Source organism: Diadema antillarum, unplaced genomic scaffold (assembly GCF_040938485.1).
Source record: "Diadema antillarum isolate AM-2024a unplaced genomic scaffold, OU_Dant_1.0 scf00000049, whole genome shotgun sequence".
Taxonomy (NCBI): Eukaryota; Metazoa; Echinodermata; class Echinoidea; order Diadematoida; family Diadematidae; genus Diadema; species Diadema antillarum.
This window is the reverse complement of record NW_027270938.1, coordinates 189,317-437,500: the sequence shown is the minus strand read 5'-3', so window position 1 is coordinate 437,500 and position 248,184 is coordinate 189,317. Positions and strand designations below refer to the sequence as shown.

The window sequence follows — 248,184 nt, the reverse complement described above, 5'->3', positions numbered from 1 at the left end:
GTATTTACCCTGATTTTGGCATTGTCAGGTAGATCATAGATCTATGACCATTATAACAAGAAAAAAACAAGAATATTAATCGGCAGCCAACATGGCCAAAGTAATTTACCTGCAAAATTAGCCAACTTGATCAGTGTGATCGGAGTTGCGTGCATTTACAATATTCTATTGTTATACCAAAAAGAAAGAAACAAGGTCAAGAGTAAGAGTTGAGCCCCTTCCTTTCCACACACAATCTGAGACATCTGTATAATGGCAACTTATAAAAGGATCAAAGCACGAATTTTAAACCAAAAAACATTAGATCTGCGAACATAAAACGCCCTCAGAAGACGCTACATTGAGGTGAAAGAAATGAGGCCATGGCACTGAAGGAACAAGAGGGAAAAAGAGAGGGAAGGGAACGAGACAACTACGCAAGACAACAGCTTCTCGAAGACACTATAGCCTAGAAGAAGAGCATATTTTCATCGAAATCCATAATAAATCACATTTTTAATGGCTGAAGTGTTTACGGCAGATGTAGATTTTCTCGCTTTGAGTATATATCCGAATCATCCTCTCAATATATGTGGACTCTGCGCCACACATATTTGACATTTAAAACATACACACACATAGAACTCAACTTTATATTATTTTGTCCTTCATGGTCTGTACGATTCTACCAGTCTACGTTTTGGCTTAAAAAAACAGAATAAGAAAACATTCAGAACACTGATTTCGGGGAAAATTTTAAACTTTAAAACGTGTATTTATTGAACAATGTACCATTCATTTCTGAAGGTGTGCGTGAGGTATGAGACGTTCTGTGTGCTAATACTCACTGCTTGATACTCATAAGCCTGATTGTAATTTAGGTGCCTGCGTCGTCTAGCTCTCAAATGCCAGCGATTTACACAGCATGAGACTATGATACCGTGAGTGGATCGCCCTTAAAGCAGACCGATAGCATGAACTCTTCCTAAGGTTAGGTGGATCACTAACAAATCAGGTAAGATGAACCTCACTGCTATGTTTAGAGGAAGTCTCGACAGAATAATAGAGGTTTGCTGACAAAACTACGAAGGCAGGGGTGCCATAGCAGTGTCGTGACATTATACTAAGTTTCCTCAAGTGTACCAGCAATAACAGAATCATGATAACAATATTTTGCTGCTTCAGCATGTTTACGGAGTTCCATGTGTCGTCAGTGTCACGAAAGAATATACTTAATCACATTTGTAAATATATTCATTTCAGGTCTACATGTACCCTTCTTCATTATCACTGTTGTTGCACATTTAATTCTTTATGTTGATATTATTTCTTTCAGTTCACTTTCAGATACAATTTAGTACACCATGATAGTAGCGTTTTTTATCGAGTCATTTACCCACTGAAAACTTTGAAAGGACAGCTAAGATCCCTTCCCCCTTCTGACCACCATGTTCCATCAGAATGCAGGACACTTCACAGATCGCGTAAATCAAAGAAATTTGTACCACTGCAAAGACCTTCTCCCTCCCCCATCCCCCCCCCCCCTCTCTCTCTCTTTATCTATCTATCTGTCTCATTTGCTATCCGCCACACACACATAAATACTTAAATAGCAAAAATCACACTGTCACGAGTCGCGGGTAGATTCCCAAACCTCATTCATAGTTTGAATAGATGTAAAGGCTCATATTAACATCAATGATAGACACCCACACCCACACACTCACTTTTTTATCTCTTACACACGCGCACGTACACACGAACACTCGCACACACATACACACACAACCCCTTCCCTAACGAAAACATGTATTTGATATATTCATATTTAATGCTTATCTATATAGATAAGAAATAGTTGGAGAAACATTGTAACCAGTTCATGGGGGGAAAAATGAAGAAGGCCTTGTTCCCAAAAGCAGTAGCGTGATCATCATCAACAGTTCCTGGAAGAACGAGTTATTCCTGGAACCTCCAGGTTTGTAAATCATAGGATTCACTGGATGTCGCATACATGTCTCCCAGCTAGTGTGCTCAAAATGGAAATTCGCGCATGAAAGATGCAAAGTAAGTGTATAGTAAGTATCTAGCATGATTTGCATCAGCTTCGTGATTCTTTCACATCAGATGCTTGTATCAAGTGGAGCGAAAACAAAATATCAACCCTAGAAGCAATCGTGAATGTAGAATGTTGATTACTATTGAAATTCTTGGGGGAGGAATGACTGAAAATGATCGACAGATTCTTTCAATGATTAGTAAGATAACTCGACGGTTTCCCTGAGTGGCCTGTAAAATAAATCAAGATAACTTTATCGGTTTTCTAAATCGTACTACCCATATCTATCACATGATTTCAAGCTATGTATGGAAGATGACAATAAAAAAAAAAAGTCGCCTCTCGGTCTAATAACCGCATACTCATTGTATCTTATCACAATTCATCGTTTCCAGGATCAGTGTATTTATCAATTTTTGGATATTTTCTGTAACAGTATGTTTATTCTTCATTGATAAAGTATGCGATGCTAGGTCTAGTAGGGGAGCTTCTGGACTATCCCTGCTGGCTGGAAAGAACACAGTGTCCCACAGTGTGTTCACAATGTTTTCACATTGTCGACTATATGAAAACGCTCGAATCTAACAGTTTGAAGATGATTTCACACTGTGGTGTGGTTTTTCACAGAGAGTTCACATAATATACCGTTTCGGGTACTGTTCGTTATTCCGAAGGTTCGCTATTCCGAAGGTTCGTTATTCCGAAGGGTCGTTAATCCGAAACACGCAAATTCCCTATACCTACAGGTTCGTTAATCCGAAAATGAAAAAGGGTTCGTTAATCCGAAAATTTGTGGCGTTATTCCGAAGGTTCGTTATTCCGAGGATTGGTTAATCCGAAAATGAAATTCGGAACAATGAACCTTCGAAATAACGAATCTTAGGAATAAAGAGCCTTCGGAATAACGAACCTTCGGAATAACGAGCTGTAACCCCTGTTTCACACCTTGCATTGATGGTTCACACTGTAATGATTCACAATGTGTTTACATAAAATTGTTAAAACGCTCAAATTTAACAGTGTGAAGAGATTTCGCACTGAGTTGACAATGTGTCCACACTGTGTTTCATATTGTGTTTTACATTGTGGGACACTAATGTCGTAGAGACATCCAACATGGCGCATCCAAATCTAGCTCCCAAGGTTAGCTACCAAACATAAAACAAAAGATTACTACCATGCAAAGGATGACTAAAGTCATCTAACTGGGTTGATTAGCTTTAGGAAGGTCCAAGGACACATGATATGCAGCATAAATTGTCACTGAATAATAAAACAATTAATAGATGATAATGATTTATGAATAATACATGTATACTGTCACAAAAATGTTGTATCTTTCTCAATAGTTGATACCATGCACTGATCTGCTGCTTTTACGACTATTTCTTTGAAAATGCTTTTGTGGAGGAGCAAACAATAATGGTTATAGTGTACCGTCTGAGAAATCACGAGAGGTACAAATTATTGAACCAATGCCCTTTACCAAAATAAATGATAAGAATTAATAATCAGATTGCTAACTTGAGTCACATTATATACGTATCAACTCGCACACGGCCTTTCCTGTCCATTGCTCGATGCATCTGCGCTCTGTAAGGCTTCTACAGGGGCAGGTGATCACGGCCTTCCCCGGGGGTTTCATGTGCATTCAGCGATTTTCATTGATTTTCGAACCCCGAAAAACATAAAGAATGATGAAAATGGTTTATGATAAACGGCTTTAACCATTCAGCATTCCTTTTTTGTCACAACTCAATGCGTAGGCGATAAGTGGGGTCAAAGTCAGTACTTAGCCATCACGTGATGGGCACGCAGTGGCTTCTTCTTGTCATTTCTCCAAATCTTTTTATCAATTAAGCAGTGGTGATAGCAAAATGTGGGTCAAAATACGTTGGCGAGCAATACGTGTGATACAAAAAGGAGGAACAGGTATTACTTGAATTTATTTTCGCTCCGCAACGAACTTTAAAGTTCATTCAAGTCGTCTTCAAATTAAACGCCCTATATACTTAACAAGATACATAGCTCCATTGTTATCTTTTTTCAATGCAATTTCACACCTGTCAAACGACTTCACATTTGGAAAGCTGCAAAATACATTTATTTCTAAGACATCAAAGTGATCTGCATGGTTACGTTGGTTGATCCTATTTCTGAAGTGCTGTGAAAATGCTTGCCAAACATTGCCAAGTTTGTGAGCGAGAAAGTTTTGTCACGGAACTATATAGCTATAGATATGCTCCCGGAAGTAGAAGTTTATTAAAAGAAAAACAATCAAAATCCACCATCTACCAAATATAATTCTCCGAACAAGAAATTAGTAAAGATTTTGGTTACGATACTGTACACGTTCTTTGTCTTAACTATCCTATCAAACGTTGTTCATATTGTTATGTACATTGGTAGTTATATGTTTCTGGAAATTTTCGCAATGACACCAGAAATCCCATCAAACGACGTCAGGAAACAGAACGGTTTCTTCACAGCACACTAACTATTGATGTCCGCTGAAAGTGATTTTATCAAAAATCATATTCATAAATAATGCTGCATAACAAAAAATGCATACGTTGACATCTGAGCAGAAAGAACAAAGTCATAAAGGACGATATTATGACTCAAAGAATTTGACGACCGCCTCAGAAATTACGAAAAGGTTACCTTTGACGTTTCAAATTGACGATTATGATGATGGTCCCCTGCATTTCATTTTTATCTTTTCCTATTGCTTCCTTTCATGTGTGATATTCGTTCTTGAAAAAAAAAAAGAAAATGTATGTAAGATCCAAACGTTACGAATATTAGCTGTGTAAATGACTATGTAAGTATTTTGTTGATTTGTTGATTTGTATTGATTTTGAAATGCAGAAATAAAAACTGAACTGAACTGAACTGAACCGAAACATTGCGACGATCACAAGATGCACTGAGGTAGGTTGGTTGTATATAGTTGTGTAGGGAGGGGCCGGGTGTGAAATAGTGACGTGTATAATATGGCGGATATTCAGACCACGTGATGAAGACCGTCGAAGGACATCACTCGTGCTGGGGACCATGTGACCAGTGTGCCTCGCACGTGATTTGAAGTTCATAAAGCTGATGATGGATAGCTTATTCGGCTTTTTTTCTGGTTTTCTTGTTGTCAAGAATTGCTAACTTCTTGTCAATGAGTGTGGAGTTCAGAAAACATTGCTGACTAAAACTTTAAAACAAAAGCGAATGAACTAAGGATTTTGACTCAGAAATAGCCCAATGAAGACACAGACACAGATGAATACACACAGCAATTGGGAAATGTATTAGGCCCTTGTGCACACTAACATTAATGTAATTCGTTGTCCTCGGATATGTTACGAATGACTCACGTGACATTAATTTGCCTCCATGGACAAATTTTCACGCCTCATGAGGGCGTATGCCCCCCCCCCCTTCCCATTCGCTTGCAACGTACCACTAGAAAAATTGTACAGACGCGGTGACAAAAAGCGAGGGTCAGTATAATGTTATGTAAAAACGATTTGGTCAGTTTTTAGTGTACTGAAAATTGCATCTCGAGAGTGTGAAAAGTAAAGGATCTAGTTCGTCAAAAGAGACAATCATCGCCATTTACAAGTCCTCAGATCTAATTATTTTTCTTCAAACTCTTGATGAAAACAAAGCAGTCATGCCGCAGAGCGTGATACCCAGGCAGCAATACATTGATTATCAGATTGCATGGGATGTCGCTGTACAACAATGGCAAATAATCACCCAGCTCTGTGCACTCCGGGCTATACCCAATCACCATACGATAACATCGTCTGCTTTCCGAAAACACCCTGTGAGGTCAAATCTGGGGTAAATGCGCCATCTTTTCCCGCGCCTGTATACATACAATGAAACTAGTAGGATCTGAACCTATATTGTGCCCTTTGGGTAGATATGAATCGAGAGCAATGCGTGATTTTTTTTTTATTCAATGGAAAGACAATATTGACTTCTCTTGCAGTTTTACATTCTATTAAGAATATAATTGCAGTACTTTGTTCTAACACAAAAGTATTTCATTAGACAATCACTAAGTAATTCATACAGGTCACTGAAAAATGGAAGTGACAATTCTAATGAAAGGTTTTCAGAAAAGAATCAACAAGAACAATTTTGCTATGTTTCAAGCATTCTAAAAAAGGTCCCGACAAGCCCGACATTATGAATGATGCGAATATCAAATTAATTTGTGTAAGAGGATGTGGTCTTCTGTAAATATCTCGCCTTTGTGGTTTTGAGAGTTTTGTTAAAGTATTTCGTGCATTTTGCTGTTCCTTGAAGACTCACCAGACTGATTATAACATTCAAGAAACAGGAGACGAAATCATATACTAGTAGTAACGACTTGTCAAAACTTAACTTCATTTTTCATACAAATTCACCACAATCACAGCCATCATTATTCAGGTTGTATTGCAGGGTGTATGCTCCAGACATACATTTTGTAATTCCTTCTAGATTCTTTTAATTTTTGGAGTGTTAAAGGTCAGTGAGTGAACGCAGAGATCAGGATAATTGTATGTAATATTTGAATTCAAAGTGGCGTTATTGTGAATCAGCGAAGGGTTACGGTTATGAGTGTAGGTCACGCATGTATCTATGGGGTGTGCGTCGTTCAGGGCTTGCCATACAAGATGGGCTAGTGGCTGGGCTATTATATGAAGAATTTATTTTTAATGTGTATACTGCATGCTCATGTCAGAAGTGGCGGCCCATAGAGTAAATTTCAGTTATCATACATTGTCTTAGAGTGTTGTCATAAACGTATCTGATACTGTGAGACAAAATAAACAAAGAAATGGCGGGAGGCAGTTGTTTGGGTGAGCGTATATTAGTATCCCAAAACGTACTATGGTTATAGATGTTTGAGGCTTTGTCCCTCTACTTCTCTCTATATTATTTAGAACGTTTCCAACAAAAGAGTAGAATAACCTTTTATTTTGCTTCCTATTACTTGTCAAAAGCTAAAATCTCAACCCTGACATACTGAATTAAAAGATGGGACATTAATGGCAGCAGGGTTGCAACCTTTTCCCCGATCAATGGCGAGTTCGTCAAACCGCACTATCAAAGCTGCGTCTCGACATTATATTTGGTGGGGAAATTTGTTTTATTACTGCTGGATTAGATTATGCGTGTCGCGGGAATAGATGGTAATTGATGATGTTATTACAGGATCGGACGCGCACGGCTAGATAGCACTGCGGGACTAAAGCTAATTCTTCCGGTGTGATAGGTTGGGCTTAGGACATGATGAGCAGTTAGTCTCCAATACTAATACCTGATTCATCTCGTGCGTCATTCGGAATACATTGGATATAATACTCATAATGCTGACCCAGAAATGGAGCAAGTCACATCTCACAATTTATAAATCGGTATCAATCAAATACAAGTGAATGTCAAAAGGAAAGAAAAAGAGACTTTCTTGCGGCGTTGAATGAAAATGTTACTTATTCTTTCAAAACATTTAAAGTTGTTATAGAGATGACGTAAGGTTATTTTAAATAGTGGATCCATTTATACATTATTTTTTCTAATGGCCCACATTTATTATTCAGTGAGTCTACCAGGCTAAGGATGGTCAGGGTTGTTGGACACCACTATCTGGTCAGGGTGTAGACTGATAAACATTATGAGAAAGCTATACTTCTGTTTGAGAATTGATGACATAGTATACCACGTGGGAAACGTGGGAGACCACTTTGGAGACTAAACATGGAAGACCGTTGGAGACCACTTTAAGAAAAAAGCAAGGTTTCTTACTTGCTTAAGGTGAAAAGAAAAAAAAAGCACGCCAATTCACAACACGTTCCCCATCTTAGTTGACTGTTGTTTAACGCTACGCACAAAAATCTGACTCGCTTCGAGTCACTATAGACTCCTTTTTCACTCGTCAGACTTAAGCTGCATTTTCATACTTGAATTCTATTTGCAATCATTCGACATTATTCTGTCCAGAAAACCTCGGGAAATCTTTCTGGTCGTCAGGAGTATCATTGGTTATTGGATACGGAGATATGTATTAAGTATGAGTGTAATTAGAAAACCGGTCTGTTGGCAAATTCAAGGGCGAATCAAAATTTGTAGACATAATTTTTCTTGAGGACCTATCGTAACTAACTAATGTATTACAGCGTTATTCTCAACTTGACATCACAGATTTCATTGCCACAAAGAGAGCCAAGTCCGAAGTTGTCCCAAAGCGCAGGTGAAGGTACCGCAAAATACTCAGATCACATGCAAGAAGCATCCGTAAATAAGGAAACATTAGACGAAACCCCCTCACTCATTCTATTGCTCGTGAACATACTTCTTGTACTTGGAATAGAGTTTGCACCATGCTACATTCTAAGAAAGATGGGTTCAACTTTGCATCTTTATGCCAGTGCCACACTGAGAACGCCTTTACAGGTGCAACTTCCCACCTCTAGGACCATAAAGGTGCAACGTTGCACCTTGATAGGTCTTCCCATTGTGACACTGCTCTTAAAGGTGAAAAGTTACACCCGTAAAGGTGCTCCCAGTGTGGCACTGGTAAAGGCGTATATTAGGGTGTATACTGGGAAAAAAACAAACAACACCTTTTCTTTTTTATGTAAAAAAAATCATTCGTCAAGGTGATACCCATATAACAAACCAGTCTACTCTTATGTTTAAATATCATGCTTGCCTCTTTAACATGGGCATTTCATTGCAGCCAACAAGCTTGTCCGAAGCTTACCTAGGCTTGCCTGACATAGCAGCAGCTAATGCATGCAATTGTATTTCAAATATGAAGAGCTTGTTGCTAAATCTTTAAAAAATCCAGAGGTTTGGATACTCAAGTGAATTTACCTAATTGAAAGAATTGTTATCAAACTGGTCTACCGGCAGAGATTCCCGAAATTTCATTATACAAAGACTGGTTTACCAACTTACTCATGATTTAAATACGCAACTGTCATATAGACAGTTTGCTATGCAAGAAATGCCCGACGGAGTGAGAGCTAATTTTGCAAACTGGGTTTCAAGTGTTGAAATGCATGAAGTATAAACAGGTGGATTGCAGAAGCTTGTTACAGGCCAGAAGAGGAATATCCATAATTTGAAATTATCGCTCATGTTTGTATGTGTATGTATGTTTGTGTCTGTGTGTTTGTTTGTTCTTACACTCATTCTAATAGCTTTGAGGAGTGACGTACAAACTGCATTCTTCTGGTAGAAGAGCGATTGTAAAGCTAAATATAGCATTGCGTGTAAATATACCGTGGGGACAAAATTATTCATGATGTGATACTATATTACAGGTTGTTGGAAGTTGTTGGGCGGTAAAGGGTCTGAAGCCCAGAGACTAAATTTTGAGATTATATTGGGATGATGCTGTTTTATAGGTCAATATTTTTATTGCATACACTGGCTGCCCGACTGGCGGAGAAGTGATGGCCAAGTAATTGGTAAAGGTGATGGTGAGGCCATGGGATCGTGCGGCGGAGGTTCGCTGGATCGCCGCCCCGACAGAGAGCAAGTGAGGAAGGAGGAACGGGGCTGTGCCTGTTACATTGTACGGTAATATGATTGATTTGGGAATCATTACAAGTCACGTAAACAACAATATGTACATCAATGTTCATTTTTAAGAGAGTATCTTACAGAGGAATAAACTAGAGCAAACATGTCGTTTTATTCGTTTTTTTCGTCGCTGTTGCCACCGGCAACAAAGCAAGAAATGCAATTTCCTGACTGTGACCTATACCCATAAAGATTATTTGTAGAGACGGGAAATAATTTGCATTTGACTGTGTTCCCTGGCTAAAGTCCTCATGTAGAATCAAATAAACAAACTTTAAAAAAACGAATGAATTACATGATGACTAAATTGTCAGTTTCCATGTGTGTCCTCGGTGAAGTCTATAATTGTGTGTGGACTGATTGTCCACAAACGTCCGGCACAGTTATAGACGCATGCATTCTGCACGACATCAATGCGTTGTCTTCCATAAATAGCAGGACTCTTCTGATGATGTAGTCAGAGAAATGGTGCTTTTGCCGGAAGCTGCCTCTCCCCTCACAGAGTCAAGTTACCGCAATATTTCCAGCTGCAATTACCGCCTGGAAAGTTCTGTCGCGGATTCCGGTCATCTATAAAGCGGATATGAAAAATGACAACTAAACAATTAATGGAAAAACAAAAACAAATAGGATATGACATAAAGATAGTCACGGGTGATGGGGAAAAAGACGGCTTTAGGATGTGGAATGAAACTGAAGAGAATTTCACATACAGTCCTGGATTTCTGGTATAGGAGTGACTCTTCCAGTGCTGTAGTAGAGAAAAAAGGGGAAACAAAAGTTTGCCGTTGCATGCTATAACAAGCTACCCAATAAAGAATAATGATACAGGCTTTCTCGTCTTCTTCTGATTGTTGGCAGGAAGGAGACAGATAGAGCAACGATAATATCGATATCCGTATGAATGCTGATCGAGTTAGCCCCTTTCAAGATCAACGTATCAAACTATCGTCGCATATAACGCACAAACAGGATTGTTTTTTCTTCCAACTCTTCGGAGAAAAAAAGGAACAATTCTGTCTCGTGTTGCTTTACATTTAGGTTAATCACAATGTGTTGTCACTAACGTTAAAAACAGTGTTTTTTTTTCTTCCTCCCCCTCCCTCTCCCTTTCCCTATCTCTCCCTCTCACTATATTTCTATCTTATCTCTCCCTCTTACTATTTTTACCTTCTCTCTCCCTCTCTCTCCTCTCTCCATCCCTCCTTTTCTCACCCCCCCCCCCCCCCTCGTTTTCATCCCGCGGTAAATTTGATATTGCCACCCCTTTCCAATTTTCTGCGAACCTCTGTGGAACCCTGTGGCATGCAGTTTGCGTAGGACAATGGGCAAGATTCACGCCAGTATGCTTTCGCCCGAAGGTAATAACTATTTTTACCGGTGTCGGTGGAGTGAGCGAGAGAACAAGAAAGCAGAGAGACACAGTAATCCAGCAAATTGAAATTATTTCAGCAGATTTTAGCGGATGGGGAAAGATCTTACCTGAGATTGTGCACAGAAATCGCTTTCCTTCTTGGAGCCCAATCTCTCCATGAAAAAAAAAAATATAACAAAGCAACGAAATATTCTAAAATAGCATTCATGGATTTACAATCGATATTTCACCATCCAGGCTTTACGTTTAGAAAAGTTTTATCTGATTCGCCGTGAGGAATATTGTAATATCTATGCTTCGTTTGTTTGGCCGCTCTCCACTTATAATTCTTGTAACATCGTCGTTGTTTCTTGTCATTTTTCATTTTCTTTTTTCTTTTTTTGCTGGAAAGCGAACAGGTACCTTCGCATCATGATGATGAAGTTTGTTTGTTGCCATGTCGACTGTTCCTTATATTTCCCTCCCCAGCCCCCCCCCCCCCACCCCTTATTCAAACAACGAACCTTTCATCTGCAATTATTAGCATTTCGTTATAATGTTATTTGGCACATTGCGATGATCTATAATCCATATACATCGTTCCCGTAAGGCATACTGTGCTTGTTGAAAGATAATAATGTATACAGGCACAAGCACAATTCTCCAACCCACGGAACACAATTAAGACTCACACATCGGCACTATTAACCCCCACACACAACCACATCACACGCACACATGCACCCATTGTCGCGCACACGTACAGGGCTCACACCCGTAAATAAAATGGAATGTCCCAGACCCCTTCACAAATTCGTACCAAAGATACCAAAATAAATGAAGAAAAAAATTAATTAAAAAATCAATGATGTAGTTTGGCAAAAAACTGGAAAGCTGTAGATATTGAGTATGAATTCCCCTACAAACTGCATTTGGGTTGGAAGATGAAAGCGTTTCTGATGGAATTTGAGGGGACTATATTTCATTGGGTACGTGTACGGAAAATAGGTGATTTTTTGAGTGACAAGAACTCGTAGTCTGGCTTTGCGGACCCCTGAACAGAATTTGGGCTGAAGAATCCACCCTGAAAATTTGATGGATGAAAGGGTATATCTCACTTATCCAGGTTAGTGAAGCTGAAACATCTCATTTCTCCCAGCTATTTTACAGAATTTTTTGAAATTTGATTTTTAACACACATCCCTATGGGGAAATATTTATGGGTGTGAGCCCTACAAGATTCCCATAACAATGTAGACATAATGATTAAAGCTCATAGAGGGCGCTAGTCAAAAGTCGGTCTTTACGGTGCTTTGTTTCGTTTTTCTTTTTTCCCCTTTCTATTCTTTCTTTCTTTCTTTTTTGTTTAAACAAAGGATGTACTACGAAATTATGCACCGTTCATTTCTGCGAAAGTGCTTGCATGTCCACAAATCTTTCTCCTGCAAAGCAATGAAGAATAAATAACGTTTCGATGACATTCAAACCATAATTTTGATAATTTGAAAATTATGCTTATTAAAGTAAAACAACCAGTCAGATGATGGCGTCACAACAGAAAAAGGCTGTAAGGATTTATTACAAATCCTCATATATTATGACTCATACAAACCCTTTATTTTATCGATTGAAAGTCCTCAAACCACAAGATATCAATGTTCTACAAAATTTGTTTTCAAGTACAAGAAAAATGTACTTATATTATTGTGTAATCGAAACTTCTACTCTTACCATTATAATACCTGTAATAATATCAATTTGAGGAAGACTAAATTCTACATTGCTCTTCCTTTATAGACATCATGGGACGCTCTCCCTGATTTTCTAAAACACCAGTGGTCACTCCTAAACTCCGCTGACAGAAAAATGAAAGAGAAAATCTGAAATTGATACTGTACTAATGAGTTATCTGAAAGTTTTTGATAAAACGCGTGAGTAATCAGTTAGTCTTGCAATGTGTTTAAGTAAACCTATAGATATTAACCGAAGTAATATTGACCATGCTAAGATAAACCAAGGATGGACTCTACTGCTCAACACTCCTCTCTATCTCTACGCAAATCGGAAAAAGTCTAGTTTGTTTGTTTTTTATCTGATTTTACTGATCTGCTTGCTGATTTAATCTACACAGGTTTTCTTTGTTGTTTTTTAGGTGATACGCTATCAGCGTATCACCTATTGTGATTGTCAAAATCTCTCTTTATTTTTAGGTGATACGCTTTTAGCGTATCACCTATTGTGTTTGTCAAAATCTTCCTTTCTTTCTTTTTATTCTTCTTTCTTTCTGGCACATTTTGTGTCGTGAATATCTCAACATTGACATGACGGAATAACATGACATTTTCAGTCAACATGTCTCATGTCAATATCTAGCCACAATAAGGTTTTCATGACAGTAACGTATCTATGACGTCATCTAGGCGCCATTTTGTGATTTTCGGACATGTTACATGATCGATCATAACTTCATAACTAAAGGACATTTCTGTATCATATTCGGTGGACATAAAGTTCAGGTCACGCTCTATCTTACTTTTTAATGCTAATTACCTAGGACATCATTACGCGCGCGTAAGCGCGCGTCAAAGTTTTTAAATGCTTAAAACGACTTCCCAATGGGAAATCTCGAAGTTTCAGACAATTTTAAGCGTTCCGCGCGTTCGCGTCCGTCCGCGCATTTCCGCGCGCAGTGCGCGTAAGCAACATGAAAATGCACATTTCTTGACAGATTTGGATTCCTGATACATTAAGTAACAATATCCATTGATTTCCGATCAATTTCGACTTATAACAAAGGAATGCGCTGGCGTCAAAGTTGAAATTTCTTGTGCGCGTCTATGTGGAAATATAGCGAAAAACATGTCTTTGTTTATTTCGCCATAGCTCTTTAAAACGTCAGGTGACCCTATGTTTTTATTGCATATTACAAAAGCATATGAATTGAAAATAACGTTTCAAGTATCAATATTTCCCTAAATACATTATGACGTCATCATATCATCATCTGAAATCAAAAAAGTGGAATTAATTTTTTTGAGGTACTGTTTCTGACATTCATTTGCTCGTATCTCTGTTGTTTAAGCTCAATATTATCCCAAATTCAGATATGTTGTACTTTGAACAATTGCCTTTCAAGTCCAAGTCATGGTTTTGAAATTTGATGACGTCATCATACCTTAAATTGTGATTAAAGGTAAAGATGCAAAATCGGACAAGTTTACGTGTAATGTCTATGGGAGGTGATTTTTTTTAAAACCATTCATTGACTTGACAACGTTTAAGCACATTTATCTCAGCTGATTTTGCTTCATTTCCTCTGAAACTTAAGTATGTTGTAGCTGAGACAATAAGCTTCAGTAATCATGCATTTTATTTTTTGAAATCTCATCATCAGGTTGACAATTTTGCAGTTTAAAACTGAAAATGAGAATGGAATGTGGACAAAACGATTCCCGATTCAGCTTTCACATACATAAGTTTACGTCCCTCATATTTTCTCGCCGAGACGTATGGCCGAGTGGTTAAAGGCGACGTCTCAGAGACGTGAAGTTGCGGGTTCGAACCCCACAAGATCACGAAACAAAATACTTAGCTATTTTACTTTTTTTTCAATTTTGTATCACATATTCGTCCATGTAGAAATCACGTTCGTATATAAACGCACCTATACACACACACAGACACACAGACACACACCATATCCCTCTTTTTTGTGTTGGAGACCACATTGCTTCGACTGCTGCAAAATTTTGCAGGCTGACTTTGTCAAACCGATCATAGTATGTAATGACGACGACGGAGGTGTTGTACTTTGAACAATTGTCTTTCAAGACCATGTCATTGTTTTGTACTTTGATGACGTCATCACATTGAAAATTGTGATTAAAGGCAAGGTATCAAAACCAGCCGATTATAGGCTTTATGTCTACGGCGCGTATTTTTCCCAAGTTGCCAGAAATGGCATAGCGACATCAGTCGTTACAAGGCCGCATTTCTGTCTAGCAATGCAATACATGTTCACGCGGCCACGATTGTTGAGTGGGCATTGACTTTTCCCCCTGTAATATCTATACATTTCTTTTTTCCCTTACCATTTCCGGGGATGTCCCGTGGCCGAGTGGTTAGAGAAACGGTTTTGCATGCACGCTCAATATAACTTCAAGGTGCCTATATCACATTCTTTTCTTTGTCGATCACAGATGACCGACACCTGATGACCCCAAGCGTATCACCTAACTCGTCAGCGTGACGAGTTTCATATCTCGTTTTTTATTCTTCTTTCTTTCTGGACAATTTTGTGTCGTCAATATCTCAACAATGACATTACGGAATGACATGAAATTTTCAGTCAACATGTCTCATAACAATATCTAGCCACAATAAGGTTTTCATGACAGTAACATATCTATGACGTCATCTAGGCGCCATTTTATGATTTTCGGACCTTGTCACATGATCGATCATAACTTCATAACTAGATGTCATTTCTGCATCATTTTCGGTGGACATCAAGTTCAGGTCACGCTCTATCTTACTTTTTAACGCTAGTTACCCAGGTCTTCATTACGCGCGCCTACGCGCGCGTCAAAATTTTAAAAGGCTCAAAACGACTTCCCAATGGGAAATCTCGAAGTTTCAGACAATTATAAGCGTTTCAAGCATTTTCTCGCGTGCGCGTCCGTCCGCGCAATTTCGCGCGCAGAGGGCGTAACCAACATGAAAATGCAATTTTTTTGACTGATTTGGATTCCTGATACTTTGAGTAACAATATCCACTGATTTCCGATCGATGTTGACCTATAACAAAGGAATGCACTGGCGTCAAAGTTGAAATTCCGCGCGCGCGTCTTTCTGCAAATATAGTGAAAAAACATGTCTTTGTTTATTTCGCCATAGCTCTTTAAATCGTCCGTTGACCCGATATTTCTATTGCATATTACAAAAGCATATGAATTGTAAATAACATTCCTAGTATCAATATTGCCAGGAAAACGCGATGAAGTGATCATATCGTCATTTTGAATAAAAAAAGTGGAATTGATTTTTTTGAGGTACTGTTTCTGACATTCATTTGCTCGTATCTGTGTTGTTTAAGCTCAATATTATCCCAGATTCACATATGTTGTCCTTTAAACATTTGCCTTTCAAGTCCATGTCATGGTTTTGAAATTTGATGACGTCATCATACTTTAAATTGTGATTAAAAGTAAAGATGCAAAATCGGACAAGTTTACGTGTTATGTCTATGGGAGGTGATTTTTTTTAAAAGCATGCATTGACTTAACAACGTTTAAGCACCTTTATCTCAGCTGATTTTGCTTCATTTCCTCTGAAACTTTAGTATGTTGTAGCTGAGACAATAAGCTGCAGTAATCATGCATTTTATTCTTTGAAATCTCCTCATCAGATTGACAATTTTGCAGTTTAAAACTGAAAATGAAAATGGAATGTGGACAAAACGATTCCTTATGTATCTTTCACATACATAAGTTTACGTTCCCCATATTTTCTCGTCGAGACGTATGGCCGAGTGGTTAAAGGCGCCGTCTCAGAGACGTGAGGTTGCGGGTTCGAACCCCACAAGATCACGAAACAATTTTTTTTATTTTACTTTTTTTTTCTTCAATTTGTATTATATATTCGTCCATGTAGAAATCACGTTCGTATATAAACGCACCTATACACACACAGACACACACACACGCCATATTCCTCTTTTTTGTGTGTTGGAGACCACATTGCTTCGACTGCAGCAACATTTTGCAGGTTGACTTTGTCAAACCGATCATAGTATGTAATGACGACGACTGAGGTGTTGTACTTTGAACAATTGTCTTTCAAGACGATGTCATTGTTTTGTAATTTGATGACGTCATTACACTGAAAATTGTGATTAAAGGCAAGGTATCAAAACCAGCCGATTATAGGTTTTATGTCTGCGGGACGTATTTTTCCCAAGTTGCCAGAAATGGCATAGCGACCTCAGTCGTTACAAGGCCGCTTTTCCGTCTAGCAATGCAATAGATGTTCACACGGCCACGTTAGTTGAGTGGGCATTGACTTCCCCCTGTTATATCTATACATTGTTTTTTTTTTTTTTTTGTCTTACCATTTCCGTGGATGACCCGTGGCCGAGTGGTTACAGAAACGGTTTCGCATGCACGCTCAATATAACTTCAAGGTGCCTATATCACATTCTTTTCTTTGTCGATCACAGATGACTGTCATCTGATGACCACAAGCGTATCACCTAACTCGTCCTCAATGTGACGAGTTTTCATGTCTCGTTTTTTCTTGTAATCAGCAGATTACGCTTTCATAAAATGCATTTTCATTTGGTATATTGGGCGGTTATCTCGTCAAATAACTTCGCTTTTTGTGACAGCTCTGTCACAAGTTTTGGTTATTACTTCATAACATTGCGTTTGTTCATGGTCTGAACTATGTCATCAAGGGATCATACAGATGCAAGTCATGCAAGTGGAGTAGAAAAATTAGATTGTTTGGTATAACAGTCATCAGGTACGAGAACGAGATGTTACATTTTCAGAAGTGGACTTAGGAGATGATTTTTACAGTGAAATAGACGATTGGAGATGGAAAGACATTGAAATGCATAAGTGACGTATTCTGAGGCAACTGTCTGCTTCATCTGTATTGTCCACCATATTACTGTCTTCAAAAAGATGAAAAAGCATTCTCTTACTTCTGCCTAGAAAAGTTACGTAATAGCACACAGACTCCAGCACCGTCACAAATAGAAGAATCTTGTAAAGATTGAATTACCAACACGTGATAACGTGATAAGATGAGTGTTGAGAAAACGACAGCTAATCATAACTACAGATTTTTCTAAGAACAACACACAAGAACCCACTTGTTTATACAGTGCGCATCAAAAAAAAGTAATCCAACTTTAGAAGGCTACTATTGCATTTAAATGTCTACAAAAGAGAGCGCAATGCCGACTGAGAGGAAAGAAGAAGTCTTCTTCTTTCCATTGTACCTAATTGTGTGAACTAATGTCATGTATGACTGAGCACATTCACTTTATACCCCCATCTCACTAGATGGCGATTCCGCTGCGATCCTAAAAAAAAAATCGACATATCGGCATATCGTGGCTAAATCGCTTCAAATCTCCATCGTATCTTGAGCGTTTCAGAAGCGCGAAGGGTCGCAACCATCGCCGTGGTCGCCGCCAAGTTTTGAACATGTCCAAATTTCCGTAGAGAGAGCGCGGTAGTTTTAGAGCGTATCACAGTCGGTTCATGAGCGTATAAAAGCGTCATATTCGTAGCTTTAACGTGGTAGCAACGCGTAAAGTTGCATTTTTTCCAGCTTTGAGCGTTATCATGAAGGAGCATTCAATGTGTCACCGAGATGGATGAGATATGTCAATGAAAGTGGTCAGATAATCAGGCCAGCCTGCACAAATGTAGGCTTGTGTTGAGGGTTTCCTCTGACCTTTTATGGTCCACAGCTTTCAACATGGCCACCTGCCATTTTAACACAGAGGTTGAAGCGACGGACCATGTCTTGAAGGCAGCTACTTCGTTGTGAATGCGTCATTACAGCTCCTGGAGATTACAAGGAGTCACATACATTTTGTTCTTTAGTAGCCCCATAGAAAATGATCAAAAGTTGTGAGGTCTGGTGATCTCGGTGGCCATTCAGTGTCATGGCTGAGGGCAACAACTTTTTCTCCGAAGAGTTCTCTTAAGCCCTTTTTACACTTGCGTTTCTTAACCCCGGACTTTCTCTGACCCAGGACTATCGTTAGTCCCGTACCAATTTTTTCAGCTTTTTACACTCGCCAATTAGTCCCGTACTATCCTTGTCCGGGGTTAAGGAGAAAACTGACCTTTTTACACTCGCATTTCTCAGCCCCGGACTTTCCAAACCACATGAATATTAATGATTACGCTGTGTACTGTACATGTACACGCACGCACCGGCAGCACTTGATTACCTCGTTTCTGATTGGTCAGTGAGGGTCGGACTTCGTCCGCGTCTCCGTCACTTAGCCCAGGATTATTTTTCCGTTCTGTTTACACTCACTTGCTTGTGCTAGCAAAACCCTGCTATTTTGCAGGGCCAGATAGTACGGGATTATCGGTGGGGCTAGCCCACTTTGGCAAAAACGAGTGTAAACAGAAAGTGGGCTAAGGATAGTCCCGTACCAACGGTGGGGCTAAGCCCCCCCCCCCCCCCCCTTAGCCCCACCGTTGATACGGGACTAAGCAAAAATTTACAAGTGTAAAAAGCCCTCTAGACAATCTGCCGACTGCGACGACACAAATGAGCTGGTGCACCATCCTGTTCTGTTCCGTGAGCCTGTCGCTCAAAGTGTTCCTCTATCTTCGTCTCCACGTCTTCATTATTAAGGTAGGGTCTACATGTTACCATTCACGTTCCTTTGGAAGAAAAAGGGTCTGATAACCTGGCCACTCCGAAAATGTCCAACCTACACAGTCCATTTTGCTCTGTTCGTATTTGCACATCGAAGTTGGCCCCTGGGGTTGTCCTACAGGGGCATATTCAATGACATTATGTGAGGTCATCTTGTCATCCATTCCAAAGATTCCGCCAGAAATTTACATCTCCGTTCTTGCGGGCTATCAACTATCTGGAGAATTCAAGTCTTCTGGAGAAATCACATTTAGTCAGTTGATGTCTGATTTGTACTCTGTAAGGGTGCATATGTAAGTCCAATCCATTTCTCCATAAAATGTTCCCCTTGGATGCTACTGGAGCTGCTGCCTTGTTGCTTCAATGTTCTGTTCAGATTTTCCTTCAAGAATTGTCCTTGTTGCGATTCAGCCTGGTACCATGCCCTTGATACTTTCTAATATTTGCCCATATTGTCTTTAAAGATGGTGGTTCTCGATCGGGAAAGCGTTCCTTGAAAGCCTCTTACAGTCTCACGAAACGTAGTAACAACAAATACTCTCAGCTCAATAGACCGCTTCTGTAATTCATTACAATTTATGAATGTGTCTTTCCTACAGCCTAGTAATGAAGTATTTCGTTCACATGCTCCCTCCCGTTAAGTTCCATAGGCAGGAATTCGCTCAGTTGTTGCTAGGTAGGGCAAGCCTCCGGCAAGCTTTGTGGTTGTTAAGGGCATGCAACTTTTGTAAACAAAGCATGCATAAAATCTGAATACATTACGGAATCGGTCTATTGTAAGCTGATCCTTGTGATTTTTGCGTAAGATATGTCAATATACTTACTTAAATACACCCATTCACAATCTGATAAAAGCTGCATCTGTCATGCTCAGTCACTTCAGTAACAATCAATTTGGTATGTAAGGCATCAAATGAATAACTCATTTGACTGAAAAAAAATGAATAATGCAACAGATGCCTCACATATTCCATTACATGCATAAGATTTATTGAAAAGGTCTCGTCTGGGTGACAGCAAGAACTTGGGTTGAGTGTCTTTGTGCAAGATATGGAAGTTAGAAAAAGTGCATTACTGCATTGTCTTATTCAAAAACATTTTTTTTTTTCATCAGTGAGTGTGATCTGACAAGTGAATTTGGTATCAGTGAAAAGAATAAAAGTTGCAATTTCATTACATGCCAGCTATGATTTTTTAAATTCTGGCATTTTTTAGGAATAATGCCTGGAATGTGGATAACTTTTTTTTCTTTTTTTTTTTGGGGGGGGGGATACGCACTGTAATTCGAGAAATACTACTTACATTGACCCAACGACTTCAACTGAAACAAAGTATTGCAATACAACTTTTTACGAAATTAACGGTAACAAATTAAACAACAGAATTTAATTTCAAGCTTCTTTATCGAATTTGCCCAGTAGTGATACTTTGTTTAACTGGGGGGTTCTGATGGATAATTATGTAATATTTGTAACTGTAAAGAAACTGTAAGTCTTTTTTTTTTATAATGTAAAGGAAGTCATACATTTTATTCGGATTATTTTAGATCCTGAATTTGACATTAAGTATAAGGTTCATTTCTGGTCATTATATAGGCAACAAAAAACTATAGAGTACACATTGCTTGTCTATATTAGACAAAAACAGGCCCAACAGTCGCGATTAGTGTAATACAGCTGGATGGTGTTGTTTTCTCGTTGTTTTTTTTTTTCAGTTTTTAGGTGTTTTTTGTTTTTGTTCAAGCTTTCGTTTTGCAGTAGATGAAAATTTTGGGAACCTTATTGGTAATCACTTTCCACTCTGTAAGTTATCATGGCTAACCGTTCACCCGTCAGAGTTGACTCTTGTGTTTTCAAATGTCTCAATTAAAGGGATGGTATAGTTTTGGTTGAGATGGGGCTTCAGATTTTAACTTTTTTGTGTGTGTGAAATAATGAACAAATATCAATATGAATGAGCATACCATTCTAAGAGGAATTCAGAGTTTATTTGATGAAGATCAGTTATGGAAATGGCTGAAATATGAAAAAAATAACAAAACAAAACATAACACAGTGTAAAAGTTGGGCCCTAACCTCTATTAGGACCACTTTGTTTTGAGGTATCTCAGACATTTCAAAAACGATTTTCATCATATAAATTTGAATTTTTCTTAGAATTGTATGATCTTTATTCACAAGTGGTTTTTCATTATGTCACAAAGAAGTTACAAATCTGAAGCCCCATTTCAACCAGAACTATGCTATCTCTTCAAAGTACTACTCAAAACCTATGGAGTAATGGGTGGTATATAAATATTTTTCACTTGTATATCACTTCTCTTCCCTTTATATGTGGCCATCTTTGTTTATACCGGTATATTAGGCCTACAGCTGTACAAGTCCCTCTTCTTATAGGCCCTATCATGTTGCTTTTGCCTTTCAGCTAGCACTGTTTCATGACAATGGTGGCATTTTTTTTAAACATTATGATTATTCCCAGACAATTATCTAATCTCCCCTCATTGTTTAAAATGCTATACATTTGAGAAAACTTATACGGAAAATAATCGCTTGAAATTGATATTGAAATTGCCAACATGTACAGTATATGCAAACATAATGGTACAATTCCTGCCGAATGTAGGAGTACTGACTTTCTTGTTCTGGATATTCATATACATGTATTATCTCGAGTTTTTTTTTTTCCATTCCCAGTTTGTGGACTGTTGAATAATTTGCTGAAATGGCAATTATATTCCATAAGTTTTGTCAATCCTTCACATATGTTGCAACAGAAAGATGCTACATTGCAAGGATACAGTGGTAAATGTCGTCCTCAAAGAACGTTTTTATTACAAAACAGAGATGCATATTGCACTCGCACAGTGATAGAAATACACCTTAATATATTCCTCACTGTACATTTCCCTTCTTTATCCACACCCAATAAATAGAGGTAAAATTTGCAAATATGTACATCACATGTATAGTAAACCCGATAGAATATTCACTGTATAATCTAATATGCTGTATATATAAAACAAAGACGTGATTTGGTATATCGTGTATTGAAAGCAATAAGAAAGATACATTCAAACAAAAATTACTAAACGGAATATCTGCTTACAATACGAGGCACTTGCATTTTAAGACACACATATTACACTTCAGACAAAGCAAAGAAAGCTAAAGAAAATACTAAGACATGATACTACACCTGAAGCCTGAAAGCATGTCATGAAGGAGGGTACAGACATTGAGTTACAACAAGAATTCACAACTACAATGCAACAAATGGGTTCATACTTTCTAGGATGGCTCATAAAATGTATTATTAGCAAGTTCTACATCATCAGTAGCCTCTGCTATTGTTCATGTCGGCATGAAATGGGGATGAGAAAAGGACAGACACTTTGGGTGAGATGCTACTGTTCTATCATTTCTGTTCCTAATGCTCCACACTTATCACACAATACAAACATTTTGTATGGACACACAAGAAGTTTGTGTGTCCATTTTTTTCAACAACATCAACAACAAAATTTCTGCTAGTGCATCGCCAATACATGACACTCTGTACAAACATTATTGCTGACTCATGACATAGGATTATGATGTGTTTACTTTGTTAGATCACTCTGCTGGTAATGAGAATACAGGCAGAGAACTTGAAATAACACCTGATTATTCATTAATATACAAATTGTTTTTAAATCAGAGAGGGCATTAGTAAGAATTACCCACACATAGTACCTTTGGTAAAGTCTAACACGTCTGAGGCAACAGCTAGGAGTGTTTGGACTGTGTCAAAAGTACTAAGTCTGGGTAAGTATACTGATGCCTGAACAAACTGATGTGCATTATTTGTTTTATGAAATGATGAAGCAGGTCCTTGTTGTTTAAAATTCTGCAGCAGCCATTTTCACAATTAAACAAAATGATAAAATCTCACCTGGTCATGTAGGCCTACCATGCATTGCAATTTGAAAGTGCTAATTACAGGTCATTATAATTTACTAATGACTGGTCATAAGCAATATCATGCATTGGGCCAAATAAAAGTCTGGTCATGTGAACACTCTCAACCAATCATTTGATGAGGAATTGCTTCATTATCTTATAAGACACTTAATGCTACAAAGAGTTGTGCGGTACAATGTACAATGGGGGAGAGCAGAAGTAGAATGTAATTTTGATAATGATGCTGATGATGCTAATACTCCTATTGCTTACAATAATGATGCAATGTTATTTACCCCAAGTAACCCCACTAGTGTCCACTGCACTCTTTTCACTTCAAGCAACATAGTCTCTGCCACACTCTGTAGAGGGAGCCAATTTTACTTTCTTATAACTGGTAACTCATTGTAAAAGTACCAAAAAAGAGACTACTAAATACAGTAATGGAAAATCAGGATTGCCAAATTCATCTCGTCAAAAGCAGTACCTCATTGTCAGTGAGCGGGTTATAATGGGGTTTCCATACATATCATTATTACACTACTGTGCTGCATGGCAGCTAGGCATGTAAACTCTAGGATTGACTGGAGCTTCCCAGTGAGACTGAATTGCACATCTAAAAAAAGTGGTTAGGAAAAGAAATGAAATTGATAACTAAGAGAAATGAAAGAGTTATTTACCAAATCCTGGCTCCACAGTATCCAAAGGTTAATAATTCCCAGTTTGCAATAAATAAGCAATGAAAATAAAAAGAATCATCAATCTCTTGCATCTTAGTTCCTATTACATTTCTACAAATGATACAGTAAAATAATTATATCCTGTAATCCATAATTCTGTATTACTGATGATAATGATATCAAAAGTTATGAAACAACTTTCATCTTTTAATTCTATAGCAGGAGAAAGTTTCTTCCAATAAAAGAAAAAGTTTTGAAAGACTTTAGCAGAGATATACATTTGTTCTCTATGAGTTTTAGCTTTAAAAAATTCAGTCTGTTTCACAGGGGATGTACAATTCAGGGCCCATGATAGCTTATACTAAGAAGATTTACTATTTCACAGATTTCTTTTTTTTTTTTTTAAACATAATTCAATTCTTAAAGACCACTAAACACAGTGTATGATCACTATCAGATGATTTTTAGACTTCGTCATTCAATGTGGTTAGCCATTTACACACAGAACAGCAAAACCGGCTGATGGTTATGAGTTTTTAGGCCACTACTGTAATCACATTGACATCTAACAAGTCTCTTTGTTTGGCTGATTATAATATTCTTTGTTTCATATGAAATATAATATTCTTTGTTTCATATGAAAATTTCTGTATATGCATATTAAAAATGTCTGTTGAAACTATATCTTTTGAAACCCTACCTTATGACAGATCTTATGTATTTTTGCCAGTTCTAGTGAGATAGGAAGATAACTTTAACCCGTTGAAGATGGGCCGATTTTGCTACAACACACATTTTCCATAAACACTTGGGAGGGACTCATCCTAAAAAAGTTAATGAAAACTAAAAGGAACTCTACGGCAGGTGGGCACTATGACAGACGGCTGACTGTAGACTCCAGTGGCAGACCTGAAGACAAACTAGCCATGAAAGACCTACAATTACACATTTTACTTTTTGAGGCAGTCTGTGAGGATAACCAAGCTACACTTATTCTGTCAAGAAGTTACTCTATCAAGAGAGAATGCATCACTAGTTTCAGGAAATCTAATCAAAGGATCACTAATGGCATTGTTCTGCCAATCAAGGCCATCATGCAAGATTGTCATCTAACCTGCAGTTGACACTCCACTTGACAGAGACACACAGCACCTCAGCGTTAATGATTAAAGAGGTTACATATCAGAGATGTCACATCATAGTGCAAGTAGACTGCAGCATAGCAGATTATTACATAAGCATCCTTGTGAAAACTCGTTCCAATGACATCAAGAGAACTAATGAGAGCTGACTTTCTGAGCTCTGGCTTCTGGTATTGCTCGCTAGTCTTTGAAGCACACTTGGTTTCTTCAACACTTGGAATCACATAGCAATTATGGACTGATGGTAATTGTAATGATACTTTATAGATTATATAAGCACTTTTTGATAGTGGAGTAAAAATGAGTTGGAGCTTTCAATCCTAGCAGGATTCTAGCTGGTATAAAAAAATGCTCAGGCCTCTTTTGACTCCACTCTCCTCAACTGGCTGGCTACTATTGGATAAGCAGTTTTTCAGCAGCTCTTTTGCCTCTTTTTGCCTGCTTTGTTTCTCAATATTCAAACAATCAGGTGCATATTGAATGTCTCCCAAAATGTTTCAAACCAATGTTGCTTCACTCACATTTTGACTATAACTGCTCTTCTTATCTTGCAAAATTTTACACTCTTGATGTAACAGCCCTACATGTCTTGTGAGTTCTTCACAAAATTTTACAAAGGTATTACAAAGCACAATGCAAAGAATTTAAAGACATTTTGGAAATTAAATATAGCAACAGCCTATCCCCAAATGTCATCAAAACCCTTCTCTCCTTAAAAAAACAAACAAACAAACAAACAAAGAAGGGATAATTTTCATCAGCAAAAGGTATTCAGCTGGCTGTGGTAGATATCCTACAGATTTTGCGATGCACAACACTGTATTTTTATTCTCAGTCATCTTACATGACATATGAGTAATCAGTACACACTAAAATGGAATGAAATAGAATAACATGCATGAGGAATGCATCATTTATCCTGACCTACTTGAGCAAGAAAAGCATTCACATCAAGTGCTTAGCACATGTATATCCATCCTTCTTTATATTTGTCCAGATACACACAACAAAAGTTTCAACCTATTCGGGACAATTTGATTTCTCTGGCTGACTATCTAATACTTTCCTGAAGCTATGAAGCTATCACTTGTTCATATCATAAAGGACAATAAGAACGTCACACACTTTGTAGTTCTCATACAGCATTCCTTTTATTGTGGAATGAAGGAAGGGATTTGAAGTAGAAATAACTCTAAGACATCACTGGTTTTAAACATGTGTTAAATATTCAATATTATACAAGTCCAAAGCAGTTTAATATGTTAACAATAAGAAAAGATATACCACTCTATCCCATGTGGTAAATAGATATAGCATGTCACTCTCTAAAGGGAATCTTTAATTCCAGTACCAGCAGCACAGTCAATTCTGTAATACAGTACATTTTATCAAGATAGAAATTTGTAATCAGCTGACAATTGTTATTGTAAACACAATGTACTATTGCAAGATATGTCTTTCTCATAGTAAAATCAACTCAGAGCTGACAAGGAGGTGATCTGATGGATTAAGTTCCTCGGGGAGAACATCTTCTATGAGATGCAGGGCTTCCAGAAACCAAGTTCTTGATAACATGGACAGCACTAGTAGACCCAACAAACTGACTGTAAAGTTAACGAGAGCCAGGTTGCGGCAGGATGAAGTTACAGTGCTGGAGGCAGGAGGCGAAGTGCAGATGACGTAGGTGCCTCCATGACGGGGCCAGAGGGAGAAGGGGACAAGTTCGGGTCATGCTGGAGCCCTGATGGCCGAGGGTGCGTGCCTCGAATCATGGCCAGCAGTACTATCTGCACCAGTGCCAGCAGAAGCTGCAGGCAGAAGAAGGCAAAGATCGCTCGCGCAAGGAGGTAACGACGATATGATCCTACACTGCACTCCCTGCAGTTTGGCAAGAGAGCAAAAGTTTTTGTTGCCCCCAGCAACGCACACACCACAGCGGCACGATCCATGAGGGCCGCAATCATACCCACAGTCTCCGCCCACTTCTCCGTAGTAAGTCCTCCGCGCCGCCTCGATTACGGCGGCTCGACGAGCAAGAATAACTTGTCTTTTTGTAGTTCACTGCATACTCCTCCCCCCAACCTCTCAGTTTGGTCCAGACGACACGGAAGTAGCGATTGCTGGACCAAAATCCTGTCTGGTCTGCTCACAAAACCTGGTGAGGCTGCCATTTGAGAAAGTCAAGGTAGACAAAGAAAAATAATGTTAATCTACAAGCTAATAGCTTACTGCCTTTTTCATGTGTTTCTTTCTTTCTTTCCTTGTTTCTTTGTTTCATCAATATCAAATTTACTATACAACACAACCACTGAAACTCTGTTTGAATGGACGATGAAAACTTGATAACCTGTATTCAATGCTAACAATTGGGGTTTTTTCCAGTCGTTTTTAAAGTGAATGCTCGTTACGTGTTTTTTTCCTTCTGGTGATAAGTTACACATGAATGACAATCAATTCACATGCTTTTGTGACTACATGTGATGTAAATGGCATCTGTGCTTGTTCATGATAATGGTATTTTCAGATCAGCTACTGACTTAAATGGCCAGCTGGCTTTCTGTTTAGAAATGACTTGTTACAGTAAAAACTGTTTCATGAGGGAAACTGAAGAAAATTTGATAACAAAATCCTTTACTATTACCCTCATCAAAGGTAAAGTTTTGACATACTTATGAGTTTCCCTCTACATCATCAGTCAATGTACACGACTATGACTAGACAAACTTGGCACAATGAGAATTGTCTTGTCTGATTTTTATTTTTTTTTAAGGTAGCATCAGGCAAGAGAAACGCCTGTTTTTGAAGTTGACAAGCTATCATTTAGTTGAAATACTGACTAAACAATTGATCACATCCCAGTTTATTCGGTAGCACAGCAGCAAGCATTATGATGCGATGAACAGAGAAAGAAAACATGGCTATACAAACACTGGCAGCACAAACAAGTAAATCAATGTTGCCATTTCCAGTGATGACTCCCAAGTGGGCGATTTGAGGTGATTCACTGGTACCTCATCCCCATACATCAAACAGGAACAACTTGTCACTGTCATTCATGATCAAGATGAGAGTCCATCATATGGCAGAAATTTAAACACACAGACACAGACAGACAGACGCACAAAACACAAGCACACACACATACACATACACAAAAATTTCCTTCCCCCTGGGTGTGCAGACTACATCACTCTGGGGGCACACACTTCAAATTCTTCAAAACATACGATTCATTTTTGCCACTCATGACTGAAATTCTCTCTCTCTCTCAAAAGAGAAAAAGCTGACTGCAGCGATGAGCCTGTCATATCTAGGAGGCCAGTCAGATGACAGGAGGGGCAGATCTCCCCATCCTAATCACAAAATGGTAAATGTGGATGAAACGTGACATCCCTGGATGTGGACAGGAGGAATACATCAGGTTACTACTGCAGGGTTATTTCAGATACACAAAGGGCTTTCAGCGGCTGTTCTGTGATTGCATAGCAACCAATAACTTTTCATCATCAACGCATCATACATCAGCACTACCCACTGTTGCATACTCAGGAAATACTGTCTCACATACACAGCCAAACTTACAGGTACAGATTATTTTAGACAGCAAAGCACTCTAATTCAAGTGAATAAATGGATCAATGGACTTTGTCCGTGGGTATGATTGTTAGTATAAAATGGGAATTAATCCAATGAAGACATTTTGATAGATTAATGGAGGCATGACAGAAACAAGAACAAGGAAATTGAAAAGAGGCCAGTAATCCCATTAAAGGGGAAAATAAGCTCACACAGACAAATTAAAAAGAGCCAGAAAGTTTCAGTGGTCGAGAGTAAAAGACATGCCTGGGTCCATCCCTCCCCATTTTACATCATCTTTCACCAGACAGCTTGGAAACTGTTTCATAACTGAGGGGAGACAAAACATCCTCATTCAGGCTGGCCCTTTTCCCAGGGACCCCCTCACACGAGGGAGATATATTGACTGGAGAAGGGAGCGGATGAAAAAACAGAGTGAAATGAAAAAAAAGTTGGGGCTTTGACATTCAAAAGTGACAGATAAGAGTGAGGGGCATTACGAATGAGCCTAATTAGGAGTCTAGACAATAGAATCTGGAGAATCTTTCTGGGGTATGATGGCTAAAGTTAGATAGTGGAGTAATCTTCCGAAATGGGATTTAAATGCCAGACAACTAGGGATTTGGAGGAAATGGAAAGCAGGGTGGATAACTTTGGACTCCATCTTGCCAACGAGATGATGATGGTGATAATAGCACAGAGATGATCGAGAAAAGAGCCACTCTTAATTGGTGGAGGAGTTTCCTCCTCGTGTTTTGCCACGTGAAGAGAGACTCCTTGTGTTTTCCAAGTAAGAAGAGAAAAATGGGAGGGACAGGCACAACAGGGGTGAACGCCACCTGACCCGGGACCAAGAAATGGATGGAGAAAAGGAAGGAGTAGAAACAAATGGGAGCAAGTGGTCAAAATCAGAGTGCGGAAAGGAAGAGAAGGTAAGTAAAGATCTCATCAATAGCTAAAATGAAATGTCTGTGTCATTCAATGTAATGAAAGAAAAAGAAAAAAATCAAGAAGAGGGGAAAGGGGGGGGGGGCTTGATGATCAGCTAAACTTCAAAACCAATCCAACTTTGATGCAACTTTCCTGCAGTGATGTATGATGGTACGAAACTAACTAAACTGCAATTACATTTCAGGGGTCGCACAAACAATCAAAATGTACTATTGTCTACCTGTATGGTGTCTACACAACCCATTTGAGGGGATGGTATTATGATGATTAAAATTTACAGTGTCATTTCCCTCTGTAGCTCTGCCAAATGTCCCTACAGGAACCAGATTCACCTTTTGTCTGCATTCCCTACCCATAAGAATGATATGATCAGAATGGATTGTGATATAGAGGAGAACACATTTCATTGAGGAGGGCATAATGACTGTACAGTATGTCCCCCAAAAAATTACAATCAAATTTTCGCACTGATAATACCCAAAATGATTAAACTGTCTAAATGCTACTTCAGGATCTTAGAATATAACATCTTCGCTCTATCTTACAGAAAACCCCATTCAATTTGGTTAAGTGGTCACAGAGAAATGTGGAATGTTCGAAAGCACGTCATGAGTCTGATTCTTCCAAGTTTAGCACTTCGATGCTTTTGTGTGTGAACACAAAAGACAAAACTTGGAAGGAAGATATTCTTGACATCCTCTACAAAATTTATCATTTCTCTTTGACCACTGAAGCAAAATCGAATGGGGTTTTCTGTAAGATGTGGGCAATGAGTTATAGTTTCATACCCTGAATTTGTATTTGGATTGATTCACTATTTTTTAAGATATCATTGCGAAGGGTCCCGCTGTAATTTTTTTTTTGGACATACAGTATAAGAGGTTGGTGCCCTCACCATATTGCTGAATGTGAATCCATCCAGGCCATAGTTGGCCACCTTCCAAGCATCGTCGTAGGCAGTCAGCTCCGACTCCACAGTAGGGTTCTTGGACTTGGCGTACTTCGGACACTTGTTCTGGGTGGAGAAGTAGCCCAGGTGGAAACCCTCCAGTGGACCCTCATAGTATACATAAGTGTTGAAGTCACCCAGGATTAAGGAATACTTGGGCTTCTTGTCTGCACATCACAAAAAGACAGATACCACAAAGAAAAGAGGGGAATATATGTCAGTTAAACATTGCTCTACAAACCCTATGATAACTAATCCATGCTAATTGAATGCATGAACTACCAGTGGTTCTGCTGCAACATACTGTATTTGTGATGGTATAATCAACATTTCAAGACAGCTTGCCATTGTCTCTGCTACCCTAATAAACTTTTGACCCCTTTTTGAGGCAAGCTTTCACCTACCATATGCGACAACATGCAAACCTATTCCACCCCGTAGACTCTGGGAACACTACACTCATTTTGGCTATAAAAAAAAAGAAAGAAAAAGAATGTTTAGAGAAAAAAACAAAATCCAAAAATTGACAACCAGTCATGTTTGCACCTGAGTGCTGTCTAGCACCATCAGCTTAAATTCCCTGAAAAAATATGGATGACTAGGTAAGTGCTGTAAGTCAATCAAATTCCAGGAAACAAGGTAAATAGCAGCTCTTCCTGCAAGAACCTGTAAAGAGAGCAAAGGCGGTGTGAAGATGAGACAGAGGGAGATTGGGGAACACATGTATCTTCTCATAACATGCCTTTCTCTCATCCAACCTTGAGGGGGTAAACCAATTACTTCACTGATTGCAAAGAAGCATGTCAAGACAGATGCTATTGTCGACTTTAGTCGAAATTCTATGGCAATGACATTTGTGTGTTCTCTCATATTCACAGATAGGATGTGCCATTTTTGTCCCGTCTTTGCCATTAAAAAAAAGAAGTGGTGGAGGGTATGGTGGGGGTTCCTGGAGACAATGAACCCCTACTGAACTCCCCGTCTTTCCCTGGGGAAGTGGGTCTGCAGACAGACCCATCCATCCCAAATTAGACTCAATGCATCACCGTGCCATACTATATCTTCCCCTGTAATCTCCAGCAAACTGTCGCCCAATAATGCCGGGGAAAAACAAAAGCTTTCCAAACACAGAAACTTGGGCTCTAAAACATGGAAACAAATATTACAGAATGCAGCTCAAGTATGGAGTGAGAATAATTATGGAGAGAGGTTCTCAAAGAAAATGAAGAGGACATTGACACTGCAGGACGCCACACATTGAAATAACCACAAATGGAAAAATGCAGAGCTGGAATGAACTACAAAAGAGCAACTTAAGTGACAGACAGGTTTGTCGAAGGTATCAAAGTTTGCTCTCCAATTAATACCTAAGAATTATTAAAGGAGGTAAAAGAAGAACTTTGGTTTGGTATATGGCCAGTGACATTTTTTTGTGCTTTTACTTTACAATCACAGACACCATAAAAAGTCACACAAATTTTCCAATAGGTAATTTCAGTCAACTTAGCTGATTTCGGGCTTTTGGTAGTGTGGTGTGTGTGTGTGTTTTTGGAGGGGGGGGGGTCAGAGTTACCCTTGATTTGATAGATGTTTGAAGTGTAGCAATAAATATGAGTAGTTAAGAGTGATGTACCTCTATTTGATGATTTTTGTAATCAAAAAAATAAATCTCTCCCTGTATTTTGATGTCTTTTCTTCTCTTGAACTCATTTTTTCTTCCCACTGTGTAATTACAATCTGAATAATGGTGATATGTGCGATAACAATGAGTTTAAAAGCTTTCATGGAGTTGTCTTTCTCCTATGATATTTTCATATTAATTTTTTTCTTCTCTCTCTTCTCATTATATATCTGAGTACATAAAGATACGGACTGAATGGAGAATTCTACATCTGTACATATTGGATGTAGACAGAGTAGCACATGAACATAGAATCATGATATGTTTATAAACATTTCGCTTGCACAACAATAATATCTGTGGTTCTGATAGTCTTTCATATCCTGTATATGCGACATGTTAGTGAGTCTAATTTTTCATGAATCGGGACTTCCCGACAATTTCGTGAGTGTTTAACTTCGTGATTGTGGAGTACAGTACTGAAGAGAGAAGCGTGTGTGTGCACATCAAATTCATGTCGGATCAGAGTTAATATTTTTGCATGATTTTAAATTTGCGAATGGCACCCGACTCATGAAATTCGCAAAACTAAAAAACCTCACAAAAATATTGGAAAATATACAGAATTCACCAAGAAACTAGACAAAGTCATGCCAATTAACAATGTCAAATAATGGAAAAGTTTGTTATAAACTGAGGGCGCTATCCAAAGTCCACACCATGTCATGCATCCCTGTCATCTAACAGACAATTACCGTACGAGCTGAAATTTCGTGGCGGTTTTATTTTCGCGAATCGCCTTGGAACCGCAAAATAACAACACATGAAAATAACAACACGTGAATAATAAGTTCAGTTAGACCCTCGCAAACCACAAAATTAACAAGAGGCGAAAATATCCTCCAAGTAGCAATTCGCAAAAATATCTGTACGTGAACATTTCAGCTCGTACAATAGTTCCACATCTTCAGTAGATAGCCTTCGATTCTCAGCCTTCCTGCCATATATTACTAATTACCGGCAGTAAAATCCAACGGACTGCAAAAAGGTGGCTTGTGGAAAACTAGAAGGGTTATTCCAAGTCTACTAGTGAGTTTACAGCCTTTTTATTCATAACAACATTGCACAAACATACAGGATTTGGCAATTGGAAAATTGCAGCGATTCTCAATAGGTAGTAAGATATCAAATGGTTCTTCAATCACACAATATACACGCACAACACAAACATACAAACATATGAACACGTAACTTATTGAATTATGTGTGTGTGTTACACACTAAATACATGTAAACATGTATGTATGTATGTATGCATGCATGTATGTATGTGTGTATGTGATTGTGTGTATGTGTCTACATGTTCAAATGGCATGTTATGGCCATAAATTGAATACTAAAATGTGTCCTCAGTGGGTGTCATAATTCATCCTCCTATGCAAACTCTGCTGGCTGGAAGCTCAGTTAATTGGGGTCCATGCCTTGAATTTGAAGCCCAGGACGTCCGCCTCCCCCCCCCCCCCCCCCCCCCATTTGGAGAATGTATCACTAGCTGTCTATTATCCCCATTCGAGGACCCTTCTTTGTAATTTACACAGAACATCACGGCCGGCGTAGATAAACCACGCGACCAGACTTTCCCTTTCCATCTCGTCCCTCTTTGGGCATAAATCAAAACCTCCCACCATTTCCCCCTGCCTGATGCAAGAATAACAAACATTAATTCCCGTTTCTCTGCCTCCACCGAAATCTGGGCAAACTGTGGTACTGTTCACCGCCCTTTTCTCTCTCTCTCCTCCCATCTCTTGGATCTCCTCTCAAGGGACTGATGCCATCACTCGCCAAATAGATGCTGAAGAAAAATTTTGGCTCACAGTAACTTGCAGCAGTGATTCTTCAAAATTACTTTCTGAGGTTGTTATGATCACATGAGACATTTTCATGACCCATGTGGGTGCTTTTCTCCAGAAAGCTGCAAGAGTTGTAGCCCACTGCAGAGTTAGCCCACTCCGTAATCCCATTAACGAAATTTTGAGAACTTTGGAGTAATATGAGTTCTACGAAAAGGGAGCCAATTTGCATAGGACCTCTTTTTAGTGAGAATCAGCCCTCTCTAGTGTGTTACTTTCGGTCCCTAGATGACAGTCCAACGAATTTATTTGAGAAATGAAAGGCAGTATGTCTCAAATGATTAGAGCACCTATACAAAAATAAACAAGCCTAATCTGCATTCAAGGAAGTACTTTATAACCATATGTCCCCTATAAAAATTACAGTGGTAGCCTCTGCAATGATAACTTCATAAATAATGAATCAATCCAAATACAATTTCAGGGTATAAAACTATAACTCATTGCCCACATCTTACAGAAAACCCCATCTGATTTGCTGCAGTGGTCAAAGAGAAATGAGAAGGTTTTGTAGACCATGTCAAGAATCCCTTTCCTCGAAATTCTGTCCATTGTGTTCACACATTTACACTGCAGTTTTGAGAGCATCAAGTGCATAACTTCGAAGAATCAGACCCATGACATGCTTTACAACAATCCACATTTCTCAATGAGCACTTAACCAAATTGAATGGGGTTTTCTGCAAAATAAAGCTATGATGTTACATTTTAAGACCCTGAAGTAGCATTGAGACAGTTTAATCATATTGGGAGTTATCAATGTGAAAATCCAATTGTAATTATTATTTTTTTTTTTATTTTTTTTTTTTTTTGGGGGGACATACTGTACTGGCTAAAAACTTATTTTCGTGAGGGTTTGATTTTCGGAATTATGCAAATCACTGTTGGGCCGCGAATTTAAGAGCACATGAAAATATCGCCACCTGATCTTGATTGCAGTAGGTACCTTTGTGCATTCAGTTGCATACTATTAAAGTACAAGTGCATTAATCCGTTGAAGACGAGTCCCGATAACACTTGGGCAAGTGTCTATGAAAATGTGTGTTGTAGCAAAATTAAACCATCCTCAACGGGTTAAAGGTCCTGTTTACCTTTGGTAACAGTGATTTCAAAAATGTTCAAGATATCATATTTGATGCATATGTGTAGGTCTGTTGTATCACAAAACATCCTATCATATGAATTTTTGCAATAAAGCCTAAAATATAAGGAGATATCAGTATTTTTCTCACTAAACCATAACTGTAGACGGTTCAGTCTGGCAACATCTTTACTATAACTATTGTTCACATTTTGTGTATTTAACAACACTTAACATTGATTATAAGGATTCACATTTTTACAGTGGTTGTTTCTATCCTAAACCTACATTTTAGAACTATTTTAAAGCACTAATGCTGGGTTTTTGTTTCATCTGCAAATGGTAAATTATGCCTTTAAAGTGGGGAGTGAACAGACAGACATTAGTGCACTTACAACAACCTCTGTGTCAAATCATGAAAACATCTCGTGAAAACGTCTGTGACCTCCTCATTCTTAAACATATCTTTACACAAAAACAACAGCTTTTACAGTAGTCTCTCATATCACACAACTGTGGAGTAATGTTGGCAGCGCATCTGGAAACTAAAACAGAGGTTTAAGACTCCCTGCACAGATGCCATTCTGAAATACGAAGTTCGGGACAGCACGTGAATGGAAGAGTGAGGCCAAACATCATCCAATCTTCTGCCTTGCCTGTCACAAATGTACCCTCCCCCGACACTCCGAATCTACCCCCTTCTTCATCTGCTCCCAGCCTTCACATCAGCCCATTAAATGCCCAATGGGTCGGGACAGCCTGCAGCAATTGCTACAATGTGAAGGGTCGAGGTTTGGACACTTGCACGCAATGAAGTATGACCTGATCTGCTCCTCTCTATTCTGGCCTCTTGCTGAGAAGAATGCAAACAACACATTAAACAGTCCTAATGGGTATTTCCCACCTTTGTCTGTCAAACATTTGGGTTTTTTTTTGGTCAATACCAGGGTTCCTGCACCTCTTACAAAATTACATTCCCCTTTTCCATGACTTCTCCATGTAAAATTTTAAAAATCCAAGACGTTTTTTTGGACAGTAACTTCATGAAAACCTATGTGGTTGGTGTTGAATAAATGGAAATCACTATTAGATAAATAGTCTCCATGTTAAGTGTCAGTGTGCATACAATGAAATATTTTCCTTAAAAAAATAATATTGCAAAAAAGAAAATCACTAAATGCAAAAGAAATATATAAAAATTGATTAATTTCCATTAATTTTCCATAATATACTTATAATACTGCATTTTCTATGACTTTTCCAAGCCTGGAAGAGCATTTTCAAAATTCCATGACTCTTCCAGGTTTTCCATGATTAGGGGAACCCTGCAATACTTTGTCAAACTTTGGAGTAGAGGATGATGATTTGTAGAATTTAATTCAATACAGATTCCTTATTGATCTAAAAAAAAAAAAAATCATAAGATAAACAGGCTACGGTACTTGTCAACACTTGATAATATTATAGATAAGAAACAAGTGCTGAGATGGATCTATTATTTTAGTATAGAGCCCTAAAGCTTACTAATCAAGCATACATTCCAAATATGATAACCCTATAAGAGCAAGAATATGTTTGAAGTTTAAACTGTGAAATGACATGAAATTTATTCATATTCCACATAGTGGACATTATATCATATATATACAGAGTACGATATAAACAAAATATTGTGACTTTTTTTTTGGGGGGGGGGGATACAATCACAAATGTGGAGGGGACTACTAAGAAGCGCTGCTTGTAAAATGTAGACCCCCTATGAAATGCAGACAAATATGATATCAAAGAAAAGGCAAAGTTTAAACTTTGCTATATCATTCTGTTTTTGCTAGTGTACGAGCAAACAAAATTTTAACCTTAACTACGTCATCCAATGGCCTTCACATAATCATGCACGTGCACACACACACACACCCACACACACACACACACATACACACACACACACACACACATCTGCAGTTGTGTCCAGTAAGTCTTGAGCATCAGATGGCGTGATGATGTCTTACAAAAGCACTGATGAGATACTTTTCCCCATTAAAATCAAGAACATGTCCTGCTGATTTCTGGCCTACCCAATCAAACACATTTTAGGTTTGGACAAACAACTGACTCACAGTCACTGCACAACATCAATATCACCAACTCTTTAAAGGGGCATAGTCCCGGTAGTGTAGAGGGCGCTGTTGATGATACTGCCGATCACCGTTAGCATTGATACAAAGATTACCGAAGTTGAGCTGTCGTCAAGAGTAAAGTGCGTAGGTGTTGCTAAGTAACGTTGCCTTCGTTGTCTTCTCTGTGCATCGCGCAGTCTGTAGTAATGCCAGGGTGCGTGCATGTGTGCTTGTTATTATGACATCACAAAAGAAGTTTGCTAGAGCTGTCATCCCCCTCAGCCGAATCATGAGCCGAACTGTGATCGGACCACTGACTACAGTGGATCGGACTTCTTCGGACTCGGGGAAGTGGGCCAAAGCGTAAGCGCTAAAGAGGAGTCGATAGTGTAGGTCTCTATAGGAAACTTGCGCCGTGCGCCCGCGTACGCATTTGACTAAAACACCGGACTATGCACCTTTAACAAGCACACCTACACATTCATACACTTACCCTGTCTTTCCGTTGTCCTCCTACTCCCTGTTCTCCCCTCCCCCTACCCCCCCCCTTTCTCCTCCCCCTCCCCCACACTCATTGTCAGTATTTCCAAACAGGCCAAAAAAACAACAACAAACAAGGAATTTGACTGCTGTGTAGTCAACTGTCATTTTTTCCTGCATCTCACACAGTCACTACAGAAGTCATACACGTATATGACCCTTCATTTTGATATACTTTGGTGAGTTCATTGGTCTTGACCACTGACCAAGGATTGACCTTGAAGACCATCTGCACAATGAAAATATTTTCCATTTCATTTTTATCCATTGCACCAATTACTGTAATCACTGGACTTATCTAATAGAATATACATGTATGAGGAGAAAATGGCATTTTAACTACTGACCTTTGACTTTAGATCACTGCCCTTTTAAAGTAATACCATTCCAGGCTAAAGCTAAGGCTAGAAAGTCAAAAGATAACAAACTTCAATGACCTTTAACCTAGCAGTTTGACCTTCTACCATTATCATGTTTATGCAACTTAGACAAAAATTTGTTACTGCAAGAGTACAGTCACCAATTTGAGAACAAAGTCATCTGCAACAAATTAGCCAAAATAAATTGGAGTTTTTACCAGATTGAAATTTTTACCTAAAAACATATTGATTACATTGTATAATATCTTAACTCTCCCGCATTTGAATTACTGTTCGGTAATATGGGCCAATTCTAGTATGTCAAATGTGAATAGAATATTATTGCTTCAAAAGAAACTTATTCGTTTGATAAATCACAGTGATTATTATGCCCATGCTACTCCAATATTTTACCAATTGAAACTTTTGAGGTTTCAAGATATTTATATTTATCAGTGTGCAATATTTATGTATTTGTGTTTTAACAATATGATTCCTAAAAGTTTATTCGATTATTTTAAGTTATATACTAATTGTAAATATAATATGAGAAATGTTAACGTATATAGTGTTCCTTTTGCCAGAACCTTGCCGTCTCAAAAATCGATATTTGTCAATGGACCTAAAATATGGAACGGAATTCCTCCTGATATTCGAGGCAGCACATCATTACGATTATTCCAAAAAAGATACAAGTTATACCTTCTAAATCAATACATTGAATTTTCTGATTGTTAGGCCGTTTGTGTGTAGGCGTGCGTATGTGTGTGTGTGTGTGTGTATCTGATAGGTGTGTGCAGCCATGTTTCAACTTGCTGAATTTGAGATGTTTTATATTAATCAAAAATATTTCCATGATATGATTTGTTATAATAATTTATATGTGTATATTTTTACTGGAGACAGGCTTAAATATAAGGCTGTGCCTTTCTGCTTGTCTCCTAACACTATCCAATCATTTTGTTTTGTTATACTTCTTATGAATGTTGTTGTAATGATAATGCTTTTGTGTAGTCTAATTGATTGTAATGCTGAATGTTTTTTGTTATATGTTGATTTTTTATGGAAGTGTTAAAAAAAGTGTAAATAAAAGGAAAGGAATGTAACACATGCAGGTCAGTCGGTAAAGTGAACAAATACTAGAGAGGACATGTATGGCAGAGGAATACATAAGAATATGATGTCTGCTTGGTCAGGCAATCATTACTCATGGTAAGGTAACATGTGACAGTGTATACAGAAAGAAATGTTCATTAGGCTGGCTGCAGTAACAAAACAATATTGTAAAAGTGGATAGTCTCGCGTAAGTAATTTTTGGGGCTCAGCCGCGTAAAGTGAATTTTGTGTGTTTTTATTACATTCCATGGAATCAAGACATTATTGCTGGAACATATGGCAAGCAAAATCATTCACATGCTTTTGTTTTCACACTATTTTCTGGTTGCGTGAAATGTGTGAAAATTTCCACACTACGAAAATTTCAACATTATATCCCACCATATATATTGCATTGTGCCCAAGCAAAAGAGTTTAAACATTATCTGCAATCCTATTATGCCAACTCAATATTTGAGATTGTTTTGTCTTGATTTGGCTTGCATTCTAGTTTCAGAAATAAAGGTGAACAGAACTAAAAATATTTCAAAAGTTGATTACTACCCTGCCCTACAGTATTGCTTTGTGAGAGTCCTTAGGGTGATGAAACCTTAGAAATCATGCATCTGTCTCGGCAACGTTTTTCCCTTATTTTTGGCCTATGTTGGTTACCACAGCAACACACCATAAGCCACCAAATGTTTCATGCACATCACATCCATACCTCCAGGACAAAATGTGTCCTAAATTTCATTTCAACTTGAGTTTTGCAATAAACACTGAAAGTTGCTCAAGCAGCGTCATTTCCTGATTTTTTTTTCTGTTGTCATACTGCGCTGTAACCATGTCAACGCACTTGCTAAACACTACTCTTGCAGTGTCTTGCACATCTTCATATCAAAGCCAACCAATGTGCCAATATCAGTTTGATTCAGCCAATAACTGAGAAAGAAGTTTACTTGGCAAGGTACTGCAATTTACCAACCCAATGTACGGGTACCAATGCTATGTATATCCTTATCTTACTTGTACCCTCTAACCTTTGTCTGGAAGGTATGTAATGGTTTTAATCAGTTCTGATGCTACAAAATGAATAGGTTGAATTCAAAAAGACAAAAAAACAAACTAGGCTATCAGGAAGAGCCCAGAATTTCTAGATAAAAATCACAAAGTGCGATACATACAAAAAATAGATAATCATGATTATTTTTCCTGACTCTTGTTACAGGATGTGCATGTCAACACAGCCTTAGCATAGAAAACCATTCATCATCTCGATCTTAGGTCACAGCCTGCTCCTGGGGTCCATTTCATGAAGTCATCATGTAGAAGTATCTACATGAGCGGCCAAAGTCACTCGTGTGTAGCTATGACAGACTTTCAAAGAAAAGTAAAATCCATTTCATGAAGTCTCTCATAAGTGTGTCTTATGGGCAAAAAGTCTCTCCTAAGACTTTCAGGAAATGGACCCCTAGTTTTGGCATATCATGAAAAGGTGGCCAAAGGAAATGCTGATGGCTTTGTCTGTGATCTGAAAGTGACTTTGAGGAGCAAATGATGCTGCTGTGTTCATTCCCCCTCTCCTCTCTCCTTCTGTCATTTATCCTCTCTCACTCTCACTCAAATTAATCCAGACACACACACACACACACACACATACACACCATACACTTTAATCACCTGTCTTCAAGATCCCAGAGTTCTTCACACTGAAAAAAAAAAAAATAAATCACCCTCTTCGAGCAGGAGTCAACAATGTCTACAGTACAGTGTAGCAGTATAAACACTAGTAGGCTATAGCAGTATAAACGCTAGTATGCTTAAGCAGTATAAACACTAATATTGTTGATGCATTAAACCTTTCACTCTCATTCATATCACATTTATGTTTGTCTAATGAATATCTAGTAGAATCTCTTGTTTGCAAGTTCGGGTAAAAAGAGCAGAGTTTATCACCACACTAGGAGCCACAAGCAGAGTATAAGATAAATTATGACATTTGCAGAAAATTACACACTCAGTTTAATTTTCACATGACCGGACAAAGTCACAAGTATTCCTGGTAAAGTGAAAGAATTGTCATGAATGATTATCTTCACTTGTCACAGACTTGCAAGAAGAAATGCAAGGAGACAGCTCTTGACATTACCGACAGTATAGAGGAACATTTGTGAAGTATAAGACAAATGCATAATGCCACATGAAATGATATAAATTGAATGTGTTTTTGTGGCTCAGTGGATAAGACCACAGGCTGTCAATTATGAGGTCCATGGTTTAATTCCCCTGGCTGCAGTGCTTGAATATCTAATGTGCCCCAAGGCAAGGCACTTTATGATCATTGCCTTGTCTGGAGGGGAAGTTAAGGTGTCAGTCTCTTGGTTGCTTGCTCACATGCATTCATTGCTTCTTTAGTGGCCATGTTTAGAATAAATCAATTGAACTCAACTCAATTCAATTCAAATATGCAAATATGAATGAATAAGGAGTGATTAAATGATGCAATACATGACCCTGCATTAGAAAACCCACAAAAAAGGCACAGGACAATTCAATTTTTGTTTCATAGTTCTGATCAAGTTCTGAAAATGTTGATTCTCAGCAACATGTGCAGCTCATTAAACTCACATGATCCTCACCCACTGAAGGTTTTAGACTGGAAAATGAATGTGTAGCAAGCTACATTTCAAAGAGGGCTTTGAAGTTAAGAGTGACATTAAATGTCATGGTGATCTTTGCAAAGGGTTATCTTATCAACCTAACATTTAATACGTTCATGCACAACATTTCATTGATTATCATATCAAAGTATTCATGTTGCTGCTGACTGCATTCAAAGTTTCTGTACGTCTTCACATACCTCATCTGTAGGGGAAAAACAGAGAAACCAACTTAAAAGAAAAAAAGGTTCTAAAATAAGTGTGAAATCTTGATTTCATGCTTTCAAATTTTGAATTTTGATAGAAAAAGGGCATGTCTGTCAGAAAAATACGGAAAGCCCCAAATCACCCATCTAGTTCACCCAAATCAGTATTTTCAGGCCTACTGAAAATAAATCAAACCGTGCGACGTTCTGTGGGTTTTATGATGACTGATCACATCTGGTTTGAGACACTGCCTCAATAGTAATTGCTGCGTGTTTATCCATTCTCTCATTATCCACCAAATGTTATGGGTGGGCAATAATTAGAAAGAGTGACATCTATTTTCAGTCATAGTGACTTCTGATGTGGCAGGGAGACTTAGTATACACAGAATTGCCTTCAAACACAGGCATAAAAAGAAACCTCTACAGTTAGAATTACATCATGATCACAGTGGAAAGGTCATGATGTTTACCAGACACAGAGACTCCAACTCTCCCGTTTTCGATGGGAGATCTCCCGCCGAATGCCCATTTTTACAAAATCTCCCGTTCTCCCGCTTGAGAATTAATTTCTCCCGACCTGGCTCTGTGTCTCCCGTTTGAAATGATTTCTTACTTTTTGTCTTGGTTTGTTGAAAAATAAGCCTTAGATAACACGAGAGAGCATCAAGAACCCTACTTATTAGAGCTTCCAGGGTCCAAACGGGCCCTCGACCCCGGCCGCAAGGAACTTCGCGCTCGTGATTATGCGCTTCGCGCACATCAAGTTGGAGTCTCCCGTTTGCTAGGGGTCGCAGGCGGGAGAATCTCCAGATCAGAAGGTGCTTGGGGTTGGAGTCTCTGCAGACATGTAATCACTTCTAACATGAATATTTTGATTGCTTGAGTTGATCCCTCCGTAGACTTTGCACATGAAGGAATTTTATCTTTTTAAAGAATCAAATGAGGGGGGAAATTGAAGAGAACATTCTTATCAGCAAAGTCCCTTAACCAGCAATGGTCATTGTCACTGTATCCCCTGGATCAACCTGAATGATCCCATGTGTGCCATTGTATGAGAAATAAATAAAGATTTGAGTCATTACTCATCATCTGGGTCTAAACATCTAAGCAATGCACAAACCGTCACCAAAAAATAAAAGACAAGCACCAAGATTTTGCCATGCTGTACATGAAAAGCAGAGTTAAATGAAATCCTAATAAGACCTGTTAAGAACGCACAAGGTATGTGACCCCACAGCCAATAAATGTTGGAACATGAAGGGCAGTATCACCAAAAACTAGAACAACTGACCACACACCTCAACACCAAGTTTGAATGAAATTTAGAGAGTAACAACTAAGTTATGGCATTTGTAAACATTTTTGCAAGTGTTCATCTGGTCAGGGTAACCTTTGACCCTGCAAAAGGAAAATCAATGAGGGTAGCACAGCCAAAACCAATGGCTGCCTTAGCTTACCAACACTACATCTGTTTGTGAACTTTGAAGAATATCTATTTCAGTTACTCAGCGCACAGAGCACACGTAACTAGACCTTCCAAAATCAACCTTTACTTCAGCACACAACATCACACCAATAAGGGTCTCCATTGTCTCAAAGTATACTGTAATAGCAAATCTTTAAGGCAGCGATAAATATGACAAGAATGCACACAAGAAATGTGACTGGAAGCACATAATTGTAAATATCAGAATAAATTACAGCAGGCAGAAACACCATAAGACTGCATGAACCTTCAGTGGACAACCCCATACATCAAAACCAAAATGGAAAAAGATCCATCAAGCAACAACCAAGCTACTACAGTAAAAAAAAAAAGAAAAAAAATCCAGTCAGGTTGAGATTTGACCCTGTAAAAGCTGTACCATAGGTACAAGGTATCAATGAAGGCAGCACAGTCTAAAGCAATAGGTGTCTTTTCCTAATTATAATCCACCGCTACTGGAGTGCATGCATTCAGACCATTTTCAAGCTGGAACTGTTAACAACAACAACAGCAGCAGCAACAACAACAACAACCAACCAACCAACCAACAATAGGCACAACAGCTGTCCTATGATACACCTCCACGGCACAGTTGCTTGAAAACAGTCAAGAAAATGTGGTCAGTAAAGAGCTCATACAATCTGTGACATTTGTGAATATAAAAGTTTTAACACTGAGGGCACTGTTATCAAAGACTAGACAGACTTGGGTTGTCCCATTCATTAAATACCTAACTGCCAGAGATGTAGCCAGTAAAGTGACACAATAATGATACTTCTGCCTCTAAAAGTCTGATCACTAAGATCTGTTTTCACCAAAATGAGATGATACACATCTATAGGAAATTTGAGCAAAATTGGTTCAAAATAAATTGTGATTTTCATTGTGTTCACGATTCTCATGACACACTGTAAATGTACTTTGGAAGATACAGAATTTGACATGCACAGTCCTTGAGCAAAATATCAAGGGCAATCTTGTTTGTGGTACAAAAAAAAAAGAAACATAAAAAACTTTGATGATTGTCTTTGTGAGGAACCAATTCGTCAGGTGAGAATGAGAAGGGTGTAAAGTTGACACTAAACCCATTAATGTTTGAGACAACTTAACGCCCTTCTCATTCTCAAACCATTGAATTACAGCTCCCAATAAGCTGCAGTACAAAACATAAAGAAGGCAAAGCTTTCCCTAACAATCCTTCACAGTCTCTGTGCATTTCAAGGAAATTATTTATCAAAAGGAAAGCATTTGCTAACCTTATTCTTGTTACCTATTGTTAAGGAGATACTAAGCACCATTTAAAGGGACTGTACAGTACTGGTTGAAGTGAAGAACCAGCTTGTAACGTCTTGCAAGATATTTAGAAACCACTCTATGCAATGTTAAAGAGCATACAATTCTAGGGGTATCAAAAGTTTATTTGATGAAAAACGGTTGAAATGACTGAGATATCTAAAATCTAGGAAAAACAAAGAGACCCTAATAAAAGTCGTGGCTTGTCAATTTTATTAGGATCGCTTTTTTGGATATCTCGGCCATTTCAAGGCCAATTTTCATCAAATATTAGTAAACATTGAATCCTTCTTGAAATTACATGCTCTTTCATATTTCATAAGAGGTTTCTCATTATCTCACCACAAATTGTTATAAACCTGAATCCTCACCTCAACCAGTACTGTACAGTCCTTTTAAGATGCATGAAATATTGTGAACATTGCTTCAATGGGACTGTTTTCATTATGGAATGAATACCTGATGATCAAAAATTATTATGACAGTCAGTGATTCCTCTGCAGGCATCAAATCCTACGCTATAAATACACATGCCAAAATAATAAACACCCAGTCTTTTAAGAGATCGAGATAAAGAGATTGAGCTTTGAAAGGAAAGAGGGAAGCTGGCTGGGTCTGACTAGGAGTGACAGCATGTAAGCATGCCCAAGAATCATAATATTTCACTAAGGCCCTCACGGCATTCCAACATAAAGAGTAGCATTCCTTGCTATCAAAACACATTTCCATTAAAGTTGTCAAAAACTGAGTGTATGTGTGTGTATGGGGGGGGGGGGGGGTGGGGGGGTGAGAGCTGACATCCAAGAATGGCACAGATGGGACTGAACCATCCACAAGTCATTCCAGGATGAAAATTTTAAGTGTCAGCATACCTATTTTTATGCAGTTTGACAGCCTCTTCGTCTTAAGTGCCACCACAGGGAGAAACAAAGGCAGACTTGAGCGTTAACCAAACAGTGAGTCATAACTAATACAATCTCACTATAAATCACAATAAACACTTTCTCATCATTCCCACTTCATTCTCCCCGATCTTCAGACAGACCTGGCTGCTGCGATGTGAAAGGAAATGAACAGGACGCGGGGTCTGACTGATAAATGCAACAAATCAAGTTCTCAATTTAGCTCGGTACCAGCTAAAAGAAGTGCCGTTAGCCCATCATTTGCAGAAGACTAAGAAAAAGGGGATGCTGAGCCAGGAGGACATCTGTCTGTGTAGAAATTAATCCACAGTGGATTTCCCTCTCTTTGGATGCATTCATACGACATCCAGAAAGGTTCTATGGCAGTTTCTGTCATCCCTTTTGGGAAGTATGAAGGCGGAATTGGTTATGTGTGGGGATTATCCACAGGAATGGTAATGACTTCAAACTATGGAGAGATATTTGGCTTAATCCACCATTGTTGTACTTTAGAAGAATTGATGGAAGCTATTCTCAACTAGAGGTTCATGAACCCTACATATGTACGTCAGAATATTATAGAAAAAAAGTAAATGACGCAAAAAGGTGGTTATAGAGAACTGTAGTATAGAATATACGGAAGTTAGAAAAAAAAAAAAGCTAACTATGGACATGCAATAGATCTGCTCTGATGTCACATTAGCCAATTTTATTATCAAAGTACACCAGTGCAAAAATATACATGTAACTTTTACTTGATAACAAATAATCTGGAATCACCACAGTTTAACTTGACCCTAAGTGTTGTCTGTCAAAGAACATCTATAAATAATATATAAGTACAATATCTAATTATATCTTATCAATTTTTGAATTATTGCTTATTTAAACTATTGCTATGAGCTATGAACCAGCAATGGCACAACTTTGTCCACACATGACCCCTGGTACAATGTAATGTCAATGGAAGCCAAATTTCTATGTCTGACATAGACCAATAAAGAATGAATGAATGAATGAATGAATGAATGGTATATCAGTACCTTAATACACCAAACATCATTGTAAACTGCCTTGAAGTTAATGCAGTGAAGAAAAAAAAAAGAAGAAGAGGTAATTATGAACTGATACACAGATAGATCAAGGAGGTTCAAGAGAATGGAGTCACAACTGTCGTATTTCCTTTGAAGTCACGTTCGATGCCGCCACTCGAAAGTATTTGAAGCATGTGGCAAACTGGATCTGCCGCACAGTTAGGAAGACAATTGACTCATGTCTCATTGCATAATCATCAGCCACTTTTTTTTAACGAAGATATGTCTTTGTGAGGGTAATTACTTTTCGCCATCCCTACTTATAAAAGATAGGCGAGATATAATGGTAAAGACACGAGGATGCAAGAATAGAAATTGGAACAAAATGAAGGAATGAAAATGAAAATTAGTCAACTGGCTGTGCCCAGACACTAATCTGATAAAGAATTATACATGAAGATTACTCCATATCAGTTTTATTTGGCGAAATTAAGTGGACAAGTGATAAAACCTGCTTTCCAGGAGGGTACAGTTTTAAACACTTTTACATGATACAGCTCTGATTTACACTTTTGCACATATTTCTGGAAGGGAATGACCTTTGTTTAGTGTGCTTTATCATTAAGTGAGATTTCGTTTCATTTAATAGATAAACAAGTAAAATATAGCCAACATTAAGTTAACATTCAAAATGAATATTCAGATTGCTCAGCAAGACGGCTGTCACATTTGTGGCCCGAAATGTGAAAATAACAGCACCATCAACACATGATTTACCAGTTCAACATCGGCACGTATTTATTGCCAGTATCCATATTGTTCCAACCCTTGAGCGCCTGTTTACATCGCGCACATGCGATCTGACCTGGGGTCAGGTTAATACGTCACACTCATCTGCATATACATGTATCTCATGCATATTCATTACCATGACAACGGCTGCATCAAACCCCGTCACCAAGGCACAGATGCACCTGTGGAATTCTTTTGTACATCAATAGAAAAGTGACAAATGTTTGGATAATTACAGCCAGTTGGAACTCCCATCTTTTAAACCTTCTTGAATAGATATATACAAGCTAAAAATATAATGCCCTTGTCCCCACTATCTATGCAGAGATATCAACGAGTATTTGCAACTGGAACTAACTCATAATTTGGCATGTATATTTGATGATCAGTCTCACACACATATATTGAAACTCTATGTTGATATCACAGTTATCATGTCTTTTATTTGTCTCTCTCTCTGTGCGGGGAGACACAAAGAGAGGGACATAGCAGATTCCAACAGTGAAAATGTCACCATTAAAGTTGGCACTCCTCTACTTGCCAGCTGGCTATAGAGGGAGACATTTCAAAAGCCAAAGAGTACACTTTGCATTTCATTGCAGACGATGGTATGATATATCTTCTCTCATTGAGAGGAGAGGATCCATCGTAGTGATAAAGGAACATTTGGCGGAACATAGTCACTAGTATAGAGAGGGATTGAAATGCCCCCCAATAGGTGATAACATGGTAACTGTAAAACCTCACATGAGGTAAAACCTCGCATGCTGGTTTGTATTCAAAATGTGTCACAAATCATAGGAGTCAATAGAAATTCATGCTAAAAATAGTCCACAATACTAATGAGTCTTTGGAAAACAATAACTGTGATTAAGAGTTTTTTGTTATGCAATACTTTGTTCTAGTTATTTTGTCTACCTTGTTTATCTTGAAAAGATATATCTCTACCTGCAACAATGTGTTATTACCTTTTCACAGTTTAATGCACTGATGACATTTCAAAGCTCCAAAAACACATTTTATATCTCATTTGATGATGCAGTAAAATTCAGTATTGATTTTGCTCTCTTTGGGTTTTGTCAATTTGTGATTTATGTACATCAGACAACAACGTGTGTGTGCTGTTTAACTCAAAAAGAAGTAAAGACTATGCTCAGAGCATACTGTGCGAAATGAAATTTTCCCGAATTGCTACTTGTTGCACATTTTTCGCATATTAGTAAGTTCACAGCTGTGAGGGTCTAAATCATTACTTCACCTTTCATGAAATAGATAAGAATCACTCACAAGCGACAATACTAGAAATGAATGTTTTTACATGGTAATTCCCTATCGAACAAGTATTGCGTTCTGTATTTGAAAATTTTTTTTCTTTTTTTTTTTACTAGTGTGTTGCAATGCCCAAGCAATTGCTATGCCACAGCAGTACACAGTCTGCTTGACCCACAGTAGTTACTAGTTGCATGAGATCCAGTGCTGGCATGGCTTGTTTACCTCCATCAAGGAGGTTGTTTCTATTGGCATTGGTTTGTTTGTCTGTTTGCAAAATACCTCAAAAGGTTGTAAATAGATTTGGATGAAACTTACAGGAAAAGTTTATAATGACACAAGGAACAGACAATTCAATTTTAGAAGTAAAGTGGGAATTTTTAAATGAATTTTTGTGTGTGTGATCTTTTGGCAAATAGGGTCAATGAACTTGGGAGTTCAAGCTGCGCGTATTTGAGGTTTGCATACACGCACTAAAGTGTGTGCTCTGCTTGAGGCACTGCGCAGCAGGAAGCTGATGAGGTAGTTGTAAATACAAGGCTTCTTTAATATTGGGATTCACACGTACACGAATTACTGAGTAGCAGGATACAAATCTCCAGATTTGCATCGCAATTTTCGTCCCACATTATTTTGTATGTATGAATGCGGCAATCATTGGGAAATTGGGAGACTTCAGTATGCGTGTATGGGTGGAAATGAGCTAATTGACAGAGGTCTACACTCTGAGAGTACTTTTCTAGTTTTTAAAGAATTTATATTTTTTGTGCACTTTTATATCTGTGCGTTGCTATTTTGCAGTTCAATTTAGCAGTGATAAAACCACCTTGAAAATTTCAGCTCCTACTCAAGTCCTTACCCCGGATGTAGGCCATGATCTCAGCCACGTTGTTGCACTGTTGCCACTTGTCGTAGGACAGGTGCACCACAGACACAAAGACCTCCACACCCTGGACCATCAGCGTGGCGTGGAGGACCTTCCGCTTGACCCTGTCCGTCCGAGAGTGGTGGGTGAGCTCCTGCATCTCTGACCGGAGGATGGGGTACTTGCTGAGGAGGGCGAGTCCTGTGCTGATGAAACAGCGAGAGATTGAGTAGGAGAGACTAGACCATCAGTTAGGATACAAAATTAGCAAGGAAAGAACTGATGCATACTTTTAGAAGTCAACAAGGACAATGCCTCTCTCTTTCTATTTTCTGTACAGTAGAACGAATACTTTGACACTTCTTTATTTTTCTGCCCATTTGGTCCACATAGATTTACATACATTGTTTGAAGTGAAGTCTTTATTGTTGACCTCTTAAAGAAAAAATGAGATTGATTTAATCAACTTATCAAGTCAACAAAGACATGTACAGGTGAAAAGCATGTGATCATTAGTTGCATTCTCACAGACAAAATAGCAAGATAATGATCACAATCAAAATCTCGACATCTTTTTGCACCAATTCAGATAGACAGAAATATCCAGCTAACCGCCATCGCGATAATTTGTCAGCCAAACTGCTCATGCCTAAAATTTACCAAAGTGGTGACCCTTGTGTTCATGTGCTGTTCAATTGTGGATATTTTGAATGGTGGGTACAAAAATCTCAAGATTTTTTTGCCCCAGCATTCACACACACAACATGGTGCCAATTATTGCACTGTTTCTAAAATTATCGAGATAGTTCCGAAATGAGATTTCCTGGAATTTTGATCATGATGTTGATCATGCTATTTAGTGGGATTCTTATGTCCACACAGGTAAAAATTTTAAGATTTTTGGATAACAATGCACATTTTCAGATTTGTATCCAGCCAATTTGTGTCAGTTTGAATTCAGAGACAAAATAGAATGCTTTCCTGAATAATCATACAACAGTGCTCAAGTGTGGAGAAGGGTACTGTATTTCCCATGAAAAGCAATCACATTACATAATAAATTGGTAAACTTCTCCATCAGGCTGCACCCATACAATTTTTTCCTTGAAGACAAGTGGATATTTAGAGCTGTAAAGTAAAACTAACCAAAAGTTAGGGGGAAAAAAAGAATCAATTAAAATCTTTGGGATTTCAACACCCCCACTATCAATTCTGGGATATGGGGGGGGGGGGGGGGGGGGGGGGGGGGGGATCCCAAACCTAGCTGGCTGGTCTTTCCATCATATCTGCCAATGCCATTTTAACAGGACAGCATCGGTAAATACTGCCCTCTTGTGGTTGTGGCTATGAAAGTTGAGTACTTTATGAAGGGTTTGAAGTAGACCCTGAAAAATAAAAGAGATCTACACAGTAAGCTTCAGTGGCTGAAAAAGACAAGATGCAGCAGCAGTATTTCAATTAACCCTCTGCATGCAATATAGATTTCCTGTCCATAGGTATGTGTGTGAAATCTGTGCATATTTGATTCCTAGGCACAGAAAGGGTTAAAGACTGCTAGTAATAGTTTGTGGTGCTAACATTAGTGGCTAAGACATTTATATATTTCAGGGGTAAAAGCCGTCAAAGAGAAAATGTTTAGAATATAACATTTAACAGAATTTCACAAATATTTGTTTCCATGAAAAGCACACATTTCCTCTACTTGCTACTGAAATAAGGGAAGGCAAATATTACTCTCTATGCCTTCAAATTGAGATAGATTGTGGTCTTGTACTGTCCTACTTTTTTTTTCTAAATTCTGTGCTATTGTGATATCATAAATTGATTGTCAAGTACCAAAGTGGAGATGGTAGCACATAAAATTAAAGATAGAGTTTCAAATTTAAAGCTTCTGAACAGATTGTACAACTCTCCTAAAATTTCCACCGAGTCTTTCCTCATTTACTGACTTCACAGACAGCTTGGGATACCTCTCCATTGAAATAAGTTGGTGACTGTCTCTTCACTACCTAATGCTACAAATTATGGCTTGAGCTAGAGAGGGTCTGTGTAATTTTGGCAACAAGCTCGTATCAGACTAACAGAAGCTCAAGGAAAACAGCCAATTCTCTGATGCCAACTGTCACAATACTGTAATTTGCTGACAATTGGGAGGTGTCAATTAAGCAAAAGATGTATTGTTGTCAAGTTCACAACGTACCAAAAAGGAAAATAAAACGAGATCTAAATGTATACAACTTTTTATCATAACAATTGGACAGCCATGCCGTGCAAACTTACCAAAGTAATTAAACTTACCAAAGTAGGCACTATATTGATGAATGCATGCATTGAACTATTTGACAATAAACATCTGGCCAATATCAGCCCTCTGTAAAGTAGCATAAAACTTTACTTGTGACTGGAGTTTTTCCCACACAGAATGTATTACAGGGATGCCAAGTTCAAAAAATTTTTATGAGTGAGATTTTCATGACTCGGCATCTCAGCGAGCGAATGTGCACGCGAGCGATGGTGTGGGAGGGGTTTTTTCCCCCCTATGGCCTCTCACGGTAGGGAGCTTTTTCAATTTTTAGCTCTTAATGGAATAATGGTGCGATCAGGTGCATACTTAAGTGACTATTTTTTTACTTATTTTGAAAGACAGAAGGAAAATATACCTTCAATTGCAACTATCACCTCAATCTTTTGAGCCATGCTTATTATTATAGGCCCAAGTTGCAGACTTCGCCCGATGCGTGAGAAAAATGAGTGCCATGCGTGAGATCTGTGAGACAGACCCTAGAGCGTGAGACTTGGTAGCTCTGGTATTATTCTACTGCCTCTCCCCCCCCCCCCCCCCCACCAATACACATACATAAAGGAAGTAAAAAGACAAAAAGTACAGACACAGCTGGTTCATCATACAACTCATATCTAGACTTATCCTCCTTCTCCTAGCACAGATGGCATAGATCACATGATGATCAGTCAGGAAAGGACATTCTCACCTCCGAGAAAATTGCCAATTTGGAGACCAAGGTTGAGGCTGATTTATTACTTATACCACTGAGATGCCATCTTGGAAAAGTCTGTCCTTAATTCAGCTTCTTCTTCCACCCTCCATTCACACAAGTACACATACATATTTTTTTCCATTTTTTTTTTCAATATACGCTCAAGCATGTACACACATGCGTGCGCTCACACACACATACACACACACTTTAACAAATTAATATTTCCATGCCTATTTCACACCAACATCTGCCAACTATTAATATTTGACAACTAGCCAAGGCTATACAAAATGCATTGCATGCGAAGAATATTTCCCTTTACCTGCCAGACAAGACAATGTGCTGTTGCCAGCCACACCTTGAAATAAAATAGGCCTTTGTGAGCCTTAGCACTATAAGTGTACCACAGAAACCAAAATAATTACAAATATTTAAAAAAAAATCACAGGAAAATATTAAAAAGGCAAATTTGTATAACATCTAGCTAGCTACAGCTGATGTAGAACTTCATTTCGTTGGAGGTTGAATATTTTTTCCATAGTTAAAAATACTGTCTTTGTTTGAGAAGACTCCTTATAGGCATGTACCGTTTGGTAGTCTTAAAGGATTATGTTAATTGAGTTGACGGGCACCTGAGCACAGTTTTAGCATTTAAAAGAATAATCAATATGAATTTAAACTTTCAGAATTAAAAAAATGAGTCCATTCACTTTTCTACCAGCATAAAACATATTCCATCTTTTGTATTTGGTGACTTTAATTGGCTACGTGGTAGCATCCTTGTATTGTGTCCACAGATAATTTGATGTATCTGGACTGGACATCAGCCATGGAGCAGGAATGACTGTACCTTCTATCTGCCACTCGTTGACCATCTTCTTGTCCTTAGGGTTAGCCACAGTGTGTCCACCCTGGAATGATGACCACTTATAGTCTGGGAGTAGCAGCTCTTGCAGCTCATCGACCTGGGTTCGACGTTGCCGACCGTGGTCAGTGGACACTTCATCAGCGCGTACCTCTTGGAGGCCAATAAAGTCAATGTTGGATGCCTTGATCTGTAGACAAGAGACAAATTATGTGAAATGAAGACTAAATAAATGAGCTTTTACAAGAAACAAGCAAAAAATCGGTTTAATACTGGAAAACCAGAAGCATTCATGGTATAAAACTTTCGCAAACTGGAGCCAAGGGCCTTTTTTGTGGCATGAAACTTTCGCGAATTGCCACTGGTTTTCAGGGCACTGTGTAGACAAAAATTTCACATGCACTTTCGTTTTGCGAATCTTGGCTCCTCGTGAAATTCATGGAAGTTTCATGCACGCAAATGTTTCAGGTTTTACAGCATTCAAAAGTGATTGTACATGGTAATGACTGTCTCGGATCTCTACAGTTTGAAACTGACTTCAGTCGCATGATTTCTACGGCTTTGATGCAGTACATGCACAGTACCTAAGCCACCCAAAATCCTTCTCAGTGGTTTGATGCTCTCTGCACGTACAGGTACCATGCACAGAATTCATTATTTCAGTGTTTGATCCTCAAAGTGCATGCACTTTGAGGAATACGTAATGTGAAAGTCCAACAAACATACATCCAGCCTTTTCTAATTAGATAGTGACCTGTGAGAGGAATTAGAGCAAGCTACAGGAAACCAAAGAATAGGGGGCTGTGTATCCATGGCGACGAGGGAATATGAGATGATAGAGAGATGCAGAGATGAGATGAGTAGCTGATACTCCTAGGAATGCACACCATGACCGAGAGGTAGGATAACAGATGGACTTTGATTCCACACAGGGTCAAGGTACAAGTATTCCTAATCATGGTGATAACTGAAGCATGCAGCCCTGAGATTAAACACTACAGTGTTTGCTTCATATCATAGTACAAGACCCGTTTACAGTGCGGGGCTGGGCCGAGCCCAGCCTCAATTGCGAGGCCGGGCCCCGCAATTTTGTCCGTTTACACTGCCGGGCTCGGCTGTGCTTTTGATTCAAACCTTTCAATATTTTGTCGTAGTGGCACTCTGCTTGTAAACAAATGCAATTTGGTATTGTCTGGTTTTCAGACCCTTTGCCGAATGAATTCCGTTAGGGCAAAGGCCTTTGCCGAAGGAAAGAATCCTTTGCAGGACAGAACCACCTTAAACTATACTAGTTTTCGACGTTGAGGGGGTTAATATCCTGAATAGCGAAAGATACAGGCAGAGGGTTTGGAAGCCAGACTAAAATTGGCCGCGCAATTGGCCGCGCATTTGGCCCAGTTTGCATTTACACCAAAAAAAGGCCGGGCTCGGCCACGGCTCGGCCGCGGCCGAGACCACCTCCAGAACGCGGCCAAATGCGAGGCCAATTTTGGCCTCGCATTTGGCCTTTTGCGCATTTACACTGAAGCGGGGCTGGGCCGCGGCCGAGCCTCGCACTGTAAACGGGGTCCTAGTAATACTTGGCATTTCTTGCACCTTCCATCTGTCACTTGGTTTCCTTCTCTATTTCTTACCAACATGATTTCTCAATATAAACAGAATTCCACTGGCCAAGCAATGATATCTTGACATATATATCTGTGAACTTTGAGCTGAACAGGTCTCAAAGCTTTTGGAAGAAATAGATAAAATTCCTTCATAGATCTGACTCACAGCTTTCTTTTGCAATTTGGTACAGACAATGTGCTTTTCAAAGAAACAATCACAAGTTGTTGTACATAAATGGCTGAACTTTGCCTTCCAAAGTGAGGCATTTGTTAGGTTTACATGTGTAAAAGCTAAATAAACATGTTAAAAAAGCTACCACAATGGAAAGTATACATGTGGCTATGTGGGATAATACAGAAATGACATAGCTGCCCACACAAATCAATTTGACAAAATGTAATTACGCAAAAATACAATTGCATATACATATTTATATACATATATCATTTTTCACTAAACAAAAAAAAACCTCTATATGTGCATTGCATATTGTGAAATGCAAGTGATACCATAGTAATATTTTCATGAATGGTTTTCCCCAATCTTGATGAAAGCTTCAAGCTAATGACAAAAAAAAAGAAAAATTCTCAATGTCATAAAAGTAGCACTGCCTCTCCTTTTAAATAAAGTCATCATCTCACCCTTCTTTTATACACAAATACAAACCAGTTTCTCGCCAATGTTTGCTTAAGTGCAGAAAGATGTTATCATATAACATTCACTTCATACAATGTTCATGATCCTGTAGTTTTTAGCTAGACAATGACATACTGTGACATACAGCATTTCTACTGATAAGAAGGGGTATTAAAGGCTGACCTTTTCAACCAAAATAGCTTCATGTTGATCATCTCATTCTAGTTTGGCAATTTTGGTTCTCATAACAATGGTCTTCTTTTATTATCTGTTTTCTAGTGACCCCCCTTTTCATTAATAAGATTCAACTGTTAGAGCAAATAACAATCACGCAACATTCTTTGCTGATGAGAGAAGTATATGAACAATGGAAAACATATATAAGCCACCTGCCTACAGTATAAAAGGCCAAGACATGACCTTTGTGTATGGAATGGCTCCTGTCCTCCTGTCATTAAAGTTGACTATTGCTCCCTGGGCACTGAAACAAGACAGGAGCTGAATGACCACATGGATTGAAAATCAAATGTCAACTTTTATTGCATCTGATGATCTGTAACAATAGAATAGATATGTGTCTGTCTATGTGCGTGTGTGTGTGTGTGTGTGTGTGTGTGTGTGTGTGTGTGTGTGTGCATGTGTGTGTCTGGCTGTATATATGTATGTGCGTATGAAGTAACATGGTCTCTACATCATCTACATCTTTATGCAGGGCTCCACACTAACTTTTATTTTTGGTGGCCCAAAGGCAAACATCCGACCTTTTTTGGTGGCCCGATCAGGCCACCAAATTCTTCATTTCTGAAATTTGGGTGGCCCGACGTGCGTTTTTGGTGGCCCCGGGCCACTGGGCCACCGTTATGTCTCTACATGTGTGTCTCATACCACATTCACATTGCATACTTGTCCTGTGCAGTATCGCTGTGTACTGAGACAGGTGGCAATGTGAATGCACGCCTCCGAAAGTCTTATTACTGTGTACTGAGACAGGTGCAATGTGAATGCACACCTCCGAAAGTTCTATCGCTATGTACTGAGATGGGTGGCAATGTGAATGAATGCCTCCAAAACAAACTAAACTTGGTGAAGTTTGTCGTGGTATACTAGGCCTTGTCAAATAAAAAATTGATATCAGGCTGTGTCCCATTACATCACCGGTACCCGACCTGAGTTGTACTGAATCTGGTGGCAATGTGAATGCATCTCGGTACATTTCCATTGCAAATAGTTTGAAAGGTCAAACATGTTGCAGTTTACGATATTGAGGGGGCCAGTTGGTTTTTAGAAAAGACGATCTTAGAATATTAGAACATAGTGAACATTGCAACTGATTGACAAATTGCCCTGCATCGACGTAAATAAGCACTGAATTGATCAGTGTTTTAGTAGCAGCCATGATAAAAAATCATGGGCGTACATACTCGAGCGGGCTCGAGTATGTACGCCCATGATTTTTTTATCATGGCTACTACTAAAACACTGATCAATTCAGTGCTTATTTACGTCGATGCAGGGCAATTTGTCAATCAGTTGCAATGAAAGCATCTCGACGGAAGAATTTCATGAATTTGAATAGTGAACATTGTTGTTAACTCTGAAATCGATTAGAATAAGATGTGTAAAGCTGTGTGTAAAGACATAATCTACAATCAGGAAAAGGACTTATTTAAAGCCTTTTTACACTCATGTTTCTTAACCCCGTACTTTCTCTGACTCAGGACTATCGTTAGTCCCGTACCAATTTTTTCAGCTTTTTACACTCACCAATAAGTCCTGTACTAAGCTCTTATCCGGGGCTAAGGAGAAGATTTACCTTTTTACACTCGTATTTCTTAGTCCCGTACTTTCCAAACCACATGAATATTCATGATTACGCTGTGCACTGTACACGTACACGAACGCACCGGCAGCACTTGATTACCTCGTTTCTGATTGGTCAGTGGGGGTCGGACTTCATCTCCGTCGCTTAGCCCCGGATTATTTTTTCATTCTGTTTACACTCGCTTACTTGGCACCGCAATTGCGGTGCTAACCCTGCTATTTTGTTATTTTGCAGGGCCAGATAGTACGGGACTATCGGTGGGGCTAGCCCACTTTGGCAAAAACAAGTATAAACAGAAAGTGGGCTAAGGAAAGTCCGGTACCAACGGTGGGGCTAAGGCCCCCCCCCCCCCCTTAGCCCCACCGTTGGTATGGGACTTAGCAAAAATTTGCAAGTGTAAAAAGCCCTTAAGGCGTGACAGATTTAATATAGCGAGCGTTCGGCCGCGTGGGGAATGCTCGCGTTCCTCCTTTTGTTAGGGGACGCCCCTATTCCTCCTGCGTGCAGAATGGGGGGTTTAATCCCTCTATTCATCAGCCTAATGAGGGCGTTCCTTGGACGCAACAGAACGGGCTTGCTCACAAGTCGCATTCATGGCGTTCCTCTCCGCTTTAGGAACGCAAGGATTATCCCAACCACGTGCTTTCCGCGCACGGCTTCACCTTTGAAAAGAACAATTTGCGCCGGCAAGTGCACAATTCACGGTGGACGCCAGAATTCCACATCGTTCTTGCAAGTTAAAATAAATCGCGTGGCAAAAACGAGTGAGAGAAATCGCGCACTTCAGACAGTTAAACGATTGCGACTCCACATGCTCGCATACGCTACGGAGTAACATTGCACGAGTTCGCAAAATTCTCACGACTCGCAGTTTCCAAGCGTCATGAACAGGATTGGTATTCCAAAAGTTTTGCCAAAGTTTTGCGATTATTCACAAGCAATAATTCACAAGCGATAAGTTGCATTCTGGTTTACTTTTCGATGACATTAGTCAAGGCTCGACACTTACGGGGCCACCAAAAACGCGCGTCGGGCCACCGAAATTTCAGAAATGAAGATTTTGGTACGATCGGGCCACCAAAAAAGTCGGATGTTTGCCTTTACTTTCGAAAATGAACAGCGGTAACAATCGGCTCCATAAGATGCTAAAATAGATGTCAGATGTTTACTCTTAATTTTGGAAATGAATAACGGTAATATTCGACTCCGTATGATACTAAAATAAATGTCGGATGTTTGCTTATACTTTGGGAAATTAATAACGGTAAGAGTCAGCTCCGTACGGTGCTTAAATTAATGTCAGATAATTGATTTTGCCTTCGGAAATGAATAAGGATAACATTCGGCTCCGGAAGATGGTGAAATAATTGTCGAATGTTTGCTTTGACGTTCAGAAATGAATAATAATGATATTCAACTCTGTATGATGATAAAATAAATTTCTGATGTTTGCTTTTATGTTCGAAAGTAAATAGCAATAACATTCAGCTCCGGAAGATGCTAAAATAAATGTCGAATTTTTCCTTTGACGTTCGGAAATGAATCAGAGTAATATTCAATTCCGTATGGTGATTAGATAAATGTCGGATATTTGCTTTACTTTCGAAAGTAAATAGCAATCACATTCGGCTCCAGAAGATGCCAGAATAAATGTCAGATAATTGCTTTTACTTTTGGAAGTGAATAGCAGTAACATTCTGCTCAATACCATGCTAAAACAAATGTCGGATTTGTTATTCCACATGCACTGCTCGATTAATTTAAAAAAAAAACTGTTACGATTCGCTAAAGTTTGTTATTATGCCGAAGGTTCGCTTTTCTTTTTTATATAAGTTTCGAAATTTCGGACGTTATATAGCTGATACGAAAACGAAGTTTCTTACCACGAATATGATAATTTCTTTACAGATAAACGACCCACCTTTTTTTCCATTTTCGGATGAATGAACCATCTGAATATTTTTTTTTTTCCCGGAATGATGAATATCGTGCAAAGAAGTAAACGATGTCACGTTCAGAAATAAACCCATATATTCCCGTCACAGGAAAAGATTCGGCGTTTTTAATTTTCTTTTAGCCAAAAATGACATAAGTTTCGTACCATGCACGTAATTCATTCTCACATTTACGAACCTTCGGAATAATGCCACAAATGGTATTAACGAGCCCTAATACAATTTTGGATTAACACATTACATAAGGCATATCAAATTTGCGTGTTTTGCGGGTTCAGCAAAAAGAACCATCGGATTTACGAACCTTATTCTTCTTTCGGAATAATGAACATAAGGCAAAGGAAATAACGATGCCATAGGAATTCAAATTATTTTCTTGCCTCAAAGATTTTCCATACTTATTTTCCGAACTACTAACCCCCAATGCCAGACTAAAAATCCGAAAATTAAATAAGCTCTGCTTTCTGATGTTTTGTTAATCCCAGAAATTAAAAGGAACAAGTTGTGTTATTCGTTTTCAGAGTAACGTAATTAATTTAATATCCCGATAAATGCACCCTTAGAATCACAAAATTCGTGCGGTTTCGGATTAATGAATCGTATTTATTTTTCACATTAACGAATATCAATACGGCAGAGGGAATTTTCGAGAATATTATAGCGAATCTTATTTAACTTTCGCATTACAAGAACCTTACAGGTGCAACGAACATCAAAATATAAGAACGATGTCAAACTAAAAATTGAAACTGTATAGTTGCTTCAAGAATTTTACCTCCCGTCTATATTGCTTTTCCGATCTAAATCTAAAAATGAAATAAAACAAAACAAAACAAAACACGATGAAACGCGCTATTATTGCCGAACATAGAATACATCCCCATAGGTGAAACAAAATAACAACAGAAAAAGATGCAGAGAGAGAATGATGGGCGGGAGAATGGTCTAGGAGGTCGAAGATCTTTTGTGTGTGTGTGTATGTGTGTGGAATTGAATATTACATGTACATGTTGTGCACAGTCAAAGTCTGTCAAAGTGTGTCAGAGTCACGAGAAATCAAGTTTTAGTTATGCCTATAGATATAAATGTGGATTCTACAGACTCTAAAGCTACGTTTACACCATGTTCCCGGCGGCCACGTTGTATTTGCCTGAGATGCAGTGCGCTGTGGGTATACTAGTATATGCAGTTGAGACATTCTCCTGTTTCCCCCCCCCCCCCCCACCTTCGCATTCTAAGTCTTGTTCGGATCGTTCCAGTCCTCGCCCCGGCGAACTTCTATAGCTATCACACGCTGTTCTCACGGCGTCTGATCAGGCTATAGACTATCAATATTTTCCGTCCCGTCCCGCTGCGGACCGCCTCCAAGTTTTGTTAGGGTCTATTACGTGCCGTCGTGTTTCATTGCATTCATCCCATTTCATCAAGGCATACAAAATTCCTCATTAGCACCGGGACTGCCGTGGCAATTTTTTTTAACAGTTTAAGAATGTGACACGGCATCCACGGCAATCACGGCCTGTCACATTTGCCTATCTCGTCTCACAGCGTTGTTTCACGTCCGTCCCATTTTGTCCGTGATGGCCTGAAATGTGACTGCCGTGGTTGCCGTGAACATGTGTAAACGCGGCTTTTAGCTTTACATAATCCAATTCCACATCCCTTTAAACCTTAAATACGAATATTTGTACGCTATTGTCAGTAGTTCACTTTCTAAAAAGCAAAAACAAACGAACAACCAAACAAACGAACGAACAAGTAAACAAACAAAACCATGACAATCTCTTAAAATTCAGGTTCTGTTTCCGTTCAAGCTCACAACCTGATTCTTTCCCTAAACGAAACAATACAGCAGTCGTTCTTTATAGCGACGCACGACGGCGTTTACGCTCCTCCTCTGTCTTCATAAGGCGAAAGCATTCTATATGAGGAGTCAAAGAAAATCATCCAATTATAAGACGGTATCTATCATCGACCAATACGGCAGCCTGATGTGAACTTCGGTGTGTTTTTGTCCGTGCCGCAAAATGAATACGTCGGTGCGCTTTTGTGTGTCGGGTGCATCTTTAGCAAGGAGCTACAAGTTTTGTTGCTTGTAGCTCCATGGCTGTTATTGCTGCCCCAAAACAAGGGAAGCAGAAGAAAAAGGGCATACCTGCTATTAAGAAAAGCCTCTTTTAAACGAGGATGTTTCTTGCTGCTATTCCCTTCCGATTGTAAAAACTAAAGAGGGTGCTTTATAAGCAATTATGAATACCTGAATTGAAAGGACCAGAGGATACCCATTCTGTAGGCGACGTAAAAAGCATAAGGAAAGCCAATTGAGACAATTGGTGCTGGTCAGTCGTCTGCCGAGATCATGGTAATTGCATGTACAACAGTACTATAAACCATCAAAATTAATGTATACACACGAATGTAACATTAATACATATCTTTCTCATAATCTGTCACTTTGAAACACTGCATAAAATATGAAGTACCACTGACTTGGTTACTTAACTCAGCATGACATTAAAGCTTTCTAGTATCACATTATTGTGTTACGGGGGGGGGGGGCGTTTAATAAATCTGTTTGTACAGTTACGAACAACTTACGAGCGACTGGTGATCAGTTCTGATGTGCTATACTTATCAGAATTTCCATAATTCAGCACAAGAACTTATCATCAGTCACTCGTAAGTCGTTCGTATCTTTACGAACAGCTTTATGACCCCCACCCTTCACTGCGTTTCAAGCAGTGGAATATAATTATATCCTAACAAAATATAATAAGATTAAGGCATTTCGTTTTCCAGTTCACGAACTTTCGGAATAACTTTTTTATTTTGTGTGTGTGTGTGTTCTTGAATATTCATCAAAACGAACTTAATTGCATTCTATGTGATTAACGAAATTTTGGAATAATTAATTGCAGACAGAGATGAAAATGACCGTTACTGTTTCTTGCATATTTCTCAGTTTTTATGTTCACAACGATGTCCCTCGCTTTGTGATTACGTTTGGTCCATCCATCGCGTTTCCCGCAAGCTTGAAAAAGGAGCTAAAATTCACGCAAGGAGACGGGTTTTCTTCCACGAGAGACAAATCATTTGTAGAAGATGCACTGTCCTTCCCGCCTGTTATAAAGATAACCTATCATACACTATATACGGCTAGCACTGTATGTAGTACTGAAGAAATTTTTCCTGGTGAGAGTCGGTAGACTTATCCGTTCCAAGCGCGGGTAAATTAGTAAGTCTTCTCTCAGGACATTAGGTTTTACCCAGAACTTTACGGAATCCGCATATCGTCTTGCTGACCTATAAGAAAATAAGCCCAAACATTACATTTTGCCAGTTAACAAATAGCCAGGTTAATTATTGTTGCACAAGTTGTCATTATAATACGCTTTGCAAAAAGTAGGCTTACTTTCAATCTTCACTGATGAGCTCTAAACAGCCCATTACATAACCAGGGAAGAGGTATAATTACGTTCATAGTTTGAATGAGTTTTCTTAACCCGTTCCTCCCATAATTCTCCAAGAGCCTGAAATGCTCAAAAGCGAGATTCTCTTTGCAGGTCGACTTGAGAATGGACAGGTTGGTATTCCTCCTGTGCGGAAACAGTCAAGCTGTATGCCTATTATGACAGTATCCCCTTTCCATGGTCAACTACAATACCATGTGCCATCAAACAATGAAAGTATCGATCGGGCACCAGGTATAGGTATGAATAGACATTGCGCTAATGGGCTCACAAACTCTTTTGTTGTACACAAGAATATTGTCACTGGAGGCAAGTATCTACTGAGCTGAGCCTCTATCGCTGTGTACATCTTAATTCGAGTTTTATTGCGAAAGAAGCACATATACGCGAAGTTAGTAACGGCAATGCACAAAACACAAAAATCTTGAGAGCTTTTGAAAGAGCGGGATCCGAAACATGGACCCGTTTCTAGACACTGTACGTTTTAAATTTGATATGAAAAAAACAAACGCATATTCCCCAAAGTGCATGCAAATTTGCGATTTAAATTGAAGTGCGTTGCTGTGAAGATATGCGTGTGAATTCGTATGATTCTGTCGAGATAATTTTTCAGTGCCGACTGAGTTGAAAGAGGATGTGTGATTTTCCTTCCCTAAGTCGCCATATTTTTATTTGTTTTGCTTACATTAACGTTTCTATTGCCATACTCTGAAAATGAATTGTTCTCGCGCTCCGATTCGCAACATTACCGCTCTGTGATGTACGGCGCGGGCCAGTCTGAAATAAAAACAAGAAAAATTGTTAATCCGGAAACGACATCTTTCGGATTACTAACCTTCGTAAAGATAAACATCTTTCCATCGTCGAACTCATTAACTTTGGACTGAGATTTAAACCTTCGGAATAGCGAACTACAGTAACAATAATTTGCTACTATTTTTTTCATCGACATTTCGTGAAGCACGATGCGTTTCGGTAGTTTGAAACGTGTTAATGTTGCGATGTCTTTCCCCTGCTAGTGCAGACTAAGTTCAATCATGGCGAAAGTTCCGTTACGAAATAAAAAATGATTCAAGTCTTTTCAACAATAACACGCTTCGGTTTATAGTTTTAATGCGTTTAAACGCAGTTTTTAGTTTCGTACAAAAACCGCAAGTCTTTTCTGCAACGCTCTTGCGTTTTAGATACAGCGTTGCTTGTGATTTGATGGACTTGCATTTGACTATTAGAATCAGTGTTTAAACGCAATTGAGTTTAAGTTTCTTACAATTTTCTAGTGTCGGATGATTATGAAATGCAAGTCTTTTCAGCGTTCCGTGTTTGATGGACTTGCATTTGATTTTGGGGGTTGCGTTTAATTCTTAATTTTGCGTAAGAAGTAAAAAATAATGCAGGTCTTTTCAACAATAACTCACTTCCGTAGATGTTTAGAGATGCGTTTAAACGCAGTTTCTTATAATTTCGTACAAAAAGTATGTCTTTTCTGCAATGCTCTTGCGTTTAAATACAGCGTCGCGTGTGATTTGATGGACTTGCATTGGATTTTTAGAATCGCGTTGAAACGCAACTGAGTTTTAAAGAAGTTCCCTACAATTTTCAAGTTTCGTATATCAAACGCAAGTCTATTCAGCGTTCCGCGTGATGACATGGACTTACAATTGCATTTGATTTTCAGAGCTGCGTTTAATTTTTAATTTTGCATACGAAAAAACACAAAATAATGCAAGACTTTTCAACAATAACGCACCTCCGTAGATGTTAAGAGATGCTTTTAAACGCAGTTTCTCTATAGTTTCTTACGAAAACCTCAAGTCTTCCATGCAACGCTCTTGCGTTTGAATACAGCGTTGCGCGTGATTGATGGACTTCATTTGATTTTTAGAGTTGCGTTTCAACGCAATTGAGTTTCAGGTTCATACAACTATTTTCTAGTTTCATACTATATCAAACGCAAGCCTTTTGGCAGCAACGCACTTGCGTTTATGTGCAAAGTTGCTCGTGATTTGATACACCTGCATTTAATTTTCAGCTGCATTTAATTACATGTAGTTGCATTTGATTAATTTTCTAAAAACGGGCCCAGGTTTCTATTAACGCTTCGGAATAATTAACGTTAGAATATTCAGATAAACAGAAACACCTACACGTGTATTTCATGTTCTGATAATGATTTTCTGCTAGGACCTTTATGTGTACAAAGTTTTTGCGTTTTGAGAATAACGAGCAGAAAAGGGGGAAAGTGAACTGCTTTGGTGGGTAGCCAACTACATGTAATTCTCCAATGTAAATGAATGTATGCCCTTTCATTTCTGGCGTACAAGACAATAATTATGGACGCATGGCGCGAACGCTACCACGCCATACACTAGGAAATTACCGATTAGAAATGCAGCGAATCAGAGCGGGAAAACAATTTATTCTTTTTTAAGAGAATGGCGATAAGATTTTGAGCGAAAAATTATGTCGACTTAGACGAGGGAATAAACACGTATTTCAGCTCAGTTGGCACTAAAAAATCAGGTCGACTTACGCGAGTTGTCGACTTATAAATGTCGACTAAGACGAAGAAATTTTCAAGGAATAACAAGACAAAAATCGGGACTTTTTTATCGTGTCGACTTAAGCAATGTCGAGGTTTACTCTACTAAAGCTCCATAGTTTCAGCAGAGCCAGATGTGTATGTACCTCCCTGGTTTCAGGAAGGAGGTACTAGGCGAGCTCGCCTGGTACCTCCTTGGTTTCAGGTGCAGGGAGCTCTCATCAGCTAGCTCTCGCCAACTACAGCACGTGTCTCCAACAGCATGCACGTATCACACAGCACAGGGTTACTAATACATGTACTATACATAGCCCCTCTTCCCTCCCAGGCCCCATGCAATTGACACGATGTTTACGACCCATTCAGCGCGTACGCAAATTCCTTTACCCTGCGGTTTTTGCCTGGCGGCAAACCTGCTTTGAAGTTCCTGGAAATTTCCACCAGCTTGTTGCCTGGCTGGCACGGCCATGGGTGTCAAGTTTCCGTCAATCTACCTAGCTATTGTGAATGTTTTTCTTATACACTTGTCACTTCATTACACACATTTTGCTTCACCTGAGAAGCTGCTTACAAGAGTGGTCTCACGCTCATGTAAGGGGAACAAATACTATATTTCGGATACTATTTCAGATACTTCTTGATTACGCCTCTCATCGACGCAAATTAAGGTAATCACAGCGTTACTAACGCGTAATAGTGCAATGCCTTTCGTGGTTTCATTTGTTTGCTAGTTTGTCCGTTTTTTAAGCTTCCATGAAATCAACTGTGTAAGTGTTAAGCACAAGACAAAGGGAAGACTTAATCCGGGCGTTCCCGAACGCTGGCTACATGGAGCGATGGCTTCGTGGTCGATTGGGTGCAGTGAAGTTGACGCTATTGTGTTCGAAACAAAGGCACTAAACAAAAGACTTTTAAGCTGGCGTTCCCGGAACGCGGACGGCATGGGCGCATGCCAAGCTCGTGCCAAGGTGGCTACTTAACAGATAAGAAGGCATGCCGGACGCGGGCGAACGCTCGTGAGATAAAATCTGTCACGCCTAAGTTGACTGACACTTTATGAACATGTCACTTCTTAAATCCCTGTGTAATCATGCACTTGTATGGAACAGAACATAACACTATCAAATATTAGAGGAAACAGAGAGATATCAATGAGAAAAGGGAAGGGGATTTCACATTTTATTTTCAATGTACACATAGTTGCCTACACACTTGCCAAGCTTGGAAGCAGCTGGCTTTTGAAATTTGACGCACGACTTCTCAGGGCCCAACTGTCATCTTTATCCATCCATGATAAGCTGCTAATTTGTCAGTCATCACATTTCATGAGAATTAAGAATTATTTGTCATTGACAGGTCTGCTGCTGGTCTGCTGGTCTGTAAAATGTCAATCCAAAATCAAATCTGCATTGTTTTCTTGCAGGCAAAATAAATGCAATTGAATTGAAGTGGGTCACACATACTAAGGACACGATATAGGCTGTAACAACATTGTTCTCTGGAGTGGAGAAGCTTCCTGTTAAAGGTTACCTGTTTGGGATTCACCAACTGTTCCTACTGAATCCATCACCTTCTTCCAATTACCTATGAGGATCATCATTCACCTCTGTGAGGGGGGGGGGGGGGATTCTAATCCCTTCCTTGAATCTCTGCTATCGCCTGTATTTATAGTGCACACTGAGTGCATTGACTTCTTGGAATCCACAAGGCCATTGCCAAGGCTCTTTGGTTCAGCTGGGGGGGAACCAGTGGCAGATTACATTTGACAGCCCGATAAATCATCCAATGATCTGACCAACCTGCCATATTGCCAATATGGTAAGTCTGACCAGTAGTTACAGATGTGCCAAACTTTGTTTAGTCTTGGGTGCCAGGCTGCTTCACAAGGAGAGGACCCTCACCGATGATAAAAGGCCGACAAGCACTTGAGGTACCTCAGCGGTCCTCTAGAAAATCACTGAGAGTGAATCACCACTCTCTATGTTCATGCTGACTTTGATAGATTGGTAAAATCATGGACCCTACACAAAAATCAAACAAACAGAACAGCAGGAGCTTCTTCAAAAGCAGGCCACCCCCCCCCCCCCCCCATGAAACTATAGACTTTTAAAGCTATCATGTTTTAGTGAAATGGTGGAAACAATCATGCCTGCACAAATTCCACAAAGCAATGATGACATTACCTATATCTTCTATTATATTTCTTCTGATGTCTCATGAATTTATATAGATATTTTCAAATTATACTTTGTTTTAACAATTCATCAACACTAACTCCACCTTTTCATAGTCTTCATTGCCAAATAATTTCAATTCCAAAAGAGTTGATATGCCTCGGGATATCATGCTTGAATTCATGTCAAAGAGAAAATATAGTCAGGATTTGAGTGTAAGCAAATTGGATGGTAGTGATATCACTGTTCTGGAAAAAAAATCTAAAACAACCTTTAAAATTTCACAATTTTCTTATTTTGTCTTATACTTTTAACTAAACTGTCCATGTTGTCATAGGTGAAAACAGATTTCACATGAACTTTCACATTCAACTTTTCACATCAACTTTTATATGATATAATGAAGGCCTGAATGAACATCATATTTAGGCCTAATAGCTAAATTTTACAATCATTTTTCTACAAAGGATAACGAATTACAACTCTTTTTTTATCCATGTGAAAAAAGAAGAACATATGTGCATGGAATATTTCTGTGCAAGTTTTTGGGAGACTTGTGAGGTCATGATATACCGTAAAACATGATATTTTTGCGACATGAAATTTTTGCGAATTGGGGCTGACGGTCTTTTGTGCGGCATGAAATTTTCGCGAGTTGCCTCTAACATTCAATACATATAGTGTAGACAAGAACTTTCGTGTGCATTTTAATTTCGTGAAATTCGCGAAATTAAAATGCACGCGAACATTCCTCATTTTACAGTAACTACCTCAGCTAATTTTCACACAACAGTGGTTCAGACAGCAGTTTATGGCAGTTCTCAAATCGCCGAGGATCACATCCAAGCAATGGCAGAAGGCTATGAATATGGTATTGATATATGCTCACAAGATGTAAATTCATACAGCTTCAATGCAGAGTAACATTGCAGTAATACAGAATTTTGTGAAAATCCATGGAGCAGGTTGACATGCATTAATTTTGTTGCTGATGACTTGCATTTAATAGACATCTCCATGAATTCAGAACAGAAGAAAATTGGAATAATCTCACACCCGAGGACATTTGGCGTTAACAGCTGCTGCTGGGTTAAATGCAAGACAGTGTCATCGTGATTTGTAGGTGTAAGCCAGTTCGCAATTCTACTTTGCGGATGAGCAGAAAAAGGTCATTGGTACCAAAACGCATGATTGTTTTTAAATTCACGGAGATAAGCATCTGTCATATAATGATTATTCATGCAATCCTTGTACATGATATTTGCCATTACATCCACCTGACTGCAAACCTGGTATTTGGCATTACGAATATAAACATGTTTTAATGCAGTCAGTACAAAACAAAGAAATGGATGCTTCCCCGAGGGTTGTTTGACGGACCATTCTGGTCACCTGGTCTCGCTGTGCAAGATCATTATTGTTTAACATGAATTCCATAAATTGTTACTCCGGGCAAACTTACCGGTACGCATTATGTTGCTTTGAATATGAGTGAAGTGCCTAACCAACTAAGAAAATAGAAAGGTCATTTGTACCAACGTGCACATGAGCTAATTACGAACTGGCTTATTGTAGCTCAACTTGCCAAAGAAGAAGAAAAAGAAGAAGAAAAAGAAGAAGAGGGATGACAAAGAAGAGACAAGGAAAGACTGGAAGAAGCATTTGGGTGAGACCATACATGTACATGGCTGCAATAAAGATCACTGTATGGCTAATATGAGTGTCTGATGGCAGAACTTTATCATGAAGATTTGGGCAAGGAGGTTCAAGAGTTGGAATTCTAACTGGCTATAAGTATTCATTCAAACAGCTGTCAGTTTTCTAGGGATGCACAAAAGAATTCCACAGTTCCACTTTGCACATGAGCAGAAAAAGGTCATTTGTACAATCAGGGCCCTGTTTTATCAAAAGATAAATTTAACGTTAAGTCAAAATAATCTATGATTAACCTCTCAAATCAACTCTAAGTCCACTTAATCTATGATTAACTTCCAAATCCACTTGAAGTCCGTCTTATCAAGACACCCAGAGTTGACATCAACTCCAACTTCCTAAAAAATCAACACATAAGTTTTCTCAACTGCTCCAAATCTATGATTAACTTAACAGGTGATAAATATCAACTTTAAGTAGAAACAGTCTAGGTAGACTCAATTGTAAGGCAATTTACAGAAGAAAGATGACTGTCACACTTTCCTAGTCTAGCTGGGGTCTTGTCACAAATGTTTGTCTGTTAAATGCTAACCTTTCTCTAACATTTAGTTGCGTTTCTTTCATGTAATTATGGTCTTTTCCTTGCATGAAATTCACGATCGGCACGCATTGCTTACGCGACTGCTGCATGCAAACACCCTCGACAGCAGTCGCAATCCCAGCCTGCGCGCCCGGCGCCTCGGCACGCCATCCGCCCGCCAATCAAGCTATCGCCAGCAAACAAGTAACCGAGTACAGTACTGGAACTGGAACCGCGTCTGTGTGTAATGCATATCTTGCCAAAGTAAAGAACCCATATGCGAGGAAACCAGTGATTTCTGACGTGCGTAGGCCTACATAGAGCTAGTTCGGCAATAGATACTAATTATTAAGAGTTTAGTAGGCATATACAGAAAATAAAGAGTTTAATTCTATTCTATATAGCACCGAGTACGACAGTAACTTGAGCTCCAGCTTAACGTTAGGCCCAACTGGTTATAGATAACGTTCAGCGAGTCGTTTGTACTTAACGTAACACGTAGTGGCGTACTGCTGATTAGAGCGTCTAAGTCATTCTAGAATTTCGACATGTTGATGATGTAGACTTGCGATCTATTCTTTACAAAGCCGATCTGCGCCGTAGAGGTAAAAACAAGCTACTGTAAGCACCACACTCTCACAAGTTTCCGTAATCCTACACGTAAACACACAGGACTTCAGCCTATTGAATTAAGACTTGAAGTAATCCTACGTATGTGCGGAATCTTTACAGTACACGCGTACGCAGATTTTCGATGAGCTCGGGATGTGCTAGATCTATCGACCTACTTTTTTCAATACAACGCAAAACAGCGTATTTTGCGGTTTTGTTGCAAACTTAATACTTCTAATTCAGCGGCTGTATAGCGCTAATAATACTGCGTCGCACTAGCATACTACGAATCCGTGGCCATGGCAAACAATCATGTTTTTGTTGTTTGTTTTGCTTAATGTATTGTTTTGTTTTTAAGCAGACAGTACCGGAAACCAGCCTCGTCCTGTGTTTTTAGTTTTGACTAAATCAATAATTAAGTCATGGTGATGAGCTATAACTATAATCGACTATTAAGTCTCTTCGTAAAACGGAAACTTGCAGTTGATTTAAAGTTATAGCAGACTTCAAGTTGGATAAAGTTAGCGTTGATTTCACAATCAACGCTAACTTTATCTTGATAAAACAGGGCCCAGGCATGTTGGTTTTAAACTTCAGTGAGATAAGCATCCATTATTTAATGATAGTTCATATAATCCTTATAAATCAATATGAATGATGCTTGGTATCACACCTGCCTCACAGCAAGCCTGGTATTTGGCAACAATAGAAGACATTGCTAATGCATTCAATACAAAGCAATGAAATAGATGCCTGCTGAAATACCAATTAATGGCCCATTCTGGTCACCAAATCTACACACAAGTTAATTCTTTGAACACGAATTCCGTAAATTGTTATGTAGGGCAAGCTGATGCAGTATGCCACTTGGAAAACGAGTAAAGGGCCTAACCGACTGAGAAAAGAGAAAGGTCATTTGTACCACTGTATGTGCACATTTCTGAGCTTACTGTGAACGGGCTTATTGTCTTCCAATCTTTGGGGCAGATCCAGTTTGGCACGTAGGCCTACTTCTAATAGTTTTGCGTGGTGGCATAGACTTGATTCAAAGGGAATATGACTGTTGTGCCTCCATCTCCATCTCAGGTGTACAAGTGCACCTGAAAATGAAGTGGTACAGTTATTATGCATTTGCATAATAGATAAGTCATTGCAAGTTTGAGCGACATAGGCCTATCTGTCATACCGGAAAATAAGAGAAACTGACTCTCCTCTGAAATTATGGCAAGGGTGACATCTTGAAACTAATAATTGATAGACAGGCCTATTAAAACTTGTCAAACTTTTATTGCATCACAGCTGCAGTATCTTGTGCAATATGGGTGTTCTTGATTCCTCCACTGCAGCTTTGCAATAAACAGTTCAATTTGAGCATTGCCATGTCATCTCTAACAAGGAAAAGTAGAAATTACGCAGTGCGTAATATATGTCCCCGCCGGAAGTAGCGTTTTGTAGCAAAATGTGCAATATAGGTCAAAAATCAAGGTCAAAGGTCAAAGAAGTCAAAGGTCAAAATTCTGTGTAAAAGTTTTGAAGCCCTCACCTAGTGCCATCACATAAAGCAAACGGAATCGAAATCGGGTTAGAAATGGCGAAGGAGTAGCATTTTATAGCCAATGTACAATACAGGTCAAAAATCAAGGTCAAAGGTCAAAGGTCAAAATTCTGTGTAGAAGTTTTGAAGCCCTCACCTAGTGCCATCACATAAAGCAAACGGAATCGAAATCGGGTTAGAAATGGCGAAGGAGTAGCATTTTGTAGCCAATGTACAATACAGGTCAAAAATCAAGGTCAAAGGTCAAAGAAGGCAAAGGTCAAAATTCTGTGTACAAGTTTTGAAGCCCTCACCTAGTGCCATCACATAAAGCAAACGGAATCGAAATCGGGTTAGAAATGGCGAAGGAGTAGCATTTTGTAGCAAAATGTACAATATAGGTAAAAAATCAAGGTCAAAGGTCAAAGAAGGCAAAGGTCAAAATTCTGTGTACAAGTTTTGAAGCCCTCACCTAGTGCCATCACATAAAGCAAACGGAATCGAAATCGGGTTAGAAATGGCGAAGGAGTAGCATTTTGTAGCAAAATGTACAATATAGGTCAAAAATCAAGGTCAAAGGTCAAAGAAGTCAAAGGTCAAAATTCTGTGTACAAGTTTTGAAGCCCTCACCTAGTGCCATCATATAAAGCAAACGGAATCGAAATCGGGTTAGAAATGGCGAAGGAGTAGCATTTTGTAGCAAAATGTACAATATAGGTCAAAAATCAAGGTCAAAGGTCAAAGAAGTCAAAGGTCAAAATTCTGTGTAGAAGTTTTGAAGCCCTCACCTAGTGCCATCATATAAAGCAAACGGAATCGAAATCAGGTTAGAAATGGCGAAGGAGTAGCATTTTGTAGCAAAATGTACAATATAGGTCAAAGGTCAAGGTCAAAGGTCACGACTGAAATTCTGTGTAGAAGTTTCAAAGCTCCCATGTAGTGCTATCATATAAAGCAAACAGAATCAAAATTGGCTCATAAATGACAGAGAAGTAGCAAATTGAAGATTTTGATCACACACGGACGCACACACGGACACACGGACGGACACACGGACGGACGACCTTACGGTGATATACTTGTGTGTCTACCCCTTTGTTCTCCCTTTTGTTAAAATAGACACACAAGCAAAAATTTTAGCCACACAAGCCTGACGGAATAAAGGCCATCTATTGTGCACTATTGTTCTCCTAGCCACACAAGCATACTCTCGTTAGCACGGACACACGGACGGACGGACGGACACACGGACGGACGAACGGACACACGGACACACACACGTACGGAGCCCGTTTCATAGTCCCCTGCTCGAACTCGTTCGGCGGGGACAATAAATCATTTTATCAACCTCCCGGCAGAAGTCCAGTCTCTTCGTTTAATTCGCAACGCCAACCATTTGACAGTATTGCGCCTTGCAATTTCCCCAGCTCAGTCATCGACGCAATCGCTTCAGAGTCGTAACTGAGGTTTCCACATTGGCAAGATCCTTGAAGATATGCTGAAGATCGACTGCAGTCAGTTGGTCGTCGTTTTCATATAATTGGTCTATGAGCTGAGGAATGGCTCCAGCTTTGGAGGCTTGCGTGTTGGTTGCTTGGCTAGAGTTTGTCTGGTCTTCTGGAACCTCGATACAGACTCACGAGTCACTGTCACATCTTCGGCGTGTAGTACTCTCACTATCTCCATTGGCTTCAGTCCCTGTGTAGCTATATATACTGCACGTTGTCGAACAGACTCAGACATTCGACCCATTCTTCTATGCCGAATGATATCAACAAAATAGGAGTGAACGCTATTAGACCAACTGAGATGTGCACAGCAGAATATTAAAGCAATAATACACTGTGTCTACTGTGCGTGTCACCTTATGTACTCTTGCTCTCTTCAGCCACAGAAAGGGCCGAGTTCTGATTGGACGTCTTTAACACGATGCGATGGCTGTGTTCTATCATGGCAAAAAATCGACATCGTTAATTACTGAGAAAGTATTTTAAGCTTTAAGTCGTTTCAAGGGGACTCCTGCACCACCCCTTGCTTTTCCCCTTTCATTGATGTAGACAAACATGTCGCCGACTAGTTTGGGTCACTATGCATGCTATTGAGCCAGTTGGACATTCAATGGGAAGAGCGATCAGCAAGCCTGGTATTTGGCAATATCAATAGAAGACATTATACAAAGCAATGAAATAGATGCCTGCTGAAGTGTCAATTGATGGCCCCTTCTGGTCACCTGATCTACACACAAGTTCATTCTTTGTCTGAACATGAATTCCATGAATTTTGTTTTGGAGGGTAAGCTTATGCAGTATGCCACTTTGAAAATGAGTAAAATGCCTAACCGACTGAGAAAAGAGAAAGGTCATTTGTAGTCCATGGGCCAGGCCAGATATTGGTACCATCTGAGGTGGCAAAACCTTTTTGGTGTCATTTTGTTTGTCGGGCATAGATATGCTTATCAAGCTATGATAGCATTTCCAAATGAGTAGCTTAGTCATAGTAAATGAATTTTTAACCAATTTGGTCTCGTATTTATATCCCTATACTTCTGAATCGAAACTAACCGCCATACAAAGAAGAGCACTGTCTTCTGTACGTTCCATAGAGCTGTAAAATGCAGCTCTATGGTATGTTCACAGGTGTTCTGTTGTAAACACGTTGCGCTTAGTCTTTATTCAAGGCAGCGAAGGGAATATCCAAAGATTATGATGTCCACAGCGCTTAGTCTTTATTCTAGACGGCGAAGGGAATATCCAAAGCGTATGATACAGTGTATATCCTTTTATCTAAAAGCAACAACAACAACAAAAGCAATTCCTAGTGAATTTTAACGTATTTTTCAATAATTTATCATTTTCCAGTGAAAACGCTACGGTGAAAACGCTGATACCATGCCAATGTCGCTTTATTTTCCTCCAACAATATGAGATAATGCAAAAACAATGTACCGGTACACTACGATACATTATAATGAATGATATTGTAAATGAACAGAGTGATTTTTGTTTAAAACTGATGTATTTGTTGATAGGGTAGTATAAAAAACAGTATAGATAATCCCTTTTATGAGGAACTTTAGATATGATAATGGTACATTGGTCTAGATAAAGAACTAAGCGCACCGCGTGACAGCTGTGGACATCATAACCCTTTGGATATTCCCTTCGCTGCCTTGAATAAAGACTAAGCGCACCGCGTTTACAACAGAACACCTGTGGACATACAGAAGGCAGTGCTCTTCTTTGTATAGCGGTTTAGTTTCGATTCAGAAGTATAGGGATATAAATACGAGACCAAATTGGTTAAAAATTCATTTATTATGACTAAGCTACTCATTTGGAAATGCCATCATAGCTTGATAAGCATATCTATGCCCGACAAACAAAATGACACCAAAAAGGTTGTGCCACTTCAGATGGTACCAACAACCCATTTTTCGGGTCTTGGCCCATGGACTATTGTACCACTGTGCACATTTAGGAGCTAACTGTGAATGGGCTTATTGTCTTCCAATCTTTGGGGCAGATCCAGTTTGGCACGTAGGCCTACTTCAAATAGTTTTGCGTGGTGGCATAGACTTGATTCAAAGGGAATATGACTGTTGTGCCTCCATCTCCATCTCAGGTGTACAAGTGCACCTGAAAATGAAGTGGCACAGTTATTTAATAATGCATTTGTATAGATAAGTCATTGCAAGTTTGAGCGAAATATCTGTCATACCTGAAAAAAAGAGAAACTGACTCTCCTCTGAAATAATGGCAAGGGTGACATCTTGAACCGAATAATTGATAGATAGGCCTATTAAAACTTGTCAAACTTTTATTGCATCACAGCTGCAGTATCTTGTGCAATATGGGTGTTCTTGATTCCTCCACAGCAGCTTTGCAATAAACAGTTCAATTTGAGCATTGCCACGTCATCTCTAATAAATCATTTTGTCAACCTTTCTGAAGGAGTCGCCATAAATCAAAGCATGGATATTGAAAGAAACTCAAAACCAAAAGCTAACAAGAACCACAGACAATGGCTTGAATAAGGCATCCAGCTGCATGCTACAATCCTGTATATACATGCATGTGGCCTGAAACAGGGACACAAAGCAGTGACAGAAAAAAAAAAAATGAAAAAATGGGAAAAAAGGAACATTGGCATCACTCTGTCTGCAGATATGGTATCATATGTGACAAAGTTGGGGAGGAAAAAAAGATACACCGCCCTGAGGTCAGGGTTGCAATGGTCTATCACCCAATGCATTCAACATCTGCCGCTACCTGTGACTGTCCAATATGAAATTGACAGTCTAGTGTGTCTAAGATTTTTTTTTAAAAATATATATACAATTCTTTTCTGGAATGTAGTATTAGGACACATGATGTCAGGAGGCATCATTCCTCCTGAATTTACCTTGTCTCATTGTTTTATCATTTGTTTTAAAAAAAAATAAGAGGAAATGGATCAGCGTCTACAGAGGCTGAGAATTAAGACTAGAAAACAAAGTTGGGCTAATCATCATAAAAGTTCTGGCAATGACATTGGGTGATATGGAGTTTACTTTACTGTGTTGGCAGGTGTCCATGGCTACACTCAACTGTCTACCTTACACTTATCCCAAGCAATCCTCCCCAGGCACACACATTGGATATGAAAGAGCTTTCAGAGAGAAAAACAACAACCTTGGACATTCCTTCAAAAAGGTTGCTTTCAATTGCTGCTCTATTAAATTACCCTAATGAAACAGAACATTCTAGCATAATGAAAGAGCACTTGACTTACCTCTTTCAAAAAGCAGGGGGAATAATATCACCCTTGACATAAGTCAGTGACAGGTCTAGGGATATTTTTTTAGGTGAAAATAGTTGTGATTAATGTCTGTGAGTGGTGCACCCATCAGATGTGATCGTGCATCACAAAATGAACAAAGAGTCATATGACCTGATTTTACTTGAAGACTCATTTCAGGTGGAACGAATCAACATAGTCAACTTAGGGCTTTTTAAATATTTTCTGAAATATCTATTCTTCTATGTAATTTTATAATTTGGGATCACGATATGGAAAATTGTCCATTTTCCATTTTTTCTACAATGCTTTATTTTTATCATTTTTTTTAAGGGGGGGGGGTGGTTCTGTGTGAGTTGTTATGTTTTACAGGTTCCTTTTCATTTCTTACAAATCCTCTACATACTTTTCACTTTCTACTGTAATAACCTCTGAAAGGATGACATCATTGCACTGAAAGTTGGTGTATGTTATTAATTAAGAAATGTATCTTATTGAGTGTGCAAAATTTCAACTTAAACTGATACACCCTTCACAGTGGTTTCTAGAGTTTTATGTCCTGTTTTTTGTCCCATTCATTGCACAGAGCATTATTGGGTGCTATCAAGCTCTTGAATAGACCCTAACTTTTTTTTTCTTCATATGTGTTTTCACTACAAAATAGTTTATCAATTCAATGGCGGCATTAACACACTGATTCTATTACAATATCTATCCTTCACAAAGCAATTGCAAGTGCTAACAGTTATCAATGAACTGAGAATCTTTTTTTTTTTCATTTAACCTAGCTGGGACAAACCAATCACAAGGAACTCCCCATAGAACACATAATCTCATAATTGCATGAGCCATGAGAATACCAATAGACACCATCACTCTCTCAACCTCCATGGAAGTTTCCATGCATGGCAGACAAATTCTCCCACAATATCAGCCTCATTTTCTCATTATGAGTCAGTACAGCTGAATGGCATCATTGTGTGTAGACACACAGGAGATCTCCTTTTTCATTTGAAATGCTGTGCTCTGGTAGAATGGAGCTTCATTTTTTTAATGGAAATAGATGAATAACAGTGTGATACAATCTGCACTCTGCAATTCATCCAGTGTGAAATGTACACAAAGTGTGGCACAGCCTTTTGCAAACTCTCGCTGTACGAATTTCAAAAGAGACAAGCAGAGGGTGGGTCATGTGACAAGTATACGCTTCGATGCACAATTCATTGACCGGTGTAATTTGTGGTTTTCCAATGTTCCCCAGTGGGCAGCGAATGAGTTGGGCCACCCATGAATCCACATGCTACAGCGTCATATCTAATACCCCTTTCCTGCTGAGCAAATCTAACCTGGGTGCACCGGCATGAATTTGGGAAATCCTGTAGTGTGAAAGGTCTTGCCGGTGAAATCCTGGGTTAAATGCTGGGTGACTTTTCAGAAATGTTACCCTCAAAATGTCCTTGGTTAAAATTCTAGATTGTTCCTGACAATTCCCAAGTGATGATGTGGTGTGAAAGGCATAGCAGGTAAGCTCCCAAGTAAACAGTGATGGTCAGCATACCAACAATGTTTTGTGAGCCGCTTCACACATGCCTGAATATTCAGACTCCGCTGCAGAAGAGAGGATGACAGAAATTCAGCTGAGAGATCAATTGCTATCAAATTTGAAATAAATTTTCTGTGGGTGTTCCACATTTGATTCTCCATTGAATCTCCTGGGTAATCCCCCAAAGTGTCTTCATGTGTAAAAGGAGTATTACACTATTGACCTATTGATTATTGCTTCCAACATTTGGAAACAAAAATCACAACAAATCACAGGAGCTATTTTCTGTGGAAGCCACTGTGCCACTAAGAAGAAGAGATAATTCCTTGCTTGCTCATACAACCTTGTCGGGTCCAAGAAGGTGAGAAGACAAGATCTCACATCTTGCCTTCATCAGCTCACCGTCTAAGACCCCAAAGAGGTCAGCTGAGGACATCTCATATCCTGCCTACTTGCCTTCTCGGACCTGAGAAGTCAAAAAGGCGATAAATTATCTTGTCTTCTAGATGGCACTCAAGAGCCCCAGTACTTTTCTATTAGCAGTTTCACTGTAGATAATATTTCACACTGACAGCCAACGAGCAAATCTCGCTTTGCCATTGGATGAAGTGACTAACAGAATGATTCAGTAGAATTAGTATGCCAATTAACCTGTTCCTCCCACAAGTCTTCGAGAACCTTCAATACCTCCAAGCGAGATTCTTTTTGCCTGTCCACAAAGAACAGATAGGTTGGTAATTTGCCTGTGCGAAAGCCGTCAAGCAGCACATCTCCTTTCCATGGTCAACTGCATGCCTCGAACACTGTAAAATATTGATTGGACACAAGATATGAATAGAGCGCGGGCTGATGGGCATGCAAACTCATGTCATACACTATAAAGGAACTTAAATGGAGTCAGCGAAAGTCAAAATTTAGTGTGCTCAGCCTTGATGGCTACATACTGTATGTCTTCATACGAGTCTTATAGCAAAAAAGCGCACTACTATGATGGAAAAGTTAAATTAGACAAAAATACATGCAGCTTTGATACAGAAAACAAACAGATATTGATAGAAGAAACTCTAATTGTTCTATCAAAGTAATCTTTCTGGTCAGCATAGCACAAATGAATATGAATTTGGGCAACAAATGCAGACACTCTGTCATACATTTTGAAAACCTGGTAAACCAAGCTAGTGTATTGCTATGGGAACCTGGTAACCAGGTTCCCGAAGGAACAGGTTAAGCTCTCTTCCAGCTTTGAATAGTATAAAGCACATTTGCAGATGTCAAAGATCAAATTTGGGTAGGCTTTGCTCAAGGTTGTTGGTGCTTTCAATGATGTGAAAAGCCTCTGAAGAGGGCAACACTCTGCAAAAGTTGTGTGGGGAAGGGGGTGATGCCAGTAGCACACTCCAGTTTTGCTATCAGCTAGAGCATCTACTGCATAGGTCATGTACTTTTAGTGTGGAAAGTTTGACATAATTTGTGTTACTTTTGCCCGGCACGAATTCTAAAGCTCGCAAAAATATCTTTACAATTTTCTGTGCACACTTTGAATATGGGTTGATGATTGCTCAGCACGAAAACAAGAACCCGCAAAAAACCTGCATGAAAAATCAATCACGCAAGAATATAAACGTTCACAGTACTACATAATGGGAAATACATAAAGATCATTTGATTATTCCTTGATTTATCTTGTTACAAAGAACATAGCCTTGCTATGGCTATTTCATTAGCATGTTGTCTGTTGAGAATGAGAAGGGCACTAAAGTTGTCTTGAACACTATGGGTTTAGTGGCAACTTAACGCCCTTATCATTCTCAACAGAAGATGTGTACTTTAAAAGTAAATACAGATAAACAAAAGGCTCCTGCAGGGTCACTGTCATCTATAATTCCCATTTTATTGCTCTAGTTTTCGAATACTATCACTCACAAAATTATCTTACACATCTAAATTTACCAAAGACACGGTATATATGGTATCTCTGGTTACTATGTAATGATCTAGACTCTAAACAATATTCTGTGTTGTCAGGGGGAAACAAACATTCTGTATGTGATACTATGTGGTGGCTCCTTTAATGAAGTTAAATGTGGCAAAATCAAAGTGAGGCACTGTGGCTAATTCTGTCTGATGAACTAATCCACACATGGTAAAGCTCAATGCCCTTTCTAATTCTGGCACTCAGGTACACAGCCACTCCCTTGAACAGATATGTGTGGCAGGTCCATGTCTGAACACCTCCCGCTGATAATTCCCAAACCATCACCCACACCCTGATACAAACCACTGGTGTAAATGCATGTGTATACCTTCAGGATAGCTGTATTGGATGATGAGTCCTTTCAGATTGGAAATTGAGAAACCATGATGTAGAAACAAATTTCTTGTAAATCAACTCATATTTTGCACATCTGCGAGTAACCTTGAATCACTTATTATCAAGTAATATTTGATATAACTGAAAGCAAAATTTTTCTAAAGCACAATTCTACCAATCACATTTCACCACATGTGATCAGAAAGTGTTTCATTTCACCACATGTGATCAGAAAGTGTTTTTACAAAGTAAATCAAGTTTTTGCTCAAATCTGGATCTGGATTTGACATTAAACTGCTTGACATCTAAATCATATAGAGGGATGGGCGTATCTTTGCTTGACCTTGATCCATCTGTTAACTTCAGCCATACATCTGTACATCCTGTAGCACAGTATGCATATAAGTTGTGTGTTTGACCGGGGAGGTGAAACCCCCCTGGTTGACAGACCATGGAATTTCCAACACTGCTGTTATTGGCAGTAGGAAATCATGGAAGGGACTCTTACCACCCCGTTATACTGTAAAACACAATATTTTCACTGTATGAAATTTTCGCAAATTGGAGTCGTCGGCCTTTTTCGCGGTATGAAATTTTCGCGAGTTGCCTCTAACATTCAATGCGTACAGTGTAGACAAAAACTTTCATGTGCATTTTAATTTCACGAATCTCGGCTCTTGAGAAATTCGCAAAATTAAAATGCACGCAATCATTCCTTGTTTTACAGTACTTTAGCGGGTTTCAGAGCCTCCTCCACGAGGTTCGAAAGATGGCTTGAAAAAGTGGTGTCTTGTCTGTTTATACTGCTGAGGCTGGTTTCGTTCCCATGGTAACTGAGTTCGACTCCGATAAACAGCACAGGCTTTTTAATTTCTTACATAACCGCAAACATGATTGAGCGACAGAGTGTGTTATAAAATGGGTTCAAGAATGTAGCCAATTGGAAGTGCTGAAATGAGTCACGTGTGCGTGCATTATTTTCTTACTAACATGCTCGGCGTGTTATCCTATGGGACATTGCAGAGAAAGCGTAACTGACGTCACAATGTTTACACTAGCAGTGCGCACTCAATCAGTTGTTACAATTTCGTGCGTCGCGCGCTACTATACGCGCTGTCAATCCTGTAAACAACTTCTAGTTCGGGCTGCCAGCCGGCATTTCTTGTGCATAACATGTGGCGTACGTATACTCTACGTATTGTAGTATACAAGACTGTATGTGCGGGATTTCCGAGTGCGACGTGCGGAAATGTTTGGGACGAACATCTTCGGACATCTTGACTTTTGAGCGAGTGCTACATGTAGCGGACTGGTATTGACCCACCAAGGTACATGAAAAATGTTGTTAGTTTTCGACCCATTTTATAAGTCAAATAATACACAGGTTTAAGCTCGTGACGTCAGTGGAGATGCAGCTCACTCTCGGGTATTTACAATGTAGTGCAACATGCACTCGGCTTGCAAATGCGCTCTAAAGCACATGCCCTGCTCGGGCGAAGCACTGCAGAGCTGGAAGTTGATGACGTAACAAAAGGCTTATAAGGCAATTTTCAGAATGTGTGTATGGGTGGAAATGAACTGCCCATTGTCAGGTTGCCATCTGACTCTTTTAAAGCAGAAGTCCTCTATGTCATACCCTGGCCTTCCAAAGATCATCCATGCCAGTGAATACTATGAACAATGCCACAGACATCATTGTCAAGAGTTCCTTCTTTTTTTCCATCATTTGTGTGAAAGATTATGTTATACTTCTTCATACATGAAAGGATCTTTTGACAGGAAAATTGCATGACAATTTGGCTCCAGTGGTACTGTCACTTCGAGATGTCAGGGAATCTATAGAAATAGTTAAAAGTATAATCATTTATCATTACCTAGACAGAACTTCATGGTTTGGTTTCGTTTTTGTTTGTTGTTGTTGTTCTACACCTATAATATGAGGTTTAAGTTAAAGGCCTACTGGCAGGCTGCAATGAGGCTGCTATTTTAAAGGTAACCCCTATCCAACCAACCCCCCCCCCCCCCCACACACACACACACCAATGTCAGCAACATAGGGCTTAGTCCTGTAATGTGGCTGAAGTTTCTATTTGCAAGCTTCCCGAAATAAATATTTACCCTTATACACACATACAGTGTACATAAAACACACAAACAGTCTTTATCTCAATTTAACAGAATGCTGTAACATAACTTTGACTATTGGTGTAATAGAGGAAGGTCTGAGAATGCAGACTATGCTCCACTGCTCAACAGGTGGTTGTCCTGTCCAGGGAAGCATGTAAGTGTCACACCTAGTTTGCTTGTAATGTTGCATGTGACTGTCATTGTTGACACTGAGTGAAAATCATTTGGGTGCATGGACCTGAAGAGAAACCCTCCTTGGGACAAACAAGATTGCCTCCTCTCAGAGGCTTTTTCAGGTTAAATGTCAACCTGTCAATAGAACAACCCATTAGAAGCAAGGTCATCTGTTTAAACGGCTTGATGGACATGGTAAATTGAGCTGTATCATACAATATGCCACTGCTTCAGGTTATGCTAAATTGTTATGACAAGCTATTAGTGGAAGGTCAGCCCTGTAAAAAGTTTGATGTTCCCCATTTTTCTGGGCAATCTTTTCGAAAAGCTTTAGTAGTGGTTCTATTTTGTTCATGTTGTGAGACAAATTATAAAAATGAGAGTCGAGAGTTCAGCACAGGGCCTCTAGCCATTTAGGTATGAGTTCATCTATCAACCCATCCATATGGCAGCTTAAAGGCGTCACTTAGGCTGCATTTATCTAACTTGAGAGAGAATCATTTTTCAAAATCCGTTTCAAAATATATTTCGAATAGTACCCTGTTTACAAACGTGGTTTGAAACACAATTCTCGGGTACTGCGTGTATCTAACCATCATAATCATGATTAAAGTGTTGTCTCTTCGCAGCTGCTTTGCACCGTTCGACTCAGGAAATAGAAGTCAACTGCGTAGTGCGTACTACCCATGGTACCACCAAACATTCATCATGCACGCACAAATGATGGGAAGTAAACACAAATGGCACATGCTTTTCTCTGCAACCGGAAACAGCTAGAAGTTGACCTTGGTAGCTCGGAGATAATAATTAACGCTTTCAAAACAGCACTGCGTTTATCTATACTCACAGATAGGCGATCGTGGTCTCAAACGTATTTCAAATCGCCCCTTGAATGGCCTTTCAAATATAGTGACCATAATTCTACTCCTCACATCAAACTAAACCTAAAACTCTACCACAACCCTAACTCTAACCCTAACAGAAAACAAAACCAGAGCAATTGTCGCCATATTTTTCGCAAAGCGGGACTTCCTGACAATTATTTGCAATTGTAGAATACAGTACTGAACAGAGAAATGTATGCGTGCACATCACATTCATGTTGGGATGAGAGTTAATATTTTTGTGTGTTTTTAAATTCGCCAATGGCACCTAATTCCCCAAATTTGCACAAATACCGGTAAAAGCCTTATGAAATACTCCATGTACACGGCTAGTATATGTACACTTTTCATCGATAAGCTATGGTGTTCAGGGTACCAGCTGTTGTATGGAATGGACAGTTTGTGGTCTTTAGTATTCAGAGCCTGGATGGCCAACCCTAAACCCATTTTTAGAAACCAATTTTACAAATATGATCTCAATATATAACATATTTTTGCCAACTTAAAAGACAAACAAAACAAAGCAAAAAACAAAAACAAAAAGAGTAGAGAATACAAATTGTAACTAAAAGCCACAAAGATGTAGAAAAAAACCCCACAAATTTAATTACAACACTGGCATCAGTTCATCAGAATACAAACCTTCCACAGGGGTATTAAAATTGTGTATCAGTAAACATAACACGCACATGCTTTCATTTTACATTCAGAAAGCAAAACTGTGATGTGACTATAGAAAGTTTACATTCAGTCTGAGCATACTTTAATAATCCAGTCCAGTATAATGCGGGTGTATATGAATTTGATTAGTACAGAATCCCTGAAAATCTAAAAGAAATTTACAAAGTTCAGGTGGAAAGGCATGTCAAAATTACAATTTACATATCATTTTCACTGGACAACAACCGACTGGAGTGCATTCCTGTGTCCTGTGCTAATACTAGAGTGACTGCCAAAATTAAGAGCAGACTTGAGGAACGTTTTGAGTCCCCTCATAAACAAGAAGCAAGGCAATATACCATCTCATATTCTGTACAATCACATCAAATGCCAATTTGTGGTATGACGGTGAAATCTTGAACAGACTTGAAAACATATAAAAATAGAGGCCTCATCCTTTGGGTCTTCAAAAAGCTGATCAGGGAAAGTGCACCTACCTCCAGCTGGCTCATTTCTTCCCCTTCTTGACTTTCCCCCGCCATTCTCCTGATTGCTAAACCTAAGGGATGAACACACGCTGCAGCTGAATGTCAATGGGGAGAGTGCTTGAATTCCCCTTCCCACTATCATTTCCAGTGTGTTGTGGCTCCTTTGACTTTGAATATCGAAATCTCTCCTTCGTGGAATTTCTGTGTAGAATTATATCACCCTTTCCTGGAGTGACACACTTCAAACTGATCACCATGGAAACCCCCTTTTGGTCCACTTGCTTCTGCTCACCTCAAAACTTTCATTTCATTTTCTCCCTTACAAGTATCTGCTACTGCCATTTGTTTCCCTCTAGGGCCAATGTACTCGATAAAATTACTGAACAAGTTTTTGTGAACGTATGAAAGAAAATTCAAAATGCCTTTTCCTATTTTGCAGAGCCACGCCAAATGTAATTCATGCTAACATTCCCATTCAGTCTTACTTTTATATTTAAACATGATATAAGGAAATACTTCTAAGCTAACCACTTTTCATTTTGTTGCTAGCCCTCAAACACACATACAAACAATTTTGTTTCCATTTCAGAACATAGGAATGGAATGTGTGTCACAGCCTATCTATCATCCACAATGGACAAAACAATCACAATGAAATCTTACCATGAGAGAATTAAATTTAGATCCTGGCATGTCACACGTGCAGTAAGTTATATGATACAAATGAGCTTTTGTCTACCACCTGAATATCACTAACATCCACGACAATGAAATCAGAGTTTTCATGGGCCACTCCAACTCCAACTTAATCAGTATTCCTGATTTACAATGCTAAACTAATGCTTGAAATCCAAATGCTTCAATGCAATTGATTGCAAAGTATATTGCTTCACCTTCATCATTTGTGATTCTTTTAGGCCATTTCACACAAGCTGAGAAACATAATTGCAATGCTGAATGTTATGCTTACAATTAGAATCATCATCCATACACATGACCAATGAAGGCTTTGTGGATTCTGCGATTTTGTATTTCAGAGCCAAGAGAGGAGGTGTGGTTTCTTCCTGAATTCCCATCAATCGCTCTTGAGTGGTAAGTAGCAGGCGCTTTGACTGCAGTACGAGCATTTGAGGAGCGTGGTTTTCTGCAGTAGTGGTTGAAAGGTCACCATAGGCTCCGCCCCCAAAACACGATATCGTCTCATCCGTAAACACAGCTGTTTATTTTGTAATTCTGGAAAATCACTATTGGAAAACATCTCCAATTGGAATTACGATTCAAGTTACCCTCCACGATTCCAGTTTGCATACACACAGCGAAAATGCATCATGTCATCTGATTCATAATTTTAGTGATGCCTTATTAGAATCATGATTAAAATTATGCACTCTTGCTACGTGTGAAAACAGGCTTAGCTTTCCTCCTGTCATCTGCAATCAGTGGCAGGCAGTACCAGTTTTCATTGTTTTGTTTGTTAAGAAGCAATTTTTCCACTTCTCCCCGACTCTCCCAGGTATGCCTGCCTCTATGCAAACAAAGATTGGTATTGATTAGCATTTATCACCAATCACATCATTGGCATATCAGGAGAGTCCCCACCCCCTCCATCCCCTGCACTCCTCTTTCTCCCTCTCTCCATCTTTCTCCTCCCCCCCCCCCCCCACCCCACCCCTCATCTCTTTATAGCCTGGTGAGAGAAATGTGATATTCATGACAATGCACAAGATTTGGAGGTCCCCCTAGGGTTTAATCTCCTGGAGTGGGGCGAGTTATTTCGGGGGTTGAAGACAGTTCCTCCCGTCTCCTCGATGCAGATCGTGGAGAAATCAATGCTGGATGGATGACCTGCAGCTACAAGAGTGCGCTGCAGTTTGCGTGCTCTCTATCACATTTCTGGACAGAATTAGTCACTCACTTTCTGTGTTTGTCTATCTCTCTGATCTCTCTTTTCTCCTCTCTTCTGTTATCTCAATGCTTGATCTCTTCTCCTTTTGTTACTGTCTTCCTCCTTCTCTTCATCATCTAATTCTGTTTTGTCTGCATGTCTTACAACTTATCCTCCACTACACCATCACTTCCAAGTTGCTCCCACTGCTCCAACTTTTTAACTTCTTTCTCCATCCATTTATACCCCCCCCTCTCCATTTTTCTCATTTCGCTCTTTAATCAAGGCACTGCACGGCAGTGATATGTGATCATCAGAACACAGAGCAAATTGCCACTCAATATATCCCCGGGGAAAAAAACAGATGGATCAAGAATATTACCCCATTCAGGACAAGTCCCAAGTATACTCAGGCAAGCGTCGATGGGAAATGCGTGTTGTGTCAAAATCAAACCGTCCTCAACGGGTTAAGAGAAAGAAAGGTGGATACGATTAATTTTTTTTTTCTGCTCCGGTATTCCACATTCAATTTAATCAACAGACATTGTTCCATCTCTCATATTCATCCCCTTACTTCCAATCACATTATGTTAATATCGTATGTGTGAGAGTGATTTTGTGTTGTGAACTTGACTGTGATCTATGGGGGATATTTCTCTAGATGCCATGTACATAGCACACATCCTCTGTCCTCCTGAAGCAAAAATTCACTGCTCTGTTATAATTTCCTCTCCCTCTATCACCCCCTCGCTATCCCAAAGTCCACGCGCAGCCGATAGAACAGATCAGATCCCCGAAAATGTATTCCAGGTGCCTGGCACGATACTGTCCACTCTGATAAATCTACTCACAGTCTCTCTGTTCCTTCTCTTCTACCTTGACATTTCCTGTCATTCTAGGTCCAATCCTCCGGCATTATCAAACAAAATTACAGATTGAAGTGCAAGAAACTTTATCTACTCTGTCAAAAAAATTCCATTCTAAACATTGTAATAAATTTCATCCATAAGTATTCCTTGCATGATACTTTTGAAACAGATTCCTTCTTTTTCTCATTATTTGTTTTCCATGTGTAAAAAACAAAAGGGCAAAAACAAGGATGAATGCCTGGGGATTGTCTATTTTTTTTTTTTTTTTTTTTTTTTGGAGGGGGGGGGGTTCTATAATCCATGAGTACTAATATTTTTGTGACATCAGAAAGGAATGATGAGAATGACTCATTCAGTGTAGAAATTCCAGAGCAGTGACACAGCAAAGAGAAGCTAGCTGTACAAACTTAGAGGAGCCATAGCAACAAGCAGACTTGACAGCAAGATGGAAATGACAAAATCTCTGGAACATTTTCACACCTTCTTCACAAACCCACAGTGGTGGATGGGAGAGGGGGGGGGGGGGGCAACCCCCAGGCACTGCCCCCCTTATTTCTTGATAAAAACAAAAGAAAAAGTGTCAGCCGAAGAAACCCAGAAGTGGCACCAGAAATATCTTTTTTGTACCCTCGCCCCTCCCCCCCCCCCTTTATGGAATTCCTGGATCTGCCCCTGTATCCACACCCACCCACCCACCCACACACACATACAAGTTACTTGAAGTTTCTGTGCATGTGTATGCAGAAGGAACCTCCCTGGAGACGGGCCTGCCTGGGTTCAGTGACACTCTGGATGTGGTGTCATTGTCAGCGAAGTGTCATGCCTCGCTAGACCGGAGCCATGCCAGGTCCTTTCCCTTTACCATTTAAAGGGACAGGTATTCAGGTTTTGACTTTTTGAGAGATGATTAGAAACCACAAACATGAAATACACCACTTTTGTATTAAAGAGCATACATATTCTGAGCGGAATCAAAAGTTTAACTGATGAAAATTGGTGTGGAAATGGCTGAGATATCCAAATACAAAGTAAAACAAAGTGGTCTAATAAAAGGTGGGAATCACTTTTTATTAGGACCACTTTGTTTTGCTTTGTATCAAAATATCTCAACCATTTCAAAACCATTTTTATTGTCTATGCCAGTAAATGGACCTTTGTCATTTGAAATCAACACATTTTAACATAAAACTAGACTTAGAAATTTGTCAAGACTGACAAACTAATTTATCCGTTCCATACATAATCGGGGGCGATTGGCCGTGCAATATTTAGATATTCATTTAGAGAACAGGGATTCAAACATCTTGTGTGCAAAAAGCTACAGGCTTTACCAATACAAAATGTGTATTGCACAAAATCTCAGTAAATCCAGGGCCAAGTTTCAAATTAATCCACATTTTTACAAATGATTGCAATGTGCTATCAACAATCCATGGCTACAAGACAATAGCCCAAAGCATCGGCTATAACATATCAAAATCTGGCAGAAATCCAGCGACAGATAAGTGGGCTACTGCTCAATAAATAAAGTAATGCTGATCAGCATTTTGCAAAAAAAAAAAAAGTAGACTGCCATAGAGATAACATGTAAAATGGTCAAATTTCACAAGGGTAATTTCAATCAATTTTTTTTTCAGTGTCATGACGTCATCAAATTGAAAAATTGCCAGTATCAATTCCACAGAAAATAAGCTGCAACATACTGAAATCTGTGAACAAGTTGGTCAGGGATTTGTAACACACTCTCAAAATAAGGACAGAGGTATTAATAATTGTAATTGTAATATTTGTTTTTTGTTTTGTTAATGGTAAAGGTTAACTCTATTGTGCAATAATTAATATCTTTAAATGAAGTATATATTTGAATGTGTTCATGCTGATCCTTGTAAGATGTCCGCAATTCAGCCTGTGGGCTGCAAGGGATGTTATTCAATAAATACCTTTCAATTCCATTCAATTCAATTCAAATTAATTTGAAATCTGGTGATGTTATAATGAAATTTCATATTTTTCATTTCATGCAGGAATTTCATAACTTTAAATCATTTTGTCAGCCTTGAAGTCCCATTAACTGACATCTACAACTCATCATCTTTCAGAACATGTGACAAAATGTGGGAGTTATTGTCCATCCTAATATTGAGCTAAAATGTAATTTGATATAAAGGTTTTTTTCCGCACATTTGCACTGTATATCACCATTGACACACACACACAGTATTCTAACTTTGACGGGTCCTCCAGACATCATATCAAGTTTGACAGACCTGAAATTCAGTGAAAATATTGTCAATGAAATTTAAAAAATGATTCCATGTAAAGATTGGGAAATACATGCAAATGACACGCACACAAAATTTCAAAATACTCAACCTGGTCAGATTCAAATTGATTTCTAGCTCAGTTAAAGCATTTTGAAATTTTGATGCATGCTTACATGCACGTACATGTGCATCATGGCAATTTATCATAAATTGTAAATAGAGATCATTACATGAAATATGCTTTTGCTATTAAAGTTTCATTGCGAAACAATGTTTGGATATCGAGATTGAGACAATGTTTTTCCAAAATGACATCATAATGACATCCGTATGACATCATATCACGTTGGATAGACTTAAAATTCGGTGAAAATATTCCCTATGAAATTCGAAGTCTATTCCATGCTTAAATCTGTATTTTTCCCATACAGACGTGTAAATACGTGCGAATGATATGTGTGCAACATTTCAAATTGTTCAAAATTGTCTGAAATGTATGCAAAGTTATTTTTAGCTCGACTGAACATTTTACATTTTGATGCACGCACAACCCTACAAGCATCTATGATGTTTTCTATTGCTAACATAGATCCTTAGATGAAATATGTATCTGAGTTTCATTGCAAAATGACTTGTAGAAATTGAGATAGAGACAATAATGTCATTTCAAAAAATGAAATTATTTAAAACAATGAAGTTATAGGAAAATATTACACCATCCTTGTATCACAAGACTTGTGTGGCAAAAGTTTCAAGAGCTACGAGCTTAAACTTTTTGAGATCACCAAAAGACAAGATTTGTATAGAAAGAGAAAAAGCACTCGTACAAAAACAATAGGTGGTCTGTGAGCTATAATAGATCACCTAATTACATACCATATTCCAATATCTATTTGCATGATGATCTTAATACTTTACCATTTCAGCAATGTGGTGCTTCCTCACATCCCAGTTGAACATCACGTTCCAGAGGTTGTAGGTTCCCACGGTGACGGAGACAGATCTTGCCCCGCCCATCTCCATCCCCATCACCACCCAGAGTAGGAGCAACATTCTTGATGTCTCTGCCCACATGTGTACAAATTTCTTCTAGCAGGGCTCCCTCGTGTGTGCCCTAGCCATGAGCTGAGGAGTCTTTGAAGTCCTTGGATTAGCAGCACTCAACAGCTGAGGTCATCTGATACTTGTGTCTCCTGCTAAGCCCTTTGCTTCTTTCAGCCATTGGTTGCAGCGCTCTTCCCTCTCCTGCAAGATATCAGAGTATAAGATGAATACCCATACTACCTTATATACAGTGGCGGATCCAGAGGGGGGCGCACCGGGCATGCACCCCCTCTTTATTATTTTTTTTTAAACAAAAGAAATAAAAAGAAAAAGAATGAGGTGAAACCAAGAAGTAGCACAGAAATATTTTACTTTTACGGAATTCCTGGATCCGCCCCTGATATATCCACTACTTTCTCCTGTCAATTTTGCTTGTCAATATTTCTCAATTGGCCGATTTCAGTGGACTTCACTTGTTTCTAACATTGTGGCAAATATTTCTGTACATATATTCTGATATCTTCAAATATTGTGTGTCATTTTTACACTTGCTTGGAAAAGAGTGAAATTCACAAAATTTGCCACCATGAAAATTGCATGTTTACAGTGTGGAGACGAAAAGTTGAACTCTGCTCAAGTGAGAAGTGATTGCAAAAATGTACCATGAAGTTCTCACACATAGTCAAAAGAATGTGTGAATATAACGGTTCTATGCCGTTCAAGAGGGTTGGAAAGAAAACAAAAACATCAGATTGGGTGGCAGAAAGAAAATGGCTTTGATACTGAAATGATTCATTAGAAAATTAAAGTCAGGCTCTGAGTCAATTTTCTTGGTGGCGTCTGCTACGGCATAAAAGGAACTCTATTCATGGTAAAAGTTGTTTGAAACAGAACCGGCAAATGTTAACATGAACATATATTTGGATACAACAAATGTAAAGATAAGTGATACACTCAAAGAGAGTTTGAAGTAAATCAGACAATCCTTCACCTGTTAAGGACAATTTAATTTTGCTACAACACGCATTTCCCATAGATAAATGCCAGAGTATACTTGGGACTCGTCCTCAACAGGTTAACCTGCTTACTTCTGTGTTCTAACTCCCAGCTGTTTATAAATGAATGGACAGGTCTAGCTCATTCAAGTGCCTGTTTACCGTGTTCTATGTGTATTCAATCCTGATTTCCTGATACAATGGAAATAAGTGTTACAACTGTTTTTAGTTTTGTTTTTTTTTTTGTGGGGAAAATTTGTAGCTTACAACAATTTTTCATGATGTATTCATCAAAAGCTTATAAATGACCACATAGGCATCTGAACAAGGGTCATCTGGCCTCCTGTTACTGCAATCCAAAATGAAAGGTTTCTCACAATCATCTCCACATTCTTTGAGTGCTGATATTGACCTGATTGTACATCTTCTGTCATAATGATTACTGCATGGAATCTAGTGTTTGGGCCGGTTTTCATCAAGGATATTTTTTTACCATTCAACTGGGTATACAGGTGGCCCCATTCTGTCAGGGTACTTTCAGGGCAAAGTACTTTGCACTGAAGATTTGTCTAGCTCTTCAAAGCAGACCACTGACAGAAAACATTTATATTCAAGAGACATAGCAGAATGCAGTGTATACCACTCTTACCCACTGATGGGGTAGTGAGCAGAGCCAACTTTTAAGAATTCATCAGGGAGGGCAGTCATGCTCCACAACCCGATTGCATCAATACATCTCTTCCGCTAGAAAAGACTATTTCCTTACACCAAAAGTCTACTTCACACCATCCCTGATCCCACCCATCTATCACTTTTGACTGCAGAGGGGGAAAGCGCATCAATCAAAATGAGATGGGAGTGAAAGGTGGCAAATAATTGCAGAGCGTGTATGTGGGCAAATCACCAGCAGCGACTCTGTGCCGGCGAGTCACCTCATACCTTCACGTCACCAGACTGATATCGTATCTACTGCACAAAGAACGGTTCAATCCAGCACATTAGTGCGGGATCAATGTTATGAATCAATTTTGCAATTACGGGGTGTCAGCTTGCATGCAATCAATACAACGGGCTGTTTGAAAGGTGTTAAAATCACTTCTTTCACCCAGTCTCATGAATAATTTAAAGCTAGGGTTTTTTTTCAATGAAGGCATACAGCTTGAAAAATTCAATAACATCACACATATTGCAAACTGAGAGGTTTCTACTACTGCAATTAGTATCTTTTGCCAGTTTTTGTTGCTACTTTGGTACTAAAACTTTGCTTGCTACTGACACATTCTCTGTATTGCTCTCAATGAAAAGCGATGTTTGAGAAGCTTTAAAAATATCTAATGAAGCAAATATACAGCTTCCCTTTTATCCAGCTATTCCAAGTTCTCTTCAATACTAGACTATAGAGTACATGATGCTCACTTCTCTTAGTCTTAGATAAACTTGAGAGGCTAAACTACAATCAATTCAGATTTCCCTCAGATTGATCTTGCTCTGACCCAGTGAGAAGGTGACAGTGCAGTTCAACGGTCTCCACAGTAATCCCAAGCTCGAGCCCGTCTCATCTCGCAGCCAGACGAAACTAATTTGAAGCTACAGCTCTCATCTGTGGGGTGGAATGCAGAGATCATCAATGAACCAGTCCCTCATCAAAGCCATAATCAGAGTCAGCTGGAGCGTAGTGATCTGGTAGGACAGGAACATTTCATTGCTGGAGAGGGTATTATTGTTGGCCTTTTTCAATAATCCAAGCCTTGAACATTAGACAATGTTACTGAGGGAGTTGTAGGCCATTTCTACATATTGTCCAATGCAGATGGGACATGACACTATCTCAGTAAAGATTAAACTGTGGGTCATTAGGCTTTATCCTTTACCTTTAGGGGCAAAAAAAAAAAACGGCATTACCTTTAATTTTATATAAGTGTGCTTTTCACATCTGAGTTCTAGTATTCATATCATATGTGAAAAGAACACTCACCATATAATTTCATATACATTACACTTTACATTTTAATCAGTTTAATGATATATATCATGTTTTACATGAGTCAATCAATTCAAGGTATAATTTTGGAGCACTATTACGTTTTGAAAGAACCTACGGTTTTCAAAGTAGTTGCCTTCACAAATGACAAAATGGATTCTCCAAATTCTGGTAAATTACCTTCCTTGTTAATAGCAGTCCTATAGACTGAGAAACAACAATTTAAACGTTAACAAGTGGGATTGAAAAGTTATTGCTTGATTTTGGAATATTTGTCCTATAGCTGTAATCTAATCTAATGTATGTTATATGATGCAGTCTTCCACATAACTTTGAAAAAGTAGATTCCAAAAGTTCCTTCAAGTTTTCAAGAACTGCCGAGAAATTTCCTCAACAAAGGGAACATAATATTGCCTATGAGACCCATCCTATGGTGCTGTGATCCAGAGGGCAAACCACCACACTGACTGAACTCCATTTTCTACAATGCAATTGTGTAAACCCCTTTTTTGTAACACTACTCAGCCTTTTCAAAACAGGCTCAACTGCTTTACAGAACAAACTACTTATGAAATTAGCAACTTTCAAGATAGTTGTGTGACTTTGTAGGTGCACTTAGGATGACTCTCATCCAAATAACATAAGATTCTTCTTTCAACAAAATGCATAGAGTAGACTGGTGCAATTCACACAAACTGTGCATTCTTTGTCCATGTAAAATCATCTCTTCCCTGCGGCTTCCAGTTTGTAGGTCAGAGGTTTTGCTGTACATGTGTTGCCTAACAAATACCTGGTAAATATAGCACACGCATTGGTTACCCTTCAGGGAAAACGTGACCTGTATCTTGGAGATTCACTCTCTTGCTGTCTTAACAGCATGAACTTTGCAATCTAATGGAGAACAGAGTGGTCAATTCTACCTACTGGCATACACATAAAACATTTCGTAGCTAGCAGTCAGGTCTGTACGCTGGCCGTATGCTACATTCAAATGAATAAGGGAATCTTACACACCTGCGCGCAACCAGCAGAGGTTAAGTGGGTCACACTTTTGGTGGTTCACTCGCACACTTCCAGTAATATGTGGAGTTACTGTGCAGCGGGTATGGGCAGAGCGTATATATGCGATGGTAAATCGCATATAATTTTTCGCCTTTTATCTTGACTGAAAAATTGCCACTTCATAATAGAAATGCATTTTTAAGATCTTCTAACGTGATATCTCTTTTCCCAACATGTAACAACTGTTTAGTTTCTAAACAGTTGTTAACAAAACTATGGTAACTTGGAGATAGAGATAGTGCTCCAAGTTTTTCGTGTACGATCGAATACAGCTCGTGCAGTGCAACGGCACAGCGTTGTCGACTCTCTGTTACAGAAATTAAATAGCACCGCTGCCATTTGAGTTTTTACAGTTATATGCTATAGGGAGGATTCATATTATAAACACAAACCAAGAGAAACAGGTTCTAATTGTCAGAATCAATGCCCCCTTTCAGACAGACATTCCTCAATGACTAACCTCTACACAATTTCCAACCATTCATCAAGGAGAATTCCACTTGAAATCTGCAAATAATTTTTCTACATACGTTTCTGACTACAATGCTATGGGGTGAAATGAAAATACTATGGACAAAATACTTAGGTCAGAGTCTGCTCTTTTAATAAAAGCCCCAAAATCACTGCAACACTGGTACTGTGTATTTTGCAAGGTGTTTATTTTCACGAATTTCGAGAGTCAGGTGCTTTTCGCGAATTGATACAAAGACAAGAAGACTGTAAATTAATACAATTAATTTGCAGCTTTCTTCACAGGTTATTTCTCCTGCCTTCTCCCCTCAGGTCTACACTTTAACCTTATTTTAATATCTCATTTTTGCATTTCTCCCACAGGAACCTTTTCAGGATTTAACTGTCATCAATTTTCCTCTCTCCTCTGCAGCATTTATTTCTAGGATCCACTCAAGCTCCCTCTCCTTTACTTCTTGAATTTCAGTTTGTTCTTTTTCTTCTTCTTTTCTTTGTTTTCTCCCCCTCCCCTTTCTCTCTCTCTCTCTCTCTCTCTTTCTATCCCTTCTCTCAACATAGTCTCATCTCTCCTCTACTCACCTTCCTTCACGGGATTATTCGTCCTTTCTCCATTGATTCCGCATTCCATACTAAACACTGTTCGCCGACTTTGTTCTTCTCTTGGTTTCATGAATCTTCACTTCTCTCTCCTATCTCCATGATTCTCCAACATTCAACTCCTCCCTCTTCCTCTTCCCTTCTATTTCATCTTTCTCCTCCTAACGATGTCCGAACATCTTACTTGATTCTCACTCTATTCTTCCTTACCACTCTCTCTGTTCCTTTCTCTACCATCTCCACTAGTGCAACTTCAACTTCTAGCCCATTACTGTCCCCCATCCTTCACTTTTTGCCCTCCTTACAACCCCCATACGTCGCTTCCCTCTTCAATTCTCCTCTTTCTAGGCTCTTCTGCCAAACAACGATCCGGTTAAGGACTACATGCACATGGTGTCACCGCAAATCTTTCTCCCTCATTTACTTCACCATGCAAACCTTCCAACGACACATAGAACATACATGTAGGCAGGAGGGTAAATTTCAAAACATCTTCAATTAGACCTCTCCCAACACACAGGTCTACACATCTTACACTATGGTCACTCTTTAAAAATTGATTAAATGTGGAGACATGGTCAACTTGCTTATAATCATTTCATACAGCAATTTCTAGACCCCCCCCCCCCACACACACACACACTACAAATTCTAATTCAGAGTTTGTTTGTTTTTTACCTCATCAAGAGGATCTTTCTGACACACAAAGTCACTGCCATCAATGCCTCAGGTATGTAGGTTGTTAGGTCAGAACTGCTCCGTTTAAAAAAGCCTAGATGAGGTAAAGTGATCAGGAAATAGAATAGCCAAATGCCAGAGAACAGGGACTAAAGGGATGGGGGTGAAGTTACGCCAGTTATCTGTCCTACAAAGTGTGTCCTCTGTGCCGTAAGGGCCAGTGGGGGGTCCCAGTAAGCTAGAATCACGTCACTCTCCATGATCGATTAAATCAAAGCCATCACTAGGACTTGGCTACTACAGAAATATTGGCACCATGCAGGGACACTGGAAAGGATCCAACACAAGCAGGAAGCACAAAATGTTTATAAGACTGTGCATTCACATTGGAATAAACGATGGTTCGCATTGGCAAAATATCACAGTAATAGATACAATGGTACTATAATATCAGGGGGCTGTTTTACTAAGCTCTAAACTTAAGTTCGCATTTAACTGATCTTAGGGACCATTTTGGGATCAATCAGTCCTTAGAAGTTAGGAAATTTTTCACTAAGCCATTTGGAAACAATATCTTGCGCCCACCTTACAACCTCCCACAATACATCTTGAGTGTCTATGAATCCTTCCTAGACAGATCCGATCTGAATCTGTCTCTACTTTAGGTTCATTGTTTGGCTCAAAATAGTTCCAATGTTTAGTGAATCAGGGCTCCAGTATTCTGTAAGCATTGTGGGTGCACATATCTCCAATGGGAAAAGGCACGTAGCTTGTCAAGTCATGTGAGAAATACATCTAATAGCCCTCCAGATCCCCTGCTTCAAAATGAGTTTTACAAAAGGAATGTTTTCTTCTTTTTTTTTAGCCAGACAAAGGATAACTCTAAACCATTCTATTTCAATGTATGAACCAGTGATCAACAGGACCAGCAAATTGTTAGCTGTACTCCATTTCCAGACGAAAGCCCTGCTATACTAACCAAGAACACTAACAGAGGAAGACTAGGTGCATATATTGAAGAAGAGGTAACAAAACTTAGTGAAAACAGCCTTTCTAACCCACAACCCCCCCCCAAAAAAAAAAAAAGTTTAAAAAGCCTTTCTTCAAACTTGTATGGGTTACACGCCCCACTGGAGAATGATAAATGCTGTGTGCTAGATGAGGGTAGCTCGATGGGGATAATCCATTTGAAGCTCATTCAGGATGATTTGAATATCAGAATCAAGTCCTAAATGTTGCCATTTTCACTTACCTTGGATTATTTCACCGTATAAGTGACTTTTCCTTCAATACAGTAAAGATAAAAAGCACACTTCCAGAATGGAATGAAGCTCTATGTGGTCTGTTGTGATATTGGATCACAGTACAGTCACTGAAAAAAAGGAAAATGAAAACTCAATATCAAGATGGGTTAAAGTGCTGGGTAAGTTGAAAATGGGAGTCCTATCACAATGGAGGCAGATGGAGTCTGTCAGTACACTGAAAGAATTAATTCGTAGGTCATCCTCAAAAGTTTGTCAAGTAATTTGTCATGAGTGGTATGACAACTTTTCATCACTCACTACAAATGTTTTTACTCGCAGTACGATTCTTTGAAATGTAATTACGAATTAATATCATGTAATGACGAATGAAAATTCCCGAGTGACAAACGACAATGTCATGACGAATCTTACATTTGTTTAACAATGATTCAGTACAAATTCGCATTGTCACCCGAAGTGGTACTGTACAAATCTTCTTAAACACTACGAACTTCAGGTCATACATTACGAATCAGGTAACACTGATCGCCCAGTTTCATGACGAATTAAAATCAAACGGGTTTCTAAATCTTAAAATGATTTGTCATGCATCATACGCGCCAAAATTACATAAACCTGTGTAAAATCATAACATAGCCATGGTACCGATCGAGTGCGCGCAGCTGCTAGAATGGATTTTGTGCACGTACGTGCGTGCTGCATGCATGCATGCAGCTAGCTCACACGTACACACATACGTACTGCTATGTATAACAGCTTTAGCTACGACGCGCGCCGGCCGACGCATTCGAGTACTGCTGATTCGTCGATCATTCGCCAATTCGCTTCAGCTTCGTCTTCGATATCTAACTTAGATCGCTTTTCTAAACGTCTGACGTCCAGATGAGGACCTCCAAATATTAGTGACTTGTAAGTAGACGAGATCTATTTGGTGTTTTTGATAATTGAATGAATTTAGTGTTACTTTGTAGCTTGATGTACTGTTACTTAATGTCATTATGATCGCTGTAGTTACTGTACAGTCTGTAGAGTCTAACAGTAGTGTCGCTTGCAAGTAACAAGCGCAGAATCACGCATGCTAACAATGGTGGGGGCTATTAGGTTAGTATTAATGTTACCGTGCATTTTTTTTTCACGCACATCAGTTATCTAATTCGATAGTTGAATGTTCCAAATTGACAAAATATTTTCTCTATAAAATTCAAGCAATTTTTTTTTTCAAAAGTAAACATGTTAACTTGAAATCGCGGTGTCAGTAATCTAGTCAAGTCCTTCCCTAACTCTATACACAGCCCAGTTGCTGCTACGGAGCAAACGTACAGCATAGGTTGTGTACATGTACTGTGTACGTAGATTCGCACAGCGTAGTTGTAACACCTTTAACAGCGTCTGGTCGGACTAGATCTAGGCCTAGTCCTTCCCTAAACTGCGACAGCCCTCGCACGTAGTGCGAGGGCTGTGGATATTAAGACAATGTCACAGTCTGTATTCTTTGAGGTTTTGAAAATGTTAATTTGAATATGTACTAAACAGAGACTCCAACCCAAAGCACCTTCTGATCTGTGGAGATTCTCCCGCCTGAAACAAACCCCTAGCAAACGGGAGACTCCAAGTTGATGTGTGCGAAGCACGAAGTTCCTAGGGTTCTAGATGCTCTCTGGTGCCATCTTAGGCTTATTTTTTCAACGTACAATAGCAATAAGTAAAAAAAAATCCTTTCCAACGGGAGACACAGAGCCAGGGCGGGAGAAATTAAATCTCAAGCGGGAGAACGGGAGATTTTGCAAAAATGGGTTTTCGGCGGGAGATCTCCCGTCGAAAACGGGAGAGTTGGAGTCTCTGACTAAAGTAGCTTCAATTACTGAATAAACGTGACGGGCTTCGCAATGTTATTGATGTTTTCTATTTGGGTCACAATTTTCAGCTTTTTTTTTTTAAATTGGGCACTTTTAATATCGGCGCCTGTACCGTACTTATCATAGTAGTGGACTAGTATTGGTAGGAAGGTGTATGATTGAAGGTACCACCTATCCGATCGTCACCGTAAGGATTTGTATCCTGTTTATTCCAAAAGTATAAAACAAATTCACCTAATTCTTACCTCAAACATGCCATCTCCCCTGCAGTTTTGAATGTCGTGACCGTTTCGTTGATTCTGAATCTCCGTTTTAAAATAACACAATTTTAGTGCATGCATTCCATTTTCTTCGCGCAGCTCAAAAGGGGACCTAATGATCGGCACCCCCTCCCTCCATAGGTAATACTAATACACATGAATTTAACAGCAATGCGTCATTACTGAGCGGATGTCTAATATTGAAACGGATTTGTTACTAGAGTAGTTTGTTTGTGAGTTAGATTTTCATTTCTTCGTTTTTTATTGTTTTCATAGCTTATGGCACTTATTCCCCGACGTACCTTTATACGCAAACAGCCATGATACGCAGGGTGCCGATGTCAAGGTACCCTGCCGATAGGTGGTACCCTTACCATACTGCTACTTAACATACAATGCAAATGCTTCAGGGCCCTCCCACTGTCTTGGGAGGGCTCCGGGGTTAGTCCTTCCCTAAATAGGCCCTAATAATTATTTTCTTTTTAATGTGTGTGCGAAATTGGGCCCTATTACTGTGCAGCATTCCCTGTTACTATGGGGTTGTATTAATTTGTGCAGCTGAGTTGAGAGACCAGAGAAAAAGAGAGAGAGAGAGAGAGAGAGAGAGAGAAATAAATACTTTTCAATGGCAAAGCTACATTCCATGTGAAAAATGTTAAAAATCATAAGATTTATATCCTAATGAATGTATTTTGATTTATCTTTTTGCTCCTTGCTGAATTTCGTCCGATACATGGTAGAGAGGAGGATATCATCAGTCTGTTAGATGCAGGACTTAAGACGCAAGCCGCAGCAATCCTGCAAAGCTGCATTGCTACAACAGTCGGAGGGGTAAACCTACTTCGCTAGCAAATTGGACTGATGAAGTCATTGAAGATATCATCAAACTGGATGATGGAGATTGAAGGAAAGGCAAGTTCTCGGGTGATTTTTTTTTATTTCTTTATTTATTCTTTAGAATTTATAATAAGTTTTTTTTTTCATAGAATGCAGTATATATTCACAGGCATAGGCAGTATACATTTTATTTATTTTTCTAAATTTATGATTTCAGTTTCCTGATGTAACCCATAAAATCTCAATTCCTAGGCTGCACATGTCTCTAGCAATGCAACCTTTAACCTTTGTAAGACAGAGGTGTGGGAGGGGATCCAGCCCCCAACTGATGTTCCCAATAATTTCTTAATGCCCAAAGATAATTTTCTGATTTTTTTAAAAGATTTTTTGGAATGGTGTTCTCCTTCAGTTCTTATAACCCTCATTTATTATATTGCTTTGATCACTAATGATATTGATTTGTGTTTGCAATGGTCAGACAAGTGTCTGAAATTGATCACAGTCAATTCACTTATCAAGTGTAGTCCTATTTTCTTCTTTTCCCCCTTGATTATAATAGATGCAGAGTCAAAGGCTGCTATTACTGTCATTCCGCTGTTGCTGAAGGAGAGTGGCAACTTCGTCAGACAAAAGGTAAAAGAAAAGGATTCTTCAATTAATAGTAGACTTTCTATTATTACACAAGTTAATTTGTGGGCAGGGTGGAAAATTTCCTGCCATCTTATGAAAAAGAACTGAACATATTTTTGAGGTTCTCTTGATATTTATAAATGACTCTGCTCAATACATGCAATGGTTCAGTCCTATTCTATGTAACATTCAAGTAAGTAAGATATATGAGTCTGTGAATTGTGTACTGTGATCTGAAACTTGCCACTATTATTCATGTCCAAGAAGGCACAATAAACTAACTTATGTCTTGCAAACACCAGACAGCTGCATGATCTGATGGCCCCCATAAAAATAGGGATGGTCAATTTATGCTAAGTTTGTATGTCAGAAAACCTTTGTTTTTATGTACGTATTCATTTAATTGGTTTTTTACTAATGATGAGTAGATTGATACCATGATTGTTGATTTTGGCTAAGTAGTTTTGCTACTATACTACCTTCACTTATTTCTGGAAACTATAGGTCATCTTGAAAATCATTGCAGTGGGAACCATGAAGCCACAGTTTTTGGTTCATGCATTCACTGAGCCATGAAATTGGCTTCATTTAAATGCATATGAATGCAGGCTTATACTGTTACATGACTCGGTGAGCGTGGTCATCTGAGCTCTATAATCTGCATACTCATGAAATGCCTGAAATTCTACAATATGGGGGGATATACCCCAAAGATAAAATGATATTTAGAATATCATTGTCTGTTGTAAATGAAATAATTTCGTAATTTACTAATTATAAAGTGCTTTATTTGTAAAATAATAATAATGATAATAAAACTGGATACTAAATTGGCTTCATCATTGTCTCTTTTACTTAAAGGATGACAACACGGTAGATCCTGTCTCGATATTGACGGATGAAGAATCCCCACTGGACTCCACCGAGTTTACGGTCAAAGTTGAAAACTGTACTGTCTGTACAGTTGGTGACATCCTCACAGCAACCGCGTCGTCCTTGGCTTGTTTCTATGTATTTCATTTACATTACACTAGGAATGTTCAGGGGCCTGTTGCATAAAAGTTACAATTATGGTAACTTGGTAACTAGCATGACAACTATACCCAACAGCCAATCAAAATAAAAAAATTCCATGGAAGAAGATACTCGAGTTTTTGTACCCCCACCCACACATAGTGTGTATTGATGAGGGGGGGGGGGGGTATATAGGAATCACTCTGAGGTTGGGTGGCCAGTCGGTCAGTCGGTCCATTGCAAAATCTTGTGGATCAAACTCCTCTCTCATTTTTGGAGCAATTGACCCCAAATTTAGCATGTGTGACTGCTATCAAAGGGAGATGTGCAAGACACCTTTTTGTTAGTATTGCATAATGAGTTGCCATGGCAACAGCATATTTTCAAAAAATCTTACAACATGTTGTGGATCGAATTCTTCTCTCATTTTTTGAGCAATTGACCACAAATTTGGCATGTGTGACCGCTATCAAAGGTAAATGTACAAGACACCTTTTTCGTTAGTATCGCATAATGCATTGCCAAGGCAATGGCATATTTTCATAAAAACTTGTGACTCGAACTACTTTCTCATTTTTTGAGCAATTAACTTCAAATTTGGCATGTGTGACCAGTATCACAGGCAGATGTGCAAGACACCTTTTTCATGAGTATTTCATAATGCATTGCCATGGCAACGGAATATTTTCGTTAAAATCTTACCAAATGTTGTGGATTGCACTACTCTCTTAGTTTTGTAGCAATTTAGTTTGAATTTTGGATATGCGATCAACGTAATGAATGTTTGTGCAAAACACCTTTGATGTGTGTGTTGATAAATCTGTTGCCACGGCAACAGCAGTTTTTAGCTCACCTGAGCCAAAGGCTCAAGTGAGCTATTGCCATCGCCCTTCGTCCGGCGTCCGTCGTGCGTCGTGCGTCGTCCGTCGTCCGTCGTCCGTCGTGCGTCGTGCGTAAACTTTTTACATTTTCATCTTCTTCTTGAAAACCCCAGGACCGATTTTCATCAAACTTGGCAGGTAGCATCCCTAGGGGGTTAGGAACTCAATTTGTTAAAATGGGCACCATGCCCCACCCAGGGGGCCCCCAGGGGGGCCCAAACCCCCCAAAATTAAGGAATCTGTAAAAATCTTCTTCTCTAGAACCAGAAGTGATAGAGCTAAGTTAATACTATGAGTTAGTACATTGATGACTGTAGTTTCAAGTTTGTTCATGGCAGAATCAGGGGTGCCCCCCTTTGGGACCCAGGGGAGGGGGGTGGGGAAGGGTTCTAATGGGGCCTAAATTGTACATTTTCATCTTCTTCTTGAGAACCCCATGACCCATTTTCACCAAACTTGGCAGGTAGCATCCCTAGGGGGTTAAGAACTCAATTTGTTAAAATGGGCACCATGCCCCACCCAGGGGGCCCCAGGGGGGCCCAAACCCCCCAAAATGAAGGAATCCGCAAAAATCTTCTTCTCTAGAACCAGAAGTGATAGAGCTAAGTTAATACTATGAGTTAGTACATTGATGACTGTAGTTTCAAGTTTGTTCATGGCAGAATCAGGGGTGCCCCCTTGGGACCCAGGGGAGGGGGTGAGGAGGGGTCCTAATGGGGCCTAAATTGTACATTTTTATCTTCTTCTTGAGAACCCCATGACCCATTTTCACCAAACTTGGCAGGTAGCATCCCTAGGGGGTTAGGATCTCAATTTGTTAAAATGGGCACCATGCCACACCCAGGGGGCCCCCAGGGGTCCCAAACCCCCCAAATGAAGGAATCTTTATAAATCTTCTCTAGAATCAAAAGTTATAGAGCTGAGATAATACTACAAGTTTGTTCATAGGAGATCCAGGGGTGCCCCTCTTGGGTAGGGGGGGGAGGGGGGGGGTGGTTGGAAGGGTCCAAATGGGGGCCTGAATTGTACATTTTCATCTTCTTCCTGAAAACCTCATGATGGATTTTTGTCAAACTTGGCAGGTAGCATCCCTAGGGGTCAATATCTCAATTTATCAAAATGGGCACCATGCCCCACCCAGAGGGCCCCAGGGGGCCCCAATCCCCCCAAATTAAGGAATCTTAAAAAAATGGGCCCTTGATATTGTACATTTTCATCTTCTACTTGAGAATGCCTGGTCAAATTTTGGTAGAGCTGTGAATGATTTAGATTAGTGACTGCGTGAAAGGTGAACTTGCGATACTCAGGTGAGCGCTAGACCCGCGGGTCTCTTGTTTTTTTAAACAATCGAATACAAAAATGTGTGGATTAGCCTAACTCCTTCAGTTTTCAAGCATTTTGCTTTGAAATTGGCACATGTGACCACTATGGTATGTAGATGTGCATATTTACTCTTTTGTCATTGTTGATCAATGTGTTGCCATGGTAGCAGCGTAGTTTGAATGAAAATCATACGAAAATATTCAGTTAATTCCCTCAGTCTTAGAGCATTTGACTTGAAATTTGGCACACATGGCCACTATAGTATATAGATGTACAAACGTAATCTTTTGTCAGTGGTGAGCAATGGGTTGCCATGGTAACAGGGTTTTGTTTACCTAAAAACATACAAAAATATTCTGGATTCAGCTAACTTCCTTTAGTCTTCAAGCATTTAGCTAGAAATTTGGCACACATGACCACTGTGGTACGTAGATGTGTAAACGTAATCTTTCATTTGTGATCAATGTGTTGCCATGGTAATGACATATTTTGAAAGAAAATCATGCAAAAATATTATGGATTTTAAACTCCCTCACTCTTTGAGCATTTGGCTTGAAATTTGGCACATGCAACCACTATACGTGTAGCATAAAGATGTGCAAACCTAATCTTTCGTCAGTGGTGAACAATGCGTTGCCATGGTAGCAGCATCTTTTCACTAAAATGCATACAAAGATATTGTGGATTCAGGTAACTACCTCGGTCTTTGAGCATTTACCTTGAAATTTGGCACATGCGACCACTATAGTACGTAGATGAGCACACATAGTCTTTCGTCATTGTTGATCAGTGTGTTGCCATGGTCATAGTGGATATATTTTGAATGAAATCATGCAAAAATATTGTGGATTCAGTTAACTCCCTCAGTTTTTGAGCATTTGGCTTGAAATTTGGCACATGTGACCACTATAATAGAATATAGATGTTCAAACTTAATCTGTCATTATTGTTGAACAGTGCATTGCCATGGTAACAACATTTTTTCACCAAAATTAAAGCATGTGGACTCGGCCAACTCCCTCAGTCTTTGAGCATTTAGCTTTAAATTCGGCACACCTGACCACTGTGGTACGTATATGTGCAAACTTAACCTTTCGTCATTGTTGATCATTGTGTTGCCATGGTAAAGCAAAGTTTGAATGAAAATTATACAAAAATATTGTGGATTCGGGTAACTCCCTCAGTCTTTGAGCATTTGATTTAAATTCGGCACATGCAACCATTATAGTACAGAGATATGCAAGCTTTATATTTCATCATTGTTTAACAATGCGTTGCCATGGTAACTGCATTTTAAATGAAAATCATACAAACATTTCGATTTCATCCTAACTCTCTGTTTATAGCATTTTTTCTTCAAGTTCGGCACATGTTACCTCTACATTACCTAGATTTGCACAAAAAATCTTTTGTCAGTGTGGAAAAGGCGTTGCCATGGTAACAGTGTATTTTGAATGAAATTGATACACTTATATGGTGAATTCAACAAAGCCCCTCATCCTTTTAGCATTTGGCTTGAAATTTGGCACATGTGATGGCTATGTATTGTTGTGCTAACTTCATTTTTTTCTTAATGTCCAACATTGTGTTGTATGGTTACACAATTTTTAATAAAAAAACATAGAAATCGATAGACATTCCAAAAAATAATGTATACTATATGTTTTTCCACAATTTGTATTCCACAATGTTGTTAAAATTCAAGCAATTGAATGTGTATGAAATAATATAAACTGTTCAAATTACTAGTTGGACATTAGGATGTTGTTATTCCTTACACTGTATTTCCCCGTGACACAATCTGTTCCTTCTTCAGCAGTTAACCAAAATGTTAAAATGTTGAAATTAGGCATAATTTGGAACATAACCTTTACAGTTGCAATGAAAGATTGTTAAGAGTATGTATACCTAGACATTCCTAAAAATAATCTCTACGAGATTTTTTTTTCCGCAATTTGTATTCATCAATGTCATTAAAATTCAAGTAATTGAATCTTTACAGTTTTGCTCTGTTTTGATGGAAATCTGCTCTTCTGATAATAAAGTGGTTGCTGATATTATCTCTGATTTCCTGTATGAATTGATTTTTGTGCCAAACAGTATTCTCACAATGTATAGATAAAGTAAAATTACTGTAGCTATTTGTTTATGCATGACAAACGCATAATCATACTCGACAAACTACTGCACGACAAATAAATTGTATTACACATTCATTCTTTGCATGACAAATGAATTTTTATGCATGACAAATTAATTTTTGCGCTCTACAAATTAATTTTGGTGCACTACAAATTAAATTTCTTGCATGACAAATGACAAATTAAAATTTGTCAAATAAGACCACTTTTCATGACAAATAAATATTTGTCATGACAAGATGAAAATTTGTCAAATAAGACCCATTACACTACGAATTAAAAGTTGTCACACAAATTTGTCAAGTAAGGCCACATGCATGACAAATTACTTAACAAGTTATTAGTTTGTCAAATAAGACCACCTGTATGACTAACTTTAATTTGTCAATTGACTAAAAGATATTTTCAGTGTATATCCTCACTGTTATGACGATGGCAGTGCTATAAATTGATACCAAATTACCAAAATGACTGTCTGCATACTCTTTCTATACAGAACAAGGTATCTTTTTTTCTTTCACAAACTATGCATTTAGTTACATGATTCTTTGTTTGGGGTTTCCCCCCTTTCTAGTTAGCCTCACTAATAACAAACTACTGTATATGACATATATTTTGCGAGTCTAACTTTTCGTGATTAGGGAATTCCCGACAATTTTGCAAGTGGTTAAATTCGCGATCGTGGAGTGTTATACTGAACGGAGAAGTGTACACGCATGCGTCACATTCACATCGGGATCAGAGTCAATATTTTCACGTGTCCTTAATTTCGTGAATAGCACCTGACTCGCGAAAATAAAAACCTCGCGAAATATTCGGCGTATACAGTACCAGTTCCATCATAACATTTTACTATTTACAATTTACTATGTTTTTCTCTTTTTTTTTCCCCACTTTCAACCTGACACTCAATGGCAGAACTGCACCCTACACCTACACATCATGATACCCAGTAGATGTTTCATTTATGATTACATGTACTTCTATACAAATACGTATGCAGACATAACATATTAGCTATATACTCATCAGCAATTCGATCATACATTTTACACTCAACACAGTGGCAGTAAACATTATGCACATAATTGGTCATATCTTGAGGGATGAGCTACAGTATAATGGGACATATTTTGGAATGTGAGCCCTATACAGACACTACCGAATTACTGAATAAGGTTCTGAACTGACAGGGTATAGATCATTTAAAACGTTGGTTACTAGACACTTGGAAACCTCCGTCCACTCCTTCTCCCCCCCCCCCCCCCCCCTAACAAAAATAGACGAGAAATAGCACGTACAGACAAGAATGTTCCTTCGTAAGTGTACTTCACAGAGCAGGGGGTGATTCAGAGTTAGTGTCATAACCAATACGGATCAAAACTTGAAACTGTTCATTCATGTCAATCATCCGTTGAGTATTTATGTTGAAGTTTATAAATTTGTCATCAAGGGCATTTTGAGCATTCACTTTTAAAGCCTAATTTAGGCTGACAGAATCAGGAAAATATTTCCAAAATGTTGTAAAAACTCTCTGTACTGCAACATCAGCTCACACAAAATAACAAACATGACACTTAACTCACTTATGAAAGTAATATTTGGATAAGGATGGGTTTGAAGGGCTTATGTTCATAAATCATCTACATGAAAGTTTTCTTCAAGTGGAGACAGCACAAATCACATGCATATTTTTTGAATTGTATTCATGAAGCCACTTTTCTCAATTTTGCAGGAATGGTACTGTGAATACTAGAAGCAGGGATGGTAAATCACTTATCACTGCATGACAAGTTTGATCTCTGCATGGCTAACCTCAGGAGCTCCAATGAAAGACACAGATGACACCATAACTGTATAAAGACATGCCTCAAATGCAGAGAGAAACAATAGATGGGGGGGGGGGGGGTAAAGAATTTTATCCCTGTACAGACTAGAGTTTTTGTTTAGATACAGTATGTACAACAGATGAAAACATCTCATTTTACACTGCTGCTTGGTGTCTTGTTCAATGTTTTTTTATTGGTACGTCGTATGAATATTGCTATCAAAGCCAATGGTTTGGGCAAAATTTTATTTTGGTTCAAATTACATTCTTTGCTGTTTTGATTTTCTATATGTGTTTTAATAGTCTCATATTGATATATCCTATACATGACGTTTATTTGAAGTGAATCTTGAAATGAACCAACCAACAGGTATACAGACATCAATACAGTGTGCAAGGCTATCCCAAGCCCATGATGCTGCACATAGTCAGATTCATACAAAAGAAGCTTCTACTACTATGCGATTACATAAATATATGAATGTTCTGATGCACTGGTCTTGATCAAGGGCATCATGTGTGGGTACTATTGACAGCATATCTGCCATATGAATAAACCAGTGCTCACTGAATAAAATGATACATTCTAATTCAATACCACTTTTTACCCAATGACTTACTGAATTATTTGTGGCTAGATTTTGAAGTTCTACTCCAAAGAACCATTTCCCAGAGCAGTCAAAGGAAACAAAATAAGAATGTAACACCAACCATGAAAAGAACTGTTCAAATAGGGAATGTGTCCAACAAAACATATACCTATATCCCATTATAACAGACCACAGAATACCGGGTATAGCCTCCAGAGAACGCTCAAAGAAGATTGTTACCTCCTGTCTGACAACCCGTTGAGGATGGTTTGATTTTGCTACAATATGCATTTCCAATAAACGTTTGCCCGAGTATACTCGGGACTCGTCCTCAACGGGTTAAGATACGACAAGCCTTTTGTAGCCTCCATAGAACCTCCAGGTAAATCTTACCCTAGACTGTCCTGGGTAGACTCAAGACAGCCTCCGGAAGACACTCAGGTGAAAGCTGTCTGTTGAGACGTACTCTCCCACAAATCCTATCTGGGGAGGACATATTACATCACCTCAGCTGGAAGTCACAAGACCAGCACTGCTGACGCTGCCTCTTAAATCCCGTGTATGCTACGCCACTGAACAAGTTAAAGGTCCTGTCTACCTTTGAGAGCAGTGATTTTAAAAAAAAATGTTCAAGATATCATATTTGATGTATATGCGTAGTTCTGTTGTACCACAAAACGTCCTACCATATAAAATTTTCGCAATGACGCCTAAAATATAAAATATCAGTAGTTTTCTCAATAAACCGTAACTGTAGACAGTTTAATCTGGAAACATTTTTATTACAACTATTGTTCACATTTTGTATATTTAACAATACTTAACATCGATTTTACTAATTCAAATTTTTACAGTGGTTGTTTTTATTTCTAACTCACATTTTAGAACTATTTTAAAGTACTAATGCTAGGATTTTGTTTCATCTGCAAATGGTAAATTATGCCTTTACAGTAAGTGGGTTGAATGATATCGTAATACAGTCACATTCTGGTTGTAAAAAATGTCGCTGATTTTATGATTTATATTTTTTTTCTTTTCTAATGATATCCTAATAAAACAAGAAATAAAATGTGTTTACACGGCAAACACAATTTTAAAGAAGAAAACAATAATTCAAATGTATTTGTACACTGCAGATAATACATGTCTCTTCTAGTACACACCTGCACAGTATACACATGCTACTGCGCTGCCAAAGATATGATATTATGCATCAATGTCCAGCACATTGGTACCAAACTGGTCAAGTATGACTGGGTTTACTGTAGTAACGTACCTAGTAAAAGGTCTTTGAGCAATGCCTGTTAACCCGTTGAGGACAGTTTGATTTTGCTACAACACGCATTTTCCATAGACGCTTGCCCGAGTATACTCGGGACTCAACAGGTAAGATGGTGCACTCAATGCTCACCCTGAGTTTTAAAATTTATCTGTGGAATGTTTCTTTGCATTTCATCTCTGGAGAACGTCCAAGCAAAATCTATTACGATAGGGCATTAGATTTTTCCCAGTATCATCATTCTTCCTGGCACTATGCTATTCACAGAAGAGTCTTATTATTTTCTTAAAATATCATGCCCAGTGCTGGGTATGAAGGTGAGAAAACTTGGCTACCTGCCCGGTCGTCTTGGCTCTGGTTACTTCTTTGATGCACCCACCTTGGGAAATTCTTCTCTAGCAAAGAATAGGGGGAAGAAACTCAGGATATTACTTGTTTCATGCAGGAATCAGGCCTGATTGAATTATACTGACCAATGCTGCTTCACTCATTTCAGGTTGGAGTTCTTTGCATGTATGTGTGTGGTGGTAAAGGGGAAGGGGGTTGGGTTCTATCAGATGACCTTTTCTCCTATTACTTGCTTATTAGGAAGTCGTTGGTAAAAACAATTGGGCCACAGACCTGTCTTTCAACAGCTGACATCTGAGAGTCTCTTTTATGCACAAGTGTACAAAAGCAAAAAATTCCTATCGATACACACCTGCTAACTCTGTGTTTCTAAAATAAAGTAATATATCAGAGTACAGGGTAATATACAATATGAAGTTTTATTTTGTGAGGACTGCCGTACATCTTCTTTGCCAGTGAATACTGCTTTACATAACATCTGAACATATATGACATAAAATGCTTTTGAATCAAACAGTTGTTTGTTTGTTTGTTTTTTTAACACATAAATCAATAATTCTAAGTTACATATAACAGTTCATTCATAAAAACACAGTGCTGGTAGCACGATGAAGACTACTATCCTTCAGTAGCTTAAGCATCAATCAAAATTTGTCATGTGTCACAGAAATATCACAAACCTTTTCATCTTTCATTATGGAATGATGACAGTTATTCAGTGGAGGTAATTCCTCTTTGCCCTGTCTAACCAATAGGCCTACACCTTTTCACAGAGGTGTGAAGGTCATTGTAGTCCCCCCCCCCCCCCCCCCCCCCCATTCAAAAACAGTTCCCCTATCCCAAAGGGGGAAAAAAGCCAAGAAACAAACATGTATACAAAAACATGTAAATGGAGAAACCTGTAATCTTTGATAATAAATTAGTCCAATCAGGAGCTCGGTTTATAACACTATTTTGGGTCATCAGTCATGTCATGAGAAAACCTTGCAACGGTAAATTGCAATGTATGTGAAAGAAAGGTCTAACTAGCCATTTTCACATGTACCAAGAGTGCATAATTTTAATCATGATTTTAATGACACATCACCAGAATCATGATTCAAATGACTCATTTTGGTGGAGGGTAATCTGAATTGTAATTACAATTGTGATTCAAATGACAGTCTGGAGGTGTTTTCCAATCACGACTCTCCAGAATTACGAAACAAAACAGTTGTGTGTACGGGTTGACCTCTAAAACATATTTAGGGGGCGAAGAATATGGTAACCTTTCAATCACTTCCATAGAAAAATGCATTCCTCAAATGCTTGCACTGGAGTTATAGCATGCTATTTACCGCTCAAGAGAGATTGATGGGAACTTGAAAAGAAATAAATTTTTAAAAAAATTATGCGGGAAATTCTTCTTCAATGAATAACTATCACTTTCAATTACCCGACTTCTAAAGACAGAGCATGGTGCATTATATAATGAGAGCTACAAATACAGCATCTCACTTCAGCAACAACATCATCAATCTCAAGAGAAAGTCATTAGCTCTCCGGAATATCCAGCAGTTGCCATGGAAGAATATGTTAATAAAATATCGCTAGCAATGTAAGTGATTGATAAATTCATGTGAATATTGCATGAAAACTGGGCCATTTGGGGGTCCATTTCATCTGATGGCCAATCTATCCAAACCCTACATGCTGCTGATATAATAGCCTGCTGCATGTTATATTTATGAGAGGCGTGACAAAGGGACAGTAAAATGGAGGAAATAAGAGTGAGAGAGATGACATCACAAGTGGCATAAACATTGCTTCTTATATATTTGGAATAATTCTCCCATCGTTCTTTAAGTTCTTCGTCCATGAAAGGTGAATGTTGGAGCAGATGTAGAGAATCACTACACCTTATGATTTTTTGCATTACTGCAAGATGAACAAACACAAGTAATTAGACACCACTTTGACACATTCTGCCACTTTAAAGGGACAACACTGACAAATTCTCCTTTTTCTTACATTGATTCTAATCTGCTCGTCACAAGTAGTGTCAGTGGGACCACTATAAAACAAAAAACAACAAAAAAATGGCAATAATAAGCTTCACATGATAACATTCAAAACAGGTATGTCACAAACTGATTCTGATGGCTAATGGATTCATATCATCCAGTGACAGATTCCACACAGAGTATAAGTATGATACAAGTGTAGATAGGCTCAAACTAAATCTTTTATCTTAAGACTAACTTCAAGTTTGGTTAACTTGTAGTTTACAACCACATTGATGCACTCAAAGGTTGGCAATTTCAGCTGCATTTATCAACTTTCCAATGTTTGAAACATATGTTTCAATACCCACTATCAAAATGCATTTGCAAATTACTGTAAAACGAGGAATGTTCACATGCATTTTCAGTGCCAAGATTCGCAAAATTAAAATGCACATTAATGAAAGTTCTTGTCTACACTTAGCCTGACCAGACCGCTGTGCTTTGCACAGTGGTCTGACATATGCTAGTGTTTTACGTTGTATACGACCGTCGCTTTTGACGGCAAAATCACATTAAAATGTCTTTTATTTTGTTTGATTTTACCAATAAGATGATTTTTACCACTCACCAACATCGTATTTTGCTGATGGTTGAGTTGAATTTGGTGTTTTGTTGGTATCCTGACCTTATTGTTGAATTTTTCGGAGTAGATTGTACGATGACATCTTTTTCTTTGAGAGCTTCACAAAATCAACGAACTACCACGCATGCCAGCAACCTGCAGTGGTAGCGTTTTACGTAGGCCCGTGCGTTTTGCGTGTTACGTAAAGCTTGTCGTCTGCTACGAACATGTATGTTAAAGACTGACACGTTTCCGCGCATGCTGCTCCGGCAATTCTCTCATGATTTGACCTTTGCATGGGTCACTTCCGTCCCGACAAGGTCATGAACTTTTCAGACTCGCTACGTTGTTTAATATACGAGAGTGATCGCCATTCAAATAACACGCAGAAGATGAGGAGTGAAGCAATACGGATGCTTACAGACCTGATTTTAATCACGGATTCGGTGAGTTTTTGACGTAATTGAAAAAAAAATCGCATACCGATTATTGAATTAATATCATAGACTATGGGGATTCCTTATATTTTAGTTTTCTACAATTAATAGAGATATTCATGAAGGAAACGTACACCCCCCGCTAAAAATGACAACGTATACGACAAAGGTAGACGTGCAGCCGCTGTCTCTTCACGACAGTGGCTGCGTGTAGTTAGTCTACATTATGCATTGAACGCCAGTGGCAATTCACAAAAATTTCGTGCCGCGAAAAAGGCTGTCGGCTCCAATTCGCGAAAATTTCAAGCCGTGAATATATCATGTTTTACAGTAACTCAGTTGTGAGTCAATTGGGAGGCCTTGTCACTGTGCAGCTCTATTGCGCAGTTTGACCAGAGGAGCTGGGATGTGAGTTGGCAGTGATTAGTGGTGGGCAGGTCTGAGCTATAAATGCCTTACGAAGCAAATTTTTTATCAGCTCTATAGAAACATGCTTCTGGCCCAAAAACGTTTGCCATCACACTTTTTTCGGCATTTCAGAAGCATGTTTCTAACCCCATAAGCTTTGTTTATCAAATGCCCAACACTCTTTGAAAGTTGTTTGGAAACCTAAATTCTGGCCAGAAGTGAGTTGATAAACGCATCCTTAGAGATTAGTAGATGATTAGAACTACAAGACATCTTAAGGGTTTACATTCTATCCAGGAGCCGCAGGATAGCCTCACTTGTAGTTAGCGTCAGGTGGATATGACAATCGACCAACTCCAAGGTTAGTGTCATCTCTCCTTCAACCCTATCCCATCTTAGCTTCAGGTCAACCTCAAGTGAATGTTGTACACTACTGTATCGGCGCATATTAACCGGTTTATCGCTAGCACTGCATGTATGTATCTTCTTCTGGTTCCATGGTTTAATCATCTAGTGGGACTCTCGTTCTCAAATATAATCTAACTGTATGATTACGTGACGTGTGGACATGCGTAAAAATTTGAAACTACATGCTACTCAAGTTTAAAACTTCAAGGTAGTCTTTGAAGGGTAAAAAAACGCTGTGTAAATGTAACTTCTATCAGTATCACCTTATAGGCACTAGCGCAAATGAAATTCACACATGAAATTGAAGTGGTCGGTGCAATATAGTGCTAACCCACACTTTTGTCAAAATTTAGTTACATGCATTTTCATAATAACCGCTGTGAAAATATCATATTTTAATTCAACCAATTAGATGGTAAAATTGCACGCATTCATGTTTTATTAATGTACAATGTATGGACTTTCCAAACATTCAACAGCGATTATCTCAAAATGAATATTGTGTGGGTTAGCACTATATTGCACCGACCCCTTCAACTGGTTATCAGTCACCATTATCAAAGCTTTTAAAACAGAACTCCATATGGAAAATAAACAGCATGCCACAAAATGGGTTTCAGAAGAAAAATGATATCAGACCAACACTTAATCAATCATCCCAATATTGAATATAGAAACAGACCTGCTCCAAATACAGTATCCCCTTCAGAACTTTGCAAACTACACAACAGTTGATAAGTTTCTGCTTCACGATTTCAATTTCGTAGTCTATCCTGACAAATCCATTGTATAGGAATTTTTGCACGAACTATCAATTCACAAAATGATTAATGCAAGTAATTTCCCTGGTGTATATTATCATTTAATTGACCCGATGGCTTTAAAAGCATGGCAAAGTGTGCAGCAATAAACCCCAACGATGCATCTACTCACTATACTGGTAGATTCTAGAGAATGTGGCACAACGCTGAAGGGGGGTAGAATCAGCGATGTATAATTATTTAATAGCTAGTGATAACCAGGGTGGTCTACAGCTTGAAATCTTAAGGCCGTGTCACACTATTCCGGGCAAGCTATGCGGGCTTGTGGCGAGGAGGTAGTTTCCAGCACGTAGAAGATTTTCAGCGGGCGAACAAGAATGTTTGCAATTTTCATTCATGCCTTGTCATATCGTACGGGGGAAGTTTTGCGGCTTGACTTGCGGGGGAAACAAATTTACTCCCCGGAGCTCTGCGCAGTTAGTCCGCACCAGACAATATCTAGCGCGTAGTTGCCCGGAGGTGCTCACGCAAGTCCGATTTAACCGCAGCCAAGTTTTGAGCATGACCAAAACTTTTTCCGGGTGAGTCGCGGGAATGCTCGAAGAGGTCCACGCAGAACGCCAGTAGGAGGCCCTTAGCGGCAGCACTTCCCAGGCAACTCCCAGGCAGGTACTTCGCAGTCCCGTATGCAGCCAAGATAATGAAATTCTGTGGGATTTCAGCCATTCCATCAGAGGAATTCCTTCACTGAGTTGTCATCCCCCACGCGACTGGTACAGAGGTCACACAGTATACTCGCAAGTATAATTTAAGTAGAAAGCGTCCAGCAAGTAAGACACATGCGCTGGCTTGCTCAAATCCTTTTCCGCCCTCAGGAATGTCCGGTATGCTAGAAAATCCCTACACGTAACAAGCCCGAGTAGCTTGCCCGCAAAGGTGTGACAGGGCCTAAACATGGTTGCGGGTAAAAAAATATGCGTGCGCACCTCCGGGCGAATACGGTTGAGATACGTGCTAGGTACTGTCATGTGCGGATCATCTACGGGGACCTCCGGGTAGTCAAAATTGTTCTTTGCAAGTCGCACGCAAGGCTTGCGCGGAAAGGTGTGACACGGCCTTTAGCATGTGAATGGCGGAAAAAAAATTGCACAGCAGTTTGGGAGGGAGATTTGGATCGCAATCCAAATCTCACTAATTTGTCATACGGAGCATCTGGCAAGATGAAAACTTGTGATTTACATCGGGATTCACATCACAATCCAAATCTAACTATCAGTGCGATTTTTCCCAAATAATTATGATGATTAATGATGTCCAATTGAATAGTGATTTGAACATCAGTGTTTTTAAGCCCACAATGAATCAGCTGTTTTTGCTGGGAGCTGGAGCAGCCATAGTATGGCCCATTTCTCAATGTAGCGAGCCAATTGAATCACCTGTTTAACTCTTTATGTGCCATGGCGGAATCCCCTTGTGTGCCACATTATTCTGAGACATTAACATAGTTATGTTTTGAGAAAATATTCGGTTTTCCAAGTCTATGTAACTTCTACAGATTTCTGTTAAGCTGGGCAAATAGTGAGGGAAGTTGTAGAGAAAATGTCAAGCTTTGCTTTTGATGTGAAATGTATGACAAATATATAGTTGTTTTTCTTTCAATTGACCAGTAGCTACATTATTGTAAAGGCATGACTTTTGTACACAAATTTACCCAAAAATCCAGCAGGGAACATCGCTTGATAGTCAATCACCACATAAAATGCAAGCTATTAAGTGAGAGGAACAGAAGCAGGAGTAACGCTTTCATTGTACTGCGGCATTTGGCGATTTATCAATCGGATTGGGCGGGTTTGTGCATTTGAGCAGGATATGTGAAGTTGGCACGCTGCCGACTGAGTCGGATGTGCGAACGTGGCACATTTAGAGTTAAACAGGTCAGCAGTGAGCGCATAAAATGCACACTGATGATGTGTATAGTGCATTTGTCCTGGTCCAGGCCTGAGTTAAGTGTGCTGCGATGTGTGAACGCATACGACACATACAATTCGTTGGTGGGGTGACAAAACCTCGTATCTCAAAAATGTCAAATGTTCAGGAGAGCTAAAAAACATGACTGCCATAACATGTAAGTCAATGGAAACAGCCAACATTTATTTATCATTTGTGACCTTATTTTTGCAGATGGGCATATAAGGATTGGGAATTACATAGTAATGGTTCCTAGCTTCAATATAATGAAGAAAACTCATTTTCACCAAATATTGAGATACGAGGTTTTGTCACCCCACCAACTTGGTGGTTTTGTCACCCCACCAAGCATGTCATGCTTGGTAGCTCTGGTGGCTGGAGGTCAGGCTGACATCAGAGGCATTCCACTCAAGAGAGCTAGTGAAATTTTTTGGTCACTGTGTGAATGCCCCCCCCCCCCCCCCCCGAAAAAAAAATAAATATAATATATATATATATATATATAAAATCACATATGTATCGATGTTTAGATCGTGATATTTCAGTAGAATTATTGCCATATTTGAACAGTGATCTGAAAAGTGAGGTTTGGATCGCATTTGGGATCGGGGTCCAAATCTCACTCCTTCTGCCGTTGGAAAACGCCTTATAAATTGTGCACATCATGAGTGCAAGGTCCCTTGGAAGTTGGTTACTGGGGCTGCTCAAGGGACCTGGAAGCTCTGGTGGTTTTAATGCCTTCTGGTGCTATCATGGTATCACTTTTACAATCAGATGACAACATATATTGAGCTACTATCTGCAGGCAAAATGTTGTAGCCAGGAGATCGTTAAGAAGCTGTGGACACACTTGACTCCATTGCAAGTTTCCTATGTTCAGCATGTCTTCAATTTTTGGAATGGTGCTTCAAGCGTCACATGCTTTTTTTTAAAGACACAACAAAAAAACACCCCCCCAAAAAAAAAACAAAAAAACAAAAAAACAAACCAAAAAACAGCATATTAGTTGCAGCACACATGTATATTATCATGCTAATGACTGTTCACAGACACTATGGAATGTGTGTGGTCATATATATTTCAAAGCATCCACCCATCACTCAAACGCGATGCACCGTGACAACTGAGAATTACTCATTAAAGGTAAATGGGAATAACTGGTTGCTTGGGAAGCAGTGGAAGAATATGTTACTATGGAAACAACGAAGAAGAAGAGCACGCGCAGCTTCCTTTCAGAAAGAATTGATTGCAATGATTGCGGCTGTGCCGTATTGTCTGCTCCAGAAATACTGGGCCTCTTCTTTGATTAATCTGGAACAGAAAATGAACAGATGTTCCTCATATCATTGGCAAGAAGAAAAAATAAATCAATTCTCGGTACAAAGTGGAGTAATGAAATTTTCAGAGTACAATGATATGAGATGTCAGAAGACCCCACAGAAGTGATTGACATAATCTCAAATCGCCTTCTGAAATACTTGCTACAGTGGAGTGGTCTGTGGTCGTAATTTACAGTTATATCCAGTGACAATTTGTTCTCTGTATTTTTTTTCTGTTTCCATAATATGCAAATGATATGATTTTCTATTAACCAAATTCAACAAATTTTACATTATTTTGTTTCATATATATATTCACATATATTCATATACTTGATGTAGCCATGTCATGAATGACTCAGGAATTGGAAATATTGAAAAGACTACATTATTTCAAAACAAATAAAAATGAAAAACTTCTGACAACTGGAATATCAAATATTTTAAAGATCCACTCATGTTCTAATTTCTTAGCTTTAGATTTTTTCATAGGTATGATCTATCACTCCAAACTCAGAGTATTTCATTTAGAGCAGAATATAAAGCATGTATCTCTTTCAGAGGGAATTTACCCCAAATATATGATGAATTCAGGGAATTTCACAAGTTTAAAAATTGATAACATTTGAACAGATTTTCCTGTTTTCTTAAATTTTATTGTGTTCTACAAATGTTGCTGCATTCACCCAATCAATCAATCAATAATCTACATAAAAGATGCTGAATCACCTAAAATCCCCTTTTGAAGACCTGTTACATGATCTGTTTTATCACTCGAAATAAATAGCAATGTGTGTTGTCACAAACTAAAGTATATTAGCACAGTTTGCAAAATAGAAATCTGTGGTACAAATTATCTGTTTAAAATGGAGTGTTTTATACTATTTCACTCACAATCATTACTTTATAATTTATGATAATGACGTTAATATACAAGCCCAGTGAAACAACTGATTAGATTCATATTCCTCTAATACATGTGGAATTCTCAGATCTTTTATCATTGCCAGCAGGTCCCATAGTTTGAAACACAATGCAAAGAGCGTTTTGAGTAAGAGTGTTTTACTTCATGCAGTTCAATAAAAGTCCATATTATTTGTTGGGATGTGTACATTACAAGTAACCAGAAATAGCTAATGATTGTTTTGTTTGACAGATGTCATACGATGCATTAGAGTTCTGTTTTACTATGGTTGGCACAATTAACAGAGTAGCTGAGACAGGTCAGTTCTTGAATTGTTGATATTTTTGCTTCACATCTACTCTCAACATAGTTTAATATGTTTTGTGTTCATTTTTGTACTCTTCTCATTATCTTTCTTGTACATACAATTCAGAATTCAGCTAGAAAAAAAAAATCAGTGGAATGACAATCGTAACTTTGATGAACAGTTACATTTTCTCCCTCAGGGAAAATATGTTCATATTTCTTTACAAAAAAAATAAAAAATACTCACCTACATTAAAAGTGTCCTCAGAGGGCCCCTACTTGGCTTCAGTAACTCAATAACGTATTATACTTCAAAGCTCTGGCATGGTTTGGGACTTTGCAGATGAAACAAAAACCCAGCTTTAGTGCTTCAGAATAGTTCTAAAATGTGAGTTAGGGATATAAGCAACCAATGTAAAAATGGTAATCAGTATGATCAATGTTAAGTATTTGTAAATATACAAAATGTGAACAGTAGTTGTAATAAAATTGTTTCTAGAATAACCTGTCTACAGTTACGATTTATTGAGAAAAATAGTGATATCTCCTTATATTTTAGGCTTTATTGCAAAATGTTTATAATGGTGTGACATTTTGTGATACAACTGACCTACTCATATGCATTAAATGTGATAACTAGAACATTTTTTAAATCACTGCTCCTAAGGGTAAACAGTACCTTTAAGCTTTCAAAAGAATAAGCCCAAAGTCGTGAATATGTGTTTCATCTTCATAATCATTACTATTATTACTCCTGGCAACCAGAAGACCAAGAGGCTTTTAAGTATCTATTTGGAAAAAAAATCACATAATATCTTCTCCATTTATTATCAATGAAACAGACATAGTTATCCCTGCGTTGATACTTTTTTCCTCTATGGATAAAATGCAATGGACAATGAGTTTATTGTACAAGATCACTGCTAGCTTTGCAGTCAGTTGTCAGATGACCTACAATCAACTATGGCATGAATGCTGTGAATCCCCCCCCCCCCCCCCGACTGACAAAACAAAAACACAAATCTGCAATTAACTGAATGTAATTAACTTGGCCAACTGCTGCCTGAAAACTGGGGTTTCTGTGCACAATGCTTATAGGAACCTAATCAATAGGGGATTTTTTTTTTTTTTAATGTCAGCGTATTCATTACAGTCCTGTTCCATTGCCATGGATATGTACTCATGACGAGAAACCCGTCAATGAAGTTTGCATGTCAACATGACAATTATGCCAAGTAGAGTTGTACCAAGAGTTCTACCAAGTCCTTATTAATGCTTCGGTTGAGTGCAACTGTACATTTAGTATCTCCAGTCTCATAGAGAACACTCTTCTTTAAAAAGGGAAAATGTAATAAGAGCACTGGACAAATCAAGGCATCTCTGAAAGTCATTTTTACATTTGTTTGAAGCCTTATGACTTGGTGATAGTAAAAAGATGTATGGGCACAAGTGTCTGTTTAGACGACATGTTCTTTGTGTCATAATCTGTGATCAACACTGGCAGCTGTGACAAAAATCTATGATCTTTCATGTATCAAACAGTCAACTACAACATTTCTGCATTAACGCCATGATTTAACATTTGGAGCAGTGATTAAAAAATACTTGAATTACCACATAGGATGCATACGAGGCCCTATAGTTCAGTTGTATCACAAAACATCCTACCACATAAAACTTTCACAATAAAGCCACAAATATAAAGGAGATATCACTAATTTTCTCAATAAACCATGTTCTGTAGACAGTTTATTCTAAAAGCATTTTTGAAAATAAAACTATTGTTAACATTTTGTCTATTGATCATATGATTAACCCGTTGAGGACAGGATGATTTCTCTACAACATGTATTTCCCATAGGCGCTTGCCCAAGTATACTCAGGACTCCCCCTCAATGGGTTATTATTTTCATGTTGATTATTTTTATATCTAACTCACATTTAAGAGCTATTCTAAAGCACTAAAGCTGGTTGTTGTTATTTTTTTTTCATATGCATATGTCAGCCTGGGCTTTGATATACAAAACCCTACTTTGATGGCATAATAACATATTCTTTTCATCTTGTAGAACCTGATACATTACATCATTTGAACAGCTCTTATTTACTTTTAAACTATCCAAACAGATCTATGAAAATGACACAGCCAGGGAGGTCTTATAGAAGTAGTAGAATCTCTTTGTAATTTGTGCAAATTTATGTGTAGGTTCTATAGCATGACAAATGAGTGCTCAGCATTTTTCTGGCTTTGATGTTCCATGGTCTAAGCCGCTCTTTCACAAAGTCCACAGAGTTAGGATATACGGAGACCGAAGAAGAGGGAAACTGTTGAAATCCTATATAAAACTAGGTGGTAATATATGGTACAGAACAAACCCTTCCAGTTTTCTGTCAAATTACTCAATACAAACGCAAACAGATAATAAATTACTGATAAATTACTATTCAATTACTAATACCTCAGATTAGAATCCCTTGGTTAGAATCCCTTGGTTAGAATCACACAAAAAGACATCATTTAATCATCTTGCACACATTTGTGAATAATTTTGTTGGCCAGGTTTAGGCCCAAGTCACAAATAAACACGGATCCTCAAGGATCTACATGGCGATCCGGGGCAATCCGGGGAGATCCGGGATAGTTTCAACCTCGATGAAGTGTCGATGAGCGTTGATATGACTGTACACACAGTATCAAAATGGCAGCTACAAGGATAAGGCCGGAAGAGCTCAGCGTCTACAGAGACAAACACGGCATCTACACGGATCAACACGGCAGCTACACGGCAGCCACACTGACCATCCCGGATTACTCTGCCAACACGGTAACCCCCGGATGACGCCGGATGTTTTTGATCTCCAAAAGTTGCCGTGTTGGCCTCCCGGATGTCCCCGGATCTACACAGACATGCACGGATGTCCAAAGATGTCCAAGGCATCAACACCGATCTCTTCCCAGATAACCCCGGATCAGATCTGGGGTGGTCCGGGGTGATCCGGGATGTCCATGTGACTGGGGCATTAGCAGTTGAATGCTAGGTCTATCAAACTAAAAAGGTAATTGGCTAATGCCTGTTTCTGTGTGTCTAGTATCATTTTGCATTTAAAAAAGACAACTTTTTGATAGTTTTTGCTCACATATCCAGTTCTCTGCACACTAAATGATTGCTGCCAAAATATTGCAAGGGACCGCAAACAGTTGCTCGCCTGGTTTGTTGTTATTGAGGAATGATGCATACTCAAACAGAAGAACTGTCTTTTGTCAAAACAAATTATCAACACCTGCGATGGAGCACATAACGTGTCTGCGGCACAGAGCATCGGTACAAAGGAGAGATTCTTGTATACTTCTCCTTCTCTAGCATACATCTGATACAGCTGTGATGATCCTTCCTTTCCATTTAATTCCTGGCAGGAAATGAGCAATTTTAGAGTGAAATCTCTGTATCTAAAGTAGATGAAAATTGACAGGTATTCACCTGTGTGGATGCATACATTCCTTTACAGGGCAAATTCTATCATCAGCAAGACTTGCCTGTCCACAGACACAAAATTCATGCAATACAGAATTTTTAATGTGTCGTATTATAAATATTTGAAGGGAAGTCCTCCTGCTATTTACTGTATCTCCATCATGCTCTGCACATGCTCTGCACAACAAGTCCATCTGAGTAAGTGAATAAATGCATGAGGATGAATCAGGTGTGTGTTTGTGCGTGTGTTTGTGTGTGTGAGTGTGTGTAAATACTACATCAATCTGTCTGTATGTGCGGCCAAATATTTACATATTTGTCTGAAGAGAGTCCATCTCTCCTGCCAAAAGTGGAAGATCTCCCACTTAGACGTTAGAGAGAGGCTGTTTTTACAAAATCTCCCGTTCTCCCCCTTTGAGTTTGAATTTCTCAAGCACTCGCTATGTGTCTCCTAATTAAGATGTCTTTTTTTCTCACTTAATGTTTAACTTTCTCCCACCCAACTGTTTAAGAAATCTGTTCAAAAATAAGGCTAAGATATGCTGCACCAGAGAGCATCTACAACCTTAGAGCTTCCAGGCACTGGACATTGGCTGCAAAGGCTGTCGCGATTCGCGCTTGTATTGCGAGCGCGCCTCCAGGCGACTACGGGCAAGATACGTGCCAGGTACTGTCATGAGCTTGCCATCTGCAGGGATCTCCGGGTAGCAAAAATTGCTCTCCGCAAATCACAAGCAAGGCTTGCCCAGAAAGGTGTAACAGGGCCTTTTAATAGGGTGCAATTTTCACACAAAGTACTGGTTCTTCTTGAATCATTTACATTGTGATCAACATAGGATTTAGCAGAACCCTTGCAGACTAAACAAGGCTGTTTTCATGAAGTCTTTTTCATCTGAAAAACATTGGCACCCAAAGGATATCCTTTTCTCTTCCACCACTTCCTTTCATACACATCAAGTGATCAAAGTAAATAATGATGTGAAAAAATTAAAGCCAAAACATAGTATAAAGAAGGACTCAAAGTCAATCTTCCAACATTTGGAATTTGCTTGCAATACATCCAAGGGGTCTACCAAGAAATTTACCTGGTCTGACATGAGTTGCAATGATGATGAGTTGTGTTGGAGTATTTTGAGATTAGAAGTATAGAATAATTTCAACAGTAGTACATGATTTCTATTCCAGAAGATCCCATCCCATTCAGCATTGTGGGAAGGTAGAACATTATGTGATGATCAATCATGCCCTAGCAGTCATATTTTCCAACAAGCTCCATGCGATTCACTCTAGTGCAGAACATCAGTGAGTACTGCTGTTGCATGATTTGTCAATTATCAATTAGAAATACAAAATTATGTAGCAAACCTCAATCATATATGCTCTTAGACTGTCATACTACAGGCGAACCTTTTTGGCTAATATACTACATTTTCATCATTACCAAAAATTGTGTTATTGCATTGTTATTTCACATATTTTTTATGCATACTGTATGATACATACATTTTAGAGCACAAATCAAAACTTCTGCAGGCTTACGAGGACTGCATATTTTCACTTTAAAATGAAATAGATCTATACAGAACCTTGAGAATTATTATTTGAGTATCTGAAGGCCTCAAGCAAGTATCACCACTGTAAAGATGTAGAGCATTTGCGTCATTAAGAAGAAATCAGCTAAACCTCCCATCCGTTGTCCAGTCAATCAATTCCAACCAGAGTATCACACATCACACACTAGGAAATACACTCAGTTGCCAGGCTAGGAAACTTGTCAGTCTGTTAAAGGTTGATTTGAATTTGTCATCTTTCATTTGTAATTGGTTAATTGGCCTGGGAAACAAGTCATTTGGAAATGAGTAGGCCTATGCCCAGACAACTTTTGCTTGAAAACTGAGACCATAGGAGAGCCAAGAAAGGGATGCAACACTCACCCCCCCCCCCCCATTTCAAATAAGATAAAGAATAAACTTATGTCATTTTAAAAGGATAACACATTTCAAAAGCTGTACAATGCTACAGTTCCCATTCTTCCCAAAAATAGCCATATCGTTCACTGCAGGGTCACTTCTAAAGGACAATTAAGTGAGGTAATACTGTCATAAGGCGTAATCCCTTGAAGAATTTCACACTGGCTTCCACGCTTATCTTCACCAAATCTCCTTTCTTGAAATGAATGCAAAGTATTAAAATGTATCCTTTGTATTAATCACAACTTTCTTAGATTAGTTGTCCAATCACAATGAAACTTTCACTGTTCTGGTTGATTTAACTACATTTGTCTCACCCAAGGAAGGAAGTTATGTTTTCATCAGCATTTGTTTGTTTGTTTGTTTGTCTGTATGCAAAATAACTCAAAAAGTTGTAAACGGATTTGGATGAAACGTACAGGAAAGTTTGAAAATGACACAAGGAATAGATGACTAAATTGTGGTAGTGATGTGGGAATTTTTATGGATTTTATGCAGGATTATTGATAATTTGATGTGTAGGGTCAATGAACTTGGGAGTTCAAGCTGCGCACGTGCTTTGCCCAGGCAAGGCACCATGGAGCTGGAAGTTGATGACGTAACTAAAGGTTTCTATATTGGGAAATTGGGCAATTTTCAGCATGCATACGTATGAGTGAAAATCACTGATCTCATTTGGAGAACAAGATCAGTGTTGGAAATGAGCTGCCTGGTGGAGGTCTGCGCTCTCAGAATGCTTCTTTAGTTTTTTATTTTTTATTTTTCATTTAACGAAAAGCAAATTGAACATGGATTTGTGTTTCCCTTTACAGGGAAACTGATCTGCAATCATGAACTCATACACTCCTAGTCGTGCATATCAAAATGGCACTTTTTCTACAGAATTTCATACAACGGTGGTTTCTGATGTCAAAATAGCACATATTTCATCAGACTAGAAGTACGTTCTTGCCTAGTTAGCAGTGAGCAATGAAAACAGTGGGCCTCCGTAGAGTTTCCTCTCATATTCCCTGAATATGGGAGGTGAGATACCATTACCAGGATATTTCCTTGTCACATGCAGCATTGAGAGCCTACACTTTTGAAGTATGTAGCATAGCATAACCCTAATATCAACCAATACTGCATATCCAAGACATGACTTTCCATTCTATACCGGTATTTGAATTACAGTTTGCATGAAGACATCCCCTCCCCAACTGATCGCAAACTTTGCAATGAATAATGCACGCGGACCCCAAGGGATATGTCGATTATAGCTTTACACTGTGACTTGCATGGTTTTAAACATATCACAGTCAAGTTTGTCTGTCCTTTTCTATTCATATGACACTAGTCCATTTACAGGTGTAATCTCAGTGTTGCTACATGTAGGCCCTACAGGTAGTCTGTATCTTCAGCAACTCAAGCAACACTTTAAAGTACCAGTAATATATAGATAAATAGCGATTGTTGTGTGTGTGTGGGGTGGGGGTGCAGTTCATGCAAATATAATGTATATTTGTATGGTTCAAATCATGCCAGCAGCACAGAACTTTTTTTTTCAATATCCATTTTGAATGTATACACAATCAATTTTGCCCACACCCATGCAAAATGATTTGAAATTCACTTCGAACAGTACACAGAGGTTGACAATATATGAGACATCTCCACATGACATTACAAAGGGGTAAAAGAAGTCTGCTTTCTCTGTATCACTTGTCAGCATAAATGACTATAAAAGTAATAAACTAAGTTGGCAACAATAGATTGATCTTGTATAAATAAAAACTGCTTCTGTGATGAGTAGGTAATTATTTATTTATTTATTTAATTCAATTTAATTTAATTTACCTGGTAATTTCTTTTGCATAGAGGAGTCTACATATCTAAGGTGTGGGTCAACTGTGCTTTGACAGTGAGGGTAACATTTTCTAATTCTCAGTATAGTGCAAAAGTCTCAAACATGAATTATGTGCAATAAAGCATTGATAATTTGACAATTCAGTTTCATAACACAACACACATTTTATTTCAGGGTCTAATGAGATTTTCCACGTGAAACTGCAATTTTATCTTTGGACAGCAACTCAGTGATATTTTGGAGGTAGACATAAATTTGAGACACCATTTCTCTCTCAAACCCTAGTATATAGTACAGTTCCTCCTAAACTTTGATGCAAGCAATTTTCAGAAGAATTGCCATTGACAGATGACATTTGGGAATAACTTGGCTGGCTTGCTGATGAAGGCAATTGGTACTCAGTATGTTCAGGAAATGACAATTCACTACATTTTATGTGTATGTCATAGCTACATCAATGTGATCATATCCCCATTTCTACTCGGAACAATTTCTGACAGCTCTAAACTGCATGCCAACAGGAGAGGTTCAAAGTGAATTTGGTAATAGATTACAACCACCTCCAGGGGTGGATCCAGGAATTCTGTTACAAAATTATGAAATTAAAGGGGGGGGGGGACGCATGCACCCCTCCCTCATTTTCTCCTCTTATTTAAAGGCCCCCGGTGCACTCCCCCCTGGATCCGCCACTGATCTCAGTTTTGTGAAGTAAACATAATGGCAATGCTCATTTTTACTTTTCACACATGCAGGTACAATGTGTATTAAGATTGTGATTGTTAAACTGCTATTTCTTTCCTTTCTTACCTGCCACACACAAGGCAGGCCATATAAGAAATATACACACTTGTATTTGCCACGTCCTGCACAGAGCAATAAATTCCTTGTAGTAAGGAACATAATGAAAAAAATGTGATCTAAATTGCACTGACTCATGAAGAAAATTTGTGACTCCAATTGCTGGTTCAGGCGAGGCCACACTGTGCATGGGTAAGTCTTGGAGTTTAACCTGTCTATGACCCAACTCTCCAGTGCACCATGCATTATGGGATATAAAAACCTGGTGCGATTTTGCACAGTGTTCATACCCCTTTCACATCGCAAATAATAATTTTTTTTTTTTTTTTAAAGGTATTTCAGATACCTCTGACTTTTAGTGGTGTTCAGATTGCAATTGCAATCTCACTAATACTCGCAAATTTTATGTCCACACACATTAAAAAAAACAAACATGGTTTTTGCATCATGATTCAAATCACGGCCCAAATAATCACGACTATTACTGCTGTGTGAATGGGTCTTCTATGTGTCGAGGACCTACATACATTGTAGCTAGAAACTCTTTACCAGCATTCAACAATCCCTCCAAACTTGACCGAGTTGTATAGTTAGCAAGCCCACTCAGATGAATGGACTTAGTCCAAAAGGAAGACCAAGGTGACACAAAAGGGATTAGAAGGATAAGGTAATTTCTTTTCATTGACAATTAATATCAACACATCCGTGCCAATCTGCAATTAAAGCACTCAGCCATTTGTGCTGATTGGCAAACACAGGAAAGGTTAACAACATAAACATCAGAGAATAGAGCTCTACCACTCAGTATGCAATGACAGTGGCAGTCAAACCATGCGAGACTTATACACACTTTCAATGATAGTACAGGAAGGATATAACATTCACGTTTTGCTGCCCATGCCGATGAAATGTTGGAAGTGGGCCAGTGGTTTGACTGCATTACATGGTAGAGACAGCTGACATTTACTTGAATGATATTATACCAGAGAAATCAAGTTCAATGGCTTCTCAAAGGTGGCTGGAAGTAGTCTTTTTTTTTCAGACCCTCTGGATTTGCCATTAGCGCACTATAGTCCGCATCATAATCTGGTACTAGTACCACGATAGCCTGTGTCAATATATTGCCTCATACTGTGAATCAATTTGGGTCATAATAAATCAGAATAGTTCACTTAATTTTGTTCTATGGATTTCCTCTGGATGTCATCTTGAATTGAGTCAACTAGCTATAGGGATCTTGGAATAGATCTATATGGAATAGCTGTCTTGATCTCAACTTTGATATAATAGTATGTATGCTTAGACGAAAGATGCATTAAAATGATGTTATCAATTTCTTGTAATGTGCATCAATAGGAAATACAGTGCAATGTCCTTGAAATTTCTTGAAGTTGCATAACATAGGAGGAGTCTTTTAGAAATATAATGCAATTTGTTCCCCCCCCCCCCCAAGAAAAAAAAAAAAAAAATCTTGGGATCTTCTCTGTTATGCCGGCTATAATGGCTCAGTAATATGACCCAGATAGCTCCATTTTTACCGGCAACATACAGCTTTAAGCAGTGACGATGCAGTGAATATGGTCTATAACTACATGTACACCCTTTAATTTTTGGGAGGTTTTTCTTCTGTAGTAGGTTTCTAATATAATCTTCATTGTCAACTGTCTGTTGCTTTTAGTTTTACTGGAATACTGCTTCATGAAACTTAAGGTTTCCCTTACCTTGGGCAGTATCATCACTTCATTTATATTATCTGGATCTGGATGTGTGCGATGCAGGGCCCTACTGTCACTGAGTAATGGTAGGGCCTACAATCTACTGGGCATTAAACGCATCGGATGAGAGAAACCTCTACTGAAGAAAAACCTCGGATGTATCTACACTGCAACAATACCACTCAATTTCATATTTGAATTTAGAGGGGAAAGAAGGAGAAAAAACAATACTTACACTGACAAAATAGATCTGTGTTCTACAATCAGCTGAACTTAGATTACAGAGTAGACCCTAGTCATCCTCTGACCCTTGGCCTTTCTGGTTGTCTGGTTGTCAGATTCCGGTGAACAGCACTCAGAATTCTCATTTGGGACAGGAAAGAGAGCTTTCAGGATCGCAGACGAAATAGCTTGAGACACAGTCACAGAACGCAGTTCAAGCTAGTAATCAGATGCTACTAGCACCCATTCACAGCGGGACACCTGCTTACTTGCCACCAGTGAGCTGAACGCCCTCGAATTCGAAGGGGGAGTTGCAGTTCGAATTCCCCCGGGTGTAGCCCGGGCGCATCACTCCTCCATCCGATGGTTTCGCTCAATGAGCCGTAGCCAGTTTTCCCACCTGACAGATTACCGACGTGGGCGTAGCGTAGAGTGCACGACAGCTATCGGAGTGCCACTACCACCTGCACGCAACTTCCGTGATCCCCTCGTTGCACGCTGCTAATGTGCTGGTACTGAATACGAGTATCTGCTGCGCTTCAGCTGGTCATGGTAGTGAGAGTAATGTCGCCATCTAGTGGCAACTGGTGAGTAATACTACTAGTAGGTCGGTATTGGAGAGGTTGTCACACAGAGATAAGACTGGTTTTCAAAAAGTGCTGGTAGGTGGCATCTTACTGATATCTCTAAAATAGATATCAGTGGTTTCACATGGTCGTGTATGAAAGATGGCAAGCCAAGAGGTGGTGACGTCACACTGTCCCTGGTCCCGTAATCGAGCAAATTGGACACGCGAATTCAAAATGAACCTTCACAGGGTCTTCGTGCAATTTTCTGACCTGCCAAAGATTTTATCATCGATCTCGAAGTTGCTGCCTGTGAGCCTGATAAACGCCACTGACGGCCAAAGTACCATGGCTTCATGATGCCCTCATGAAAGGCCAGATGTTTATGCGATCAGAGCTGAATTTGAACATATTCTTTCGTTGATTGTCCATTTTTGTTCAACTTTGGGACATTATGTATGACGTCTGCTAAAGAAAAACAAACAAACAAGAAGGCCTATCATACTGTGAATTTTGTCTGATTTCTTCCAGTGTAACTCACAAAATCTGCAGATATGAAATGCATGAAAATGTTGCTGCAAACCTAAATATATTTGACATCGAAAAGGAGTAACACTTTGAAAAGGAACGATGCAAACTATTGTATTTTTTAATGGTTCTAAACTAAGTTTATGATCAACGCAATATTATATGCCAACAAAATATAACTATGCTGGAAAAGTTTGGTTTGTTTGTTTGTTTGTTTGTTTGTTTGTTTGTTTGTTAATTAGTGGGAGACCAATACCTAGAGATAAGACTGAACATTCATGGAAAAACAACCCCAAAAGAAATATCTTTTGATTGAAATCGTTGAATTTAAAAGGAACAGAATCACACACAAACATAATAAGAGCGTATAATAAGCACACACACACGTACCATAATGAAGTGAGTGTGAACATGCCTTTGCATTTTTAAAAAATATATCATCCTTTTCACACACTACAGATCAGAAAAACATATTTTTCAAAATCATGTGAGAAAAAAAAAACCAATACAGCACATGATTATGCCGACTAAACATTAGGGCCTACCAACAGAGGCGAGGTTGCGAAAAAACGATAAACATTCTCCGCTATGATACACTAGTGTATAATGTGGAGGAAGGCAACACAAGCTTGCTTTTACATGATAAGCCCCATCGTATTTCTCGTACTTTGAGCATAGTTCAATACCACTTTAAACAGGTCTTTGTGTTTATTGACACAGTGTGTACGTTCAGGTGGAAATTCATAAAATTATTCTTTGTACTTTGTAATTCTGGTATTGTATTGAAATTGAACATTTGATAACACTTTCCATGGCACTAGCCAGATTATGTGACTGATATATTAAAAAATTGTTCTAGTCTAAGGCAGAATAATGATATACGTTCTCTCATTGTGTTTAACATCTACCGGTATGTCTCTACAGATCATCGCATATCAGCGATGAGTTATAGTGTCTGTATAGATACCTCTGCCTATAAATCTTCTGAAAATTGCGACTGAAGAGAAAACGCAGAGTGATGATCGTCATATTTTGAGCTGAGTTGGTTATTTTTATTCCACAGTTTCAATTTGGGGGTTTGATTTAGATATCATTGCTTCTGCGTATTGCTTTTCTTTCAACCCGTATATTAACAGAAAGATCTGTCGTGCAGTATAATGTGGAAGACCACGGGCTTCAGTGCTCGCGTGTGGTCTCCGGTTCGACTCCCAGCCCGGTAACATAATTGTATACTAGTATAAAATAGTAGTCATAATAAGCAAGACTTCATTATCCTCATTACTCAGTCTTTCGAAGGAGACTCGGTCTCGTGTGTATAAGGAGAGTTTTTATACCCTATATGGGTTACAGTTCGTTATTCCGAAGCTCCACTAATCAGAAGGCTTATTAGACCTAATCCGAAAGTGAAATATCAAGGTTTCTTATTCCGAAGGTTCGTTTATCCCCAAATGAAAAAGGGTTCATAATCCCAAACTTTTTTTATTCATATGTTTTTCCGGATTGACAAATCTTCGGAATAACGAACCTAATTTCATTTTCGGACTAACGAACCTTCGAAATAACGAACTTTATTGCATTTTCAGGTTTTGACGAACCTTCGGTGTGTCGAACCTTCATTCTCAAATTGATGAACCTTTGGAATAACGAATCTTATTTCGCTTTCTGTCGGACTAGCGAACCTTATTTCGTTTTGCAGCAAAGGTCCTTCGGTATGTCGAACCTCATTTCATTTTCGAATTGATAAACGTTCGGAATAACGAACCTTCGGAGTAACGCCACAAAAATGTTCGGATCAACGAAACTTATTTCATTTTCGGATTAACGAATATCTAGGTGTATTATGGAATTTTTGTATTTCAGAAAAACGAACCTTCGGAATGACGAACATCATATAATCCGCCTCACTTCTCTTGAAGCAAGTAGGGGAAATTCCCGTTGAAACCGTCAAACATACGAGAACCGGCTGAAAACCCCGAATGGGTTGTCACTATATACAAGGTGACTTTTCACTGCCCTGCGTAGACTATAGATTGCCGAAGACTTGATAATAACAATAATGATTACAATCATAAAGCATTATTCCTAAATAAAAGCTGAGTTGACTTTCTCGTGGAGAAAAGTAAATTAGGCAGACAGATGGATGAATGTTTCATCATCATATCAGACAGAAATAGGACAGTTAGCATTCGCATTTTCATGAAGCAGTGAACATGTTATTGCTCAGAGTCACATGTGAAAATAAAATGAAACGATGTGTCAGGCTTTCATACAAGTCCTTAGATTTTTTTTTCACATGAAAACCTTCAATGTAAAATAATCAAGATAGGAAAATATACATATTGCATAACATTAAGTAAAACTTGCGATGAGTTGGAAGATGGCGATTTTTGCAAATGAGAATTGTACTTATGTGATCGTGATTGTTTTTTTAGGACTTTCATATTTCTTATAAACAAAGTTGGAGAGTTGTAACCATATAAAACCATCTCATATTTTGATTATTTTGAGCATGACGTGATTGTGGCTAGTTCGTGAAAACAGCTGAAATTTTGAATTTGATTACCTTTTCATTGTCCAATTTTAATAAAATGTTCATTAACTTGATTGTTTCACTAAACTCTTTTATTTTTTCTTAGAGTCATTTACATGAAATGAATGTTCCTCCTGTTAAACCACCAAATATCTCTATAAAATGTGGATATCAATCTGCCCACCACTAGCTTCTTATTCGGAACATTTATCCCCTCATCTATAAAAATAAGTTTCACCTTGAGCATTATATATAATATACCATTATCATGATTTTTTGGTTCTTTTTTTAAAACTCTTTTTACTACTTCATTCACATTGTTAAAGTGATAAAGATTAAATGAATTCAGTACTCAGAACTAACGTTTAAAAGTATATATAGGGCCTAATTCTTGATTCAAACAATCATCATAAGACGCGATTATGATAGGGTGTCTCTCGTAATTATGATTAGCCAAACATGTTACTCGACTGGTTTCGAACCAGTGGTCATCTTGCTAGTGGTCATCTCGATTGGTTTCACCCTTGGTTTCTCCCGGAAGGTGAGGCAACTCTCTGGTTTCACCTATGCATTGTATCATACCCTCCTGTTAGTAACTATGATTCTCTGACCCTGTTTGGTATGGGTAATCCGATGCTCCTCGATTTAGAGGACACGCCCTCCAATACCTAGCCCCCGCCCCTCTTTGAAAAGACGTGCGCCACGCCAGCTGATCAGACCATCTCGGTATAGTTTTGGTCGCAGTCCTTCTAATGAAATGATGTTGTTCTACACCATCAATGAGGGTTTAACGCGCGCCCTCTGTTGATGATGCCCATAACTAGGTAGAGCAAGTCTCCAAGGATTTGATTTTTACATCATTAGATATAAGATGAGGTGATCACTCTGCAGGTGCAGGCCTGTGAGTAAACAAACAAAACCAATGATCCTTCCTGGAGAGATGGACTCGACCTTTGCTGCAACTATTATAATGAGCAAATGCCATCCAGCCAATCTCCTCACGTCATTAGAAGTGAAACGTTTAACATGCTATGGTGGTTTCTTTTTCCTGGTATTCCTTGTTAATAGTCTAAACTAGAAAATGGAAAAAAAAAACACCGCATAGAGTCAGACATGTCGAGGTTGACTAACTTGTATGGACTGAAATGCAAGCTTGCACGAATACTGAACTTCTTCAACCCTATTTGGCTAACTCTAGAGAGGCTATGTCAAAGACTAGCATAAACTTCGGCGCTGGGATTTGTGGGAATGAAAACAGTATGGCTGCCTCCACGAAAGCAGAATTTACGTCTGAGGGTGAAGGTGTGGATCTGTAATTTCCCCCTGTTTCATCACATTGTGGTCGTAGAAACAGCCAAACTGCGCCCCAAGAATTCCAGCTACATAGATACCGACATCTTATGTGTGGACTTGTATGCCTTATGTGCTCGGACTTTCTTGCTAGCAGCTATACAGCTCGCAGAGATTGTTAGTTTGCTACGTGCGGTATGAGAGGACGAGTCGTGTATTTACAGCATAATAACAGTGCGGAACCAATTCCTCTTCGCTTCGCTCGCTGCTGGGAAGTGTATCCTCGGATCCTCGCTCCTCGCCCCCTCGACGGCTCGACGGCGCGCCTAAACACGGGTCGCGCTGAGACAACTCTGGCTTTGCGGTTTTCCTGTCCTTCTTCAGCTTTGTAACCAGTCTATTGGAGTTTATTGTTCTCTGTGCTGTGAAGCTCAAACAGAAATAACTTCTCATCTTATCGAATTGTCGAGCACATTCGTGTGTGGCAGGTAGTCCATGGATGAAGTTACCCAATCAGGCATGTGTTAAACTAGGTCTCCTTTCAAGTTCAAATTTACCTTCATGTAGCTCCCCTATCTGTGAGTGTTTAATAGTATTAGTGTTTGCTGTTGTATTCTTAATCTTAGCTTGTACTTTACCATGTCCAGATTTTTCTCGTGCTACCATTACCAGTATGTTGCTGATAGTTGCATTTATTACTAAAATTGAGTCAGTAAAAAAGGCAAAGCCAACACCTAAACATATTATTAGGCTAAAGTCCTAATTAAGGCTAATTAGATCCTTGTCATTTGGTTGTTTGCTATCAATTATTTCCCATTTTAGATTTTTACTGATACACGTTGTAGACCTCATGTTATCATTCCATCAGCTCCATTTACCATGCATCCACTCTTCAATCCTTGCGATTTGCTCCATTGCATGCATGCCCGGCACACTACACATGTAAAACGCTTGCGTTTGCAGTGTGTATGCGACAGCATGCTAGTATAAAGCGCTCAGTGCGTGAGCTCCCTCTTAATCTCAGATCGTGCACATTCTCTCTTGTTTCTAAATTCATAAAGCCTTAAACGACAAGGATCTATTCTAGGTGTTATATAAAACAAATGTTTTTCATTCGTGCAATGGACAGAATATTTCATTCGGTGAAAGATGAAATTATTGATCCATTCACCTCATGAAATATTCTGTCCATTGCACTTATAAACACTCATTATTATACAATGAACAATGTAGACCTCTTTTGAGAATAGTCGTGAATAAATGCAATGCATTTCCCAAAGTCTGCAAGATAGATTCTGGTAAGACTTGAGTGAGAGTCACTAGAGTAATCATCCTTGCTTTGTTTGTGACAGAGTGCCAATTTGTGGCAAGGACTTTTTTTCGTTGATGAGAAGGCCCAATCAGATGTAGGAGTACTCCCACTTTCCATGGCACTTGTGAGACTTTGCTCTTTAGCTGTTTTATGGATGAATGAAACTGCCCCTGCTGCAAGTAGGCACCCTTTCTCAAACAGGGATGTTTACTCTATATCTACAGTCTAGCTATCCTCCAGCGCATGCTTGCAGCGTTCCACATGTTTCCTCATCGTGAGATATATTAAGTGCCATCATGATGTATTGTATGGTAGCCCTGAAGAATCTGTGCCACCACTCGCTCAGATGGTAAGCAAGTGCTAGAGGAGTATCACAGAAAGCATGACAGCAGTTTAACATGTAAAAGGAGTGCAGACTCCCCACAATTATTTAACCGGTTGAGGATGGACTGATTTTGCTACAACACGCATTTCCGATAGACACCTGCCCGAGTATACTCGGGACTCGTCCTCAACAGGTTAATCACAGTGTGTGTTAAGCATTATCTGAAATGTGCACAAAGTTACCATGAATACCTGGAAAGGGTTCAAGACCATATTTGATGTTGAAATATGTTTGGGGAACTAACAATAACGTGAGTTTTGAAAGAATGATATCAACACGTTTTGAAAAACAGCTCTGTCCTTTCATTGCATTATGATTTTCAAAACATTTTTAAAACTTAGAATGTGTAAATGGACTGCAGTAACACAAAGTTCTTGAAGAATGAATTATGAAGCTGTCTGCTAGTAATTTAATTTTATGATACAAAGTCTATAGTATGTTCATGTTAATCTTCTGACATCCTTGACAACAGTTTTGATTGAATCTAGTAAAATCCCCCTTTGGAAATAAGTAAACCAAAGAACTCTTATGATTGATGTATGCAGCAAAGCATTTCCAAAGCAGTCTTGTAGAAACCATAAAGGTTGACTACTGAGATACTCTGAATCATTACATTGTACATACTGTAAAGCAAGATATTTTCACGGCATGAAATTTTCGCGAATTGGAGCCAACAGCCTTTTTCGCGACATGAAATTTTTTCATGTTGTTACTGGCATTCAATGCAAATAGTGACTATAAAAACTTTTGTGTGCATTTTGATTTTGTATTCACGAAATTCATAAGCAAATGAGAACATTCCTGGTTTTACATATTAGCATTTGTACATTTTCTGTCTTTTCTAAACCAAGAGATGTTTTGCCATACTACTTGTTATTCGAGATACAATTAACTATTAGCAATACTTCATCACTAGTTATTTGATGATGGGATGAGAATTGATTGCATGGCAAGATTCTGCTTGGAAGCAGTTGAAAGAAGACTAGTCTTTAACCTGCTTTGTTGATCTGTTTGGATTGATTGAGTGATTGGCCATATGATTGCATTCATGTCAAGGGTTGAATTTAAATTGTAGTGTCAAAAATATGATTTGTGCTGATGACAGAGAAGTTATGTTTCGAAGGACATAACCACATATAATAAAAGAAAAAAGATTTTTGGCCTCTGAATATACAACCCCCCAAAATTAAGGAACACTTTTTCTTTCATGTATAACTTTTTGATACGTGGTATAACTTTTACTTCTCAAAAATACCCTGTCCCCAATACAACTGTCCTGAATGACCTCAAACACATGTGTGTGTGATGTTTTAAAACAATTGTTCAATTTTTTTTGAAAAAAAAAAGGAATAAAGAACTAGACTCCGCTCATTGCTTAGAAAAAAACTACAACCTATTTTTAAATGAAAAAAGTGGTCTTCAACTTTTTTTGAGTGATGTAAATCGTATTTATCATAAACTGTATACAGTTTATGTCACTTTGGATATGTATGAGATCAACATGCAATTTAGTAAAGAAAAAATAGGCAGATGAAAGTACACTAGACATATTTCATTAAAATGAGAATTTGCTCTTTGCCATTTTGACTCTTCCAGCCTCATACCTTGGAACACTTGAGTGAAAAGAGTGATTTGAAAAGATGACATCAGAAGGAGCTATAGCAAAGAGGCTTGTGGAAAACCTCCAAACAGACCTACGAGCTCTGTTCAATGAAACCAAAAGGAAATATCCTCCTGTCAAAGAGGTGAGTCTTCTGAAGAACAACAAGTTTCTTAATTAATATTCAAAAACAATTAAATGTATTTAAAAATGGTAGTAAATGATAAATTGTCATGTAATGAGTGTGCTTTATTAGCAGTGGTTATGCACTGTTTCTGAAATAGCCATATCAGAATGTGTTGTACAATGTGCCAATTTTTTCCTGTGTGAAACATGTTTGAATATGATAGGAAAGTGAATGGATCATTATGACAAAAACATTCATTTATGATGAATTTGAAGGGGAATGGAAATTCAAATACCATACACGTGTATTGAATGAATGCAGCAATATTAGTAGAACATCAGTGAAAGTTTGAGAAAAATTAGACGGTCTGTTGGAAAATTATGAATTTTTAGGTATTGTTGTGGCCTGGCCATAGCTGGACGAGAAGACTATGCCATTTTGTGATGACGCCAAAGACAATGTGAAGAAAATATGAAGAAAATCCAGCATGTTTTCACTTATTTGACTTACATGGTCTATCTCAGAGTGCAGGGGGAATAATATTACCCCTAATATACATAGTCAGTACTATTTAAGGTAATGTGTACTTTTTATAAAGAACGAAACTTTATTGAATACTCTTTGTATTTTCTTAATATCATTTTCCATGTACAGTGTAGGTGATATAAAAAAATGTGTAGATTATGTTATCCAGCAATGGTGACACCAAAACTTGAAAAATTTGTGACTTTTCAGCAAATTATCAGATTTCCTCAAACTTTTGCTACAAGGTATTCTACTCCTGCATTCACTCAATTCACATATTTGGGTTTCATAACCATTTAAATGACAATTTGATAAGTCGATAGACATGGAAGACTTGATATCACTGAGAAACACTTGCAGTAAAAGTCTTAGTATGATGTAATTCTCTTTGTTAATCTACAGTAGATAAGCTAAAATTCAATCTCGAGCATACAATTCTTGTAGGTATAAAATGTCATTTTTGGACAAAACATCAAGATAATTTAGATTGCAATATAGATAGCCTGTACATTTAAGTTTCTTTTCAAGTAGCGCTACAGGCAAAGTGATTGATTTGTTTGTTTTATGAGTGATACAATTTGATCGTTAAATTCATATTATGAATGTTTGTACACGTTAATTCCATCTGATCATTGTCATTTCAGCTATTGAAGAGGTAATCTCTCTTAAAGAGAAATTCCAGTCCAGTTGTAGGTTAAGCTGACAAGAAAGAATAAAATCTTATGAGTAAAACAATGAAAATTCAATCGAAATTTGGATAAAAATTAGGGAAGGTTTGAAATTGCGAATTTAGGGTAATTTCTACAAAAAGTTGATATGAATATACATAATATGCATATACACTTGTATGCAATTATGTGAGCTGATGACAACGTCACCTCTCAATTTTCAATTGATCATGTAAAAAAGAAGAAGAAAATTCAGTGTTTCTCTTATAAAAGTATAAAACATGATGTTATTCCTGGTTGCATAACTTCAGAATAATGATCTGTTAGTGTTAGATCATGATTTGGGACTGGGGTGTAACTGCGTTTAAGTAAAAAAACTGGAAACTTAGAGGTTTTGTGAACAAACTATATGGCAAGTTGTCAGGGGATGACAACATACCACTATTGCATTTATGGACTGTTCAAGAACTGTATCTTGAAAATTAGCAAAACTTCACAATTTCATAACTTCCTTAAGTTTCATCAGATTTTGATCAAACTTTTACTGTTGTGCTCGTAAGATTTTACTCTTTCTTTTTTGTCAACTTTTATTTGTCCAGGATTTCCCCTTTAATAGAGACCTGTCCCTAAAATCATGTCTGCTATTAAAGTACTATGCCAATGCACTGGCCATTGTTCATTTAGAGTCGCATATTGATTTGTAAACAAAGAAAGAAAATGATTCTTAAACTAAAGTCAGTATCATGAGGAAAATGAGGAAGAAATTGTTGTTTTCTCAAGTTTTGTCCCTCTACCATCTCTATCTTCACCTCAAAGGCTGCAGAGGCAGACATTCTGAAGATAAGGACAATTGTCGCCAGAAGCAAAGATGTCATGCCAGGTAAGTCCAACTGCTCCGTTTGAAGCTCACTGTGAAAATATGTCATCTGTGCCAAATGTCTCAGAACTGCAGATTTCACAATGTTGTTTCATCTATTTCTGATTCAGTAGAAAATGTTTGACAGTCAGAAATACAGGTACAGGAATCATCTGCATTAGTGTTTTGTTTTTATTTGTTTGTGCATTAGTTGTATTTTTCCACAAGATCAAGTTCCTACCGTACCGCAAAACCAGATGTATGAAACAACTGAATAATTATGTCAATTTCTCATTTGTCAGAGTGTATATTGTATACACAGTGTGTATGGAATTAAACCTTCTGAAGCAGAGTATTTCTTGTGTGTATCATATGAACCATAAGTGCATGAACCTTTGAAATTGTACTGTATTTCTTAATGAGAAATTATGCAGATTGTGTTATGCAAGATCAGAAGCAATGTTATCTCATTAGGGTGAAGAAATGTAATTTGGGCAAATTACTAAGTTTAATCTACAAACTGTGTAGTATGCAGCCAGCAAAGGGTATGTGTTATGCCTTTTAGATCTATAGGATTGTCTGTGACAAAAAGTTTGCTGTATTTCTGCACATCTTTCAGCTGCTCTTTGTGTACTGATCATAGACAATAATTTGGTGAAGTTAATTTGTGCAGAAGCAATGGGTTGTGCACACTGCATCCAATGGATAACCACAAAATGAATTTGTTACCTTTCATAAGAGTAATATCATTAGGTGGTGAAGAGTGGAGCGTGGCACGTATTTGAAATGCACCACACATACATAATTACATTTACTTTGAATGACCTATAGATGAGATGTGGGTGTACAAACCACAAACAGCCTGACAGCATGAAGTAAACGGTGAAATATTGTCACCTCTGGTAAGCCAACACTTCTTGGCTGCCGTACCTTGTAAAGGTGAATGTACTAGTGAGGTGTGAGGCAGGAGAGTGTGATATGGAGGCCCGCTACAGATTAAATTAATTGTGTGGCCACCATGCTGGCATGTTCACAGCTTGTTCATGTAGGAAACAAATGCATTTATTTTGTTGTGCCTCACTTGTTATGACATAGCAATCGATAAAGAAAGTTTAAGGCTTGCTAAAAACACATTTCATGGCTGAGGAGAAACTGTGGCTTAATTGGAATACCTGAACCTTTGTTAGTCATTCATCAGAATTGTGTTAATCGATTTTGTTTTTTTAGTCTTCCCATTTTAACAAATAGACTGGTACTGTAGGCGACTGGTCTCACATGCATCATATTTAATTGGAAACAGGACTATCCAGATCTTTATACCTGTACATGTTGAAATAAAATGTCATAGACCTTAAAGGTTTTTTTTATTATTATTTTAGTAATTAATATCTTTCAAGTATCAAAGATTCCTTAAAATCACATATAGGTCTATTTTGTAAGCCTTTCTTACATTTACATTACAATTTGTGTACATAGATTTGTACTATGTATCACTATCATTATCATCAAATCTCCTTTATTGGAAACGTAATTTCTTGTATGTGTTTATAACGTGTTTCACAATAGCATTATGTCGAGCACATCATGCTCACAGACCCAATAACTTTGTGCAGTCATGAGAAGCACTGATCCTCTTCAGGTGAAAAGTTGTGCAGTGAGTGGTTAGAGCACAGCGCAGAAATGATGCCAAGCTGTATGTTCATCAAAAGCCAATATCTGAAGTGCGCTGTTCATTAATACTCAGAAGTGTGTTGTGAGATGTCGTAAACACTGTCAATTCTGCTCTACCACCAGCACATGATGATCAAGTGGTCTCAAAGAGGGAGTACAAAAACAAAGCAAAAACAAGAATGGATGCTTTATGATTACAAATTTTGTTCTAGCTATGGATGTGTATAAAGTTTCAATATGTTCCACCGTCAACTTCTGTATTTATCTCCTACTCTTTCATTTTGTTTAACGTGGCTGAGATATAATGACAATTTTTTTTCCCTTGCTGTTTAGGGCTCTGCAAACATGAAAATATTTCCAAGATCATTACACTTTATTAAACTACTGAGCAGATGAGTTAAGATACAAAGTGTAGGTCTATTTAGATTATTCTGGCAGGAGTAATTGACCAAAATTTGAATACAAAGGAACTTATACTGACCCAACACTCAGTTATCTTTTTTCAAAACTTTCTCAGTTCTTATATTGTTCCTTCAAACTGCAACTGAATCTGTCATTATATTCTCTGTGTTAAAAAAAGAAATGCAATCTTTTGATGTACATTTGCTTCCAAAGAAGAATTTGTATGGAATGTTTCTTTTACAGTTTACAATAGTGAAATGAATCCAGCAGATTAGTGAAAGTGTCAGTGCAATCAGAAAGTTATGGTACTTTCCCAAGACTAGTATCTATAGCCCCATTTTAACAGAGCCTTTCAATCTAGAGTCACCGTGACAACATCCAGGTAGTGTCCAGGTAAACTTTTTTTACCCTGTCTGTTAAAATGGTCTCCGCAAAATGTTGCTCCATGTAAGATGTTTTGTGGTAACTTTTGCCAAATTCTACCATAGCCAGCTAAGGTAATTACCACAACATTACCCTGACATTACCACAACATTGCCCCTACAACTCTTCTATTAGAAAGCAACCGTAGTAGCATTCCTGTTATACACTAAGACCCTGTTTACAGTGAGTGAAAAGGCCGGGCTGAGCCCGGCCTTCCTCAGCTCGATAGGCCAAATGTGGTACGATACCAAAAATGGCCGCGCATTTGGCCAAGCTCTGGAGGTAGTCTCGGCCCGGGCTTAGCCCGGGCTCGACCTGGCCTTTTCTCACTGTAAACGCAAACTGGGCCAAATGTGGTACCAAATTGTGACCGGTGCGCTCCCAATAATAGTCGTTTGTTTACAAGCAGAGCGCCACTATGACAAAATATTAAAAGGTTTGAATTAAAAACTCGGGCCGAGCCTTATACTGTAAACAGACAGAATTGCGGGGCCGAGTACTGCAATTGAGGCCGGGCTCAGCCTGGGCTCAGCCCGGGCTCGGCCCAGCCCTGCACTGTAAATGGGGTCTAGGCCCGCATGTGCAACATTGTGGACAGAGCATGGTTGACACACTGTGCGCTGATTATGTGCATGGATTGTAACCACTGACCTCTATGTAGTTGAGATTAGTGATTGTAACCATGTTTTGCTCACACGATTGCCCAGATTACCCAGATGCATACAATCTAAAACAATAGGTGGCACTGGCCAGTGGGCGGGGTAGTCACATCAGTGGATACATCCCGTTCGTGGAAACCTACTCGGAGAAGGTTTTCGGTGTATGTCTGTTAAAATGGTGCCCTAAAGTTGCTCTCTCCTGCTGTTTTATTGCCTGAGGAGAGGAATTTTGTTCTCTGGACGTTTTGTGACATTGTCGCTAAAAAGGTCTGTTAAAACAGGGTTTATGATAGCCTTCGTTAGATACCTCACAATAGCCACTCTGGTAATATGCACTGCTTATTACTTTAAATAGTAGATTCCTATATTAGATGATTCAGTGACATCATGTGGCGATAAGTGTTCCTATAAGTCCAGTCATGCCAAAATTATCCTTCGGTATTATTTTACCATATTTATGCATTAAAGGCATAATTTACCATTTGCAGATGAAGCAGAAACCCAGCATTAAAGGACAATTTCACCTTCATAGACATGTGGATTGAGTGAATGCAGCAATATTGGTAGAACACATCAGTGAGGGTTTGAGGAAAATTAGACAACGCGTTCAACAGTTATGAAGTTTTGAAGTTTCTGCTCAGTCTCTGCTGGATGAGAAGACTACAACAGCTTGTGATGTCACATGTGTGAATTTAGTGAATTTTATTGACTCTTTTGACCAGCTTTCGGGGTATGAGAGTACAAACAAAGAATATGAATAACAATATGACAAACCAGTGAATACATTCTTGTAGATTACACATAACGACACAAAAGATATACAAGATAATATAGTGTATATACATGTATGAGAATACAAACATGAGTAAAATGAAAAGATACACAGACAATCTACATATAAATAGCAGAATATTACAAATTTAACAAAGAAGGTTGCTTCACTAACCTACTGCTACGTGACCGTGTAGGACCAACTCTTTTTGTACTATCTATGGTGCTTGTGCGTTGTATCTTTTTCAGTGTTTTTAGAAAATTGGGACATGATAAGACGAGTACCGTAAAGTTCCGTGTATAGGACGCACCCGTGTATAAGACGCACCCTTAATTTCGGACCTAAAATTAAAAAAAAAAAAAAAAAACACGAAAATGTCCACGCAAATATTGCGTGTGTCATACATATTATTTCAGCTCAAAATTTCCCTAGAATGCAGCATGTATTTGCTCTATTTTTCGTTTCCTTTTATATTTTCTTTTAACTGTATTCATCGGACATCAACACAATATGGAAGACGCAAAATGCGAGACTTGTCTCGGTACTCACTTGCTATTGTTTCGCCTTTCAATCGTGGTACATATGTCATGCATATCGTACTCATGAGTGTACAGTACGATCTTTGCTGTCATACATAGCAGAGGGTGTCTTGCATATTGACGCATGTCAGACTGGAAGGTTCATTTCGAAAAATAAGAAAAACATCAACAAGTGTAGCAGAGGGATCATACGGCAAGACATACGGTGCGTACGGTAATTACACTCATGCACTGTTACCAGTAACATGTGTGTCTCTTGTACCATGCTTGTATGCACAGTGCTAGCCTTTTGCAAAAGGCAGCTCGCTATAATTTCAGGACACGCACACAGAGAGCAATGGACTTGCACACACAGCGCGCAACGGGCAAGCGCGCTTCGATCCGATCGCTGTGTGCACGCGAGTCCATTGCAAAAGCCTCTCTGCAGCTGCTGCCTTTGCCAAAGGCTTGCATGCTAGCTACAGTGTAGCTATGCTATCCTAGCTGGCCTTGCACTCGTGAAATGAAGAGCAAACGAACGACATGGATATGCATGCATGCTTCACACATCGTTCATATTTACGGTGACATAGTGTCGATCCTACTCCGTATTTTACAGCTTTTGTCTATGGCCATATCGATACTAGTACATTGATAAGTTTTACGGTATCGGTAATTTAGTAATGATACCTGTACATCGCGTATTCCAGCTACGTAGGTTGGCTGTTGGTAGCTTGGTAGACTGACATCGGTAGCATGTACAGCAGTGCTGTTAGTGTTACAGCTGTTGTCTATGGCCAGATTGATACATCGTTACTGCACAAGGCCGATGTAAGTTTATCTCGTATTTGCAGCTTTTGTGTGTGTCCAGATTGAAAGATCGCTCTTTTATCCGTAAGTTTTAGTGATTGCTTACCTTCCAAACGTCGATGGGCATACATGGCCCCAAGTTGGCCTTATAAAATTGGGTGTACATGACGGATTTTTTTCCGTGATTCGACTGTACCCGTGTATACGACGCACCCCCGATTTTCAACGTTTTCCGACGAAAAAATAGTGCGTCTTATACACGGAACTTTACGGTAAATCTTGCTAAGTCTTTCAACTGAGAGGTACTTTTGGTATCAAAAAGCTCTGTCTTGTGCAAAGCACTTGGAAACCTAATTTTGGTTAACTTTTGGGGTAGATACAAACGTCTCTCCCTTTGGAAATAAGGGCAAACAAAAATATAATGAAACTCATCTCCTATGTGAGATGACAAGCAGAGTGTGGACTGCATATCACAATGTGATGTGTTCGCATTAAATCAACCATTGTTTACAGGTAGATATGCGATCTACACCGAAACTTACATAAACTAAAAGCATCAGATTTATTTAGGGTGATGAAATAATTTTCAAAAACATGGTTGCTTTTAAATTTGCCAACACGGTTTGACCATAGTGCGACTCCCCATTCCTGACAAAAAGAAATATCATTCAGTCTTAGTTTTAGCAAGTTAAAGTTTAAACACAATCTAAAATTTTCATTTTGGCCCAACCAAACATTTGATATACCAGCTTGATTATGTGTCTTCAATTAATCTTAACCATGAGGAGTTAAAGTCCAATTTTTCATCTTTATGAATGACGGATATGAATTTCAATAGAACATATGAATATCCACTTTACCTCTCAATATTCTTAGCCAGAAATTAATAACTCTACACTTCACATGGTTTAAAATCAATCCTCGACCAGTTTCTCCATAGACCATACAGTCTGGGGTACATGAACCTACTGATAATAAAGTTCTAAGGAATTTCCTATGGAAACCTTCAATTTGCTTTACATCTTCATATCCCCAGACTTCATGTAGGCAGTATCAAATAGTCAAATAAATGGCATTGAATACTGTATACGTTATGATTTTCGCGTACATAAATTTTCGCGAATTGCCGATGTCACACATTTTTGCGAGTGGTTAAATTCGCGATTGGGGGACCAGAGAAAATATGAAGTGGCAAAGAAAGTGTGAATTTTCAAATTACTAGCATGTAAGAATGATACTAGTGATACACTGCATGAAAAAGACTTGCCAAACTCTGCGAACTAGTAAGTTAGAATTCAACATTTTTGAAGTGGTTAAGTCCATCGCGCTAGATTTCTGACGAGTGGTCCCCTTGCGATAATGGATTGGCTCTCTACAGTATTCGTAATAATAGTGTTACGACCACAATCACTCTGAGAATGATCGCACAAAAGAAACAATCAACTGATGTTCAGGCGGCTTATTAACAGTGATATTGTTGGTACAGACTGGTAATCGGCGTCACATCAGTACAACAATGATTAATAAAAACAGTTATAAATCGGTAGTGGAATCACTTACACGTATTAAGTAATCCTTTGAAAGTGTCCAAATACGATGTTCGATGCACAGACGAATGATCCTTAACGCACCGATGAATGATTCCTCTGACGTAACTCCAGAGGCGCAGGTTACGATAGTCCACGATATAGATCCGGGGTAAAATCCACGATATATGTTCACGGCGAAACGTGCAGAGTCCAAACGTTGTGACGACCACGTCCAGTTGATGCGTTGAATAATGATTCACTTAATAACGTTCAGCTAAGAATCCAGCCCACCACAGCTTTGCCGTAGCAATGTCCATTGACATAAAAATGGAGTCTCTCTCCAATGTAGGCAAATTAATCATCTGCAGGCAAAATGTCTCCCAGGCCTTATCTCCACAAACATAACAGGTCAGCAGGTAACACAGGAGTGACTATAACAAGTCGCTTCAGAGCCAGAAGTGACGTAACTCTCAGAGCAGAGGTGTTGGGTACTCTGCCTACTGCAGAATTTCTCTGGCTTATATACTATCCATTCACCCCCTTCTAGCACATTCTATAACTCTCTCCAACCTACTAGCCAGTCCAAGTTCCAGGAAACCTGGATGACTCACTGCCTAACTATGTACAAAACATCATTACCAAGAATAACTACCAATCACATTGGGCTACAGGGACAGTGCCTCACTCAGCCAAATATGTAAGCACTTCCCAGAAAATTCTGGAAAGGGTGAACTCATTCTAAATTGAGTGAGTTATAATGTATTTCCTCTTACATGCATGTACTGTGTAGTTACATTGTATACCACCTAGAAAATTCTCCACTGATCTGGTCAGCCTGTATGTACTATATCTATACCACATAGAATGTTCTCCATTAATCTGGTCCACCTGTGTACATACACATTAAAACAGCCCGGCATACAGTACATCATACATGTACGTGTACATAACTACTAGTGTGTACATTTGTGACACCATCCCCCATGGGAAAAAGAAAGCCTTGCTGTAGCAAGGGTTTCTTTTACCTTCACAATTTCTCATTGTTATTTGCAACGAATGTGAGGTAAAGTCCAAGTCAAGCAACAATAATCACATACTATCACATGCCTTTTGGATAGCTGTATTAATTCCATGTTCTCTTTTCATGGATACTATTTACAATGATATTGCTTAGATTCTCGGAGCTTATACAATCATATCAAACTGTTTTGCACAATATATGCTAAACACATACACTGGAAATGATACGCGGTGAAAACTTTTCACCTTTGATACTCTCTTCAAGTTACACTCTTGACAGAGCGTCGGCAATTACATTGTTTTTGCCTGCCACATGTTTGATTTTGAGTGCATATGGCTGCGTCATCATGCTCCATCTGAACAACCTGTTGTTCTTCATTTTGAACCGGTCTAAAAAGACCAAGGGGTTGTAGTCAGTATAGACCGTGATCTCCCCTTTGCTATTTGTCAAGTACACTTCGTATTGCTGGAGGGCAAGGATGAGACTCAGAGCCTCCTTCTCAATTGTGGAGTACTTCTTCTGGTATGCATTCAGTTTTTTTGAGAAGTAGCTAACTGGCCGTTCAGTGCCTTCTTCATCTTCTTGGAGCAAAACCGCTCCCACTCCTACATCGCTAGCATCTATTGCCACATTGAATGGCTTTGCGAAGTCAGGAGCTGCCAAAACAGGCTCATTAGCAAGGACTGCCTTTAGTTTCTCGAAGGCTCTTTGACACTCATCAGTCCACGTGTACTTCGCCTTGCCCTTCAGCAGGTTTGTTAGGGGGGTGACTACAGTGCTGAAATTCGCTACAAATTTCCTGTAGAAACCAGCCATGCCCAGAAATCTGAGCAACTCCTTCTTGGATTGGGGGATGGGAAAGCCTAGTATAGCCTCTACCTTGGCTTCTCTTGGCAATACTTGTCCCTGACCGACTACATGCCCGAGATACACCACTTTGGCCTTTGCAAATTCACTCTTTGCCAGATTAATCACCAATCCGGCCTCCTTGAGTCGATCAAAAAGTTGCCGCAAGTGTGTAATGTGCTCCTCCCACGTGTCACTGTACACTAGGATGTCATCAATGTATACTACACAGTTGTCAAGTCCGGCAATGATTTGGTTTGTCAGCCGTTGGAAGGTGGCTGGAGCATTTTTCATGCCGAATGGCATTACTTTGCATTGGAACAAGCCATCTGGTGTAGCAAAGGCAGAAATCTCTCTGGCTTTGTCGGTCAAGGGCACCTGCCAGTATCCCTTTAGAAGGTCTATTTTACTGACATATGCAGAATTTCCGACCCTGTCAATGCAGTCTTCTAGTCTGGGAATGGGGAAAGAATCTGTTTTCGTCACGGCGTTTACCTTGCGGTAATCAATACAGAATCTTTGAGACCCATCCGGTTTGGGCACCATGACGATTGGGGAGCTCCAACTGCTTTTACTAGGTTCTATTATGTCATTGTCTAGCATGTATTGAACCTCTTCCCTTACTTTTTGCAGTTTGCTTGGGTTTAGTCTGTAAGGGTTTTGCTTGATAGGGTCAGCATCTCCTACATCGACATCATGTACAGCCAGAGGGGTGCAGCCTGGTTTGTCTTTACACAGTTCTTTGTACTCATGTAACAGACTAGTCACATCTTTCCTCTGATTTTCAGGTAGGTAGTTCAGTGCCTCATCTACTTTCCCTAACATCTCTGAGTTAGACAACCTGGCACTAGAGGGCTCACTTCCATTCTCATCTTGAGCTTCTCCCTCTTCATCTACTTCTTCTACTACCACCTGAGCTACGCCTACCGGCTGACTAGCCTTTCTCTCATAGTACTCTTTCAGCATGTTTACATGACACACCCTCTGATCTTTGCGTCTGTCTGGCGTACTGATCACATAGTTCACATCATTGACTTTCTTTTTGACATAGTATGGGCCACTGAACTTGGCTTTCAGTGGTTCACCTTGTATGGGCAGCAGTACAAGAACTTTGTCACCTGGGTTGAAAGTTCGGGCTTTGGCATTTTTGTCTGCCTTTCTCTTCATAGAGTCTTGTGACACTTTCAAGTGTTCCCTAGCTACCTCACAAGCCTTTGAAAGCCTTTCACGAAACTTTGACACATAGTCAAGTAGGTGGACCTCATCATCCTCAGTCATGAATTTCTCTTTGATGAGCTTCAGTGGGCCCCTAACTTCATGACCGTACACCAACTCAAATGGGCTGAAACCCGTCGACTCATTTGGGGAGTCCCTCGTTGCGAACAGTAGGAAAGGGATGCCCTTATCCCAATCCTCGGGATACTCCTCACAGAACGCCCTAATCATTGTCTTTAGGGTCTGGTGGTAGCGCTCCAACGCACCTTGGGACTGGGGATGATAAGCTGACGACTTCAGCTGCTTCACACCCAAACGATACATCACCTCTTGAAATATGCCTGACATGAAATTTGACCCTTGGTCAGACTGCACTTCCTTGGGCAACCCATACCTAGTGAAAAACTGCACTAGAGCATCTACCACAGTCTTAGCAGTGATATTTCTCAATGGGATAGCCTCTGGAAACCGTGTAGACATATCCATGATTGTCAAGAGGTACTTGTGACCCGACCTAGTCCTAGGCAAAGGTCCAACACAGTCGACTAGAACCCGACTGAATGGTTCTTCAAACGCAGGTATCGGAATCAATGGCGCCGGCTTCACTGAATGTTGTGGTTTACCAGCCACCTGACATGTGTGACAAGTCTTGCAAAACTCAGCCACATCCACATTCAACCCTGGCCAATAGAAATGCCTCATGATCCGATCCTTTGTCTTTCTGACGCCTAAATGGCCGCCAACAGGTAACTCGTGAGCAATCCTCAAGATCTCACCGCGGTAACTAGGAGGGACAACAACTTGACGGACCACCGTCCAATCCTCATCAGCTGGCCTATGGGGAGGTCTCCACTTCCTCATCAAAATGCCATCTTTGACATAATAGCACTCAGGGACCTTTTCAGCCTCAGCCTCAGAACACGCCGTCTGAGACAAGCCTTTCAACTCAGAGTCTGCCTGCTGTGCTTCAACCAAGGAAGACTTGCTAAACAGCCCATCGCTGTTAGCCTCGGAGCCTAATACAGCAACCCCATCATTCAAATCCTTGAAAAAGGTTTCTGCCAACCAAACACCGGAATTCTCCTCCACATCAACAGAATCCGCATCATCTTGAACAGCTCTACGAGCCTGAGACCTAGTCACAACACAATCTGGGAAAATCCCAGGAAACTCCTCCTGCAACTGCTCAGTTTCAGCAACCACCACTGGTTTCTCCGAAACAACTGGAGACGCAACCACCTTGTCCCCAGCCAAGTCATTCCCCAACAGGAAGTCAATGCCTGCCATAGGCAACTCAGGAACAACTCCAACAGTCACAGGACCAGAAACTAGGTCACACTTCAAATCCACTCTATACAGTGGTACTGACATATAACTGCCATCAACAGTCTGAATCAAGACTTTTGCATTCACTGCACTATCTGGTGGAAAAGTCATACCACCATCCACCATCAACGACTGAGAGGCCCCCGTATCCCGCAGGATGACCACTGGCTTACCTGCCTCACCAGAAGTACATGGGGTCACCTCACCATCAAACAAAAAGCTACGATAGCTCTCATCCACCTGCTTCAGCCTATCTTTGAATTTGGGAGACTGACTTTCAATGGCCTGTGTTTCACTGAACGGGACACTGTTTTCGGATAGGACACTTTTTGACATGACAAATCCCAAGTCCTTCTTAGTTTTGTTTTGCAACTTCCAACACTGTGACTTTACATGCCCTGTCTTGTTACAATGAAAACATTTAATGACATTTGCACTTGTACTGGACCCTTTGTCAGATTGAGGCTTTGGTGCCGATGAAGTTTCAGAACTCGTGCCTTTTTCAGGACCAGCATTCTTTGGATTGCTCGACTGATTTTTGTCTCTCTTGATTCCAGAGAAATTCCTGAAAGGTGGTCTGTTGTCATTTCTGTGGGTCAGCTCATACTCATCAGCCATCAAGGCTGCTTTATGCAAACTTGTCACTTTGTGATCATCCAAATGTGACCTCACACTGAAAGCAACACTCTTTTTGAATTCTTCCAAAAGAACAACCTCACGTAGGTTATCAAAATCCTGATCCACTTTCAGGGACCTGTACCACCTATCAAACATCATTTCTTTTTCACGAGCAAACTCAACATGTGTCTGGCCTGGTCTGCGGTACGAATTTCTGAACTTGTGTCTGTACGCCTCTGGCACCAACTCATAAGCATTCAACACTGCTTTCTTGACTGTAGCATAGTCACGTGATTGCTCTTCAGAGAGAGATGAGTACACATCGGCTGCTTTGCCGACAAACACACTTTGAAGGAGCAAGGGCCAAAATTCCTGTGGCCATTTCAAACTGTTAGCCACCTTCTCAAATGACACAAAGTATGCATCAAGTCTGTGTTCTTCAAACTTTGGCACCAATCGAATGTTCTTGGCCAAATCAAATTCAGGGGGAGCCCTTTCACGATTTCCAACAGTCTGTGCATGAGTCAATTCCATCTCACGCAATTTCAGTTGTTGCTCCATTTCGAATTTCCTCATTTCCATTTCTCTTTGTTCTCTTTCCCTCTCTCTTTCTATTTCTAATCTCATCTTCTCTTTCTTCATTTCCATTTCCATTTTAGCGAGCTCAAGCCGCATTTGATCAGAAATTTGAGCTTGATCTGGAGTGTCAATTTCTTCTTTGAGCTCCATGTGACCAGCTACTAAGTCAAGAATCTCTGCCTTTCTTACACCTTGTGGAACATCTACATTCAAATGCTGTGCAATAGCAGTCAAATCACATTTGCGTAACCTTTGCAAGTCTTTGAGGGACAAATCTGTCCTCTGAACAAATGCCTGAACATCCATTGTACTGATTGACATTGTCACAATGTATTATGCACAATATACACTTATACAACCAACTCAACCGGTATTTTGTCTGTACCAATATTCTGGATTCCGGAACGTTCCAAATTCTAAGTTTTGGCTTAAAATTCAATTCCCGGACAAGCCCCCAATTTTGTTACGACCACAATCACTCTGAGAATGATCGCACAAAAGAAACAATCAACTGATGTTCAGGCGGTTTATTAACAGTGATATTGTTGGTACAGACTGGTAATCGGCGTCACATCAGTACAACAATGATTAATAAAAACAGTTATAAATCGGTAGTGGAATCACTTACACGTATTAAGTAATCCTTTGAAAGTGTCCAAATACGATGTTCGATGCACAGACGAATGATCCTTAACGCACCGATGAATGATTCCTCTGACGTAACTCCAGAGGCGCAGGTTACGATAGTCCACGATATAGATCCGGGGTAAAATCCACGATATATGTTCACGGCGAAACGTGCAGAGTCCAAACGTTGTGACGACCACGTCCAGTTGATGCGTTGAATAATGATTCACTTAATAACGTTCAGCTAAGAATCCAGCCCACCACAGCTTTGCCGTAGCAATGTCCATTGACATAAAAATGGAGTCTCTCTCCAATGTAGGCAAATTAATCATCTGCAGGCAAAATGTCTCCCAGGCCTTATCTCCACAAACATAACAGGTCAGCAGGTAACACAGGAGTGACTATAACAAGTCGCTTCAGAGCCAGAAGTGACGTAACTCTCAGAGCAGAGGTGTTGGGTACTCTGCCTACTGCAGAATTTCTCTGGCTTATATACTATCCATTCACCCCCTTCTAGCACATTCTATAACTCTCTCCAACCTACTAGCCAGTCCAAGTTCCAGGAAACCTGGATGACTCACTGCCTAACTATGTACAAAACATCATTACCAAGAATAACTACCAATCACATTGGGCTACAGGGACAGTGCCTCACTCAGCCAAATATGTAAGCACTTCCCAGAAAATTCTGGAAAGGGTGAACTCATTCTAAATTGAGTGAGTTATAATGTATTTCCTCTTACATGCATGTACTGTGTAGTTACATTGTATACCACCTAGAAAATTCTCCACTGATCTGGTCAGCCTGTATGTACTATATCTATACCACATAGAATGTTCTCCATTAATCTGGTCCACCTGTGTACATACACATTAAAACAGCCCGGCATACAGTACATCATACATGTACGTGTACATAACTACTAGTGTGTACATTTGTGACAATAGTAGACGTGGACGTGCGTAAACAAGCTTAACCAGTATGGTCTGTTTGGTAAGCCGTGACATGGTATTCTAGTACTGAAATGTTCGTATCATCAAGGCAAGGGATTCATTTTGGAAGGTAATATTTTCGTGTGTTGTTAATTTCGCGAATAGCTCCCGACTCGCGAAATTCGCGAAAATAAAACCCCCGCGAAATATACAGCGTATACAGTATCAACTGACAGCTGCATTTTCTTTGCTTTAGTCATCATACTGTAAAGAGCTTTTCTGGCCTGCACTACTTACCTCGAGATTGCCCTTTTGAAAGAACCATTATAATTAAACTGTACGCCAAGATAAACAAAGTAAAAGACCACTTCTACTCTTTCTTGACCATATATATGTAAAATTTGGGATGTTCCTGATTTTACCTCTGGAAAAAGTCAGTATCTTAGTTTTACTTGCCGTTAGGTGCCATTTATTGCAATATTCTTGTACTGCATTCAGAGCAACTTGCAATTCGTTCTGTACAACGATATAAAGAAAACATAAAGAAAATTCAACATATTTTTCACTTTTCTCACATAATAAAACAATGCTTGACTTGCCTCTTTCAGAAGGCAGGAGGAATAATATTACCCTTAACATACATCAGTGACAGGCTGAGGAAATGTGCACTTTTTTCAAGTAAAATAAATTTTGTGAAATTCTCTTTATATTTTCCTTATATCATTGTACGCGTGTGACATCGTACACTATAGTAGTCTTCTCATCCAGCAGTGACTGCACAGATAATTTGAAAATTCATAACCTTTGAACAGATTGTCCGATTTTCCCCAAACTTTCACCAATGTGTTCTAATAATATTGCTGCATTTACTTAATCCACATGTATATGAAGGTGAACTTGTCCTTTAATGCTTCAAAATAGTTCTAAAATGTGAGTTAGGGAAAGAAACAAAAATGTAAAAATTTGAACAAAATGTGAACAGTAGTTATGATAAAAATATTTTTAGACTAAATCGTCTGTAGTTACAGTTTAATTAGAAAAATAGTGATATCTCCATATGTGACCCGCTACAACAAAATGGTCCTAAAGTCGCGCACGGTCGAAGCCGTGAAAATCGAGTTTGAAGTTAGAGCATCAAAATTGGTCAAAACTTACAACTTTCTGAATTTGACATATTATTAGAGTCTGACATGTCGTCTATCATCTGTCGAAATTTTGAAGCAAAATGATGAAAGGAAAGACCAAAAAATAGCGTTTTTTCTGGGCCATGTTTTTTTGGCGTTTCAACGAAGCAGAAACTAGTTCGAACATTTGGATTGAGCGCCACACATAGGCTCCGCCCCTAACAACGACCAGAGTGATCTCATTGGTCAGTTTGCTGCTTGCCGCTAACCGAAGCGTGAAGCTCGCACACTGCCCAGTCGACTGGTGCGTGCGGGCGGGTTGCGCGGGTCGGTGAGGAGACCGCCGACACTGTGTTTGAATGAGCACTTCGGGGGTTGCTAGGGCTTAAATTGTCCGGAGGTGAATACTGACTTGCGTGTCTCTTGATTGTGATTGCGTCGCAAGGAGAACTTTTAGGGCGCTTTTCTCGAAACAGTGGTTTCCCAGACGTCTTGACATGCTCTCTTTTAAACATCGATATCTCCGCAGCCGATTATTTTTATGAGACGTGTTATATATCAATGTAAAGCAGAAAGATTAGGGAATTGTGTCATGCAATTTTCAAATAATCGACCTCGCCCGACTTTAGGATCATTTTGTTGTAGCGGGTCACATATATTGTAGGCTTTATTGCAAAATTTTTATATGGTAGGATGTTTTGTTATATATAACTAATCTACACATATGCATCAGATGTGATGTCTTGAAGATTTTTTAAATCACTGCTCCCAAAGGTAAACAGTACCAGTAAACACCAGTAAAGAGGGTACATTCCCCATTCTTTTCATCCACTTTACAGTTTTGGCAACAGACATTCTGTATTTGATCATAGTCCAATTACCGCAGGTATGAAAGATCTGCAGTGTTTGATGACAAATAACAGAGTGATTCGTTCAGTTTCATCATAGAGAAACAGTAGGACACAGTGAAAGATAAAGAGAATAGGGGAGAGAAGTTACCAACAAGCCTGTGAATGGAGGGTAGGAGATAGAGAAAGGGATTAGGCAAAGATATGATACCTTGTGAAGGCATCAGGAAAAAAAATATGTAACTATCCACATAGTCAGTCAAACAGTGACTATCTAAAAGCTGATGGCTTCTAAAGGACACATCTTGTATTACGTTTTATCTTGCCTTGTTGTTTTACATCTGACTTCTCTCAAGTATTATGTTGGTGACCTCAGATTAATTGGATTATCATTGTGATTATTTGTCCTTGTGACATGGGTTAAATAGCAGTCCAACACACTGTGATGCAGATTTATAAATTTTATGTGTATGCATGTATGCACACAGAAGGTAAACAGATTGTGAACCAAGAAGATGACATGTCAAGGCCCGGTCACACAGGTGAAAAGTTGCATAAACTCATGAATCACCCAAGAAATTCGAGTCTTACACGATACATGCGCGTTTTTCGCATTTCATGAGTTTGTCTGACGTGGAACCTTCGTAGTTGTCCGCCGATGTGCGCCGGATCGGTGCTTTACGCGCAACCTGGTTTTGAGCAGCTCAAAACTCGACATCGCGTAAGAGTTTACGCAGTATTGCACTGTTTTACGTAATTTTTTGCGTAGTTTGCATAGTTCTTACACAGACAATGCGCGAAATATGTGTGGAATATCAGTGAAAATGTTGCCGCTATCGCGTTCATGCACGAATCATGCGCGATTCATTCTCAGTTCATTAGTGATAATGCGCAGATTATGCGTGGTTTTCCGTGGACCTCAGTCGTCGCGCACAACCACGTATTCACCGTGTTTGGGGCCTTTGCATGCCTATGCACTGAAAGTGCGTGGTTTGTAAGTGATTTTTGCGTGAGCTTTCCGTAGTTCTTGCGCAATTCATTGGTGATTTTCATCGCGTAAGTCAGCGAAAATTCTCGACGGACAAGCACGCACAACCAAATTTCATGCGTTTACGCGACTTTTGGGCTGTGTGACCGAGCCCTAAGAGGTTGTATGCACACACACTTTGGATCTCCAACTATAATGAGTAAAGAAATGTCTTACACTAAAAATTCAGATAGCAAATGCTCGATTCTATTTTCACACTTTAATATTCAGACCAATTAATGTTGTCATCAATGTAGTTTTGATACTATCACTGGGACTTGTAATTTGATGGGGAAATAATATTAGTGTCTTTGTTTTGATTGAATAAAGACCTCCCATTAACAATCCAAGATCACCTTAAAATGTGTACAAACAAACAACCCAAACAAACAATGATATGTATACTTTATAACCAAAAAATTGCAAAGTATTACCAGCTCAAAATGCAATAGGTCAGGACACTGATGATTTCAATTCTGTTGTTTTTACTGTTCTGTTGGAGATAAAGTACAGCCTAGAAATGTGGCAGTGCATTCTGCAGTGGCTACAAGTGTCTACCAGATAGGTTTAGCAGAGTTAGATTGGATTTACTCACCCCATCTATACTTCCCTACTGTAGCCCAATGAGGATGAGCCTACAGTGGCATGTTGTGCAGTGGTCACAACATGAATAATGCACACAGTAATTTAATCCCCGGGATAGAATCCAGGTACCATCTCCTTTCCTTCCAATCTTCTTCTCTTTCTTCATCTTCCTCTTCACTGGCGTGTCGAAGCCATCTGACGATCAATATAACAGGGCTTAGATAGCCTGCCACACTTGGCCAGAGCTTTAACCCGTTGAGGACGAGTCCCGAGTATACTCGGACATGGGTCTATGGGAAATGTTGTAGAAAAATCAGCCCGTCCTCAACGGGTTAAAATGGAACTTTGCTGAAGAAAGAATATTACAATTTGTACTTAGAAGGAAAATGATGAAAACAAGTAACATTTCACTGCTGCTTTTATGCGAAATGTGCACCTGTGCTTGCCATCACGTAGATCCTGTGATTACATCAATATTCTAATTGCAACAATTCTGACCCAATTTCTGAGAGATATTGGGTTACTGATGAGTTACCATAGCAGCCAAGCTGCCAGTTTCCTTCTCCGATAAACCAGTCAACTGAAATTTTAGGAACAAGGTAGTTATCATTACTTGAAATCTGGTCTGAAAAACCTTAATTATGAATATTTTAGATAAGTAATGTGTCATTCAGTGGTATGAAAGTTTTGAAAGGAATTCTTTATACAACTTCTTTCCATGCAGTTTATTTTGGGAGCTGACTGATATTGATAAAATTGACAACTGCTGGAAATATTGCCTCTCCTTGCATAAACGTACATGGATATGGTAATCCAAGTTTGGAAATTGCTAGGATTTCTCTAGGTAGAGACAATACTCAGTTCTCATTCCATCGCTATGGTTTGTTGCGGTCGCTTTTTTCAATAACCCACAAAATTGTATAACAAGACCCAATTCGTAAAATATTATTCTTATGAAATATATGGCATGAACAATATTGATGGAAAAGTTGATACAGTGATCTGAATGAAACTTTGATATTGACTCACTCTAAATTTCATGCAGTCACAAGTGCTGGGTATTTGCTTTCAATTGGTAATGCCCTTGTTTCCCTGCAAATTTTACAATAATTTGTTAAACATCCCCCCCAAAAAAATCTTGCTGGCATTAATAATTCTTCAGAGCAATTACGTTTTTCTTCTTTTTTTTTTTCCTTCCACATGTTTGCAATCAAGCCTGCCCTACTAGACTTTTGAATAAAAAGATCACCTATTCCCACCCTCCTTAAAAAAACCCCAAAAGAACCATAAAAATAGTGTCAGACCTTGATCAGAACATGAGAACTTTAACCTGACTTTGGAGACTCAGGTGTAAGTAGCTTAAAGGGATGGTACAGTATTGGTGGAGATGAGAATTGGGCTTTTAACTTTTTGCGAGATACCAAGAAAACACTTATGATATAGTTCAGAGCATATCATTTTAAGAGGAATTCAAAATTTATTTGATGAAAATCAGGTTTGGAATGACTGAAACATCCAAAAACAAAGTAAAACAAAGTGATCGTAATAAAGTGTGGGTCCCACACTTTATTAGGATTGCTCTTTTTTGGATATCTCAGCCATTTCAAAACCAATTTTCATCAAATAAACGCTGAATTCCTCATAGAATTACATGCTATTTCATAAGAGGTTTCTCATTATCTCACCAAAAACTGCTAGAAACCTGAAATTAGGTCTCAACCAAAACTATACGATCCCTTTAAGTTTTGAAATGTTTATGATTAGTTTATGCATGATAAACAACCATTATATGAGGTGATGCAAACTAAGTGAGCGCTTTGCACTTTGCAGTGGCTTCTGCTCAAAAGCACTAAGATATCAAGTAGAATGTCCTCCCGCATCACCTCCCTCCGAAAAGCCAGACGAGAAACTACTTTCTTTTTTTACATGGCCTTAAATGATTCATGTCATATTGTTACTCATTTTGTTTTTGTTTTTTTGTTTTTTTGTTTTTTTTTTGTTAATTGTGCTATCGGGAGAAATGTTGGCATCATGTTAAAAAAAAAATTGACAAAGTATGTTACCCCCTTTCCTCTTTATATATATATTCATTTTCCACAATTCACCCAGAAATTAATATAATTTATACCCAAATTTATGATATTTAATTTTGGCAATTTCCCATTTTTATGGAGCTTCCTGTCAAATAAAGGGATAAACAGAACATGGCAGCAAAAGTAGAGTATGAACCAAACCATGCGGCAGGCAGTAAGTTCAACTCTGTCAATCAGCCACAATGTGGCAATTTATATTCCCATTTGAGGTTGGCGGAAAATTTGTGTATGGTGTATGCTTTCAGTTCGAGTTTGATACGCCTTCATGTACATTGTATCATGTATTCTTTTATCAGTTGTCATCAATTCAAAAAATATTAAATTTCATAGTAGTGCTTATCTCCACACGGCTATTTCTCCAAATTGGACCATCTTATTTGCATCCTGTTGTATGAACCAACCGAATCAGTTTGATATTGCAGTGTAATGGCACAAAAGATTATCTGACCTTGTAGTTTATGTAAATGGTGTAAAATGCATTCCTCCTCCCCATATGTAGCCCATACAGTGTATGTAGTTTGAAATTCCTTGACAGGTTACTGGGAAAAAAACAAAACAAAAACAAAAACAGTTGTATGTTGAAAACCTAGTACTGCTTAATCATTCAAGGTGAAATCAAGTGAAGATAGGAGAGTAAGTAATAATATCACTAATGCTTCAGCACTAACAACAAACAAACAAAGGAATGGCATTATATACCACTCATACGCAGTAAATCCATGCACAATGTACATGTACTTTTTATTTTATGAAACTCATTCAGGGATACACTATGTTTGTAGTGTTAGGTGTTATGTCTTGTGTTCTTACACAAGTTTTATATCACGTGATATTCTCCTCTGTATTAAGTAATTACCTAGATACATTAAATGATAAAGTCCTTTCTACAGAATGTTTCATATTCAAGACTAATACATGTAAACACAGACCCCTTGATATACATGTCTAGATATAGATGATTTGCCTTTTGATAAATTAGCGATGCTTCTAATAAACTTTTTTTCTCACAACTCTACTTCCATGTTCTGCTGTTGAATTTACTACAAACTTGTACCTGTCTAGAACAGAAGAAAATAAAATGTCATGTTTTCTGTTTATCATTTTGGGTATAAGGAAATTTGCTTTTATTCATACTTCAGGTTTTTAACCTTGTGTTTCATTCTGGCAGGAGAAGTAACATTGTTTGTTTGTTTGTTTGTTTGTGTGATTGGTTGGTTGGTTGGTTGGTTGGTGGGTTACTTTGGCTAGATGCTACAGCTATTACCATTTTAAATATTCTGTAGCTCTCTGCATATAGAGAAAATCGTGAGCACAACAAAAGGTCAAGATTACTCAAAAGTTTGATGGACAGAATCAAGATTCGCCTAGTTTGATGGACAGAATTAAGAAAATATATATCTCTGTGTGAGTAGTGGTAGAAATGTCAGCAATACTTTGAAGCTGTCTCCCTCTCCCATCCCATGCAGCTCTGGTCACCAACAGTGCTGAGATCCTACAGCCCTTCCTGCTTGGATGTGATACCAAGAACCTGCGCATCGTCCAAATTTGCCTCAACTCCATCCAGCGGCTGATCACCCATGAGGCTCTCTCGCCGGTAAGATGATTCCGCACCAGATTTCCAGACCAATTTTAAAGATAGTCTGGAAAGATACAATAAAATATGACAAGTGTGACACTGAAAATTTTGTCAAAACTGGATTAAAAGTTAAAGGGTTATGAAATTTCAAAGATTTGCTAAATTTTGCAAAACAGTTCTTGAATAGTCGATGTGAATATGTAAGTAAAAATGATTGTGATATCATCACCTCACAATTTTCCATTGATCATATACAAAAAAAAAAGGAAATTGAATTCATCTGTGATAGAAATGGAAAATGTGTTATTCATGGTTGAATAACTTCAAAATAATGAACAGTCAGGTCTATCGGGAGTTGGGACTGGGGGCATAATTGCATCTGAACAAAACACTGGAAATGTAAAAATTTTGTGTGTGAAATGTATGGCATGTTATGACTGGATGACATCATCAATTCTCGGTATCGCCAATACCTAGGTGCCATGCGCAGAGCAGCATTTTAGATGCATTATTGGATAGCCCAGAAGACAAACTTGCCCTGGTTTTTTGACTGCGATGCACTCAGGTCATTCCGTCTTTATTCAGGGGTATTATTTGTTGAAGCTTTCTTTGCTTTCCATCATGTGACCAGCACATTGAAGCCTCGCAGTTGTGAACCATGACTCTAGTGACCGCAAATCAGTAAAATGTTGAATTTTATACTCATTTTTAGTTGAATTCTAAGCGAAGAAAAAAGCAGCAACGAAACAAAAGCAGACAAAAATTGCATTGAATTGCATTGGAACTGAGACACGTGCAAGACAACTGGAAGCGACAATGGCACTGAGGAATCCCACAGTGCATCTGTGACAAGGCTTTTTAGCGTGCACAGAAGTTTTCTGTGCATTGGCGATATCGAGAATTCACTCTTTTCATAGAATGTTCTTGAAATGTTTTGTGAAACTTAGCAAAACTTCACAATTTCATACCTTCCTTAATTTTCATCAGATTTTTATCAAATTTTAGATGTTTTGCAAAGAACATTTTACTCTTTCTTTTTAGTCTAACTTTCAACTGGTCCAGAATTCCCCTTTAAATGATTTTTCTCTTTAAGATTTACAGTAGATCTTTTGATTGAATGGATTCTGTACTGAATCATCCATAAATTTGAGTATGTAAGCTGATCTATGATATTTACATGTCACAATGATATAAGAATGTACTGCAAGCATAAACATCGATACATTTTAATCCTTGAGATATAAAGATAAGATTTCTCTCTGTGGATCTGATAATATTACGACAATCACTGAAAAAGCACTCCTGTTTTACAAATTGGTCTCAGTCTCTCATTCTGGAGCCATGCGCCATTTGTCAAAGATTCAACAATTTGCCTGTTATATCTGAGTCAATATTCACCTTTGACAAACTGTATAGAAATATTCAAATTAGCAATGAAGCAGTGTTGTGAATGGACATCCAGTCCCAAACAAGCAGCCCTGTCTTTATTCTCTCTTATCTGACTGTGACTGCATTGCAATGGATAAGTGGTAGTGGTAGTATGATGACTGAATTTCCAGATCGTGACAATTTCCTATAGATAGGAAGTAATCACTACGGATAACTTTGTACACCTCATACAAATTAATTCCCTTGTAGGGACACCGTTTGTCTTCACCGTATTGCCTCCAAGATAATTGGCAGTTCCCCATTGACCTAATTCATAGCATACCAGGTTGCTGTGAGTGAGTTTGTATGATCCAGTAGAAGTCATTCACAGGACAGATTTTATAGTATTCTCAACACTTCTGTAATGAGGTAGAATGTAGAATCTACTATTGTGATTGTCTGAACACTCCTTTTCAGCCATCTCTCTTGATATTTCTGTAACGACTTATCACCTCAAATCGATTGGATTGCATTATTAACCCCCGAGGTTATGTTTTCATTAATAATAATAATAATAATAGTGAGACTCTTATAAAGCGCTCATTTCTACCTAAAAAAGATACTCAAGGCGCTATAGAACAGAGTACATGTGTCATGTTACAACAGTATCACAGGAAATAATAAGAACAATAAACAAACAAACAATATATACGTACACATATACATACAGGTATACAATTGTCAATTATTAGGGGCATTCACACACACTGTCAAAAAGTGGATTGCGATCCAACATCGATCTTTTTTGCGAGCGTTCATACACACGAAAGTTACCATGGGCGCTAGAATAAAATCATCCCTATGGAGAGAGAAGTGGGACACTGTGCATGCCCTCACTCCACAGTTTAATCAGCTCCAGCACCTCCTCATCTCTCCAATGTGCTCCCGAAACATGCCCACTACCAGCAGAAGAACATGAACTCTCAATTTCTGCCATAATTTTCATAAAATTCACCTATTCTCTCAGCTCACAATAACCGAGACGCGAAGCTCTGGTATAACTGCAAACTTGTGTAGAGTAGAGGAAGAACATTTACACAATACTGCACATGCACTTTGCATTGTCTGTACGTGTAAACATTGCACATATGTGCAAGCAGAGGGAATGCACGAATAGCTGACAGAGCGAATACCGCCTGTTTTCATTATGCGCGGTGCATTGTGGGATAGACCCAATCGATTTTTGATTCATGACGGATTCACACACACAGCGCTAGGCAAATTATCGCTATAGTTCTGAAAAATCGCAAGAAGAACTGCGAACTGGATCCCGATCGCGAGAGTTCATGAAAATTTTCTGTCCACACACCAAAAAAAAAGAATTGAAATTTCCATCGCGATGCAAAAATTGATTTTCAAATCTCACCTTTTCTGTGTAGGTGAATGCCCCTATTAGCGTTTGTTTGTTTGTTTGTCTGTGTGCAAGATAACTCAAAAACTTGCAAACGGATTTAGATGAATCTTGCAGGAAAAGTTGATAATGACACAAGGAACAGATGATTAAAATTTGGTAGTGATCCGGGAATTTTTATGAAATTTTGAAGGTTTTAAAAAAATCTTTTGACAGATAGGGTCAATGAACTTGGGAGTTCAAGCCGTGCGTATAATTTTGAGGTTTGCATACGTGCTCGAAAGCGTGTGCTCTGCTCGAGTAAGGCGCTGTGCAGCTGGAAGCTGATGACGTAAACAAAAGGCTTCTACATTGGGAAATTCAGCGATTTTCAACATGTGTATATGGGTGGAAATGAGCTGCTTAGCGGAGGTCTGCGCTCTCCGAGTGCTTGTCTAGTTCTGGATTGCATTATTCTGGCAGCTCTATTTCACACACTTTTTATATCCTATGCACAATCCTAATGTCACTCCTTTTTGTCTTTTCTTTGCCCTGTATGCTCATCTAAACATAACCTCTCTTTACAATTTCCATTATCACTTTATGAATGACACCTTCCTTTTTTTTCCCTACGTACCCATTACAGGGTAGCCTCAACATTCCATCATATAAAACTATAGATACAGACAATTTGCACATGACAAAGTCAATGGCCCCTTACTTTAACTGGTATGATCATTTCACTACCAGAGCACTACTCAGACCAGTATAGTGTGTTTCATTCACCTGGTTATGAAGCTTCTACTTCATTAAAACTTTTGATCAGCAGTCCGTAACAATATTGCATATTGTGTGGCATAATATCGGACACGACAGACTGATGCGCATATTCAAAATATGATAATTGCTGTTAGTAGCGGTATAGTGTCTCATATTTTAGTTTCCTGAAAAATGAGACCTTTTTTATTCTAAATGTTTTTCTAGATTTCAGAAAGTTATTATTGCCTGCTATTCTGCACCTCTGCTGATATGTTGCTTTTTTTTGTTTTTGTTTTTTGCAACCATGATATGAATGCAGGGAGGTAATCATAGACACAAATCATGCTTCATGTCATAATGTCCTACATCCAACGCAAAAATATGCAGCCATTTGATCCACCTCAAGGCTGCCAGAAACCTTCACAGAATAGAAGGCATGTGTACGTCTTGAGGCCTTTAACTGGAGATGTTCGCTTGGATTCATCCATGCTCGGAAAGTCCCGAAGCAAGGAAAAGCCTGCTGAACATACTGCTGATGCCTTAATGTATTCAAAGCCCTGGGGACAGTATTTGCACCGGAGCACTGTCTGTAACTGCCCTGCCCCTTGGGGAGGGGAAGCAAAGTGTGGTCGTGTTTTTAAGCTGCAGGTTGGATTAACTAATCAATTCTTGGGGAGGATAAGGAACACATGATGTTACCATAAATATTTATGGAACCCCTACCCAAACTGCACATGTGTTGCATTATAGATGAAAGTATACCATAAATGTCTGGCAGTGACAATGGCTGGAAGTATCTATAATCCATCAAGAGAGAGTAGAAGTGAAGTGGTAGATGGAATACTGTGTATCTCCTTTGAGGGGCTTTCACTCTGGGCCTATTATGTAGAGTTCAGTATGTACAGGCTCATAAAAAGATAGATAAAGGAAGGAAGGGAATTACAAATTGTGCTTGCATTGATTTGCAAGAGTGAGAAGAAGAAATGTGTGGGTAAATCCTTGGATCCAACCTCAAAGGATTTTTCATGAGACTGGCATATATGGCAGTGTAATCTTTCCAGTATACATTCATACTGGAAGCACATTCTGTTATCTCGGTCATTTCTACCATTTCTTTTGCATTTTAGATGTGTTTAACAATGTCTTTTTATGTTTAATCACAGATTGGAACCTGCAAATACATGTAGCTAGCAAAAGGTATTAAAACAGTATAAGTAAAGATTTCAAGTGTGTAGATTTTCTGGGAATAAAAGAGAAATGGCTAACTTTTACCCAGACTGAGCTACCACACATACAAATAATACAACAACAAAAAAGCAATCAGGATTTCAAGATGAAGAATTTGTACATGCTAGCTCCAATCAAAATTTGAACTATCACATTTTTTTCACCATTGCAAACCCTGCAGAATAACCAATATACGTCTAGGAAATCGAAAATGTCAATTGATTCTCAAGATTTATGCGTCAGTCAAGTTATGCTTGCACTAGCATGCAGTCTTTTCTCTTTCTTTTAATGTACAGTGTACGTGGGAAATCAAAAGTGACTGCCATTAAAACTTGATACTTTGTTTTGTTTTGAAAACCTTTATGGATGCATTTTGCTAGGCCACTTTGATGCTCCAGAGATACATGTAACCATAGTCCCTTGTGGGATGTACATGTGATGTACCTGCCTTGAAGGCTTCATTACCTACACTGGGAATAATCCGATGATCCAGATTTGCCTCCTAAAGCTCAGCTAGAGGGTGTAATTATTTGTGGTAATGCCCCGTGTTTTCATGCTGTCAAAGTTGTTCTTGGAGCTGTAAACATTCTTCACTGCCTGCCTGTGGCAGGCAGTGGAATACATTTTGGAACGTGAAGAACATATTAACAGAATATATTATGTCAGTTGAAAGCTGTACAAGTGAAATCTGATTGTGAGAGTCCATGGTGAAGGTGTAAAAGCTTGCACTTCATGTGGCATCCACAAGCTCAAAGGAAACCAAAGCCCAAATATAAATGGAGATTGAGTGGAAGCATCAATATTAGTAGCGAAAGTTTGAGAAAAATGGGGCAATCGATTCAAAAGCTATGAATTTTTAAAGTTTCGGTGCAGTTGTTGCTGGATTTATTTAAGAAGACTACTACATTGTACACTTCATAAAGTCATATTGGACATCAATGCAAAGAAAATATAAAGAAGATTGGTGAAGGTGTGAGAGCTGTGAGGTCATTCTGGCCACCCCTGTTATCCGTATCAGACCCATATAAAACTGGTATGATATTAGTGTTAAGTCCTACTCAATTATTCAACCGCAGAACCAGAAAAAATACATACAGGCAGCATCAGCAATAAACTTGATAATGTGTGACGATACAGTAGTGTACGACCCATACTGGAGGTTGACCCTGAACCTGAAGGGGGAATAGATTTCGCATATAGGGCACGCTAACTTTCATGATAATGGTACTAAACTACAACTTGGGACCCCCCCCCCCCCCCCCCCCCCCCGCAAGTAGTAGATAGAGCATAAACCCAAAGATGTCTTGTGGCTCTAATAATCAACTAATCTTTAAGATTGCTGACTTTCGAGTATGTCTGCATGGAGATACACTAAGACCTAATGAGCAAATCATCAAAGATTGAAACTGTGAGCTAGTCTTTAAATTTAGGAACATCTTGTTAATGTTACTCATTTTTTTCATCTCTTCTTTCCTTTTTGTGGAAGGGATTTATTTTCAAATTACTGAAATGCATTCTGTTGCATATTGTCACCATTTTGCATTGTCATAAAAATATTACTAAAAATGAATAAAAAGGGAAGATAAGGATTCTATCCTTACTCTTCACCAACTTTAACCATACAAACCAAGCACTGAAACTCTTGTTCTTATGTGCTGGTATTCCAACTTAGAGGAATACAGCAGTTGACTAGAAGCAAAATTTATAGCTGAATGTGATTATTCGCTGGTTTTGATTTTCTAATGAAAGGAGATAACTATTGTTCGTCGTAAACCCGGTTTGACTGTTACTGATATTCAGTACCTGCCAAAATCAAAAGATACAAAACGAGCATTTCTAGATCTGGCCAAACCAAATGTGCCTCACGATTACATTATTGCCAGTTGTAACTACAATGTACTATGTCTGTATAAATGTCAAAGACATTTTTAGATGGTGGTCCTTTCAGAGTTTATGCTATATCTTTATCTATGATTACAAATGATATGTCTAATAGGCGTAAAAAGACAAAAATAATCTCTAAGACGAGCTTGGACAGCTTGAAATTACTCTTTCAGGGCACCATTTTGATATATCAAGGATGTATAATAGATGGAACATTTAATTAAACATTTATTTTGAAAGTACCACAGAGGATGTGGAATCACTGATACTAATGTGAAATTCCTCTCCTTGAGACCTTATCTTTTCCTGTAATTCACGCTCTTTCATGTGAAACCGATTCTGCCAGCATAAGTGCCCTTTTAAAGGCTAGCTAGAGATGAGAGAATCAGCCATAATGGTACTCAGTTCTCCTGCTTTTAGATGCTTTAAAAGGTTTTCTGTACGAGTCTTCCAACTAAAGCAAGCAAAATGGAAAGGCATGACTCTCTTTAATAGTGTCTGTCGGTATCCTACCACTGGGGAAATGTGATATATAACATACATGGTTCACATAAAATTTGTGTATTCAAATAAGTTAACCATTTTCACTTTAAACATGATGATGCTATGGTTGAATTTTACAGTGGGATCTCACTAATCCAGCTTTGATGGGATTAAAAAGAAAAAAACAGAAGCTTAATGCGAAGACTGCAGATTAGTATGATACTGATACGATTAGAAAGAATATTTTTTGACAGGAAAGAATCTTATATGGCTTTCTGCCTGGAACTCGGTAGGATACCTACTAGTAATGAGTGAAGTAGGAGCCACTTGCCACATTAGCGCCCTTTTGGCGATACTGTTCATTAGCTAGGCATCCCAGCAGGAAGGCCAAACCAACAGTCTCTTCTGGCCCAGGAGAAATGTAATATTGTATTAACCCAGATTGCAAAATTACAGTTTCTACCCCCACTTTATCTGTGATCACATCTTACCCTCCTGGCAGGAAGTAATATCACTGACAAATGCGCACATAGGGGGCTTTCACACTTGCAAAGTCTCTGGGCCCTGTTTTATCAAAAGATAAAATTAATTTTAAATTTCCTTACCACACAGGCTGCCATAGACTTACAGTTGAAATCAACTATATAATCAATTTTAACTCTTCATAAAAACAGGGCCCTTCTGGTTTCATAACATGTTTGTAAAACAACATTAGTGGAATCCACCCTGATATGAATTAGTGGGACAAAATCTCAAAATTTGCATCGCAATCCAAATTTTGAGATGTTTGCTTGTGTGAACATCAAAATCCCACAAAATAGTGTGATCAGCAGCACAATCCAAATCGAAAGAAATTTTGCAAGTATTTCAGAATCCAAAGAAATCTTGCCAGTATTTCAGAATTATGGTAATTTGAGGAATAGTGGGATGATTCACATCGCAGTGAACGCTGGAGGAAAAATCTCAAGATTTTTTTCGTCCGCTTTACAAAACACACATGTATCACAACAGTGCATGAACAAAAGGGCAAGAATCACCATTCCGGTAGATTTTGGGCTTGTACAGTTTGGTCAACAAATTATCTCAATCAGTGATTAGCCGCATATTTCTGTCTATCTGATGTGTGTTATGAAAAGGCAGAGAATGTTTCAGTATTTGGATCAAGATAATTATCTAGCTATTTTGTCTGTGTGAATACAACTAATGTCATGCTAATTGAGGAGTTGAGGCCTTCACAGCATAACCTTGTCTCACTTCTGCCATGGTATGTGTGTGTGTTTAGGTATACACCTCCATGCAAGCAAATTGAGAGTTGCACGTTTGATTGACAGGTGTTCGTCACACAGCTTTATATTATTCAAAGTTAATGGTCAGGGGGGAGATTCACATCTAAATTTACACCTGTACTCTAAACTTGCTTGGAAGCATGTTTCAGAAACATGACTACAAATGAAATCTTTGAAAGTGTGAACCTGTCAAGTTCTGCTACAGTATGATGCTTGGGACGACTCAACATGCCAAAATGACATCACAAAGATTTTAAACAAAGGCAGATGAAATATCTCAAATGGCAATGCACATATGAGCAGTGTGATATCATTCATGTCTGTGCCCAGCTTTATTGAGTACAAATTTGTCCACACGTATGTTAGATCAGAGGGTGATGTGTTTTTATTGACTGCAAACATGAAATTAGATTTTGTTCAATACAGCTCTCCACTAATTGCAATTACCATGGCAATGGCTAATCAGCTCTGTGTGAGTACTTGTTGTTGCCATGGTTCCTGTGGCTGTTGGGGGTGTTTGTATGAAGTAGGGGGCTGTAATTACTTTCATAAGGGTAAACTTTCAGCCGTCATATCATCATTCAACAACTTTCTACATTCCATCCCCATGCATTTTGCACACAATATGTTGTAAAGAGTGCCATGATGTGGGAAAACATGCTGTTTAAGAGCAATTTACAAAATTGTACATGATAATCTACAGGTGAAAGAATTTAACCGTCATATCTACTATGGACTAAGAGGAGTGTGTGTGTGTTTGTGTGTACAACAAAGACAAAATGTATCCGTTTTCACAACAAAAATTATTGTAATGATGTCAACTGCATAGAAAATTGTGTGAAAGGATAAATCATTGTAATAAAACACATCTGAAATCAATCAGTGATACTTCTCTTCAAGCCTACTTATACTATAAAAGCAAGATATTTTTGCTGATTGAACAGCCAGCCTTTTTTGCGGCATAACATTTTTGGGAATTGTTACTGGCATTCAGTGCGTAGAGTGCAGACAAGAACTTTCTTGTGTACTTTAATTCGTGGATCATGGCTATCACGAAATTCGCAAAATTGAAAATGCACGCAAACATTCCTCATTTTACAGTACACTACATTTATTACCTCCGCCAAGGGAGGAGGTTATGTTTTCCTTACCGTTAGTTTGTTTGTTTGTTTGTTTGTCCGTGTGCAAAATAACTCAAAAAGTAGGTAACGGATTTGGATGAAACTTACAGGAAAGGTTGAGAATGACACAAGTAACAAATGATTAAATTTTGGTAGTGATGCGAGAATTTTTTGGAAATTTATGAAGGAATTTTGATATTTTGGCAGGTAGGGTCATTGAACTTGGGAGTTCAAGCTGCGCATTTTTGAGGTTTTCAAACGTTCACTAAAGTGCGTGCTCTAGTTTCTGCTAGGGCGAGGTGCGCCGCGCAGCTGAGGGTTTATGACGTAACAAAGGCTTCTACTAGTATATTGGGAAATCGGGTGTTTTTTCAGCGTGTATACCTATGGGTGGAAATCACTGATCTCTGTGGAAGAGCCCAAAGAGCTTTTCCCCAGTGGTGGAGAGGAGAAAAAAGAGCAAAATCATCGCTGGAAAGTAGCTGCTTGGCGGAGGTCTGCTCTCTCAGAGTGCTTTTCTAGTTGAAACTGTCATCCAAATTTATGACAATTTTTTGTTCCTGTGATTCATCATTTTGTAGTGCATATCAGATAACAATACTTTACAGACACTCAAAACATTTGGGGGAAGGTCAGTATAATACAAAAAATTCCACTGAAAGAGCAGAAATACCTGTATGTTCAGACAGTTTAGGCTAAATAAAGATCTTTCGCCTATTACAACTGAACTTTATACCCCTGCTATTGATGCAGTGCATGCAGTATGTAGATCCTTACAATCGACCATGTTGGCCTGTGTATGAATATTGTCCAGATATCTATACAGGGGGTAGGGGTAGATGTGCAGATTCAAAGTTGCAACCTCATAGCAAAACGTAATTAAGTATCCATCTTAGCACAGCAACCTCATTGCAATGTCTTCTTCACTGCTAAGCTGAAGAGAGGAATACTAAGTGGCAATATCTAAATTATTTGATGTCATCTTCTGCCACAGTGCCATATTGAGTACAGGTCCTGAGCACTAAGTTCATCAAAGGCAGGTGAAATGCCACATATCTCACTTTCTTCTCCCTGCTTTTCTGTATTGAGTTTGCTTTTCTGCTTTTTCTTTGTTTGATTAAAGAAAAAAAAATTGTGTATTCTGTGTGAATCCTATAGTTTTCACATCTGATATAAGTTTGTAGATTATTTGTTAAAGCAGTGAAAGTGATTAAAAATATGTAATGAAAGCAAAGAGGAAAATATATTCTGTTTTGTCGTCTTTTTTGATGTGGGGAAGAATGAAATCAGTAGAAAAGTTGCAAAACTTTTACACGATATGAAATTTTTAAGCATGAGAAAAGAATAATTAGAGCAAGGGATTGTGGTGACAGTTTTAGGGCATTTTTGATGCAGAGTTGAATCTGCAACCAAGCAATCCCTCATTTATCAGTGCTCGTGTCTAAGGATTGCCTGTAAATACAGTTAAGCCTACTTTGAAAGTGATTATTAATGCTTACTGCTTTTTCATGAATACCCGTACATTCTAAAGGTCATCGCAGTGATCGAGCGCACTTAGGCTTGTCTTGAATAATAGAAAGCGTAACGGTGGTGCCCATGCTTTACAAAATGTGCCTCCCCCCCCCCCCCCCCCCCCCAAGAGGCTACTGTCTGGCTCAGATTGATTGTGATTTCGCTCATACTGGGCTGTTTGTTGTTTCATTAGTCAAGTAACATATCATATAGTCACAATACGTGTTTCCATTTATTCCCTTTTACAGATTCTTTTAAATAAAACAGTTTCATAAACCACAGATAAAAGAGGTTTATGCATCAGCCCTGTCGGAACCAAGAACCTAATATCCTATTGTCATAGCTTCCCTGATATTTTGAATGCATGTGGGGTTTGCACATATGGTTCGTACATTTCTTGCCAGTGCAGGAAGCATTTGTGGCAAATGTGGGACTATGCTGGTCAGTGCACTTAGTGCATGAAATACATGACAAAATTTTGTGTGTCTTCAAAATTATGGCACAACTAAATTTTGGGGTGACTCTCGGACACTTTTGTTAACTGTTTGAAACCCTCCGTAAACTATGCGCAACCTATGTATGCACAAATTAGTTGATCCAGTGCATACCATGTATAGGGCAGTGAAGATGTACATGAGCCAGTTAAAACAAGTCTCATGACCACAAAAGACAAAATAAAGTTGACCACTACAAGTATGTCATGGCAGTGAATACCACTGCATGAACACTAGGTAGGTATGGTGTAAATATGATGTGTCAATGTGTGTCCTAAGATTACGCATTCCGTGAACTATTCATGAATTTAGCATAACCCCAAAAATGATTACGTGCCACTAAATAACACACACTGGCATGCCATAATGTGGAGCAGTGCAGAAGTCAAAGTGTCAGGACGACTTTTATTGCCTTCTGAAAAAGTTAATGGAAACTTCACCCAAAATGTGATTATTGTAGGTTCAATGAATAGAGAAATATAGCTGAAGAATGATATCAGTGAAATTTGAGGAAGATCAGATAATGAATCTGTTCAAAAGTTAAGAATTTTCAACATTTTTATTAAATCCATGTGTTGTCATTGCTTGATAAGAAAGCTACAGCAATATGTGATGCTGGTCACAGTAATGGAACAGGGCAATTCCGCGGTTAGTAACGTTACATTTGAACAAATTTAGATATTTGTTTTTACTACAAAATTACCATTTATTCATTTCAAGTCAAAATTATGTCAAAAACATATTTATCCTTCCCATGTTTATGATACAGAAAAGAATGAATACAATCCAAGAAATATTAGAATTGCTATGGCAACTTAAAGGGCTGGTTAGTAACGTTACGAAAAAAGGACATGACAAAAAAATCAATGTCTTGTAACAAAAAGTGTGCAAAAATTCAAGTTACTCCAAACAAAGTGTTGCATTAATTTCAATTATTGCATCATGACAAATGTTCATGCAAATTTTTTTAGCAGTTCGACGGATAATTTTTTAGCTAGACCCCCAAAAGCATGGTTAGTAACGTTACGGTTAGTAACGTTACATTTGTCCGGAGTAATTCCGCAGGTCATTTCACCCTTTTGTAATTGACAAAATGTCACATGACTTCTAGAGTATTTAAATGTATTCATCTTTTACCCTTTAGCAAAGCTTTGAGGAAAAAATTTCAAAGGAACCCACTGTAATTTGCATTTAAGTGAATTTCAGCATCCCCAGTCCCACATGTACATTTTAGATGATGGTTTTAGATCTTGCAAAATCAATGAATACGAAAAATAATTTCTACTGAATTTGAAAGACCTTAATGATTGATGAACATCCATGGCATTAGTTGATACCTAAATCAAGGAGTAAGATAAAGAGGCACATTTCTTTTATCCATGTCATGTCCACCTAACTGCGGAATTGCCCAACAGTATAAAGAAGATATAAAGAGAATTCAACAAATAATTTCTTAAATGTACACATTCCCTAAACTTTTTACTGATGTATATGTAACATGCCCCATTCCTTCTTAAGGAGATAAGTTTAAAAGTGCTTTTTCAGTGTGCTTGAAAAATGAAATTATGTGGAATTTTGTGAATATGCATTCTGCATATTGCTGTTTAAAAGTCGTGAAATATTATTTACAATAATCATTTGATTGTCCCCGCCGAACGAGTTCGAGCAGGGGACTATGAAACGGGCTCCGTACGTGTGTGTGTCCGTGTGTCCGTCTGTCCGTCCGTCTGTCTGTCTGTGCGTCCGTGTGTGATCAAAATGTTCAATTTGCTACTTCTCTGTCATTTATGAGCCAATTTTGATTCTGTTTGCTTTATATGATAGCACTACATGGGAGCTTTGAAACTTCTACACAGAATTTCAGTTGTGACCTTTGACCTTGACCTTTGACCTATATTGTACATTTTGCTTCAAAATGCTACTCCTTCGCCATTTCTAACCCGATTTCGATTCCGTTTGCTTTATGTGATGGCACTAGGTGAGGGCTTCAAAACTTCTACACAGAATTTTGACCTTTGACTTCTTTGACCTTTGACCTTGATTTTTGACCTATATTGTACATTGGCTACAAAATGCTACTCCTTCGCCATTTGTTACCCGATTTCGATTCCGTTTGCTTTATGTGATGGCACTAGGTGAGGGCTTCAAAACTTCTACACAGAATTTTGACCTTTGACTTCTTTGACCTTTGACCTTGATTTTTGACCTGCATTGTACATTTTGCTACAACATGCTACTCCTTTGCCATTTCTAACCCAATTTCATTTCCGTTTGCTTTATGTGATGGCACTACAGTCTGTAGGTGAGGGCTTCAAAACTTCTACACAGAATTTTGACCCTTGACTTCTTTGACCTTTGACCTTGATTTTTGACCTATATTGTACATTGGCTACAAAATGCTACTCCTTTGCCATTTCTAACCCGATTTCGATTCCGTTTTCTTTATGTGATGGCACTAGGTGAGGGCTTCAAAACTTCTACACAGAATTTTGACCTTTGACTTCTTTGACCTTTGACCTTGATTTTTGACCTATATTGTACATTGGCTACAAAATGCTACTCCTTCGCCATTTCTAACCCGATTTCGATTCCGTTTGCTTTTTGTGATGGCACTAGGTGAGGGCTTCAAAACTTCTACACAGAATTTTGACCTTTGACTTCTTTGACCTTTGACCTTGATTTTTGACCTACATTGTACATTGGCTACAAAATGCTACTCCTTTGCCATTTCTAACCCGATTTCGATTCCGTTTGCTTTTTGTGATGGCACTAGGTGAGGGCTTCAAAACTTCTACACAGAATTTTGACCTTTGACTTCTTTGACCTTTGACCTTGATTTTTTACCGATATTGTACATTTTGCTACTAAATGCTACTTCCGGCGGGGACATATTTTACGCACCGCGTAATTTCTACTTTTCCTTGTTTAGTTCAGAGTTAAATTCAGTACTGATAAGGATAGACTGGGTAGGATTCATTCCACTCTCTGAGGAGATGGGTTCCAGAACATTTGCATTTGTGTAAATACTGTCCCATCTGTATAAGTAGTACACTCACACCCCTTTGTAATTACAACAATGACTGCAATTGATAAATGACCCAAAATTCTTATTTGTGTATCTTCTCTTCTCCCCCTCCCTCCGTGATTTGGATCATTACACATAGGAAAGACAAGTGTCACTTGTTTCAGTTTGGATTGATTAATGTCTTTGACATTTCCCCCTTTTTTTCCAGGCACAGGTAAGACAGAGCCAGCAGTATTAAGGCTGTTGAATGTAAAGTGTAACATGGCCTATCAAAGCGAACATGACATTCATTCTTTCCTGTGAATCTAATCATTTGAATTAGTCAACAACATGACCATTAAGTTGCTCGATAGTGAGACACCTATCTGGAAACTTGCATGAGCTATAAGATCCCCCCCCCCCCTCCCCCAGTCTGTAACCACTAGAGAACTGCTTTGTGTCATGTTCAATTTGACACAACATACAGGACTATTCTCTCCAGGGAGATGTAGGCGTGGAGTGGTGACATCACGGTCGTTTATACCAAGCTCCCATCAGTTCTGGCAACAAAACATGAAATTTAGCCCCAATTTTTATTCTGAGTTTCTTTTTTATTCTAATAATGTGTGACAAACACACAGAGAATATGCAAGTAGAGAGTAAATGAATGACACATCAGCCCATTGCATAAAACTTTACAAAAATGGTAACTGAACAAGTAATAGTATCTCTCCAATCAACGATAACTACCATGGCGACACTATTCTCTAGCAATCAAAGCCAAGAAATTTCATTTCATTTCTTTTCATTTCATTCATTTATTTAAGCACGGCAACATACTTCAGTCCGAGGACTGTTCTTCCACAGGTCCGTGCGGATAAGATACAACATAAATATACAGAAATGAAAAACAAAACTCATACATAAAACAAAAAACGACAAAACATAGAAAACAGAAAAAGATGGCAATGAAACTACGGCACACATCTCGACAGAAACAAACATGATCAATCAACTGCTGGTTACCACTAATTGTAGAGTTACCATGATTACTTGTAAAGTTACCATAGCTTCACACAATGGGGCCCAGGTTACAAGCAAGAGGTTATAATTAGCAGTATAAAATCTTAATCATCCATGCTGACATCGCATCATGGCCATTGATGGAATATCAGGATGTGTTGCAGCAAGAAGTGTCATATCAATGGCATTGACCTCATGCTTTTATTCAGAGTTTCCCTTCTTCCCTCCTTGCTGTCTATAGTGGAAGTCCCCATCTTCCTCTTTTCATCATCCAAGGATAGTAATTAAATGATGAAGAGGCCTTCTATCGCTTACATAGTCAAAGCTAGTTACCTCAAGATTGAACACAAAGTTGAACAGCCCCCATCCCCCTTACCATTTTTCTCTATACCCTATGCCCCCCTTCCCCTTGTACTTCCTTGATGTTAGTGGCCAGCAAACGTCATCAACAACCTTTAGAGCACACTTTCTTTGTATGTAAAAATATTGATTTTTGCAAGAAACAGAAAAGTGTCATAGCTGCAATCCCATGTATTATGTCACAACAAGAATATAAAATGTGTGCACTATGTTGGGGGACTCTGAATGCTAAAAAGTGCAGGATGATGGAATGGTCCATCCAGCCTTTGATTTACAGCTGCAGGACAGATGATAGTTTCTTTTTTACTGTTCCCTCTCTCTCCGTCATCCAGCTCTTGCACAATATATATCAAGCTATTTTTCCCCAAGGGTAAAGAAGCATACTTGTATGTGATATAAATTGCCATCTTCCTTGTTCATTGCCTTCAATTCAGAAAAGCTCCAAGACAAAAATGAATTTTGCTCTTTACTCTTTTGCCATGTCTGCATATCCAGGCTGCAGCCAGCAATGTCATCAACATGCTGTGGAGTCTCATGGAGTCAGAGATGGAAGACCTCAAGGTCCTGCAGACCACACTCGTCATCCTCACCACCAACACCATCGTCAGGGGCACTGCTCTCGCCAAGGTAGGCTCACTGTCCCTCGCCTTGTCATCCTTCCTGACACCATAGACCTACTACACATGGACAGTCATCATTTTGTTAATTAATGCATGCCTCTGTCTGTGTCAAAAGTGTCACAAAAACATTTTAAACACTCTTCTCTGCTTTGATCTTATGATCTCCGCCACCGGAAAGCCAGAGCAAAACACAACACAGCTTTGAAAACTCTATCATATGCCAAATGCGCAGAAGATATTAACTGTCTTAAATCAATCAAGGAAAATGCATGACTTTGTGCAGTTGTGGTGATATGTATCAGAATATCACCGCTCAGATATATTCATTAGGGAAATGTACATACTTTTAAAGAGAAAGCTAACTTTTTAGCTAATTGATTATGATTTGTAATCACATTTTTCATCTTTTGCGCACATTTTTCCAGAGTAAAAAGAGACAATAAGGGAAGCGGATATGTATGTCTCACTATTAGGCAAGGTTGTATGTGTGAGCGATAGCGAGCGGGTCAGTAATTTCCAAGCAAATGACACGAAATACGATACTGGAATTAGGGAAACAGTTCCTTTGTCAGTGACGATGCATGATTATGCGATCATCATTTTCAAGACACCTGTATACTCTGGGTACTCATTGAGATGCGCATAGTCAGGTGGCGGCGGATCTCGTACTTCAAAGTGGTTGGATTCGTTGAAAGTCCATTTATTAGTAGGTCCATGCTAACACCAACAAGGCAGGCTTATTCTTCCCTGTAATATGATCGCCATATTCCAGCATGATACCTTTATAAACCACTGCTAGCCGCTGCAGATGAATTGCATGGGATTGTCATGCTTGACCTGGTAATCAATGTGAGTGATACGCTGATCACTCCACTGCGATTTCACCCTCCTCCCTGGGAGCTGTTAAGTGGGGATATCTTAATTGCATGGGTTATGTGTCACACTTCAGGCCACAACCTGCAAAACTATGCAGTATCAGACTGTTTCCTTGTATATGAAAGCATATTAAGTCAGTAGGAGGTTCCTAGGTAGCAGAGGTCATGAAAGAATACTTTAAATTTCTCTCACTGAATCCAATTATCAGTATTCAACCCAACTCACAACTATCAGATCAGTCATGTCCAGTGATACTGGTACATGTAGTCATATCTCACCATATTGCATGAAAGTGCTTTTAGATTAGAGAGGATATCTGAATGATTATATGGTCAGAAAAAGAGTCCTTCAATTTCAGCTGTTGGGGATGAAACTTTTTTCCGTGCTTCCACTTATGACTTGTCTTTATGTTCCACATTTTTGGGGCACGGTGAAATAAACCCCCAAAACATAAAATTGGTTTCGCCATTGCCTCACTGTAGCTCACTTGAGTTATATGCTCACCTGAGCAGAGGACTCCAGTGAGCTTTTGAGATCAGATTTTGTCTGTCTTGTTCCTTGCATCATGCATCATCCAACATCTGTTGTCCAGAGACTGTAAATTTTTTTATGCTTTCATTTTCTTCCTTCAAAACCCAGGGTCAGATTTATACCAAATCTGGTAGGAATCAATCTTCCCAGGGGCATGGGATGCAAGGTTGTTCAAATGGTTGGGGTGGCCCCAAAGGGGACCAGGGGAAGGGCCAAGCATCACAAAATGTCCACAGAAGCAGAGAAATGTACTTTACAGACACACTTATGAATGAGAGATAATAATTGTTTGCATAACTATTCAAAAGGTAGTTACAATTAGGTTGAAAGATACCGTCAAAGAGGTTTCATCAAGGTTAGATTTATATGGAACATCCAGTTAGCATCAAGTGCTGTTCCCCCTCCTTTTGTTTAACAGTTGCTCTTGTTCTGATTGCGTGAGAAATCATTTGATGATACTGTAAGTGAGCATACTCTTTCATGATTAAATCCATCAGTTTGTCTTTGATAAGAATCAGTGCTTGAGGCCATGATCCAATCAACATATTCCTTCTAATAGCACATAATGTTGATATTATCACTACACTCCTAAAATAGACAATACATTTCTCCTCACCATGCTAGCATTGTGTACTGCTTTGTCTTGATAGAAAATTGATTTAGACCCCGTTTACAGTGCGAGGCTCGGCCGCGGCTCGGCCGCAGCCGTGCCCAGCCCCGCTTCAGTGTAAACGCGCAAAAGGCCAAATGCGGGGCCAAAATTGGCCTCGCATTTGGCCTCGCTCTGGAGGTGGTCTCGGCCGTGGCCGAGCCCGGCCTTTTCTCAGTGTAAACGTAAACTGGGCCAAATGCGCGGCCAATTTTAGTCTGGCTTCCAAACCCTCTGCCTGTACTATTTCGCTGTTCAGGATATTGACCCCCTCAACATAAAAAACTAGTATAGTTTAAGGTGGTTTTGTCCTGCAAAGGATTTTTTCCTTCGGCAAAGGCCTTTGCCCGAACGGCGACTTTGTCGCCACGGAATTCATTTGGCAAAGGGTATGAAAACCAGACAATACCAAATTGCATTTGTTTACAAGCAGAGCGCCACTACGACAAAATATTGAAAGGTTTGAATCAAAAGCGCGGCCGAGCCCGGCAGTGTAAACGGACAAAATTGCGGGGCCCGGCCTCGCAATTGAGGCTGGGCTCGGCCCAGCCCCGCACTGTAAACAGGGTCTTGATTTACTTTTCTTTACCTGGGTGTGTGCTGCCCAGGACCTACTATATGTGCCCACTGTCATTCAGGAAATATTATATTTGCTGCATTCTAGAGGAATTCTGTCAAGTGAATGTCGGCAAGAATGTCCAATTAGCTGATGCTTGAAATCAAAACGGTAGATCCTGTCGCAGTCACAGTTTTTTCATTGTTGGTGCTTTCACTTTCATGATGCATGCACAGTTGTAATTTCTGTACTCCCTAATTGCCATTTTCATTGCTGCGGCATGACTTGGAAGGGGATTGCCTTGCGATATGAATTACCAGCTATTGCTATTTGAATTCAGCAGATTTTGTGAGCAGCATCTAAGAGGTTTGGCTGTGGGCATGATTTCTGGGTTCAAACTCTCTCTGATATTGACAACTAAAACCCAGAGAGAGTAGCAACATATGAATATCACGGGAGATAATTAATGCAGATAGTGTCAGCTCTCAGGGCTAACATCTGCGCCTGGAATTTGAGCCGTTGTAGAGACACCTAGCAGATTGATCAGACCGAGGCACTGCCACCAATAATGAACATCCTTTCCTTTTCACTAAATCTAGAAAGAGTTTGCACAGTCCAGTTGTTATGCAAGAGGCTTTCAAACTTTTATCTTTTAGATTGAGAACTCCTTGATTTCCACAAAATGTAACTTGTAAATAGTAATTTGAAGGTAAAGCTTACTCTGCTGTTTATGCCAATAAAAAGAGTATGGTTGGTAGTGAGTTTGCTTTGTTTATACGTACAATGAGACCTAGTTTGAAGTATAAATTTCAGAGGAATTTGTAAGCAGTAATGGCAACATAAGATATGATGTCTTTGATTGAGCACCGTTTTGTAGCTTTGTTGGTATGGAATATTTCTTTCAATCTGGTGCTTAGCAATATTAAAGTTTTTCCAGCATTCTTTGTCTCCAATAAGAAGCAATATTAAAAGTTTCTTGTTTAGAGCATAATACACCATATTTGATCATTTGTTCACTGCTGGACGGTATAGAACATTATCCCGTTGAGGACGGACTGATTTTGCCACAACACACATTTCCTATAGACACCTACCCGAGTTTACTCAGGACTCGTCTTCAACAGGTTAATGTCAGTGACAATACTCAATCCCACCCCCCCCCCCCACAACAAAAACACAAAACAAAGAAGCAATGAACTGACTACTTGGCCCTTGTAAAGTGCAGAATGTTCATTTTGATATTTTTGGCAGTATAATCATCAGTGTTGTAAAATCTTTCAAATGTAACAGCACAAACTGCCTCCCCCATTGATAGTTGAGTAAAGTTAGTGGACCTATTTCTACACCTCCATCCTTTACCCCCTTCCTCTTCCCAGTTTGCAGAGCATCCCCTTAATAGTTATACTAATGTACCTCTGTAGAACAATGCGTGCTGTTTGTATCCTACATAATGTTTGCTCCCTTCTGTTCCTTATTAGTCAATGTGGCTGATGGAATATGATATATTTGGTGTATTATATGTCATGTGGAGAACTTTGGTTTCATTGCACAGATGGTTCAGATTATGTACAGTTTATGGGTCAGGCACCATGAATGGAAAGTGTGGGTGGTTGTTAGTCGCTTTGTTCCTTGAATTCATTTATTCTGATCATGAGCAAAGTTCTTCTGCTATAATACTGTAAAACACAATATTTTGTGGCATGATTTTTTTTTTCACAAATTGGAGCCAATGGCCATTTTTGTGGCATGAATTTTTTTTTTCACAAATTGGAGCCAATGGCCATTTTTGTGGCATAAAATTTTTGTGAGTTGCCTCTAGCAATCAACACATAGAGTAGAGACAAGAACTTTTGTGCACATTGTAATTTCGCGAATCTTGGCAAAATTCAAGAGGTTAAAGTGCATGCAAACATTCCCTGTTTCACAGTACTCGTTGTGTAGAACATGATTTACTGCAATTCTATACTTTTAAATGTCTTTCATTGTAGCTATGTGTATGGTACATTATTGAACATCCTCCCCCCCCCCTTCCCATGAGGCCCATTATATTCAAATTTCATGGGATTTGATGCATTCAGCTGCAAACATATTAGGTAGACAGAATGCACAAACCTGATCTCATATTCCGTAACTGTTGGAAGTCATTGCGACTGAATTCAATTTCCTTCAGCAAGGCAGAGCCACCTCATAAAGCCTGACATTTCTTTTTTTCACTTTGTCTGACATTGTGGTAGTTATGAACATGACACTCTTTTATGTCTTTTTTAAAAACATAAATATAGCGGTAGACACACTGCATGCATGTTTTATCATGATTGAAGAGCTACTGTATAATTCAATGTGGCATCTTGAAGGTATCAGTGCATACAGGATACGAAGTTTAGTATGTTCTATTTTATACTCTTGTTGGCATGCACACTCTTTTAAAGAGAAATTCACTTTTTTCAAAGTACTATTAAGCAAGAAATAGTCGCGCCATGAGATTTTCTTGAATTGGAGCCGACAGCCTTTTTTGCAGCATGAAATTTTCGCGGATTGCCACTGGCATCCAACGCGTTATAAGACAAAAACTTTTTCAGGCATTTCAATTTTATGAATTTTGGCTCGCAAAATTTGCAAAATCAAATTGCACCCTAAAATTTCTGGTTGTGCAATAATGAATTCTTGTGATAAATACACGGTTGCCACTGCTATAAAGGATTAGAACCAGCACTGGCTGTTGGGCAGAAGCTTCTCAAAGCCAACCTTATGTCAGCTGCTTCATAGCAAATATCAAGTGATTGGATTCTGTGCCAATTCTGTGTTATAAATTAAAAGGAGAGAAAAAGCTTTCACACAACTGTTTAGACACTGAAGTTTAGTTCATTTTATGCATACAGTGACTGTGACTTTCAGTTTATTGTACTGTGAAACAGATTTTAAAAGTGAAGAAAAAACAAACATTTTTGTCCATTGTGTCAATCTTCCTGCTCTTGTATGTACACTGAACCTCGTCTGGTAGTCACTTGGGTTCTTCATACCAAGTGGAGTTGCATGTTCTGTACTTACATTTTGAATATGAACTGTATAGTGTCAATAAGAAATCAAAGATCATTTTTTCCACACAAGTCATGAACGTGTTGAGATACAAACATATTTGGTGTGTGAGACAACACATTGGAGTGATACACAGTGTCAAGAGTACGTAAAGTGGATATTTTCGCGCTAGTAATTTTTCACGCTCGACCTGTAGATGAGTTTCATGTGTTTTTAATTCCGCAGAATCAAGACATCAACTACTGAAACATTGTGACGTTTGTGTGCTTTTATTTTCACGCTAGTTTCTGGTTGCGCAAAATGCGCAAAAATGTCCACTTTTACAGCATAGTAAATGATTATTAATGATGATTATTGGATTGAATGGAATTGAATTACTGAAACTGTACTGATCTTATACTGGTCTTATGCTTAATTATGAAATGGTTTAGTTGAGATTATCAATGGCAGCCTTGGATGAATTGCCACTGCTTTTGCAATGCATGGTGTTGCCTGTACATTGTGAGAGTAATTATTGATGATAGTTACAGCAGAGTATATATCTTGATGAATAGATGGCTCTTTCAATAGATAGATAGACAGATACATGTAGAAACAGAATATACACAAACACCAACAAACATAAAGTAATACTGAGTCTGCCTCATGAAAAGTCAATGAAAATTGTTAGCAAAATGGAAGAAAAAAAATATTTGTGCTATTTTGCATTGGAGTACAATACCTTCTCTGCATGTACATGTTTTTTTTACTTTCATAATGCTCAAACTGCAATATTGGAATAAAAAACAAGTGCTCCTGTGCATGTAGTACACAGTCTCTCTCTCTCACACACACACAACACATGTACCTCATACACATTATGCCTCAATGCATTCTGCACAATACCACTGCCATTCATTACTTGACGATTATTGTGCTGGTACTGTATCCCCAGGTATAGACACACACACACTCGCACTGCATAATTCCTGCTTGATTGGGAAAAGGATCTTGTAATACAGATTTCCCCACAAGACCTTTAGATGCATAATGGTCATTGGCAAAGCTTGGAGTATGCCCTATGTGTCACAGTTGGTGTTCAGCAGGAATTATGCACACTTCAGTCATTTGATTGATCGTTGTTGATTTCTAATTTGGCATGATATGACTAGATGCAGTGAAAAGTATGCTGTAATAGTGAAATTATCATATCCAAGCTAAACCACTTGCCTTTCTTTACATATTTATGACTGATAACAATTCATGCTTTTTTTGTGTTCATTTTTAAAAAAGACAAGAATGACTTTAAAAAAGGATACCTTATGAAATAATTCTTTATCTTTTTGATGTGTCCGGAATTTGAAGGTTTACAGACAAATTTAGATAAATTGTATTTTAAAAACTAATCCATTCAACAGGGCTTCCTCCAAACTGTGCAAAGATTTCTATCTTTATTGTATGCACATGTAATAACACCATCCGGGCACTTGAAAATAGTCCATGTACTTTTAATATGCTGTGAGTATCAAGACCTAGCATTTAGCATGACGTTAAAGTGCAGTGAACAGTGTTCATAGTGCAATCAAATCAGTATTTTCAGCTACAAAATGTAGTCGATGTTCATGTAGCTGACAAGATTGCAGTTGTTCGTTTGAAGATCATTAGTTTAGATGTTTGTTTTTTCTGTTCAGGCTGTGGTTGTGTGTTTTCGTCTGCACTTCTCCAAAGACAACACCACCAGTAACACGGCCTCTGCCATCGTCCAGCAAGTGGTCTCCATCGTCTTTGAGAGGGTCCTCGCTGAGGATGAGGCAAATGCAGGTGGGTCTGATGTTCTTAGGTGAAGCTTGAGAAATAAGTTCTGAGTTCTGTCAGAATTCAGAATGTAGAAAGTTGTTAAATAAAGTAGAAATTAGTTTGTGGATAGCGATGCAAAAAATAGATTTTATTTGCTGCTGTTCACACACAGCTAAAATAAATAATAGATAGATAAATGAATAAAAAATGTCACTCTGCTGCAAATGAAGCACTTTCAATCTGCAAACTGTGCATGCAGCAACCAGAGCTAGCAGTGACCAGAATATGACCCCAGCAACCTTGTTCAGGATATAGTACAGAGAGTTGGATCTTGAAATTAAACAAATTGATTATTTTATTCACTTGTGATTCATACATAATGTGCCGGGCAAATTATGGTGAAGGTTGGATAAAACAACAGATTAAAATAGATTTTTGCATTGCAATGGGAATCCTGATAATAGCCATATCTTTTTGTTTTGTTTTGGGTTTTTTTTTGTATGGAATTAGGTGTGATTTTCAGGTGTATGTGAACATGCTATTGCATGATATTCAGTGCATGCTCAAGATTGGGGTTCTTGTACAAAAGTGAAAGAAAAAACAACAGTCCCATTCGTGCGGGAGACAGTACAAATTAAGAACAACCATTTCAAGCTGAGAGTATCTCAATGTGTCCTCATTTGTATTTACATTGTCCTACGTAAATTGTCCTGCAATGATATATTTTTCATCTTGATATTTTAGATAGAATATTCATCCTCATGATTTTGAATATCAGTGGAACACTGCTGCACAGCCTTGTTCTATGCTTTGTCTCCTTGCAGAAATCAGTGTTAATATCAATAGGGGCAATATTTCTGTGTGGTTTTATCACAGCCAGTGATAATCTCAAGCTAATCTGCATCCCTCATTGTATTCAATTTTCCAAGGTTCAGAACAAACAATATATGTTGAAGATTTCCTTGGCATAACAAGAGGAGACATCTGATATGATATATCAGGGCTTGACATTGGCAGTGGCCCAGTGGCCCAACCCAGGGCCACCAAAAATTGATGTCGGGCCACCAAACTTTCAAAAAGCATATCTTTTGGTGGCCCAATCAGGCAACTGAGATTCAAAGTAGAGTATGTTTCCTTCCTTTTACTTAGCACCACTACACTTCTTAAATGTTTCAAATGTAATGATTTTAATGGTTTGAGTGGGCCATATCTGAGAAAAAGTTAGTATTGAGCCCTGGATATATCTATGTGGTATGAAGCAAGGAAACTTGTTTTGTAGAATGGCAGACAACGTGCACCTTGGGAATGATTGTTTTTCCAGCTTGTTAGTGATAGGGTGTCATCTGGTAGGTGATCACATTTTCCCCCGCCTGCTCTAAAATGAGTGGTCTATCTGCCAAGTGTTTGGTGTGCAATTCAATTTACCAGAGTTCTGGTTCGAAAGGCTTGCAGCGATGGAAATGCGACCAGCGTGTCATTTTGAAGAGATAACGAGACAGACAATGAGGCTGGAGGGAAGGATCTGGAGGGAAGGATCTGGAGGGGATTTTTGGGGTTCAGTAAGGGTTGTATGGACTCCTTTCACCAGTAATGAAGGTAGCCAGACAAAAGTTACTAATAACTATCTCAAAATAAAGTTGTATGAGAGGAGAGGGGGCTGAAGAGAGAGGGCATGTGCACATGTGCAGATCACCTGGGCTGGAGAATTTAATTTAATTTCTGTCCAATGTGACAAGCTACCTGTATGCCATGTTTGTGTGGTGAGTCTTCACACGTCTTGCTGTTGTTGTGGGTTTACAAGTGATATTACCAGATTAAAGTCCAAATGTGAAATGACTGTTGAGTGGAGTAATAGCAATAAGAAGCCCTGCCTTCGAGAGCATTTTATCTATCAGAATGATTTCTGATAGCATTTTCATTTTTGCCACATTTTCAAATCTTTTCTGAAGAAATCAGTTGACAATCAAAGTAGTGTTTGCATGTAGCTAGAGTACTGCTGATATCTTCAGGCAGTAAAGAAAATGCTGTAAAGCACTCATGTCTGGCGGTTACCAGGAAACCACAATGATTTCTATTGCCCCATTACTTTCACACAAATGAACATTTGTAGGGCTTTGAGTGCCATGCCAGTGATTTGCATGTGCAGTGGCACATCTGTATGAAATAAGTCCTTTAGCACCTCATTTTTGTTGCCATGCCAACCTCTTCTCACTTACGGAAGCACTGAAGTAAGTGGGTTGGGTGATACAGGAGGCTACATGTATATGACTTACTGTATGTGCCATATTTTGTTGGGTTTTCATTTTTGCAGATTTTGCAAATCTCTTGCTATTTGCGAATTTGATAACACATAAAAATATCAACTCTGACCTCAAAATGAATGCAGCATGCACTGATACACAGTGCACACTGCATGAACAAGGTGTGTGATAATAGTTTAGTGGACCCAAGTCCTGAGACACCTGCTGTATGTATGGATGTGCGCACTTCTCAATTTTCTGTCCATTTCTGTACTCCATGACAGGGAATTCAACAACTTGCGAATTTGTTGGGAAGTTCTGCTTCACAAAAAATTGGTCTTGTTAAATACTGTAAAATGAGGAATGTTCGCGTGCATTTTAATTTCGCGAATTTCGCAAGCACCAAGATTCGCGAAATTAAAATGCACGCAAAAGTTCTTGTCTACACTGTATGCGTTGAATGCCAGTGGCAATTCGCAAAAATTTCATGCCGCGAATATATCACGTTTTACGGTATGCCATATACAGACATCATGGGCAGATAAACACACTTTTTTTACAACCCTGCTTTCCACATGTACACAGACACAGACACACTCACATACAAAAGGGTCCCCAAATTGGTATGCAGTGGTTTTCAAGAGGGATGGCCGAGGGCACTGTAGGTGTTTGAAGAAGTGTTAAAGTCATCATTACCATTGATTTCTGTCTGATATTGATGCAGATGGTTCAGAGGCTCCAGTGGATGAAGAAGAAATGAAGGCAAGCCTAGGTCACAGGGAGGCCCCAAGGTCCCTCAAGCCCTGTGCCACCGACGCCTACTTGCTCTTCCAGGTACACAATGGAACTTCTTAACTTTAGAATAAACAGTAGGGTAGTTACTATATATGTGCAGTCGTCAATTTGAATCTTGGTTTTATCACATTATCATCCTGAACACCTCAGATGTACGTTTATTTTTCTAATCAGATGTTTTTGTTGTTGCATTAACCTTTTGATTGCTAAGTTTTGTACAGTTTGTAGAATTATGCTCCCCATTCAGTCTTAAATGACCCCTTGTAAATTATCTTAAATAGCTTTTTAAGTGCTTCCTGACTATCAAATGGTGAGAAGGAATCAACTCTCTATTACTATATTATGTTGGGTAGTATACATATATGTTGCTGATTTGAGCAATGCATATCAGTACAGCTATTGTGATAAAATATCTCTTTATCCAAACTGCAAATAATACTAATGTTTGTTACCAGCACTGGGTGTGCTCAGAATGTCTCAACCATGACATCATTCAGTGCACACCCTCCCCAAGTCTTCAATGTCTAGTATCAAAAAAAAATTATCAGAATGTGTCAGGTAAGGTGGTTGTTTTTTTTTTTCTCTCTCTCTCGTGTCATCTTCAAATGTTCCAAAGAAGAAAAATGTGGAGACTTCTTTTTACATGCAATGCAAAGACAAATGCATCATTTATATCATCATTATAGTAGGATAATATGTAATTTCATGCTTCAGTGAGCCATATCTGTTTGAGACCATGTACCATATGATGCTCAGTACTCACATAATGAAACCTTCTACCCGTCCGAGTATGGTGAAGTATATCATTGAGTATGTGATCACAAAAGCTATGACCCTTTGAATGTTAGTTTTTCTGTGTCCATCTGTGTTGATTTGACCAGGACCTGTGCTGTCTAGTGAATGGAGACCAGCCAACGTGGCTGATGGGCATGACGGCCATGACCAAGAAATTTGGCCTGGAGCTCCTTGAGTCTGTCCTCAACAGCTTCCCTCAAGTATTCCTCAGGGTAGGAAGAAAAAGTCCATTACCTTGTAGGTGTCACACTCTATGCTGGTATATTTAATGCCTCAGTGTGTGTGGTGTGGGAAGCCATTTGTGACATCAGTGGCTTCTTGTAAATTTGAGAATGATAGCCATAATTGAAATTGGACATGCATTTGGATGATATACAAAAAGCAAAAATGATACTTCATGTCTATAATTTACAAAGAAAAAGGGGAAAAAACACATTTATATATTAATTCTGAAAAAAAAAAATGGAATGGCCCACTCAAAAGACTATGCTTGTAATATGTGGGTCTCTCAGAAAAAAAAAAACACACTGAAAAGCTTACAACTACAAAGAGGGAAAGGGAGGAAGAAGAAAACAAAATAGAGAGAAAAGAAAAGTGTTAAAAGAAGAAGAAAAAGGAAGGAAGTGAGAATGTCAATTTGAAAAATGAAAGCCTAGATCAAAGCCTAAATTGATAGTTCAAGTCCATAGAGAAGATCTGTATTAAGGGTCGGCAGTCCTGGTATTATGTGACTTATTCAACCATTCAGATATTATTAAGATGAGTTGTAAGTGCTGAAGTGATTTAGGTGAGTGTATTGTGAGTAGTCATAGGTAATAATTTCTTTCAAGATTGAGCTTTGAATGACAAAATTAGCTCCTATCAAACTGTCCCTATAGGTAAGGCCCAAAGAGACCGTTTCCTCTCCATCACACAAAGTCAAAGTTGAGTTTCTGTCTGTTGTATTCTCATGTTTGTAATGCAGCACACAGAATTCAGCTTCCTGCTGAAGGAGAGAGTGTGTCCCCTCCTCATCAAGCTCTTCTCCCCGAGCCTCAAGCACCGGCAAGGCATGCAGGCACCGAGCCCACCCATCAACCCAGAGAAACCCACCTTCCACATGAATCTCCGTCTCCTCAGAGTGGTCTCAGTAGTCATCAACAAGTACTACTCATTATTGGTAAGAATCCTATACACGCACTGCCACCACCACATGGTTCATGAGTTGACAGTGGATGGTAATTGTCTGACAGCACTTACAACCCACAGGACTCTATAAACAGTTGACAGTCATATCTAAGTTCTGTGGATATGGAAGTACATAGCACCAAACACATTTCTGCCGTTTGACTGGTTTGTTTGTCACACTGTTGTCTATTCAAGTATACTTTCAGGTGCGGTATCCTTTGAAGGACTGTACAGTAGAAAACTACATCAAGTTAGCCATGCACTACAGCAATATTTAATACAACGTGGAAAAGATTGATTTCCCCCCCCCCCCCCTCAGATACTACAAATGGGGAAATGTGCTCAGACAGTTGACCCAAATGTATATATTTTTTCCAGTTTCATTTGTGTGCTATGTATAATGCATGTGTTCATCATTACTCTTACAGATTTACTACTCTAAGTGTGAAGCTATCAGCAAGCTGAGGGAAAATTACTTTCCTCTTGCAATGTGGGATGGAAATTATTTGCACAAATTATGTATGGATGTCAATTGTCATACAGCTAAGTAAATATGACCATATGCCCTACAGTGTAAATTTTCCACCTCTAAGAAAATATGATAATGCTATATATTGAAAGCTGGAATATGTGGTGATGGTAGTAGTCATTAGTGGAGGAGAAATTTTGTGAAATATTTAAAGTCTTGTCTCTCTCTCTCTGCCACCAGATGACAGAATGTGAGATTTTCCTGTCCCTGCTGGTAAAGTTCATGGAGGGAGACAAGCCTCTCTGGCAGCGGGTCATGGCCCTGGAGGTACTCCACAAAATCTGCCTACAGTCCAAGCTGCTCAGGTCAGTCCCAACACACCCTTCGGCTGTTACAACAAACGTTATAGGTCAGATGACTTAGATTCTGCAATGAGATGTAATTAAAGTGCTGCCTATTGGACACATGTTGAGTACATTTACACTACAGCTTTTTCATTTAGTTTATTGGAGAGTTTGACACTCTGAATACAGATTTGTTCTTACACAAACTGTAGTTATGTGTTTCTTTGATTACTTAACGTAAGGGAAGAATTCCCTTCACAAATAATGTTTTGAACTCCAAACAGAAATCTTTATCAAAATATACAATCATGCACTAGCTCATTGTCTTACAAAATTAAACTTATAAATTTGTAAGTGGATCAGTTAGAATTTCTTTGAATGTCTTGAAGCAAACTTTAAGAGTAATGATGATATTTTCTGTTGATTGCAATTTCTTCTGTGCATATTTAGGTTAGTCATTTTTCTTGTTTATGAAGTGAACGAAGGCAAAATGTTTTTATCTATGACCAGCCTTGCGATCCATCCATGAAAGAATTCAGACAAAACAAGTTTCCTACACTGACATCGTATGCTGTGTGGTGTTTGAACGAACAATCTTCCCCCATGCATAGATGAGTCCTGGTACTCATTTCCACCTGATATCTCTCCCTCACCTACATTGTACCTTGTGTGCCTTTCTCTTTCCCTGCCAGGATGTTTTGTCAGTCGTATGACATGAAGCCACATTCAACCAAGATCTTTGCCAACATTGTCAATGCCCTGGGTGTCTTCACTCAGTCACTCTTCATGCACCCTGTCACTGAGAGACAGAGCAGCCAGAGCTGTGAGTACTGTACACTCAGATATTGTCACATACAGATATTTTCAGGAAAGGCAGTTTATCAGAAGTTTTCGCAAATTTATTTCTCGCTTTGTGGTCTTTTCATTATCATGATAGTTGCAACAGCAACAACAACAACAAAAAAAAGGATACTGGGGTAATTGAAATGTTCTTAAGATAGTATGACATCTCAAATAAAAGTGAAATCAAAATCAAATCTCTCAGAAAAAAAAAAGAGGTACTCTTTCGCCAAATATTTCAGCAGGAGGCCTGATACCATGGCATCGGGGCTCTACTACCTTCAGTCACTTGATATTGCAACAGGAGTGTGCTGGCCTGAGACAGTGCGTGTGGGGAAAATTTTTGTCAATATTTTTGCATGTCATTTTCGTGGTCAGAGCCTATTTGCAAACTTCACAAAAATGAAAGCACTACAGAAATTTTAACATAATAGTGAGTTCTTGATCATCTGTTGCCTCCGAAATGTAGCAGTTTACCACAGAGTGAAAGGGAAAGTCTATCCTGATGATATGTTGCTTTGTACAAATATTTCTGTTTTGTTTTTGCATATCTTATCATTTCTCATACTGTAAAACCAGAAATGTTTGCGTGCATTTTCATTTCACAAATTTCGCAAGAGCCAAGATTTGGGAAATTGAATTGCATGCGAAAGTTCTTCTACACTGTATGCATTGAATGCCACTGGCAATTCATGCGAATTTCATGCCGCGAAAAAATCTTGCTTTTACAGTATACTTATTGAGGCATTATCAGTGATTGCATTTAGGTAATGATGATAGTGAGAAAAGCTCCCTGGTATTGCACATACATTGTGTGATTCACAAGCCACATAACAGTGTTTAACACTAGGTTTCAAGTAATGTACCATGGAGAGCATTGCAATTCCAATGTATATTCAAATGCTCACATCAAGTCATGATTTTTTTTAATCTCTTTAAACAATTCCAGTGAGGAAATTAGTTGGGTTTTCATAAACATATTTGTTCCTGTAGAAACCAAAGCATTCCAGTGACACAGCATGTAGTTTTGATACTAAGAAAGACACTAGTATCAGATATTAAAGAGGAGGGCTGGAACAAAACAAACCAGTTTTCAAGGGTCAGTTGCTGTCCATGCCAGCAATGCTGGTATTTGGATAGGGCAGATTTCTTCTTTCTCCTTTTTTTTCAGAGGGTCATATTATGGAGAATGTGGTAAATGCGTGAGGGAGTCATTCATACCATGATACATTTTGGAATGACTTCTTTCTTGCTGTGGGGAAACAATGAATATCTGACAGGGCATATGATGCATTGATGCATTTTCACATCTTATAGCAAATGTCTCCAGATTCCTAAGTTGCTCAGAAATATATTCTTCACATAGAACCTGCCCACTACAGAAGATTTGTTGTATTTCCTTGTGCCTCACTACATAGGTAACAGTTGTGCGATGTTGTTGTTGTTGTTTTTTATTTCAAACTCAACATTCTTCATTATTGAAGTGAACTGTCTAAGGCTTATTCAAATGTAGTTAAGGATGTATGATTCCTCAAAATATAGTTTTACTCTATGATATAAACTTGATAATAGCTAAAGCCTTGAATGAAAGATCTCTGGAGATGACACTGTTCTGCCTCATTTATCCTTTACAGCTGACAAGTCTACAAAGGAGAGTGGTGCCTCGTCTCAAGCTAATGCTGGAGGCTCACCAGCAGCAAGCATACACCCCCAGGCTGCCTTCACATACAAGGGGGTTTGGATACCACTCATACCTGTAGCAAACCTAGGCACATCCAAAGCACTAATGTAAGTTGTCACAGCATCTGTAGTTTTCTTTGTTTAATTTAGATCCCCAGCCTTTTCATTTCATTTCATTTATGCATTTTCTTTTCAACAAAGAAAATGAAGTCTGCAATTGTATAATTCAAAAAGCAATGTATATATTAAATATAATATCAAAATGTAGTAAAAAGACATTATCAGTTGTGAAGCCAAGATGCACGATATTTACTCTTTGACTCTGGACCTTAAAGTGATGGTACAGTTTTGGTTAAGATGGGGCTACAAGTTTCTAACATTTATAATGATGATTTTTTTTTTATTTGTGGAGATAATGACAAACCTCTTATGAAATAGGAAAGAGCATGATTCTCAGAGGAATTCAACGTTTATTTGATGAAAATTGGTTTTGAAATGGCTGAGATATCCAAAACAAAGCAATCCTGATAAAGGGTGGGACTCATCATCTATTTTAAGATTGCTTTCTTTTGATTTGTTTTTGGATATCTCAGCCATCTCAAAACCAATTTTCATCAAATGAACTTTGAATTCCTTATAGAATTATATGCTCTTGAACATTTCATAAAGTGTTTTCTAAGTATCTTGCAAAAAGTTAAAGGCTGAATCCTCATCTTTAACATATTTAACATATTCTTGACCCAGAATGGACATGTTGGAAAAGTCGGAGGCCCCGCCCATCCCAGACGGCTACGCCATGTCAGTGGCCTTCGCCTGCCTCCTGGACGTCACCAAGAGCGTCTCCTCCGTGGTCACCCTGGAGCTGGAGGCGGAGGAGATTCGGGCAGACAAGGAGGAGAACGAGCGAAAGAAGAACATGTCCATCATGGAGAAAGAGGCAGAGGAGAAGACCAAGGAAGAGGAGGAGGACGATGACAGGCCCAAGAGTATCGAGACGGTCCTTGCGGTCGTTGACAAAGGTCAGTAGCACTGTCGGTCACTTTAAGGTCACTAGTGAAATTGGGCCATAATGTGCTGCAGAATGCTTAGATACTGCAGTAATTATGGGATGATGTTAAATAGGAACTAGAAACTGTTTTCTAAATCATGTTAGTAACAGGTGTGTTGTATCAGTTGTTTATTTTGTTCGAGTCATCTCATATTATGTGAAAAAGTCATTGCATATAATAGGCAGATTGAACACTCAGTTCATGATAGAAAATATGAATGGACAGATTGCAGACCTACTGATATCTTAGTAGATGAAATTCAAACGTAAACAATAAAGATGAGAAAGTAAAGAGGAAGACTGATTTGTGAGTCTAGGTATGGATATTATCCATTGTGAAATCTGATGAACTTTGGGCTAAAATTGTAAACACACAATCATTCATCATTTAACACACCCCAGGTTTTCATGTTCGAAAACTGTGGGCTAGTGTGCAGAAGTAATCCTTCCGTTGTTTTTGGTGGGATAACAATGCTTAATGACAATGGCACGTGAATTGATTTACGTTGGGAAATATTAATGTGTGGCAGTGAGATTTCAGGATGTAAATGCTTGAGTGTGATGAGAAACTTTAATACAGAAAGAGAAATGAATAAACTGGAGGAGTCAGCCGTCAGGCAGATCACACATATCAAGATGAGTGAATTGTCATAAAGGACAAGTACAAGTGTACCTTTTGTCCTTTTCACCCTTTTGTTTTATTTGGCTCTTGATTACATTACCATGGCTATGCTTTAATATCACTGCTTCAGCCATGTTTCATCATTGCATGGTGATGGTTGTTTTTCTTTATTTCTGTGTGTCTAGATCTGAAGGCGCTATGGGAAGAAATGGTGAATTCATCTTGGTGTGGAGTCTTGGCAGCTCTCTCTCTTCTCCTTGAAGCTTGGTTTGTTCAATTTTTAGTCCTTTTTCTGTTGCAGAGATCATTTAAAACATTTAGAATTGGTAATGAATAACTGCAGTGAAGGAGATTAATCAGTATTCATTTAATTAATTTCTTTATTTTGATCATTCTGTGTTAAGTATCTTTCAATGAAATCTCCTTTTTTCAAGATGAGTATACAGTGTTTCTGTATATATGCAATCCTCTCTTGATTTCACTGCAGTTGATAAATGATTATCTGAACTCCAGAAACTTTTCTCTTTGTATATTGAGAATTTGAGAAGATAAAACATTTACAATCATGTCTCTCAAAGAGGGTTGTAAAAGTTGATGTAGCTCTATGAGTCCTAGCATTTTTGTAAAAATCCTCAAATGTATTTTTATATGTTTCTGAGTGCAAGAATCACCCCAAACTGTAGAATGATTTTATACTCTTGCAGTGATACACAAGTGTTTGTTTGTGTTTTTCCTGCAAAAGTTATTGTTTTGAAAATAAAGACATTCATTGCCTATCACATGAAAATACACCTTCCACTTGGTTGGAGATGTGTCTGTCGTTAATGTACAGTGTATGCTGTTAAGGAGGGTTGCGACTTTGGCAACTTAATGTTTTGTGGTAACAACTTATGCAGCAAGATCATGATTTTTTAGTGATCAGTTCATCCTTGATTTTTTGTGCTGAATAATTGCGACAGTACGGACGAGGCAGCGACGGAAGCCATTTTGAAGTGCCTGGAGGTGTATGCCAGTCTGTGTGGCAAGCTGGGTCTCACCGTCTCACGGGATGCCTTTGTCACGGCCCTCTGCAAGTCCTCACTACCACCCCACTACGCCCTGGCAGTGCTCAATATTGCCCTTCCTTCTGGGACGTCTGCTCCTAAAGGTACAGTGTGTGTTTGAGTTGAGAGTGGTAGCAGTGACACACTACTGCACTGCGTAGAAAGTTTATACTTTTAAAGATAAGAATTGTATGCCAAAATGCCTTCTCCAGTGTATGGGGCAAAACACAGAGAAGAAAGTAGCTTTCTCTTTTTATTGTATCTTCTTGTTGTGAGGAATGATGTGTTAGGTATGTTGAGTAGATTCATATAATGTTAAGGGTAAATCACTCTCATTTTCACTGTTGTTATACAATGTTTTATGACAAATACATTTGATAGTAAATGTCCATGACATTCTGTGTGTCATATGAGTGAGTGTTCGGAAAGAAGGTCTTTGTGTAAGTGACAGCACATTTGCTTGATAATAAAACTGACTTCCTTGGTACATACACAGCTACAGGTCAAGGATTCAGCACTGATGATATTAGTGGTAGTGTGATGGTTTGGGTGTTGATGTGTTTCCAACCATTGCCCTGAAACCCAGATCACAGAAGGACTGCAAGCAGTGCCAGCCGGGATGGGTTCTTGGCAGCCACAGAAGGGAGTGGCACCGACCCAGGGGATACCAGGAACCAGGTGGTTGCCGTGGGAACCCCTCTCTCAACTGTTGTGGGAGCTCAACAAGGCCCTGTCATGGTAAAATATACAGCTTTCAGAAATGTTTGAGGAAGATGCCTGCCCATGTTAGTCTTTGTGTCCATTCCTTTGCAAGGCTATACAATTTGACTTTTTTGACTTTACAGAAAGCATGTATCGGGGGGGGGGGGGGGGGGGGGGGGGGGCATTTCATGAAGCATTTTGTCCAACAAGGTTGTGTGACCAATTTGCTCTCAGCCAATCAGATGTAAGGGTTTCAACAGCTTGCAACAGTTTGTCAGAAAAAATTCTGACCAAAACACTTCATGTTGTTGTTTTAGATTGTGGAGCTCTCTGCCGGGTGGGCAATTTGCTCTTCATGAAATGCCCCCAAGTATATAAACAGCATGTTCCAGAGGGTCTCTATTTCTGAAGCTGAATTCTATTTCATTCAGTATAGGTAGAAATTAAAATCACATCTTAAGAATAAAGAATGTCAACCTACAAAAGTTGGTATAGCTGTAACCTTCTTGACCTTACCTTCATTGCATAAGTCAGGAATTTGTCTGAAACACAAACATAACGGTACAGAAGTTGCAAGCACCCCAAAAATACAATTATAAGACTTAGGCTGTTAAGATAGTGAACAGGAGGAGCAAGGCTGAACTTGTGAATTTAGTATTGCAAAATACATTGCCTAAATGCCATGCAACTTTTCTTTCTTTGTGAATAAAATTATGAAAATTATAAACATTCAGAGTCACTGGAATTCACTTATCTTTCCACTGCCATGCCAGGATGCTGTGTGCTATACTGAAGTATAGCCCAATGATTATGAATGTCATAAGAATTGTCAATGTCTTTTTTTTTTTGGGGGGGGGGGAGGCACTGATGTATACTTTTTCCTTCCTTTGGAACTGGAGTAGAGGTGCACCTTGCACTTGAGTATGTTGTTTATATGATACTGCATGTTTCTCTGCAACCCAGTAAAGCTCGTTCACTGTGCTTTAACACGAATACAACAGTTTGGTTCATTTGTGCATGATAAACTTATGATATCTCGTTTTATGCATGTCTTTGAACAGTTGGGCTAATTGTATGATGTGGACCTGTCATGTTTTATTCCAGCTGACTGCTAAGAACATCCAGTGCATGCGAGCCATCCTCTCCCTGGCCCACTGCCACGGGGCCATCCTAGGGGCCTCTTGGCACCTCATCCTCTCTACCCTGCAGCATTTGGTCTGGATCCTGGGCCTCAAGCCCACGCCTGGTGGGGGATTGAAAGGTATGTTGGAGTCAAACAAGGGAGTCTGGAATAGTAACTGTTCCTTGTACTCAATGCAGCCATCACCCTAAATCTGCCTTGTTTGGAGTGTTCAACAAAATTTGTTCATTTATTTTTACAGCAAAATGTGTATGTACACCCATGATTTCTTTTATCATGGCTACTACTAAAACACTGATCAATTCAGTACTTATTTACGTTGATGTAGGGCAATTTGTCAGTCAGTAATGTGTGCGATGTAACTGAAAAATATTCAGCGTTAAGATCTAAGAAAATATAAATATGATAAAAATTATGTGAATGATTATTAAGCTAAATATCATTCATACAGCATTTGCATTGTTCACATTATTCTACTGAGAGATTTGATAGAAATGAAAATTTTACCCTCATCCAAGCTGAGAGTTTAGTGTACAGCTCAGTAAATCAGAGATGATAAGGAATTATCACAGAAAACTGTATTAGTATTGAATGAGAGTTTAGCTATCATTCAAGATCCATTACTGTTAGTTCTGAAATATTTTGTAAACATTGTCTATTTAGACATGTATCGATTGGTTGTCACATACCTGATATCAGTTTCATTGTTTGCGTATCTCTTTCCATCATTGTCCATGTGTGTTGGTGCAGTGGGTGGGGCCACAGACTCACACACAACAGTCATCACCACAGCAGCCATGACAGAGCTACCAGTACTCTCCTCCATGCTCTCTCAGCTCTTTGAGAGCTCCAAGTACCTTGACGACGTAGCTCTCCACCATCTCATCAGTGCCCTCTGTAAGCTCTCCTCAGAGGCCATGGAAATGGCTTACTCTAACAGGGTAAGGTCTGATTCCATCTCATCTCACTGGATTTCATTTGATATCAACCTTGAATTTGGATTTTAGTCGAGTTGACTTGTGTAGTTTTGCATGGGATTATGCTATAGGACGTTTATTTTACTTCAACGTGAATAGTAGAAGTGATGTTGATGTCTGTTTCAGTTTGTTCAATCTTTTGTGTTTTGAAAGAACTGTTAGTGGACACACCAAAATTTTTATGCCTGAATACAGGAATGTTTATGACTGAAAAGGTAGAAATTAGGAATGAAGGAGATGTAATGGAAAAAAAAAGAAGAAAAGATGAGGGAGAGAGGAGAGAAAGAATATGAAACTAATGTACTTTCAGGCCTTGAAACTTAAGTATTATTTTACCAATATCTTCTTGGTATGTTTTGTCTTGTCAATAATGTATTAGGAAACTAAATCATAATATCCTCCAGTCAAATGAATTGAAAGAGATAACAGGCCTAGTACTAGGCCATAGAGATTGAGTGTCATGTCACATCTCTTTGCAGCAAGAGCCCTCTCTGTTTGCTGTGGCCAAGCTGTTGGAGACAGGTTTAGTCAACCTGCCGCGTATGGAGGTGTTATGGCGCCCTCTCACAGCGCATCTCTCCGAAGTCTGCCAGCACCCAAACCAGAAGATGCGTGAGTGGGGAGCGGAAGCCATCACCTCACTCATCAAGGCAGCCCTGGCTTACAAGCATAGTCCTCCTCTGCATGAAAACCTGGTAAGGATTCTGTGTCTTGTCTCTCATGTGTTCAGCTTTGCCCAGTTATATGCCCAGGCACTTAGCTCTAACTGGTCACACTTTTTTATTGGCAAGCAGTTGATAACCCCCCCCCCCCCCCCCCACCTAATCTTGTGGTAAGTTAGACAGCCGGCCATGCTGACATTACTCAGATAAGGGGGTAATGTATTCTCTCAGTGTTGGTGATTATTTTAAAGACATCTGTGCCAATCAGCAAAGAAAGTACTCCAGAGGATGAAGTAAGGGTTAATGGTCTTGGCCTGATACACTTGCTAAATGACAATGTTATGTTAGAGCTGACAATGTTATGTTAGAGCTGTCCATTGGAGTTTATGAGAATATTGTAAATATCTGTGTCTGACATTTGTTTGCAGTTGTAAGTTGAACAACAACAACAACAAGAACAAAACACCAAGAGCATGAAAAATGCTTTGTCTTTCATTGAATGCAAGGTTAAAGTAAAAACAAGTTTCTGTAATGATATCATGATATGGTCTTACATAATCAGGGTAGCCTCTTCAGTAATGCTGCTGCTCTACCAGAGGGTTCTGCCATTATTAATACCCCTAGCATTGCCAGGTACCCATTAATACACCTGGGTCGAGAGGGACATGGTGGGTAAAAACATCTTGTCCAAGGACATATGCACTTGGCAGGACTTGAAGTCAGGACCTCCATTTTAAAGTGAATAGTCGTATCCACTGTACGACGGTGTAATGTGACGGGCTTTAGGGATAAGGAATCGTGATTACAATACATGGCATATGATACCAAAGATGGATTCCGGGTGAGCTATGATTGGTCCTATTTCCTTCCATTCCAGCGGCTGCAGACACTGCTGCTGGGTCCCCTCCAGGAGCTCTCCCTCATTCCCCATGCTGACATCAGACAGAAGCAGCTGGAATGTGTCCACCAGATCCTCTCCAACAATGGCGAGACCCTGGTGCACGGCTGGCCCCTCGTGCTGGGGGTGATTGGTGCAGTGACCACTGACCAGGGGTAAGCACACTTCTGGCTAGTTTGAATCAGCCCCCTTTAGAAGACAGTGACCATGTTCTGTTTTGGTTTCTTTCTTTTTGTCTTCTGCTTTGAATAGATTAGTGGATGTGAGAATAAGGTTGTGTCTGTGTTTATTCAGCATGTTTTATCTGTTTTTAAAGAAGCGATTTTTGAAATTTGTATTGAATGTTGTTTCATTCATTGTACATCAATTTAGACCTTCCCCTCATCTTTCTGTCAAAAATTTTGTCAAATATATATTCGTCGCTGGGGTGACAAGACCTTATATCTGCAATTTTGGTGAAAATGACTTTTTTGGATTAATGGTCAAATAATGGGTTAAGTGATGTCCTGTCCAAATCCCAACTGTCTTACTCGAAAAATGAAGCCACCACGGCATGTCAAAGGAAATGCTATTCCATTCGCCACAGTGCTTTGGCTGCCATGTTTTTTGGCTCTCCTGAACATTTGACATTTCGTAGATACGAGGTCTTGTCGCCCCAGCGACGATGTAGAATATACATTTATGTTTTTCAAACCATTTTCTTCTTCGTAATGATATCAGTCGAAAAAGAAAACCATTATCCACCTTGCTGCTGTTTCAGAGAAATACTGGTCTGCTTGATATTTCACTTGGTTATATTGTTTTCCTCTACTCAAAATTATGTGGTGTTACTGTGATATATAGATCACAATTTTGTTGAAGTCTACTTATCTTCTTTGTGATGATATGATCCCTACAAAGTAGTAATATCTTACACTGCTATGTGTGTACTGTTGTTCTTGCAGAGAAACATTGATCCGCTCAGCCTTCCAAAGCATACAGCTGGTAGTGACAGACTTCCTACCCATCATGCCTTGCTACTGCCTGCAGATCTGTGTGGAGGTGGCAGCTAAGTTTGGCCTCCAGAAGGAGGAATTAAACATTAGTCTGACAGCAATTGGACTGCTGGTAAGAAATTGAGCAGGTGTCCTGTTCATATAGAAGTTTACTTGTTTTTGGTAGAAACACTAATTTCAGTTGCCATGGCAGCAGCGTGGCAACACCCAATCCCCTGCAGCTATTGCAAGTACTTGGCAGCAGCCAAGAACAAGAACAGCCAGTAAGTCGGGTTTATAATGTTGCTGTGGTAGCTGCAATATTGCTAACCTTCAAAAACTGCAAATATCTTTATATCTTTGCAGTGGTTTAGCTGTGCAAGGATGAGTCGATATCTTTGATCATATGGTAATGCCATGAAAAGATTAACACACAGTCATAGATATTTTGGGTTAAAAACTGGGCCAACATACTCCTGTTGCTCTCATTCTTAGCTGACTGTTTGAAAATTAAACATCCATGGATTAGTCTGGTCTTGATATAACTTGTGAACAAGGCTAATGACTGTTTTAGCTTCTTGGTAGATCACATTGGATGTCACGCAGGGTTGAGATGAAAACATGTCTTGGGTCTTGAATGGTAGACAATACTTGTTATAGTTGATCTCAATTTGTTGTTGATATTCTCTGTTATGATTATGTTTCAGTGGAATATCTCAGATTACCTGTACCAGAACCGAGAGAAGATTAGGGTAGGACTGAGCAAGGAAGCCGAGGCCTCCCCAACCAGGACCAGTGGGGGCGAGCAGCCCATCCCACCTTTTGATGCCCTCTGGCTTACGCTCTACTCCAGGTCAGTGTTTGTCAACTACAAATCATTCTTTTCTATGATGCAGGTCCCATTGGTGCTTTGCCAACACGATGGATGATCTAGTCAGTGATTTGATTCAGGCGACTACTCCAATAGATGAATTTGTGTCAGTTTCTGTGGTCAGAGAAGAGACCTTTTTGATGCTGCTTTTCAAATATACATTTATACATGTAATACTTTTGATTGGAGTTGGGGTTGGTTTTCAATGTTGTACATGTTTCTGGCTGGTGGCTAGCTGTTCACTGTCTTGGCTTCCTTGTTTCTTTATTTGTGTAGCCTGACTTTGTTTTGCCTAATTTAGATATTGCTCAGTGAGGCACACTTGGACAGGATTTTGGGTTGCCATAGAAACCTTCATGGAGGAAATATCCACAGAATTTAAGTGGAAATTGAATTTGTCCATTTAGCAGTGTCACTTTGATAATCATCTTATTATCATTCAATTTGGGGTAAATATCTGAACTAAGCAGCTGTTAGAAAAGTATTTTGTTACTTTTTTTTTTGTTAAGCTGTCTCAGAAACTACATTTGCTATCAAATTTAGTAGGGAGATTTTCCTAACCTTTTCTCAGAATTGAATTTCCCCAAATTTAAACCCTTGTAACATTTCTGTGAATTCAAAAGACATATATAGAATGAAGGGATATTGATAGATTGAGAAAAATACTTATTTAGTGTATGCAATGTTCATTCTTCTTCCCATATTTTATCTTAATCATTTGTTCACTGTTGTTATTATGCACAGGTTAGCAGACCTGTGTGTGGACTCCAGGCCAGCAGTGAGGAAGAGTGGAGGTCAGACCCTGTTCTCCACCATCAGTGCTCATGGGGCCCTCCTCAAACATACCACCTGGCAGATTGTTCTCTGGCATGTGAGTCATTGGAATGGGAGGGTGTGGTGGCTCTAGCCACTGGAGATATCATTAGGATAACAGGAGTTGTGCTAGATATGTTTTCTTGTTGCATCATCCTGTTGACCTGCATGAAGACTGTATTTTAGAGATGGCGCAGAATCTTTTACTCTTTCTTCTTCTTTTTTTTGGACTTCTGATCATGCTTCATATAAGTGAGATACAGTCAAACCTGTTTATAGTGGCCACCCTAGGGATTCAAAAATAGTGGCTGTTATAGGCAGGTGGCTGCTATAGACAGGTTATCCACCACTGCATGTTTATCGCATACATGTATGTGATTATTGTTGTTAACTACACTTACATGCACATGTACATATAATACATATGCACATGTTTCATGCATTGAATAATGGCATTATTAATTGAGTTATACCGCATGAGCATGCGTACAGCAAATAAGATTTTCAAAAGTTCATTACCATGCCTTAACAGCAGGTGAATGCAGTGATGGCAGTCACTACATTCACCTATTAGCCATACTTCAAAGCAGAAAAACATGCAGAATAATCAGCTCCTCTGCACCTCCATATGGATCTGTGGCCACTAGGCACAAGTTAAAATCTACTGCGGGAAACATAACTGGTGGCCGCCATGCATAGGATCTGTAGCATGATTTTCCCTCGTGGGAATTATTCAGTGGCCGCACACGGCAGTTGGCCGCTATAGGCAGATGGTTGCTAGGGCAGGTTTTGACTGTATTACCTAAAAAGCTAATAGTCTATGCTGCAAAATGGCATGAATTCTCTTTAAAGTTTGAAGTTTCAAATTTCAAATTTCACCTCCACAGGTCCTGTTCCCACTGCTGGACAAGGTCAAGAAGTGCTCCAGCGCTGCGGCCACAGAGCAGACGGAACCAAGCGGCAACATCCTCATCCATCACTCGAGGGACACAGCAGAGAAACAGTGGGCAGAAACCAAGGTCCTCACCCTGGCTGGGGTGGCTAGGGTATTCAACACTTGGAGATATGCACTCTTACCTCTTGGTAGGTTGGTGTGATGATGTGATATTTGTCCTGGAAAAAGAAGAGAAAAAATTAGTTCTATTTTGAAATCTTATCAATCTGTTCGGCCTGTGTTACATATGACAATTACATGATCAATCCAGCCCTTTTCGAGAACCATAATTTAAACCATTATTTTTCTTGATTCTTCATTTTTGGAGAAATAGAGTAGCATCTACATCTTCCTCCTTGAAAATTCAACAAACCAGCAGCTACTAATATCTGCATTACTGGGAAACTTTACTGCAGAAAGTTCAGATCTTTATGCAAGGTATTTCACCTTATCTACCAATGCCTTAGAATATCAAATTAACACTCACCAGCTCATACTGGCTCGCAAGATATATTTGAATTTACAAATCATAGCTAGTTTTTATCAATATGAGATACATTGTGTCATGTTTTATTTTTTATGTTGTGTTTCTTGCATGATCTTTGGAGTTCAGCATATTCCAAGTGTGAGGGACCTTGCTGCATGTCACCACTCCATTCATTACCTTCCATGCACTGTAGAACTAACAAAGAGGGCGTAAGGATCAAGCATTCTATGAATTTTCAAGTAGGACTTACAAAGCATAATTTGTGTTCAGTTTAGAAGAGTTCCTTCCTGAGCTGCCCAATGCATTGCCTCAGGTAATGCATCCACATGTAGCGATATTGCCCCATGTACCGATGCATTACACCTTGATACATTATTATGTAACAGCTGTGATAAATGTACAAAGTATGTGAACCCTTGCTGTGTCCACACAGGGGACTTTCCCAGAGCCTGGGCACTGCTGCTGGAGCACATTGAGGCCTGTGCCCTCAGTTCCAGCAAGGAGGTGTCTCTCAATGCCCTCAAGAGCTTCCTGGAGATCATCCAGATGAAGACACCCAAGCAGATAGCCACTGTTGTGCCAGACCTACAGACTGCCAAGAAGAAACAAGAAGCCGGTGCCACGGATGCTGCGTCGCTCCCGGCAACCAATATTCCCGTACCCGGTGGAGAGAGCATCATCCGAATACAGCCAGTTGGCAGGAATGAGACAAACTCTAGCACGTTTCCTAATGATGATGAGAGAACTAATGAGGCCATGAATGGCAGTCTAGAGGGCCATGAGACAGGCTTACCGGGGTTTGAGGATGCTGCCCTCTGGTCCAATGCCTGGCGTGTCTGGTACAGCATAGGCACCAACAGCACCAAGCCACCGGAGTCCAAGGCAGACGCCGTTCTGCCCACACAGGCGTTCCTGACAGCACTAGTCCAGATCTTCCCATACCTCTTTGACCACATCAAGGAGAGGTTTGTTGCCTCCGACCTGCAAAAGTTGTGCACGGTGCTGCAGAGCGCCGTCTCGGTGCCGGTCCAGGCAGACATGTCGGTGTTCTTGATACCCTCAGTGACTGAGACAGAGATAACTACCCTGCAAGCTGCTATTTTACATGCCTTCGAAGTGCTCAGAAAGGTAAGTAGTGTTTGATGGGGCCTACAGCTCCATACTAGAATGCTAGTCTTGTCGATAAGATTCTTCAATTTGGTTGAATCTGTAAAGGAATAAATCTGGAATTTGACTATACTGACATAAGATTAAGGAAAACTCATATACAGTGTTAAAATTTGAAACCTGCTCATCAAAAAGTTATTGAAAACCCATTTGTTTGCACTGGTTTTTACGCAGTTGTGGGTGAACCTTGCTACTATACTGGGGAGATGCATGCATGACTGTAGACAGATGAGCTTTTTGAGCATACATAATTCCAATCCTCCTTTGATACTCAAGTCGCATTGCAAAATATGAGAAAGGACTACTGTCAAACTAGAAACATTTGTGGCATATTTTTTGCAAATTGGAGCCGACAGCCTTTTGTGCAGCATGAAACTTTGAGGAAGTGCCACTGGCATGCTTTGTATTGTGTAGGCAAAAACTTCTGCATGCCTTTTACTTTCGCAATTTCTGCTCCTTGCAAAATTTGTGAAAGTTTCATATACGCGAAAACTTCTAGTTTTACAGCATATATGAACAGTTGCATTCTTGCCTGCAATCATAGACACTACACAGAATGCCAATAATGCATGATATTTTTGCTTTGCTTTTCTCATGACTTGCCATCAAACATTGTTTCATGTTGTCCCTTGACAGGCCATTGCTGAGGGTAGTGAAGCAATGCAGTCCATGTACCCAGCTGTCTTTGATCAACTCCTCACATTTATCACCTACTCGTGTCAACCGCCCTCTTTTGGTCACATAGAGACCAAGGTCTTATCCAAGACAGCTCCAAAACAGGTGAGCACCCTATGAACCAAGATGTGATTGGCCTATTATGCCTCTGCCACGAGGTGTCGCCGCAGGCATTATTGCTACTGTGTTTCATTATGAGTATGTTTTTTGAGGTTTGTTCGTTTTGTTTATATTGTTTGTGTGTTTGTTTGTTTTTGTGTGTGTGTGTGTGTTTGAACACTCTTCCAAGATGTAACCTAAGTAAAACTAAACTTGTTACATATATCATGCTGTATGTGCTCTTATGTAGTGCTTTTTGTACCAGATTTCATTGCGTGTTTGATTTTTGTATACCAGATCCATTACACACACACACAAAAAAAAAAAAATCAGTCCTTGATCCTTCTCGTGAAAAACTGTTTGGATTATTCTGATGTATGATATCAGTATTTGAATATAAGATATTTTAAAAATACTTAAAATATTAAAAAAAATATTTGAATATTTAGTATATAAAAAGAGAGACATGGAATAAGTAGAGAAGTCAGATGAAAATGTTTAAGTACCAGGTACACTCTCTTCTCCAAGGGAATGCTAACACCTTGTGAAATGTCATTATTGTTACAGGTTTAATATTTGTAGCATATTTAGCAATCTTGCATGTGGTGCAAGTACAACATTGTAATGCATGATGAGATCATAGAAAAAAACAAACTAGAATGTATCATCAAGCTGATTTGTTAAAGGTTCAGAGAGGAGAGAGAGAAAGAGAGAAAAAGAATAGAAAGAGCAGGGTAAAATACTGAATTTTATTCTTTTTTTAATATATGAGTTGATTTTGCCTTATTTATCATGATACAGTAGATTATGAGTGATCATACTCATGTTCAAAAAAGACATACTGTAAAAGTGGAAATTTTCGCGGTGTTAAAATTCACAAACTAGCGCGAAAATAAAAGCACGTGAATATTTTTGCTTGCCATATGTTCCTGTGCACGATGTCTTGATTCCGCGGAATTAAAAACACGTGAAACTCTTCTTACCCGGCCAAGCGCGAAAAATTAGTCGCACAAAAATATCCACTTATACAGTAACATGTTGACTTCAAACATTTTCATCATAACCAGAAATGACTTCACTGAGTATGATATCGATATTTATTCCTTCATTTTTGTCAACGGCTTTCAGTCGTTTCAGTCCACTGAGTTCATAATCATGAACATGTGCATAGAGGTTGTTTCATTGCAGTAAACAAAGAAGAAGACATAGATAGAGAAGAGAGAGAGAGAGGGTGAAACGACGGCAAAATAGAAAACAAGGATATGAATAGTGGGAATGGGTCGATGTTGACAGAAAGGGGAATTCCTACGGGAGGAAGTACGTGTGGGATGAAAGCTGAGGGTTTGAGAGTTGACTGGTATCGACAGAGTGAGAGATAGAGAAAGGACGGATGAGATGTGTGGTGAAATGAGAGGAAGACATGTCGAGATTAACATCACTTACAATTATGAGAGCACAATTTGCAGGAGTTACACAACTCGACTCGTTTTGGTTATGAGTGGATTAAAGGAATGAAAGCGAACCCTTGGAGAACTCTTGCAAAATAACACAATACTTGGTTCCCAGGGAAGCATAACTGCGGATGATTAAGGGACTGTTTGTTTGTGCTTGTATAGTTGAGTCAGAGCGATGTCTCCGATACTGTCGCGGGTGACACATCATATTACCGGGCGAGGTGCTCACAGCCTCGCCTCTATCCCACTCGTCGAATCATGTTTGTCCATGTGCTGTGGGAGACAGACACGTGTAGAGATCTCAGAGACAAAAGACATGTAATCATTCCTGCCCCGCCATTCCCCTAACCTCCTCCAACCCCTTCCCCACCCTCTGCACTGCCTTGTGTCAGTATGCTTGCCATATGATAAGGTGAGGATTATATTTTGTTGTATCTATGCCATCACTCCCAAAGGCACCAAATTTTTGTCTCTTCTCCTAAGGTGTTCAAGGTTATCTCTTTTTGTCTTTCTGTCTCCTTCTCCCCTCGTCTTGAGCTTGTCAAGTGTAAAGAAGCAGAATTTTCCATATGCAGTGCTGTGAGCAGCTATACCTTGACAATAGATCGAGCACCCCAGAAAATATACTTGTATAATTTTACACATGTCGGCATGTAAACAGATCGTATTGTTTGCTAGTTTGTTTGTTTGTTTGTTTTTTGAATGCTTTCCCACAAGTCTTACCCTTGACAGAATGTGTGTTGTGAAGTTGGATGCCGTCATATTTGCCTAAGGCCCCAGTGTCTTTTGTTGTTATGTCAGGTAGTTAAGGGGTAGGGATAGTTCATGACGATATCATTATGTAACCCACTCAAAGGGCATAATAAGGAATATGCAGACAAAAAAAAGGAACTCTCAGCAGAAAAGAGTAAAAGGTCACATGTGACTGTCTGATATCATAGAGTGATGAATGAATGAAAGTTTCGATAAAAGTGCAATCCCAAACTTCCCCTCTCATAGAAATGGGTATTTTGATCTAGTTTCACCCCTCCACCCCCCCCCCCCCCCCCCCCATATGAGTCCAGCAGCCAAACAGGTGATCTCTGTGTTGACCTTAACAAGTATTGAGGACACTGTTTTGGCAAGCAGTTCATTTGAGTGAATTCTGTGCTGTTTGTTATGTGCAGGTGTGTGAGCCTGCCTTGAAATCTGCATAAAGAGACTGTGTAAACAGAACACCCAATGTTTTAAGAATCATGGAGTCCCACAGTTTCTCTGCCTGTGAAGATTAGATATATCACTGGATGGATATGTTTAGTAAGCATGATTATTGTACATCTCATCAACTGAAGTCAGGAAAAGAAAAAACACTCCTCTGACAACTTGAAACCAATATAAGCTGTGAAGTTTTGTACACAAATGACAGTGACAATTAAGTTCATACAAACCCAACCATTGTCTGGGGTAATTTGAATATCTTTCACATGTTTGCTCTTTCCCCCTTCCGGATAATCACTTCTTGTGATTTTCTAAGCTAGAAAGGAAACTTCCCCAAATGTTAATGGGTCACACAACACACATCCTGTCAAATTTGAAGAGTTAACACCCAAAACTACTAAATGTTTCTAGCAGAAGATCACTACTTCATATTCTATGTGTTTCTTTCTTATGTCTGCATGAAAAAAAAAAAGAGATGAAAGAATGAAGGATTAGTAAGAAGAAGTAGGCGATCCCCCTGGACATCTGTCAAAGGGGAAAAACCACAAAGCACCTGTCTTATGCCGAGTCAGTGAGTCAGTATTCTTTTCTTCTTCTTTTTTTCAAACCATGCTAGTCAGGTATCCACAGCTACAGTTACAGAATAGTTTAAACATTGATCTAAGGATTCCCCATTTTTCTTTTTCTTTTTTTTTTTTGGTTCACCATGAAAGACAAGTCTAGCGGAGAAGAAATAAAAGTGAGAAATCTGGGGGAAAACCCAGGAGGTATGCTGAGGAAACTAAGTGGAAACTATCCAGAATATGCTGAAACTTGCACCGAATTTCCTGCCACAAGTGACTGTCAGAGTCACGCTACCGAGGTTCTTCTGTTGAGGGAAACTCCACAATTCATGACTAGACATTCCCCCTCCCCCTCCCCCCTTCCCCGAGCTAATTGTCTCATGATCATAAATCCAGTTTGCACCGCAGAAATGATTTGGGGGGTTTTGTAATCAAATTTAACATTTGTCAACATAAAATTTTTGCCTATTTGTTCAATGGACAACTAGCCACAAGTATGAATAACTGTGAAGTTTTACAAGCAAGAAGTAAATGAAATGTTAGGTGAAAGCAAGGTATAAACTCCTTAAGAATTTTTATTTTTTTCCCTGGAATTATGTATTCAACTAACAAGTAAAGAATGTGGGTGTGTGCATATATGTGGTAATGTAGACTCCCGTCACTACAAGTCCATCAATATATGAGCTATTAGAATGCAGACTTTTATTTCATGAGTCATAATATGAGCTGAAATCTTTGTTTCGTAGCTGAATATATTGGTGTCATGATCAGTTGCTGTTGTTTTCTGACACCAATGCCTGATGTAATATGTGATGAGTGTTTCTTGCTGTCTGTTCGTGTGCAGTATCAAGTGAATATCAGTAACTGGTTGTAATGGAAGGAGTAAACAAACTTGTCTGTACAGCCAGTTTGCCAGTCTTTCCGCTGGTGTCATCTTTCTACATGTAATGATGAATTTGCAGAATTAAACTAAAACCCAGAATCCAGGATGTTAAGGGATGTGTCCGAGGGGTAATATGTGCCAAAAGTAGCTGTCACAAAAATATCTCACATTTTATTTCAAGGGAAGGAAAATATCTCATGACATGGGACCCACAAGAGTTGATGTAACAAGTTGAGTCTGAAACAAGTCCACACAATTCATGTCTCTCACAAATGTGGTAATATTTCAATGCATGTATCATGCATTATCGAAAGGATGCCTACAATAATGTATGCTCCTTCATGTTTTAGCAAGCACACTAACACTCTTATTCACTGGTGTATATTAAATGTGAGAGCATGTGGTTAGATGACAGCCTCTTTTGTTGCTATGTGGTTCTATGATGAGTGATGTTGATGTGATGAACAAATGAGTACTACTGTAGGTGGTGATTGAATTGATTTGCTGCAGTAATGTATGAATTTAGTGCTGACAAATTTGTGATAAAGTTCTGGCCGACATCTTATGCTGCATTCAATTGCTCAAAAGCAAACCGAATCAAACCATACCGTACCACGCCGTACCATGCAAAATTGGGAGTCATTTAGCGCACTGTGGAGAAAGCGTACTTCATGAGTTATGGCTGGACTCAGGTCAGAGGGGTCACAAGTTTTGTAGCAACAAGGTCATACACCCCTGCCGTACTTATGCTACATACAGGTGTCGCGAACAAAGAGAATCAACTCTTTGCATCATGATGTAGTCCGTGTTTCATTAATTCTTCTCATGTCAACTTCTGCTATGGTACGCTTTTGGACTGCTTTGCGTTTTAGCACTCTCTGGCATGGTATGGTACGATGTGGTATGTTTTTGGAGCACGCCGAGAAGTGGTCCACGTTTGGCTTGGTATGGTATGGTACACATTTGGTATGTTTGAGTGCTCATCTCTAGCGTAGGTATGAAATGGTATGGTATTCTGTAGAGGAGCACTCGAATGCACCCTTACTTTCTGAGCTGTGAGACCCTGCACCTGTATTTGTTTCCATGTCATTCCAGCATTGACATTCAGCAGCACTCAGTCAGCCCCGTCTACTTCATTGTTGTAATGTTTTTGTTCCAACCTGTCATTCATTGTTGAGATTTAATTGTTATGTCATTGTTATGTCATTGTTATGTCAGTCAGTGTATTGATTTCAGCATTTCCTTTGTTTTTGTTTTTGTTCTTGATATTTATCCCGATATTGTTCTTCTAGAAAAAGACTCAGGTAAATATTTGCATCGTGATCGAACATTTTAATATGCGCATGAATATGTTTATTTTCTTTTCCCTTCTGAATTAACCAACTTAACACATTGCATCCTTGATACTGCTCTCATGGTTTATGTGGATGAATTATTAATTCTATCTACTTTCTTTCTAACCATTATCGTACAGGACGAGAAAGTTGTTCATGTCAATAACGAGGGGATTATTATCGTAAGACTAGTCAAATTATGGGTGTCAAATATCTCAAAGGCTTCAGATTAAAAAAAAAGAATCTCATTAGAAGAATGCAAACTAGAACTTTTTTTTTTTCAGATTTAACCTCGGTTCTGAAATGATGTTGTTTCCACTAGATAGTTGATGTATTCATGTATACATTATCATGAGAGCTTGTGTTATGTGTCTGTGTCTGTGTGTGGTAGGGCAAATATGAGTGTGTTTGTTGTATGCTTGTGATACAAAACATGGAAATCACATGATGTATGTTCTTGTCTTGTTTCACTAATGGTCACTATGTTTATCTTGCCTACGTCTAAGCAGTACATCACACGTGACTGATATCGAGAAGGACAGTCTCATTCTAACAAGCTCACTTTCATTGCTTCTTGTTTTTTTTTTTTATCTCCTTCACTCATGCCAATCTCCATAGCTGTATCAGGGACTCTTTGACTCAAAGGTACACACCCTGTCCTGATCACATGTAGTTCTCAGTGTTTGTACTCATCAGCAGTCGTTGGAGCTGTTTATTTGTCAAATCATTATCGCTGTCGTCATGCCTTTCTAGTGGCTGTGTTTCATTTGCCTGTATTTCAATTCTTCAAATCCATTTCTGATGATTGTGGACATGCATGAATATTTCAATTCATGTGAATTAACTTTTGACACCCGAAATCACCTAGCGTTCATCTTTCACTACCATTTTCATAAGTATATTTGCTTCTTACATGATAAAACATGGAGATAATTTCAGGCATGCACATACACACATGTACCCACACACACACACAAATGACAAACATAGATGTGCACATAGAAGTATGTATTTAATGATAAAGTAATGATGTTGGTTAATAGAGAATAGAAATAGAAGACAACACATAATGATTCAGAAATAGAAAGCCTAGTTCTTGAAATGCTTAAAGGGGAAGGCTAGTAACTGATCAGTGGGAATCAGTGCGAATGCTGGGGGATGATTGTTTCAATTCTTGTGGGATTCATTTAAGAGTACATTATATATCTATTGTTGTGTGAAAATTATTTGCTTCAGAACGGTCTCATATTCAAGTAATGTGCAGCTTAATGCCCCGTCACTGACCAGGCATGCTAACCTGGAAACATTAAACTACCAATTACTTGAATATGAGACCATTCTGAAGCAAATAATTTTCACACAACAATAGATATATAATGTACTCTTGAATGAATCCCATAAAGATTGGAACAATCATCTCCCAGCATTTCCACTGATTCCCACTGATCAGTTACTAGCCTTCCCCTTTAATCCCTAGACTTTAGTAATTGGCTAGTCATATGAAAATGACGAGCTATCAAAGTACAATGACGATAAAACAATTTTCTCTTATTCATGCAATAAAGATTATAGCCAACTCGGGGAATAATTTTCCTGGTGTCACATAGCGATTCCCTATGCATTTTGGTGTGACTGAGCACTATACAAAATGTGATTTGTGCAGCAATTTCATTACATAGAATTATACACCAGGTTCTTGAAAATATCTCTCCATCCACTAAAATTGCTATATTCAATTTCGAGAAGGGAAATTATTCCCTGCAACAATACAGCAATAAAGTGACATAAAAAGAAAAAAAAATGTATATATTTTTCCTTCTTTAGAGGCCAGAATGAGAATCATTGCCCTCCTTCTTGTATAACTCATTGGATACCGAATGGCTTTTCACAGATTTTGCATTCTGCAAAAGGTCATTCATATCATTTGGATGAGTTTGGCACATAATACAGTAAAGGACTATACTTTTTATATTACCTTTGTGTGGAATACTCTTTCATGTATTGTATTCTCTTCTTCATGGTGTTCCTTGGTACCTTGTATAATCCCTAATATTATTTATTTGCCATTATGTGAATTAATATGCTGGTATTACGTGTGCAGTGTATACTTCTCCCATTCCAAGTCATTATCTACACAGCCATAGAGAATAGTCTCATGTTGATGTATTACTACCTATTGATTGACATATATGTATGCAAACATATACATATAATTATTTGAATTGTGTTATGTACATCATAGTTTGCATTGCCTGTGTATGTTGCCACCAGTTTTTGTTTTCATTTTAGCCTGTTTTTTTTTCTTTGAGTTACTTGCTCCAATGCCCACCTTATTTATTTGTCATAACTCATCAAGTCTCAGTGAATAGTTGAATTCAAAATGAATGGATACATCAAAAGAGCTAACCAGCAGTACTTTTCTCTTTTTTGTCTAAAAAAAAAACTTATGCAGATATCTTAGATAGATGTAGACTGTGGTAAATCACTTTGGCTGTGTTCTGACTGGTTGAATACTTCTTCTCATTGCATTTGTGTCAACCAACATTGTAGAAAGAAGTTTAAGGAATGTTAGCTGAAAACCATGACTGTTAGATAGAACCAACTTGATTTGGACTGCAAAAGACAAGAGCAATTTAACCATGTGTTGTAATTTTTTTTTTCTTTACAAGAAAAAGATTGATAAATTTGTAGGTCGTGAAGAACTGTTCACCTGTCTTGCACATTATTTTTCTTCAATATGATCATCAAATATGGTTTAGGATGTTCTCTGATAGTTTCCAAACACTTAATTTGGACTAGAAGATATACAGTAAAATGTAAGGCATCTTGTGTGTCATCTCAGGATGTAATGTATAGACTTTGGTTCCATCTCTTTAAAGGTTTTCTGCCATCTCCAGCACATGATTTGATCTTTGTCTGGACTTTGACACAGTTCAGCAGAAAAGGGTATTACCATAGTGGGTCACTTTCAAATTCCCCTGAACTAATGCACTGCTGCCAAGTTATCCTGATTCTACAGGAAGCAACAGAAAAAAAAAATCTCTGTATGCCCTGAGAAAAGAATATAAAACCCTTCCTAGTAGGGAAAGTATTACTGGTGAGATACATTTGGTGTGTAAGTTTCTCCCCAATAAGTCATTTGGAAGCTCCCTGCTTTGATGTGTGAATGAACTTTGTTGGCAGTCCCACTTATGCCCTTCTGAGTAATTGTTATTCCAGCTCGTGATGAGAGTTTTTTGTTTTGTTTTCTTTCTTTCTTTTTATTTTGCATGAATCCATACTGTTCTGGATATTTTACGTTTCCCTCCAGAGCCCCTAGAGATTACTGTGGGCTTGTCCTGCCTGGCAAAAACTAATGACTGATTTGTGTGTGATGATAGATTTAGACATTTGATGAAGTGAAACAGAAGAAAATAACTGTTGGAGAGGGTAGTCGGGGTGAAACATCTCTCTATGAATAAATGATGGAAATGATGAAGATCTGGACACATATACAAGAAATATATGCAAAAAAAAAAGAGGTCAAAAATGATTTATTACACAAGAAAGAAAGGCAAGGAAAAGAGAAAAGAATGTAACCATGTGAGAAACATGAATTACAAAGAAACTGGTCAAACATCACAATATTCAAGTTATCAAGATTCTCAGGACACAAGTACATAATGTAAATCAACATTGCCAGCCATAATTTCTTCTTCAAGACGTACAGCTTGTCATGCATTTTACATGACATACTGTGTGGGAAAAGAAACAAAATCTTGCCTAAAATCTCATTCAATAGCCTCCTTGCTTCATCATTGTCTCTATGTAAGTGTGACACAAATGGCCTCCGAGTCACACAGTTTCACTTTGTATTCTATTGTCATGTAAAGTGCCTTTCATTCTTGTATAATGTGTTCTATGGCATTATATGTGTACCACTGACTAAAGATCACTTTTAGCATACTTCATTGTGAGATCTGTTGGATAGTTTCTTAACAGCATTCTGAGCATTATGGGCAAACTTTTTTTTTATTTCAGTCAAGAACGACAGAAAGCAATTTGTCATTTGTCTGCATGACTCCCTGCTCTGTGATTTGTGTTGGAGTGGTTTCTCTTTTGATTCTTTGTCAGCCATGTTTGGATGTGGATTTCATTTGTAAAAAGTGGTTTTCTATTTGAAGTAGTCAGCTTGTATTACATATAGCCACCCATCATACTTTGTATGGGCCATGTTAGATTTCATTGCATCATGCTAAAGATCCTCATCATTTTCTACAAGATGAAGGACATCAATGACCACATTGTGTACATACAGGGTTCCTGCAGTCCTGGAAAACTAAGAAAGGTCATGAATATTTGAAAATGCTTTCTTTCCAGACTCTGTAAAGACAGTGAACCAAAAAGGAAAACAATGAAAAGTCAGTGAAAAGTATTGACAAAAATTGTACCATTTTTTTTACAACCCTTTATCACACATATGTCAAGAAAGATAAAGCTGCAGACCTAATGTTGAGATATGATTACTAGAGGTTGATTTTTTATGACAAAAAATAGTTATCAATAAACATTACATCCATATTTCTGTAGTTATGATGTAACAAAGTCTACAGGACAGATTATGATTTGCTTAGTTAAGTTCACTGAAAGCAGTTCTTGCTACAATTACAATTTTTGAGTGCATATTATTCAAATCTTCATTCAGAATGTAGCAATAACAAAAGATATACAAAGGAAGGCTTCTTGCAAGAATTGGTGAGAAATTAAGGCAACCTCTAGACAAATTGTCCTTTTTAAAGTTGAGGTGATTCAACGTAAAATTTCACTTGTAAATGATACAATGCCTTGTGTAGAATAAATTCCGTGGAAATTTCAAAGGTATGCTGTTGAGGGATACATATTTTTTAAAAGGGATAAGAGCTTTGTAAAAACATAAAAACATGTTAGATCAGTATCCTGTTTTAGTGTCTGTAGAAATTTTCAGTCAGTAATTTCTCCATGAGATGACTTGTACAAAATGTTTTTGTTACTCAGTAGGGCAATATGTACTTGCATCGTTCAAAAAATGAAAATTTATGTGTAATGTCCATTTCATAACGCTTATGCACTCATTGTGTCTTTGTCAGTTGACATTGCTTTGAATCAAGTAGAGATGCTTACCATTTTGAGAGCTACATTTCAACTCATTTTTTGTGCGTTCTTTTTGTCTTTCATTTCCTTCTTTGTTCTGTTTTAAAAACATCATGTTATCCTTCACCAACAAACTTTTAAAAAATGCGAAGGAAAAGTGGGAGAGCTATAGATCCTCTGTGCAGGTACGTATAGCAAGTAGTGTGTCGTGTGCTGTTCTATTTGTCTTTTTGTAGCAGCCTCTTCCATTATCCCAGTCACTATATCGACTCTGTATAATCAGTGTGAGCTTATTTACGATTTGCAGTGTGCTTTTATTATTAACCTACCAATTATCTGCCTTACTTGATGTTTGTGGTTTGTTGTCAGCTAACAGCGAGATATTTCCACATGCGAAGCACCACCTGCCCTGGGCTAAAACCTCTGGCAATTCAGCGGAAGTGCCAGTGTTCAAATAATGGAAATATGTGCGAAGGGCAGCCTCATTCTTTCAGCTCATTCTTTTTCTCGATGTATTTGTGTATGGCATTACCAGGTATCATCTCTGGTCCGTGAAACGGAACATCAGGGCACAAATTCCACAGGATGCATTCCTGTCATTAAGTCCATTTACACGGAAACCAGGGCTCTCATTGAAATCAGGAATTTCCCTAATTCATCCAAATTTTTAACACACCTTTGTTGCGCAAGACTGCTCTCTGATAATCTGACTACTTGGCCTGGGTTTGTCATTGTGAAGTCAAATAAAGGAACAATATATAATGTACCGGGGTATGTATAATATGTAACCATGAATCACTGATAGCCATTTTCAAGTTGACCTTACCCCTCCTTTGTCATTGTCACAACACCATCTACATAACAAATGGATCATTTCAGCAGGCTATCGACACTTGAAGTATGATGGTGTCAAGAAGTATCCACGTTTTACATGGCAAAACTATCAGGAACTACCATATGATGGCAGGAAAAGCATTGCAATTGAAGAATAACCAGTGATTCTGCTGCCAGTGGTAGAGAGGTTTGGGCTGGGTTACACCTTTTCCTGGTAGACAATATATCCATTGTACAACAGTGTTTGCAGATTGACCCAACAGTTTAAGAGCAGTTAACACTTTATGATGCAGTATTTGGTACTCCGATGTACTAGCTGACAACCTGCCATTTTATTCAGCTATCATTTCTTTTTTTAAGCGCTGTACCCTGGGGTTATTAAAAAATGGATGAGAGTATAAATGTCTTTTTGCAAGAACATTTTATTGTGTATAATAGTAATCTCAACACAACAATACATGAAAGCCAATGCATCAAATAAATCCTGTAATTTACCTAGTTATTATTTTTCTCTTTTGCTGATAATTGTATCAAACAGTATAACGCCGATACCCTGCCACTGTGGTAGGAGTGTAGGCAGTGCACACACATGCAGCTTACTCAGCAGTGTTTGGCAGCACTCAGCAGCAGCACCAGTACCACTGCACTATGCATTCATCCTCCTCGTATGAAAATAAGTAATCCTGGGCCGAGTATTAAAGTTAAAATGGTCTCTATCTAAAGTACTGTCCCAATGATAATTGATGTTAGATGAATAGCAAAGATATATGTGACCCGCTACAACAAAAGGATCCTAAAGTCGCTGACGGCCGAGCCGAGAAAATCGAGTTTGAAGTCACATCATCAAAATTGGTCAAAACAATCGCATTTCTGTTTTTGGCATAATTTTGTAGTCTAATGTTTTGTCTATCATCTGCTGAAATTTCGAAGCTGAATGATCACAGGAAAGGCTAGAAATTGGCCTTTTTCTGGGTCATGATTTTCTGACTTTCAATCGTAACAGAAACGTGTCTGAAGATTTGGATTTGGCACCGCTGCTAGATTTTGCCCTTAGCAACGAGGGAGTGATCTTATTGGTCAGTGCGTGACATCCTGATTGCCGATTGGTCGTGCGTTGACCAATGGCGCTAAGCTTGAATGAACATCGCGGAGGTCGCTAGGTGCATGCATTCTATTGTCAAGCGGTGAAAACTGTCTCGCCTCCCCTTGATTATGATAGCGTCGGAAGGAAAACGTTGAAGGCGTTTTTCTCGAAACTCTGATTTCCTCAACCACTTGACATGCGCTAATAAAATCATCGATATCTCCGCACCCGAGTACTTTAATGAGTTGTGCTATATATGAAATTAAAGTAGAAGAGTAAGGGAATAATGTCACGCCATTTTCAGGAAAAGTTCTAACCTGACTTTCGGATCCTTTTGTTGTAGCGGGTCACATATTATCATAATTGTGATTATCTTAAATGTGTCATGACTGGGATGAATTGCCATTGGGATTGTTATTGCCGATCACTAAAATTTGAAAGCTGTGATAGGGGTGTATACGTGTACATACAATGTAATATTACGAAAATGAGGTGGCACTACACCACGTTATAACCCAGGGTATGACAGTGTCATGTCATGGAGAGATTTGCAACATGCAGTGCCATACAAAAACAGCACCTATAGCCCCCATTCCACTATGCCGCCCTCCCCATGATTTGGCGATTTGTTCAGATCGGATAAGATCGGGTGCCACGTGAACTGATCTTATCCCAATAAGATGTTGGAACACTGCAAGAATGTTGCATTTACAACCAACATGTGGTCGGTACACCCCTACAGTGATCATAGGGAATGGACATTATGATGTTGGACGCTAAAGTTATGCTGTAGAATGATGTACCGGTAGCTACAATATAAGTGCGACGCAACCGATGTTATCTGATCTGTGTAAGCCGTATATACGCTCTAAACAATCTCTGGATATTGCCTCGCTGTTTCCTGTCCTGATGTACCCATATATACCCTGATCTGATTGCCAGTCCCAACCAGACAACCTAATTTCGTACGGAAGTAATCGAAACAGGTCTTTATCAATTTTCATACACGGATTGCCCAACTTCTGTGCCTGACCTTCTCAAAGCTTATTCTTTATATTCCTTCTTTTTTAACGGGTGACTAATGCAGACCCTTTTGTTGGTGGCCCCAGTTGACTAGCAATAATTAGCAAATGGTATCACCCAGCCACATTATTGTGCCATATAAAGAAGAAGAACGGGCCCTTGATATCATGTGAAAAGAACTCTGGTGGTGTCGCTTGTGCCAAGTGGTGACCTTCCCATCTCCCCCCCCCCCCCCCAAAAAAAAAAAAAGGTATAAAAAAAATTAGTATCATACATATCTGCTTTGGTGTACTGTGAGTAGACACAGAAGCATTGTAAAAGTATTCACGTAAGATTAGGAAAATAATATGCAGGCTCAGTAACTAGGATCCCCCCCCCCCCGAGCAGTAGACAACTCCGATCCAATTTAGAAGGCCTGTGCACAACCCACTCCCCCTCCTCTCACACACCTTTCTGTAAGGCCCATCATACAATCAAATGATGTTCTGCCAACAAACATCCCCACATCAGCCGTGACAACCTTTACCCACAATGCACCATGCACTCCGATGTTGACTTGCGCATAGTCATGAATCCACTAAAATGAAACCACGCATGAAAAGAAATTGTTTTTTCTTCATGTATACAGCAATGCTTTTGTCATACATAAGAGCATTAAAATAACATTCACCTTACACTTGATGTCATTTAGAATTTTATTGATGATAAGCCAATGGTTCTTTGTTACATTGTCAGTAAATGTTGATTACATGGTCTTTTTTGTTTTGTTTTGTTTTGTTTTTTGGTGGTTTTTTTTTCTTTTTTTAGTGGGCAAAAACCGTATAGACATCTTCTCTAACTTTTACCGGAAGGATATCCTACGTTAGCCAACAAATTGGCTAAAACAAGTCCATGCGATTACTGTAAACATTCCCCCCCCCCCCCCATCACCACATCCTCATTTTATTTCACCACACTTCTGTAAGTATCGAGTTGTTTTCTAAATGTAAATGGAACCCAGGTGGAAACATTTCCCCTTTGCTCTAAAAAGTAGAGATAGGTGTATGATGTGACAGGCAGTGGACGTCATTGGTTTTTCTCCTCATACTTCACTCTTTAGAGGTGATGGAAGCAGAATACTGGATGAATGCACAGTACATCTGGTTTTTCACTTTCCCTTGTGCCCTGCAATTTCTGTTGTATAGAACCTAAATTTATAGATTAGCCTGGGACGCAGTAGCAATGGATGTCTTGGTGCAAATCACTCTATCCAGAAGATATGAGAAATATGTGGTCTTAAAGGGTGTGTACAGTTCTGGTTGAGGTGAGGATTTAGCTTTTAACGTTTTGCGATATATTCAGAAACCACTCTATGTGATGTCCAAGAGCATGCAATTCTAAGGGGTATCAAAAGTTTATTTGATGACAATCGGTTTTGGAATGGCTGAGATATCCAAAAACAAAGTGAAACAAAGAGATCCTTAATAAAAGGCATGGCCTGTCGCCTTTTATTATTTTCCTTTTTTTAGATATCCCAGCCATTTAAAAACTGATTTTCATCAAATAAATGTTGAATCATTCTTAAAATTGCATGCTCTTTCATATTTCATAAGAGGTTTGTCATTATCTCACTTAGGAATGTTATAAACCTGAATTCTCACCTCAACCAGTACTGTACAGTCCCTTTAACTTCTTAAAACAAGTACAGTATGTTGTAACCCAAAGTAACCAAACAAGATTTTACGAAGTCTTAAAGACCGTTTGAAGTCTAGATAGTAGCATTTTTTTTTCTAGGACAAGGTTGTTCTGACTGAGTTGAAAACACACACGCACACACATCAAATGCATTTTTGTGTGTCAAGGCCTTGTGTTAGCCACAAACCAAGCAATCAGAAATATGAAATCATTTGATACTGATGTTTGCCAAAACAACCAACAGTGATGTGTGCTTGTGGTAAATGGATGACTTTTAGATTAGCATTGTCTTTTCAATGTTGGGATTATTCAAAATTTATCCCTGAAAGCACTCTTATGACAGAAACTTAATTCTGCAAGTGTTTGCTGATTTCTGTTGAAATATAGATGTAAATGGATAGATACACATGTAGATACATAGATAGGTAGACAGACAGACAGATAGATTGATGAATGGATGGATAGAGATAGATATATAGATGGATAGATAGATAGATAGATAGATAGATAGATAGGGAGATAGATAGATAGATAGATAGATAGATAGATAGATAGATGTAGATAGATGGATAGACAGATAGATTGATAGATAGAGATACCAGTATGAAGTGTAACCTTGGGGGGTTGAAGGAATCAGACCGGGGTTACTGTATTTATTTGTCATTTAACTCTTATCTCATCTGCATTTAAAGTATTCATGTTAAAATGTCTCAAGACAGCTGGATTTATTTTGAGTCAAATTGAGTGCAATTTGTAGTTAATGACCACCACTTTTACCATCTAAGTCACATGTCCCGATTACCTGTGTGCATGCATTGCATTTAAATTTCCAGTGCAATTTATTAAAGAGACTGAGCCTAACAGTTTTGTGCTAACAACCACATCCTGCTATTACACATCCATGACACCATAAACCCAGCATGACATACGTGTGAAATCGCATTATATACGTGGACATTTTTCCAGTGATCACGAGATATAACTTCTATTGAATATCAAAGTATCATTTTTTGATGATCCGGTCTGTGGCTGCATTCAGGCACAAATGAAGTGAACTATAATACCAGAGCATACCATGCTACAACATACAGACTGTGCCACAGTGGCTTACTGTGACTTGCATGATTCAGGGAGTGTCCGCAGGCTCCTCCACTGAAGGGGGACTTTCCAGGTACCTTTATGTCGTGCCAATCTCACGCTACAAAGTTATTTAAGGCTCATTAACCCGTTGAGGACGGACTGGTTTAGCTACAACACACGTTTTCCATAGACACCTGCATGAGTATACTCAGGGCTCGTCCTCAACGGGATAAAGATAGAATAAAAATGAGTAAATAGAAAAGAGAGGAAGTTGGCCCATAATACATTTCAACAATTGAACAACTGAACATTAGAAAGGCCCAAGTCCATAGAGAGAATTGAGAGAAAATAAAAACAACAAGTAAAATCCCAATATTTCCTCTTTTTTCCCTGACATGAGAATGTTATATACCGTAAAGTTCCATGTATAAGACGCACCCCTAATTTCGGACCTAAAATTAAAAAAAAAAAAAAAAAAACCAGAGAGCAATGGACTTGCACACACAGCGCGCAACGGGCAAGCGCGCTTCGATCCGATCGCTGTGTGCACGCGAGTCCATTGCAAAAGCCTCTCTGCAGCTGCTGCCTTTGCCAAAGGCTTGCTAGCTAGCTAGCTAGCTAGCAGTGTAGCTATGCTATCCTAGCTGGCCTCGCACTCGTGAAATGAAGAGCAAACGAACGACATGGATATGCATGCATGCTTCACACATCGTTCATATTTATGGTGACATAGTGTCGATCCTACTCCGTATTTCACAGCTTTTGTCTATGGCCATATTGATACTAGTACATTGATAAGTTTTACGGTATCGGTAATTTAGTAATGATACCTGTACATCGCGTATTCCAGCTACTAGGTTGGCTGTTGGTAGCTTGGTAGACTGACATCGGTAGCATACAGCAGTGCTGTTACAGCTGTTGTCTATGGCCAGATTGATACATCGTTACTGCACAAGGCCAATGTAAGTTTATCTCGTATTTGCAGCTTTTGTGTGTGTCCAGATTGAAAGATCGCTCTTTTATCCGTACGTTTTAGTGATTGCTTACCTTCCAAACGTCGATGGGCATACATGGCCCCAAGTTGGCCTTATAAAATTGGGTGTACATGACGGATTTTTTTCCGTGATTCGACTGTACCCGTGTATACGATGCACCCCCGATTTTCAACGTTTTCCGACGAAAAAATAGTGCGTCTTATACACGGAACTTTACGGTATACAAATTAAGATATAAACAGTCAATTGAATTATTATCTGTATTTGCATTACTTTATGATGTTTGTCCAAAGATGGTAGCCAAATTTGGGCTTGGGTCATTCTTATTTTCAGGTATTCAATTACATATCAATTACTACGTATTATGGCCCTGTGTGGGTTCAAGTAAATTTTGCTGCATTGCATGGTAGGCAGTTGCATTCTGTAAACACCACCTTGCGAGATGGTACACTGTGGCACACACTAGTCTGGTTCGACACTTTACGGTATGCTTTGGAAATATGACGTCATCTTCTAAGATATGCTCTGGCTTACTATAGCTTGCTGTGGCACATCCTATTATGCTGTGAAAGTAGAAGTTTTGACACACCCTGTGCAATTTCATGCTATACCTTATCTTCTTTCATTGCAGTACCAGTCATCCAGTTTCCCACTTGCAGTAGATTTTTCTTAACACAATATTTAACACTGCATGTCATTCTTTTATTTTGTGAATCACAGCAGTCAGTTGTCATTCTGTATATTTTGTGTGATTATATTGCAGTTGGTTTCCATTTACATAATGAAATTGTTCCCTCATATTCATTCAGTGTTGTTCGAAGTATCATATCCAACATTTCCATCTACTAACCGTAGAAATGTACCACACCATGAACATGCATACATTATACCTTCAGGTTCATGTGTGCTTTATACTGTATATGCCATATATTTAGCGAGTCTAATTTTTTCGAGAGTCAGTATTTCCAGACAATTTGGGGAGTGGTTAAATTCGCGATTGTGGAGTACCGTAGCGAACAGAGAAATGTATGTGTGCATGTCACATTTATCTTGGGATCAGAGTTGATATTTTTTTTGTGTGTTTTTAAATTACCACAAAGAGCGCCCAACTTATGAAATTCACAAAAATAAAAACCTCACAAAATATTTGGCATGTACAGTAAAATGTTGCCTAAAATGTCCCACATATTTTCAGTAACCACCACACATGTTTTACTGTGAACTTTTCTCACTTCAGCAGATTTAGGTCTTTTAAGACATGTAGTGTAGTTGCATTGCAAGTGTCAAGATTCATATCATCAAGTGTCGTGTTAGTTTGAATAAAATCAGAAAATATAATATATTAAGGCACTGCAAGAAATATTTTCCAGACTAAAAGCTTATGATGGTAATTTTATGAAGATATTTGTTATGAACATGTTGTTCTCCTCTTTTGTTTGTTTTATTCTGGGTTGCAGACATGGTCTTTATATGGCAAGTCTCTGTAGTTTTGTATAGTCAACATGGTCCAAAATCATGGGAAGTTGCCTCATCAGACACTGTGAACAATACACCGTAAATAATGTCTCATAAAATATCATTTCATTTCCACATCTACACCTGGGCTATTGATGGGAATCCTGTAAAGTATATTGCTACACAATCTCTCATTGCTGTGACCACCAACATAATTGATTTCATGCTAATCTTTCCACTTTGCCTTCATCCATTTCTCCACCACATAATTCAACTGTGGGAGAAATATCCATATGTCACTAATGTGTGTTATTTTGTGTGTCATTGTTTTGCATTTGAAATTGTTGTTATTCATCCAGCCACTACACCCATGGATGTTATGTAATTGTGATTCGACCATGATTTTTAGCCGTACCTTGATCATACATGTTGCATATTCCTGACATTCATTTCCACTGTACATGAGCATGGCTTTAGAATAGCTGACTCACACAGACGGAAAAGAAATAATGTGATTGTATGTTGAAGGCATGAAAGTTTGTCTTGTCATTGGAATTGATGATGAAATTGTGCTAACATAAGAACACATCTGTACAGATGCATCTTGTTTATAAACCAATGCAGCTTGTCAACGCACGTGTTATTCACAACCAATGATAATATTTGGTATTACGTTATGTGGCTAACAGAACATTGTTGATGTGAACTTCGACCCAGAACAAGACTCATCCTGTTTAAATGTCCTTCTATTCATGTTTGTGTGGTCAGTTTTGTTTTGCTGGTGATCATGACCACATCCTAGATGCAGTAAGTAGAAAATAGCAACTCATGTACAAAATGACATGACTTCTCAAACTTTTAGGCGAAAATTCATTTTGCCTGTCTGAATGCAGCATAATGAAACCAGCTAGTGCATTTGCATTGCATTTCTCTCGCTCAAATTGGCACATGATGATATGATTTCACAGAATAGTGAAGGTATTTTAAGACAATATTTCCTCAGATGGGAAAGCAGATGTAGATGTAGACAAAGCATCAGTCCTGCAGATCTTCAGGTATAATTGTCAGACATTTGGATGAGTCAGAATAGTAAAGAAGATAAAATGATGATGACATTGTCTTCATAGTAACTTGCATACATGTATAAATTTGTTCAACAAGGATCACTGGCTCAGACATTTTCTGTACCCAGCATAACATGCATGTCTATGATTAGAGAGGTTTTTCCAGATATCTTCTGTTAAAGTAGGATGAGTTCTTGATGAGATAAAGCATATAGAGGTGACTTGTCCATTAGTGTCTCATGGGCCTCTCTCCTTATTTCCCTGACATTCAATGCCTTCAGTCTGACTGGGTGGCCATGAACTACGTGCCCTTTGCAGAGAAGGCCCTTCAGTTGACCTCTGACCTCTACAGGTCGACAGCTGAGCATCCTGCCGTAATGGAACAGCGTGTCCTGCAAAATATTCTCAGGGTAGGTGGATTTTTCTTTGTCTGTTACACTAGAATGGACTTTATATTACTTGTATGCCTGTTTTGGGTGAAATCCAATCCCATACTCTGTATAACAGTTGCATTTCATACTGCTCTATACCGGGTGTCCCAAAAAAAGCGGAACGGTAGATTTTCAGTACCTTGCGTTCTAAAAGTGATATATTTCTTGACATTATTAAAAAGAACATTTTCCGTAGAAGACCATGATACCAAAATCATTAAATTTGGTTCAATACTTTTTATTCTACGCCAGTTTCTGTAAATGCAGTCATTTTCAATTTTTTGCGACTTATGAGATAATAATTTGGGTGCGACACGCGTTCCATACGGTGAATTGGAAAAGCTCGCTGATCCATGTCAACAAAAGAAAACGCTTTCATGTTTGGCGCGCGCGCACACACACACACACACACACACTGTGCCCAATGCGAAAGCTGTATCTTTTGTTGACATGGATCACCGAGCTTACACATTATTCACCGTATGGATCGCGTGTCGCACTCAAATTATTATCTCATAAGTCGCAAAAATCCGGCGAAATTTGACAATGACTGCATTTTCAGAAATTGGTGTAGAATAAAAAGTACTGAACCAAATTTAATGATTTTGGTATCATTGTCTTTTGCGAAAGATGCTCTTTCTAATGATATATATCACTTTTAGAATGCAAGGTACTGAAAATCCACCGTTCCGCTTTTTTTGGGACACCCGGTATAGTGAACAAGGCTTGCAAATGTAATTCCCCCCCCCCCCCCCCCCCAACGTTTTAGGAGAGAAACATTTAATATGCAACATTTGTTGCCAGGAAGGACTAATCAAAAAAAAAAGAAACAGAAAAGATCAAGCTGTTCCTAGTTCATTCAGGCCTGTGTGACTCAAGGCAGTGTCTCACGGCATGTGGCATAGTATGAAGTTTCACTTTAAGGAAGCAGTCTTGTCATACAAGTCCTCATGCCGTATATTGGGGATACATAGACAGATTTTACTTCAATTCCCAGGAGCTGTTCTTCCCCCAGATTTGATCCTTTCCAATAACTGGAAGGAAGGAATCTTGTCCCCAGTGACATCTGCTAGACTGAACCCCTCATATTTGGACTTTGCAAAGATTTCTGCTAGGAGTCAAACATGCGGCACGACAGTCATTGAACTCACAGCCACTCTGGAAAGAAATAATGGAGCAGAGAAAGAATGACTAGGAGGTGTATTGTAGTGGAAGACAGCCTGAACCAATCTGTTTTAAGAGTGGCTGATGAGATTGTGGTTAAGATTGGGGGTGGGGTTGGGCGAGGTAGGGTTGAGGGAGGGGGGAGGGGGTGCTAGGGGGAAAGCGGTGGCAGTTGTAGGAGACAGGGTATGAGCTTGGCCCCTGCTATGATTGCTTGTCCCGCGAAGCTGGGAACGCCCAGAGACATGCTCACTTGACTTCCCTTGGAACAAACCATGACCAAGACATGACTTGGTGGAGTAGTCTAGAACACCAGACTCGGTCCTACAATCACTTGTACCCAGTGAGATACTGATCTTAATTACGTCCTTACATAGTCCACTAATCTGCTAAAAGACCGTCACAGTACATAATTGTAGAAATAGAGGACAAGAAAACACACATCAAGAGTGCACTGATGTAGAACTGATTGGAGTGCTATTTAATTTGCTCACATATCAAACAGCTTTGTGCGTTTGTTGAGGGAGTTCAAGGAGTTTGAATTTGAAGCAGTTTATATCAAGTGAGTTTCATGATGGGATTTTAAATGTATGAAGAGTCAGATGCTAGCAGAACAAATTTGGAAGACCATAGATGTTCCATAGATGAGCAGGAGAGTAAATATGATTTTCATATGTATGTTATCTTCTGACATGCTTACTACTTCTCACAACTATTTCATCTACTACACTTTTTATGCACTTTCATCTTTCCATTCACTCAATTTCTTTTCTTCTGTTTTAAAAAAAAATGATATTTACTCTTCATCAATCTAATCATTTTCTTCATCATTCACACTTTTCTTCTTCATATTCTTTCACTTTCTACCCTTCCATCTCATTTCTCAACTTCTTTTGTGCCTCTATCACTCTCCCCCTACTCCTGTCTTTAAGTTTTTGTTCTCTTTTCCTTCTCTTTCTCCTTCCTTCTATATATGCTTCTCTTTTCTCCTCCCTCACCCTTGAAACCTCCCCCATCCCCATCTCGACCCCCTGTTCTCCAGGTGCTGCAGCTGCCGCTGGGTCTGAAGTATGCCTGCCCCGCTCCGTCCACCTGGAAGCTGGCCGTGCAGTGCCTGCTGGACATCCTCCATGTGGGTCTGCCGGTGGCGCGTCACCCAGAGTTCATGGCCCACTTTGCCGAGATGTGGATGGACCTGGCTGCTTCCTTAGAGCTCTTCCTTTTTTCAGAACAGTAAGACTCAGAGCTGCTTCCAACTTAAAGAGGAAATCCACCTTCATAAACGTGTGGATTGAGTGAATGCAGCAATATTAGTAGAACGCATTAGTGAAAGTTTGAGGAAAATCGGACAATCTGTTCAAAAGTTATGAATTTTTAAAGTATCTGTGTAGTCACTGCTGGATGAGAAGACTACTACAGTGTATGATGTCACATGCGTAGAACGATATAAGGAAGATATAAAGAGAATTTTGCGAGATCTTTTTTTTGTTGTTGGTAAAGTGCACATTTCCTCGACTTGTCAGTGACGTATGTTAAGGGTGGTATTATTTCCCCTGCCTTTTGAAAGAGGCAAGTCAAGTGTTCTTCTATCATGCAAGAAAAGTGAAAATAGTTGAATTTTCTTTATACTTTTTTATATACTTGTATATGTGACATCACAAGCTGTAGTAGTCTTCTCATCCAGCAGTGACTGAGAAGAGCCTTCAAAAATTCATGACTTTTGACCGGATTTTCCGATTTTCCCCAAACTTTCACTTATGTGTTTGACTAGTATTGCTGCATTCACTCAATCCACATGTGTATGAAGGTGAACTTGTCTTTTGAAGAGAGAGCCTGTGCCTCCTAGGCAAGATCTCCCCTTATTGATGGTAAGATCCCCCCTAATTGATGGCAGTTGTCGGGGAGCGTGCAGTCACAACATCGTCGGGAAGTGTCATGCTGGTAGTCACCTCCAGACATTGTCTGGGAGAGAGATGGCATGTCATGCTCCCAAACTCCTTTAATGCGTGGTGTGAAGACGAGCAAACCTTCAGAAACAGGACGTGCACCCTACAGTCAGTAGGAGGTGTCGTGTTATCAGTCATTAACAAGTCTTAGGGGCTTTGTCAGTGTCTTCCTACATTGGTGTGTGTGGGCAAATTTCTGCCCTGCCTGAATTGCACTTTGTGAAATAACACATAAAACCTACAGGACACCATATTTTGCTGCCATAAAAACTAACAAACAAACTTTGATCGGCTGCAGAACGGAAATGCTCCTTTCATTCTGTAATGTGTGATATGTATGTTATACTCCCGGGCCATGTGATCTTTTTTTTTTCTGTCCACTCACTCTATCCTCACAGTAGCAGTATTGCCCAAATGTTATGTTAGTTTCTTTATTCACTGAAAGCAGTCAAAACAAAGGAAATGAAGTGGTATATTTCTATAGCAACTTGCATGAGTGCTACAATGAAAGAGTTCATGACATTCATTTTGTTATCCAGCTGATTTTTTTTTCACTTCAAAGCCACTGTGTTCCAACACCTATACCAAATCTAATGAAGATTTCACAGCCCAGTTGATGTTGCTTCCTTGCAGCCCCACCCCATCCACGCTGTCGGTGGAGGAGCAGCAGAAGGATGAGGGCATTGATGTCAAGGTGGTCTTGTTGATCCGCGAGGAGATCCTCCCCTTCTCAGCCAGTGTGCCAGAGCCCTTCACCGCCCGCATCATGGCACTGCTCAACCGTGGCTCCATCCACTCTGCCAGCACTGCAAGTTTCCTTGGTAGGCAGTAGGATGCGGCTGTGTGGGGATCACATACTGTAAAAGTGGTTTCTTGCGCGTACAGATATTTTTGCGGTTTCCATCGGTGCCGACTTTTTCGCGTGTGTTTAATTTCGCGGTCAGCAAAATCTGTGAATTCACTGTAGGCAAAAACTGTTTTAATTTGCACATGAAAACCCAAACTATAATCCAACTATTCTTTTATCTATTAAATAGAAATTAAGATTAAATGCAGGCTTACCTGAAATCCCGTCTCTCGAGTACTTTATAACATGCTTGTACCTACATTGCGCAGTATCGCTGTGTGTGTGTTGACCATCAATACACTCAATGCGCGGAATCTTCATGTGTGCATGTGCGCAATAGCGCTGTAACAAGCGGCGAGTTCAAAACATTTCCTTGCGTGGTTAATTTCGCGCGACTTTTCAAAACATTTTCGCGTGATGTTAAATTCGCGGTTCAACCTCAAAGCGTAAAAAGCGCGAAAATAAAACCACCTCAAAAGAAACCACTTTTACAGTACTACCTTCCATGTGTACTCAGTCTCCACCATATCAACAATTCATTTCTTACCATAGCATCTTATAGACCAAAGCATCAAATCAGACAGAAAGTACGGCACTGCTTTAGAAGAGTTGTTGATACCATGACCTTGACAACAGCAACAACAAAAATAGAGAATATCCATGACATATTTGACTTGTATGAATCCTTCTACCACATGTAATCATAATTAGGAAGAACCATACAGCTTGTCTTCGGTCTCATGTAGGATTGTCCTGGCTAGCCAACATTAGATACTTTGGTTTGTTTGTTTTTCTACATATTGAGCTGATTTGCAATTCTCAGTCACAACACGCACACATATGTCAGTGATCTCATAGATGTGGTTTTATGGGTTCTGTTTGCAGTTAAGGCTGTAGCTTGGCAGTCTCGGCTGGCATTGTGATTTTGGCAGTTGTGGAAACAACTGCTTATTTTGCAGGGCTGCGCCAGAAGTATAATGTTACCCAAGGACTTCCTCACAGATTGATCATGTGATCATAAGGAACTTATCTTATTGTTTGCAGCTCACCAGCCCCCAAGTTAGATCGAAAACAGCCACAGTGTGTAATGTATGGACATTCTGAGATCAATATATTGCTTATTGCATTGATAGATGCTGATGACACTGTCCAAACACAGGATAAAATTATTGTTAAAGGGACAGTAGGGGAATAGCCAAGTATGGTTTGATGTATACGTGCCTAGGCACAAGTAATCCCTGTAGAATATACATCAGGAAGTGAACAATATTTCCAAGAAATAACTTCTACGTATTCCCTGCCCTGCTCTATACCTGGTCTTTATGTGGGTCAAAGTGTGATGCAATGTATGACGTTTAGAGAAGGGATTTCCCCATTTGTACCCATTTCTAGGAACAAACCTTCCATGTGTTCTTCTTTAGATGTCTCATTCCCTCCACCCTATGATTCATCTCATCTGTTTAATCCCTCCACGTTTTATCTCAGTTGTGTGTATTCCCCACCACCTTTTATATCTTTTGTATCTAATCCCTCCAGATTTTATCTCTTTTGTGTGTCTAATCCCTCCATGTTTTTTGTATTTTGTATCTTGTCCCCACCATATTTTACCCCTTCTATGTCTCACCACCTCCATGTTTCATGCCTTCTGTGTCTCACTCCCCCCCCTTGTTTTACATCCCTCCACGGGTGCGTTCGAGCACTCTCCTAAAGAAAACTGTACCGTATCGTACCCGCACTAGAGGAGCGCTCGAATGCTCCTAAAGTGTACCATACCGTACTGAACCGAGCCAAAAGTAGACCACTTCCCGATGTACTCCAAAAGGGTACAAAAAGCGTACCAAAAGTTTGCACGTGAGAATGCACGTAACATGGACATATGTGATAATGCAACAAGTTTGTTCTCTTTGTTCGGGACATCTGTAAGTAGTTAAGTGCGCCAGGTGAATAGCCCTCTTGCTACAAAATGTATAACCCCCCTCTAATTATAACTCATGAGGTACGCTTTCCCAATAGAGTGCTCGACCGCTCCAGATCTGGCACAGTCCAGTATGGTTCGCTTTAGAGCGCTCAAACACACCCTAAGTTCCATCCCTTCTCTGTTTCATTCCCTCCAAGACGTGGACAATCGGCAGCTGAGGGAGGAGTTTGCCAAGGCCTGCTTTGAGACCCTCCTCCAGTTCTCCTTCATTGCACAGACGCAGACCGGTGCCGTCCCTCCCGTCTGCGACGTGACTGACGAGGGCGCCCTAACCAAGATGGCGCTGGCATCTTTACTAAAGCGTTGTCAGGAGGTCCTGAAGAAGTATGTGGAGGATGAGAGACTGAGTGGGAAGTGTCCCCTGCCTAGGTGAGGAACAGTTGTCATATTCTGTCACCTTCCTCTTAAAGCATTCTGTTTTATGGCTTTCATCTCTGAATGCTGAAAGCTCCAGTAGAGTTTCAGCAGAATATGCATTAAAGGAAAACATTGTGGCAAAAGCTTTTTGCAATATTTCACGGAATGCCAAGGGGGGACCTCTGAGCCCCCAGCTCTGTCATCTACCTAAATATTCCCACCTAGTAAGGGTTAACACATTATATTTGGAATAATAGCAATATCTGCAGCACAATCTCAACAAGCATTTGTAGACCAATGTCATTAAGAACCATGAAGCACCTGTGTTCTCTGCAGAATTCTATACAGTTTGAGTTTGAATGCCCATCAGGCCATCAGACCTGATGTCTGTTTTATCATGAATCCCTTTGTGTTTGAATCATCCTTTTTTCCAAGTAGATCCAGGATGACTGAGATGTCCTTTGTTCTACAAGCAATCACCACACTCATGCAGTCCCTGAAGAGAGCCAGGCCAGAAAATGGTAAGTGTGCCAAACGAGTACCCTACTCTCTTTTTTCAAGAAAATATGGTCTTGGGAATCAAATGTTCATTGGCTGCCACATCAGACATTTTACACGTTCTGTATGCTATCTGAAAGCAAGCTGTTTCTTCAAAATTACTTTAAAATTCTATCAGAAGCTCTCACCTTTAAAGGATCTTACTACGCATGAATACATTTTATGTTTGTATTGGTTCATCTAACAGAAGAGGCTGATATCTATGCATTCAGATATACCTCTTGTACTCCCATCTTTTAACATAACATACCTTTCATGTATTCCGTGGATATACAGTGTAAATGATATTAGCGTGATATGTACTGTAGCATTTGAAATTGAAATTTCCTTTGATGACTGTTTGCAGCAATCAAGACAATTCTGACTTGAAGGAATATTTCCTTTTTAGATAAACCCTTCCATTCTTTGTCTTTTCGTTGCATTTCATAATAGTTCTCCTGTATCACAGTATATACGCATTGCTTTGTCTCACCAGATAGGGAGGAATCGGAAGAGATTGAACATCTGCACTCTTTGCTTTTGATATCTTTGCACAGTTGACCCCTCGACGTGGAACCAGGTGATTGGTTTGTACCCCTACCTGGTGGACTGTACCACCTGTACCTCCTCCCAGGTGTGCAAGGCCCTGAAGGAAGCTCTCTATCAGTACCAAGAGCTCCTTGTTGTACCCGTCTCTAGGATGATCAATGGCAAATGATGGACAGCTGGCACGTTCCTTCTCTTCTTAGTGTGTGTGGCATACCAGTTTCCACTTTCTTCAAGATGACAGTATTAGTCCTCTTGGCATGTGTCGTCAAGGTCATCTTCTTCATCATCATGTGTGCATTTGGAATCAGCCACGGGATTTTACCCTTGGTTATCGATATGGGGGGTTTCCCTTCACAGCCATTATTTCATCTGTGTTGTTATCGTTGCTGTCATTTTGAAGTCACTGACAGCAAAGTCATTGTCATCACATCATTGTCATCATGTCATCACATCATCTGGTACCAACATGCTCCTTTTCTTCACCATCATCACTGTCAGTGTCGCTGACGTCAACCGTCATTGGTGACATCAAGAGTGCTCTTGGAATGGAAACTGCTGAGGCAGTCAGCATGGTCAAGTCAAGCTGGGGTTGTGCCAACGCAATGTGATTCCCCCAGGTGCTGTGCAGCTTGTGATTAAGAGGCTAATATGTCAGTCTTGGAGTGGGAGCTACCACGCTCCGGCTTACAGGGGGGATTTGAATAGATATGGGTGAAATCAGAGAAAGCAAGTGCAGCGTGCTACTTGGCGTCTGCTTGCTGCATTCCAGCAGAGAAGATGGGAATTTTGATCGGACGCAGGTTGTGTTTCTTCACATATAGAGATATTTGTGTATTTTTGTTTCGTTTGGTTTTTTTTTTTTGGGGGGGGGGGAGGGCGGCTAGGAAGTAATGTAGTGGTGCATTATTCATCAAAATCGAGATGGTAATTGCTGAAGATTGCTGCCACTGTGTTGTGGAGAGATAGATTCCAGTAATGTTGCCACAATCTATATTCATTTCAGTGGGTTGCATGTATGATAACTGTGAAGATAAGTGGAATATAGATATGAAGGATTGTAAACACCTTGTATGTGATCACTATGTGTTATATCTGTCAGGATCCTTCATACCATTCTTGATTTGTATAGCAAGGATAAATTATCACAGTTGAGTTACCCTATTAGTACAAAAAGGCCTTGCCTGCAATTGTCACTGCTGTTGCAAATATGTCTTACTAACTCATGTTTGCCTCTCTCATGAATTATTATTATTATTTTTTTTATGGGGGGGGGGGGGCAAGTTAATTGTTGGATGCCTGCAGTCAAGCAGATTGTAATTCATGTGTCCAGGACAAAATCATGGATTAGCAGTTCTCTTCCTGATGGGATGCATTGAGATATTATTCCTTGGATGGGTGAAAATCGATGTTGGAGTCATTGTGTTTGTTTTCATTCAGTATTTAAGTTTGCATGACATCTACATAGATGAAGTCACTCTATTCAGTGAAGAACATTATATGGCATACCTTACAGCATTCCAAGCAACACAAGAGGATTTTTCAGTGCATCAGTTTAATAAAGTTCTCTTCCACCCACATCGGTGCCAAAATCTCAGTTAGGGGTACAAGGTTACCCAGTGCATAGCACCAACTCTTTTCCCGACTAAGTCATGCAGATAGAGGGTATAAAGGGTAAATTTAATGAGGCATGTTTCAGTACAGGGCTTGAAAAAAAAAAGAAATCTTAAATCGCAGAGTTAACCATGCAACTTTACACATAGTTTGATGTTGTAAGTAGCTGTCCAAAAGAGAGGTAAAACAAGATAATTAGCCCTCCCTTTCATTCATATCAAACTTTGCTTATATATCTTTTGTTATTTCTTCTAACATTTCTGAGAGGTATGACACTCCTCATGTCATCCATTTTTTTCAAGAACCTTTTTTATTTTAAGTGAAGAAAATGGGTTTAGTAAGCATTCACTTCAAATTATAAAATCCAAGGGGCTTCTGAATGTTCACATGTCATATGCTTGAGTACTGTACCATGAGTCAAGAATACTGTAATATGAGTAAAGTAATTTGAAGGTAGTTTTCTTTTGGAAAGAACGGGGTTAATAGAATCGCAGCTACTTCATGTTTTCTTATTATCTCATAACAAGACCAGGCATTTCTTCAAGAGTTAGAATTTGAACATGGTGATCCGTAAAGAGATTCCCCTCGTAACATCAACTGACTGTCTGAAGTTTTGTGCAATAGGACTGAGGCTACTAGCATGGGCAGTGAGCAGTAGATAACACTATGTCCTAATGTTCTGCATGTCTGGCTCATGTAGTGCTGTATGCTGGATTCTTCTTGTGACCTGATATAAATACGCTGTGGTATTGTCCTGGTTTTCTATATTTGTGTTTTATATGTGTGAAATATCACCTTTGCAATAAATTACACGTTGAGGTGGAGGTATATGCAGTTTGATATAAACTTGGATAATATTTTGTCTGCGTTCCCCTGTGTGTTGATCACTGTTTTCTTCCTTCCTCTGCCAAGGTTATAACAGAGTAGTTCAGTGTTTGTTAAGTTGCTACCCAAGTGTTAGTGATAGACACCATGTAACCGCAAGAAAGGAAACCATTCATATACTGGCAACCCATCCATTTCCCTGTGCCTGAATATCATGTAAGATGTGATATCAAAGCTCTCTTTATGGATCCATGCAAAGTAAGGAAAGGGGAAAAAGAGCAACATTGGCATTAGCTCAGACATAATGTATGCTAATTTTGTACTAAATTTTGACTAACATGAGGTTTGTACAATGTTTTTACCTGCGTCAACAGAAGGGCGCCCAGCATTTCTAATGGAGGCCAAATAGTGTAAAACTATCTGCCTTCGTAATACCTAAATGTGTTTTCTCTTCAGAACGAAAAGAGTGTGGATTTTGTTAGACTGTGGCAAGTTTAATGTCATTCAGATGTCCTTATTTTTCACGGATGGTGCTTGGGCTTGGACCACAAATGCTTTCCTGTTACCTATTTTAGTTATTGTAGTGGCCGTGCATTATATGCAATTATATTCTCTTAGTGAATACTCTATGTTATCATTTTATAGAGGATATGCTGATATGGGACAGATAACTTTGTCAAAGATGGGTACAATGGGAGAAACCAGAGGGGAATCCCAGGGCTTTGTTGGTTGGTCCCTGTAAACAATTAATTGTGTGTGGGTTTTTTTTTTATGTACCTGCTGCCAATGTATTATTCTAGATCTTCTCTTATTTTGTTGTTATTTATGTGTCTTTTTCCCCATTTTACAGTAAAGTGTTGCTGTTTCATTGTGCTGCCAGTTTGGTGTATGTAGGGAAGTCTCATGTTTGAACTGCCTTGCAACAAAAAGGGCAGCTGACTTGCGTATTCCTAGTGATATACACACATATTAGGCCAGGGAGATCACAGATGATGGTTAACATGTGATCATTAGCCACAGTGGCGTGATTGCAAGACAATGCTTTGTTGTAAGCCAGTAGTGCCTGAGACCTAGGCATGGCCTGTGAAAAGTTGTGCATTATGCTTGATTTCTTCTTTGTGGCATAAAAAGTGAAACCAGAGTATTGTTAAGGGAGATATTGTGTATATTCATCCACGACTTATGGTAGCATTTTTCATATTGGTTTTGTTGGCACTCTTTGCCTGTACTGATCGTTGTGATTATATCCTGTGTTACGCTTGTGTTGTATGTTCTTGTTCAGATAGTGTTCTTGAACACCAGTCAGATGCATCGGTACGTTAAAACATTCCTGGCTTACAGCTTGAGTTTCGTATGTTCAGACTCAAGTGCAGTAACAAGGGGAATGAATGGTCTGAATGGAAAAGAGAGATATATAATATGATCATGTGTCATAATGGTATTATTACATGTAAACTTACTTTTCAGTGCAACTATTATGGACAGACATATATAGAGAAATGAATATATACATGTATTGAGAGAAAGCTATATGTGATGTGTGGTGGGAATGAGATGAAGTTTATCTCCTTTAGTATTTGTATGTGGAATATTTAACTTGTATCACTGTATGTACTCTGTACACTCTATTTTTTAGTCTGAATTATATTGAAGGTGCATTAAGGATGATTTGTATTTGTGCCACTTTAAAGGTATGATTATTTCTGGATGACATTTGGCACTGTTTGCTCTGGGGACTGACCATAGGATGATGCACTATGGGATATGCATCTGACCTACAGAGTACACTATTCACTATGTCAGTGTCATCTGAAAACAACTCAATTGAATTCATTACATTGTCAAAGGAAGAACAGCCTTGCTAATCGTGGACACACATTTATAGTGCTATTCTTGTGTCTGTATAACAGAATGTGGAGTGATCGAAATGCAAGATTTATTTGCAGGATGTGTTCGAATGGAACTGTAGCTTTACTGAAATTTGTGAGATTTCAATGAAATCAGCATGCATTTGGTGATTCTTTCACCTCCGTTTCTGGGAAGAGAGATCTTGTACATTCCTTCCGGGGCTCTGCTCGGTGTAAGTGATCCTATAGAACTGATGATGGGAGCTTTGTAGGGGATGAGAGTGTACCATGCTACAGTAGGTATAGGCAAGAGCCTTCAGCTGTGAGACTATTAAAGTAAAACACAGAGATTGTCCTCAGTATGACAGATGAACATTGCACAAGTGAGATGTTCACAAACCAGTCTCGTTAAATCTTCCCAAAAGGAAGTGGCAGGATGGGTAGTGGAGTTGGTAGATATCAACAATGTTCTTACCACATTGCCGTTTGAAGACAGAGAGAGGTGTGGTACATTGTATGTGAGTCGGTGTAGTCCCTTTAATCAGTAGTACTGTGTAGACCACACCATACATTTTGGTTTTCAAGTATGGCATTCAGAGCTGATGGGATCTCATTCCTTGAATACTGTTTTGCAGGGAAAGAGGCAATGGTGACATGAGTTCTTGATTGATGTCGTGCATTTATTCTCATCTTAAATGAAAGAAAGATATTATTATCATCTTGTTCATTACCTACTAGATTTTCTCTCCTCTTTTGAAAGCGGATGATTTTTGTTATAGTCTTGCACTGGGTTTTGGGATTGTTCGTAGAGAAAATTTAGGGATATATTGATGGTAGTTAATATCATCAAAATCTCTTGCTGATTCTTTATATGAATGAACTATTTGAGAAGAGATTTGTATTATACCCTTATGAAAGTGTAATAGATCAAGCAGGAATATTCTAATAAACAAATGGGAAAAATGAAGTGAAATATGTTGTTTGTGTCATGATTCTGTATTTTATGTATGATTTATTGTTTGAGGCTTGAACCGTTATATATATGGAATGGTCAGGAGGTCTTGAGAAGGTTTCATCCAAAGAACACCATCACAGCTATTTCTTTGAGCTCAAATAGTGATGAGTTTATGGTAATTTGTGTGAGACTGTACATGTTCCCTGCAATGTGCTGAATCTCCACAGACTTCAGATAGGATACAACAGGAGGTGTTTTACTAGTATGGGAACAATATCGAACTTAAGGCTGGGATCAATCCCCCCTTAAGATCAATCATTGTGAAGTGTATACCTAAATCAATCTTAAGCTGGGAACAATTTTTTCTATATATATTTTGGGAGTCGATTTTCCAAAAACATCATAAATGTTACACTTTTTTCAGCAGACGACGGGTGTGCATTGTAACATGTCACTGTGAAAGCTATACGAGTGTGATTTAATGTAGATCCACTTCCAAACACCATTGACAGTTATTGCTTTTAGAATGGATTTTGAAGCCATTTCTCAAACGAAAAGAGTTTGAATATGTTGAGTGGTATCAAGTTCCTGGTTCTTTCTCACATAGGCCAATTTTGTAAATTTCTGTACAGTTTTCTGCAGATTGAATTTCAAGTTCAAGATTTGCAGTGGAATTCAGAGGAGTAATTAACTCCCTTTGTAGCATTTCAAACCTTTCCGATGGATCGTTCTGTGTGTTCCCTGTCGCACTAGTCATTATGTTTATAATGTCTTCCACTTATGTTTAGGTCCTATGTCTTTGTAACTTTTTTTTAATGCCTCTGCTACAAAATGTCGCATGAAGCATTACGTTATCAGGTTGTCCATCTGTTCATCAACAGTGAGAGGTATCCAAATGAAACTCTGTAAATGTATGTATCAGTGGACAAATCTGCACCTACCAAATTGTAAGTGCACATGCTCAAGGTCAAAGGTCAAGGCCAAATTTCACAATTTCTTTTTAAAAAGAATAGAATGCTATACTTACACTGTTCAATGGTGAATTCACACTACATTTTCTCCATACCTTCCAAAGGAGTCCATGTATACGCATACACACAAAGGTGAAGTACAAAATGTTGAGATTTCACTGTTTTACCCAAATTTTGAAAATGACTTGAAAGTATTGTCATGAAAATGACTTGAAAGTATTGTCATGAAAATTGGTGAATGTATATTATCATATTGTGATTATATTTTGAGATGTAATATGATATGGCAGAGACATACCAGTCACCATAATGACATTTCTAGTTTTATATACAGCAAGATATTTGGTTTTTTCATGTGCTTGTGTTTGTACATGTATGTCCTTCAGTAAGCCGTATGTGCTTATTTGCTAGTTTATGTCACATCCTGTGTTTCAATTGATAAGAATTTTCTTCTTAACCTTTGCCACTGCCTTAATTCACTGGCAGAATAGGGCCTACTTGTTATCTAATAGATTGATAGCTTTCCTCCTACCATTATAGTGATTAAATTCTCAAGTTCATTGTTTTGTCAGTGTGTGTGTGTGTGTGTGTGTGCTTGATAAACATTCAGGGCAGGGCATGAGAACTCCACAGGCTGTTGGCTTAGCCTTTACTCAAGACACTTGAGCTGTAGGGCCCACTCTCATCCACTCCACCTCTCATGGAATACTGGTAGCTAGTTACTTGGACAATCACTGAGGGATATAAATGGAAATGGTCAGTGGAGTGCAGAGCCAAGGTCCCCTCTCTCAACCCTCTGTAGACCAGTACCTCAACATACCGTAGGCTGTCTTTATCATCTTTCCCATGTTTGAAACATGTTTCAATACCCATCACTATCAAAACGCATTTACAAAGGCCCATTGGAGCACGTCTCTCAAGTTGTTGTGTATCATCTCTATCACAAGTAGAGAGGAAGGTCTTGTAGCTGGGCAGCTCTGTTGCACTGTTTGACCAGAAGAGCAGAGCTGTACTAGACAGTCCCGTACATGCGTGGCACGCGATGAAACTGGAAATGAGTACAAATCTGGAAATTGGCGCAGGCAGGTCCTAGCTACAAACACGTTTCAAAATGACCTTGCATTTATCATCCCTACAGAAACACATTTCTGGCTCCATGGCATGGGAGATTGCACTTTATTGCGGCGCTTCAGAAATAAGGTGTTTTCTAAACCCCATAATTGAAACAGCTTTGCATTTATCTGCCCAAATCTCCCTAGAAGTTTTTTGGAAACCTTGATTCTACACCAGAAGTGAGATGTTGAGTGCACCCTGTGCCTCAAACAGGTTGCCAGTGGTAGTATCAAGAGTTGACAATGTCAAATTCTTGGCCGTGATTTATATAATCCCAAAGAAAGTATGACTTGGCTGTGAGTGCATAAAATTATTATACATCATGCATTTTGCATTTTGTCTGCCTCTATGTGCATTCATGTGTAGAAGTACAGAGCTGAGGTATAATGAAAGTAATATGAGAGGAAACATTATTAGAGTTTCCTTTCCCTTTGATTTGTGTGTTACTTTGTCTTTCTGTTTAAGCTAGGAAAAGCATTGAGTAATACATGTTGATAGTCTCATAGTTGATAAGCAGGGCAACAAGCCACCACAGTCAGTTAGTGTTTTAGCCTTACGATCAACTTCAAATAAGATCTTAGTTCAGAAGCCCAGGAAGACCAGCTGCACTCTGTTGACTGCAGTGTGGACCTTCATCCACAATGTAAACTAGCCATGATGTTAATTCTTTAGCTTTTCTCACTTGCCCTGTTTTTGTAGTCCTAGAGTCTATCCATACTCCCAGCTCCAAATCTTTTGTTTACATCTTTATACCCCATAGTTTTGTCCCAGGTTAATGCAAACTATCAAAGTTTGGCCACAGGTACATACTCTACAGACTGTCACTGTCCTCACCCTGCCCTCATGGCAGGCTGAAGAATAGCCTATATGTGACAATTTGGCACGGCTGAAATGAGACTAATCGTTAGACCCCAGGTGAACAAGTGGAGATATGGTGCATTGCTGGCTGTCGCATTACTTTAGATCTCGTCATATGACTCTATTGACAACTAGTATCGTCTAATTCGAGACATTAGAAGGTGTAAAAAATTGGTAAAGGCTCAGTGAAGAATTAAAGTACAATACCATTAGACTTGTTCACTAATGTATTCAAATCTTATGCATAGACTTACCTGTAAAAAAAAAAAAAACTTTTCCTGACAACTTCAGAAGATCCTATGCAAGGCTTGCCTGAGTTAATGCAAGCTAAGTACATCACAAGTACATTGACATACATTAAGTAAGTAGACCTACTGCCTACTGATGAATGGATCACCCTGTCATCAGGTTCTTTATGGGAAATATATATATATATATATATATATATATATATATATATATATATATATATATATATATATTCCTTTATTTTAATACACCAGCCAACTGGCTTATTGAGGTGATCACTTCTTCAGGAAATTGTGTTTCCTTTGTGTAAAAACTTCTTAAGAAAGATTCACATCTTTGTGTAGCCTTTGTGTAAGGTTCAGGTATCATCATGTGACCTTCTGCAGGCATCGTATCAACGCTTTGGATGTTGATTGGCTTTTGACGATGTTCTGGCCATGTTCGCACAAGAATTGAAAATTCCATATGCCTATCACCATTCTGTGCCCAATTCAAGGACAGTTTGACAGCTACAGAACTCCCACAGCTTGCCTGAAATTTCCCTAACCTAGTAAACCCATGTGTAGAATTTACATCAAGACATGTATTCAACAGTAGGCCTACATTGTAGTTTTTCACTAACCCGTCGGGGATGGACTGATTTTGCTATAACACACGTTTCCCATAGACACCTGCCCAAGTACTGTCAGGACTCATCTTCAACAGGTTAACATGGTCCCTGGGTAGTTTGGTGCCACTTTATAATAGGAGAGAGAGGGGAACTCCCCCTGTTTGAGGGCTGGAATAGTTAATGGCATATAGACAGAAATTTTAGCTTTAGTTTTCCATTCTAAATTTCATGTTCGATACACATGTCATAATCTTTTGAAATGATTACTCTTGATAATTCCATAAATCCCTCTGCATGCACTTTTCTAGCTGTGAACTTGATGTCATCAATTAATGCATCAGATCCAAATTCAGATATGAAACTGATCAGCATGAAATTGATAGTTCAGTGTAAACAGTGGATAAAAAGGGCTAGAAACATTTAATCCCTTGAAGTTTAGGCCTCTGTGCAGTAACTTGTGTGTGAGTAGTTGTTGAAGCCAAACCAGTCAAATTCTTTTCTCGTTCTACAAGTCAGTTTTTGTCACATGAAAAAAAAAAACCACTATGCAATGATGTTTCCAGTCTTGAAACAGAATAGATTGAGCTGCATATTTCTACATGCCACAAGTGTCTCTGATTTAAAGTGCAAAAAATGAATCTATAAAAAACAAAAAAAAACAAAAAAACATGCACAAACGAAGATGTTGATAAATTTTATCGCTACATGCTTCAAAAAAAAAAAAAAAGAAAATCTTCAAGTGACCCATTCACCATACTCAGAGCTTCCAATAAGCAGTTCTGTTCTATTCCAAAAACTTGCGTTTCTGGTTAATTTGATACTATTATCATAATTTAATTTGTATGCATGAGTTTTTGTTGTGTTTTTTTTACTTATTCATTTCGATATCATTATACAGCTTAGTTACAGAAATGCCACATTTTTGTGAATTTAGGCACCATTAAGTCCTGTAAAGCATTTTAAAGTGTACTTATGAACATTTAAACACTTTGTTCAAGAAGAGATTTCTTGTAAAGATAGTATACTGGTAAAGTTCACATCCGTGAACTACGAGTAATTCAATGAATGTCACTTGCTAATAATTTGACCGATTGCAAATCTTGATATAGATATACTAAATGTATACCATATGATTATATATATATGTATATATATATATATATATATATATATATATATATATATATATATATATATATATACACACACAAATACAAGTGCATAGCCAGTAACCTTTCAAGAGCCCCCCTTCCCAAATCTGCAGCAAATGTTGTTCCTGCTTGGCAACAAGCAACCAGATTGGAACATATTAGCTGTTGCCATGGTAGCATGTACTTCAAAATATTGTAACTGGCAATTGTTGCAGTGTCTATGATAAGTCTATCAATGTTATCAGTCAAAATCTTGTTTGTATAGATTTTTTTTTAATCACCAGAATTTTGCTTTACTGTTAGCTCTCCCTGAAATATCAGGGAACATTTGGCCTGTGCAATTTTAGGTGTGGAATTTTCTTCTGTTATTAACTAACGTGTTACTTTGTGCTTGCATGTGTATGATGTATACAGTGTGTGTGTTGTCAAAATCAAATAGAAACGACTCCTCCTCTTTATTCTTTCACCCTTGGAATTCAAAGAATTTACATAGAGCTGCCCTATTGCATTTCTCTTCTTTTGTCTACCAGATATGATGCATCCAAGCATATTATTTGCATTGAGACCTGTGGTAGTGGTAGTTCAATACTGTGAACACCAAAGGCAGCTCATGGGATTTGGCTTTGTAATGTAGCCTTTCTCTTCTTCTCTGCCTAACTTGATACAGTGAAATTGCACACTCATCTGATAAAATAACAATTAATTCACTGAGATGAAATATTTCTGAAAATCTCAAAACTATGATTTGCATCTGATGGACCTGTCACGATTCTGTCTAAATTGTGAATGAACATACCTACAATAAGGTATCATGCAGTGTCTGCTGAATCTCAGTCTGGAAAAGTAGACTAGGCAGTCGCCCGACAACAATGGTTTTGTGGAATACCTCACATTCTTTGGTGATTAGGTCACCTGACTGTATGACGCCTCAATAGAGAAGGTTAGGGGTACCGTTCTAAACCATCAAGTCCCAAGAATACTCCAGCAGGTGTCTATGGGAAATGCATGTTATAACAAAATCAGTCCATCCTCAATGGGTTAAAGCATCTTAGGCATAACAGCTTTCGTGTTTAGTGACAAACAATTCTGGAAGTAATGCTGAAAAAGAGATTACAAGATGGCTACAGAGGAAAACATCCTGTTTTTGTCAGATCCAATTGATGCACAGTATTCCACTTGGACACAGGATAAACAACTCTGGCGACAGAGTGGGTTGCAGTGTGGCATTAGTCATCATGTGCTTTGGATAGTATATTGTCATTGTCACACAAAAAGATGGCCTGCAGGCATATTGATGTCACAATTGGCAAGTTGATGAATGCATTCACATTCCCTGCTGTACACACCTGTCATTTTCAATTTCCTTTGCCTATGCTCTTTGTTGCTAGATCAGGATAGGTTTATACTGTAAAGTATTAAGATATGTTTCGCTGTAGGAAATAATCAAAAATGGGAGTTGATGGCCTAGCAGCTTTTTCACTGCATGAAATTTTCGTGAATTTCCGCTGGAAGTCAATGCATATAATAGTGTAGACAAGAACTTTTTCATGCATTTTTATTTTGCGAATCTTGGCTCTCGCGAAATTCGCAAAATTGAAATGCACGCAAACATTTCTGGTTTTACAGTATAGGTATCCAACAGGTTGGGCAATCTTATGGATTGTAATGAGCAACTCTGTAGAAATGGAGTACACTGTACAACTAATGTATAATGTGCATGTGTGTATGTGAGCATGCATACATCCATATGTGTCATGTGCAGCATGTGAGTGTGTTCATAATGTGTGGGAAGTGTTTATGTGTGTGTTGTGAATGCATATTAGTGAGGACCCAGTGGCCATGGGCAACTGAACACTTATATTAGGCCATCAAAATTCCAGAAAAGTTATATTTTGGTGGCCCAATCCAGCCACTTATATTCAAAATGGATTGTTTTATTTCCTCTTACTTCAGGCCAATACATTTCTTTTCCCAGCCACCAAAATTTAAAATCTTGAGATTCTAAGGTTCTGAATGGGCCACAAGAGGGGGAAAAAAAAAGTCACTGTCCTGCTGTAAGTATAAAAACATTGGATTGAAATGAACCTGAAAATGCAACCTGGCCAGACGTTCATTTGAGACTATTGGGAAATTCAAAATGAGAATGAAAGTGTGATGCAAAATTTGATTTTTTTTCTTTTTTAAAGTACATGATATTCTGGGCCAGGCCAGAGTAAAACTCCAGCTTTAGCAAAATTATTGAAGCGTTGGTGAAATATGGGGAAAAAGAAAAGATTAAACATGTGACTCCCATCATAACAAATCCCTCAGGATTGGTAGTTTTATTTCACTATATTATTATTATTATATCATTATAACAATTTCTTTATAGCCAAACAGTGATGTATAAAAAGATGTAGACAATAATTCTAGGACCTAGCTGAAGTTTCACATCATTGTTAATGAGAGTTTCGTTACAACAGTGTTAGTTATAACGAGTGTCATTATCACCGTGTTCCTCATGATGGGAGTGCACCATAACAGAAAAGACAGGAATAGTAGAGGGACTAGAGTCTTGTTTATTGCTAGATTATTTCCTCACACCTGCACATACCAATATAATACTTAGCCCTTAGTTTGCAGATATTTTCAACCCCCACCATCGCTGACACTAAAGGCAGGAGAATTAATTGAAGAAGGCTGTATTCACTTGCATCCTGTGTACTCATTCACACCTTGCACCTTCGTATTGTACAGTATGTCCAAAAAAAATTACAATTGGATTTTCGCATTGATAACTCCCAATATGATTGAACTGTCTAAATGCTACTTCGAGATCTTAAAATGTAACATCTTAGCTCTATTTTGCAGAAAACCCCATTCAATTTGGTTAAGCAGTCACAGAGAAATGTGGATTGTTGTACAAGCATGTCGGGAGTCTGATTCTTCCAAGTTGAGCACTT

The 248,184-nt window shown here is 38.9% G+C and overlaps 1 protein-coding gene and 1 pseudogene across 1 annotated transcript; one reads left to right on the top strand and one right to left on the bottom strand.

The window, feature by feature from the left end:
• Positions 1-26,609: 26,609 nt before the first annotated feature.
• LOC139715430 (uncharacterized) lies at positions 26,610-130,932 on the bottom strand (annotated as a pseudogene).
• Positions 130,933-135,397: 4,465 nt separating this feature from the next.
• LOC139715517 (protein MON2 homolog) lies at positions 135,398-235,565 on the top strand. The gene is made up of 34 exons (XM_071627087.1): positions 135,398-135,938; positions 138,715-138,863; positions 140,855-140,918; positions 161,987-162,114; positions 178,503-178,634; positions 185,946-186,075; positions 189,016-189,125; positions 189,968-190,093; positions 190,846-191,040; positions 191,758-191,882; positions 192,554-192,684; positions 194,336-194,489; positions 195,126-195,400; positions 196,237-196,318; positions 197,011-197,198; positions 197,681-197,832; positions 198,901-199,057; positions 199,688-199,878; positions 200,394-200,609; positions 201,454-201,629; positions 202,419-202,581; positions 203,156-203,301; positions 204,064-204,190; positions 205,020-205,215; positions 205,987-206,681; positions 207,357-207,500; positions 213,544-213,570; positions 218,187-218,219; positions 227,525-227,653; positions 229,881-230,071; positions 231,418-231,605; positions 233,747-233,978; positions 234,405-234,487; positions 235,061-235,565. Exons 2-34 carry the CDS (start codon positions 138,759-138,761, stop codon positions 235,219-235,221), a joined length of 5,352 nt encoding a protein of 1,783 aa, XP_071483188.1. The 5' UTR covers positions 135,398-135,938; positions 138,715-138,758; the 3' UTR covers positions 235,222-235,565.
• The last annotated feature ends 12,619 nt before the right edge of the window (positions 235,566-248,184 follow it).

Coding starts and splice junctions, on each gene's coding strand:
- LOC139715517 (XM_071627087.1), top strand. CDS start 138,759: ATGACATCAGAAGGAGCTATAGCAAAGAGGCTTGTGGAAAACCTCCAA. Junction 196,319..197,010: donor TCTCTTCTCCTTGAAGCTTG/GTTTGTTCAATT, acceptor TAATTGCGACAG/TACGGACGAGGCAGCGACGG. Junction 218,220..227,524: donor GCTATAGATCCTCTGTGCAG/GTACGTATAGCA, acceptor CAATGCCTTCAG/TCTGACTGGGTGGCCATGAA.